The sequence below is a fragment of the Delphinus delphis genome, chromosome 8, assembly GCF_949987515.2.
Source record: "Delphinus delphis chromosome 8, mDelDel1.2, whole genome shotgun sequence".
In the NCBI taxonomy this organism is placed as follows: Eukaryota; Metazoa; Chordata; class Mammalia; order Artiodactyla; family Delphinidae; genus Delphinus; species Delphinus delphis.
This window is the reverse complement of record NC_082690.1, coordinates 52,387,524-52,675,881: the sequence shown is the minus strand read 5'-3', so window position 1 is coordinate 52,675,881 and position 288,358 is coordinate 52,387,524.

Genomic DNA, 288,358 nt, shown 5'->3' with positions numbered 1-288,358 from the left:
TATGCCAGCCTTTCCACACTGTTCCTTCTGCCTGAAACGCTCTTTGCAAGCCCCATTAACATTCACATTTCAACTTAAAGATTACTTTCTAAGGGACGTTTCCTCTGCTGTACCCTACCCTCAAATCCCATCTTGTGATTCTCCTTCTTGTGTTGTGTAGTTTCATAGAAACCATGTATTTCTCATAACATCAATTCATAACTTTTTAGTTTTAATTGTGTATCTCTACTAGAGTGCAAATTCTGTGAAGGCAAGGGAATGCATATTATGTTTCTTTCAGGGCCTAACACATTATCTGGAGTACAAAGTATGCTCACTGTGTTAACTGTACAAATGTGTATGCAGTCTGAAATCTAGTCTTCTACTTTGCTGAAAATATTGAAGTGCTCAGAAGAAAATTTCCACCTGCTCTAGCGCCGTCTCTAAAAGCTACATGAATCTCTGCTCTCACACTCAGCCTATCCTTAATTGAGCATGCGGCATTCACTTAAGAACTTGCCCGTGTTTTCTTCTCTCTTTCTCTTTTACTATTTATTTTACCTGTCTATTGGATCATTCCCAAGGCAAATAAATGTTATTTCTCTCACCTCCAAACAAGTAAACAAAAAACCTTCTTCCCGTGATTACACTTACTACTCTACTTATTGGAACATTACTCACCTTTTATTTAAACAAAATTCTTTGAAGGAGTTGCCTCTACTGGTTATCTCTAATAGCCATTTTTATTTCCTAAGTAATAGTCTCCAATCAGATTTTCATCCCTGTCAATTCACTGAATTTCAAGGTCATGGATGGCTTCCATGTTGCTAAAATCAATGGTTAATTCTGAGTCCTCTTAGTCTACCTAGCCCAGTATTTGGAACATTTGATCATTCCCTCCTCCTTGAGTGACTTTTATTTCTAGTTGTCTTACTACCCTTGTGACTACTCATTCTTAGTCCCTTTGTTGATTCTTCTGCATCTTCCTGAACTCTAAATAAAAGTTGGTATGCTTCACAGCTCACTCCTCAGACCTGTCCACAAAGTTTTAAAGTATTTTATGTCAATAATTTCCAAAGTGATATTTTCAATCTTAGCCTCTTTTCTGAAAAGTAGTGTAGCCACTACTGACTTAATATTTTCAATGCAATAGCTAAAAGTCAATCAGAACAAGTCCAAACCAGAACTTCCAGTCTCTACAAACATTCCACACATAATCTTCTCCATCTCAGGTAATGGAAAATCCATCCCTCCAGGTGATCAGTTCAAAAACTTTGGAGTCATCCTTAAGGTCTCTCCCTCCAGAGAGCAGAAATGCTTTTGACTCTACCCTCAGAAATATATCCAGAATCTTACCGCTTCTCTCTGCTTCCACTTCTAGCATCCTTGTTTGAACCATCAGCAGCTCTTACTTGGATTATTGCATTACATTCCTAACTGATCTCCCTGCTTCTGTCTTTGTCCTGATACAATGTATTCTTCACACAGCAACCAGAATAATTTAAAATGTTGAGTTAGGGCTCATCACTTTGACCAAAATAAAAGTCCAATGTCTTACCATAACCTTCAAGGTCATAGTATCTGGTCCTTGGTTACCTCTGACCTCATCACCTTTTACTTTCCCCCTCTCTCACTCTGCTTTAGGCACACTGGCCTCCTTGCTGCTTACACATGACACGCACACTCTTGCCTCAGAGTCCTTGCATAGGCTGTTCCCTCTGCTTGGAACACTTTTCCCCCAGATATCTACCTATCTTCTACTTTCACCTCCTTCAAGTTTTTGCTCAAACGCCCTCTCAGTAAGGTTAACACTGACTAGACATTTTGTAATTTCACTCCTTTCCTGACACTCTCAATTCCCCTTACCCAGCTCAATTTTTTGCAATCTCAATAGCACTTATTACCTTCTAACATAGAGTATAACTAAATATTCAAATTTCTCCTCCTCCCATGAGAACATAAGTCCCTTGAAGAAAGTTATTTTTGTCTGTTCGGTTCACTAATGGATTCATTCCTGTACCTAGAGTAATTTCTGACACGTAATGGGTTCTCAATAAACTTTTATGGAATAAATATCCATGTCTTTCACAATAAAAATCCTCTCTTTATTGAATTAAGACTAAGGTGTCTAAAAAATAGTGATCCTGGTCACTTTTTGAGAACCTGGGCCATACCAAGTACTTTTCACATAAATGAAATAAATAGACTGATGTCACTTCGAAGCTAAAACTGCACTTAGCTCTGGTTGAGCTAACTTCACTTAGATCTGCACTTAGCTCAAGGCCCATTCATTTGCCATATGGGGGAAATGAGCCTGCCTCTCAAACAAACTTACAGTCTTAACTGTAAAAGTGATCTTTCTCCATAGAGAATATTTTGGAAATTTGAAGTATAAAAAGAAAAAAATACTCATAATTCCATAACCCAGAAATTAGCACTGGTAAGATGGATGTATTTACCTCTAGAAATTTTTTCTTATACACACGCATATATGTGCAAATATCTAAATGTATAATCATATAGTATGTATAATCTTATTATTTAATTATTTAAAATTAATTCTAGGCACCTCCCTGATGGTCCAGTGGTTAAGAATCACCTTCCAATGCAGGGAACGAGGGCTCGATCCCTGGTTGGGGAACTAAGATCCCACATGCCGCAGGGCAAATAAGCCTGTGCACCACAGCTACTGAGCTCACGTGCCTCAACGAGAGAACCCACGTGCTTCAAACTACAGAGCCCACCTGCCCCGGAGCCTGTGTGCCACAACTAGAGAAGAGAAAACCAGCACAGCACAGCTAGAGAGAAGCCCGCACATCACAACGAAGAGCTGTGTGTCACAACCAAGACCCGATGTACCCAAAAAAATATAAAGAAAAAAACATTAATTCTAATCAATACAACTAACATATGCATTACATTTTCATACAAATTAGGAAAATACAATAAAAACAAAGTTTCTCTTGACCAGTGGCATGATCACTTTGCTATGTTCAAGTCTGTTTATTGCATGTTTCAGAATGCACCCTGTTAGTATACCTGTTTATACAGCATATGGAAAGAAATCTTCCCCGTTTTAATAATGCAGAATTATACTCAAATTCTGTCTCATTTGTAAATGTGGAACATTCAATCAACTAGACGAACACCATCCATTTTGGTAGAGTTATGGCTAGCGAGATGCCCCTGGCTATTTAGCTATTTGTCAGATTTGAAGTTTGTTATTATCTAGAAAGCAGGCAACTCTGGTCACTTGCCACTCTACTAGCCTTATTTAGAGCAACTCTACACACTGGAGGAAAGTAATTGCTTGGGACAATTATCTAGCCAGCCTTCACACCTGCTCCCTCATAACAACCAACCGACAAACCAAACTCAGCAACAAATAAATAGGAACAAACCCACTTTTCTCCTGAAAATATAAACCATTGTTTCTTAAGTATCTTGATAATGGTAACAAAACCAATTCTACCTAAATGGGATGGATAATTTCACCAAGAGGAAAGTATAAAGAATTGCTTTTGCCTCAAGTAGCCGGTCACTTAAAACACAATGTTTATTTTTGGTTTGATTATCTGTGGGTGCTTTTCTTTTCTCTGGCGTGAAGTAACGCAAAATTACCTTATTTTTCCACTTAATTTTCATTAGCCTTAGCGTCAAGAATACAATAACTCATTCTTTTTCTTGAGTAAATGTGAAGATGGTCCTCCCTTAACCCATAGCAGAAACTACACCAAGACCGGGGCCAATATACATGATGTTTCTGTTTGATCCATGAATTATTATATTTTTAATAGCACCTCCCCATGTTATGTTATTATTGAGGAATATGTGAGAAGAAAGTTTCAGAACTTTTTTCTCAGAATTATGCAGGCTTCTATGAGTTTTATTTCAGAGGTAGAAATACAACACTAATTTAAAATTGAACATTCAAATCACATTTGGAGGTATGCTTGTGCATTCAGTTTTACATGGCATCTCCCTGCATAACATACAATGGAACCTTTTTTTCATCAGGTTTCTATCTTAGATCAGTACACAGTTCCCGATACGCCATCCTCATGTGAGGCAGGCCCATTTCGGTGTTAACATCAATGAAGGATCATCAGAAAATCGGAAACTTGGGGAAACACAGAGTTAATATTTATTCATTTGCAGTTTGACTGAGTAGCAACTTGACAGTCCTGTGCTCCAGTGTCTGCTACATATATGAGGGAGAGACTGAAGAATGGTTTCAGGCACAGAACTGGAAATAATTCCATTCTTTACTTATCATGTGTTTTCTCTGTATCATTCATTTATTTAAATTTATTTAACACATACCATGCTTCAGACATTGTTCTAAACACTGGAAATAGGGAAGCAGACAGGGCAAAGTTTCCAAGTTCATGGAATTTGCATGTCCGAAGCTCAAAGAAAGAATCAAAGTGCTTATCATAGGGCTGGGATGTGATAAAGGGTACAAATGTTTTTACAAAATTACCAGTGGGAAAAAACCAAAAGATCAAGAGTAATGTCCAATGTCACCAGCTAACTAACCAAATAACTAATAAATAAATGGCATGTTTTTGGAGTTACACTACCTAGTTTCAAATCCTGGACACTCCCTGCTGCCATATACTGGTTTCATGTCTTCAGATGATTTATTACAACCTTTAGTGCCTTAGTTGCTTATTGGTACAATGACAAAAATGATGATACCTAAAATTGTAGTGAGGACTAAATCAGCTAATCTGTGTAAAACAGTATAGTACTTGGTTTGTAGTAAGAGCTCAATACATGTAAACTACTTTTTGTATCTGTATCTCATTTTACCTCATTCAATAATAATTTATAGAATTATTATTTCTATTTTTAACGGAGGGAAGCAAGGCTACAAACTAACATACTCTTCAAAAACAACTAATGATAATTTTAGGCCATTTTCAGGAAATTTATGAAATATTAATTTAGTGAGTTGCTTTGATGAGTTAATAATCTGTGCTATGTAGAATTAGGAAAGGGTGCTACACAGCCCAAACTGCTAAGTTTTTTTCTTGTGGCCAAATATACATAATATAAAACTTACCATTCAAACCATTTTTGGGTATACAGTTCAGTGGCACTAAGTGCATTCACACTGTTGTGCAACCATTAACACTATTCGTCTCCAGAAATTCTCATCTTTCCAAACTGCAACTCCCACATATTAAACACTAACTCCCCATTTCCCCTCCCTTCAGCCCCTGGCAACCACCATTCTATTTTCTGTCTCTGTGAATTTGATTACTCTAGGTAAGCGTATCATAAAATATTTGTTCTTTTGTAACTTGCTTACTTCACTTAATGACTTCTAGTTTTGTCCATTTTGCAGCATGTGTCGGAATTTCATTTCTTTTTAAAACTGAGTAATACTCCTCTGTATGGTGTGCACGTACACATTTTTTTTGTTTATCCATTCATCTGTTGATGGACATTTAATTTTTTTCCTATTTTTTTGGCTACTGTGAATAATTCCACTATCAACTTTGGTGTACAAATATGTGTTTGAATCACTGTTTCCAGTTCTTTTAGGTATATACTCAGTAGTTGAATTACTGGATCATATGTTAGTTCTATGTTTAATTTTGTAAGGAACTGTCATATTATTTTCCATAGCAGCTGCATCGTTTTTCATTCCCAGCAGCAGTGCACAAAGGTTCCGGTTTCTCCATATTCCCACCAACACTTGTTATTTTCTGGTTTTGTTTTCTTTTATTTTGTTTTTAACTATAGTCATCTTAATGGTGTAAAGTGGTATCTTGTGGTTTTGACTTGCATTTCTTTAATGATTAGTGAGGTAAGCATCTTCTCATGTGCTACTGACCATCTTCCTTCCAGAAATATCTCTTCAAGCCCTTTGCTACTTTTTAAATTAAGCTATTTGCCTTTTTATTGTTGAGTTATAAAAGTTCTGCATATTTAACAAAGACCAACCAACAGATAGCTCTTTCTTTGTAAAAGATGCGGTATATGTTTTCCTGAATGAATAAATGAATTTGTTTCCTTTACATCTTAGCTTGAATGGAAGAAAAGAAAATAAATAACTTGTTTCTTTTTAAGGCAGATAAAGTGCAGCAAATAAATTTGGTGAGAGCCCGCGTACAATCACACATGAAAAGCCTTCATTTCAGTCTCTACTGAAATAACCAACTTTGCTGGTTAGCTCCATCATATTTCAATCCCCCAATTTTGCCCATATAACCCATTGATCATGCCTATTACCTACAGTCCTGTGTACATATAATACTTGATTAAAGATAGTAAATATATGCTGGTGATATTTTCCACTTAAGAAATGAATAGTTTAGGACACTGTCAATTCCCCCTCCTGAGGTAATGTAGCTTGAATATTACTTCATTGGATCTTTATCTTACGGCTGCACAAAGACATTTAACAAATCTCATCTTTTCCTAAAACAATTTAAAAGTGTTTATTATTTTCCTTCATCAAAACAACCACATATATTACTCTGACATCACCATATCTCACTCATAATCAAATACACACAGGGGCCTCCGACAACCACAGATCTGATTACATTAACAGAGCACTCCCCATCCCCCTCCCCCCCATCAGTAAAGACCATCAGGAGGTGTTGCTACAAACAGCTTAAGCTGGAGAGCTACACAGTACCACGGAGTCAGGCCCATCTCAACTCCTGTCTCTTCCACTTACTACACATATCCCAGGAAAGTGATTTAGCCTCTCCAAGCCTCAATTTCCTTTTCTAAAAAACATAAATTTAGGTACCTACTTCCTAATATTGTTAGGAGGAGTAAATGATAGATTTGAACATGCCCAATAATAGGGTCTGGCACACAAAAGTATACCATAAAAGTGAGCTATCATCTCTGAAAACTTATTGTAAGAGTTAGCACGTGTCTCCTGGTACCAGAGGAAACAATGCAGACCCAGCTTGTGCATATTACAGTGACAAGACTACAGAACTAGACAGGAAAATATTTTGTGCTCTTGCAACTAGTGATGAGTAACCCAAAGCAAAAGGTGACAGTCCCAGTGCAACCCAGACATCATAGGACAGAATCTTTGTGATGCACATGAAGAGGTCATGGATGTAGTTCCTACAGCCTCACTGGTTAAGGGTTACCACTAGAAGGACACTTCCTAATTTGCCCAGGAAATCCTAGTTTACACCTGCTCTCAGAGTGAAATTATGACAGCAATACTTTCACTCTCAAAAATGTCCTGGCTAATTCAAGAACATAGAAAAGGAAGAGCAAAATAAACCCAAAGTGAAAAGAAGGAAGGAAATAGTAAAATTAAGAGCAGAATCAATGAAATTAAAGTAGGAAAACAATAGAGAAAAATCAACAAAACCAAAATATTTCTTTGGAAAACAAAATCAATGAAATGGACAAACATCTAGCAAGACTGAAAGAAGACAGAAAGCACAAACCACTAATACCAGGAATGAAACACAAGATACAGATCCTACAGCCACTATGAGTAAATGTGTGCTTGTAAATTCAACAATTTAGAAAAAATTGACCAATTTCCCAAAACACAAACTATCAAAATTCAAACAAACCAAAATAGATAAACTTCTCCTAATGGTGCTATGACAAATAAATCAAATACGTAATTAAAAAGCACCCACACACCCCAAATCTCCAGGCTAAAACAGCATCACTCTAAATTTTACCAAACGTTTAAAGAATTAATACCAATTTTCTCAATCTGTCCCAGAAAACTAAAGAGAAAGAACACTTTTCAACTCATTTTAAAAGGCCACTGTTACCTTGACCGAAACAAACAAACAAATAAATAAATAAAGACAACACAGAAAAGCAAAGCTGCAGAACAATATGTTTCATGAACTTAGATGCAAAATCCCTCAAAAAAATATTAGCGAGTCAAATCCAATAAAGTACACAAATTACACACCATGGGTAAGAGAGATTTATGGTAGGTATGCAAGGCTCATACGACATTCAAATATCAATCAACATAACCCACCATATCAAAATATTAAAGATGAAAAATTGTATGACTGTATCAATTGACATGGAAAACACAGCTGACAAAATCCAAACACCCATTTATTGTTAAAAATTATCAGAAAACTAGGAATAGAGACTTCCTAAAATTGATAAAGAACATCCACAAAACCCTACAGCTAATATCATACATAATGTGGAAAAACTGAATGCCTTTTCTCTAAGACTGGGAACAAGACAAGGATATTCACTCTCACCACTCCTACACAGTGCTGGAAATTATAGCAGTGCAATAAGGCAAAAGCAAATAAATAAATAAAAAGCACACAGATTGGAAAGGAAGAAATAAAATGTCCCCTGCTTACAGATGATATAACCATCTACAGAGAAAAACCCACGGGATCTACAAAAGTATTCCAATAATAATAAATAAGTTCAACAAAATTTCAGGATACAAGATCAACACACACATACAAAATAAGTTGCATTTCCATACACTAAGAATGAATGTGTGGAAAGTGAAATTAAAAGCGCAATCAGGGCTTCCCTGGTGGCACAGTGGTTGAGAGTCCGCCTGCCGATGGAGGGGACACGGGTTCGTGCCCCAGTCCGGGAAGATCCCACATGCCACGGAGCGGCTGGGCCTGTGAGCCATGGCCGCTGAGCCTGCGCGTCCGGAGCCTGTGCTCCGCAATGGGAGAGGCCACAACAGTGAGAGGCCCGCGTACAGAAAAAAAAAAAAAAAGAAAAAAAAGCGTAATCAATACCATTTACACTCCAAAGAAAATTAAAAACTTAGGTAGAATCTTAACATGGTAACTGTACACTGAAAATATGAAAATGCTAATGAAAGAAATCAGGGAAGAAACATACTGTATTCATGAACTGGAAGACTCAACATAGTAAATATGCTAATTCTCCCCCAAATAATCTATAGGTTTAATACAATTCCTACCAAGATGTAAGTATTTTTGTTTTGTTTTGTTTCTATAGACATAGGTAGCTTATTACAAAATTCATATGGAAAGACATGGGCCCTAAATTACCTAAAATAATCTTTAAAGAGAATATATAATGGGAAGAATCATTCTACCAGTTATTAAGGTCTACTATATTGCTACAGTTATTAAATAATGTGGTTATGGAGAAGGGATAGACATATGGATCAACAGAACAGAACAGAGAACACAAACAGACTCACAATAATATGCCCAACTATTTTTGACAGAGATGCAAAAGCAATTCGATAGAGGAAGGCCAACCTTTTTAACAAATGGTGGTGGGGAATTGAACATCCATTGGTAAAAATGTAAACCTTAACCTGTATCATACCTTACATAAAAATTAACTCAAAATGGATCATGGACATATATAAAACATAAACTGTAAAATTTTCAGAAATAAAATAGCAGAAAATTTATACTATCTAGGATTAAGCATAGAGTTCTTAGACGTGAGACTAGAGGAAAAAACTGACAAACTGGATCTCATCAAAAGAAAAAAAGCTTTTGCTTGAAGAAAACCCTGTTAAAAGGATGAAAAAAAAAAGCTACAGACTGCAAAAACAATGTTTGCAAACCACATATGCAACAAAGATTCATATGTAGAATATCAAAACTTATCAGTAAAAAAAACAATCTATCCAATTAGAAAACGTGCAAAAGACATGATCAGACATTTCACTGAAGAGGATATACAAATGACAAATAAGCACATGAAAAGATGCTCCACATCCTTAGCCATTAGGGAAATGACAATTAAAACCACAATGAGATACTACTAAATACATACCTACCAGAACAACCAAAATAAAAAAATAGTAATAGCAACAAATGCTGGCAAAGATGTGGGAATACTGGATCATTCATACATTACTGGGAAGAGTATGAAATGGTATGGCCACTTTGGAAAATAGTTGGAAAGTTTCTTATACAAGCAACTATCATAAGACCCTGTGAATGCACTTTTGGACACTCTCCCCCCAAAGTGAAAACTTTTGTTCACACACCCTTGTATACAGATATTCATAGAAGCTTTATTTTTTTATTTTTCATTTTTTACTCTTTAAAAAATCTTTATTGGAGTATAATTGCTTTACAATGGTGTGTTAGTTTCTGCTTTATAACAAAGTGAATCAGTTACACATATACATATGTCAGCACATCTCTTCCCTCTTGTGTCTCCCTCCCTCCCACCCCTCTAGGTGGTCACAAACAACCGAGCTGATCTCCCTGTGCTATGCGGCTGCTTCCCACTAACTATTTTACAATTGGTAGTGTATATATGTCCATGGTACTCTCTCACTTTGTCACAGCTCACCCTTCCCCCTCCCCATATCCTCAAGTCCATTCTCTAGTAGGTCTGTGTCTTTATTCCCATCTTGCCCCTAGGTTCTTCATGACCACTTTTTTTTTTTTTTTAAGATTCCATATATATGTGTTAGCATACATTATTTGTTTCTCTCTTTCTGACTTTCTTCACTCTTTATGACAGACTCTAGGTCCATCCACCTCACTACAAATAATTCAATTTTGTTTCTTTTTTATGGCTGAGTAATATTCCATTGTATATATGTGCCACATCTTCTTTATCCATTCATCTGTTGATGGACACTTAGGTTGCTTCCATGTCCTGGCTATTGTAAATAGTGCTGCAGTGCACATTGTGGTACATGACTCATTTTGAATTATGGTTTTCTCAGGGTATATGCCCAGTAGTGGGATTGCTGGGTCATATGGTAGTTCTATTTGTAGTTTTTTAAGGAACCTCCATACTGTTCTCCACAGTGGCTATATCAATTTACATTCCCACCAACAGTGCAAGTGGGTTCCCTTTTCTCCAAATCCTCTCCAGCATTTATTGTTTGTAGATTTTTTGACGATGGCTATTCTGAATGGTGTGAGATGATATCACACTGTAGTTTTGATTTGCATTTCTCTAATGATTAATGATGTTGAGCATTCTTTCATGTGTTTGTTTGCAATCTGTATATCTTCTTTGGAGAAATGTCTATTTAGGTATTCTGCCCATTTTTGGATTGGGTTGTTTGTCTTTTTGATACTGAGCTGCATGAGCTGCTTATAAATTTTGGAGATTAATCTTTTGTCAGTTGCTTCATTTGCAAATATTTTCTCCCATTCTGAGGGTTGTCTTTTCGTCTTGTTTATGGTCTCCTTTGCTATGCAAAAGCTTTTAAGTTTCATTAGGTCCCATTTGTTTATTTTTTTTATTTCCATTTCTCTAGGAGGTGGGTCAAAAAGGATCTTGCTGTGATTGATGTCATAGAGTGTTCTGCTTATGTTTTCCTCTAAGAATTTGATAGTTTCTGGCCTTACATTTAGGTCTTTAATCCATTTTGAGTTTATTTTTGCGTACGGTGTTAGGGAGTGCTCTAATTTCATTCTTTTACATGTAGCTTTCCAGTTTTCCCAGCACCACTTATTGAAGAGTCTGTCTTTTCTCCACTGTATACTCTTTCCTCCTTTATCAAAGATAAGATGACCATATGTGCGTGGGTTTATCTCTGGGGTTTCTATCCTGTTCTATTGATCTATATCTCTGTTTTTGTGCCAGTACCATACTGCCTTCATTACTATAGCTTTGTAGTATAGTCTGAAGCCAGGGAGCCTGATTCCTCCAGCTCTGTTTTTCTTTCTCAAGATTGCTTTGGCTATTCGGGGTCTTTTGTGTTTCCGTACAAATTGTGAATTTTTTTGTTCTAATTCTGTGAAAAATCACAGTGGTAGTTTGATAGGGATTGCATTCAATCTGTAGATTGCTTTGGGTAGTAGAGTCATTTTCACAATGTTGATTCTTCTAATCTAAGAAAATGGTGTATCTCTCCATCTATTTGTATCATCTTTAATTTCTTTCATCAGTGTCTTATAATTTTCTGCATACAGGTCTTTTGTTTCCCTAGGTAGGTTTATTCCTAGATATTTTATTCCTTTTGTTGCAATGGTAAATGGGAGTGTTTTCTTAATTTCACTTTCAGATTTCATCATTACTGTATAGAAGTGCAAGAGATTTCTGTGCATTAATTTTTTATACTGCTACTTTACCAAATTCACTGATTAGCTCTAGTAGTTTTCTGATAGCATCTTTAGGATTCTCTATGTATAGTATCATGTTATCTGCAAACAGTGACAGCTTTACTTCTTTTCTGATTTGGATTGCGGTACGCGGGCCTCTCACTGTTGTGGCCTCTCCCGTTGCGGAGCACAGGCCCTGGACGCGCAGGCTCAGCGGCCATGGCTCAGGGGCCCAGCTGCTCCGCGGCATGTGGGATCCTCCCGGACCGGGGCACGAACCCATGTCCCCTGCATCGGCAGGCGGACTCTCAACCACTGCACCACCAGTGAAGCCCTATAGAGGACTAACATTATCAAGGAGTACACAAACCCTGCAGGCAATCAGGACTACTGAAGAATTCTCACTGGTCTTCTATTTATATAGCTTGAAAGGACAATACCAAAAATCGGCATGTAAGCTTTTATTTGTTCTGCTTAGGGTTCATAGCTAAGCTTTGCATACAGGGCTTCATGGACAATTGTTTTCAACCAGAGTCTTGATTATACCGAAATCTGACCTATCATATTGACTTTAGCATCATACCACAATATAACAGCTAATTCCACTGTATTATATCTATTCATAAAAATCCTTTCATCTCCCCCTCAGAGACAGAGTATTCTTCTGACTTTGTTATCAGTCTGATTCACCATGGGATTTATTTTCTTGTCTGACACAATTATTAAAAAGTGTTACTTAAGGAAATGCTTTTTTAGGATTGTCAATTGGTTTAAAATTCACAGTTTGATGAAATAGTTTACAGGGTAGATTCAAGACTCCTCATTAAAGAAAACACCCCCAGCTGCCTTTTAGTGTCAATGCCTTTCAAAAGGACAACATGGGGTATAGATTCTCAGATTTAGGGCTGCCTTACAGCCTTGTGATGCAAGTGCCCTAAAGCCAGGGATCCAGCTGCATTTTTTCCCCTGACATTCCAAGAAATTCTGCAGGAAAAGAAAATTAACTTTTACAACAGAGAAAGATTGTAGGATGGGGCGGAGACTCTGGTATTTCATCCTTTTGTATCTTGCCAATTCACTCTCCCACTGCAAGCAGACATAGAAATTATTCAGTTCCTTCATTTCCCCTTCTAGTTCATAAGGAGGATGAATCGTCATTTGAAAAGCACTTTGCAGTTCTTAAAGGATAATTCTGCAAGCGCAGGATGATGTTTCATCCCCAGAACAACAACAACAACAACAACAACAACAACAAATTGGATTTTGGGTGCCCTTTAGCAAGGCACAAAGCAGCCTCTACGGACCCCTTGGAGTTATGTTATCTAAGTCTAAAGAGGAAACAGGAGAAATTCCAATTGCGATTCTAGATGTTAAAATGTCTGCTAGGCTTTTTCTCTCTGATTCCTAATGTTCTTTCCAAAAGGTTTAATATTTTGCCACCATGTGATATTCAGTCATTCTAAAAGCACTATACTAGGAGTCTGAGTGGGTACAAACAAGAATAATTCAAATATCTACACTCAAGAAGTCAACAGTCTGGGATACATGAAGGCAGGGGTCTGGTATCCTTTTTTAAGTACTTACTGTATACGTGGGGCTTTGGCATATATTTACATACATCTTATGCAATCTTCACAACAACCCATGACACAGTTATGTTACTTTATTTTTAGAAAATAGGTTTTCATCTAGTTGATCAGATTAGCTATGATAACAGATGCAAGACAACTTCATTACCACCGACCTGATGAAACTCATCATCATCTCTGGTCTTACCCACTTAGATAGCTTCCTAATGGGTCTCCATTTTTAAATTTTTGTCTCCTTCCAACCTATTCTGTACTTGAAAGCCAGGGTAACCTTTTAGAAATGTAAAAGGAGCCACACCACTCCCAAGCCTGACAGGCTTCAGTGATTACTCTTTTCACTTAGACTGGATTCCCAGCTCTCTTTCAGTGGCTTACAGTGTAGTACTGCATGACAGGGTCCTGGTCTACCTCTTCATACTCATCTCTTTCCCACCCACCTCTTCGTCCTGCATGCTGCATTCATGCTGGTCTTCTTTTAGTTCCTCATGCTAACCAAACGCGTCCTAGCCTCAGGACCTTGGTACGTATGTCTGTCTTTGCATTGAACTCTCTCCAGTCTTAGTGCTTCCCTATTCAACCCAACCTGTCAAATTTGCCATTCTGTGATGATTGGCTTAAATGGTCCCTCCACAGAGAAGTCTTTTGTGATCATCTGGTCTAAATTAGAGCTCTCTTGGTATGCTCCAGTATAACATGGTTCTTTCATAGTATGTTTCACAATTTGATTTATTTATGTGCTTAAGTCTAGTAAACTATAAACTTTTGATGGCAGAGTCCAGGTTGCCTCGTTTCACTGTTATATTCTAGGTATCCAGGAGCATCTTACCCACGATAGGCACTTGATACTTATTTAACAAATGAATACACTAGTTTAGAGGGCTCTTTAAATCAGATGCCAGCAATATAAAAGCCTCTAGAGCCTTAATAACAAATGCCATTATCATTACCAGTTTTTATCAAACCTCTTTATTTCTAATATTGTACTGAACTATTTATACATTTGTCTCTTCTCAGAAGAGCCCTGAGGATGTATAATTATCTCTTTTTAATGATGATGAAACAGACTTCAAATATTTAGGTAAATTATCTAACCTTTCCTAACTGGTAAGTAGTTGAGAGCGGATTCAATATAAGTTTTACTTTTAAATTAGTACTTGACTATCTCCAATCATTGGTGTTTTTCCTGATACTCGACTGTATCAGTTCTTCTCCTTTGGTCCCTCTGATCCTTCTCCACTATGACTGTATCCTGGGAGGCTGACCTCTATCAATGATGATTACACTCCCCAGGTTCCTTTGATCCTCTTCCTCCTGTTTTCCCATCGGGTTCAGCCAATGGGTGACACTTGCAAGAGATCAGTGGTTGGGAGGAGAAAAGATTGGAGCATTTATTCCCATCCCCACTGCTCTGGTCAGTTTTTATTGGGTGGTCTTCTTACAGGGTTACAGAGATCACTGGTTTCTGGGAATCCGCTTTCTTCCTCTGCCCCTTCAGGCCTATGGGTGGCAATGGCTTCCCACCTCCTGTCAGTCCTCTTAACCCTCCCTCAGCTGTCTGTAAATAGCCTCTTCATTGAAGTGTCTTCCACTGACCCTTCCACTAACAGGTCAACCATCTGTTTTTATCTAACACCTGAAGATTCCTAAAAAAATCACACAACTTTCATCTTTCATTTGAGGAATACTGGAAGAAAAATAGTGCTCTGGAATTTCTACTCAAAAATTTTCTCCCTGATAGTGACAATAAAGATAAAATCTTTAAAGCTTTCACACTTTTATTGTGTAGCAAGCCTTGTGGTGGCAAGCACTTTATAACTTTAATTAAATCTTCGTAACTTCTCTATGAGAATTGTTATTGTCCTGATTTTGCATTTGAGGCGATAGACACAGATTATATCATTTACTTGAAGTCAAAGGTAGTGAGTGGTGAAGCTAAGGCTTGAACCTGGCCAACCTTACCCCTAACCTGAATTTCTTTACCTACACCACGAATGCACTGTCTTCACAGGGATAGCTCTCAGGACAGAGGAGGAGGAATCAAGAACCTCAGGAGAACTTTAAGGGTAGCACAAAGTAGCTCACCACAATCCCATTCTTCTGCTGGTGTATGTTATCTGTCAAAAATTCCTACAAATATTGCTTCATACTTCATGACATATATTTGCTTGTTTTAACATGGAATTATTTATGCTTAAATATTTGAGTAAAATTGAAAATTCAGGAAAAGTTACCCCAAGTCTTTCCTTTGCCCCCCATAATGCCCCTCATATTCAAAAAGCTCAGATCAATGTGAAGCAATTTCTGATAAGATTATTTTGGGAGCTATCAGTACTAGAACCCCAGTAACTTATGTGTTTGTTTAAACTGTAACAAACATCACCTTTCATTTTATGAAAATGATGCCTCGAATATCCATCACATGGTTGAACTTTAAGGTACAGGCCTGAGCTATCTGGTATCTCATGTCTTGGCAAAAAGCAAGTTCCCAATTCTGTAGGAGAAATTATCACTCTCAAGCCTTGTTGATCAACTCGATTTAATAACACACCTATTACCTAATTTAATCTCCATAAAAACCTGTGAGAAATGACCTTCATTTTACTACTGAGGTCCTGAAGCACGGAAGTGATTTAGTGAAAGTCACATTGAGGGTTAGGGGAAAAACGAAATGGGAGCTCAGGCCCCTTCAGCACTAGCCTGGGTGCTTGTGTTGGGTCTTGCTGCTGGTTGCTGGCATGAAATAGGCACAGATCACTGCAGACAGTCTACTGTCTAAAAATTGCTTGCCAGAGGGAAATGCGGTCCTATTAGATGAATGTGGCCTTGGCTGAAGCCCAGGCATCTGGAAGCATGGGGCTGCTTTCGGGCTGAATCTTGGGCTGCCAGCACCACAAGACCTTTCTGGACAGATGACAGTAACGCTGAGGCAGCTCTGTTCAAGAATTTCGTCCATCTGCCCAGACGGCACATTTGGGAAAGGTTGCTTTCCTTTTCTTTTAAATATGCCATTTCAAGCAATTAATTGCCTATGGAGCCTTCTAGTTCCCAGGAGAGCCCCAAAGTGCTCCTGCTACCTTCCAAATCTACCCAATTTTCAGATTAAATGAGCTTATTTTATAATTATTTAATTTATGTATTTTAAACACGGTCTTCATTAATTCCAGATAAGATTTGACGTAGTTTATTGTAAAAGCACAAGGGAAAGAGGCCAAAGGCATCTGACATAATGAAATAACACTTTCTGGTATTTATTGAATGCTTATTATGTGCTGGCTGTCTGTGATAGATTATCACATTTGTCCTAATCTATGAAGCAAGTGATAGTTACATATGAAAAGTTGAGACTTAAAAAACTGAACTGCCTTGTCCACACAAATTAATATGGTGGAACCAGGATTTAAACTTACTTGCTACTCCTAACTCCTCTGAAAGCACTATGCTATTTTAAATTTTTTTTTTCCTCTAAAAGCCCTCTCCTGACCTACTCCTCTTCTCGTGGAGAGGAGGAGTGAGACTGTATACTACAAATCTGGCTAAGAAAAATTTCAGTTCCTAAATATATAACTCAACTGCAAATTTCATAGCTGATAGGATAAAGGGAAAAAATGTGAAAGGTCCAGGGAAATGGTGAGTGGCCCATGTAGGAATCAGTCCTCATTTTGAATTGCAGCTCAGCCACCAACCAGCTGTGTGACTTCAGACAGCTTACTTCTATTCTCTGAATCTCAGCTGAGTAATCTATGAAACAGAGGTAACGAAACTACTTTGTGATACTGAGAAGTTTAGAGATAACGTATGCAAGGGAAATGGCACAGTGCCCTACACAGCAGAAACTTCGTAAAGCTAACAGCTGTTGTAAAACTCTGTGGTTATCCCACGTGATATTTATTCCTCAGAATAATCCTGCAGTTTAGGACTCATAACCTGCATTTTACAGAAGAGGAGCCTGAGGCTCAGGAACTGTTAATAATTTTTGGTTAAGGTCATACAGACCCGGATGAAAACATACGCATCCCCTCCCAAGCCAATATGTATTTTTTCCTATCACACATTGCTTTAATTGTCTAATCAAGGGAGGGAGACCTGTGTGTCAAAAAAGACAAACCTCTTCCTGGCTTAGAGCCCTGAGAAGCATTGGCTGAGGGTTGTTGGATGAACAGCACTCAGCAAAGTTATTTAAGGCAATTTTGTGAGGATGGAGAGGATGATGTGACCCAGACATGTAGCCTTCTCATGGTCTGACTTTATATAAGATTAAAGCTGGAAGCCTCTTGAGGAATGAATTCTTATAAAATAACCATTTGCACTACAGTTTTAGAGTCAGGCTTTGGGCTGGAATATGATGAACAGTGGATAGTTCTGATGTACATTTATTTAAAATTCAAGACAATAAACAGTTTACAGAGACTTTATGATGGGAACTGGGGGCTGTCTATGTGGGATATGGAACATATTTTTTTCAGAAATTGGACAAGAATTTGGAGAAACCCAAAGAGAAACTTTATCAGACTTTGGGAGAAAGGAATGGCCCTGAAGCATGTCCTATCCACCATGACCTATGCATGACAGAGCCACTTCATGACTGTCAATTAATTTCACCCACATATTAAAAATGAAATTAATTCTTCCTTAATCATGGGGCTGTATATATAGTTTAGCTCTTGCTCACTTAGCTTGGGAGTGTGTTGTTTCCTTAACCTTTATTTTTCACTTCTACCTAGTGGAGAAAATACATGACCCCTTAGATAGTCATGGTGAAATCAAATGAGATAGCTACTATGCAGTTCTTCGAAATATTCAAAATGAGGTACAGAGGTGAGTTGTATTGATACACATTTTCTAAATACAATTCAATATCAAAATAGCAAACAACCCAATTAAAAAATTGGCAGAAGAACTGAATAGACATTTTCCACTGAGGAAATGCAAATGGCCAACAGGCACATGAATGGTGCTCAATATTGCGAATCACCAGGGAAACGCAAATCAAAACCACAGTGAGGGATCACCTCACACCTGTCAGAATGGCTATCAGCGAAAAGAACATAGGTAACAAATGTTGGTGAGGATGTGAAGAAAAGGGAACCTTCATACATTGTTGGTGGGAATCTAAATTGGTGCAGCCACTGTGGAGAAAAGTATGAAGGTTCCTCAAAAAACTAAAGCTAAAACTATCGTATGACCCAGCAACTCCACTCCTGGGTGTATATCTGAAAAAAACAAAAACACTAATTTGAAAAGACACATGCACCCCAATGTTCATAGCAACATTATTTGTAATCTCCAAGATATGAAAGCAACATAAGTGTCCATTAACAAATGAATGGACAAAGAAGATATGTGTGTATACACACACACACACACACACACACACACACACACACACACACACACAATGGAATACTACTCAGCCATAAACAGAAGGAACTTTTGCCATTTGCAGCAACATGGATGGATTTGGAGGGTATTATACTAAGTGAAAAGTCATACAGAGAAATAAAATACTGTATGATATCATTTATATGTGGAATCTGAACTGTACAACAAACTATAACAAAAAAGAAGCAGACCCACAGATATCGAGAAGAAACTAGTGGTTACCAATGAGGAGGGAAAGGGGGAGGGGTGGTGGGTTAAGAGGTACAAGCTATTAGGTATAAAATAAGCTACCAGTGTATATTGTACAACATGGGGAATATAGCAAACATTTTGCAATAACTATAAATGGAATATAACCTCAAAAAGTTGTCAATTGCTATTGTATACCTGTAACATAGAGTATTGTATATTAACTATACTTCATTTAAAAAGTTGTGTTAACAAATGTAAGTTCAAATTTCCCAACAAGTTTTATATTATATACTTAGGATATGATATTTCACTATTGTTCTTTTTAGTGATAAATAGGGAAATATAACATCCTAAGTATACAACATAAATCTATGAAAGATCGGTGACTTCCTTTCTCTGGTAGGAGGCTTTATAACATTTCCAGGACTGGGCAGCTGGTGCTCTCAGACAACTCTAAAGAGATGGTATATTAACTCAGACTGCTTGGCGCCCCGGTATTCTATTTATTTTACCCATTGATGAGGCTACTTTCTCATATTTGTAGTATAAAAAGTTATAGTTGGAGGGAATCTAGGTCCCTCTCCTGGGAGGTATACATATACCATGTCCAGGAGAAGCCTTTTATCCCAATGTATCTTTTCATGAGGATAAAGATGGATTTGGGACCCATGTCTTATCTTCTTGGTGAACCTTGCCTTTTAAGTGTTCTGAAAAAAGTCTGTTTCTCATCCCATGCTGTGATGTGTGATGGAGTTTTTCCTGACTGCCAGTGCAAATCAGGTGGTGGCTACAAAGGCACCCACCTAGCTCAACAAGGTCTTAGACAACTGGTAATTGCCCAGTGATGTTAGTAGGTGAATTAAACAGATTGAAATATGTAGAGAAGTATTAAGTAGATGACAATGAAATAAGCAGATTAAAGAATATGTAAGAGTTCCCCAACTGGCAAGGAAATGATAGGGTGAACGCTATATTTGATAAAACTGATTCCAAGAAGCAGTTCATAAAATAGCATTATAGAGCTATTAAATCAATGCTTCTTCATCCTCCCTCCCACCTGACTCATTAGTAAGTAAGGCCAAAGACCAGGAAACTATCCTTGATAGTTCAATGCTATGAACACAATGGAGAAATTTTAAAGGGGATCACTTTGGGATTAAAATATACACACTACTATATATAAAATAGATAATGAACAAGGACCTACTGTATAGCACAGGGAAATATATTCAGTATCTTGTAATAACCTATCATGGAAAAGAATCTGAAAAAGAATATATATATATATATATATATATATATACACATATATATATATATATATATGACTGAATCACTTTGCTGTACACCTGAAACTAACACAACATTGTAAATCAAATATGTTCTAATAAAAATTTTTTAAAATGTGGGTCACGATATTCTCAAAATTGACAGAAACTGGTATTTTTATACTGGGAAGCAAAAAAGGAGGATAAAATAGGATAACATAAGACAGACGAAATTATAAAATGTAAACTATGTCAGGAATAGCAATTCTACTACACACAATGTAGATATTAAATCTATTAATAGATATTTGAAAATAATTTGGTCAATTGAATATATATTTTAAGCTATTAAATATAGTAATTATAAAATATAATATACTAATGGTTTAATATTAATAATTTGAAACTATATATCTAGGCAGCATTGAAGAAAACATATTTTTGAAAAGTCCTTTGGCTTCAGAACATCTGGATGTTAGACATTTAAACAGACTTTTAACTGTATTGTTGAACTCACAGAAAAAAAGGTAAGAAAAGTCCCCAAGATCCAGAAAGAGAGAAAGAAGAAGGAAAAAAAGGAAAATGAGGATGAAGAGGAGCCGGGGCTGAAAGCAACCGAGTAAGCAAATTTAGCAGTGTAGGCGACCCTGAGACTTATGTCCATACCAGAACATCCAAGACTTTGTGAACAAATACTGCATTGGAAGTGAATGACTAGACCCCTGGGGTTTTAGGATGGCAGCAAGGAAAGGGGCATACGTCCACATCCTACCCCTACCCCCAACATAAACCAGACCATAAATGTCTTACCTTTAGCAAAACAATATGCTAGGAGGAAAAGATCTACTGTGGATACTACAGGGAGCCAAAGGGTGTCTGTAATTTCTTAGTGCTAAGTAGAAAATAACCACTAGAACACCCACACTACTGGTGTCCTCTGAGAGTTTATATCTATAGGCCTAACTGTGCATGGGGCTTGGGGTAGGATTTATAACGGCTTCATGGTCTGAGAAAGACCAAGTGAGAAAATTAAATGGCAGTGTTCCTGGAACTCATAATTTATGCATCATAGCAAAAACTAATGTAAATCCTCTTTGAAGGAAAGAAATCTCATGTGAGGACCCTCAGGATTTGTACATATTAGATCAGTCAAAGATGAGCTCAAAGTATTAAATCATCAAATATATGAGAAAATAAATAGCCTTTGTAAACAACTATGAGTGGAAACACTAAGCAATAGTGAGTGGATGCTAAGCATTTCAGATATTAGAAATATCAGATATGGAAAATAAAATAACTACTGATAAAATATTTAAACATATAAAATATGGTTTCAAAAGAGACAGCAGACTATTAAAATAGATAGGCTAATTTATTAAAGAAATAAATAGAGCTTAGATTTGATTATATACATTGAATTTTTAAATACTAAGGGGATTAAAAGGTGGATTAAACATAGTTGAAGAGAATGCTAACAAACTGAAAACTAAACTATAAAAAATAAAAAAGTTCAGTTCAATGAGTCTCAGAGATAAAAAATATTTTATGAAATTCATTATGGGGTATATAGCATAAAATTAAGAGGTACACATTATTTGGCACTCTAGAAGATGACAATAGAAAAAACATAGGAGATTTATAGAATCAAAATCTGAAAACACTCCAAAATTTATTAAAAGACACATTATTAGATTCAATAAAAACTATCTCGGGCTTCCCTGGTGGCTCAGTGATTAAGAATCCGCCTGCCTTGCAGGGGACACGGGTTCGAGCCCTGGTCAGGGAAGATTCCACATGCCACGGAGCAACGAAGCCCGTACGCCACAACTATTGAGCCTGTGCTCTAGAGCCAGCAAGCCACAACTACTGAGCCCACGTGCCACAACTACTGAAGCCTGCATGCCTAGAGCCCATGCTCCACAACAAGAGAAGCCACTGCAATGAGAAGCCCACACACCGCAACAAAAGAGTAACCCCTACTCACTGCAACTAGAGAAAGCCCGCGTGCAGCAATGAAGACCCAACACAGCCAAAAATTAATTAATAAATTAATTAAATAAAAATTTTTTAAAAACTATCTCAGAGTAAATAAAAAGAAATCCATGTCTATACACATAAAACTGTAAACCACTAATGACAAACAGACTAAAAGTGAAGAGAGAGACAGGTCATCAATGAAAAACAATTGTAGTAAGAGTAAACTTCTCCACAGCAATAATGTAAATCAGAGAAAGTGGAATAACATGTTGAACATGGTGAGAGGAATAGATATTAAATTTTTAAGAATTGAACACAGCAAAAACTATCATCAAGGACAAAATAAAAATATTTTCAGAGGAAACCCAACAGGATTTCACTGAAGAAATCTCTAAAATGAGGTAATGAGGAAAAAATTGAAGGAAGGGCTATGATAAAAAAGGATAAAGGAGCAAAAGAAAACTGAAACAAACATACATGGAAGTAAAATCTAAACATTATTATTAAACATTTTAATAATAATGGTGATAATAGGCACTAGCATGTCTAAATTATAGAGTTAATAAAAAGTAAACCAAGAAAATACTAAAACATTTTATAGTAACAGCATGGAACCTATATGGAGAAAGTTAAAAACTTATTAAAGATGGAAGGGAGGGATACAAAGTGGTATGATGAAACTTCTGAGGATGATGGATATGTTCATTATTTTGGTTGTGGTAGTGGTTTCATGATGTGTATGTCCAATTTTATCTAATTGCACACTTTAGATACATGGAATTTATTGTATATCAATTATACCCCAATATAAATAAAAGTAGACTACAAAATATCTAAGTAAATGGAAAGGCATGCCATATTCATAAAGAATCAGTAGTTCTCTACAAGTCCATCAATGGATATAATACAATCCCTATTAAAATCCATACAGATTTTATCAACAATGCCCAAAGTAATTATATAAAATAGCAAAGGCCTAGAATGACCTGCACACCTCTGAAGCAAAATAAGATAGATGGATATTCCCCATTCACGTATCAAGCCTTACTCTAAAACCTTAATAGATACACAGGCTGATTGTAAGAGGCATTGATGTAGAAATAGAGAAATAAGCATTTGAGGAAATAATATATTGTTTAGTAAATGCAGCAATGGTTCAAGTAAATTTGGTTACTATGAAAAAAATGTAATCCCTACCATATATCAAACAAGCAACTCCATATAGATCACAAAATTAAAATTTGAAAAGTAAAATTTTTCAATTTATAATAAAACATTTTTTCTGAATAATTAAAAAAAGTAAAATTTTAATATTATGAAAGAAAATATAGGCAAATATCTTTTGCTCCTTGGTGTAGAAAAGTACTTATTAAGATAAGACACACAAAACATGATTTATAAAAAATATGATAAATTCAACTATATTAAAATTAAAAATTTGTGTACTTCTAAAGTCATCATTATGAGAATGAAAATGCAAGCTCAAACTAGAAGAGGTTAAGAGATTAATACTCATAAAATATAAAGTACTACTAGCAATGTCAGAAAAAGATAACCAAACCATGGAAGAATGGGCAAAATACACGAACAGATATTTTACAGAATAAGAAACTAGAATAATCACTAAATATATAAGTATTCACCTTCATTAATAAAAAGGAATGTAAAAATCAAAAGCACAAGTAGATACCATTCATTTTCATATAGTACATCTGATAATACTCAGCATTAGCAAGATTACAGAGCCACAGTAAATTATGTTATGCTGGCAGAGGTGTATTTAGTATAACTATTTTAAAAACAATTTCCCATTTTCATGTAAATGTCAAGCTTCACATTTACTGTACAGAGTTGATAATGAATGAACATGTTTCAACATCTATGAATCTCATAAAGCTACTGCTGGATGAAAAAGCAAGTAGAGAAAAATATTGCCAGTATGGGACATTTATATAAATTTCCTAAAAATGCATACATATATAGTAAATCTAAATTAGCAGGTAAACAAAAGATAATTTAGAAATAAAGTTCAATAGTACTGTTAATGTTCTATTTATTAAGGTAGTGATAGAATGACAGAAAAATCCCTCTGTATCTATGAAATACCTTTAACATGAAAAGAATGTAAAACTCAGTTGCAAATTCTATAGGCAGTAAGAGTGTAAGTATGCATAAAACATGCTTATAGGCAAAAGTTGCAGGGAACAGTGCAAGACTATTAAATGAGTTGTAGCATGATGAGGAGTTTACTGTTGATACAACACACACACACACACAGAGTTATTGTGTGTATTATAAAGCTTCCCTGGTTGTCACTGATATCTTTTTAAATTTTTTTTAATTGAAATATAGTTGATTTTCAATGTTGTGTTAGTTTCAGGTGTACAGAAAAGTGATTCACTTATACATATACAATATATATCTATTGATTCATATATCTTTTAGATTAAAATGTCATTAGGGAAGTTAATGTTCAAAATGTTTTCTAATTATTTATTACTGAAGGCTAATTTATGGGAGTATTTTATATTAATCCATACCTTGTTTAAAATTTTTTAAATAATAATAGTCTACTGCAAGCCAAACTAAGAACTATAATAAAAAACTCTTACAAAGATTTTGAACCTATTAGTTTTCAATGGTATTTCTAGCAGTAATTATTCATTTAAACACTTTAGTATATGCTCACCTTCAATGCATGGATGACTGCCTGAAATTCTTAAGAATCTCAACAAAGGCATTTCATTAAATAGCCTTTCTTGAAATAAATCTCAAGATCATGCTATTTATTGAGATTGTATTCCTTAGTATGAATGAGAAATAATTTTACTGAACAATATTCACAAATTGGAAGGTCGGGCTCAATCACGTATGCGTAAAGTCATTTGTAAGATAGCACACGCAACAGATAAAGCTAACTCTCTTTCAGTAAGTGGTGTATTGATTTCTCAGCTGTGAATGCATATTGTACTATTTAGATAAAATGTCTGTTCCAGTATCTGTGTATTTCCTGGGAATATGTGTCCACAAACTAAATAGTAAGGTGAGAACTGCTCTAATTTGTTTACATTATGTGGTATTTACCCTGGAGTATGGTGACTGTTAGAGGGAAAAAAAGAAGTCAGCATGGCATTGAACAACTTCTTTATTCAAACTGTATGTGTGTGTGTGTATACACACACACATATGCATACACACACAGAAAGAAAAGGGAACAGAAAAAAAAAAAAAAAGACAGTGAGAGAGTCAGTATCTAGTATGGCCAAGCACTGTGCTAGTCACTGACAATATAAAATCTAATAAAGGATAGTCCCTGCATTGTAAGATGAGAGTGTAATGAAGTAGACTGTCAAGTTCAATGTCACTAGAAGAGTGTTGTAAAGTAGACAGAAAATGGTGCAGGAAGAGCTCCAGGAGGAAGACCAAGCTTTTTACAGTAAACAGGAGTCCACAAAAAAAATGAGATTGAAAGAAGGTTGCTGAGAGAATGAGAGGAGAAAATACATTCAGAGCAAACTATGCATAACACTGAAGTCTGAAAGAGGAAGACACATTTGGAGAAATATACACCATTCAATGAGGTTGGAGCAGGGGTACATAACGTGCAAGCAAGGAGGCTAGAGAGACAAGAAGGAACCGACCAAACATAGCCCCCAGATCAGAGGAAGGTTTGAACAGAGGAAAAGCATATTCATTTTCTACTTTAAGTATATTTCTAGGAGAAGATTAAACAGGTTTCTATTTCAAGAGGACCATAAGATGTATAAAAAACTATTCAAAAATCACTGCAGGAGGAGATCAAGATGGCAGAATAGGAGGACATGGAAATCACTTCCGCCTACGAACACATCAAAAATACATCCACACGGAACAAGTCTCACTGAAAACTAACTGGAAACTGGCAGAAAGAGTCCATGACAGCCCAGGCTGAAAGAAAGATCCACACCGACTCAGGTAAGAAGGGAAGAGAAACAATCAGGTTAGGACCTGTGCCCCGGGAGGAGACATGGAGCAAAAGGGAGATTACACATGCGGAGGTCTCCCCTGAGGAGTAAGCAGCTTAAGGCACATGTAGGGAGCCCCAGTCCTGGTGCTCCACACAGACAAGATGAGCCCCCTTGGCTGGTTGGTGGGCCAGTGGGACTAACAGGAGGACTGTGGGAAGCCTGGACTCTGCCCAGGAGGAGTGTGTGTTCGATTGCTCCCAAACCATGGCAGAGACAGCAGATGAAAACTGTGTAGGTGGCTGACTCGTTTCCCACGACTGCCCCAGCGTGCACCACAGCTTAAGTCCAACGAACACTCCAGCCCCGCTTCCTCCAGATTCCCCACAGCTCTATACTGGAGCAAGGACTACCATGACTGAGGAAAGAACTCAGCTGTGAGACACCTAGGTGGCTCCGACTTGAAATGGTGTGTGAACAGGGTGGGAGCAGCCATTACTGGTGCTTACACAGGCAGCACATGGGAAGCACCCCCAGCCTCTGTCTGCAGCTGGACCACCACAGCCCACACCCCAAAACACATGAGGAGCCCCTACAGGCGATGCCTGTACTGTGGCACAGCTCCAGCAGGGTTTGGGTGGCAGAGGCCAAGGGACCAGATTGGCCATGAAGGAAAAAGGAGACTCAGACCTAAAGCAGCATCTGAGTGAGGAAAGGGCAGACATTAATGGCACTTGTATACGCAGTGAATCAGAAGCATCCCTGAACTCTGTCTGTGGCTGGACTGCTGCAGCCCTTACCCTATCACATGCTGAGAACCCACATGGTGTATCTTCCTCCAGCACTGCTCCTCACTGGGGCAAATTTGCTGGTGGTGGGAGGAGGATTCACTCACACTTAAAGGGAACAGAGCCAGCTCAGATCTGAACTTCGGGGCTTCATCTCCAGCACTTGGGGCCTGATCCCACCCCTAATAGGTTGGTGATGACCACTTAGCAGAGGGGAAGCCCATGCTCACACTTGGCTCTGGCCCTAGCCCCTTCATCCCCAGTCCCACCTCCTACCAAGGTGATAGCTGCCAGCAGACCCTGAGGAAATGCATGACTTGTGTTCACATCAAATCCAGCTCACCCACAAAAACCACCAGGCACACTCAGATTATAGAGGGATGCTCCCACATAGGGACACCCCTTCAGAACTGCAAGAAGTAACTGCTTAACCTAATTTCATAGCAATAGAGAAAGTTAAGCAAAATGAGAAGCCAAAGCAATTGGTCTCAATTGAAAGAGCAAGAGAAAATCCCTGAAAAAAGCAAATAATGAAACAGAAATAAACATTTTACTAGACAAATCAAAGCAGTAGTAATAAAAACATGAACTGAATTAAGGAAAAGAATAGATGAACACAATGAGAATTTTGACAAGGATATAGAAAATATATACATATAAAAGTGAGAACAGAAGAATACAATAACTGAAATGAAAAACACTAGGATGAATTAATAGCAGACTAGGTGATACAGAAGAACACATAAGTGATCTGGAAGATAGAATAATGAAAAATCACCAAATCGGAACAGCAAAAAGCAAAACAAACTAAAAAAAAAAAAAAAAATGAGAACAGTGTAAGAGTTCTCTGGCATAACATGAAGTGTACCAACATTTGGACTTCAGGTGTCTCAGAAGGAGAAGAGGGAGAGAAGGGGGTAAAAAAAAAGGTATTTAATAAAATTATGACTGAAAACTCCCCTAACCTGAAGAAGGAAACAGATATCCAGGTAGAGGACGCATGGAGGGTCCCAAACAGGCTAAACCCAAACAGTTCCACACCAAGACTTATCATAATTAAAATGTTAAAACTTAAAGAGAGAATTCAAAAGACAGAAAGAGAAAAAACAAAGAGTCATATACAAGGGAACCCCCATAAGGCTATCAGCTGATTTTTCTGCAGAAACTTTGGAGGTCAGAAATGAGTGGTATGATATTGTCAAAGTTCTGAAAGGAAAAAAACCCTACATGTAGGATATTCTACCCAGCAAGATTATCATTTAGAATACAAGGAAAGAAAAAGAACTCAGACAAGCAAAAAATAAGGTTCGTCAATACTCAACCTATCGAAGAAGAAATGTTAAATTGTCTTCTCTATGTGGAAAAGAATAGAATATAACAAGAATAAAGCTCTATAGGAACAGAAAATCCCACTGGTAAAGGAAAATATATACTAAAGGATGAGGACCAACCACTTAAATAAGATAGTATGAAGATAAAAGACAAAAAAATTTAAAAGAAACTATAACTCAATAAATAGTGAAGTGATGAAGATGAAAATATGACATCAAAAACACAAAATGTGGAGGAGGGGAATAAAAAAAAAATGTAGGTCTTTAGAATGTGCTTGAACTTAAATGACTACCATTTTAAAATAAGTAGGTATAGTAATAGGTCAACATTCAAGAACCCCCATGGCAACCTCAAATCAAAAACCTACAATAGATACACAAATTAGAGAGAAAGGAAAAGCATACCACTAAAGAAAATCATCAAACCACAAGGGAATAAACAAATAGAAGAAATTAACAGAGAAAAAAAACAAGTAATAAATTATAAAAAAAGTAATAAAATGGCAATAAGTGCATACCTATCAATAATTATTTTAAATGTCAATGGCCTGAATGCTCTGATCAAAAGACATAGGGGAGCTGACTGGAAAGCAAAAACAAAACCAAGACACATCCATATGCTGCTTACAAGAGACTCACCTCAGACCTAAGACACTCACAGACTGAAAGTGAGGGGAAGGAAAAATATATTTTATATAAATGGAAATGACAAGAAAGTGGGGTTAGCAATAGTCATATCAAACAAAATAAACTTTAGAAAATAAAGTCTATAACAAAAGACAAGGAAGGGCATTATATAATAATAAAGGAATCCATAGAAGAAGAAGACATTACACTTGTTAACATATATGCACCCAAAACAGGAGCACCTAAATATATAAAGTATTAACAGACATAAAGGGAGAAACTGACAATAATACAATAATAGTAGGGGGCTTTAACACCCCACTCACATCAATGGACAAATCATTCAGACAGAAATTCAGTAAGGTAAAACTGGCTATAAATGATACAATAGACCAGTTGGACTTACAGATATCTATAGGACATTCCAGACAAAAACAACAGAATTCACATACTCTTCAAGTACACATGGAACAGTCTCCACGATATATCATGTTAGGCCACAAAACAAGTCTCAACAAATTTAAGAGGATAGAAATTGTATCAAGCACTACGTCTTGATAGCAACAGTGTGAAACTAGAAATCAATTACAGGAACAAAAACATGGGAGAAGAACCAACATGTGGTGACTAAAAAACATGCTACTAGAAAACCAATAGGTCAATGAAGAAATCAAATAGGAGATCAGAAAATACCTCAAGACAAATGAAAATGGAAACAGTGTTCCAAAATCTATGGTGTGCAGCAAAAGCAGTTCTAAGAGGCTAGTTTATAGTGGTATAGAACTTCCTCAAGAAATGAGAAAAATTTCAAATAAACCACCTAACCTACCATCAAAAGCAATTAGAAAAAGAACAAAGCCCAAAGTCACAAAAGTAAGGAAATAACAAAGATCAGAGAGAAAATAAATAAAATAGAGACCAAAAAAAAAAAAAGAAAATATCAGTGAAACTAAGAGCTGGTCTTTTTTTTTTTTTTTTTTGAGGTACGCGGGCCTCTCACTGTTGTGGCCTCTCCCATTGCGGAGCACAGGCTCCGGACGTACAGGCTCAGCGTCCATGGCTCACGGTCCCAGCCGCTCCGTGGCATGTGGGATCTTCCCGGACCAGGGCACGAACCCATGTTCCCTACATCAGCAGGCAGACTCTCAACCATTGTGCCACCAGGGAAGCCCAAGAGCTTGTCTTTGATAATATAAATTTGATAAATCTTTAGTCAGGTTCATCAAGTAAAAATGAGAAAAGACTCAAATAAATAAAATAAGAAATTAAAGAAGAGAAATAACTGATACCACAGAGGTATGAAAGATCATAAGAGAATACTACAGACAGTTATATGCAAATAAATTGGACAACCTAAAAGAAATGGACACATTTCTATAAACATGAAACCTTCCAAAACTGAATCCGGAAGAAACAGACAAACTGAACAGCCCAACATTAAAAGTGAAATTGAAGTTGTAATAATAAAAAAAAAAATTCCCAGCAAACAAAAGTCCAGGACTGGACAGCTACACAGGGTAATTCTACCAACCATATAAAGAACAACTCCCAAATTTATTCTATAAGGTCACAATTACCTTTATACCAAAATCAGAAAAAGACACTACAAAAACAGAAAATTAAAGGCCAACACCTCTGATGAGTATACATGCAAAAACTCCTCAACAAAATATCAACAAACCAAATCCAACAACATATAAAAAGGATCATACACCATGATCAAGTTGGATTTTTTCCAGGGATAAAAAGATGGTTCATTATTCCAAATCAATCAATGTGATACACCACATTAATAAAAGGAAGGATACAGAATCACATGATCATCTCAATAGAAGCAGAAAAACCATTTGACAAAATTCAACATCCACTCATGATAAAAACTCTCATCAAAGCTGGTAAAGAGGGAACATATTGCAACATATAAGGCTTCTTATGACAAACCCACAGCTAACGTCATACTCAATGGTGAAAAACTGAAATTATTTCCTCTAAAATCAGGAACAAGACAAGGATGTCCACTCTCACCACTTCTATTTACCATCGTATTGAAAGTTCTAGCAACAGCCATCAGACAAGAAAAATAAAAGGCATCCAAACTTGAAGGAAAAAGTAAAACTGTCATTATTTTAGATGACATGATACTATATATAGAAACCTCTAAAGATGTCACCAAAAGGCTATTTGAAGTAATAAATGAATTCACTAAAGTTTCAGGATTCAAGATTAATATACAGAAATCTGTTGCTTTTCTATACACCAATAATGAACTATCAGAAAGAGAAAGCATGAAAACAATTCCATTTAAAATCACATCAAAAAGGATAAAATATCTAGGAATAAAGACCTATATTCTAAAAACTATAAAACACTGATAAAGGAATTTGAAAATGATACAAAGAAATGGAAAGATATCTTCTGTTCTTGGACTGGAAGAGTTAATATTGTTTAAATGTCCATAGTACCCAAAACAATCTACAAAAGTAATGCAGTCAATAACAACTTAGCCATTACATTGTTCACAGAATTAGAACAAATAATCCTAAAATGTATATGGACCCACAAAAGACCATGAATTGCCAAAGCAATCTTGAGAAAAAAAACAAAGGTGAAGGTGTTATGTTCCCTGACTTCATACTATACTAAAAAGCTACAGTAATCAAGACAATATGGTACTGACATAAAAGCAGACACATAGATCAATGGAACAGAATAGAGAGCTCAGGAAAAAACCCATACACCTCTGGTCAATTAATCTGTGAGAAAGGAGATAAGAATATACAGTGAGGAAAAGAAAATAAGTGATGCTGGAAATACTGGAAATATACATGTAAAAGAATGAAGTTAGAACATTTCCTCACATCATATACAAAAATAAACTCAAAATGGATTAAAGGACCAAATTTAAGACCAGAAACCATAAAACTCCTACAAGAGAATACAGGTACAAAACTGTTTTTCATAAATCACAGCAATAATTTTTGGATCTGTTTCCTAAGGAAAAAGAAATGAAAGCAAAAATAAACAGGACCTAATTAAATGTAAAAGCTTTTGCACAGGGGCTTCCCTGGTGGCGCAGCGGTTGGGGGCCCGCCTGCCGATGCAGGGAACGTGGGTTCGTGCCCCGGTCCGCGAGCATCCTGCGTGCCGCGGAGCGGCTGGGCCCGTGAGCCATGGCCGCTGAGCCTGCGCAAAAAAAAAAAAAAAAAAAAAAAACCTTTGACAAAATGCAAAGACAACCTACTGAATGTGAGAAAATATTTGCAAATGATATGACTGATAAGGGGTTCCTATCCAAAATATATAAACAACACATAAAACTCAATATCAAAAAACAACCTGATTCAAAAATGCTCAGAATACCTGAATAGATATGTTTTACAAAGAAGACATACAAATGGCTAAAAGGCACATGAAAAGATGCTCAACATGGCTAATCATTAGAGAAATGCAAATCAAAGCCACAGTGAGATAAACTCAAATCAAAGCCTCAATGAGATCTCACCTCACCTGTCAGAACAGACATCATCAAAATGTCTATAAATAACAAATGTGGGTGAGCATGTGGAGACAGGGAACCCTCCTACACTGCTGGTGGGAATGTAAATTGGTGCAGTCACTATGGAAAACAGTATGGAGGTTTTTCAAAAAACTAAAAATAGAACTACTATATGATCCAGCAATTCCTGGGTATATATCCTAAGAAAACAAAAGCTTAATTCAAAAAGATACATTTATACCACTGTTCATAGCAGTATTATTTACAATAGCCAAGATACGGAACCAGTCTCAGTGTCCATCAACAGACAAATGGATAAAGAAGATATGGGGTGTGTGTGTATACATATACATACACACACACATATACATACATATACAATGGAATATTACTCAGCCATAAAAATAGTAAAATTCTGCCATTTGCAACAATGTGGATGGACCTAGGGAGCATTATGCTTAGTGAAATAAGTCAGACAGAGAACAGCAAATACTCTATGGTATAACTTATATGTGGAATCTAAAAAGTAAAACAAACACATGTATATAACAAAACAGAATCAGATTCACAGACACAGAGGACAAACAAGTGGTTACCAGTGGGGAGAGAGGAGTGGGGAGGGGCAACATAGGGGTATGGGATTAAGAGATATAATCCACTACGTATAAAATAGATAAGCAACATGGATATATTGTACAACGCAGGAAAATGTAGCCATTGTTTTGTAATAATATTAAATGGACTATAGTCTATAAAAATTTTGCATCACTATGTTGTACACCTAAAACTAATGTAATAGTGTAAATCATCTATACTTCAATTAAAAAATCACTGCAAATGTGAATGCTAATGTATGTAGGTCATTATAGATGCCTGAAGGTGAAAATGTGACATAAAAATAAAGGAATCTCAGGATCTCTTTAAGGAAATAGTCACCAGATAAATGAGAGACTAAAAATCTGGGTCTGGGGTATGATAAGCAGTCCCTCCTGAATATAGTAACCACCACCATAATCATTTATCATGTGCTGCCTATGTATTATGCACTCTGCTAAACATTTTATACTGACTGTTTTGTTTACTCTTTCCAAAAACTTTAAGAGTAGATTGTGTGAATTCCTTTTTTTTTTTTTTGTGGTATGCGGGCCTCTCACTGTTGTGGCCTCTCCCATTTTGAAGCACCGGCTCCGGACGCACAGGCTCAGCGGCCATGGCTCACGGGCCCAGCTGCTCTGCGGCATGTGGGATCTTCCCAGACCGGGGCATGAATCCGTGTCCCCTGCATCGGCAGGCGGACTCTCAATCACTGCGCCACCAGGGAAGCCCTGGATTCCCTTTTAGAGATGAGAAATCTGAGAATTAAAAGGTGATATATAACTCACCACAAATCATACAATTAGCAAATGAAACAGTGTATTACTTCAAAGTCTGAGCATGTAAATGCAAAAAGGAATGGAACCCATTTCACTGGCCTAATGAAGAGGAGGTCATCTGTCTGTTTTATGCTAAGTGACCTTATGCCCCAAGACAATAGGAAAACACTACTGCTATGATGAAATTAAGCCAGAGAATAAAATCAGACATCCTAAGGATCCAGAAGAAATGACTACTCCAGGGAGAGGAAGTTGTAAGGTGCTGTAGAGCCTGCCTTCATTACCACCTGCCTGGGGCTGGCCTCTGACTCATACAGGGAATGAATGTAGGGTTCTCTGAGAGTATGAGCACAAACAATGACACCAGACAAAGTGACAAGAACAGCCTGCCTATTGGATACATACTACGCCCCAGGGTCGGTGCAAAGCCACTTACACATGAGCTAACTTGTGCACAAAGAAGTGATGTGACTTGTCACTGGTTATACAACTTCAAAACTCATTTTCTTACGCTGAACTGCCTTCCACATCTGAGTATAGGAAATATCTGAATGACCATGTGGAGCTGGTTTTTAATATATCAATTTACTATACCATTTTTTTCGGCTTTGAACATGACTTCCCACCTTATACAGAAATACAGAGGATGGATTGGAGAGGGGGTTGACTCCCAATTAGCTATGCTTTAGGTGTACATTTAATCACTTAAATGATAAGTGTGATGTTTTCAAGTTGCAAAATGCTCACACGGTTTGGGGGTGTAGGAGGTATTCAGAAAAGGCTTATTACTAAATTGATGTTAATGTATTTTTTCCAGGTACCCTAAGATACAGGGATGAGCTCAACTATATGAAACTCATTGCTTAAAAATTTAAATTCACAAAATAGATATATTAAAGAGTACCTATTCTCAAGAGCAAAAGCAATTCTCCCACTACACAAGGATTTCTTTAACTAGAAAATTCCCCCCTAGTGTATTTCAATTAGGTTTCCATTTACAAAGAAAAGAATCAATTTGTGTGCAGGTTCGCAGCGACACAACTCTTGCATAAAGCAAAATACAGTAGTATCACTCTTTAGAGATTCAAACAAACTCCTGGGCAGAAAACACTTTGAAAACCACACACTGAAATAATGCATCCTTGTAGATGACACACACAAAGTAGACTTCAATTCTCCAGTTGGTTCAATGGTTGATGAACTCACCAGTACTGAGAGTTCAGTACATGCCAGCAAAACTCCCAAATTACTGATGACTCCTACTGATGACTCCTTTTCTAATATATTTTTCCCCACTGCTATTATCTGGAAACAAGTTGACACTGGCTTCTTACACATAGGACTTATCTAGACTTCCAGCTATTTGGCTGATAAGGAGATTACTAAATAAATTTCTAACTCAGCCAGATGGTAGGTGGCCATGTTTGACTTGAAATATTTTCAGTTCTTTGGATTAACAAAGAGCTGAATATTTTAAGAATAAGAAGAAATTTCCCCTCCCCACTTTTCAGATAGTGTTTATTCAGAGGAATAAACTTTCCAGACTTCTGATTAGCATTCCTGCCTAAAGCAGCATCTGATCAACTGCACGGAGAACATGAAATTTATTGAAAGTATAAACAGTAACTATGGCTGTGAAAGACACTGGGTTTTGTCCTTGCAAGGATGAATAAATTGGAAAAGGTTTTCACATAAACAGGATCTCTTACATAGACGCTCCTAACCCAAAAACCTTTAGCAATAAGATAATGGCCAACATGTTGGTGATGGTTAGATGTTGTCACTGTAAATAGCCTCTTAAATACCAAAGGGATACAGAGGAAAAGCTCAGCACTTCGAGTAAAATAAAAAGATCTGTTTTGAGTATCTTAGAGTAAAATAAAAAGAGTAAAATAAAAAGATCTGTTTTGAGTCCTGGGTTCTCCCAGAGACGACCTGCATGACCTTGTGCCTCTCTTTAAACTCTCAGAGCCTCCCTTTCCTCATAAGCAAAATAGGAACCAAGGTATCTACAATCCATGGTATATAATCCATGAAGTAGTAGCTATTAAATATTTTTTGGTCATTTAGGACATCTCTTCTCACTCAACTCTTCTATAGAACTGCTGACCAGCTGACTGTAAGCATCCTTGCAAATCTTTCATCTGTTTTTAGGGATGTTTTAGCAATTACCACTCAAATTCTAATAACTACTATAAATCATCCCAACTGAATATGTAGTTTACTGCTCTGAGCCAAGTACTGTCCTAAAAACCCAGGGGAGAAACATGACAATGTTTAAAAATGTTTTGGTTTACTTACAAGGTATATGAGACCAATTACAAAAGTAGTCCCAATTTTCCACTCCTCTCTGTAGCCATTCTCTTTGCTATATGACTCTGTAGCTCTTCCTATTAAGAGATATACTGGGAGCCTCCCTGGTGGTGCAGTGGTTAAGAATCCACCTGCAAATGCAGGGGACGTGGGTTTGAGCCCTGGTCCGGGAAGATCCCACATGCCGCGGAGCAACTAAGTCAATGTACCACAACTACTGAGCCTGCGCTCTAGAGCCCGCGAGCTACAACTACTGAGCCTGTGGGCCACGACTACTGAAGCCCGCGCACCTAGAGCCTGTGCTCTGCAGCAAGAAGCCACCGCAATGAGAAGCCCACGCACTGCAACAAAGAGTAGCCCCTGCTCACCACAACTAGAGAAAGCCCGCGTGCAGTAATGAAGACCCAACACAGCCAAAAATAAAAAATAAATAAATTTTAAAAACGACAAAAAAGAGACATATTTCCCCAACTCTTTTATCTGCGCTGACCTTAGTAAATTGTGATGGAAATGATGTGATGGTTGGCCAATGCTGAGCCTAGACCTCAAGAAACCTTGAATATATCTGTTCTTTTGGAACTCTGCCACTGCCATGAGAATAGGTTTGGACTGGCCTACTGGAGGATGGGAATCCAATTGGAAGGCAGCCCACTTGTACCAGCCAACTTCTCGACTAGCTAGAGCCAGCTAAACTCCAAACATCTGAGAGTCCAGGTTAGATCAGCATAGCCCCCTACTCAACTCACCTCTGACTGCAGGTGAGTGGGCAAGCTTAGCCGATTCCAGAAAAAAAATTGATCCATAGACTCATGAGCAAAATGTGTCACACATCTCAAGGGGATCACAGTTTGGAAACACAACCAGGCTAACAAATAAACTGATGAGGTCGCAGAAATGGCTTATGCAATGGCAGCAAAATATAACCTGTAACGGGACACAGAGGAGAGAGAAGTCATTGGCATCCCAGAGAATCACAGGAGATATATCAATGTGACCCTATTAGAACTGAGTCCAGAGGATGGAAAATGTTGGAAATGCGGCAGGTTTTTCAATTTAAGGACATTTTCTGACATGCTAAAACGTGTACTATTTGGAGGAGGGGTGGGTTTGACAAAATGTAAGCAGATTTGCACTTTACAAAGAATACTCTGGTGATGAGGTGGAGGCTATATTGTGAGAGACAAGAAGGAGGGAGGTTTACTGAAGCCTATTCTAGGAATCATTCATCTAATAGATAATGAGGATCTCACTAAGAGAAAAAGTCAATGGGGTTGAAGATTAAGAGATGGGTTTGAGAAATATCTGGAAGCGCAATCTATGGATGGAATTGTTGCTTTTGTTTGTAGTGCAGAAGTACCCAGCAGAAAGGCAGCATATTGCAGAACTGATAGTTCCCTTGCTACAACTGCTTCTTAGAAATCCACTGTGTCATTTTAATGAAAGGATTTAGCCCCTGAGCTTCTAAAGAAAGTCAGCTTTTAAAAAGTAAAGAACATGGGATCCCAGTGGACACTGGTGAATGGGTTTAGGTCTGTTGTGTAGCCCGCATTTAGACTTTGTAGATAAAATCAAGGCAGGTGCTAGAAGCTGCACAGACCCAAGGGTGTCTTCCTGGGACACTGCTTGACTGGGTCCAAAGTTACAGTATCTTCTGGGGACACAGATGACTTCCTGAAATCAGTGGAGGGAGTGACCGTTTACTTTCTCTTTTGTCATTTTACCTTCCTTTTTTACCCATTAAGCTTTAACTGAGACTTGTTTCAGAGTGGACTGTGAAACAGTGAAAGTGGGCTAAGAAGATGAAAGCTCTCCATGAAAAAGGTATGAAATACGACTCTGACAATTTGATGCTGATCGTTTGTGATGTGTGAAATTAAATCCTTAACTAATGTGCCTAGACAATGCAATTAGTCTTGAGTGTCTATATCAGGAAACATTTCTTACTAAGTCTATGCAGGAGCTCAGCTCAAAAGTAGACCACTATGTGTAGAACTGTTTTTTTTTTTTAATTTAAGTCATTTAGTGCCCCAGGTTTCCAAAACAAACAAACAAACAAAGAATAGGATGATGACAAAGAAGAAAAGTTAAGTGATTTGTTAGAGCCAAGGATATACAGTGATTAATTATCTGTTTGTTTATACCATTCATGCATTTCTGTATCCATCTTTCTGCGTATATTTGTTGAGACCTACAGTGTATGAGATACTCGTATTAGAGATAGTGATGAACAAAACAGGTCAAGTTGCTGCTTCACAGTGTTTACAATCCCCAGAGGAGAGAGGAGGCAGACATTAAACAAATACAAATAATTGAAAAATTAACATTATAGAAAATACTATTTAGAAGCAACACAAATAGCAACCATGAGAACAAGGCCTTTGTCTATCTTTGTCACAGTCATATGTGTCAGGCACTGCCCCGAGACCTTGACATACCTTGGCAATTGATTTTATCCTCACAGGGCGAGTACTAGTATTCCTCCCGTTTGGGGGATGAGAAAAATGAGACCAAGAGAGGGAAGTAGCATGCCCGAGATCATCCACTAATTAAGTGGCCAAATCAGGAGTAGAAACTAGGCTTGGGCTTTTGAAGGACATGCTCTCAGCCACTGTGCTGTCTACGCCCACCTAGAAGAGCTAATCTCAACCTAGTAACCTGATCCTCTTCCCTAATACAACACATTTCAATTATCTCTCATGATCCAATTTATGACAAGACTTTGGTAACACTATCAGCAAATTCCACAGAGAAAGTTGACTCTCCCGCATGTTTTTAATTAAATACAAGAGGAGCAGTGGAGTAGAGTTATGAGCATCAGTCCATTTCTTGACTATGACACTTAAACCAGGCGCAAAAGCTTGAGCAAGGTACTTCACCCCTCTGTGCCTCAGTTACAAATTGATCTTAGCACTACCAGTTAGACTGCTGATAGACTGCCATCATTCTGGAACAACTGAGGATTTAGAAAGCCACCCATACCTTATTGGTTTGGTATGCTCAGGGCTATAACCTCAAGACCTAGGATCATGCCCAAAATACAGTAGGTGCTCAATACATATCATTGACTGAATGAATGGAATCCTTTCATGATCTTTGCCAGCCTACCTGTCTACTCATTAAACTTTCCAGCAACACTGGATGACTTGATATTCTCTTCACTCAATCTACAGTTTCTTATATCAACACCACTGTATTTTTCTCTCTGCCTATAATAAAATACTATGATACAATCCCTTATCTAAAACCTATGCAGTCAAATGTATCGTAGAATTGGTGGGTGGGAGGGAGGGGCTGGGGAGGAGTATTTTATAAAGATAAACCAGTGCAACTGCATATTATATAACACTGTCAATGGGGCCTGGGACATACTGTAATCAAAATATATTAATATTTCTGGAGCACAACATAGAAATATTCACACTAAGAGATTCATGAAGGTTCTAGCATATCAGTTTATTTTAGGTTTTGCTACCATTTGAGCTACCAAAAACAAAAAACAAAAAAACTTTTCACTTTCAGAGAATGCTGGTCTTTGGAACTGCAGAAAAAGTATTGTGGGCCTGTAGTCTCCTTACCTCATGCTCTTTTTTGGTCTTAATATTACCCATATCTCAAGGTTAAGACCTCAGAGCATCTTCCCAGAAAGTTTACCCTGTTTCTTTTCTTTTTTTTTTCTAATTAATTTTTATTGGAGTATAGTTGCTTTACAATGTTGTGTTAGCATCTACTGCACAGCAAAATGAATCAGCCACACATATACATATATCCCCTCCGTTTTGGATTTCCCTCCCATTTAGGACACCACAGTGCATTAAGTAGAGTTCCCTGTGCTATACAGTATGTTCCCCTCAGTTGTCTATTTTATACATAGTATCAATAGTGTATATGTGTCAGTCCCAATCTCCCAATTCCTCCCATCCCACCCCTTTCCCCATTGGTATCCATACATTTGCTCTCTACGTCTGTGTCTCTATTTCTGCTTTGCAAATGAGGTCATCTATACCATTTTTCTAGATTCCACATATATGTGTTAATATACGATATTTGTTTTTCTCTGATTTACTGCACTCTGTTTGACACTCTCTAGATCCATCCATGTCTCTACAAATGACCCAATTTCATTACTTTTTATGCCCGAGTAATATTCCATTGTATATATGTACCACATCTTCTTTATCCATTCCTCTATTGAAAGGATTAATCTCCAAAATATATAAGCAGCTCATGCAGCTCAATATCAAAAAAACAAACAACCCAATCAAAAAATGGGCAGAAGACCTAAATAGACATTTCTCCAAAGAAGACATACAGATGGCCAACAAACACATGAAAAGATGCTCAACATCACTAATTATTAGAGAAATGCATATCAAAACTACAATGAGGTATCACCTCACACTGGTCAGAATGGCCATCCTCAAAACATCTACAAACAATAAATGCTGGAGAGGGCGTGGAGAAAAGGGAACCCTCTTACACTGTTGGTGGGAATGTAAATTAATACAGTCACTGTGGAGAACAGTATGCAGGTTCCTCAAAAAACTAAAAATTGAACTACAACATGACCCAGCAATCTCACTACTGAGCATATACCCAAAGAAATCCATAATGCAAAAAAACACATGCACCCCAGTGTTCATACCCTGTTTCTTGCAGCAGAAATTCATCTCCCAGTTCTCTACTCCCACCAGTCCCAGTTCCTCTAACAGCTCATGACATTTTCAGTACTGTGCTTGCTTTAGTTGTACGTATACTTATTCTTTTTCCAAAATGGAGAGATCTTTGAAGGTCAGAAAATGCCTTATTCATGTTTTATCCTTCACACTAACACAGAGATTCTCTGTATCATGTGTAGGGCTTAATTAAGCATAAAGGATGACTAGAATTTGGAGAAAAAAAGGAAGGTGTTCCCGAAAAAGGTGAGAACTAGAGGGGGGGAAGGCAATTCTATACACTGATTAAACCCTACATAGGGGTGCTTACCAGCAGGTTACATATGTTATCTAACATGAAACTAATAAGCTGACATGAGGAAATGGAGATTGAGGGGTTTATTGACTTACAGTTAAATAGTGGCAGCATTACAAATCAAATTTAAGACTGCCTGTCTAAAATCTGTGTTTTTCGCACTCTATTGTCCACACAGAAAAGGTAGTATGATCCAAGGGAATTTGAGGAATCTTAATGAATTTTGAAAGCAATTTGTAAATCTTGCACAATTAGAGACATGAATCTAAAAGAGAAGAGTCAAATACGGAAACTATTTCCTTTAGCGACAGTTGGGAACTTCAGGGCTAGATAAGCCTTCTTACAAGGTGAGGAGGAATTTATCACCCTTATTGTTACAAGGAAACTAAGGAGAATGGAGATAATATTTAGAAGGAGTCACTAGGTACAAGATTGCAAACTTAATTGTAATGCTGTTCCCCTCTGTGCCACCTTATTAAGCAGCTAGGAAAATCCTTTATCACAAAGGATTTCCAAGGATGTGACCTTTTCCTTCTCTCCATTTCTATTTCACTTAAATTATCACCCTGAACATTTCAAAGGGGCACACTCAGCAGGCTGATAGATTGGAGCCCCCTGTCTAACTAAAGGAAACACTGATTGCATAAAGAGAAAAAATATCAGACACCTACCCCTTTGGTCTCTGTGAAACCAACTTCAAGCTCACGTGAGCCCTTTTTGTTGTTGTTGGTTTTTTTTTTGTATTTGCTATCGCTTTGAAAATGACAAAGTAGCAATAAAATCATTAATTTCTGGAATGACATCTTGTGGTGTGATTATAATCAGAAAAACAACTGTGAAGACAGCACTGTAAGTCTCCATTCCCATTCTCTCACATAACTTGGCCAGGAAATGTACTCAGGGCACAAAGGAGGAGGTAATTTGTTCTTTGAATGAAGTGAAAATTAACCCTGGGCTGAAAAAAATGAAGGTTCTTGTTGCTCTCTCTTAAATCTGTACTAAAATCTTGCAAACCTGATCAGAGAGTCCTGAATCTTTTACATATTTCTACATACATAAATGTATAAATGTATGTATCTATATCTATATACACATACATATAGTTGGGTTTTTTTTCAATGGTTATGTGGGCTCTGAAAGGTTAGGGTGACTCAAGACACACGTATTTCCATCAGAGCTTCTCCACTGCCTCTCAGTCAAGTCCGAACTGCCTAACATGGCGGCTGCACCCTTGTGCTTTGCTATCTGCCCACCTCTCTAGCCCCATCTGCTCACACCGGATACTTTAAAATACTCTTCTTTCCTATAAGGCAGTGTGATATTCTCCCTCCTACCTCAGTGGCTTTGTACCTTCTTTCTCTTCTGTCTTCCACGCTCTTCTTGATACTCCCATATAGTCAGGGTCTCAGAGGCTTCCACAGTCCTTCTGCCTGGAGCCATCCAGGGCATATCTTTCCAGGCTGACGCCATCGCCATGCATCTCTGCCTTTCCCCTTTACTAGCCCGGCTCACACCTAGAATCACTTGGTTCTTGATTGTCTTTCCCACTGAACTGTGAGCTCTGGCTGGGTAGGGACAGGTTCAGCTTGTTAAACATATTTTTAGCCTTTAGCACAGTGTCTGAGGCATACTAGAATCTCAATAAATATTTGTTGAAAACATAAATAGATGAAAGAAATCAGTGTGTCCAGAGAAAGTCAGAGTGAAAAAATGGTTGGCTATTATAAACAAACAAATTTTCCATTGTGTATTTACAAAATTCCAAAGGCAAAGCAAATGGGCAATTTATTATCCCTTTGATCTTAACGCTGAGCACCTGTGGGGCATATAAGGCGGCACTCAGTCTGGGTTGCGTAAGTAAACAGGGCAGCAAAGCTGAGTAAAAAGTGCTGAGCTTTAGAGTAGGTTTATCTAAATTCCTGAGCGCCTCACTCTGTAGCTAAATGGCTTTCCCTCTCAGATTCCTCACGTATAAAACAGTTATCACTAGTTAACAATTATAAGTTAAATGATGATAGATCTGATTTCTGCTTGTTGTTTTGATTTATTTCATTTTAACGAATTAAGAAGATAAAAAATTGATGGAACGGTATTGATACTTTGTAGCCATTCAATAACTGCCATTTTTATTATTATTAAGCTGTGTGAAGCAAGGCATACAAGGACGAATGAAATCAGATGTAAATCTTAGCCTCAAGAAGCTCCTAATCTAATCCAGGAGATAAAACCAATAAATAAAGAACAGACTACAGAGCAATTAATAAAGCACATTTTGAGGTTCACACTGAATATGAAAATTATTTTGAGAGCATATTGCTTCTGTCACCATGGAAAGAGGTCACAACAGGGTTAGAATCTTAATTTTATCAGTAATGGTGAGTTCCTGGGAAAACAATATTTAGCTTTTATGAAGGTCAGTTTCCTCAGCTGAAAAGATGGGACATGGCATCAGTTACTGCATAGGAGTATATTACAGTATAGCTAAAATGCAACAATGCATGTGGAAGAATCTAGCAGAAATGCACTGATATTCCAGCACCTGCACTATATGCTACATGCCCTGAGCTTTATACCCATGTCTGGAATATGAGTGATGTTTAACAGAGTTTCACGTGAATTAAAAAAAAAAAAACAAAAAACTGAACGTGTGAAAGAGTCTTTAAGCTTGCGATTGAAGAATGAGGGGATTTTGATAGGTGAGTTATGGAGCAGAATGGGAGTGCTAACAGATTATTCCAGATGGGGACAGAGTGTGAGCAAAGAGGCAGAGACAGGGAACCACAAGGCATGGTAAGAGGGTAGTGAAGTGACTTATCCAAGGTCATGCAGCTAGTCGGTAGCAGATCAGGGTTGTTTCCATCTTACAACAGTCAGAAATAAGGCCATAGATGATGTTTGAGAGCCTGAGCTTTAGGAAGATTAATTTGGTGGTTATTTCCATACATTGCAAGGAAGCCTAAAAAGTGGAGTTGAGTCCCTGCCATATTCCAGGGGCTGAGCCAGGACACTGGACCCAGCCATATAAAGTCATTCATGCAGAAAGTTATGGTGCTGACACATGCGTGAGGCAATAAAATACTTTAGGTGCTGATGGAAGTAAGATAATAATACTGCTGATAATCATGGCAAACAGCCCTACAGTTCGTAGTGTTAGAACTCATCAGTATTTGACCTACAAATAATGGCAATTTCATCTAGTTGAAGACCATATATTCCAGGAATTATTCTTTGTGCTTTAAAACATAAGCATTCATTAAATCTTCACAGTAACCCCATGAGATTGGCGCAATTATTATTCTCAGTTAGTGTAAGAAAATCGAGGGACATTTCAAGAGAGTATGGGCTATTTAATCAGAGCTCGAGAGGTACATTCTAGAGATAAAATTGAGAAGTCATGAACGTCAACATAGGATTTGATACAGGAGAATAAATGGGATTTCAAAGGGTTTACAATAGAGCATGCAGAGGATGAATTTAGAAATGTGAGGCAAAGGTCACCAGTATCACATGAGACATACTAAAAATATTATCCGATGTTTATGTGAATTTTAAGTATGTTCTATATTTTACTTTGCTAAGTCCAGAAATCCTCCCTACATAAGCAAACAGCAAATGATCCCTTGACTAAAAATGTAGAGTCATCCATATGATGAGTCACTTGCCCAAGACTTACAGATACTCATTTGCTGTAAGAAGATCTGGACTGGACCTCTAGCTCTCCCCCTTTCTGTGCCACATTTTTAGTACTTTTCATCATGCATGTATTGAAAATGACTTTGAAAATATGTTTGTAAGAGAAAAGATACCGATCAGCTCATGTACATACATACAATATACTTTGTTCTTGAAGGAACAGCAAGGTGATAACAATTGCTTTGCTTGTAAGCCAACAATATTTGTTTGGTTTTTCACAATATTATAAGCATCAGACATGGCGATATCTAGATACTTCGGTAGTGGGAGATTTGTAATATAAACAGGCAGATGTGGCTGCTGACTGGCCTCAGTCCCCTGAATATCCATTTTCAGCTCTAAACTGGAAAAAAATCATTCTTTTATTTATCCTGCATTTAAACTTATATTTACTCGACATTTATTCTCTCCTGGCCCTCTAGAAAGGACTAGGGACTTAGAAACAGGGAAGCTCAATCCCACTGGAGGATACAGATAAGCCTTATAGAGTTGCATGAGAAGCAGTTACAAAAATGAGTATTTTTTTTTGTAAAACAGAGAGATTATACAAATTAAATTCTTTGATAACTTTGCAATAACCTCCTAAATAGTCTTCCTTTCCCCACTCTCCTTAACCAAACTTCGGTACCAAAAAACCTTTAATAGCATAGACACACCCAGGTTACCCTCTTAGTTAAAAATATTTGATGGCTTATGAGAACCATCACCTATGAAGTTCAAACTTTGTAATGAAACAGAAAAAGCCACTCACAAACTAAACTAATATTTTCTTTTCAGACTCATTCGCCACCACGCCTTGGCACTAGGTGCTGCCCCTCCCCGCTATTCCACCCCTAATGAGCTCCTTCTCATCCTCTAAGGCCCCTTTTAATTGTCTCCTCTTCTGTGAATCCCTTCCTCGGTCCTTCAAGGCAAAAGGAATTGATTCTTTCACACTCCTTCTACATACCGTGCTATTGTATTTTATATAGTTCTCTAATAATTTCTCTGTGTATCTTTCTTCCTGAATACCTCAAGAGTACTGTGTAAAAGGAGTGCATAGAGTTTATTTAAACACACCAGGGGCTAACATGGAGGCTAGTTCAAAAAAGTTCTCAATTAATGTATGTTGAATTAAATATATTTATATACATTTACTGCATAAAAGTCCAAATAAGTAGGCAAATTATACTTGATAGATGCTAAACATATATGTAAACAAACATACATCTTGTATGTATATATCTCATATATATATATACTAAGATAAAATAAGATACAAGCTTGGTAACTATATGCTGAATTGAGTCTATGAGTATATCTTAATTATCATCACCATCACAGGTAGCATTCATTGATCATTTACTAGGTGCCAAACTCTTTGTTTTGTGTTTCACATGAATTCTCATTTCATTATCACAATTGTGATTCTAAGGTGGATACTGTCATTATCCCATGTTTGCCAAGAAGGAAAGCTAGACTCAAAGTGGTGAAGTAAATCATCTGTAGTTTTATACTTACTGAACGTAAGAGTTGAATTTCACATCTAGACCTATCTGACTCTAAAGCCTGTGTTCCTTCTAGTAACAGTCCGTGGATAGATTCATACACACACAGTTGCAGCCAGATGGATATATAGAGCAAGCCAAAGAGAGACAAATGCACATATGTCATAAATAATATTTATAGGAATGAATATACATATACCATAAACACTTACCTATTGAATATGAATATATTGTGAGTATATATAATTGTATGAATGTATATCTATAAATGTATATAGAATAAATAAACATCTCTTTCTATTTTCAAAGTGCATCCTTTATTCACAAACCTAGCATTTTTTACCGAAAAACTTCCACTGAATCAATGAGCAAATGTGTAACTGCATTGTCTAATATAAGTATATTTTTATATACACATACATTTATTTGTCTTTTTAATGACTATACATAGAGGATATAAGAGAGAGTCTTCAGGTTAAGAAATCTACAGCAACTCTCTCTTAGTATGCTTGCTAGCAACAGCTGCCAATCCCCATGTGGGAGAGAGGTGTGGACCACCATCAGTAAGTGTTAATTTGTCAGTCTAGTTGGGACAAGGATACTATTATAAAGCTTTGTTCTCTGAAAAAATATACAATCACAGCTGGAATTCAGGCACTTGCTTTCATCACAAAAGCAAGGATTTGCGACAAAAATGTCTTTTTGGTTTTGGTTCTCTTTCGACTGCTCCTTCCTTTATTCCCCAGCCTGTGGGCAGTTGTATCTGCATCTATTGTTTCAAATATGCTTACCTAGCAAGGTACACACTTGAACCTGGCACTGTCACTTTGCAATCCCCCCTGCCCTCTTTGATCCTGAGTAAGGCTTTGAAAGTCCCCAGATCCCTCTGAAGTAAGCAAAAAGCACTGCTGTCCTTTCCAAGAAGGGTTTTGATGTCTGAAGAACATAAAACATAACCAGGATTCTGCTACTTGCTGTTGGGTGACCTGGGTAAGTTTCTTAGTCCCTATGTTCCTCAGTTTTTCCATCTCTAAGATGGAAATCATCACACTTGCATAATAGATTTTTTGTGAAGATTAAATGAAAGTGTCGATATGTGAATGATGCAATGAGTACAAGTGGTCCAGAGAACCCAGTCAAATGAAAGAAAATAAACCAGCAACAGTGATGATATTGGAAGAGATCATCAATAGTCAGGAGATGCTAACAAACTGCAGGATGATGGAGCACAGGTGAAAGTCTGTTGGTGAATGAAACAGACCAGGGAGGAGAACAACGTATAAGGACCAGGCATCTGTGGAGGAGAGACTAGTTTCCCTGGAAGAGCTCACAAAAACAGTTGTAAAACATGCCTAAACAGTAGTAGTCCATATCAGAGTTAGAAATCCAAAAAAGATGATTCAAGATGAAAGAAAGGAGTTCAAGCAACAGACAGAATTACTAAAGAGCTAGATAATATTAGTGAAGTGGTACATCTGGCCAATACTCCTTCTCTCACTAAAAATTAAGACAATTAGAAACTCCTATAAAATATTATAACAAAAAACCACACATTTATGCAATGTTTCCCATGCATCAGGCACTGTGCTAAGTCCTGTGCGTACATCTCACTGAATTCTCACAATACTACGTACTTGGTACCGCTTTCATGCACATTTACCAGATGAAGAGGGTGAAGCATAGACAGCCAAGCTGCCCAAGGACACAGAGCCGGCATCAGACTCAGGACAAGAACATGTGTAATCCACCCTGTAGCCCATGCTCTTCATTCCAGTATTGAATTCCTTCCACAGAGGACATGACTGGCTTCTACAGACAGAGCCCATGTGGCATGTCATGATTTTTAGCTGTTGGTGGAAGACAGTAAAAGATAGACCTTTCACCTGCATGGAAGGAACATTTTCAAGTGGCACAGGTGGAGTGATAGTTGACCCAAAAAGAAAATACGATCAAAACACCAACACTTGGCAGTGAGGGACATTTGGATTTTACTTTTCATGTCAGTCTAAAGACACAATATAGAAAGTGTGAATATGGTTACTAAAATACAAGTGTCATCAGCCTTGGTGGGGAAGAAAAGAAGTCATCCCAGAAGATGGGAACAAGAAGGTGAGAAGGAGACAGGAGGCACACAACATTGGGAGAGGTGCGGGGGTTCTTGAGAGACTATCTGAAGTAAATGAAAGAAGAAAGGTCAAACTATTTGACTTAAGTGAATACAACTGAGACGTTGAACAATCAGCTGTAAAAATTAGGCTGGGGTAATGGAGTTATGGAAATTTAGATAATCTTTCCACATAAGAAATCAATAGATGTATTGAATCAAGAAAAACTTGTCTAATTGTATTATTTGGACTCAGAATAGTAATTACCAGAAATATTGATTAAATGGTTAAAAATATGGGAAATAGAACAGAGTCATGGAGAGTACAGAGAGCAGTGGGACCAGAGAACTCGTACTTAATTGTCTAAGTCACACAATTTACATGTGTGCATGTGTTTATACATATATATGTGTATGTACATATATACACTTACATATGTATATACACACTCATACATATTTACACATATAATCCTAATGTATATATCATCCATTAATTATTCAATTAAAAATTAAGGGGGGAAATCATTAAAAGACATAACACATGAAAGTTCCTGCCCATATATTTCTTCATTCAAATATCCTGACGTCATGATGAAACCCTTAATTTTCTTCTCATGTTGGAAATAAGATAACACAGAGGTCAGTTTTGAACCCAAGTGCATTTGACTCTACACCCTGTGCTATTAACCATGACACTATATATTATAAACTCTTGATTTCCTCTGTTTTTGCCTCATTTATTTTCTACACCATTTTGCCATCCTGAAGCTAACTCCTTGTCTGGCTTCATATCTAAGTATTTATTAGTCCATCTTTCAATTTAGTTTTGTGAGTCTGCTTTCTGATAAGGGTTTTGGCAAGAGTCTAGTTCCAAGATACCCGTATAAACTCTTTTTTAAATTAATACTTCATTGAGGTAACATTGGTTTATGACAGTATATGTTTCACATAGAAACAAAATGTTTCCATTACACTTAAAAATAAATCAAATTTAAATAAAGTCCCTACATCAGCCTTTATGAAGGTCCCCCTATCTCTTTAAGTTAACTCCTCTCACACCACTCTTCACTCTATATTTCAGCAGCATCAGCTTCATACTGCCCAAATACTCCAATTTACTCTGATCTTGTTGACCTTACCTAGAATTCTCTTCCCACAGATCTTTATGTGGCTGGCTCTTTCTTTAGCTCAGGTCTTGTTTAAAATTAATCTTCTTCGAGAGGCTTCCCTTGACTACTCCATCTCAAGTAGCAATTCTCAAATATGAGCATCCTTTTCTTTATTCCATTATATTGTTTCTCTGTAAATGATACTTTTTTATCATTTATGTGCTGTTGTCCTCCTCTGCCTCGTAATATCCAAGAATGCGTGACCTTGTCTGCATTCTTGTTTAACAAGAATCTAGAACAATTCCTCTATAATCCCCAGAACTTAGAGCAGTGCCTCTATAAATATTTGCCATATGAAGACCTCTGAATATGTGTTGAACGAATTAATAAACAAAATACTCACATCCAGTGGAATGATGGATATGATTTTTTTAACAAACAAGCAGATCAACATCACCAAGAAAAATCAGAATCAACATCAACACCATCACCTTTCTTGCTTTCTTCTAAAGAGCTATCTCTGGCAACTGACCCACAAACTATCTGCCTCCCTGTAACAGCAGCCAGGGGTGATAGTCCCTCAAGGAACTGGACATTCCCTATAGGGTAATAAACATTTCTCAGTAAGAACCATCATCATCAAAGACTGCAAACCCTGCCTCCAGCAAATTCTGCAGCTGACATTGATCTATGAGTGAATTAAAGAAATTCATAAATGCAACAGCAACTCAACTGCCTCTTGTCTCTCTGCAAGGCTTTCTTTTCTTTATTCCTTCTTTTTTTCTCGTTTCTCTTCCTCTATCCCTCTCTATCCCCTTTCTCCTCATTCCTTCTTTCCTTCCTTCCTTCCTTCCTCCCTCCCTCCCTCCTTCTTTCTTTCCTTCCTTCTTTTCTTTCTTTCCTTTTCTTTCTTTTCTTTCTTTCCTTCTTTCTTTTTCTTTCTTTCTCTTTCTTTCTCTCTTTCTCTTCTTCCTTTCCTCCTTTCTTTTACCTCTTTCTTTTTTTGTAACTGCAATGTTACATTATATAAATCATGCCCGTGACTCCATTTAGCAATGTGCGTATTTATACTTCCCAAATGAGAACAGCATCACCATATTCACTTTGCCAAGAGCAACATTCAAGATCGAAGATGCTAGGAGCTACTACTCTTTTCAAGATGGGGATTGCCAGCCATATATTTTTTTAAATAGATCTTTATTGGAGTATAATTGCTTCACAATACTGTGTTAGTTTCTGTTGTACACAAAAGTGAATCGGCCATATGCATACATATGTCCCCATATCCCCTCCTTCTTAAGACTCCCTCCCATCCTCCCTATCCCACCCCTCTAGGTCATCACAAAGCACTGAGCAGATTTCCCTGTGCTATGCTGCTGCTTCCCACTAGCTAACTATTTTACATTGGGTAGTGTATATGTGTCAATGCTATTCTCATTATGCCCCAGCTTCCCCCTCCCACCCCAGGTCCTCAAGTCCATTCTCTATGTCTACATCTTTACTCCTGCCCTGCAACTAGGTTCATCAGTACCTTTTTTTTTTTTTAGATTCCATACATATGCGTTAGCATACGATATTTGTTTCTCTCTTTCTGACTTACTTCACTCTGTATGACAGACTCTAGGTCCACCACCTCACTACAAATAACTCAGTTTCATTTCTTTTTATGGCTGAGTAATATTCCATTGTACATATGTGCCACATCTTCTTTATCCATTCATCTGTCAATGGACATTTAGGATGGTTCCATGTCCTGCCTATTGTAAATAGTGCTGCAATGAAAATTGTGGTACATGTCTCTTTTTGAATTATGGTTTTCTCAGGGTATATGCCCAGTAATGGGATTGCTGGGGCACATGGTAGTTCTATTTTTAGTTCAAACCCTTGTTCCTCTGTTTCCTCCTGTGTGATCTTAAGTAAGCAAATATACTTTGGTTTATCAGTTTCCACATCTGTAAAATGGGAATATTAATACCTCAAACTATTCTTGAGAGAGTTAGATGTGAGAATATTATCCACCATAGTACTAGGCATGGCATCCTATATATATTTCATACAGCCCTCACAATACTGCCACAAACACTCTGGGTGATGGATTTTACCATCTGTTGTATTAATGGGGCAGTGGAGGTTCAGAGTAGTTAAGGGACAGTTCTAAGCAGTACAGTCAGAATTTGAACCCAAGCCTTTTTTAGTGATTCTGCAGTCCAGGTTCTGAATGCTACTTCCCTTTGCAGAGGGGGCCTCTGAGTGAAAGCAAAGGTGCTGCCTCCCCGCACGGGTCCCCACGCTGAGCACGGCCCCCTGGTAAGTGATGGAGTGACTACGTATTTATAATCCCATAGTTACGGTCTGTAGGTAGTGAAGTTAATTCAGAAAACATACAAACAAACAAACCAATCCACTGCTGATACTGCTTTCATAATTGAGGACAAGAAGTTAACTGGAAGGTAGAAGCTTTGACACAGATCATCCCAGTTATGGCAAAATAAGTACTTGAATATATTTTATTTACTTATTGTGAAATTCCCTTTTTCAATGAAAAGGATTTCCCTATGGTCATATTATTTTTTTATCTGTATTGAAACAACACAGAAGAAAGAAAAGATATGGTGGGAAGATCCAGGGGCTAAATTGTGTTAGATGACAGTGCCATCCAAAAAGCCTCCCTCTTTCTCTACTTACCCAATCCATCTCAAAAGCTGCTACTTCTCTGTTCTAAACCTCTCCAGAATCCAAGCCCTTCTTCTCACACCCACAGTAATTATTTAATCCTCCAAATACATTTTAACTACTACGTAACTCCTCTGCTTGCCTCTCACTGGAGCCTATTTAGTCCTTTTGCTACTGAAACACAAGTAATTTTTCTCAAAGACAAAACTGACCATGTTTCTGCTTTACTTGCAAGCCTTGAGGAGGTCCAGGTATGGAAATGATGTAAAGCAAATTCCTCGGGAAGACAAAAGAAGACCCTAGGTTTTGTCTCAACATACTTTTTCCTGCCTATCTCACACTTCTACCCTTAATATTCAACACTCCAGCAGCATCCAACTCTGTGTAGTTCCCAGGACATGTGAGGTAATTTCACATCTTCATGACTTGGCCATACTCCAATTTGCCTGGGATATATAGGTAATCTTGCTCAATTTTATAGGCTATTACCTATCTTCCAGGACATATCTTTTTTTAAATTTTTTTTATTATTTTTATTTTTTATTTCTTGCGGTACGCAGGCCTCTCACTGTTGTGTCCTCTCCCGTTGCGGAGCACAGGCTCCGGACGCGCAGGGTCAGCGGCCATGGCTCACGGGCCCAGCCGCTCCGCGGCATGTGGGATCTTCCCGGACCAGGGCACGAACCCGTGTCCCCTGCATCGGCAGGCGGATTCTCAACCACTGCGCCACCAGGGAAGCCCCAGGACATATCTTGAATGCCACTCATTTAACTTTCCCAGGAGAATCCATCAATACTTTCTTTATGTGACTATCTCACTTGTTATGTATCATAGATACAGTACTTAACAGTACTCCATTGTGATTGTTCGTTCACACATTTATTGCTCCAAGGAGAGTGGACTCCTTGGGGCAGAGGTAATGGCTTACGTATGTCTGTACCCCTGACAGATAGGACAGGGTCAGGCACAGAGTAGATCTCACCAGTAAATACCTTGGACATGAATAAATATTTAAGGGTAGAAGATTGTTTCCAGCATACAGCCAGACAATTTAATGATTGTGTATAATACACCAGAGCCTGTGCTAAACTTTGGGGATACAACTGGGAACCAGCCAGCCATAATCTCAAATTTCACTGAGCTTAAATACTAAAATTCTCACAAAAATGCACACTTCCAGAGTTACTCATTAGATGATACTTTTGGTGAATTTGCAGAAGCAACAGATCAGAAGCAGATGTGTAACAGAACAAATCTGATCCTGGGTTACAATGTTGTCTCCGCCCACAAAGTAGTAGCAGAACCATATTAACAATTTACCTATCTGCTACCCTTTGAGAGATCTGGGAGCGGCTAGAAAAGGTCTATTTCTTGACCAGAGTCATGGTTACAAGCATGCTCACCTTGTAATAGCTTATTAAGCTGTATATTGGGTTTATTGTTTTCTATATCTGTGATACACTTTACACTAAACGTGTTAAAAATGAAGAAAATCAAAAACAAAATGTTCCAGATAGTGAGTGGAGAATCACTTTAAAAATTTCAGAGAGGACAGAGAGTATGAGAAATAAAACAAAAACCAAAACATAAAAGCAAACAAACTTTGGAAGATGTTTCTAACCATGTTTACATCTTAGAGCACAGAATAACATTTATGAAATATGCCAGGGTAAATAGATAAAATTGTGGTCTGGAGTTCCACTTACTCCAGGTTTTCCAATTACTCAGAAGGCCAATGTCTTAGACCACCTGTGAGTTATTTGTAGCACAGCAGTTGAACACTGTTTTCTCACAGGACCTAGGGCCATGCAAGAAATGAAGCTCGAGATTACAGACTGGGGGTGAGTTTCACTACTAATTGAATGACTTTTCTAACATTGCTTTGTAGGGGCAAGGAAAGAAATATGTCTCTCATTCAGAAGTGCAGGACTCATCCTTCTACTGAGCACTCAAAACTCATGTTCATTTCCATTTCAAACTGCCTCTTTCTCCCTTGAATTTGCCCAGTCTGATCTTCCAACACCCTTGTATTTCTTATTGAAACCATCTGGAAGCAGAAACAGGTAGGATTCTGGGATGGTAGCTATTAAGGACTAGCATCAAAAAGAGAGCCTGTGGAGAGAAAGAGTTTAAAGAAACATCAATAGATGGGGTTCACAAGTGAAAGGTTTCAGAGTAAATAGGGCTTAGAGAATGGATGAAGGTTTTAGAGAATAAGAAATAGGGAGAGAGGGAGGAAGGGCACAAGGGAAGAAAAAAGGAAAGGATGGAGAGAAGGAAGAAAGGAAAAATGTATAAAGACTATTCCTCTGTGACTGTAGAGATGTTGTTATACCACCTCTAAAGAATAAGGTAGATTTCGGTTCCATCTCAGCTTTCCCCTTAGCCACTTCTGTTACTTTGGAAAATTTACGCAAGCTCTCTGATCTTTGGTTTTCATCTAAAGACTGGATATAGCTATAGTATTTTATTACATTTTTGTTGATGTTAAAAATCATGGTATATTTGTCATGCTTAATGCAGTGTACTTAAGACATATTAGTTTCTATCACTATTTTGTTCCTTCTACGCAAATTGACAAAACCCTAATTTATAGTAACTGCTCAAAGAAAGTTGTATAAATCATGAGATGAGTGAGTGAATGAAAAGATGCATTTACATATGTGGTAGTCCAAGAGTATCATCCTAGTAAGACTATGCAGGTCATTTCATGGAGTGAGAGGGGTGATGGAAAACCTAATGCCAAGATGTATTTCTTTTTCAACCCTGGGCAAAGGACAGAGAGAGCATGGACAGATACATCCCACCTATAATTGAGTGCAGCCTGATGTACCAGCTATCTTCTCTGATCTTCCCCTCAATAGGCTAAAGCTCTAGTGACTGTAGTTTGACTGAGTCTGTCTCTTCTATCTCGTGGGAAAGGAACTGGAGGTTAGGAAGGTGCTGTGCATCTTTTATGAAGAGTTTGTGGCAGAGACAATGCTGGATTCAAAGACCAACACCTTCAAGTGTGTAACATGTTTACGATGCCACAGAATAAAGCCAAACTAGGATAAAGTATCTCTTTTTGAAAGTGTTTGAATACATATAATTAGATGGTATTAGACCTAGAAGGAACTTTAGAAATTATCTAGAGTTCTAGGCAAATTTTCAAACTTGAATACCTGTTAGAATCACCTGGGTAACTTTTGAAAAGTCATAAACCCCACACACTACAAGAATTGAATTAGAATCTCTGAGGGTAAGGCTTAGGTGTAGATAAATTCAATACATGCCTAAGTATTTTTTTTAACTTTTTACATGAACTTTTCAGCCATATACAAAAGTTGAGATAATCGTATAATGTATCGCTTAATTTACCAGTTGTTGACATTTTACCGGTCTTGTTTAATCTATCGTTACTACTCAATTTTTTTTGCTAGATTATTTTAAAGAAAATCCAAGGGATAATATAGTTTTATCCATGAATATTTTAGTACAAATCTCTAACTGACAAGGAACTTTTAAGATATAATCATTAAAAAAAAAAAGATATAATCATTATGCTATGTACCATCTCACAAAACTAACAATAGTGACCAGGTGATTCTACGGTACAGCCAAGTTTCAGATATGCAGGTGGAGCCTAAACCTTCTTTTTTATAGATGAGGGGACTGAAACTCAGAGAAGCCATGTACTATAAAGTAGACGATATGTCTAAAACTAGTATTCAGGCCTCCTGACTCTTACTTAATTGCTGAAGAAATGATTGTAGCAAGGAAAAGAAAAGTCCCCAATCATTTAAAAAAATATTTTAAAATAAGATAATTTGCTCCTGAAAAATTAAATGCCACCAATGAAGAGAACAAAGGTACCAAGAATATCCCAATGGGATGGCAAAGAAAATGACAATGATGGGAATGTGACAAAGGGCATAATAGGACAGGGTAGTAAGGTGTAATGAGAAAACTTCTCTTTGAATCCTGCCTCTGCCTCATACCACGTCATTTTACAACATTCTCTTAGCTGCTCTGAGCCTCAGTTTCCTCTTCTGTGAAATAGAGATGATAATACTTGGCTTCATTTGATGTTCTGAAGACAACACGGATTCATGGATCGTGATATGCACTTAACAAGAGTTAAGTTGTGTGTTCTGGCTCCAAGAAAGGTAGGTTACATATTCGAGAATCTTGGTTTTGGTAGAATAACTCCAGTCTCCTTTTTTGCTACCACCTAATAAGTTGCCCATCTATTGCTCCCAGAATAAAACAGAAATCAGAAAATAGAATACTTGTCAGAAATATCATCCTATAATGAATCTTTGATCTCAAAGTCAGCTGTGAAAACCAGTGATGGTACATTGGAGAAGATGGAGTATTGAGGGTTTCTTTGTTATGGAGCCAGGAACTGAGGCAAAATACAGATTTCAAAAAAGGAAAAATATTATAGAACTGCCAAGTGAGATAGTCAAGTACAAATATTACTAATGACTATGTATTAGTACAAGCATCTAAATGCCGATTTGGATTTGGCCACTAAATACAACTGTTTGCTAACTGAATTCTTTAGAGTATGTCTTGACTTTGTTCCTTACCAGTCCTGTAAAGTAATGTTATTAGGAAAATTCTATAACCTCTCCAAATTTTAGTTTCCCTTTGTAAATCTTTATAAACATAGAGATTTCTAAAATTTTTAAAAGATCATGCATATTAAGTGCTTAACACTATACCTTCTCTTTTATAAGCATTAAGTAATTAGTAATCATCACTGTTATTTAGAAAGACTTAAGGACTTGGTGACTTTGAACTTGATTTCCTGGAAGGAGACAAAATCTAATTGAAAGATCTTAGAACTGAGATCTCAGAACCTTGGCTCTACCACTAGCTTGCCTATGTAGCAACAGCAGGACCATTTCTAACACAATTTCATCATCTCTCAAGAAGTAAAGTTTTTATTTTTTTTTGCCTTGCCTACCTGAACAAGAGAGAGAACAGGTGTGAAGCACAATTCAAATACAAGGTATGATCAACAACAGAACAAATAAATATTAGATAATTTAAAACTCTACAGTTAAAAGAAAATTTCAAAACATTTTTCACACCGTGGATACCTTGGCCTCGAGGGCTCATCCCTCTGATTTTTTCCCCTATTTTAAGGCCTTCTCTTAGAAGCCTTCCTTGGCCACTCCTCTCCCCTGTTCACCACACCAAACACCTGCCAGGTTCTGTTAGGAGTTTCTCCTTTACTGTTCCTTAATGCTCTGTCATAATAATTATTTTTTTGTAGATTTGTCTCTTTCGATAGTACATGAGCTCTTTGAGGGTAGAAACCATAATATGGAGACATGATAGAGTGTAGTGTTTAACAACCTGGGCTATGTGGTCAGATGCTCTAGGTTCAATTCCTAGCTCCACCCCCTTCAGCAAGATACTACTTAAATTCTCTATGCCTCAGTTTCCCCATTTGAAAAGGAGGGTAATTAGAGTAACTACTTCATAGGGTTATTGTGAGGATTTGATGGCTTAATAATGGATATAAAGCACTCAAAACAGTGGCTGACAGGTAGTAGATTGCTCAATGAATGTTAACTGTTAGTATAATTTACATACTAAATATCCAGGTGTCTCCAGAGCACATCAAAGGACCTGGTACATAGGAAAAAAAGCTTGGCAAATGTTGACTTCTTCTCCCCGCAAAAAATGAAGTTTCTTCAGGACAAGTGCAAAAAAAAAAAAAAAAAAAAAAAAGTATCTCTATCTCTATCTACCTACCTATCTACCAATCTATCTATCTCCAAGCTACACCTAAGTTTAAGATAAAATATCAAAAAAAAAAAAAAAAAGAAGAGAAATTCTACCTTCCCTGCAGAGTAGTTTGTAGGGCTTGAGAAAATATAAATACATTGCTTCCACTTTTACCAGAATACTAGAGACTCTTATCAATAATTATTATTGGTGGGCTTCCCTGGTGGCGCAGTGGTTGAGAGTCAGCCCGCCGATGCAGGGGACACGGGTTTGTGCCCCGGTCTGGGAAGATCCCACGTGCCGCGGAGCGGCTGGGCCCGTGAGCCATGGCCTTTGAGCCTGCATGTCTGGAGCCTGTGCTCCGCAACGGGAGAGGCCACAACAGTGAGAGGCCAACATACCACACAAAAATTAATAATTATTATTATTATTACTATTGGTAATATGATGATGATGACTGGATGCTCTGGATGGGATGCAGGAGACACAGTCTCTGTCCTTTAGGCCAGTTTTCTATGAAATAAGGGAGATTGGTCATGCTCTTTTGAAGGAGCTGGCAAACCCTAGCAAAACTTCAAACTGAGAACTGTGAAATAATGTATCAGCCCCATGAAAGCTGGGAGCACAGTACCAGCATGATTGGAGGGAAAATAAAAGAGAGAGACCCTGGACACACGCAGTTTAAATTGGCTTGATTTTCAGATACAACATCAAATTTTGTTTTCCCCACAGAACAAGGATGAAGCCTGTGGTATTAGATTTTGATTACTTCCCGAGGCTTTCACAGGACACAAACTCTTAAGAAAGTCCCGTTTTCTCTTTAAAAACATAAGCATTAAATACATTCCAAGAAACACAACTTTTTTTTTCAGTTAATACAAGCATATAAGGACACATAACTTTCCAAGAGCAAAAGAAAAAAGGTTAAACATACAGGCTCAAGAGAACTTTTCAGTGAATTAGTTCTAAATCAGCTAGGCATTATCTCAGAAAGCTGATGTAGTTATTACAGGCAATGTTTCAATAACACTGATGAACACGATGGACTGGATTTAACACAAAATACAGCCTAGTAGGAGAAGAGGCATTGGATTATAGGGCAGAGTCAATTATCAATTTCTGTCATATTCTTTGTGGATTTCAGACTCCTTATATTTGCCAGGCTCCTTAAATGAGCATTACTTTACAATGTCTTTGGAATGTCACACTTTTATTAAATCACTCAGGGAGCACCATGAAATAGAATACTTGAGTGTTCAAACCTATGTAAATAAGGTCGTTTCCACCAACTTTGAGCCCTCTTTCCTCTAATAAATCCCATACACCTTTAGTTGGATGTCCAGGACAAGATAGGCAAAATTATCAGAAATCCTTTATAAAATTCTTAGAAGATGAAGCAACCCTGAATTATTCAATAGGAGTCAATCATCATGTCCTCAAGGGTTTGCTAAGACATAAATGCAAATGAACAGGCTTTATTCAATTAATAAATTAATTAATTAAGAATATTACTAGAAAAAATAATTCATATAAAGGGAATCTGGCATTTGCTAAAAATGTACAGGTAAGGTCTAGACTTACCAAATTTGACCCAGAAGAACTGTACATGATAGAAATAATGTCCACAGAGAAAACTCACAATGATAGATGAAAACATCAATAAGATTGGATAGGGATGAGAAAGCAGAAAAAAAATTAATTGATCCCATTGGAAATAACATGAACAACATTGGGATATGTTATAAATTTCTGAGTTACACCAATTAGATTAATTTCATATAACAGACCATAGAAAAATCCCTCCCCACCAGATGAAAAAAATGATCCCATGCAAACCCTCCAAAAAATTAATAAAATAAAATATCTGGACATGAAGAGGACATTCTAAATTTTGTAATGCCTGTAGCAGAAGTCTTAAACTGGCAGATTTTGTGTCATATCTGGTCTTTAGATGTATCCTGTGGTCAGCACTATGTTTAAGAAAAATTAAAACCCCCAAACTAAGAGTAATTACTTACAAATCAGGAGTTTTCATGTAAAAGACTAGGTCTGAACCTAGTCCTCTCTTGAAACATCTCTTCTAGAGCTTCTGAACTTCTGTTATCACAGGTAACAACTGGCTGATGTAGAGCATCAACAGAGCTTTCTAGAGTTTTCCAGAATATGCACCTGGCAGGCATCACTCAATTATGCAACACACCTGGCCCCAGTAAGCATTTGGGTTTATGAACTCTAATCCAAGCCCTTGAGAGAACACAATACCAGGAGACATTCTGACCCAGCACCGAAAACCTCTTCCTTTCACAGGAGATTAGTTATGTGAACTTGGGGAAGACATGCACGTTTTCAGAAATCCAGTTTCCTGATCTGCAGCCTAATCCATGGCACTGTTAGAAGGGTCAAAAGACATATGTATAAAAATATCAGATATTTCCTAGCTCATAATAGATGCTTATGAAACAACAGCCATGATAATGACAGACTGAGAAACTGTGTTTACGAATAGTTCTGTTACGTTTAAGTGGAGAAAGAGAAACAAATATACCTTACTGTGCATAGTTTCACTTATAAGTTGAAACTTCATGACCTAATTTTATTTTGAGAAAGGACCGAAATTATAAAAGATAGAATTTCTAACTAGAGCTGTAAGTCAAATTGAAGGGTTGGGATTTGTAAACTTTATTATGATGGTGGGACATTAGACTTCTGATTTACAACAGAAATCATTTACATCTCAAGTGCAAAATGAGATTGGCAAAATCAAATCCCTTTATTTTGGATTTACTGCGTGATCTGTAAACTTGTTCCTCTGCTTATATACATATATTTTTTCCTATGCAATGCACATCAATTTTGGATGTTTCAGGATTTTCATGTATGTTTTATAATCAATCATGTACTTTCAAAAAGTGTGACTAGCTCTGATCCCTAAAGAATGCTTATAGATCCTAGTCTACTTCTTCCCTTTAACAGGAAAGATTTATATGTAATAAATATATTTCCTACTCGGGTTTGGTAGAAGTGTCACTTTATAAATACAAACAGTGAGAACATTTCTTTAAGCTCCTTCAGCTTATAGGTCTGAATCTTGCCTGGGAATGTGACACACCCATCCAGAAGGAGTTTCCTCTTTAGAAAACCCAAACCTCTTCCCTTCCTTAGCTAATAATACCTTGTTTCTTTAGGAAGCTGCAAGAGAAAAAACAATAATAATAATCATCCTACTGTTTGTAATTACTTTATAAGATAGTGCACTGACTTTATAAGAAAGTGCACTTGACCGACAGTTGTTATGAGAACTAGGTTTAAAGTATAGTTCTGTTACATATTAGCTGGGCAGTTCTCACCAAGGCACTGTCACTTTCTTATCTTCATCTCTAAGTCCAGAGGGCTGGACCACTGCATTTCTGAGGACCCTCCTAGGATTAACCATGCTGGAATCAATGATGCTACCATCTGTGCCCGATTCCTACAATGACTGGGTCTTTCTAGAGTCGTTCTAGTTGTCCAAGTCTTTTGCTATTCCTCAATAACAAGACCCATGAAATTTATTTCCTTTCAAATAGATTTTGTGCCTAACCACACATGTTACATGAAGTAATCAGCCATTTCTTGCCATATTCAGCCAGCCAGCTAACCAGCCAGCTGTTCACCCATCCTCCCATTCATCCAGGCCCTCGTTCATCCCCCAGCCAGTCAGTCATTCAACAAAGATTATTTGAACAACCACCATATATAAGGATGTCAGTAAAGCTTTCTTGGGAGGTATTGTGTAAGATCTAAATTTACATGAGATATATTTCTCATGTAATATATTCTCTTAGAGAACAGGGGAGAAGCTCTTGACATTTCCTGGTAGAAATTTTGGGGTCAGATATATCTGGGTTCAAACTACAGCTCAGCCCCTGTCCTGTCAAGGTAAAATGATGCTAATAATATCAGATATTACTTCCATCGAAATCCTTCTCATAAAAGACCTACCCTCTCCCTCCAGACAGCTACCTTTAGGGCACAAGTCACCAGCTGCCTCTTTTCCTTCTTAGGACCACAGTCTCCTGACTGCTATGTGTAACAACAATCTGTTTTTCTTTTCAGCACAAAGGATCCTTTATCTTGGCTCTCCTCATAAGACCTCATATTTTGAAATATTATATCAAACTTGCATTTATCAGTGGATGGGATAATATCTATTAGTGGAATGACATTTAGAGAGACTTTTTCATGTCAATAATTTTACTAGGGGCCTTCTCTCTATTATCTCACTATATCCTGACAATAATCTTTCACAGTAGATATTATCATCCCCATTTAATGGATGAGAAAAGTACGATTTGGAAAGGTTAGGTCACCTTCTCATGGATACAGACTCAGATACAGACCTACGCCCATCTTCTGGCTCCAAAGTTGAGGCTTGTTCTAAAATAATTCATTTTCTAGAATTATTACTAGAACAGTAGAATGAACCACTAACCTGTAATCCTGGTATAGATGTGACAACCAATATTTTCTAATATAAGAAAATTTCCCAGGTCACACTGCTAGTAAATTTTAGAGCTAGTATGGTAGAACAGTAGACATCCTTCTATACCAAGTTCTACCTCTGATTTTTTTTTTTTTTTTTTTTTTTTTTTTGCGGTACGTGGGCCTCTCACTGTTGTGGCCTCTCCTGCTGCGGAGCACAGGCTCCGGATGCGCAGGCTCAGCGGCCATGGCTCACGGGCCCAGCCACTTCGCGGCATGTGGGATCTTCCCAGACTGGGGCACCAACCCGTGTCCCCTGCATCAGCAGGCGCACTCTCAACCACTGTGCCACCAGGGAAGCCCCCCACCTCTGATTTTTAAGGCCCACTGTAAGCTGAGATTCCCTGACCTTTTTCCTTTCACTTCTCTCCAACATGAGTCGGCCTCCTCAGCTTAACGGGTCACTCCAAACTCATTCCCAAATCTCTCTGGGTTGTCATTCATTTATTTCTCCACTTAGAATGCTATCCTGATGACAAAAACAAACTGCTACAAGTTTTCTGCGAATTTACTACACGGGGCAATTTACATGCATTATCTAAAGCTCACAACAGTCCTTTCTGTCAGATATTATTATCTCCATGTGTCAAATGAGGAAACTGAAGAAACTGAGGGAGGTGGAATAATTTGCCCAAAGTAAAAAGAGTTCAGAATCAGGGCTTGATTTCAGGTCTCTCTGAATCTATATGCCATTACTGTAAATGGTACACACCATCCTATTGTCTCACCAGGGAAAGCCCAAATCTGAGTCAGAAATGGGGTGCAACAGGAATAGTGTGATTTGGTGTTGTTACCAAGGCTGTTGCCTCAGAACCATACCCCCGTCCCTCCCTGCAGGTGAACTTGAAGAAAACCTCAACTAACCATACCCTCTAGCTATGTTCACCTCACAAGAACAAGAGAGTCTAACCATAGGAAAACAGGTGCAAACTGGTTCAGCTCCAAGAGTGGGACAAAGTGCGCCCTGCAGCCCATAAGCCCCTCATTACAGTAGTAAGATCTCTGCTTGTTTGTCCCACGATGGCTCAATCCACTTCCGACTCAGATGCTAAAGGACCATAGGAGGGCAGAAGAGAGGTGGCACCCCGGTCTCAGGAAGAACACCACTTTTCTCAGAAAACCAATACTTATGCCTCCCCCTCATTAACTTTGCCTTTAAAATCTTGCCATGATCACCCACCCACCTGTGAGAAGTTGATTTGTGAACTAAGTTCCCGTTTCTCCATTCTCTGGCCATTGGATAAGGCTTTTGCTGTTTCAGTCTCAGCATGGGTTTCATTATTGGCTATGCAAGCCTGATTGGAAAAAGAACCTTCCAGCCAGATGGGTGGCTTTGACCTGGGCTAGGACCCCGGAGAAGGTCTCGGTGACTAATTCAGTAATGGTATAGTATTAGCATCCATTTCTGATGGGCGTGATATGTCTCCTAATGGCAAACAACCATTTTGAGAGGATCAAAAAAATTTTATATAACACAATGGTTTGTGGCACAGGCTTGAAATACATAAACAGATGTACAGTATATCTGTGGTATATAAATGTCATGGTAGGGGTAGGGGTTATTAGAAAAAATAGTGCCTAAAAAGGCTCCTGGGCGGGGGGGAAGTGACAGTGGAAATAAAAAAAATAAAAATAACACATCTGTTAAGCAAATGTGAGTTCATATTTGAGCTCCAAAATAATTTGTTCAAAGAATATTAAGCAGCAAAATGAGCCCTGTGGTCAGCAGTGGTTTTGTAAAGATGCTTACATTTTGTCATCAGGCTGATAATTATAATGATTTTTGACAAAAGCCAAAAGCATAACACTAAACAATTTCTCAGAGAGAGGTCCTTTTCTGGTAACTTAATTTAAGCACAGAACAACACGTAGAGGGAGGGGTGAATTGCATGCCCCTTGGCTACTTAATCACATATTTGTGGTTTCAATCAGGATTTTAGCAAAGAAGAATGGTCAATGTTGCTATCTGGTGAGATATCTGGATCCAGATACCCATCTTCCTAATTAGGTATTTGAAGACTGGGAGGGTTTTCTAGTGTATTTCTGAGATCACCGACACACTCAATACATAGTCATAAAACTTCTGCTTTGCTTTGTCAACTGTCCCCTTCCCCCCAGGCACATATTAGAAACACAAAGACAAAGAGGATACAGTCTCTGAGGTTGAGAAGCTCTCCGTCTAAAGGACTCCTTCTGGAAGACTAGTGATGAAGCTTCATAACAGGGCTCTCAAACGTACCATTCCTTCTGCCCCAAAGTGATGTTCACACATAACTTCTCCTCTGGTGAATTCCTTTTCATCTTTAAGGACTCAATTTAAAAATCATCTCCATAGGGGCTTCCCTGGTGGCGCAGTGGTTGAGAATCCGCCTGCCGATGCAGGGGACACGGGTTCATGCCCCAGTTTGGGAAGATCCCACATGCTGCAGAGCGGCTGGGCCCGTGAGCCATGGCTGCTGAGCCTGCACGTCCAGAGCCTGTGCTCCGCAACGGGAGAGGCCACAAAAGTGAGAGGCCCACATACCGCAAAAAAAAAAAAAAAATCATCTCCATAGGAAAGGAAAGCATTGTCTGACTCCCTCCAGCCAAGTCTAAAGTAAATGCTCCTGTAATGCTAAATGTAACACAATTTCATTTGTATTCACTTGTTAATTATAGATTTCATCAACGATCTATAGGCTGTGAGGACAGAACCTATTCTTACCTTGGAATCAGTACAATGACTAGTTTATTATGAGACTTTACCATTTGGTGATTGTGCCCTGTTGATTGGTTGACAGCAAAGTAGAGCCAATTTAATAAGCTTTTTTTAAAAAAAACTATCCATGCATCACACACTGTGTTAGGCACTCCAGAAACAAAGCAGTAGAAGATTGGTGTCTTTTTCCCCAAGTCTTCATGCGTTAGTTTAATAAGCACCAGACACAAAGAAGAGAAAGAATCTCTCAGAAGGTAGATTATTTGTGTAATAATTCACACTTTAAAAAGTGTTAATAATGGCCAGTATCACATCTGGGTTAAATAGTAAGCTGCTACATAATGTAATTAATGACTTATTCTCATCTCACAGTTAAACAATCTGAGGCCGAGAGAGAATACATGTCCTGCCCATGATCACATGAGACAAACAGCCTGCAAGATCGTGGTCCTTCTCAGGACTCAGATCTCGGAGATCTTCCAACTCCTTGATTCACTAAGAAAGCATTTTGATTCAAAGCCAGAGTGAAGGCTACTGTGAACCTAGAGAGAAAGTGTATCTATCACTGGATTTGCAGAGTTTTCCTGCATGAAAGACATTCATTTTAAATGTGTCCTAGGGTGTCAATAAGAACTATATAATTCATCAAGTATTTGGGAACTGAAGTGACTAAACATCATCCCAAAAGAAAGCTCAGCACCAGAGAATTATCGTGCTTTGGCTTCTCTTGACAAGGTGTATAAATCAGCACTGGATGTGCCCGTCTTGCTTGGGGAAATTTCAGCTTTATAAATAAAAACCCTAATCCAGGTGGCTGCTGACCAGCCTTTGCTGCCAGCTCACGATTTAAGTTCCTGGCCCATCAGCCTTAGGAAACTTTCCCGTTGCTGGGTGTTGAATAGCTTTTATTCTTTTAAAGAAAATGTTAATATGTATTATTAAACAACAACAACAAAAACAAAAACTTTCAATTGCACATTCATTTAGAACATCTGGAAAATGTAAAAAAATATAAAGAAAAAAATTTAAATCTTTCATAATTTTGCTTCTCAGAAATAAGATCCATTAATATTTGAGAATAATTATTTTTATAATTGAGATAATTGAATGCATGAGTTTGTATCTTGCTTTTCTTTTACTTAATAATAAATAATAACATTTTCATTTGCTATTGCAAACTTTTTTATATAAAATGCACTGGCTTTATATTCCATAATGTGAGAAATCACTGTTTAACTTATTTTCTATTTGGAAAATGTATTGGTATTTTCTTTTCATTTTTTACTTTTATTTCTTACAGTGATGAGTGTCTTAGTGTCCAGAGCTTTTTTCCCTTTGTTCTGGATTTATGCCCTGCATTCCTTCAACAAACAAATATGGAACATCTATCATAAACAGGGCTATGTTAGGCATGGGAAACACAATGAGAAGCAAAAAGCCATGTTATATGGAGCTTACACATTCTGCGGCAAATATCAACCAGTGAACAGACTCTAGCATAAAAGTGTCAGAACAGAAATGTAGAGGATTCTTCAGGAATGCAAAGACGGGAAACTAACTCAGAAGTGAAGCATTTAATGATAAGGCTTCCTGGAGTAAGTGGCATTGAAAGACATGAAGAACATACAGGATAGTGGGTGATGGGGGTAGGGGGAGGGGGGATAAATTGGGAGTTTGGGATTAACCTACACACTGCTATATGTAAAATAGATAACCAACAAGGACCTATACTCAATATCTACTAATAACCTATAATGGAAAAGAACCTGAAAAAGAATATCTGTGTGTGTGTGTGTGTATATATATATATATATATACACACACACACACACATGTGTTTGTATATATATATATATACACATATATGTATAACTGAATCATTTTGCTGTATACTTGAAACTAACACAGTATTATAAATCAACTATACTTCAATTTAAAAAAAAAAAGGAAGAACATAAGTAAACAGAGAAAGAAAAGCCTAGTTTAGAGATCGAGAATGGTGTGTGCATGGCTCCTTTGGGGATTTGAAGGACATTTATTAAGTCTGGAACCTAGAATTCAAGGTGAGAAATGAGACTATGAGGCTAAAGAATTAACAAGCACAGATGATAACAAGTTTAAGATTTTGTTTGAGATACTGACCTTTCACCCTGAGGGCAATGTGGAACTATTGAGGGATTTTCGACAAGAAGTGATATTGTGAGATTTCTGTAAGGTCTCCCAGAAGCCAAATTACCAGACAAAGATAATGCCTTTCAGGCTCTTGAAATAAATTGGTAAAACATTTTCCAAAATGAAATACTCTCCTTCCACTGGCATCGTATGAGAGAGCCCATTTGTTGTTGGCATAACACTCTTTCCCACTTGTTGGAAAATATTTATGTTCTAAGTACTGCACTAGGTGGTGTTTTACATGATTTTACTTTATGAAGCCTTACAACAATCCTTTAGGACTGAGTATATTACTCCCATTTAACAGAATTTCCTAAGATTACAAAGAAAGGATGATTTTCTCACAGTCATAGAAGAAATAAATGGTTGGACTGAGATTCAAACTTAAATAACACTGGATCTTAGGGGTCTGCCTTTTCTCTTAGTATGCTTCAATACCTCCCAGTGCATTTTAGATACACATAATCCCCATGGCATGTGATGCCAGCACCCATTATGTGGCCTAGGTTTTATTTATGTAAAGTAAGCACTTCATAGAACTTTCTGGAATTTGACTTACCTTAGGGAAGCCATTTATTAGGAAAGAAGAACAGCAAAGGTTAGATGATGGCGAAAGGCTTAGCTTCAAGTAGGTGGTTTATTTGCACAAGACTCCATATCTCGCTGTTATCACTACAGAACAATCTGTCTCCTCCAGATTAATGTTAGCAATGGATCAGATGCTATGATCTGGCAGAGCTCCTGACTTCAGGACACAATACAAGTAAACAACCTAAGCTTAGAAGGAGGCTTCCTCCTCAATGACATGAGGTTGGAATAGGAGAGATCCCTTTATCTCTGTAGGCCTTGCTCTGGATTTATATGTGTATACGTGTATAAACATATACGCACACAACTGTGTGAATTATTCCATGCTTGCAGGCTTCCTACAACACAATACAGTGCTTCCTACCACTGTTAATTTTCAGTCAAGAGAGAGAGGCTTGGGCACTCTTAGAGAGTGAAGGCTAGCCATGGCTTCAACATTTGCAAATAACTACTTTCTTCCCAGTTTTGTTGCACGTATGTGCATTAAACTCAGTCCACTGAGGATTCAGAAATAAATTTTATACAGAAGATAGAAAGGTTTTGCAAAGTGTATGGAATTATTTCCCAAGGCAGACACTGAAAGGGAGCAATGATATAGGTCCACTGAAAAAGGCAAGAATGCTTCCTCTCTTACCAGCTCTGTGACCTTTGGTAACTCAGGCTCTTGAAACGTCAGTTTCCTTTTTTGTCCAATGGTAACAATAATAATACCTAATGCAGTTGTGATGAGTGAATGATCTGATATGCAAAAAGGAAATCCCCTTTTATCAAAAATGAAGGGTTATCCAAAAAGATTTTAAATTATTGAAACATATTCAGTTATATCCCTTAGATATTTATCAATTTTTCAATTATTCAGTTACTCAAAATATAGCTTTAAATTTTATTTTATGGAATTCAGAAAACCATCCCAATGGAATAGTGTGAAAAAAAAAAACCAAGAACAAACAAACAAAAAACAGAAAAACACTATTTTGCTAGCATCAAAGGCCATGAATTTGGGTGCAGACTTTACCACTGTGGGACTTTTTAATTTACCTTCTCTTGAGCCTCAGCTTTCTCATCTTTAACTTGGGTATTTTAAAAGCTCCTCACAGGGCTTTTAGGATCATTAACTGGCACTTTCTAGGTAGACTGTTTTGTAATATTTTATCCCCTTTCAGGCACTTTTTTTTTTTTTTTTTTTTTTTTAATACATTGGGAGTTCAATGTGGGCAGAGGGAAGGGACATGGCTATATCTTTAGTTCTAAGGATTAGAGGAGGAAAGAGGTCAGGAAGCAGGATAACATTCCCAGCCCATAAGAAACAGGCAAGTCCTTCAGGCTGGCAATTCAGGGTCAGGCCCCAGGGTTGATTTGTACTCCCCTTGGAGCATAATGACTGTGGCCACAGATGGAGTTCATGGACCAAAAGGCAGCTCACGGAGGCACGGAGCTGACCATGTTTACTCAAGAGCACAGAGGCTGTGAAGCATCAGGCTTCCTCCTGAGGTGATGACCCAGGATAGCCACCACAGCTGCAGACTTTACAGAACGTTAGCTTTGAAAGACAATTTTGAGGTCACATAACCCATCTCTTCCATTGCCACACTTCAGAGGCTGGCTCCAGAGCTCCTTTCTTTAAGCTTAGAAGAACCTCTGCCACCATCCCTTCTTAGGTGGTAGCTCCTCAGCCCTTCAGGTGAGACCTGCCAGGACAGTTATATAACTTTGAATGTATGTCCTGAATAAATGTGCCTGTGCTGGACCTTGCTTCTACGTCAATTCCATCAACTCCTTTCCTCTCATTCTGATTTTCACACAAAGGCTTGAGGATTCCTACTGTTCAAGCTCCTGTCTATATTATCCTCTTGTCTTTGTATTATAGTGAGTTTCTATAATTTTCAAAGCTATTATTTCTATATCAGTGCTGAAAGCTAGAATATATCATCGCCTATGTGTCACATGAGATCAACACATACGAGACAGCTGAAGCCACCAGAACTAATGGAAACATCTTACTCTGAACATAAAACATATAAGCTATATACTTTCTATTAAAATAACTGAAGAGGACAGAGCTATGTATGTTTGAGCCCATTTATAGAGAAATCTCCTTTGCATATATGAATTATTATTGTTAATATCTCCTCCACTCTTCCGTAGAGAGGGAATGAAAAGATTTAACTTAAGCGATGGCAAAAGTTTTCAACTGGTTGAACCCCCTTTGAATATGTTGCTATAGTTGACAACTACATCTACTATTACACTATCAAAAGAAGGTCAAGAATTCTGGTACCATTATGGCAGAAATCAGCAAACTATGGTCCATGGGATAAATTTAGCTTGCCAGCTGTTCTTAGAAATAAAGTTTTGTTAGAACACAGTAATGTTTCTTTATTTACATATTGTCTATGACATATTTTGCACTACAGTGGCCTAGTTGAGTAACTGTCACGGAGTCCATGTGGCTTGGAAAGCCAAATTATCTGTCCTTTTACAGACAAAATTGGTGAAATCCTGCATTATGGTAAAGAGAACATATAGGATCCAAATTATCACAGTGCATCCAACTGTGACCTGCTAATACAACTATTTCTGTTAAGTTTCTGAGACATTAGGAACTCAATATATTTATTAAAACAATGTGAGCTCTTTTTATTTATTTTAATTTTTTTGCTCTAGGTAACTGACTTACTATAATCCTTAAACCTAATTTAAGAATCTTCAAAGACATGGAATATAATTAAACAGAACACCCAAAACACCTCAATTCTGAAACAGAACTGAATCCTTGATTCTTTAGAGAACATTTCAAGGTCAAAATGATAAATATAGATTTTTCATTGTCCTGCTCACACATGGAAAGGCCTAGCAATATGATAAAGATGGAGAGTGTTGGACACCCTTTTTTACACCAGAATGACATTTGAAAGTGGCTCATCTAGAAACTGGAATTGTGACCCTACAAATGTTTATTTAATGAGAGTTTAAATATTTGGTTATTTCTCTTTCTCTAGTGACTGAGTTCCTTAAGAAGAGGGACTATATTTTGTCTTGGTTCTATTTTCAGCTTCCTCAACATCTAGCACAGTGTCTGACACTGAGTAGATCCTCAGTTAATTTTGATTAAACTCAACTGAATAAGTAGTATTTACCAAATATAACTGACACTACTCATTGGCTAACCTCACTGTCCTAGAGGATGGTAAAAGATTCCCAACATCTCCTGTAGCGACGGTGGGCCATGTGACACAATTTGGTTAATGACACATAAGTAATGTTGGATTGGGGAGTTTCTGGGAATCTTCTGTTTATCTGTTAACAGGGACAGACTTAGCTGGAAGTGTCCCTTCTTGCCTTCTTGCCTTCAACACAGAAATGATATCTGTTGCTGGGGAAACTAGTTTGTGAATGTGAGACAATTAGCTAATATGTTATAAATAATGGAATAGAAAGAAAAAAGGAATGTGGGCATTTAATGGAACCCCTGTCCCAGCCCTAGACTCTCTATACCCAGATTACTTGTTATATTAAAAAAGAAAAATCCCTGCTTGTTTAAGCCTTTGTTACTTTGAATATCTATTACTTTCAGCCAAAAACATGCTTTATTGTTTCTACAATCTTAGTGGCAAGATCATCAGTCATGAAATTAGCTGGATTTACAACTGTCAAGAACAACTTCATTGAGAAACCTTGTGGTGGCCAGTGACAATGCTAGCTGTCATTAACAAGGAAATCTTATTCTAGCAGGCATTTTTTAAAAACCATATTTTATTTTTCCAGCTTTAATAATAATTGACAAATGTAATTGTGTATATTTAAAGTGTACAATGTCATGCTTTGATATATTTATATATTGTGAGATGACTGCCACAATCAAGTTAACACATCCATCACCTCACATAATTAATGTGTGTGTGTGTATGTGTGTGTGTGTGTGTGTGTGGTAAGAATGCTTAAGATCTACTCAGCAAATTTCAAGTATAAAATACAGTACTATTAATTGTAATTGCCATGCTGTACATTAGATCCTTACAACTTCTTCATCGTATAACTGAAAATTTGTACCCCTTGGCCAACATCTTGAAGGAAGATAATGAAGAAGAGAAATAAGATTTTTGATCATTTACTACTGCATTTAAAAGATTCCATTTGGTCCTCTGTATTTGTACACTTATTAAATCTACAAAATGATACTCTAAGATGGTATCATTAGCCCATATTATAGATGAGTACAGAGAGGTCAAGAAATGCGTTTAAAGCCATACACTTAGAAAGCAACAAAGGTACAATTCAAAACAAATTCTGTATGTCTCTAAAATCCATATTAGTTTTAAAATAGCATGCTCTTTTTCAAAGGTATTAGCTATTGTTTATTCCTAGATTATCCATAAACTATTGGAGAAACAAACCCAAATAAAATATCCTTTGGGGAGAAAAATCAGTCCCTTCTCCGGAAATCAGATATTGGCTCTGAATCCAGGACACTGGGACTTCAACCACTGAACCTCTCAGATTTGACTGATATCATTAGTTAAAAGCTTTTTGGTTTTGTTTTCTAACAGGAATCTTATAACCTAGTGAGTCATGAAGACAGATAAAACATCAGCCAAAATTTGATGTACAACATAAAATAAAATATATGGAAGATAGAAACGTTTGTGTATCTTATCTCCTTGTCATATATAAAGAGAATGAAACCATCAGTTGTACCAGCTTCAGATTCAGCGATGCTGCTGCTCTGGACTGAATTATGTCTCCTCCAAATTCATATGTTGAAGCTCCACTCTCTAAGGGGATGGTATTTAGAGATGGAGCCTTTGGGAAATAATTAGGTTTAGATGAAGTCATGAAGGTGATGTCCTTACAGTGAGATTAGTGCCCTTATAAAAGAGATACCAGAGACCTTTCCCTCTCTTGCTCTTTCCTCACCATGTGAGGAAACAGCAAAAAGGCAAGGCAGTAACCTGCAAGTCAGGAAGAGAGCTTTCACCAGAAAGCAACTGTGTTGGCACCTTGATATTCCTCCAGAATGTGAGAAAATAATTTTTTGTTGTTTAAGCCACCCAGTCTATGGTATTTTGTTATGGCAGCCAGAACTGACTAAGACAGATCTCCTTTTAGCAGACATATCTCTTCTACTTTATTTTTTTGTTTGTTTTCAGCAAACAGGAGAAGAGGAAACAGAATCACCACATGTGTTCTTAACGCTACTATACCCATTTTCGGAAGGCCAGTTTTGAATTCATGTTTCAAAAGTTGATTTAGGGGAAAACAAAACAAAACAAAACACACATCAAACAAAGCATTGTGGATATATGGACTAGTACAACCTTTCCCCAGAAGCAATATGTATTTCCTGGTGTCTGTTTACTGTCACCTTTACCTCCTCACTTCAGCTTGTTAGCAAGTGGTGCACCATGATTTATCTTATTGGGGCTCAAAGTTTTAGTTGTGTTGTCATTCACTTTCAGCTCTGGGTTCCCCTTGGCAGTGGAGGAGGAAATCTCTCTTAACTGCAAATATATCATGTTATACTTCCACCAAAAGAAAGATGGTGGAGGAAGAGAATAGAAAGTTCTTTTCATTTTATAAGTCAAAACCCAAAATTTATGTTGGAAGTTGAGTTTAGTTAGATTTTCCAATATCTGTTCTCTTCTGTTTCTAAAGAAGTAGACAAAAAGTGGTTGGACTGTGATTAACAAAGGGTGATGAAACAATCTTAAGGCTTCAAAAGGCTAATGTCAGGATACTTGTAGTTGCTAGTTATATTTGGTGTTAAGGGATAATCTTTAAAACTCAACTGAATTTTCTTTGTAGTGGGTAAGAATTTCAAAGAATGAGATTCTAGACCCTAAAATCCTATCTTCAGTATGTTCAGGCAGACATCATTGTTACCCCATTTACAAATAATTAAAATTAAGCTAAAGGACTTTGTATTACTTGACCACGGTCATATCCCTAGTACCTGATGTATTCAAACTACAAATAAGGACTTTGGACTCCAGTTCTATTGCTCTTTCCAATTTACTGTGTTGTCTGATAATGGTGGTTTTACTGGTGGTGGTAGTGGCAGGAAGATAATGATAAATAAACATGTTTTTAGCACCTATGCTATGTAGAGGTTCTTCATTAGACCCTATAGGTATGATGAAGACAGTTGTGTCTAAGAACATCCAAATACACATTTAATAAAAATGAAAGGGCTTGACTCTGACTCAGTTCAATATTATTTTTGAACATCTAATTTGGCAAACTTGGTTTGCTCTTAGAGCAACTCATATTGAATGGAAACATCTCAGGATCAGAAAGAGCCCTAGAAGTGATCTTTCTCAAATAGTCATCTAGTATCTGCATTCCCTGGCATGCAGCTAGAAGCATTCATTCTAGCTTCACCTGAAAATGTTTAGGGACAGAGAACTCCCTCTGCTTCTTCAATCTTTGCTTATATCTGACTGATATATGTATCTTTTTCCTTAGTGTGTATTCTGCTGTCAGACTGTCTGGAATTACATACTGGCCTCATCGATTACTAATTATTTTATTTCAGGCAAAATTGCTTGAACTTTTTATGTTTCAGTTTCCTCACCAGTGAAATGGAAATAATAATAGTATTTAACTTATAGTATTGTTTTGGGGCTAAATAATTAAATATATGAATAGCACTTAAAACACTGTATGCCATATAATAAGTGCTCAATAAAGGCTAATATATACGTATATATATATACACATATAAGTATAAATAATCTTTACCATAATAATAAAGTAATAAATTAATAAGGTTTGGCTATTAATAGTAGTGGTAGTAACAGTAGTAGCAGTAATAGCACTTGTAATAGTGATCATAGATTTCTCTCCCTATAGTGATAATCCTGGCTGTTGTCTGTTCTACTCTACAGGACCTGTACAGTTCACTTGCAAGTTTTTCTAATATACGATCCTAGAATATATGATTTCTTCTACTGGAGGCCATCGTTGCCTGTCTGAATCACTTTCTTAACATCACAGCTGAGTTAGTCTCAGTACTGGAATGAGAATCAAACCCTGGCTCTCAGCTCAGGATTCTTCCCTGCATATCTGGTCTCTTGAACTTTAAAATTGGACCTTGCTCAATTATTTTCAAAGAATTAAATCAAATTTCTTCCTGGGTGCTGTCTTTAATAATACTGGCTGAAATTGCAATTAAAATGAACATATATTATAGCACTACAACCCAAATTTGGTACTTTCCTCATATTTTTCTTTTTTTGTTAGAAAAATGCTTTACTCAGTTTCTTCCCAATGCCAATATCTTACAAAATCATAGGACAAAATCACAACCAGGATATTGACATTGATACAGTCAAGATACAAAGCATTTCCATCATTTCTGTGGGCACAAGGATCCCTCAAGTTTTCATTTATTTATTTATCTTTTTTTATACAGCAGGTTCAGATTAGTTATTTTATACATATTAGTGTATATATGTCAATCCCAATCTCCCAATTCATCCCACAACCACCCACCCCCCACTTTCCCCCCTTGGTGTCCATACACTTGTTCTCCACATCTGTGTCTCTATTTCTGCCTTGCAAAACAATTCATCTGTAGCATTTTTCTAGATTCCACATATATGCGTTAATATATGATATTTGCTTTTCTGTTTCTGACTCACTTCACCCTGTATGACAGTCTCTAGGCCCATCCGCATCTCTACAAATGACCCAATTTCATTCCTTTTTATGGCTGAGTAATATTCCATTGCATATATGTGCCACATCTTCTTTATCCATTCGTCTGTCGATGGGCATTTAGGTTGTTCCCATGACCTGGCTATTGTAAATAGTACTGCAATGAACACTGGGGTGCATGAGTCTTTTTGAATTATGGTTTCCTCTGGGTATATGCCCAGTAGTGGGATTGCTGAGTCATATGGTACTTCTATTTTTAGTTTTTTAAGGAACCTCCATACTGTTCTCCATAGTGGCTGTATCAATTTACATTCTCACCAACAGTGCAAGAGGGTTCCCTTTCCTCCACACCCTCTCCAGCATTTGCTGTTTGTAGATTTTCTGATGAAGCCCATTCTAACCAGTGTGAGGTGATATGTCATTGTAGTTTTGATTTGCATTTCTCTAATAATTAGTGATGTTGAGCAGATTTTCACGTGCATCTTGGCCATCTGTATGTCTTCTTTGGAGAAATGTCTATTTAGGTCTTCTGCCCATTTTTGGATTGGGTTGTTTGTTTTCTTTAATACTGAGCTGCATGAGCTGTTTAGGTATTTTGGAGAGTAATCCTTTGTTGATTCATTTGCAAATATTTTCTCTCATTCTGAGGGTTGTCTTTTCATCTTGTTTATAGTATCCTTTCCTGTGTAAAAGCTTTTAAGTTTCATTAGGTCCCATTTGTTTATTTTTGTTTTTATTTCCATTGCTCTAGGAAGTGGGTCAAAAAAGATCTTGCTGTGATTTATATCAGAGTGTCATTCCTATATTTTCCTCTGAGACTTTTATAGTGTCTGGCCTTACCTTTAGGTCTTTAATCCATTTTGAGTTTATTTTTAAGTATGGTGTTAGGGAGTGTTCAATTTCATTCTTTTACATGTAGCTGTCCAGTTTTCCCAGCACCACTTATCAAAGAGACTGTCTTTTCTCCATTGTATATCCTTGTCTCCTTTGTCATAGATTAGTTGACCATAGGTGTGTGGGTTTATCTCTGGGCTTGCTATACCGTTCCATTGATCTATATGTCTGTTTTGGTGCCAGTACCATATTGTCTTGATGGCTGTAGCTTCATAGTATAGTCTGAAGTCAGGGAGTCTGATTCCTCCAGCTCTGTTTTCTTCCCTCAAGATTGCTTTGGCTATTTGGGATCTTTTGTATTTCCATACAAATTTTAAGATTTTTTGTTCTGGTTCTGTAAAAAAATGTCATTGGTAATTTGATAGGGATTGCATTGAATCTGTAAATTGCTCTGGGTAGAATAGTCATTTTCACAATACTGATTCTTCCAATCCAAGAAAATAGTATATCTCTCCATATTTTGGTGTCATCTTTGATTTCTTTCATCAGTGTCTTATAGTTTTCTGAGTACAGGCCTTTTACCTCCTTAGGTAGGTTTATTTCTAGGTATTGTATTCTTTTTGTTGCAGTGGTGAATGTGATTGTTTCCTTAATTTCTCTTTCTGATCATTCATTGTTAGTGTATAGGGATGCAGGAGATTTCTGTGCATTAATTTTGTTTCCTGCAACTTTACCAAATTCATTGATTAGCTCTAGAAGTTTTCTGGTGGCATCTTTAGGATTCTCTACGTATAGTATCAAGTCATCTGCAAACAGTGACAGTTTTACTTCTTCTTTTCCAATTTGGATTCCTTTTCTTTCTTTTTCTTCTCTGATGGCTATGGCTAGGATTTACAAAACTATGTTGAATAATAGTGGTGAGAGTGGACATTCTTGTCTTGTTCCTGATCTTAGAGGAAATTCTTTCAGTTTTTCACCATTGAGAACGATGTTTGTTGTGGGTTTGTCATATATGGCCTTTATTATGTTGAGGTAGGTTCCCTCTATGCCCATTTTCTGGAGTATTTTTAACATAAATGGGTGTTGAATTTTGTCAAAAGCTTTTTCTGCATCTATTGAGATGATCATATGGTTTTTATTCTTCAGTTTGTTAATCTGGTGTATCACGTTGATTGACTTTTGTATATTAAAGAATCCTTGCATCCCTGGGATAAATCCCACTTGATCATGATGTATGATCCTTTTAATGTGCTGTTGGATTCTGTTTGCTAGTTTTTTGTTGAGGATTTTTGCATCTATATTCATCAGTGATATTGGTCTGTAATTTTCTTTTTTTGTAGTATCTTTGCCTGGTTTTGGTATCAGGGTAATGGTGGCATTGTAAAATGAGTTTGGGAGTGTTCCTTCCTCTAAAATTTTTTGGAAGAGTTTGAGAAGGATGGGTGTTAGCTCCTCTCTAAATGTTTGGTAGAGTTCACCTGTGAAGCCATCTGGTCCTGGACTTTTGTTTGTTGGAAGACTTTTAAGCACAGTTTCATTACTTGTGATTGGTCTGTTCATATTTTCTATTTCTTCCTGGTTCAGTCTTGGAAGGTTATGCCTTTCTAAGAATTTGTCCATTTCTTCCAGGTTGTCCATTTTATTGCTTTGTAGTAGTCTCTTATGATGTTTTGTATTTCTGCAGTGTCCGTTGTAACTTCTCCTTTTTCATTTCTAACTTGATTGATTTGAGTCCTCTCCCTCTTTTTCTTGAAGAGTCTGGCTAAAGGTTTACCAATTTTGTTTATCTTCTCAAAGAACCAGCTTTTAGTGTTATTGATCTTTGCTATTGTTTTCTTTGTTTCTATTTCATTTATTTCTGCTCCAATCTTTACGATTTCTTTCCTTCTGCTAACTATGGGTTTTGTTTATTATTCTTTCTCTAGTTCTTTTAGGTGTAAGGTTAGATAGTTTGAGATTTTTCTTGTTTCTTGAGGTAGGGTTGTATTGCTATAAACTTCCCTCTTAGAATTGCTTTTGCTGCATCCCATAAGTTTTGGATCATCGTGTTTTCATTGTCATTTGTCTCTAGGTATTTTTTGATTTCTTCAGTGATCTCTTGGCTGTTTAGTAATGTATAGTTTAGCCTCCATGTGTTTGTGCTTTTTATGTTTTTTTCCCGGTAATTGATTTCTAATCTCATAGCATTGTAGCCAGAAAAGATGCTCGATATGATTTCAATATTCTTAAATTTGCTGAGGCTTGATTTGTGACCCACGATGTGATCTATCCTGCAGAATGGTCCATGTGCACTTGAGAAGAAAATGTAATCTGTGGTTTTTGGATGGAATGTCCTATAAATATCAATGAAATCTGTCTGGTCTATTGTGTCATTTAAAGCTTGTGTTTCCTTATTCATTTTCTGTCTGGATGATCTGTCCATTGGTGTAAGTGAGGTGTTAAAGTCCCCCACTATTATTGTGTTACTGTCGATTTCCTCTTTCATAGCTGTTAGCATTTGCCTTATGTATTAAGGTGCTCCTATGTTGAGTGCATATATATATTTATAATTGTTATATCTTCTTCTTGGATTGATCCCTTGATCATTATGTAGTGTCCTTCCTTGTCTCCTGTAACATTCTTTATTTTAAAGTCTATTTTATCTGATATGAGTATTGCTACTCCAGCTTTCTTTTGATTTCCATTTGCATGGAATATCTTCTTCCATTCCCTCACCTTCAGTCTGTATGTGTCCCTAGGTCTGAAATGGGTCTCTTGTAGATAGCATATATACAGGTCTTGTTTGTGTATCCATTCAGCAAGACTGTGTCTTTTGGTTGGAGCATTTAATCCATTCACATTTAAGGTAATTATTGATATGTATGTTCTTATTACCATTTTCTTAATTGTTTTGTTTTTTTTAAAGAAATTTATTTATTTAATTTATTTATTTTTGGCTGTGTTGGGTCTTCATTGCTGTGCACGGGCTTTCTCTAGTTGCAGCGAGCAGAGGCTTCTCTTCATTGCGGAGCACAGGCTCTTGGCCTGTAGTTATGGCATGCAGGCTCAGTAGCTGTGGCTCGTGGGCTCTAGAGCATAGGCTCAGTAGTCGTAATGCACGGGCTTAGTTGCTCCACGGCATGTGGGATCTCCCTGAACCAGGGCACGAACCTGTGTCCCTTGCATTGGCAGGGAGATTCTTAGCCACTGCGCCTCCAGGGAATTCCCCTTGGGTTTGTTTTTGTGGGAACTTTCTTTTCTTGTGTTTCCCACATAGAGAAGTTCCTTTAGCATTTGTTGTAGAGCTGGTTTGGTTGTACTGAATTCTCTTTGCTTTTGCTTGTCTGTAAAGCTTTTGATTTCTCTGTCAAATCTGAATGAGATCCTTGCTGGGTAGAGTAATCTTGGTTGTAGGTTCTTACCTTTCATCACTTTAAATATATTGTGCCACTCCCTTCTGGCCTGTAGAGTTTCTCCTGAGAAATCAACTGTTAACCTTGCGGGAGTTCCCTTGTGTGTCATTTGTCAATTTTCCCTTGTTGCTTTTAATCATTTTTCTTTGTCTTCAATTTTTGTCAGCTTCATTACTATGTGTCTCGGCATGTTTCTCCTTGGGTTTCTCCTGCCTGGGACTCTCTGTGCTTCCTGGACTTGGGTGGCTATTTCCTTTCCCATGTTAGGGAAGTTTTCGACTATAATCTCTTCACATATTTTCTCTGGTCTTTCTCTCTCTCTTCTCCTTCTGGGACCCCTATAATGTGAATGTTAGTGTGTTTAATGTTGACCCCGAGATCTCTTAGGCTGTCTTCATTTCTTTTCATCCTTTTTTCATTATTCTGTTCCAGGGCAGTGATTTCCACCATTCTGTCTTCCAGGTCACTTATCTATTATTTTGCCTCACTTATTCTGCTATTGATTCCTTCTAGTGTATTTTTCATCTCAGTTATTACATTGTTCATCTTTGGTTTTTTGTTCTTTGCTTCTTCTAGGTCTTTTTTTAACAGTTCTTGCATCTTCTCAATCTTTGCCCCCATTCTTTTACTGAGGTCCTGGATCATCTTCACTATCACTATTCTGAATTCTTTTTCTGGAAGGTTGCCTATCTCCACTTCATTTAGTTGATTTTCTCGGGTTTTATCTTGTTCCTTCATCTGGTACATAGTCCTCTGCCTTTTCATTTTGTCTATCTTTCTGTGAATGGAGTTTTTGTTCCACAGGATGCAGGATTGTAGTTCTTCTTGCTTCTGCTGTCTGACTTCTCCTGAATTAGGCTATCTAAGAGGCTTGTGCAAGCTTCCTGATGGGAGGGACTGGTGATGGGTAGAGCTGGGTGTTGCTCTGGTGGGCAGAGCTCAGTAAAAGTTTAAACTGCTTGTCTGCTGATGGGTGGGGATGAGTTCCCTCCCTGTTGGTTGTTTGCCCTGAGGTGATCCAGCAATGGAGCCTTTTTGGTTGGGCTAATGGTGGACTCTGGGAGGGCTCACCCCAAGGAGTACTTCCCAGAACTTCTTTTGCCAGTGTGCTTGTCCCCACGGTTAGCCACAGCCGCCTCCTGCCTCTGCAGGAGACCCTTCAACACTAGCAGGTAAGTCTGGTTCAGTCTCCTGTGGGGTCATGGCTCTTTCCCCTTGGGTCCTGATGTGCACACTACTTTGTGTGTGCTCTCTAAGAGTGGAGTCTCTGTTTCCCCCCAGTCCTGTCAAAGTACTGCAATTAAATCCCGCTAGCCTTCAAAGTTTGATTCTCTGGGAATTCCTCCTCCTGTTGCTGGACTCTCAGGTTGAGAAGCCTGAGGTGGGGCTCAGAACCTTCCCTCCAGTGGGTGGACTTCTGTGGTATAACTGTTTTCCAGTTTGTAAGTCACCCACCCAGTGGTTATGGGATTTGATTTTATTGTGATTGCACCTCTCCTTCTGTCTCACTGCAGCTTCTCCTTTGTCTTTGGATGTGGGGTAACTTTTTTGTGAGTTCCAGTGTCTTCTTGTCCATGATTCTTCAGCAGTTAGTTGTGATTCCAGTGCTCTTGCAAGAGGGAGTGAGTGCACCAGTACTTTCTTCATATTATGAGATCTTTTCATTTTAACCTACAAATATCCATTTCATAGTGGCCCAAGGAATGAAAAATGACTTTACTATTAAAAATGATATGCCACACTTTTCTATAATTTGAATGATTAGGTAACGTTTCTAAAAATAATACTAATGCCATGTTAACATGAGCATATATTGAAGGGTTTTTATTTTCCCTGTTATTATGGCAAACTAATGACAATGCTGTCACACGATCTGAGTGCAACCAGGATATCTAATTGTCCTTCACATAGCCATAAATAAACAGAAGGCTTGGCACTGATTTTAAAACAGGTTGGATTTCCATTTTGCAGAGATGCATTCCACCTTGCAGAAATCAGCCCATCCTGAGATAACTCTTTGTACAGAATCGCTTTCCATGAGCGGCATGTGAGATGTTCCATATGCAAGACGTATAGTTCATGACAACTTCATACTCAAAGAGACTTGAATGTCTTGTTCACTACCATATTCCCAGGAGCTAGAGCAGTAGTTGGCATGTGATAAGTTGATCAATAAGCATATGTTCAGTGAATCAAGAAATAAGTACCACTTCACAGATTTCTCTACTAATAGATGTTTTTTTTCCCTACAGGTGTTGTACCTTCCAACCTCAACTTAATCTCTCAGGTGATTTCTAGTCTCCACAATAATCCTTTATAAAAACTTGCTCTCAGAGTTTTAATTCACAAAGAGAAAGAAAGGTGTAATAACACCTTTAATTTAGTTCATGTATTTGAAGATCTAATAATCATTTTTAAAAATGTTTTTACTTATTATTTTTTAAATTTTTTAATGAAGTATACTTGATTTACAATGTTTCAGGTGTACAGCAAAATGATTCAGTTGTATGTATATATCTATACCTATTCTTTTTCAGATTATTTTCCATTATAGGTTATTACAAGATACTGAATATAGTTCCCTGTCCTATCCAGTAGGACCTTTTTGTTATCTATTTTATGTATAGTAGTTTGTACCTGCTAATCCTAAACTCCCAATTTATCTCTACCCATTTTTCCTTTTTGGTAACCATAAGGTTGTTTTCTATGCCTGTGAGTCTATTTCTGTTTTATAAATAAGTTCATTTATATCATTTTTTCAGATTCCACATATAAGTGATATCATACGGTATTTGTCTTTGTCTGACTCACTTCACTTAGTATGATAATCTCTAGGTCTAATAATCATTTCTTGACTCTTCCCTGGGGCCCACAGAGCAGGCAGGCTAAGCCAAACAAGGCTCAACTTTGGGGTTCCCAGTGCCCAATGGCTGAGTATGAGATGAGGCAGCAGTGAGAGGCCTTCCTAGTTAAGGCAAACAGCTGATACCAAGCCTCTGAAATCCAGCAAGGAGCTCTGGCCCCCACCCAGACTTCCACAGACAGGACCAGAGGACTCCTAGTTCTAGTCTGTACTGGCAGGCAGCTATTAGCCCAGGTTCTTCTCCTATCTCAGGTCTGTCTCCTGTCCTTTCCTGGGGCATATAAGCTAAAATGGATGGAACCTGGAGCTGACCAGGAGACCATAAAGGGCATGGCTATTTCTCAGATGCGAAGACTAGGGTGCTTCTTGCCAGAATGTTTAAGACACTTGAATAATTGCTGTTTGCACTTACAGCATGGTCAGACGACGTCACTACATTTCTATGCAAGGGGAGGGCAGCGCAGAGTGGTGGTCATGGCTCTCAGCTAACCTGTTCAAAGATATTTTCCAGTTGATTAATCTATTTTCATATTTATGAAGGAGTCTTAATACCATGAGTACACAGATGAATGAGAACATGTATTATTTCATCAGTCCTTATTCTCTACATACAATTCCTATTTTCTTGTTTGTACAATCTGTTCTAGTAAAACTAAACTTGTTTCAGCTTCTAGCATATGTTATATTTGCTCTCATTTCTAGGTCTATGTGTACTCTTAGATATCTCTGCTTCTCTTCTTTCCTCTACCTTTAAAAGGAAGTCTTCCCTGATAGCCCTCAAATAGGTTAGGTGTTTCTCCCTGTACACTGAAGTACTTATTGCACTTTCCTTTAAGTGTTTGGAGCTTTCTTTCTATGTCTCTTCCTAGTATCCCTAGACTTTAAGTTCCATGAAGAAATTGACGATGTGTGTCTGTTTCCAAGTTCCCAGAATAAATCAATGAAAATATCCACTTAGAGGATCCACGTATGTTGAATTTAGAGTATTGAGAACAAAAATCAAATTAGTATTTCAGTTTTACAGATAAGGAAACCACAGCTTACAGAGATATAATAATATCCTCAAGATCTCAAAGCCAACTGATGGCAGAACTAGAATAACCACTCCGAGTTCATTACCGTCCACATAGTGCTCATCTTTCACACCACATTTCTCCTTTCCCAATACAGCTCTATGTTCATAAGGGCCAAGGAGTTAGATCAAATGTTACAGCTCTAATGGTGGCAAAAGTTTAAGCACCAGTTAAAAAGTAGAAGCCACAGATCTTTCCCTAGAGCTTACGATTTAAGAAATTTGCCAGAAATTCTTATGTGTATATCTGATCTTGAATTTATTCTATGCATAGACTTAAAAGTACCTTAAGAACCTACTTAAGATAATTACACTTGAGAACCTACTATGTGCCCTTCCCCTTCTACAAACTTCACGTACATTAACTTACATGATTATCACACAACCCAGTAGAAATATTTTACTATTCACATTTTACAGATGAGAAAACTGAGATTAAGTTGAGTAATTTAACCAAGTACATTCATCTAGTAAATGGAGGAGGGTAGTAGAAACCCAAGTCTGTATTTAATGAAGTACATGATTTCATATATTTTGTATTGTTTTTCTTTTTCATTTATTCCAAAAAAATAGCGTCCCTTGTTGTTCAACTACATAACGGTTCTCATTTTTAAGAGGTGAGCTTCGTTTACTCCTTTGACACTTTAAAATAATCATGAACAGAAGGGAAACTAGGAAAACTCTTCTTTTTTGTTATTTTCAAATATCAGTGGGTGTGCTTATGTTGCTGGGGCAGGGCAGTTGCAAATATGGCATTTATTTTAAAATTTTTAATCAGCAACTGATTTGTGTTGTCATTTAAGTTACAGTCCAGACTTCTCTGTGAAAGAGTGTTGTCCTCCTGATTTAGGCTGCCAAAGTCCATACAGTTTGGCCAACTAACAGGATTCTTTATTTCATTTTGTCTTGTGGCCTATTGTATGAAAACAAGTGACCTTTATACCTTGTAACCCTGAACTCGGGCATCCTTTAACGTATTCCCTTCACTGCCTTGTATACAGGCAGAAAAGGCAAAATGTCTTCATACAAAGTTAAACTCCCATCAGTCCGGATGTCAGCAGAAGCCCCTAAATTTTTTGAAGAGTAAATCAATGTTCTCTAAAGCTTTGAGGCACAGTAAATCCTCCATAGAGTCATAACTAAGTCTTCACCCATGTCTACGGACAGAAAATGTTGCCAATCCCCATAACATATCTCTGTTGTTCTTTAAGAGTTAACAGTGTCCTACATCAGTGGTTTCAAAATATTGTTACGCCTTCATGCAACTTCTTGGATGTTTGGTACCAAACTGCTTCTCAAGGATACCAATCTACCATTCAAGCAGTACACACAGCACGCACAGCATAGTCAACTACCCTCACACACCCCTAAATGTCACTCTTGCTTTAACTTTTATTTGTGTACCTATTCAGTGACTGCAAAATTATGATATCCCCTGTGCCAGGCACTTGACAGGAAACTTCATTTGAGCTCCATGAGAAACAGACTCTGAGATGAGAATTCATGTGCAGGAAACTTATAGGTGATCAGTACCTGTGGGCAAGCAAAGAAAGTAGGCTAGAGCTGAAAAAGGAGTTGAATTGTGATGCAGTTGTACTAAAGGCTCCCTTCCATTACATGGGGAATTCTGGAATCGGAACAGTCCTTCAGAGTTGTCCCACCTTGAGGCAAATGAATGGATTTTAACTGACTCATTGGCCAGTCAATAGGGTAAGCTCTTCCCTGGGAATGGACGTGAGCTGAGCAAAGCAACCTTCGTCAGCTGAAGGCAATTTCCAGAGAGGGAGTCAGTTGAGAGCCATCAGCTGCCACCATTTCCAGCACTTGGGGGGATGAGTGCCTTTATCAGGATGGGAGGAAATGGGCGGTCTGCCACCAGAACAAGTGCCAAATATTTATGGTACAAATGAATAACTGTAGATAAGTTCAATGCATGCCTTCAGAGTCATTCTTGGGGTCTGCTGCCTTATGCCAATGCAAAAAACAAACCAACCCCTGAATTTTAGCCCTAAAAAATCAAACACACTTTAAGTCATCACCAGAAAATGATTTATAATTTTACAAATCCTTCTAAAATATGTTGTCTAAACAACTATTGTACATCCACCTAAAGCTAAAATCAAAGAAGTTGAAAGAAAGGACAATAAAGTCTTTGTGAAAAATTGGGGCAAGATATACATCACTTTAAGACCAAAAGAAATATGCTACAGATACTGGCAATTTTTTTCTAGACTCATGGCAATGAAACTGCCTCCTTGCCTGGCACCTTATGAACCATCTGAAAATTCCCTCCCCGCCATTCCTGTGGTTGTTCTCCCAGCTCTACTCTGTCACTTCTAGATGGGACTAGATCGCCACCTCCTAACGGGCCTCCCTGTTTCTTTTTTTTTTTTTTTTTTTTTTTTTTGCGGTACGCGGGCCTCTCACTGTTGTGCCCTCCCCCATTGTGGAGCACAGGCTCCGGACGCGCAGGCTCAGCGGCCATGGCTCACGAGCCCAGCCGCTCCGCGGCATTCTTCCCGGAACGGGGCACGAACCCGTGTCCCCTGCATCGGCAGGTGGACTCTCAACCACTGCGCCACCAGGGAAGCCCCCCGTTTCTTATATAAGGGCTCACCCCCACCTTCAAGCAATTTTTCTCATTGTAGGCTCATTTGATCTACAATTCAAATCAAAATTTATTACTCCCCTACTTAAACACTGTATTACTTTCCTAAAATCCTTTGCATGGCAATCAAAACTTGAGCCAGTTCCTTTCTGCTTGTCTAACTTTTTCTTCCCTACATGTTCCATACATGCAACCACATTCATACACTACACTCTATCCTGAAAGTGTTCATTTATTTAACATTTATATATTGTTACATACATATATTGTGGGGTTAGGGACACAGGGAATAGTATAATAAATATGATACAGAAATGTACAAAGAGGTTTCCAGGGCAGGCAAACCTTTTCTTCTGCCTGGCATGCCCTTTCTCTCTGAATCAGGTAAACGTTTATACATTCCTCAGTAAACTACCTAAGATACAGTATACTCTATAAGTCTTCCTTTTTAAAAATCTCATCTGTCATCCGCCCAGCCAAGATAAGTGAGTTCTCTTTCTTTTCTTGGGTCATTGCATTCCATGTCTGTATGTCTCTATACTATACTACAGATTTTAATTTTTTTTTAATTTAAAATATATTTTATATATCACAAATATAAATAATGCATTGTATCTATGGATATATGTGTGTGTATACATACACTTATATGAATGTATATATATGTGGTGCGTGTATATACATATATATAAAGTATATATTCTGAAGCATTATGATAAATAGCTGTGAACCCACAACCATACTTAAGAACTACATCTACCTATGTGCTTCATTCCTGGACTATTTTTTCATTTTATCCCAGAGGTATCACTAGCCTGAAATTGTGTTTATAGTCATCTTCATTTTGTTACTGTAATAAGTATATGTGCTTTTATTCTTTAGCAATATACCACTTGTGTGCATGAATTTTTATATTTGAATGTGTAACATAATCATATGATATGTAAGTGTTTAGTAGTGAAAATGAGTAAACTCTACACGCAACACCATGGATGAATTTTAGCAACAAAATGTTGAATGAAAAAGCAAGCAGTAACAGACTACATATAGGATGGGGTTCATTGCAATCTATTTTAATTATTTTTACATGTGTATCTTCCTGCTGGACTACTAGTTCTTTGAGGATAAATCCATATGAAATTCATCTTTGTAATCTTCATCTTTCCGCAGCACCTAGCATGGTGCTCAACACATCAGATGCAATCAATACATATTTGTTAAATTGAGTTGGACACATCAATTCATGTCCATTCTGACTTCTGATCATCGCTTGGATTCTGGGCTATCTGACATCTCCTGTTTTTAATTGACTCCTGATTTCAGTCTCCTTCCAAACCTGATATTGCTCCACATAATACACTTTGACATACCATATATACATCTTTCTCTATGTGTGACTTTAGACCGGTCCTATTTATAGTTTTGCTACTCCAGTGACAGGACCAGCAGATAGAAGGAATCTCTGACCAATCTGTCCTTTGAAGTATAGTACCCTTATCTGTTTGTCCTGCTTAATAGTGCAGAATGTGCAAAACTAGTATCACAGATATAGTTCCGAAGAATCATAACAACTCAACATTAATGACCCTTCATTCCCAGTGTATCAATCCTCTTAACAACAGAAATGGCAATGCAATTTTCCTTGGAAACTCCTTGGTATTACCACCCATCCAGAGTTTTCATAGGTTCCTAGAATAGCCCTATGACATTGAAAGGGAATATGAAATTTCTTACCCCAACAGACCACCAAGGGTGAGAGTTGTTTCTATAGCACCACCATCATACATAATCTCTCAGTTTCAACTTGCATGTTTCCAAGGACACAGAGCTCATAGTGTCAAAGGTGATCCTTCCATTATTGAATGATTCCAACTGGCCAAAATTCTCCCTTCCATTCAGGCAAGATATAACTGTCCTGAATTTTCCATTGCTATGTTGATATATATATATTTTTATTCTCCAGAAGGTAATGCAGTATAAAGAAAACAGTGAAGACTCTGAAGCTAGACTTCTGTTTAAATCCCTGCTCCATGAGTGACCTTAGCCAACCCTCTTGGAATCCCACAGCCTCAGTTTTCTCATCTATAAATCAAGGTAAAACAGCCACCCAAGGGCTTCCCTCGTGGCTCAGTGGTTGAGAATCTGCCTGCCAATGCAGGGGACACAGGTTCGAGCCCTGGTCTGGGAGGATCCCACATGCCACGGAGCAACTAGGCCCGTGAGCCACAACTACTGAGCCTGCGCATCTGGAGCTTGTGCTCCGCAACAAGAGAGGCCGCGATAGTGAGAGGCCCGTGCACCGCGATGAAGAGTAGCCCCCGCTCGCTGCAACTGGAGAAAGCCCTCGCACAGAAATGAAGACCCAACACAGCCAAAAATAAATAAATAAATAAATAAGTTAATTAATTTAAAAAAAACAACAACAAAAAAAAACCAGCCACTCAAGAACATGCCTTAAAATATACTGGATCCTCAATGAACGTCAGTCTCCTTTAATACAAATCACACACTCTTTCAAAAATAATGTCAAACTATGGTCACATCTACGGTCACTTGTGCTATCACTTTTGTGTACTACCACTGTCTCCTTCTCACTCACTTTACCTAATGACTAATACTGTTAAATGAGGTCACTCCAGTCACAACATTTCTGTACCTCCACCATGGCCAGAAGCCTCCTCTATCAAGAAATCCAGGAAAGGAAAGTAGGAGGAAACTGTTCAATGATGCATGAAGGCACAGGACTGTGCAGTAGAAGACAGTATTAAAACACAGAATGTGCCACCTAATAGCTGTGTGTCCTAAGGCTAGTCATTTCACCCCCTCGATCTCTCTTTATCTGTATAATGAAGATAAAAATACCTGCATTTTGTGTCTATTCTGAGGGTTAAATGAGAAATCTATAAAACATTTCTTAGAAGTCTCCTAGCAACGTAGTAGAGGCTCAGGAAATTGTAGTTATTATTATGATTTAGTCCACTGACACTATATTCTCATCTGCTTAGAATATAAATAACTTAACATTTATTCTTATTATTCAAATTAATTATTCAAGCTCCCGTAGGCTTTGAGGACCACTCCCACCTTAAGTTATCTAAGAAAATAGGGGCTTTATAAATTCCAGTGGGGCCAGTCCTATTTCCAACACATTGCGGAAGGATATCTGAAGAACCAGAATCATTTGTTATTGGGCTGCCATTTTTTTGCCACGAGTGATATTGTTTCTGCCACCTCATGGTGTAAACCTCATGAAGTAAAATATGCCCTCACTGTTTGAGTAGGTCTCTTCCCAACACTGAGAAGATGTGGAAGTAACTGCTCAGGATGTTGTCAAAGAGAAAAGAATGCTACTCCCCTCAAGAATATGGTCAACTGGGGTTATCTTGTGTCACCACATGCCTGGTCACAAGATCAGCTCCCACATAAATCACGTGACCTCCCTCTGAGAGTCTCCACAAAATGGAGACTGTTGAATTATATGATCCCTGGGGTCTTTTTTCATATTTATCACTTGTTGATTTTGTATATAAAACACTACAGAATATTCAAGTTTATATGCAAAAAAAGCTATTAGGTCACACAGCTGACGTACCAGCAATTCCAGAATTCAGCTTCTCCACGGTCATGACTGCGCCAATCACAATTAACATTGATTGTTACAAACCTGATATTACTTCCATTGTAAAGTTGTTTATAACAGAATTTTTTTTCTGGCTTTTGGGCATTGTGCCTCCCTGATAGATTTAGAAACTGCTAAAAACAATGGTTTTGTCTTACTCAATTTTGTTTACTCAGAAACCAGGATAGTTTTTGATCCCCTGTTTCTTCAACCATAAAATGGGAATAGTAATAATAAAAATAATCGTAATAATACAAGGCCTTCCTCACAGGATGGTTGTAATTAGCAAATGAGATAAAATATTAAAAAGTATTAGATATATCACAGATAAGTTATTACTTACATCCTAGGTATGCTAAGTTATACATTTGTCGAAGGGATCTCCCTTTTAATATTTTAAACTATAATCTCCTGCAGGCCAAAGATTAGAGTTTTATCTCAGCCTCTGGTTTCTGAGGTACTACAAAGCTAATTGCTCCTTAGTAAACTATATGAATAGATAATGACTAAATATGGATATTAAAATCATATTAATCTAGTTTCAGTTTAACTTTTGATATCGGTAAAAGGTTGGAAAAAATCAATATTTTAGCTATGGATTCAAAACAACTAAGTAATTAAAAAATGTCATTGAAATAATGTATAAATGTGGCTATCAATTTAGAATATGAGCAAAAATAATGATTCACTTTATGTATATGTATGTATTTATACTTATTGAGTATAAAGTAATAGCATGGTTCTACTCATAGGAGGTATTGGTATCTACATTTCACAACCAACCAAGTGAGAATCTGAGAGGTTAAGGACATTGCCCAGGTTCACATAGCAAATTAGTGACCTAGTTTGGATGTAGCAATCCAGCATCTAAAATCCAGGTTTGAATGTAGCAATTACAGATTAATCAAAGCATAATTTTCTCTAATATCAAAGATGAATTCTTTTTCATCCTTAATCTCCAACTTGTTTTTTATTCAATCTATACATTTAATTGCCAAAATTTTCAGGTTTTCTTTTATGAATTTAGGAGCTGTGCTTTATTTCTGTTTTTATTTTCATTGTCCCTGGTATCCATGGGACATTTGATTATTTTTAAGCGTCTTTTTCTCTTTTTCAATAAATGAAGGAATACAGTGTGTGCTCTTTATGTACTCCTTGGCTATGATCCTTGTCCTTTTTCTCTACCATGGTCCTCATGCTGTATTACTCCACACATTTTGCCTCCTATGCCATCATTCCTATTATATAGTCCTGCTAAATCCTGCACTTATCCTTCCAGATTTCACTGGATGATTGGAAAATCCTTTTGTTGACTCTAATCCCCAAAAGACTCTTTTCACCATTAATCAAGCTCCTCCTAAAATCCCATGTGCGCTCTCTCTCTCTCTACCTGGCTACATCCCAAAGCCCAGATAAGTCCTGACTCTTCCATAAATTCTCCTCAGATTTGGAGCCAGTGGTCATCTCTCTTCCACATCTACACTCTCACAAATATAGACCTGACAACTTGTGACTCTTAGCACTTTTTATATCTGCATCTATATCTGTATCCACATTTATATCCCATGACATCTTGGGCCAGATAATTCTATAATTCTCCATTGGGGGACTGACTTCCCTGTGCATTAGTGGATGTTTAACAACATCCTTGGCTTTTATTCAGTAGATGCCAGTAGCATACTCCCAGTTGTGACAACCAAAAATAGCTCTAGAAATTGCCGGATGTTCCCTGGAGAAACAAATGTCCCTCTCTCCCCAACTGGGAACCTCTGATTTAAGTCTTTACCCATATCCACATTCATATCTACATTTAAGCTGAGGAGGAGCGTTGATAAATTTATCTTCATCTATGTTAGGCACTAGGCCAATAGCATACGCTATCTGTTTTAATTTTTATAATGATCCTGAGTGGTACATTGAGCATCAATTTAGACGATCAAAAAGTACAGCTCAGAGAGATAAATAACTCACCACAGAATACATTGCAGTATGTGAATTCTACCTGACAACGTAGGAAGGGCAGGATTCCTGCTCTTTTCATCTTACCTTTCTACCTCCTACAGGGCCTATTATGTTATAGTTGTATCATAAAAATAATTAATTGGTGAAGCAAAATGAAAATTCTTAGACTTATCATATGAGCTCTACATTCTCCCTGGGCTTCACATTTTCTGAATTTGCATTACCTATGAATCGTCTACCTATTCCTTAACCCTGCTATATTTATATTAAGTATGTAAATGGGATATAATAGTATTACTTAAGTGTGTGACTTAACACAATTGCATTAATCTTTCTGTCTGTCTTCAAGTTTTGACATCACAGTATAATGAAAAACGCATGAGCTTTCAGAATCAAAAAGATGTTAAATTTAAATTCTGACTCCATACCTAACTGGTTATGTGGCATTTACTTCAAAGATGAAACATTTCTGTGGTTGGTACAAAGAATATAGAGATGAAAACCCCAATCCTGACTATCTAGAGACTTATCCTCTAGTAAAGGGGAACAAAACTTGAAAAGAAATTCATTCAAATGCAGAGATATAACGTTAAAAGCATGTGCAAAGTACAGAAATGGTACAGAGGAGGGAAGGGTTAGCCCTCTCAGGTAAGGGCAGGGGAAACTTCCGGGAGAGTCAGTGCTCATAGTATGTGATAAGGGATTGACAGAGGCAAAGGACAAGCATCTTCAACCTTCTGAGTGTCAATTTCACGATTTGTACAATAAGGATAATTACATCTGCCTCATAAGGTTGTTATGAATACTAACTGAGGTAGGACTATGTTTATCATAGACTTGGACAGGTGGTAGACACATATTGCCTTTTTTTCCCATTTCCTTTAAAGGGCAAAGGCTGTGTCATTAATCATTTTTTATGGGTTACTTATTTTAAGGATATAGGGAATAAGAAGATGAAGAATTTTCATAGATTACAAAACTGGTTGACTTCCTTCCTTCCTGAGATACTCAAAGTCTTCAGGGGCTTCCCTGGTGGCTCAGTGGTTGAGAATCTGCCTGCTAATGCAGGGGTCACGGGTTCGAGCCCTGGTCTGGGAAGATCCCACATGCTGCGGAGCAACTAGGCCCATGAGCCACAACTGCTGAGCCTGCGCGTCTGGATCCTGTGCTCCACAATAAGAGAGGCCGCGACAGTGAGAGGCCCGCACACCATGATGAAGAGTGGCCCCCGCTTGCCACAACTACAGAAAGCCCTCGTGCAGAAACGAAGACCCAACACAGCAAAAATTAATTAATTAATTAAGAAACTCCTACCCCCAATGTCTTCTAAAAAAAAACAAGAAAAAAAAAAAAAGAAAGTCTTCAGATTCTTTGTACATTAAAAATTTCCCAAGGAAGATGAGAAGGTTCTACATTCCATTTCAAAATGTTGTACAGATAGTTGTATCAGAAAGAAAGGCATCTTCATCACAAGGCTTTCTAGGACCTTTTTCCTTTCCCCTTAAAAAAAAAAAAAGAAAAAAAAAAAAAGGCAAAACTATACAACCTGAACACTTTACTGCGTTTGCTTTCTGTTCCACTCAGTGACAGCAAATACAAGAACAAAATAGAAAATCCTGAAAAGTAAAATTAAATATCAAGTGCTTTACACATCTCTCTGCGCCTCTGTGGAGGATTCTAAGGATTGACTCTTCTGTTATTCAAACTGCTTCACCCACTGCCCTCTGAGAAGTCCAGACTCAGACCATATTCGATATCTTTATCCTAAATGTCCCTTGTCATCAAGATAAGTTTTTATTTCTCTTTGTAAAGTGACAGCAGAGATCCAGGAGGATGAAGAATCTTTCCCTACTGAGCTTCAAATAACTCACTTATAAAGCACTTCCATAATTCTCACTGTGGCCATGAGGTTGTGAAGTCTCATTATCTCTGACCTTGGTCTTTCTCAGCTCCCATGACCCATGAGGAAAAAGGTCAGTGACTGACATTCTTTCATTCAACCAACATTTACCGAGTACTGGCAGATGCCAGGTATGTTGCCGGGCTGTAGGGATTTATCAAGGATTTATTCATTCCATAAATAGCAAGCTGAATATAATCTATTCATTTTAATAGTCGTATTCTCTTCTTTTTGGGAAGTGGTCAATAAAATGAAAACAGATTTAGGAAACTATATTACACTGAGCATCTTTACCACCCCAAATCTTAAGGAGTCTCTGGACTTCAGAATATGGAATCGAGACCAAATTTCTAGTGTAGCTCCTGGATATGCAGAACTGGATATGCAGAACTATCTTGAGCTAAAGTTCAGTATCAGATAATTTCTATCATTAGTGAGGATCTCTCTACAGCTTATTTTATTTAGCTTAGGTTAAAAAAGCAGAAAATAGTCACTTGAGGTGTGAATGCGCCTTATATTTCATGATTTGTGGAGATTGTTTGCAATTGACCTTGAAAATTACACTCTTCGCATGTCAAGAGGAATTTATTTTTCAAGGGTGTTCAATGGCTCATGTTAGATTTGATCTGAATACACACAAGCACAAAGTTACACACTTTTACATCCACATTTTCTTCTTCTCATAGCACTGAATCAGTAGCAAGTACGGTATGGAAACTGAGGGAAGTTCACTGGATTAGTTGGCTACAGAGGGACCAGCTATTCAATTTGGTAGACTGAGAAGAGTCGAGGAATAAACTTTAGTTTCACTTGAGATATTGACATCTAAGGCATCAGATGTAAGGTGTCAGATGATGGCAGTTGGGGGCATCTGAGATTTGGCCAAGCCGTACGATCAGAAGATCCTGAGATTATACCTGGAAAGCGGCAAGTGGTACCCAGCCTCCAGGGAAGGGGTTGGCAGGACCAAGGTGAGGGTTCCAGGCCCATCGCAGGCCAGTGTCTTTAGTACCAGAGTCCTTTCCCAGTGGGGACTGGAGGCAGAACCTGAGACTCTTACAGCAGCCCATATGCTGTAAGAACTGTCACCTGGGTAGTGAACAGATAACTGCCATGTCCTAGGGCTCCAAAAATGCCGTTTTTCTCTTAACCATGAACATGAGCATGTGGTGTGCGATCCACACACTATGTCTAGATGCCTTGTTATAGGAAGAGAGAATCCTCTCTTCTTCTACCAGGTCAGATTCTCAGAAGCCCAAGGATGCGTCAGGGCAGACACAGTAGAATGCATGCCGCTGTTGGGGCAGGATGGAGCTGGCATATATAATCTGTGTTTTATAGATGAAATAAAGGAGGCTCAGAAAAGTCGTGGAACTTTCTGAGTTTATGTAACAAGTGGTCCAGACACTATTTTGAGTTTACAAATTTACCTGTTATGCAATTTTGCCTCTCATTTTTGCATACATATGTGCATGTATTATGTAGATATACCTACTCTGGCACACAGTATACACTCCTTAAATGATGGTATAGTGAATGAATATATAAGTTTGAAAGGTAGCCGTTCATTCATTCGGTAAATATTTGTTGAGTGCCAACTATATGCCTGCATTACTTTAGCCTTTGGGTCTGTAACAGAAAACAAAGCAGAAAAGGTGTCTACTCTCACGGAACTTACATTCTTATGAGGGGAGGAAGTCATAATCAAGATTCAAACAGTTAAACAGGAAAATTTCAAATAATATGCATGCCCTGGAGATAATAAAATTGGATACTGTGGTAAGAATTTTGCCTCTATATCAATACAAAGGCAATTATGAGTAAATCCAGATTAATAAAACATGAAGGGGGCTAGTTCTTCTTTCTAGCTATAATGATAGTTCTACCATTTATTCTCCTTTGCCTAATCACATTTTCTGATTTGGCTGCTATATCACATTCTCTTTCTGTTGTCCTTAAAATAAAAAATCCATATTATTTGTCTAAAACATGTTCATGATGTTTCCTTTTCATCAGCAATGTATCTGAAAATTATATAATAGCTGAAATGAACAAATGGGGAAAGAGCAGCAGAGTGATATTTGGGGTCCAGGAAGAATCTTCCACTTAGAGCATCAGGTTATCCAATGCCAAGATATAGCTTTTCATAACTTGTCCTCAATAAAAATTCCTTTTCCTGCACCAAGAGAACAAGGAACAATAGTATATTCTTCTAGATATAGCCATAGCTTTTGACCTTGCAGTACACACAGATGAGGTTCCAAAATATGTCAAAACATTAAATTCACAGATTTTTTTATCAATTCCTTATGCACATAGCTTAAGACCAATATGATCCAGGGATCACTAGAAGGTTACTGTATGTAAAGCTGAAGAGTCTCCTGCAAGCAGAAATTTGGTTGATAAAAAGGGAATCTTTTTGCAATAGTCTAATTTCTCTTCTACTGAATGAAAGACCAAACTCAACTTTTAATTCTAGCATGGACACTCACATTGATAAGTCATGAATCTCACCATGTCTCAGTTTCCTTGTTTGTACATAAAGGGATGTCTAATTGCTTTGTGGTTCAAACATACTTACATGTTCATATATACTCACATATGTAAAATATGTAACACTTAAGCCTGGCACATAGTACACATTCCATAAACAATTTCTTCCTCTGTAAGGAGATCTGGCATAAATTTCACACAAGTCACAAACTGAAACCATAAAGATGAAAATAAAGAATATAAAATTTGAAAGTGTGTAATTTACTGAAAGCACAAGAACCATTAATTGTCAGTGATTGTTCTCATTAAACTCAAGCATGTGTTGCTATCCTAAGGATGTTTGTCATGAGCTCCTGAGAGGTCTATTAACAATGAAGTCCTATTATTCCACATATTTCACATCCATGTAATACACCCACAATAATTAATTTGATATGAGCTAAATTCATAAATCTAGAAAACTAGAGAGACATGTACTCACCATAGAAGGCATCTTATGTTCTATTTATAATCAGACTGAAATGCTAAAAAATGCCATTAATTATAGGGAAACCCACTATCATTTTTCTTTATCACTAGAATGGACTCTGAATTTTAAAGTAATCCATTACCATTATAAAGGCAGCATCTGAACAAACAAAGAGAAGAAGAAAGTTGCTGCCACATCTGCTGCTGTAGCCAAGGCCATCCTCCCACTGGCATTATTGTTTTTGCTGGCTGCTGCCGTCCCAACCCCCCGCAGCCGGCGGTGGCTGAGCCCCACTTTGTGCCAGAAACTGTGCTTGGTGCTTTACTTGCTTCATGCCTTGTCTTCACAAAGTCTCTATCAGATAGTTTTCTCCTTCTATAAAGCCTCTCCCTTACAGAAAAGGCTCAAAGAAGTTAAGGAACTGATCCAAGGTCACAGCTCCTCAATAGCAGAGCTAAGATTTGAACTCGGGTCTCTAACAAAAAAACTTGATCTCTTCCCAACAGACCAAGCTGCCTCTCTGTGGCAATAATAAAAGCTTTCATTTTTTATGCCTGACCCAACCTGTCAGATAGTTTTGAGCTGGAGAAAGATAGAAAGGGGACTCTTTAACATAGAGTCTGTAGGTCAACTACTGCAAATGCCATTCAGTGTCACAATTCCCTTCACAGAAGGCTTGACAAACAGCTAAATGGTCACCCAGCATTCATTAAACCCTGTATCTCTTGAAAGCAGAGATCTACCTTCTCTTATATTCCTAGCACCTGTCATGCACTCTAGTCTATAGAGTCAGTGTTTATTGAATGACCATTTATCACACGGCTGGAGAGCGTGCAAGTTTGAGATACAGAAGGATAGTAATTCAACAGGTGAGAGTTCACATTTATGGTGTTGAAGATCAACCACGGGTAAAGGTAGCATCCAGAAGAAATCATGTACTGCTTTCCAACCTGAGACTGGAACTGCTAGAACAGCACTCGTAACACATAAATAAAAGCTATGTTGATAGTTAATATTTACTGAGAACTAGCTATGTGTCAATCACTATATGAAGAAATTGAATTCCCATAACAACTCTATGAGAGAGATACTCTTAGTAGTACACCTAGCATGGAGAATTTATTTATTTATTAAAGTATTTTTAAAATTTTATTTATTTTATTTTTGGCTGCGTTGGGTCTTTATTTCTGTGTGTGGGCTTTCTCTAGTTGCGGTGAGCAAGGGCTACTCTTGTTGCGGTGGGTGGGCTTCTCATTGCAGTGGCTTCTCTTATTGCGGAGCACGGGCTCTAGGTGCACGGGCTTCAGTAGTTGTGGCTTGCGGGCTCTAGAGCACAGGCTCAGTAGTTGTGGTGCACCGGATTAGTTTCTCTGCGGCATGTGGGATCTTCCCGGACCAGGGCTCGAACCCGTGTCCCCTGCAATGGCAGGTGGATTCTTAACCACTGTGGCACCAGGGAAGCCCCCCTAGCATGGAGAATTTAAATAAGAAACATCACACAGTTAGTAACACATGGAGCCAGGATTCAACAGTGGCAGTCTGGTTGCAGAGCCTCTCGCCATTGTTACACTACATGCCACTTGTGAATTCAAGCTAAAGTAATGGGATATCATGGAATTGGGAGTTGCCTTATGTACTTATAGTGTGCCTATTAAATGTTTCTTACTCCATGGAAAAATTACCTATCAAGCTAAGCTGCCTGTCCCTGACTGTAGGAATTAGGAAAAGCTGGAAGGAAAAGACATCATCCAAGAAGCTGGAGAGGCTGGATACCGCAGTACTGAAACATCTGACACATGCTCTCACCTTTCATCCTCACTTGAACTAAGGTTGGTGTCAGCATGTTGTTCAAAATTTGGCTTTCAAGTCAAAGAGAGCTGAGCTCAAGTCCAGTTCTGATGCCATTTATTTATTTATTTATTTATTTAGTGTGTGTGTGTGTGTCCATGAATGTTTTTAAAAATTTTCTTATTGAAGTACAGGTACAGTATTGAAGTATGATGTACAGTATTATATGTTACAGGTGTACAATATAGTGTTTCACAATTTTTAAAGGTTATACTCCATTTATAGTTATTATAAAATATTGGCTATATTCTCTGTGTTGTACAATATATCCTGGTAGCTATTGTTAAAATTTTTTTCTTGTAGTTTATTTTATACAGGATAGTTTGTGCCTATTAATCCCCTACCCTGATATTGCCCCCTCTGCCCTCTCCCCACTGATAACCACTGGTTTGTTCTCTATATCTGTGAGTCTGTTTCTTTTTTGTTATATTCACTAGTTTGTTGTATTTCTTTAGTTTCCACATATAAGTGATACCATATAGTATTTGTCCTTCTCTGTCTGACTTATTTTACTTAGCATAATACCCTCCAAGTCTATCCATTTTGCAGCAAATGGCAGAATTTTCCTTCTTTTTTATGGCCGAGTAATATTCCATCGTGTGTGTGTGTGTGTGTGTGTGTGTGTGTGTGTGTGTGTGTGTAATAGTGCTGCTATGAACATTGAGATGAATGTATCTTTTCGAATTAGTGTTTTTATTTCTTCTGGATATATACCCAGGAGTGGAATTGCTATGTGACCTGGGCTGGTCCATGACCTTCAAATCCCTCACGTGTATAAGGTATGTAATCATAATAACTATCTACATCAGAGGACATTGGAAAAATTAAACAAGATAATACATGTAAATTATTAGTATAATTCCCAGAATATGCTTAAACATATATATAAATATTACCTGTCATTACTAGTCTTCCTTTTACAGATGAGAAATGAGAGGGTTTGAAACATCAATCAGATGCTCAGTTAAGTGTGTGGAATGAAAGAACACGTGAATGAATGAATAAATGATTGAAGAGAAAGCCACAGGTGTTAATGAAGAACGCTTTCCTCTGTCTTATCTCCAAGTGGTGGCAGCAAAAAAAGGAACTCCTATCCTTTTAGTAGCTTCAGAGAAATGGTCATTTTACAAATGTTACAAAGTCCCCCAGGTCCTGTGTCCAGCGCCAGCCCTAATCATTTGTACGCTCTGGGCAGGTTTGCCCTCTGCCGGACCGCCAGCCATGGGTAAGGAGTGTTGAAGTGGCAGGAATCTATTCCTCCCAACATCATGTGATATAAAAGAAAGTGAAATGAAGACAAATAATTAATCAAGGAGTCCATTTTCCGTCTTTACTTTCAGGCTGATAACATTTTGCCAGGAGATAACCACGGCCATTATGACATTTTGCTCACATGACTACAAGTTGCCAAGGCTTTCCATGTATATTCTCTGATGTGATCCTTGCAATCACCCTGTGGGTTAAGTTGCTGAGGTGTCAGACTCTCTCTTTCTTGATGTGGAAACTGAGGCTTGAAGCTTTTACATGAACTGACTCAAATCACGTAACAACGGGCAGAGGAACAATTTCAACACATCTTGTCTCTCACTTAACAACTACCATGGCTTCCCAGGCTCTCCTGCATTCACAGTGAACTCTGAGCTCCTTTCCATGACCACCAGTATGAGCTTGCTCGTCATCTAACCTCACTTTAGGCCATTCTCTTCCTCGCTCATCATGCTCCCATGACATAAGCTTTACTTCAAAGGAAATTAGCTTCTCAGCCCTTTCCTGACTCAGGCCCCACCTATGGTGTGAGGACACAGAGGCAGCTGACCCACAGAATCCTGGGGGAAAACACACCTGGGGTATTCAGGAGACAGAGAGGCACAAACTCCATGCAGAAATTCTGGAGAGCTCTGCTCTGGAATTCTACTGAGGCTTCTTTAGATCCCAAATGTGGGGTCATCGAGGAATACAAAAGCAGACCATTTAGGAGTAACTATGGGACAATAACATTTCATCGCAATTTTGTTTGAAAATCATGGTGCAAGGACCTAGAGAAGAAAACTAACATTATTTAGTACTTGATGTGTGATGTCTTCTTAACTTACATATGAGTTACATTAGAAGAAAACAGATTGGATGAGATAAAAAATAACTTGTCCAAAGATGCAGTTTCTAACTGCTAAGTTGGTCTTTAAATACAAGTTTATTAGGTTCAACTACATATGATATTTCCGCTCTAAAAGAGTGACTTGTTGCTATATTACCAGGATTGCTCAGCTAGGGCTATTGTTATGTCCTTACTAAGGAAAAGATTGGTTCAAGACACAGGAAGGGTGTTAAACATGAAGGAAGAGCTAGCTGGCCCTGTGTCTGGGGAATACAACTATGATGGTAGGAGACAGAAGGGTCTTGAGGAAGTGGTTTTAGATAGAACATTATTTGTTAAATAAAATTATGGAAAAAACAGAGCTTGAATCAAATTGTGTATTTCTACTTGCTTTAACTTATTATACATTAACAAAAGACATTTAATAAAAGCTTTACCTATCTTCAACTCTACTATTTCAATCGTTGAAAACAAACAGTACAACTTAATTATATCTTAAATACTTGTCATCCAAAGGTGCTTTACAGTAGATTTTCTAGGGTATTATGCTAAGGAGATCTACTCCCTGAGATAAGTATGTGGATAAAACGTTCTGAAAACCAATGTGAAATAGACAATGCCTGGGCTTTGGAATCAAAGTTCTGGGTCAAGTCTTGTCTCATACATTTGCTGAGCAATCTTAGAACATTTAAGAATCTATTTCTTACTTTACTCATCTGCAAAATGGGTGAAATTCTAACATCTATTTTCAGGGCTACTAGTAAAATAAAAATAAATAATATATGCAAATATTTTCTATCAAATGTTGAAATCCAGCGTGTCTAAGCAAAGCATGCTTATTGCTGGTTTTTTATTGTGGAAGTAATTAATTCATTACCTACATTAATTCTACCTATGCTTCATATTGCTCTGCAAGAATAGGATCACTATTGTTTATGGATAATAGTCTTTAAAAATTATAGAAAACAACATAGTAATAATTAAAAACAAAACCATGCTCACAAAAACTGTCACCTGATCGCATCAATACTCTCTGATCATTCAATCCCTTTTAGTAGAAAATGATATGGTTCAAAATGCAAAAACCTTCCATTTTATACATTTATTATAAAAAAAATCTCTTTTGCTTCATTCTTTTCTTTTAGAACTACCTCAAATTCCCATTATCTTCATAATGCATTTGAAAATGTGAAACCTTTCTTCATATGCTACCTGATTTTTAAGATTTTATAAAATTGCATTTCTCACTTATGCCCACATCAACTGCTTGATTGAATGAATGATTTTTTTTTCCTTTTTGTTCTCTTTTTTTTAGAGGGGGTAAACTTTTGAGTCCAAGAACAACTAGTAAAAGGCAAACTGGGACTTTCCCAGTCTACCATTTTGTCTCCAAAACTGAATTTGGTGATGCCCGGTAACAACAAGGGCTTATGCTCTAGAGCAAATATATTATTTATAGTGTTATGGATTGGTCTGTGTCAGGGATAACAAGTATCTAGGACAGGAGCCGTCATTCCCCACCTCTTGCACACAGAAGAGGCATTGCTGATCGACTGTGAATCTCTCTCTGAGCCTACTTTTCAACCTTTCGATGCAGAGCTTGGATCATAAATTGGTCATAACTAGTTACGAAATGAAATGTATCTTCTCACATAGGCTTATGGATATAATAACTTATACTAGATGAAAAGAGAAAGAATTCTACATGTATGATGCATTTATTCTGAAGCAAATGGACCCTTAGACTGATGATAAGAGAGAGAAGAGCCAAAGTTATCAGTATAGAACACTGGCAGTATTTAATCATAGAGCTTAATTTTGTATAAGGCCCTGGTGGTGGCTTTAGAATGCATGCCTAGACTCCCTGCATCCCAGCCAGCCCTTCTCTCTTTGATATGTCTGTATGATTGTGTACACCTAGAGTGAATGTGCTACTTAAGTATATAACATAAGCAAAAAAAAAAAAAAAAAATGGTTTTATGATTCTGGAGATAGTTCCACCAAAGGAGTGACCTGTCACTAAAATCGTTATTGGCTCTAGCTATTAATTAATCCATTCCATACAATACCACATTTTCTCTTAACCTTGTAGTGTGAAACACTGAAGAAAAGAAAAAAAAAAGACAATAACTGTATAAAGCTAATGTTTGCTCTTTGCCGTGGTTTCCAGGGGCACCATAGAGTCCGCAATTACCTGGATATAAGATTCTCATAGCAAAGAGCTATGAGCAATTTTATATTCATCCCAGTGTTAGGAGATACTTTATGGAGAGGAAAGGGGCAACCCGAACCTGGTTGAGAAAGGAGGTGAGGAAAAATATTCAGTAAGAACTAGAAAACTTACAAGTGTAGATGACACATTTTCCATTTCATGACCTGGATATCTCCCTGTTCTCATTTTTTTTTTTTTTCTCACATTCTGGGGCCATCTTACTGCTACATTTGCACCTAGACTACCCCAGAATCTAGAACAATCCTACACAGAATAGGTTATATGTGCAAAGCATTAGTTGGGTTGGGATAGTTCAACATCAGATCTAACATTTTATTAAAGCTTTTTGACCCACATGTTAAGAGACTCAGTTTATAACTGGTTCTTTCTTCTCTTAATAAGCTATCCAACTCCCCAGTTTCTCCAACACTGGTACTAAATCAGTCTTGTGACCAAATTCCTACTGTGATATTATGCCCTGATTTTGGTAACAGCTCACCTGCTCCTAAGTCCTAATCATTCACCTAATAATCATTTATTAACTATCTACTATATTGCCAGAATAATTATTAGGCATCTTAATACAAGGGCATGGAAATACCCATGGTGGTTATGATCCAGTTGGGAGAAATATGTGTTTACAATCCAGGTTTAAATAGAGTGTGTTCTCTGGGAACATAGAGAAGGAAGCAGCTTAGGCTGGCCCGGAAAGTCAGGAATGACTTTTCAGGCTAGAGAAACTTGGGTTGTGCCTTTAAAGGAGGACATAGTTTGATGTGTCTTAAAGGGAAAATAGAGTAAACACAGCATGTACTAACGCAGTGGGAAACAAAGGTGAGCCTGGAGTACAGGCTGTTTCTGACACTGGGATGGGATGGTAGCATGGCCATAATAAGAGATCTCTCTAGGGAGATGGGCTGGGGCCAGATTGGGAAGGGTCTTTAATGCCATGCCCAAGTTTGGTGTTGAAACTGAGGTTGGTGACTCCAAACAAGCCGTACATCAGGATTACCTGGGAAATATATTCAATACAGATTCCCGGTCTCACCACAGGCACTGGGTCAGTATTCCTGAGGTGTACTCAGTAGCTCTCTAGGGATACTGATTAGCAGCTGGGTCTCAGACCCACTGGGGTAGGTAAAGTTGCATTCATAACATAGTTCTGACAAGGCAAAGAGTTTGGCTTATTCTTATCAGTTCCCTTCAGGGAATGACATTCTGACCCTGAATGTCAGCCCCAAAGACAATGACGTGCTCTCCATGATAGGTGCTTTTCAAAGCCACAGAGGTGTTCAGGAAACGAATGGAGGGCATCCAATACTCCTGAAATCCAGTCCGTATTTTTACCTTTTCTTTTTTCCCTTTGCCTTGAGTCACTGATATGAGCAAAACATGACCTGCCAACGAGGGATGTCATCAAATTATTTTAATGTGTATAGGGAAATGTTTATCCCAGAGATAAGAAGGATCAGAAATGGGTACCCTACAATCCCTCTCTTCATAATATCATTATGTTATTGCCTTTTTTTTTTTTTTTTGAGGGCACAAATGTTTTCTTTACAACTTCTATATACCACTATCCAGCGTGGAGCCCAACCCATTACTGATGCTGAGGAAACGCTTATTGATTAAATGAATAAATTAGGTCCAATAATTGCAGTCACTTATCATGCTGTTTAATATTTAGTTTTCCATGACTTCCTGTCTACCTCATCCCCACCCAGACTGTGAGATCCTCAAAGGATATGTGTCATACTTTTCTGTAATCCTAGTATGAAGCCCAGAATCTAGGATGGAGTAGGTGATTAGTACGTACATGTTGAATGAAGTAATGAAATAGTACAAAGAGCTTTTTCATTAATGTTTAAATTCAGTCATATCAAGTCATAGCTTCTTTTGTGCTCATTTCTTCCCTCCTCAGTTTAAAGAGAAGGTGTGTAGAAACAAGATTTTAAACACTGAAAGACTTCTTTTCTCATGACCTTTCCTTACACTGAGAAGTTGAGTTTCAAAGCTAGGCTTGTCCCATAAGATTCCTGAAAAGGTCTAGGTGGGGCCCCAAGTGACCGTGTGGATGTCTTCACAGAGAGATGTCTGGGGCAAGCAGAGGCAGGGAGTGACACACAAGTCATTAGAAATACAGAACTCCTCGGGGCTAACGCGGGCCACCTCATCTCCATCACCTTCAGGATAGATTATTTCAAGTAGAGTTGACAGCCTCAGCCATCTGTGAAGAAGTCGGTCATGCCTAACTTCTCTGACCTTTTAAAGTGCCAGGTAGTCCTTTGACCGCATCTGTCAAACTTTGGCAGCATCTTGATTCAGGATGAGCCAATGGCTCCTCTCAATGAATCTAACTGTGTCTATGTAATGACAGCCTCATCTATTCAAATACCATACCCCAGCTTCAGAGGACATTTTTCATAATTGTACAGAGACTGAAAAAGTGTTATTAGGGTGGCTGGGTGAAATTGTGAAGGAGGAATCAATGAAGAATAGTTAGGGAGACCTAGTTAAAAGAACATAGTGTAGGAGAACATTCTTCTGTCCAGAGTACAGAATTATATTCCTATTAAGGTGGATGTCTTATATCGTAAGTTTATATGTCTTATAAACATACATATATGTTTTATGTCTTATATTGTATGTCGAACAGTTTGTGCCTGAGATATGCTATATATCCTTTCATTCATTCATTCATACATATGTACATGAAATATTAATTGAGTATCTTGAAGGTACAATGAATGTGAGAGCAAGACACATCTCTAGAATTTAGATTATTATATTCCAATCCATAATTGAGAAAAGAACTGGTCACTGTTAGTAACTAAGGTAGTGTGGGATAGCAGAGGAGGACGGTCAACTAAACGCTTCATGATGTAGTCAGGGTTGAGTCAGGATTCAGAGAATGCTGCATAGAGGAAATGGTCTTTTTCCAAAACATGAATAAAGAGTAGAAATTTTATAGCTCAACAAATATTTCAGGCAAAGGAATCGTTATGCAGAAAAGTCTAGAGATGTGAGAGCCCAGAGTCTTCTTTAAGCTGAAAATAGTTCACCATTGCTAGAGCAACAGGTGGAAGGGGATATATGTGGGGGGAGAGGGAGAGGAAGGTAAGGGAGGATGGAAAGTAGGGAGGTAGGATGGGGCCAGATTGTGACAGGACCCACGCATCATGTTAGAGAGCATGGGCTTTATCCTGAGAGCACTTGGAAGCAATTGAAGGGCTTTAGCCACCTGAGTGATGTGATCATATTTGAGCTTTAGAGACTTTCCTGACCGTGGAGGACAGGTGACAAACAAGAGGGTTAGAGACAAGTTTCTGTGGTCCAAGTGAGAGATAGTGGCAGATGAGGGTGGGGACAGAGGAGATGGACAGAATTAGCATATTTGACTTATATCGATGCAGTAGAAAAGCTAGGACTGAATGATTTGGTGTTAGAGAGCAGATGAGAGAAAACAAGGATGGTTCCAGGGATATTGGCTTGATCTGCCCTTGTCTTAAGAAGATTGGTTGGGTCAGCACAGTACATGTCCCACTCACTCTTAGGTAAGGTCTCCATGTTCTAGTGGATAGGAATCAGAAGTTAGTGTTCAAAGCATACTCAAAGTATACCTACATATTAATTTAAAATTTTTTAACATGTCAAGATGAGAGGTGGGGAAGGATGTCAATTTCATAATTAATTATTTTATCAACTCTAAAAAGTCCCAAGAAGAAAATGTACTTTAGGTATTATTTAGGAATTAATTATATTGGTCAAGGAGACATTTAATCTAAGTGAACAAAACTTATTTTTGCAAAACATCATTATCCTGGATGAACAGGTGAGAGATATACCTCTCTTTTAGGGAGATAAGTCTTAAAAGAATCTATTCTTCTTGAGATGTGTTTTATTTTATAGGAGATCAGCATGCTTAGGATACCAAAGTGGGATAAGAAACACAAATGGTAGCCTTCACAATTTTACTAAGTTGTTTTATTTTATTTTTATTTTCTTTTTAGCATAGAAATGGCCAATGTAAACATCAAACTTATTCTGGTTAAAATTGAGGGATGATTTTTTAAAAGATTAAAGTAATATTACCAAGCTATGAGTTCAACACTGACACTCATCACCTGTGCTTTTATGCAACGTCACTTTCATTGTCAGATGTTCCTTCTTTTTTGAAACGTGAGTACTACATATTGTAGTGTGCATTGGATGAAACAAAATATATGAAGACACTTTTAAATATAATCACAATTTATAATATTCTTATTATCTGTTGTGAATAGAGGTCAGAATCAGTACATTTGAGAGGCAAAGAGAGTAAGCCAGAATTTGTGTGTGAACACAGAGGAATTTAGGTAAGAAGCACAGTATTTACTTTCTTTTCCAGCTGAGGAAGACTACATACTGCCTACAAGGTCCTGAGTACACCAAGGTCATCAGCTTGGGAAGAACAGCAGTAAGAAATTTTAGAAAGCATCTGTTTTTGTGCAGAGTGTTTCACTGTAAAAAACAAAACAAACAACAGTATGAGCTATCTTAAGAAAAGCTTTTTTGAATGTGTTTAAAGTCTCCTAAATTTCCTGCATATAAATGTTGAATATCTCCAAAATGTCAATCAATCTTGTTTTTCAGTTAACGTAGAAAAAATGATAATGAACTTGCTTTTAGTCAACGCCTTACACAGATTGAGAATAATTAGACTTAGAAAAGAACTATTAGGATATCCAATTTCATCTCTCTGCCCCAAGAGGACTATTTCTCCTGAGAGTCCCTTATTGCTGTGTCCTGACTAGTTTTAAAAGTCTCCAGGAAAGAAATATTTACTATATTCTTGGAGGGCTATTTAATTACAGCCTTAAGGAACACCTGTCTAGGAAACAGGAAGAATGGATTTGGTTCCTGATTTTGTCATTTATTATTTTGTGACTTTGAGCTAGGAACCTAGGCTATCTAAGCCTCACTTTAAAAAGGGATGTCAAACGTATGTCACAGGACTGTGGTGAGAAGGAAGAGCGCAAACACGTGTGAAATTACAGATACACAGCTAGAATATTACAGTCACCTGATAAGGACAATTTCTCTCCTTGACGACCCTCTCTACCAACAGCTTCCTCACGTGCTCCTCCCATACTCCCTCCTTCCACCAACACTTTCCCCAAGGCAAGTACACTTTCTGAATTTCTGGGAGAGGATGTTCCTGCTTTTCTTCCTTCTAGGGCTTCATGTGCATTAGCTCCCCAGGGCTACCACAAGATGCCACAAACTGGCTGGCTGAAAACAACAGATATGCACCTTCTCACTGTTCTAGAGGCTAGAAACCTGGAATGAAAATGTTCAGGGCCAGGTCCCCTCTGAAAATTCTAGGCAAGAATCCTTTTTTGCCTTTACCTAGTTTCTAGGGGCTCCTAGCAATTCTTAGCGTTCTTCATCTGGTAGCTGGTTGGCTCCTATCTCTCTCTCCATCTTCACATGGCCTTTATCCCCATGTATCTCTATATGTACTCCTTCCTTCTTATAAGGACAACAGACATTCGATTTGGGGATCATTAGAATCCAAAATGACTTAACTAATTACATCTGCAAAGATCCTATTTCTAAATAAGGCCCCATTAAGCATTTCCAGTTGGATATGCATTGTGGGGGGGATGCTATTCAACCCACTGTCCCACTTATCATGTGTATCCCCAGCCAACTTCCCAACAGAGCAGCTCCTTCTACTTAAGACACACTGCAGATTCCAATAAGTCATCCCCCTGATGGTGTTAACCTGGTCAATAATTAAATTTTCTCTTTTTACTCAGCTCTCAGGGTTTTCATTCTTTTCATCAAAGAAAATTATTTTCACTCTGACCCAGTTGTACTTATGTTTCTTGAAGGTCATGCATGCCAGGAGAGAGAATAAAGATGAGAGATTTTTATTATAAGATGGAAAGAAGGGTCTGAGGCTGTGAGCCATCCACATGTGCTGAGTTCCTCTGCACCATTCTATAACCTTTGCAGCGAGAACAATTAACGTCAGTCTTTGTTCTATAGTGTGGTTCTACTAAGTGACTTAAGCAAGTCATTTAATTTTTCCCACCTTTGCCCCTCCCTTTTTGTATGCAAACAGGGGAAATAGCAAGTTTCTGGCCTATTATTCGGGGTTGTTGAGAGGGCAGTATGACATGACATATGAGAAAGTAATTTTGAAAGGTTAAGTGATGTATGTATTTGAATTATTTTGAAGAGTATTATTGTTTCCTCCCTAGATTGTAAATGACTTGAGAATGACTACCATGTCTATCTCAGGCTTCTTCTTCCTTCTTTAACCCTTTCTGCAGAGCATTTTACTAATGCCTATAATAAAGCTTTACCTATTTTGGGAGCTCATTTTTTGTGAAATGGAATTGGATTACTACTTTCCTAATTCAGTGTTTTAAATAACTCTGTTAACACATATGGATAGGAATATTTTTTTCCACAAGCTTTAGAATTCTTTTCTAGTTGTTAACCCACTTTCTTATTTATTTTTTGAATTTCTTTTTATACATGCTAAATGTCCTTTTATCCTTTTCCAACATGAATAGTCAAAATCGTTATTTATTTGCAACGTTGAAAACTGCCCTAAATAAATTGCTTTCTGTTAAGTTTCTTATATTTCTTTGAGATAACTTTTGTGTATAAGAAAAATGTAAGAAATAACTACTGTGTATAAAGCTCTTGCTATGTAATGATGGACATAAAATACTCCACTGGTCTTGTTTCTGCCATCCTCCCAATCTTAAAGAAAAGTTACAATAGTATTTCAATCCATTCATTTGGTGGGGGTCACAAGGTCATAAGCCAATACAAATAAAAACACAGAAAGGTAATGAAAAAACCAGAAAAAAGAAAAAATGCTGATTTTCTCATTGTTTCTTAGCATGAAATATTGTGATAGCCTTCATACCTTTCAACACTTAATTCATTTGGATGAATATATTCATGAGCATGTGATTTCGTTATTCTCAAATGAGTCACTCAAGGTGACATGGTAATTTATTTTAGACAACACGACAAAACAACCTCACTTTGGCTGTTATTGTTTGATTTGACAACAGTGGGACCTAGCTGTGGACCTATCCGCTTGTTTGCTTGTTTGTCTGCATTTACTTTGAGCAAACTAAACAATTCATTTATTGGAGATAATTCATGCTGTCCTCTCCCTCCCCTCTTTTTTTTTTTTAACCATGCATTAAATTAGATACAATCCTGAGCCTCTGCATGGGATAGAGCTCTTTAAAACTTTTCACATGTGTTTATTACTAGTTTTTAAATTCAGAACACATATGAGCATTTTCTTTCAGGTATACGTTAATGATGGTTGCTATCATTTATTGGAAAAAGGAGATTGCATGTATTGGTTCTGTTGTTTACTTGCATTTAACTTAATCTCTCATACCTAGTTTTCTAATTTGTAAATGGGGAATAATACCAACTTCATATGGATCTTAGGAGGATTAAAGGGGAGAACTTGAGTATTACAGAGGCAAGAAGAAGTCAATTGAAATGCTTCTTCCATTTTATAGCCGTTTGGCTCCTGGGGAGACCACTGACTTCTCTCAGTCTCAGTTTCCTCATACTTAAAGTGAAAAATAACAGTACTCACTTCAGAGTTGGGACGATTGAGTAAGATGACAAAGAAGACACTTTAATGTTTTCCAAGAATATCAGATCATTTAAATACTAAGTAAATGGCAGCATTTAGAAAACATTAACGCAATTTCTTCAATAAGGGCTGCTTCTTATCTTTGGAGGTGTATGAGGTGTATTTCCTAACCCAATATTATCTACTACACTAAAAATCAAAAATTTTTAAATGCAACTTCTCTGATGCTACCTAAATAAAACTATCTTAGAAAAGTAGTACTTAAAAAAATATTCTGTAAACACACAGAAATTTCATTTCAAGGAAATGTTAATTCAAAACAATATTCTATTATCTCTATGGCCCAAAGCAGTTTTGCAGGAGAGGAGGCAACAGCAGAATGGAACCATTAAAAAAAAAAAAAAAAAAAAAAAGGATGAATCACAAACGACAATAGAGAAAACCAGAGTTATACATGTGATATAAAATGAAAGGGATAGGTAGCTGGTAATATTAGCTCAGATAACACATCTCAGGCTGACTCCTAAGGTTCATTGTCATTATGGTGAAACTACAGATTACAAAACATTTTTCCCAAAACTCATTTCCTGTAAACTCCTTCAAAACATCTATGAAGATACTATCTATTGAGGGAAAGTCTATATCACAGTTGTGAATATGTCAGCCCACAAGCACCATGAACACATTGAACAGACGATGCGTTAAGTGATCCTGGACCATTCAATTTGTGACCCACACAGAGGTTTGAAAAGTAATGAGGTACAAAATTGTTAATATACTTCTTAGGTTAACGAAGAGCTTGTAGAAAGAAAAATGGCTAAAAAAATTATGTAATTAGTACAGCTTTCCTAAAGAGAGATATAATTACAATAATCATAAATCATTTTTGCTCCTAACTGTAAATAGTGAACAAAGAGATAATGACAGGCCCTCCTTACCAGTTTTCTTTCCAGTAAGAAAATATTTTTTGACATGGGTAACTGTCACCTATGATTGTCAGTTGAGGGAGAAGAGGGGAAGAAAAACCATTTTGTTTTAATTTCTCAAAAAATCATTTTTCAGTAATTGTCATGAATGATCTTTGATAAGCATGAACTTTTCACACTTCTGATAGTTCCCAAGTTGGCTTTGAGGATAAGGGAATGAACAAGGAGAAACACCTTTGCACTTTTGTGTAACCTTCACTCTAAGCCTAAAAATGAGATGTTTTAGGGACAGGCTTTGACAAAGACAAGTTTTGTTGTCTTTTCTTCCCCTCTGAAGGAAAACAAACAAACAAAAAAAGCCCTGCCAAAATATATTATACAACTGGCTTTACTTCATGCTGACTCATTTTTCAATTCCACTGTAAATAAAGGGATCATTTAGTAACTTTACTTTGTCCATAAATATGCTTGTCTGTAGATACAGTTACTTGAACAAAGATGCTTCATATTTGGGAAAACCTGGGCTTTTAACATCTACAAAATTATATTTTTGACATTTTTCTAACAAATATTTTCAGATTGCTCACACTGATAATATAATTTGGGTAACTGCGTAGATATCCAGGGTTCTCTCTTTCACAGACTTGACAACATGACCAAAAGAGTGGTAAAGAGGAATGCAGGTCACCATGGCAGATCTTTCTACAACAGCAATATTTGAAATCATTGTGCTCCTAGTAGATTCAAACACATGGATTCTTGGGGAAATGATGTATTTAAGAAGCACTCCTAGGAGAAACCAGCAAGGGGGTAGGGAAGCACCAAAAGGGAGGAAAAGAAGTAGAGCAAAGGTGGGATTTCAGACAAAGTTCTACAGGGGGTGTAAATTGTAAGTTTTTAAAACTTCTTATTTTCTGATGCTTCAAGCTCCCCACAAACAGGCTGTGAGTACCCCTTCTTGCCCTCTCCTGAGTGTGACCTAACAACAAACACACCAATAAAATCCCTTCACACCTCTCGTTTGTGTTTATCACCCTGACCCTTAATAAAAGCACCTGCCCACTGGTCTTCATCCTCTCCCAGCTTCCCACCTGCTTGGTGAAGCCCACTTTCTTGGCTCTCCTCCCATGTGATCCCCAACTTGGCATGCCCTATCTCCCTCTTCCAGGACTTGTGAGTATAACAAATGTCTTTCAATTTCATACACCTCTCTGTGGTCCTATTCCATGTCCACACCTGACTGATCATCAAGGAAAAAAAAAAAATTAAGTAACATAATTATTCCTTACAACAGCTGGGTGCTTCAGCTGGAGCCCACAGAGAAATTCTAGAGTATAATTTATACTTTCACACAGTGCCAAGGTGAGTAATGGGTTTTCTTACTCCTGAAATTGTCAATCTTTAGCTGTGAGCCACCCAGGACACTCTCAGGGGTTTCCATTTCTGTGACTGGTGGCAAAGATACTCTAGTATTCCAAGGGTAGTTTTCAATTGAAGAGCTGCAGATGTGGGCCCTGGTATGGTCTGGCCAGAGAAGAGGCCAAACAGTGAGGTGCACCAGCCCAGGTTTCAATGTTAAAGGCCAGTCAGCAAGGCAAGCAACAAGGGGACTACATGTACCTTGCCAGAGGCCAGCAGGCTTTCGCCCGGGGAGCCTGAAGTTCCCCTCTGCCATTATTTCACATAAGCCTTGCGTCTCTTCCCTCCTGGGATTTACGCCCTCCCCCCATTTTCTTTTTTTCCTTTTTTCCAAATATAAATGGACACCACTCCAAGTAATGGCCCATGATGGTATTTTCTAGAAAAGCTTTTGCGTTTCTTGATACAAGAGACAGATGCTTAGGCCTCCAACTCACCCCCATCTTCATTCTTCCTATTTTGAAAATGTGCCCAGCCATCCTGTGACCATGAACTCAGGAGCAAAAGAAATTCAGAGATACTGACATTACTTAGAGACTTATCAAAAGACAAAAGGTGTCAATCTCCTAACTCCTTGCTTAATATTTAATTCTATGCTAATTGAACACTTGGAGCTGAAGACGTCCTAAGACAAACCTGTGGATGTTGTATTAAGCAGAAGAGCAGGTGAGAGGTGATCAATTTGAGAGACTCAGCATTTTTTTTTTCCTGGAGAGCATCTTTTAGCATGACCTGAAATCTCTTTTTAATTTATCACGTGAGATGAATTTTAATCTGAATTAGAATTTCTTAGTTTCTTTTTTGTTTTGTTTTATTTCATTTTTTCTCCTTACTAAATATTTGGTGGGGGTTTGTGAGGAAAACCAGATTAGGTGTTGTATTAGCTTCCTATTGTTGCTGTAACAAATTGCCACAAATTTAGTGGCTTAAAATAATGCAAATTTATTATTTCAGAGTTCTGGAGGCAAGTCTGAAATGGGCTAAAATCAAGAGCGCAGAAGAGTTGTGCTCCTTCTGGAGGCTCTAGGGAGAATCTTGCTTCCTTGCCTTTTCCAGCTTCTGGAGGACACCTGCATTCCTTGGCTCATGGCCACATCCTCCACCTCCAAGGCCAGCATTGAAGCGTCTTCAATTTCAAACCTCTCTCTCACTCTCTCTGACCTCTGCTTACATCATCACATCTCCCTTCCTGTCTCTGAATCTCCTGCCCCCCTCTTTCTTTTATAAAGACCCTTGTCCTTTTAATCTGCCCATTTCAAGACCCTTAGCATAGTCACATCTGAAAAGTTCTTTTTATAAGGTAATATGTAACAGGTTCTGAGGATTAGGGTGTGGACATCTTTGGGGGACCATTATTTCATCTACCACAGGTATAAACAACATTTAAAAGCACATTTCTTTTCTCTACAGTGGTAGAAATAGTTTTAGGTAACTATATTTAATATAACTCCACATATGTATTCTATCATTTGTTAGATAGAAAACTTTTGTTTTTATCTTAAAGGTGAATATTTATAGTTGTCACAAGCTTGTCCTAAGGTTTGAAGATTTTTTTTTTTTTTTTTTTTTTTTTTTTTGCGGTAGGTGGGCCTCTCACTGTTGTGGCCTCTCCCACTGTGGAGTACAGGCTCCGGACGCGCAGGCTCAGCAGCCATGGCTCACAGGCCCAGCCGCTCCGCGGCATGTGGGATCTTCCCAGACCGGGACGCGAACCCGTGTCCCCTGAATCGGCAGGCAGACTCTCAACCACTGCGCCACCAGGGAAGCCCTGAAGAATTTTTAGTACAACACAATCACATTTATATGGGGGTTAAGTTCTAAATTCATACAAAAAGTGAAAACACTGCATAATCAAAGTTATTCTTAAAAATAGTTTAATTTATTTTGCTTTTTCTTGCGTTCTGGCTGCAGTTCAAACCACCCCCCTGCCCCCGAACAGTACAGTGAGAGCCACGGTCTAGAAGAGTGATAAAGTAAGCCAAGAAATTTTATCACTCCCTCTGTTTTACTTGTATGTTTGTTGCTGTTTACTTTCTTACATTTGATATGATTTTGCATTAACAATGCATACACTAATGGGATTCCACTCCTATTTATAGAATCTGGAAGTTGCATCCAGCACACTGAGTGTGAGTCTTTATCCTGACACTGATTGTCTGTAAAATTTAGACTATTGAAAAATACATAAACATATACATTTATACACATATATAGTATATTGAGAAATAATTGCATAATTTGCATTCAATAAAATTTACCATTTTAACCATACAATTAAATGATTGTTCAGTAAATTCAATTTTGCAACCATCAGCATAATCTAATTTTAGAACATTTCAATTACTCCAAAAAAAATCTCTCTTGCACTTTGCAGCCACTGTTGTTCCCATCTCCAGCCTCAGGCAACCACTAATCTACTTTCAATCTTTATAAATTTGATGGCTTTGGATCTTCCATATAAATGGAATCATGCAGTTTGTGGTCTTGTGTGTCTAGCATCTTTTGAGGTTCACCCATGTTTTGGCATGTGCCACTATTTTCTTTTTTTGATGAATAATAGTCTATTGTATGATATAATACATTTTGTATATCTATTTACCAGCTGATGGGCATTTGGGATATTTTACATTTTTGATTATTATGAATGATACTTCTATGAACATTCATGTACAAGTGTTTGTGTGTACATGTTTTCATTCCTCTTGGGCAGGTTTCTAGGAGTGGAATTGCAGGATGATATGGTAAATTTATATTTAACATTTTAAAAACACTGCCAAAGATTCCAAAGCAGCCACAGCATTTACATTTCCACCAGCAATGTAGGAGGGTACCACTTTCTCCACATCCTTCCTAACACTTGTAATTATTTGACTTTTTGATTATAGCCGTCTTAGTGAGTATTAAGTGCTATATTATTGTGGTTTGATTTGAATTTCCCTGATTACTAATGATGTTGAGATTTATTCATATGCTTATGGGCCATTTATGTCTACTTTGGTGAAATGTCTAGTCAACATTTGTTCACTGTTTAATTAAACTTTTAATTAACACTTGAGGATTGCATGCTCATATCAGCAAAAGATAGGACCTAATATTAATCTTACCGCCAAAGATACAGTGCCTGGTTTTTAGCATGAGACTTGGGTACCTGAACCCCTATTAAATTAAAATCACCTCTTTGTATTCTAGTCTAGCTCTTGAAGTCACTAATTCCCTGGTTTCCTTATATTTTTGGAGCAATACTCAGACTTGTTTAACTGGGACCTTGAAAGTTTTTACAACATTTCAGTGACACATCTAATGATACTCTTAGTGACACATAGATGATCCAGAACCAGAACACCCCTGCCTAACAAACTTCAATCACCTCATGGTGGCAAGACCAAATCTTGTTTCCAATCACTAGGAAAGGGTTCTCCAGGTTTTAATACCTCCCTAAAGTGTGTCTGCATTATCCTCCCCTCTTTAGACACTGTGCTTTGGGCTACCATACTACTCTCAGTTTCTTTTTTCTCTCTCAGGAAGGAAGGTCATGTCTTGGCCATAAGAACTACAAGAAAGAAAGTACAGTGAGGGATTAAAGAAAAAAGAACTTATATTCTGTTTAGGGGATAACGCGTAGCTTTACAACTTTGAGTTTGAGGAGGGCCTGAAAACTACATATTTTGTGTTCCCATAGGGGTCGCTAAAGCTCTCAGACCCTCCTCTATACCTCATACAAGGCATAATAGGAAAGCCAAGCCTCCATTTGTTCACCTTTGTCACAAATGCAATTAATGAAAGAACCTAGGCTCACAGGATTATTGCACTAATTCAATGCAATTATATATGTGAAACATTTAGACCCTCATTAAGCACTCAGTAAGGGTTAGGTATTATTATCTTTACTTAATTATCAAGTATTTATTGGAATTTTCTTTATGTAAGCAATTGGTAGAGAAAATTTGATGAAGAGTGACGTTTACCATGCTAAAGGATGGACAGACACTTGCAAAGGAGTGGAAAGAAACAATCTATTAAGACTACCTGGGCTATGTCACAAAGGCCAGCAGGAGAGTGACTCTCACAAAGTAGGGAGTATTGCTTTCTGATTAAATATTTCAATGAGATCAAAGAGTGATGACACACCATGAGACACATGTGGTGGGCTAATTAATGACTCTTCAAAGATGTCTACATCCTAATCTCTGGAACCTGTAAATATGCTACCTTACATGGTAAACATGTCTTTGCAAATATGAATTAACTAAGAATCTTGAGATGGGGAGATTATTCTGATTATCTGTGTGAGTCCAATTTAATCACAGGGTGCTTATAAGAGACAGGCAAGAGCTTCAACATCAGAGAAGAAGTTAATGTGACAAGGGAAGCAAAAGAAGAGGTGATATAATATGGAGCCATGAATCAAGGAATATACGTAGCTTCTAGAAGCTGGACAAGGCAAGGAAACAGAATCTCCTGAGAGTCTCCAGAAGAAACCAATCCAGCTAACACCTTGACTTGAACTCAGTGAGACTAGTTTTGGATTTCTGAACTCCAAAAGGGTAAGATGATAATTTTTTTGTTTTCAAGCTACTAAATTTGTGACAATTTGTTACAGCTTCAATCCAAAATAATACAACATGCTTACTATGAGATCACAAGCAATTTTATAAAGAGTAGATTTAGAAGAGTTATGATTGCAAAAGCCAAGAGATAAAGGATTACGATAGAGTGGTATAAGGAATGGAGTGGAGGACTCAGTCCGAGATCATGAGTGATGCCATCCCTTCTTTTGAGTTCCTAGTTTAACAAAATGTATAATTCCTGTGTCTCACTGTAAGCAAACTGGTAGGTGGCAAAAATGTATGAGATCATTTTTTCCCTCAAGAAGTTGGGTCTAGCAGGGGAGAGATCAAAGTGTAAAACTTAAGCATGAAACCATCCAGATTGACTTAAAAACGTCAAAAGAGTAAAGAAACAGTTCATTCTGATTAGGGGGAATGGAGAGGCTTGGGAAATAAAAATGAATATAAAAATAACCTATAATTTGTGACTTAACTGAAAAGCAGAAGTATCCTAGAGAAGGATCTGAAAGCAGGGAATCAGACTTTAGGAAGAAATGAGTGTGAAAATCAGCACAAGGACATTGTGGGGATTGACAAGTTACTTGGCATAAGTGGAAATCAGAGTGCATGAAGGGTAAATGTTAAAATTAGGATAATAAACTTTGAGTTGAACTGAGAAGCTCCAACACTGATCCCTGATATATCTACTGCTCCCCATCTCTACAGTTCCCACCCTATTCCAAGCAATATTATCATGTATGACAACCCTTCAGTAGTCCCCATTCCTTGCTATGCTCCATCCGTATTGACCCTATTCTTCCTTTTTCTTTTTTTTAAACACTCCCAAATATTTCTTCTTTATGGCTTCTGCCCTTGCTTTTCCTTCTGCTTGTAGCACTTCAGTCCCTGATGTCCACATGGTTTACCCTATTTGTTGGTCAGGTCTCACTTTATTATGGTGGTCTTCCTTGACCATTTGGATATGATACTCACACACTCCATATCCTACCACCACGTTTTATGTTAATCCTGGTATCCATCACTACCTGAAATTATCTTGTCCATTTATCTACTTGATCGCCTGTATGATCTCACTTCTAACCCCCGCAAATGTCTTAGCTTCTTGAATGTGTATGCCATTAGTCTTGATCATCATTCTACTTCTAGTGCCTGGAACAGTACCTGAGACATACTGGATGCTCAGGGTGTATTTACTGAATGAACTATGAAGGCCCTTGAATGCCATGGAACATGGGGTACATGATGCAAATTCAAATTTATCTCAATCACTTACTTTATGGACTTCCCTGGGAAAGTTACTTAATATCTTTGAGTCTCACTTTCTTGATACGTATAATGGGGATTCTAATACCTACTTTGTAGAGCTGTTATGAGGCTCAGCAATTATGCAGAAAAAGTGTCTAACATAGTAACTTATTCATAGTAAGCTCTTGATGATATATGCCATTGTTATTATTATTTCCTTTAGGTATTAGAGGATATTCAAAAGAGAAATCCATGATACAACTAAAGTTTCAAAAATCAGAGAGTCAGTAGGTGGGAGGATGAATTAAGGAGGGAGAGTAATCATTCAGAAAGGAAATGATTCTGCAGGTACACTTTGACAAGGCAACAGTTATGATCCTGGAAATACTTTTGATCTATTAACTTCTCATGGAAATTTCAAGACTAAGAGAGGCATTCAGTTCAGGTGTCTTGACAATATTTGTAGATTGCCAATGGCCACTGTTATGAACAAGGAACCTTATTCATATCCCTCCAAATCTTAAAATGATGTTTGCCATATACAGGATTTGCTAATATGACACACAGTGAAATAGATTGGCAACTACAGAGAAGAAAATGAATATGGTATAATAAATGGTTACCTAAGTTGATGCTTTCTTAAAATTTTTAAGTATACTAAAGTATTTGAATGTCATTCCAAAGAAAATGATGGAGAAACAATGTTTCTATTCACTAAAGAAACTGCAATAATATTAATAATACATTACTTGTATTTACTGAACTAAAAAGCTTCTAGAACATTATAAAGGCTAACAGTATGAATATAGCATATCAACAAGTCTTATTTTCCATATTTCCTTTGATTCTCTGCCTTAATTGACTTGGAAGTACCTACCTTGCAGAAAAGAGTGGGTACACAAATGTCAATCTTCAAAATAAAAACAAGAAATTTTGCCTTAAATTAAGTAAAACCAATATGTAAAAAATATTAATTTATCAGTTTTGCATATTTGAGGGACTTGCAAAGAAACTTAGCTTTACAAGACGACTCACCATTTTTCTGTTTATTTAGAATCTGATTCTACAACACAGTGTTCAGATCAAGGTAGGTGTTGTAATTTACCAAATATTGGTTGTTGTATAAAATCCCTTGCAAATATTTCTCTTTTTTTGGTAAATTTGGTAAACTCATATAATTCATTTATACTGTTGCCATTACCAATAAATGGGTTAGATGGACATTGATTTTGGTTTCGTAGCACTTTGTGTTTACCTCTGCCGTATCTTATTTCATACTATAGAACAATTAACTGGTTTCTTATCTCTCTTATGGAAAATCTCTTTGGATTAAAAGTGTTTTCTTTGTCTCTGAATCTCTGATCCCAAGCACTGTTCCTGTAACATAGACAATACTTAATAGATACTTGTTGGTCTGAATCAAATCTCCAAATTCTCCCTATGCCACTATTCAGATGCCTGAAATTATACTCTGTAAATTTATACATTATATTTTACTTGCTATCACTTGATGTTGATATCTGAAATATATATAAATTCCTCTGGTTATTTGCACATATTATTTTCCATTATAATAATAGCCAGTGTTAGTTGATACTATGTGCCAGTTAATCTCTCTCTCTCTCTGTGTGTGTGTGTGTATATATATATATATATATATATAACATTGAATTCTCACAAAAAATCTAAGTACAGGGCTTCCCTGGTGGCGCAGTGGTTGAGAGTCCATCTGCCGATGCAGGGGACGCGGGTTCGTGTCCCGGTCCGGGAAGATCCCACATGCCGCGGGGCGGCTGGGCCCGTGAGCCATGGCCGCTGAGCCTGCGCGTCCGGAGCCTGTGCTCCGCAACGGGAGAGGCCGCAACAGTGAGAGGCCCACGTACCGCAAAAAAAAAAAAAAAAAAAAAAATCTAAGTATGTACTAATTGGCAGGTAAGAAAAATGAAGATGCTAAGAAATTGTGACTTGGTCAAGGTAAACATTTGTAAGTGACAACTGACTTCAGTTCTTATTCCAAAGATATGAGTGTTCAAATGAGCCACAATTTTCAAAAACGTGTCAATAGTTTATTTTGAAATAATTAAAATGTATAGAAAAGTTGTAAGTACAGTACATAGAACTCCCGTATCCTTGAAACCAGTTTCCCCAACTGTTAAGGTTCTGCTGCATTTGCTCTGTGGCATTTGTTCTCCTCTTCTCTCCTCTCCTCTCTCTCTCTCTCTGCATAGCCCCGTTACTATTAGTGTTTTTGTGAACCATCTGAGAGTGAGCTACCAAAAACCTTCTAATGGCTGGCTGACAATTCTACATAGAATAAAACCTAATATCTTTACTATGGCAATAAGGTTCTAAGGAACTGGCCACAGAATGTCCCTCTAATCACTCGTTATTTGCTAAATCTACTCCAGCCACACTGGCATCCCTGCTGCGTCTCCCACCTCAGAGCCATTGTACTGGCAGTTCTGCCTGCATGCGATATTCCTTCCCTAAATATCCATGGGGCTCATTCTCACTCCTGAACTTCATTTTGGTTTCTTTCCTGACTACTTTTACTAGTCAGGGTTCTCTGGGGGAAAAGAAACAATCTCTCTCCCTGCCTCTGTGTCTCTGTTTCTCAGAGAGACACAGAGAGAGAGAGAGCAGGGGGAGAAGAAGAAGAAGAAGAAGAAGAAGAAAAAGGAGGAAGAGGTGAAGAAGGAGGAGAAGAAGAAAAAGAAAAAGGAGGGGGGAGGGGGAGGGAGAGGTGGAGGGGTACTAATCTGAGGGCCTGAGAAGCAGCAGAGCTGAAAGATTTAAGCTTCATTCCAAGTCTGAGTCCAAAGGCAGAAGTCTAATATCTCATGTGGAAGACAGGCAGAGAGCCAATTCTCCTTTACTCTACCATTTTGTTCTCTCCAGGCAGCAGATGGATTGGATGAGGCCACCCATATGGGGAGGGCCATCTACTCTGTCTACCAATACAATTGTTAAACTCATCCAGAGACACTCTCACAGACACGTCCAGCATGACATTTAACTAAATATTTGGGTGCCCCATGACCAAGTCAAGTTGGCACATAGTATTACTTATCACACCACTTTACCTAAAACTAGAAGCTCACTATTTTTCTTCATATCATTTTGTCACTCTCTGACCTGAACTTATGTATCAATCAACAATTCATTGTCTGTTATTTCCATTGAAAATGTGTGCACAGTAAAGGCAAGTCAGTGTTTTTTCTTCTATAGCATTGTATTTCCAGTGCCCAGAACAGTGCTTGAAACATAGCTGGGGCTAATTAAATACGTGTTGAATTTTTTGTAAAAAATGAATGAATGTATTAATGATTTTAGTGTTTGATGGCATTATAGCCAATATTAAATTGTGAAAACTTGTAGGTTATCTATATCTCTCATCCTTTTGTTACTCCAGGGCCTTCTATAGTACCTAGTTAATGAATTTGTATTGAAGGATTGAGAAAATGAATAAGCAAATGAGTAAAAAAAATTAGCAAAGAGCCATTCATACAGTTCTAGATTACTGATTCTCATTCCAGTGCACTTTCTGGTAGCCCACACAACTATACATCTCACCTATTTAACTATGTACCATCTTTTTTTTTTTTTTTTTTTTTTCTGGTCCTACCGCATGTGGAATCTTAGTCCTTCCACCAGGGATAGAACCTGTGCCCCCTGCAGTGGAAGCGCAGAGTCTTAACCACTGGACTGCCAGGGAAGTCCCTGTACCTTCCTTATTTTTAAGTCTGGCAAAATTTGATTTGCAAAATCAATTTGCTACTAAGAGTAATTGCTGGTCAAACTTCTTTTTTCCCTGAAAGGTTATTAAATCTCTTTCTACATAGGTAAAATTTTCAGTCTGAGAACAGTTTGAAAAAGAGCAGTAGTAGCTTGAAAGACTTATAAATAGCTAAATAGCACTGTTATTTAAATAAAAGTACCTTTTAAATAAGCGATAAAAATGACCTTTGTGGCATTTGATTTTCAGTGATGACAATGAGGAATGAAAACCAAATACCTGTGAGTGCAGGTTTCATTCATGTTATTAGTTTGTTTCTGGTGAGTATTTGAAATATACAACAGAGAGAGAATAGACACTGAGGTTGGAAATCAGGGCTGGAGTCCTGATCTGATGCTTTCTTCACTTCTTCACTTCTGGGCAAATTACCTGATGGCGTTGTTTGTGGTGCTGCAAATGACAGTGCTCCTCTACTTTCACCTGACCTGTGTTCAGATCCCAATTCTGTTTCTAACTGTGGGATTAAGGGCAAGTTTTTCTCTGGGCCTCTGTTTCCCCATTTCTAAAGACAAGGACATACTGCCAACTTCAAATGTGTATAATGAGGACAAAATGAGAGGTTGTATGCAAAGTGTACAAAGCACATTAAATATTGTACTATTACTTCTGTCCTTTCTCTTTCTCCAGGACACAGTAGAATGAAAAGAGTATTAAAAGTTAGTACACACAATGCCTAAGTAAAAATGGGGCATGAATTTCTATCTCTAATGCTCTCAAGAAGTCTCCACTTCTATGTAAAATAGACAAATGATAAAAGTGAATAGTAAACTCAAGTTTTCTCTACTGCACTCCCAACCAGCTCCCTCTAACCCTGTGTATCATCTGCCTAGTGAATAAGAGCAGTAGATGCTCAAACTAGAAACCTAAGAGGTGTTTGATTTCTCTTCTTCATCACTCAGATTGTTAGTCAAAAAGCCCGCCCATTTTATCCCAGAAATGTCTCTGCACTCTACCCCACCTTGCTCCTAAACCTACACTACTTCCTCCTCAGTTCAGCGTTTCATGACTTCTTATTAACTAGCTTGCTTGGCCTTCCTCCTTCTAATCTTAGCTTCTTTCCAATCCAACTGCATTAAAATTGTCAGTGCTTTTCAAAATCTTATTGAGTTGCTCCCTACAGCAATGGATTCTTGTTGAATAAAGGATAAAGTAAAAAAGAAAAAAAAAAGTAAACCCAATGCAATAGAAATAGCAGCAAAAATAAACAAATGGGACCTAATCAAACTTATAAGCTTTTGCACAGCAGAGAGCATAAACAAAACGAAAAGACAACCTATGGACTGGGAGAAAATATTTGCAAATGATGAGACCAACAAGGGCTTAATTTCCAAAATATACAAAAAGCTCATACAACTCAATAACAAAAACCCAAACAACCCAGTTGAATAATGGGCAAAAGACCTAAATAGACATTTCTCCAAAGAAGACATACACATGGCCAACAGGCACATGGGAAGATGCTCATCATTGTTAATTATTAGATAAATGCAAATCAAAACTACAATGAGGTACCACCTCACACCAGTCAGAATGGCAATCATTAAAAAGTCTACAAACAACAACTGCTGGAGAGGGTGTGGAGAAAAGAGAACCCTCCTACCCTGTTGGTGGGAATGTAAATTGGTGCAGCCACTATGGAAAACAGTATGGAGGTTCCTCAAAAAACTAAAAATAGAGTTGCCATATGATCCAGCAATCCCACTCCTGAGCACATATCTGGACATAAGTGTAAATCAAAAGATGCATGCCCTGCTATGTTCATAGCCTCACTATTCATTATAGCCAAGGCATGAAAGCAACTTAAATGTCTGTTGACAGATGAATGGATAAAGAAGATGTGGTACATATATACAATGGAATATTACTCAACCATAAAAAAGAACGAAATAATGCCATTTGCAGCAACGTGGATGGACATAGAGATTATCATACTAAGTGAAGTAAGTCAGAAAAAGAAAGACAAATACCAAATGATATCACTCATTTGTGGAATCTAAAATATGACACAAACGAACCTATCTATGAAACAGAAACAGACTCAGAGACATGGAGAACAGACTTGTGGTTGCTCAGGGCAAGGGGGATAGAGGAGGGATGGACTGGGAGTTTGAGGTTGGCAGATGCAAACTATTATATACAGAATGCATAAACAATAAGGTCCTACTGTATAGCACAGGAAACTATATTCAATAGCCTGTGATAAACCATAATGGAAAAGAATATGAAAAAATATATATAACTGAATCACTTTGCTGTACAGCAGAAATTAACACATCATTATACATCAACTATACTTCAGTAAAATAAATTTTATAAAAGTAAATAAAAACCTTAACCTATCATTTAAGCTCCTTTAACATCTAGTCCTAACCTACCTATGCAGTCACATTTCCTATCACCCATCACTAAGTTCCAGATACTATACCCTAGTCACAACTCTTCTCTTTGAACCTGCTACACTTTCTGATGTATCCTTCACCTCCTCTTTGCATATGTAACTCCCTGACCAGCCAGCCCAAAGTAACTGTTCAGATGCTCTATCACATCACTACGTTTTATTTCCTTTATAACATGTATCTCCAACTGATATTTTCTCACTTATTTATTTATATATCATCCCCTCCTGCCATAATATAAATCATATAAGAACAGTGATCCTGTTTTGTTCAGTCATGCTATCCTGGAATCTACAAAATTACGTGGAAAATGTTAAGTGCTTCAAATTTTGTGTTAAATAAGTAAATGAATGATTTCCTCTCCAATTGCCTATACTCCTTCTAACTGGCCAACTGGTATTTGTCTTTCAATTCTCACTGTAATAGACTACAGAAGGATATGACAGAGATTACTCACCAATATTTATGTCCTTTTCTTCCTGACCACAGAGTTACACTATATTTTCCAGCTTCCCTTGCAGTTAGATACGGTCATATGACTATTTTCTGGCCAGTGTAATACGATGAACAGAAGTGATGTTGACTGCTTCTTGCCCTGTTCTAACCCATTTAAATTTCCCATACACAATCATTGCTCTTGTTCTTCAGTCAGGGGGTGAATGAGAATGTGTCTGGGGATCTGCATAAGAGGGAGGCACAAGATGAAAGAAGCCTGTGCCCCTGAAGTACTGATGAGAGTGGAGCCTCTGCCCTCCAACCAGCACCCACACTGAAGTGTGATTTGAGTGATAAACTTTTATTTCATTAAGTCATTGGGGTTTGAGGAGTAAGTGTGATAGCAATTTACCCTATCCTGACTCATACAAATCATTTAGTGAGAACATGTGACCCCTCGCCCCATGCTCAACTAAACTATGAGTTCCTTAAGAGCAAAGGTCATGTCTGATTCAATTTTATATCCTCATCCCCTAGTACAATTGCTGATATATAAGGTGTCATGAGAATGGATGGATAATTACGATGATATCCAAATTCTTTCTAAAATGAGACTTACTCCCAAACAACATCAAAGTCCCCCGTCTTGTACTGGTTTTTCCTTAACCAAATTAAAATCAATAGGAAAAACAGAAAAGGGACGGCAAGTGAGATCAGACTGACCCATTCTCAAAGACTGCTTCTGACTATGTGACCTTGGGAAAATTATTTTTCCTTTACAAGTTTCAATTTCTTCATCTGTAGATCAGGATAATAATTATTATAAGGGCTAGAGATAATGTATATAAATCATATAACCATGGCTGGCAAATATTCTAGGCATGAATATGGTGTAGATAAGGATTATTTTCATAAGTATAAGTCAAAAATCTATATTTCTCCATGGAAACTGCAGAAAAAAGCAGAGCAGTCTTACTTGGTAGAATACTAGAGAAGGTTGTTAGTACTGATAATATTTCTTACAAAGGAGGGAAGCTGTACCATTCCTCTGCAGTTTTGGTTATGGTCTAATGCTTGTGGGGACATAGGCAGCATATACCTTGGAAGGAGAAAGTTGATGGTAGCTCAAAAGCAGCGCAGGCACCCCAGGGCTTTGCTGAAAGCTTAGGTCATTTGTAGGAAGCAGTGACTGACCCAGCTACTGAGAATATGACAGACAGAAAACCAGAGATTTGAGGATTATAAGAACTGAGCAATAGCAACTGGAATTCCCTGGTTATTCTTCAAAATTCTGTAGCATTGCATTTATTATTTGTAAATGGATATTTTTTTCAGAAAAATCACAGCAAATCCAGCCATTGGTGGTAAGATTTTAAGCTAGAGTTTTCTCCAGAGAGATTTATTTAGAACAAGCCTTTGAACCATTTAAAAGCAAACCAAGCAAATCTTCATGAATTTTCCCCAAAGAAATCACCCCATTTCTAAGCAGAAGATCAGATGATATACAACAGCCAATACTGACTTATTGAAGATGTTATCCAATCCTCTGTTTTTCCTCATAATGTTTTAAGAAGATAGGGACACGTTATGCTACTGAGTCTTCAAAGGAAGCAGAAAAATCCAGTACATAATTTTAACCCGGGGTAGAAAATTTGAAGTTGACATGAACTTGGCTTCAATGTAGTATTACAATCCATGTCTTTGCCTTTGGGAAAGTATGAAGATTGGTTCTTATGCTGGAGTGTGAGCTTTTAATTTTAAGACAGACCCAAGAAGTCCTGGACCAAACTACGAAACTAACAATATTACTAGCTCCATCACTGCTGGCCTATCATGAATAACTTCTCAATTTAAAAGGCACTTTCACTGACATTACTTAGTTTAATCTCCCAAGGGGAACACTACTAGGCATCATGAGATTTCCACAGAATCAGTACCACATCCATCAAAGAACTGAAGTTGAGGAGTCTAAAGAAACAGGAGAAGGTAGTGAAAAGGGACAACTGAACAGGTTTGATTTCTACTTAGGAGGTACCACTACCATTGGAGAGCAGAGCACTGCAGTTGTGGAATCCAGAGTAAAGGGAGATAAAAGAAATTCTAAGTCCCAGCCAATGTTTAGTCTCTTGTGGATCACAATAAAAATGAGAGGACTTGAATTTGGGAAGATTATACATGATTTGGCACTACATCAAAAATCATAAGTTTAAGAGAACTGAAGTACTGAGAAATAGAGTTTAGTGTAGTGTTAGCCTCATTTTATTGATAAGAAAAGAGAGAATCAGGAAAATGAATAACTTGATTAAGAATTCAAAATGAGAAAGTAACCAAGTAGGGATAAGAGACCCAGGATGAGACCTGTACCACATTATTCCACATGGGAACCTCCTTAATCTTGAGATATGGTATAAGTGTGATAAGTCCTCATCTATCATAACACAAGTCAATAAATAATGTCAAAAACTTGTAACTCAAGAATTAGCAGTGTAATTATTTCATTTGGCAATATGAAATTAATGACCACAGTAAATAATAAGATAAATTAGTAGAGTTAAAGTGGTTCCTTCTAAGCAGCAATACTGAGTATGGGAAGACACATCTTTAAATATTTAAACTTTAAAAATTAAAAATAAATAAATAAAACTTAAATCACAATGCATTAGAATGAGCCCTAGACATGGTGTCTTTTACTAGCTTCAAGATGACTTTACCAAAACTCCCAATTAAAAAAATCTGTATAACAGGTTGACTATTATATTTATCTATATAATACATGTAATTTTCTACCCTCCCTATCAAATAGAGTAGAGCTCTATTGAAAGAATTTATACATGGGACATAACTTCTGTTGACATTAGAAGATTCTTGAGATATAATCATAGTTCTACTAATATACTTACTGTGATTGTTAGATCATGTGGTACAAAGCGGAAAGTACTTAATAGTTAAGATAAAGATACACATCTGAGAGAGTGGTTCAAGATAGCAGCATAAAAACAGCCTGAACTTGCCTCCTCCCACTGACACAACAAATATATAGCTGCCTATGGATCAATTCCCTCTGAAAAGAACCCGAGAACAAACTGAACACCTGCTTCATGACAAAGGACAAAAAGGACCACATGAAGATGAATAGGAGAGGCAGAGAAATGCTCTCACCCAGAATGCCAGCACATAATAGGGAGGGATCTCACCAGATGACATTTCTCCCAGGGGAGCAAGGGGTTGCCACCTCACATTAGGCACCCCAGCCCCTAGGATCTACTCCAGGAAGATGAGTCCCCAGAATGTCGGCTTAGAAAACCAACGAGGCTGACATCCAAGGATCCCACAGCGCTGTAGGAAACAGAGACTTCCCTCTTAAAGGGCTCATATGTGGTCTCACTCTCCTTGAGACCCAGTGAAATAACAGCAGTTAGAAATTTGCAAATTGAAGAGCATTGGCTAGAGGGGCAGGAGATGGTGGAAAGATTCCCCAGAGATGGAGACACTGGCAGATGCCAATGTTGCATTGCAAACCTTACCTGCCAGCACAGGCTGGTGAGCTTGAACGTGGGGCAAGTGATAGCGGCACCTCCTTCCACGTTGCTGAAGCCAAAGAGCTCCCGCGGTTACAGCACCTGACTCCTTGGCTGGGACTGGCAAGTTCAAGTGGTCCTGTACAGCACAGGGAATATAGTCAATAATATTGTAATCACTTTGTAGGGTAACAAGGTAACTAGACTTATTGTCCTTCAGAATATATTGAATCATATGATGTATACCTAAAACTGATATTGTATGTCAATTACACTTCAATTAAAAAAAAGCTACACGTGCATTGGAAAAGCCAGAATTAAATGGCCTTGTGTCCATTGACTTCAAAATGCACTAGAATGATGAATAATACATTTTTGTGTCTCAGCTATCCATGGCATTTGTGACCTACAATTCCTCTGCTCTGAAGAGCAAAAGGTACACACATTTCATTGAATTTTTACCATAAGGACTTGTGACGAAGGCTATGCCCCAAGCACGTTGGTTAATGTGGAGAAAATCACATCCATATACACCTCTTGAATTCATATCCCAAGATTAAAATACTGGTGGTGCCTCCCTGCACAGATGGCTTGGATGGGAAAAGGGTATCAATTCCTGGCAGAGTCTCTATGTGGCCTTAGAGAGTAATAGCTTGGCCTTCAGTGACATGCAAAATTTTATATTCACTTCAGTTAAAAACTACACCTTGTACATTTACAAGTAAAAGACTTCATCATACCTATGGTCCTAAGGGAAGCCATGGAATTACTAAAACCTGTCTTTCAGAGTAACTGCTAAAAGCAACACTTTATTAAGACGGGGCCCTGACATTTTAACATTTCCATCGTCTTTGCCATAAACTGGCATTCCTTAGGTGGTAAGCCAGAGAATATGCATTTGGAACAAATGCACTGTATGGCTGGATCCATGTTTTTCTCTCCATTTCTGCTTCTGGTTTGCACACTTCCAAACCATCTTCAGCTTAGTTGGCAGAGTCATCCATCTTAAATAAACACCTGACCCAGTCTTTCCACTGCTTCAGTCCCTTTAGATGGAGTCACGCAGCTCACAGAATGAACCACAAATTCTTAGCAAGCTATACAAGATCGGCTATGACCTGGCTTTTCTCCAACTGTCCAGACTAACATTTTGTAACCATTTTTAATGTGCCTGGCACTGCACTAAGTCTTTAATGTGAATTATACCTTTAAAACTCAGCACAATCTCCTGTGAGTACTACTATCATCCACATTTTATAGATGAGAAACTGAGGTTCAGAGAGGGTAGTTTTACCAAAGTTACAGTATTACTAAGTGGTGAAGCTAGGGGTTCAAGATCAATATCTTTCTCTCTGGAGCCACTCCTGCTTCACTTAGTATGGTTTTGTGATTCCAATCTCCATTTTCTCTCTATTTGTGAGCTTCCTCATTTATACTGGGAGCACAGTGCATTTTCTTCTAAAACACAGCTTTAGTAGCTGAGTATTTTTATTCCACAACAAAGAAACTAAGTCATTTCTATTTTTTGCAGGAAGTTTTTAAAAAGAGAGAAAACAAAATTTGAAATAGGAATATGAGACAAAATCATGACAGTGTAGGAGGAGGATTTAAATGAAGTCTAAAGAAAGATAAAGAAAGCGGTGGAAAATCTTTGAACACTCTCAAATTCTATAGGCTGGAGAGAATTGAAGTGGGGGGAGAGAGAGAGAGAATGAGATATCCTAATTTTTTTTTTATCAAGTTCCAAGAAGTAAGGGATGGTAAATAAGTATCAATTATTCACTTATTATTATTCTCAAAGACTTTAAATTTTTTTATCATAGTCTTTATTTGGTATGCTGTTATTATTCACTTACTTTAACAAACATAGAAAAAGTATTTATAAGGACCTTTATATATTTGCATATCACAGTGGTCTCCCTCCATTCTAGATTTTCCCAGATGCAAATCCTCCAACCTTGGAGGTTTTTCAGGATTGTAACTATGAAGTTTTGCAGAGTGGTGGGGATGGAGTCTGCTATATTTGTTGCTTCCTAAAGACACGAGTTTTTTGGGTTTTTATTTTGTAACTCTGGCTTTGTTTATGCTGCTGCCTCCCCTTGGGCATACAGTATATTTCTTTTTGTTCTTTTCTAACTCCTACTTGTCCTTGGAGGTTAACTTAGGTGAGATCATACCTTCTCTCCCATGACCACACACATTCTGGAACAGGTTTCCCTTCTCAGATCATCTATAGCACCTTGTACATGTGTCTGTGATGGCATTTCCACATTGTACATAAATTGTCTGTCTTCCAGTGGAAGAAACATGCCTTTTGTTGTTTGTTTGTTTTTAGTGATAGTGTTACATAATAAGTAAGAATGTTGATGCAGGAACCAGTCCTGGCTCTACCTTTTACTATCTGAGAGGACTCATGGAAATTAGTCCACTTCCCTGTGCCTCCGTGTCCTTATCTATAAATGGGAATCATCAAAATAACTACTTTATAGGTTAGTTGTGCCAATTCATGTGAAGTGATTAAAAAGATAGCTGGCACATAAAAGGATCTCAGTGTTAACTGAGCTGACCGATTTGTCTACCTATGTCAAGAGACCTTGATTAACCAACATGATTTCATTCCTTTAGATCTTATTTTCTCCCCTAATTAAAAAAAGAAAAGAAAATATTGAGGGTCCAGATTTCTGAAAGAGTGGAGAATACCTGTGTTCAAGAAATAAATGAACTTCCCCATATTTTATCTGGACCTACCATAGGACTTACCACTTTTCACCTTGTGATAGAGTTCTCTGGTATTCCTGTTTTATATCTTCCCTGAGCAAGTTGGGCCCATATCTTCATTTGTATCTTACCTTTTTAGTGCCTAGTTTGTTACCTTGATGCATAATAGAACCTCAAATGTTTGCTACATGAAAATCTATAAATATATCTACAAGGAATTGAAAGAACCAGTAAGCCTGATACTATAAAGGGTTAACTTGAATTGTTGTTCTTCAAATTGGACTCTGTGACCATGAATCACTGTTAATATCCTCAGAAGTAAGAAACCTTATAATTATAAAATATAACTTCATAAATTTCTATTACAATTCCAGACACTATAAAAATCAAAATATATTCCCACCCTCTAAAATCTTAATTCAACAGAACAGTTAAGCACTTGGTGAGTATTTATAGACTTCACTGCCTTATGGTAGATATTTGGTAGTAAATATTCAGGATTAGACATTTGCTCTCAAGGAACTTACAAGTGTTTGATGTCATCCTTCTCCTTTAACTACATTTTAAATATATTTTTATGATTCATCAAAATAACCTCACTTTAATAGCAAATGATATATTCTGCTTGTCTGTGTACAATATATTCTGTGCAATATATCCCACAGAGAAGAGCTAACATATTTTTTTTGCAGTTCACTAAATATCAGAAACCCTATATTTAATCAGATATTTGAAGAAAAGTACTGATGTACTTGGGCAAAAAATTAAAAGAAACTAAACCTACTAAAACTTTTAATTAGATCTAATGTTTTCTTACTCCATTTAGCAAATCAAATAATTCATTGATTGAAATAAAAGTTTATTCTCCTTTTATTAATAATTGCCATTAATCTTATGTGTTAGCTTTTAAACCTGTGAAGCTCCTAAACACTACACAGACTCAGCCTGAAGAACTCTGTTAAGTCCCTATTTCTAAGCTCTCTCTAGTGCACAGTATCATTCTCCTCTCTCTCTCTCTCTCTCTCTCTCTCTCTCTGGACTGTGCTTTCTTTATTTTAGATCCTTTCTTCCTTCACTTGCTTTCCCACAGATTGCTTTGAAAACTGAAGGGCTTAAGTGGCAACAGAATTTTACACCCAACACTTTAGTCTCAACAATGCTTTGCAAATGCCATTCTATCTGTCCACAACCATCTCTTCCTATACTGTGGCTGGCTACCTGGAAAAGTCTACTCCCTTCCAGGACACAGCTCTAAAGGGTCATTCTGGAGAATATCTCTGGCATCTCCACACCAAGATCAATTTAGTTTCTCTACATCATCTAACATCATGAGGACATTTCAAACATTGAATCAAACTTCTCACACATTATTTCATTTCACCTGCGCAATGGTCCTGCAAAATATACACTATTACAATCACAAGCTAATGGCTAAACAAATGGTGGCTAAGTAAGGTTAATTCATTTGCTGAAATTTACTATGTAGAGGAGCTGGGATTCAAATATAGGTCTTCATGACTCCAAATCCTGAGTTCATAGCCATGAATCTATATAAAATGCTATTAAAACTCAGTGCTCTATAATTACCTATTCTATGCTCATTCTGCAGCTACATACTTAGGTCTTTGAGGAAATGGACCTATCATTACATTTTTAATGTCCAGAACTAGGGGTTTAATAAGTATTTATGGGATGGATTGATGAGTTGGTGGATAGAGAGAGATGGAAGAAAGAAAGAATATGCAGACTGGAGGACAGACAAATGACTGAATGAATGGCTGAAAAACTGAAAAGATCGAATGCCTGTGGGTTGGCTTTTGGTCTGACATTGTGATAAGATTTACTTCTTGTGTCTGCTTCCCCATTCTCTGCCATGGCTTATCTGCCTATACAACCATTCATGAATGCTAATATATCCTGACTATTTTTCACCTATTGTTGTTAATATATACTAATTTTAATTTCTGGGAGTGCTTATAGAATATATTGCTGATATCTGAGTAGTGCTTTAATTTTGCATGCATTCTTCAAGATAATATATGTAATATTTTCTGAAGTAATATTTTGCAAAAAATAGGTTTAATTCACCATTGAGTATGTGACTAATAAATGCTTTTTATATGAATAAATTAATCAAAATGAATGCATTAAGGAATTAATCAATCAATCAAGCACCTCATCAATGCTTGAATATAGAAACTGGATTAAGCTACAAACTCATGTTAGTTTCACACTGTGGCCAAGAGACCTGACAGTTACTACCCAAATATGACTCTGTGACAGGTATTCTGTGACTCTGTGATGGTAAGCTCTAACGCATACTGAATCATATAATCCTCATAATAGCCGTGTAAATATGTTTTCATTCCCATCTCAGATATCTGTAAAGGCTCAGAGACCTTACATTTGATGCGTTAAGAAGCCAAGCACGTATGAAGCAGCAGAACTCAGATTCAAATCATATCATTCTGATTCTCTATCGCCTGCACTTTTCTTTGTACGTGGACTACAGAATGCCTTTGAAAGTTATATAAATTTGGTTCGCAGTGTTTAAAACAATTATACCCACTTTCCTAATGACACTGAGGTTTACTGGTCAGATATATTACTATAGTTACCAACCTTCATCCTGAAAAAGATAATTAAAACTATGAGAAAAGCTGAATACTCAATTACAGATAACATTCTTCATCACACTGGCCTCAGCTGCCTTCTGAGGAGCTGCGTAAAAGAGAGCCTAGTACTTCCCCTATATAACTCAGTACGATCTACCTTCTGATCCTTTCCTCCCCCTGCCTTCTCCATACATAGAAAGATAATCATGTATTTATGTAAGGCCTTGTATGGCTCAACGTATTTTTCAAAAGGTGATTCATTCTGGAGAAGCTTTCTTGTGATTACTGACTTGGCATATTCTCCAAAATAAAACTGCACCTGGAGTACATACATTTTCCCAGGACAATGCTATACACCTGTTTTATCCCAAACTGAGAACTCATTGATTTTATTTTTTCTTTTAATAGCTAATTTTTTCCCCAGCTTTACTGAATTATAATTCACACAAAAAAATAGTATATGGGGCTTCCCTGGTGGCGCAGTGGTTGAGAGTCCGCCTGCCGATGCAGGGGATATGGGTTCGTGCCCCGGTCCGGGAAGATCCCACGTGCCGCGGAGCAGCTGGGCCCGTGAGCCATGGCCGCTGAGCCTGAGCGTCAAAAAGAAAATGCACTAAAGGCAAATAGAAATGGCTTTTTTGATATACTTGGAAAAAATTATAAACTTAATAAACTTCTCCTGATTTCTTGTTGTATTCCCCCTTACCAGATAGTAGTTTGGGGATCTTTTTCTGATCTGTTTTTTTTTTTTCCTTTGTTTTTTTTAAACATCTTTATTGGAGTATAATTGCTTTACAATGGTGTGTTAGTTTCTGCTTTATAACAAAGTGAATCAGTTATACAGATATACTCTTTTAGCGAATTTACAATATACAGTATTATTAACTATAGTCACCATGCTGTAACTAGACCTCCAGAACTTTTCATCCTGAATAACTGAAATTTATACCTTTTGACCAACACCTCCCCACTTCTCCCAACCCCTGGGCTCTGGCAATCACTCTTCCAACTGCTTTTATGAGTTCAACTATTTTAGATTCCATATGTAAGTGAGATCACACAGTATGTGTCTTTCTGTGTTGGGTTTATTTCACTTAGCATAATGTCCTTCAGTTTTATCCATGTTGTCACGAATGATACGATTTTTTTTTTGACTCAAAAATATTCTATTGTATATGTTCTCATTGTATACGTATACCATATTTTCTTTATCCATTCATCCATCAACAGATATGTAGGTTGTTTCCATATCTTGGCTATTGTGAATAATGTTGCAGTGAACTTGGAGATGTAGATATCTCTTCAAGATACTGATTCTACTTCCTTTTGGATATATACCCAGAAGTGGGATTACTAGATCATATGGTAGTTCTATTTCAAACTTTTTGATGAACTGTTTTCTATAATGACTGTACCAATTTACATTTCCACCAAGAGTGTCCAAGGATTTCCTTTTCTCTATATCCTCATCAACACTTGTTATCTTTTGTCTTGTTGATAATAGCCATTTTAATAGATGTAAGATGCTATCTCATTGTAGTTTCAATTTTCATTTCTCTGATGATTAGTGATGTTGAATACCTTTCATATACCTTTCAACCATTTGTATGTCTTCTTTGGAGAAATGTCTATTCAAGTCCTTTGCCTATTTCTTAATTGGGTTATTTGGCTTTTTATGCTATTGAGTTTTTTGAGTTCCTTATATATTTTGAATATTAAGCCCTTAATAGATGTATCATTTGCAAATATTTTCTCCCATTTCATAGATTTTCTCTTCAATCTGTTGACTGTTTCCTTTACATGAAAACTCATCAGTTTTAGGACCATGATAACCTCAAAGGGTTAGGAAATGAGAAAAAAGAAGAAAAAAAAAAAAACAAAACTAACGGATTCTTCCTTAAAGGCAATAATTTAGATCTTTAAAGAAAATGTAATGGTTCTAAATTATATATTTTCTTATGAAAAGCTACTTATTCACTATTCATAAGAAAATCTTTTAGATTATTTATAATATGAGACTATATGAAATAGGATTGCTTCAATGAATTAATTTTAAAGGTTAGTGAGAAATCAGAAATCATTACAAGAAAGAAAATATATGGACTAAGTGTTTAAGATAAGTTAATTACTGTAGTTGAACATGTACATTAGAGTAAACTTTCTGGCAGCTAAGTTAATGAAGGAAGACACTTGGTGGTTCATAGCGTTCAAGGATACGAGAAAATAAGATGATTATCAGGAGAGGCAATTTCTTCCTGGGCACTTCACTAGGAGGATTTCACCTTGAGCAGAGCCAAAACTGAAACGGGTGAGCATGGACTCTGGATTACACAGTCCTGAATGGGGACTTCTCTGTGCATAAACTTGGATAGGTTAAATAACTCTTCTAAGATTTACCTCAGTAAACATAATTTATGTTTAACATTTAATTAATTCAAAAAATATATATATATATACTCATTTGAATTGAAAAAGAAAAATGACAAATTAAATCTATGTATACCCATGTTTAGGAACAAAGTATGACCAATACCTCTGGAGATCCCTGGATGGCCCTTCCGGGACCCATCCCTTTCTCTCCACCCACTCTCAGAAATAATCAAGCTCATGAATTTTTAGAGTAGCCAATCCCTTAGGGTACTTTAAAGTTCTTCCCTTATGTCTGTGTATCTCTAAACAAGATATTGTTTAATTGTTTGTGTTTTTGAAATTCATATACATGTAATGATAGTGAATAATTTTTTTCCGCAAATTGCTGTTTTCACCAAAATGTATGTTTGAGATTCATCTCTTTGGATACATTTAGCTGTAGCTCAGTGATTTTCATTACTGGTCAAAAGGATATAGAGCCTATCACCACCATTCTGGCCTAATGGGCATCAGGTGCTCATATGTGATTAATCACAATACTTGATTAATGAAACATTAAAAAAAGTTCCACGCAAGCATTCACATTTTTTACTTAGTTAATTTCAAATTGTTTTCCAGAGTGGTTACATTTTTACTAGCAGAACCTGTTGCTTCACATTACAGCCAATAGTTAGATGTTTTAATTTCTCCAAATCTGGTGGATGAGATATTATGTTATCTCATTGTCATGGTAATGTGACTTCATTTTATTTCTAGTGAAGTTGAGTATATTTTTATATGTTTATTGCCTAGTCATCTCTCTTAACTTTATCTTTAAAGCTCAGTGAAATATATTATACGTATTTATTAAAATGATGAAAAGAGATACATACCAAAATACCCAGCAAAAATCCTGGTACAGAGCTGGTATTTAACATTTATCAATAACCACCCTTAGCCTTCACCCTTTACACAACTAAGAGCTACTTGATAAAATGACAAGTAACAATTTCCTCCAAGGTTTTTAAAACATACCAAAATATTGTTCATATTGTTCAAATAAATGCTCCTTTAGCACACATGTATATACACTCTCACACACATGCGTACTCACCTAATTCACTGAAGGCATTTCTGTAAAAAGCTGAATTTAAATTGTCTTATTATATTCATGTTTGCATTCAAACTTAACAAAGAGAAAGAGCCTAGAATTAAATGACCTGGCTAATGAGGAATTTATTCCAAAGACAAACCACTATATATAAAATAGGTAACCAACAAGGACCTACTATATAGCACAGAGAACTATACTCAATATCTTGTGATAACCTAGAATGGAAGAGAATGTAAAAAAAGAATATATATATATATATATATATATATATATATATATATATCAAGCACTTTACACCTGAAACTAACACAGCATTGTTAATCAATATTTCAAGAAAAGTAAAAAAAATAATAATAATAATGTGTGTGGGAAATCAAGGAAGTTTTGTTTATTTGTCTGTTTGTGTTGTGTTTTTAGCCGCCTCGTTGGGGCAGCCCCTGAGCCCAAATCACAATGGGGATGTTCTCCAAACTATAGTAAGTGTGATAAAAGTCCAATTTTATGTAAATTTCAAAAGTTACAAATATTTATGCAGTAGCAAACTCATATATTTTAATAAAAGACAGCAATATTGTACAACTTTCTATATTTTGCGGGCACAAAAACTTTTATAATGACTAATATATACAAAATAAGCTTCCAGGAAAGCAGCAGGGACTCTTTTGTCAGCTCCTAAAGTTTTGGAGGGATTCCAAGTACATCTTAGTCATTTTTAGAGATTTGAAACTAAATTTAAATAGTGGAGATGATAACACCTTCTTTGAGGATTATTTTTAAAATGAGAGGGTATGTGTAGAAATCGACCAAAAGATAACACTCAGTAATAATTAGTAATAATTTAATAAATATTTTTTTTAAATTTAACAAATATTTATTGAGGGCCTTATATGTGTTGGGTGGGCACTATGCTAGGCACTTGGATATACATATTATAAGAGAAAAATAATCTAACAAATAAAACAAACTAAAACAGAAGTTATCTATTATATATATAATATATATATATTTTTTTCCTCCTAAATCTTCCAGCAGATGTGATTTGAATATTGGTATAATGTTCTAGTTATCATAAAGTATACATTAACAATATAGAACTTGCTTTTCACTAACCACATATTTTGGGCTGATAAATCTTTATTGTCAGGGTTGCCCTGTGCATTGCAGCATGTTTGCTGGCATCCCTAGCTTCTGTTCCCTACGTGCCAATGGCACCACCAGCCATGTCATGACAATCAAAAGATGTCACCAGATATTGCCAAATTTCCTTAAAGGGCAAAATTACCTACAGTTGAGGGTCACTGGGTTAGAAGAAATAGTAGAATTAAAAGAGCTGGGTCTTATGGTATTTCTATTTTTAGTTTTTTAAGGAAGTTCTATACTGTTCTCCATAGTGGCTGTATCCATGTACATTCCCACCAACAATTCAGGTGGGTTCCCTTTTCTCCACACCCTCTCCAGGATTTATTTGTAGATTTTTTGATGATGGCCATTCTGACCGGTGTGAGGTGAAACCAGTGGTTTTGATTTGCATTTCTCTAATGATTAGTGATGTTGAGCATCTTTTCAACATGTACCCCAAAGTTCATTGCAGCACTACTTACAATAGCCAGGACATGGAAGTAACCTAAATGTCCATCGACAGATGAATGGATAAAGAAGATGTGGTACATATACACAATGGAATATATCCTCAGCCATAAAAAGAAACTAAATTGAGTTATTTGTAGTGATGTGGATAGACCTAGAGTCTGTCATACAGAGTGAAGTAAGTCAGAAAGAAAAAAACAAATACCGTATATTAACGCATATATATGGAATCTAGAAAAATGTTACTGATGAACCTATTGTCAGGGCAGGAATAGAGACTCAGATGTAGAGAACGGACTTGTGGACATGGGAGGGAAGGGGAGGCTGGGACGAAATGAGAGAGTAGCATTGACATATATACACTACCATGTGTAAAATAGACAGCTAGTGGGAAGCTGCTGTATAGAACAGGAAGATCAGCTCAGTGTTTTGTAATGACCTAGATGGGTGGGATGGGGAGGATGGGAGGGAGGCTCAAGAGGGAGGGGTTATATGTATACGTACAGCTGATTCACTTTGTTGTACAGCAGAAACTAACACTACATTGTAAAGCAATTATACTCCAATAAAGATATTAAAAAATAATAATAAAGCAGTGGACTGGGAGAAAAAAGACCTAGGATTGAAATCTGGCTTTTTCCACTGACTGTTTTCTGCATTTATTTAACCAGGAACAGAATTTAGAGAATGATGCATATAGTTATAGAGCTCTTCTAATGGGATTTATAAGAAATTTTAGATAATTCCCTGTGTTTATAAAGCAAGACCTGATCTTTCAGGCACCAGAGAAAAAAGTGAAAATCCTAGTTCCCAGAATTAACATCTACATAGCTCACAGCTGAGTAAAATAAATACTAGACATCTTATGCTATTGGTAAGCTCATTAACTCTCTGTGTCCTTCTCTAAAGCCCAGTTTCCTTACCTGTAAAAGGAGGGGTGACTCCTTACTTCTCAAGTTTGTGTTGAATATCCAGTTAAGGATTTCCACTAGTCCATATATTGACTTTGTCATCCTTTAATATACAGTATTATAATGAGTTGTTTGTTCACAAGTTTCTAGCCCAGTATCTGATATATAGTAACAAGTGATAAACAATTGTCATGTGAACGACTTATTTGGTGAATCTATGTTGTCCAATGTATTGGTTAATTTTCCTTCCTTTCTTCCTCCCTTCCTTTTTTTTTGCAGTACGTGGGCCTCTCACTGTTACGGCCTCCCCCTTTGCAGAGCACAGGCTCCGGACGCGCAGGCTCAGCGGCCATGGCTCACGGGCCTAGCCACTCCGCAACACGTGGGATCTTCCCGGACCGGGACACGAACCCGTGTTCCCTGAATTGGCAGGCGGACTCTCAACCACTGCGCCACCAGGGAAGCCCCTCCCTTCCTTTTCATTGCTTTCCTTTTCTTTTCTCTCCTCTAAAAAAAATTTATACTACCAATATAACCAGAAGCCACAATTTTAGACAGGTTATGTAAGCAGCCATAATTTCTTATCTTTTTAGGGCCATCCACACTAAACAAAATTCTTCCTACAGGTGCTCACCAATTAATCGAATTCATATAACAGAACACAGAAACTTTTATCTGAACATTAGGAAGTTTATTTCAAGTGAAAATATCTTTATAAAGATTCAAGGGATGTATGCTGCTTAAATTTTTAATCAAGTGCAAGTGAGCGATATAAATTCTTTTGCAATGACCAATTTGGCCCAGGAAATCAAGGAATCTCCCTCTGGCCTCTCTCTGAGGAAAAAAAAATACCCCCTTTGAACATTCTTGGACAATGGTCATTTAATTTTCATTATTAACCATCCTTATGTCACGTTAAAGAAAAGTCTAAGGTCCATGAGTGGAGCAGCAGGGATATCCCAAGACCAAATCTGGCCTCCTCACTCTTGTCTCAGCTTGTAATAATATAAAAATTTAGAAAGATCAAGGCTTCTAAATAAGATGAGCTCAAGACAGACACAGGATCAGGGGAGAGCTTGAAACTGAGAATCAGAGGAACTTGTTGGAAACCCAACACTGCTACTTGCTAGCTATGGGATTCTGAACAGACAGAGCAGCTCTCTGAATCTCACTTTCCTCATCTGTAAAATAGGCATGATAATATATATGTTGCTTATGTGGGACAAAGCTAATGTAAATAAAAATCAAAGTGACCAGAAAATTGGGAGAAGAAATTCCATCACAGAAAACAAATGAATCAAGAGTTAACATTTGGAAGTATTTTGACTTGAGGTGGTTTATTTGGTCTGTTGGCTTGATTTTTTTGAGAATTTTTCCTTCAGGATAGAAAGAAAAACTTTAAGATTGACTCAATTCCTATACTTCTATTTAATGAGAGAAGGGGAGAAGAGAGAACAGGAGAGGAGAGATCCCAGGCTAATATCAAGTCTCGTGGCTTAGCAAACAGCCTAGGGAAGGAAGAGTTTCTCCCAGCAGAAAAGAAAAAAAAAGTTTCCTAAAAATAATTTTGCCTATCTTTAAATAATTACAACCCTAGAGAAATAAAAGCATTAAGATGTATATACATCCATACAGAAACCTACAGGGTATGAGTCTTCTCTAACTCCATCCATCTTGGTTGTGCCTGGTTAATTACAAACTTCTGGTTTGCATGCCTGGTTAATGACATGTCTGGTTAATTAGGAACTGGTTAATTAGCCTAGAAAAACCTGGTTAATTACAAACTTTCCTATCCTAGAAAAAACACTGTGAAGTGAACACAGGTAGAGGTATGGGAAATTAATTTTCATTATTTTCTTTTAGAGAATAGAATATTTGTTGAAGAGGGTCTCTGTCTTTCAAATACCTACAGCAAAGTGAAGAGGTTGGTGGTTTTCTGTTACAAAATCAAATAAATGAATCATTTACAAGATAGTGTGCTCTATGGAAATAGAAATATCTAGTCTCAGCTCTACCATCAAAAAACCAAGTGACTAGAGAAAATGTTTAGCCCTCTGTAATGGGTTTAATAGTGTCCCCCAAACTTCACATACACACAGAACCCCAGGATGTGATCTCATTTGGAAATAAGGTCTTTGCTGATGTACTTAGTTAAGGATCTTGAGATGAAGTCATCCTGAATTCAGGGTGGACCATACATCCAATTACTGGTATTCTTATAAGAAGAGGAGGGGACACAGAGAGACCCTGAGAGAAGAAGTCCATATAAACACAGAGGCAGAAATTGGAGTTTTGCACGTAGAAGTCAAGGAATACCAAAGATTGCTGGTAACCACCAGAAATTAAGAAAGAGGTATGGGACAGTTTCTCTTTTAGAGCCACCGGAAGAAAAGAACCTTGTTGACATCTTGATTTCAGGCTTCTGGTTTCCTGAACTGTGAGAAAATAAATATCTGTTGTTTTAAGCAATGGAATTTGTGTTATTTTGTTACAGAAGCCCTAGAGGAAACATACACCTTCCCTGTACTTTTATTATTTCATTTCTGTATGCTATGATAGAGCTAGACATGTATCTTAGATGCCCAACTACACTGTATTTGGGTTGGGATAACAATGGTTAAAAAGATAGACACATATGCATTAGGAATTGAGCCATGCAATTTTTAGAAACTAAAAACAGCCTGAAAATTGTTATGCCGGTGGCCAATACAAGGTGTTATGGGGAAATATGGCAACCTGGGAGGTGGATGGACGTGAGGTCCTGGGGCAGACAAGGAAAGCCTCCAAAGAGAGAAAACTAGACTGAGTTCTGGGAAAGTGGAGAAAGAATCAGCTTGGTGAAAAAGGCTATGTGAAAAGAGGACTTTATGCAGTTTAATATTTCAGAAGAGTTAAATGGTAGGAATGAGAACATGGGGAGATGACACTAGAACTGTAGGCAGAGTCAGGTCATGAGTGAAATACTGAAGTGTCTAAAGCTTTTCCTGAAAAGAGTGTGCTTCAGTTTCCTCATCTGTCAAATGTGCTGATTGGACAAAGTCATCATTTTGCTTTCAGCTCTGGGCTTCTGAGAATCTAGGAATGTTAAAGTCCTTGCAAGTTGCCTCTGACACCTGGGTAAGTAAGATCTGTTCTGTTGATCAGCAATAATCATCAAGTAAGTTAGTGATACTGAAAAGTATATATAGTTAAGTGGTTGCTTAACCAAATTTAAAATGCGTTGCTGGGAAGTTCTGTACCAAAAATATTAGTTTAAGAAAACCAAGATCTGCGTTCTATCCCTATACTTAAGTTTATCCTTACACTAAGTTTATGTCTTAGTGAAAGTTACTTGTGATAATGGATCATCCAACTAAGAAGCAGGTTTTCTTTCTGTTTATGGATGTATATCAGGCTTCAATCACTTTCTGACAGGATGGCATGAGAGTAGTGACCATATGATCAATTTGAAGTGAGAGATTTAAAAGATCATTAAGGAAACTGAAGTGACATCTAACCCTGCTCCCCCAGCTCCCAACACACACACACACACACACACACACACACACACACACACACACACACACACACACACACTATGTGAGAGAAATGCCTTCAATTGGTCATTTTGGACTGTGTTCATCAAGTTCAAATTCTGTTATTGTAAAGGAAGATATTACAAATCTTGTTGTGGTGAAGATGAGTCTTTGGAACTGAAAAACCTGAGTCTGATCCATGCTATGCCATTTAGGAGTATGTCTCCTTGGAAAAAGTACTTAATGTCTCTGAACATCAGTTTCTCAGCTACAAACTGGGAATAATACATACCACATTAAACAGTGAGAATGATTTATAAAATTACATATCTCATCCATCTACTATAGTATTATTTAATACATTTAAATGTTTAATGGTACCTTTTAATTACCCTCATCAGTTAGATTTTAATGGAAATTCTAATGGAATTTTTAAAAAAATTCCTGGATCTTGGGTAACTTTTAATAAAGTATATTAAAGAAAATGTTTTATGGTCCTGAGTACACTCTTAGACCACTTCACACACTGAAATGATTCAATTTATGCTAGATTCTATGGAAACTTGTACAAAATTATTTATAATTCATTTCTACACAGTAGTGTATGCGGGTCATGCTGATTTTTTTCCAGTAATTTGGAGCCATATAAAACATCAGACCTACTAATACTAATGTAACCAATTGCAACTAATAGTACATTTTAATCTGAAAAGGTCTAACCTTCCATGATTTAGAATAATTCATGCACATTTCACATCAGTATTCATTTATGTGGCAATGAGGACTGTTTTGAGTGGCATCTGAAAGTGTAGTGCAGAAGACTGGTCTTTGATAGAATTGGTTCCCATTCTAACTCTGCCACAATGCATTGGAAGAGTAAGTTAATCTCTGGTAATGTGAGGGTAACAAAGATCACTTCGTACAGTTAATATGAGCATCAAATGAGATAATACATGTGACAACACCAAGTTAAATGCCTTAGACAAAGGAAGTAACAGAGAGTGACCATTGTTTTAAATAGTACATGCACCATATACAAGCCACTTTCAATCTTTTTGTGGACATAGGCTGTGTAATATGTAGGTAAAGGAAATAATACATTTGGACACCACACCACTGACCTATTTACACAGTCAAAATGCCTTGAACAACTGCTTATTCTTGGCTTCCACATTTTTTTGTGTAAACCTGGACAGTTTGTTCCAATATTATGTTCTTTACAGAGTAGAGTACTCTGTTGATGGTAAACGCTAAACACAATAGAACACATCTTATGTTATTTCTAGGTCTAAAACTATCTTATGACTCCTCAAATCAACTAGTCAAACAGAATGTGCAATCTATAGCGACATATGTTATTATCTATATCCTGAGTTTCAGAACATTCTTTTTTTTTTTCTCTTGACGAAGTAGCACTTTATTTATTTTTGCCACCCATCCACTGTTTATCTGAGTTTTGTAAATTCCACAAAAAGCCAAATGCCGGGCATCTAACGCACAGCAAGAATGTCTATCAGTATTAAACACATACACACACAGATACATACATCTTACCATGTCCTTGAAAAATTGACATAGTAGCATTGCTTATCTGAGAAAAGAAAACCTATGGCGCTTCGTATAACTTATGTGTAATGGATAGGATTATATAAAACGCATGTGGCTTTTTTTCATTCCTCATACATTATAAAGAAATGGCATTATTACGGCTGCCCAAGGATTTTGCCTTAGTCCCACTCAGCCTCGTCCTTAAAAATTGAGAAGCCATAGATAAAATGTAATCTCTTCAGATACAGGAGTCCAAATTCTAGACCCCAAATATTCCCTTGTTAGTTCAGTACAGGTGCATTGTAACAATGAATGATACCCTCTCTCATCTCATTATTGCTTCTATGGCACTAAGTACCAATTAGTCAGAGAAAATCTCCTTCATCTCTGATGCACTTTGGGCATGTTCTATGAACTCTGATCTCAGATCCTTATTCTGGAAAATGAGTATCATAATACTTTGAATGTTATTATCACGACAGTGACATTGGATAAGTGAATTTTGAAGCTCCTAGTACAGAACCTTTCACTCTTTCCCTTGAGCTTTTCTGGAACAATCCTAAACTTAACTGTGCCAGTTACTAGCAGAGTGGAAGGTGCTGGGCCTAGGACCAGGGAGATCTAGGTAAACTTTTTTTTTCCTTATCACTTAATGCTTGTCAGACATGAACAAGTCACTTAATCTCTCTGAATTGTAGTTTACTCATTATAAGAATGAAAAAGAAACAATATCTGGTATAACTACTTCAGGGGCTTATTGAAGCTGAATTAGAAACTAGATATTGAAATGATTTGTTAACTATGGAAAAGTATTCAAAGAAAATAGCTGGGCAGTTTACTTGGAGGGATTTCCAGGCTGTTAAACGAGAAGAAGCAAGATGTGGGGAAGTATGTAAAAGATAATCACATTTTAAACAAATGATGACAAAATCATATGTGTGTAGATATGTTTTCTGTGTGTGGGTATGTCAGAGAGAGAGAGAGAGAGAGAGAGATTTGTGTGATTACATCAGCATGGATAAATATTATCACATTGCTTACATGGGCTACTTAGTGTTGGGGTGGTGAAGGAAGAAGAATGTTGGCAGTGGATCAGCAAACAAACCAATAAACTGACAAAAATATTTTAGAAAAATAAAGAAGTTTATATCCAAAATAAATATATGTGTATGATAGAGTCTGTGTAAATTTATAGTGTATAAATATTTGTGTGCATGTTGTAGACATACAGTGAACTACATAAGGATGATCACCAAAACATTAATGGTAAACATCTCAGAGTAAAGCACAGTGTTTCTACTTTTTTCCTAAACATTTTCTGTATTGTTTTATTTTTGCTAAATGAGCACATATTATTTATAAAATCTAAAATATACACATATTTTTATTGTAAAAAACAAAACAAAATCACTAACTAAATCCAGTGGAATGTTATCCATCACTCCAGGTATCTCTGACCTATGTGCAGTCATTTCCTATCCTCTTCTTATTGCAGACATTACTAGTTGATTGCAGCACTCTTATTTATCAAGGTTGGACACAGCCTCATGATCCTTCATACAGTGCAACAGAAGCCTTTTCTAAATGATGAAAGGTGATCACACTGGATGAAATCAATTTGCCATCATGGCTTAACTTCATTTCCTTGAAGGTATTGCCCTGGATTTTTATCTCTGCATCTGTATTGCATTAGCAAAATTTTACCCAAATGTTTACAAAATAAATGAATATTATATTAAGATTATAATGTGAACAATGTTTTCATAAGATTACAAAATAGTGTTATTAGGGAATAATTAAATAAAAATTTAATTGTTCACATATGCCAATGATTCTGTCAGGGAAATAAGACAGTGAAAGTATATTTTAAGCTTCTAAAGTAGAGAGAAAGATCGAACATGGACACATATCTGAAACTTGTGTGGCCATGATATCATTACCACAAAAGAAACAATGGGATATGTACTTATTGGCAAAAATAGATTATGACCTCAGCAAGACAATTTAAAAACAGATTTACAGCCTGCCTTTGCCCTTTAACTTTACGGTGGTTTTCTTGAAATAAATTGACCTCAGACTCATCTTCCTCATCTACGAAATGGAGCTAGAGAAATTGCTTACCTCCTTTCAAAGACTGAACACACATGGAAGTGCTCTGCTAACAACTAAGAAGGATACAAACATGAATAATTGTGACATTAGAGGAATATTACAGCATATTATTTATATGAGAAAATGATATGCTAGTCATAATAAAACTTAATAAAGCAGTAGGTTATGTTTTGGAGAAGAAAATAATTTCTGTATTGATAAACTGTTTACTTTTGTTATTTTAGGTTAAGCCTCCCCTAATTCTTTAAAATCATACTTCATTATGGACGATGGCAACTGCCTCCTGTCACTGCAATGAATGATTGTTGTATTGAATTGTGTGTTATGGGGGTGGGGGGAGAACTTGAAAGTTTTAAATTATTGTTTTATCACAATCCTTTTGAGGAAAAATTTCAACCTTTTGGAGTCTTCTATTACTATTTGTAAAACGGAAAAACATTCAGAGACATGGCATAAAATGATTAATAATGAAATCGGTTTAGGTAGTTTTATAAATAGACTAATTTCATGATAGCTCCTTAGATTCCTTTCCATCAGGAAACACTGTCTGGTAGCCACTGTCTACAAACCTTTGGTAAGTACTGCAGGGAATACTGTGGGAGGCACAAGATACTAAAAGAGGTTGAATCTGACGTAGTCTGTAAATGCCTCTCTAACGATAAAATCCACTGTGGGAGCTTAGATTTTAATTGTGTGGCATCTGTTCACTAAGAATTGTGCTACACATTTAAAACACATCCCCCAACCATAAGTAAGACAGAGAGAATTGGGAGAAAATAAATGATGCGCTATTAGGACTGCACAAAATGCTATTACAGAAGGAATCACAAGGTCTATGGGAGTACAGAGGAAACCCTTCTCCTCCCAACACACACACACACACACACACACACACACACACACACACACACCATCCCTATCTGTCCATATAGGAAAGGCTTTTTTGAAGAAGGTGATCCTTGAGCTGTGTCTCAAAGAAGGAGAAGGCAACTAAATCACAGGGACAAGGAAACAAAGAATGAAGAGGTGATTCAAGGGAAAGACAGACATTTATTAGGTCAAATTTTGACTGCTCACTGCTCTACTAACTCCTTTTGAATACAATAGCTTTTGTAAATGATGATCATTACAAATATAATATACATCTTTTATTATTTTGTCCCCCTATTCTTTTAGTTTTCTTTTCTTAATGAATGACTCCACAGAAACTCAAAAGCACTAAATGGTGCTGTCAGGATTGGAACTCTATTCCACTTTAATCTCTCTTTCTTCTATTTTTCTTAAAGTTAATGCTCCCTTTCCGTCTCTGCTACTTCCTTCTTCTCCCAGACATGTAATAAGAAACAAGTATAAAAATCTTAATTTTTTTTATAGCATTAAGAATGGAATTGTAATTTCCCATACTTATTTCCGTTTCTCTTTAAGAACCAAGGAAAACACTTATATAAGAATTAATCATGGGAGTTGAGGAAGATGGCAGAAGAGTAAAACGCGGAGATCACCTTCCTGCCCACAGATACACCAGAAATAAATCTACATGTGGAACAACTCCTACAGAACACCCACTGAACGCTGGCAGAAGACCTCAGACCTCCCAAAAGGCAAGAAAGCCCCCACGTACCTGGGTAGGGCAAAAGAAAAAACAGAGACAAAGAATAGGGACAAGACCCGCACCAGTGGGAGGGAGCTGTGAAGGAAGAAACGTTTCCACACAGTAGGAAGCCCCTTCGCGGGCGGAGACTGCGGGTGGCGGAGGGGGGAAGCTTCGAAGCCGCGGAGGAGAGCGCAGCAAGAGGGGTGCGGAGGGCAAAGTGGAGAGATTCCCGCACAGAGGACTGGCGCCGACCAGCACTCACCAGGCCGAGAGGCTTGTCTGCTCACCTGCCAGGGCGGGCGGGGCTGGGAGCTGAGGCTCGGGCTTCGGTCAGAGCGCAGGGAGAGGGCTGGCGGCGTGAACACAGCCTGAAGGGGCTAGTGCGCCACGGCTAGCCAGGAGGGAGTCCGGGAAAACTCTGGAGCTGCCGAAGAGGCAAGAGACTTTTTCTTCCCTCTTTGTTTCCTGGTGTGCGAGGAGAGGGGATTAACAGCGCTGCATAAAGGAGCTCCAGAGACGGGCACGAGCCGCGGCTATCAACGCGGACCCCAGAGACAGGCATGAGACGCTAAGGCTGCTGCTGCCGCCACCAAGAAGCCTGTGTGCGAGCACAGGTCACTCTCTACACCTCCCCTCCCGGGAGCCTGTGCAGCCCGCCACTGCCAGGGTCCCGGGATCCAGAAACAACTCCCCCTGGAGAACGCACGGCGCGCCTCAGGCTCGTGCAACGTCACGCTGGCGTCTGCCGCCGCAGGCACGCCCCGCACTCCATGACCCTCCCTCCCCCGGCCTGAGGGAGCCAGAGCCCTCGAATCAGCTGCTCCTTTAACCCTGTCCTGTCTGAGCGAAGCAGAGACGCCCTCAGGCGACCTACACGCAGAGGCGGGGCCAAATCCAAAGCTGAGCCCCGGGAGCTGTGCGAACAAAGAGGGAAATTTCTCCCAGCAGCCTCAAGAGCAGCAGATTAAATCTCCACATTCAACTTGATGCACCCTGCATCTGTGAAAAACCTGAATAGACAACGAATCATCCCAAATTGAGGAGGTGGACTTTGGGAGCAAAATATATTATTTTTTCCCCTTTTCCTCTTTTTGTGAGTGTGTATGCTTCTGTGTGAGATTTTGTCTGTATAGCTATGCTTTCACCATCTGTCCCACGGTTCTGTCCGTAAATTTTTTTTTTCTTAAAAAAAACTTTTTTCATAATAATTTTTTTATTTTTATTTTAATAACTTTATTTAGTTTAATTTTATTTTATCCTCTTTCTTCCTTCCTTCCTTCCTTCCTTCCTTCCTCCCTCCCTTCCTTCCTTTCTCTCTCTCTCTCTCTCTCTCTCCCTCCCTCCCTCCCCCACCCCTCTCTCTTTCCTTCTTTCTTTCTTTCTACTTTTTCTCCCTTTTATTCTGAGCCATGTGGATGACAGGCTCTTGGTGCTCCAGCCGGGAGTCACAGCTGTGCCTCTGAGGTGGGAGAGCCAACTTCAGGACACTGGTCCACAGGAGACCTCCCAGCTCCACGTAATATCAAACGGCAAAAGTCTCCCAGAGATCTACATCTCAACACCAAGACCCAGCTTCACTCAACGACCAGCAAGCTACAGTTCTGGACACCCTATGCCAAACGACTAGCAAGACAGGAACACAACACCACCCATTAGCAGAGAGGCTGCCTAAATCATAATAAGTCCACAGACACCCCAAAACACACCACCAGACGTGGACCTGGCAACTAGAAAGACAAGATCCAGCCTCATCCCCCAGAACACAGGCACTAGTCCCTTCCACCAGGAAGCCTACACAACCCACTGAACCAACCTGAGCCACTGGGGACAGACACTAAAAACAACGGAAACTACGACCCTGCAGGCTGCAAAAAGGAGACCCCAAACACAGATAAGCAAAATGAGAAGACAGAAAAACACACAGTAGATGAAAGAGTAAGGTAAAAACTCACCAGACCTAACAAATGAAGAGGAAATAGGCAGTCTACCTAAAAAAAGAATTCAGAATAATGATAGTAAAGATGATCCACAATCTTGGAAATAGAATAGAGAAAATGCAAGAAACATTTAACAAGGACCTAGAAAAACTAAAGGGGAAACAAGCAACAATCAACAACACAATAAATGAAATTAAAAATTCTCTAGAAGGGATCAATAGCAGAATAACTGAGGCAGAAGAACGGATAAGTGACCTGGAAGATAAAATAGTGGAAACAACTACTGCAGAGCAGAATAAAGAAAAAAGAATGAAAAGAACTGAGGACAGTCTCAGAGACCTCTGGGACAACACTAAATGCACCAACATTCCACTTATAGGGGTCCCAGAAGAAGAAGAGAAAAAGAAAGGGACTGAGAAAATATTTGAAGAGATTATAGTTGAAAACTTCCCTAATATGGGAAAGGAAATAGTTAATCAAGTCCAGAAAGCACAGAGAGTCCCATACAGGATAAATCCAAGAAGAAACACGGCAAGACACATATTAATCAACTTACAAAAATTAAATACAAAGAAAGCATACTAAAAGCAGCAAGGGAAAAACAACAAATAACACACAAGGGAATCCCCATAAGGTTAACAGCTGATCTTTCAGCAGAAACTCTGCAAGCCAGAAAGGAGTGGCAGGACATATTTAAACTGATGAAGGAGAAAAACCCACAACCAAGATTACCCAGCAATTATCTCATTCGGATTTGATGGAGAAATTAAAATCTTACAGACAAGCAAAACCTGAGAGAGTTCAGCACCACCAAACCAGCTTTACGACAAATGCTAAAGGAACTTCTCTAGGCAAGAAACACAGAGAAGGAAAAGACCTACAGCAACAAACCCAAAACAATTAAGAAAATGGGAATAGGAACATACATATCGATAATTACCTTAAATGTAAATAGATTAAATACTCCCACCAAAAGACACAGATTGGCTGAATGGATACAAAAACAAGACCCAGGGCTTCCCTGGTGGCGCAGTGGTTGAGAGTCTGCCTGCCGATGCAGGGGACATGGGTTCGTGCCCTGGTCCGGGAAGATCCCACATGCCGCGGAGCGGCTGGGCCCGTGGGCCATGGCCACTGAGCCTGTGTGTCCGGAACCTGTGCTCCGCAACGGGAGAGGACACAATAGTGAGAGGGCCACGTACCGCAAAAAAAAAAATAACAAAAACCTGACCCATATATATGCTGTCTACAGGAGACCCACATCAGACCTAGGGACACATACAGACAAAGTAAGGGGATGGATAAAGATATTCCATGCAAATGGAAATCAGAAGAAAGCTGGAGTAGCAATTCTCATATAAGACGAAATAGACTTTAAAATAAAGACTATTACAAGAGACAAAGAAGGACACTACATAATAATCAAGGGATCGATCCAAGAAGAAGATATAACAATTGTAAATATTTACGCACCCAACATAGCTGCACCTCAATACATAAGGCAAATACTAACAGCCATAAAAGGGGAAATCAACAGTAACACAATCATAGTAGGGGACTTTAACACCCCACTTTCACCAATGGACAGAGCATCCAAAATGAAAATAAATAAGGAAACACAAGCTTTAAATGATACATTAAACAAGATGGACTTAATTGATATTTATAGGACATTCCATCCAAAAACAAGAGAATATATATTTTTCTCAAGTGCTCAAGGAACATTCTGCAGGATAGATCATATCTTGGGTCACAAATCAAGCCTTGGTAAATTTAAGAAAATTGAAATCATATCAAGTACCTTTTCCAACCACAACACTATGAGACTAGATATCAATTACAGGAAAAGATCTGTAAAAATGCAAACATGGAGGCTAAACAATACACTACTTAATAACGAAGTGATCACTGAAGAAATCAAAGAGGAAATCAAAAAATACCTAGAAAAAAATGACAATGGAGACACGATGACCCAAAATCTATGGGATGCAGCAAAAGCAGTTCTAAGAGGGAAGTTTATATCAATGTAATCCTACCCTAAGAAACAGGAAACATCTCAAATAAACAACCTAACCTTGCACCTAAAGCAATTAGAGAAAGAAGAACAAAAAAACCCCAAAGTTAGCAGAAGGAAAGAAATCATAAAGATCAGATCAGAAATAAATGAAAAAAAAATGAAGGAAATGACAGCAAAGATCAATAAACTAAAATCTGGTTCTTTGAGAAGATAAACAAAATTGATAAACCATTAACCAGACTCATCAAGAAAAAAAGGGAGAAGACTCAAATCAATAGAATTAGAAATTAAAAAGGAGAAGTAACAACTGACACTGCAGAAATACAAAGGATCATGAGAGATTACTACAAGCAACTCTATGCCAATGAAATGGACAACCTGGAACGAATGGACAAATACTTAGAAATGCACAAGCTGCCACGACTGAAACAGGAAGAAAATAGAAAATGTGAACAGACCAATCACAAGCACTGAAATTGAAAGGGTGGTTAAAAATCTTCCAACAAGGGTTTCCTTGTTGGCGCAGTGGTTGAGAGTACGCCTGCAGATGCAAGGGACACGGGTTCGTGACCCAGTCTGGGAAGATCCCACATGCCGCAAAGCAGCTAGGCCCGTGAGCCATGGCTGCTGAGCCTGTGCGTCCAGAGCCTGTGCTCCACAATGCTAGATGCCACAACAGTGAGAGGCCCGTGTACCGTGTAAAAAAAAAAAAAAAAAAAAAAAATCTTCCAACTAACAAAAGCCTAGGACCAGATGGCTTCACAGGCGAATTCTATCAAACATTTAGAGAACAGATAACATCTATCCTCCTCAAACTCTTCCAAAATATAGCAGAGGGAGGAACACTCCCAAACTCATTCTACAAGGCCACCATCACCCTGATACCAAAAACAGACAAAGATGTCACAAAGAAAGAAAACTACAGGCCAATATCACTGATGAACGTAGATGCAAAAATCCTCAACAAAATACTAGCAAAAAGAATCCAACAGCACATTAGAAGGATCATACACCATGATCAAGTGGGGTTTATTCCAGGAATGCAAGGATTCTTCAATATATGCAAATCAATCAACGTGATACACCATATTAACAAATTGAAGAATAAAAACCATATGATCACCTCAATAGATGCAGAGAAAGCTTTCGACAAAATTCAACACCCATCTATGATAAAAACCCTGCAGAAAGTAGGCATAAAGGGAACTTTCCTCAACATAATAAAGGCCATATATGACAAACCCACAGCCAACATCATCCTCAATGGTGAAAAACTGAAACCATTTCCACTAAGATAAGGAACAAGACAAAGTTGCCCACTTTCACCACTATTATTCAACATAGTTTTGGAAGTTTTAGCCACAGCAATCAGAGAAGAAAAGAAATAAAAGGAATCCAAATTGGAAAAGAAGAAGTAAAGCTGTCACTGTTTGCAGATGACATGATAGTATACACAGAGAATCCTAAAGATGCTACCAGAAAACTACTAGAGCTAATCAATGAATTTGGTTAAGTAGCAGGATACAAAATTAATGCACAGAAACCTCTGGCATTCCTATACACTAGTGATGAAAAATCTGAAAGTGAAATCAAGAAAACACTCCCACTTACCATTGCAACAAAAAGAATAAAATATCTAGTAATAAACCTACCTAAGGAGACAAAAGACCTGTATGTAGAAAATTATAAGACACTGATGAAAGAAATTAAAGACGATACAAATAGATGGAGAGATATACCATGTTCTTAGATTGGAAGAATCAACATTGTGAAAATGACTCTACTACCCAAAGCAATCTACAGATTCAATGCAATCCCTATCAAACTACCACTGGCATTTTTCACAGAACTAGAACAAAAAAATTCACAATTTGTATGGAAACACAGAAGACCCCGAATAGCCAAAGCAATCTTGAGAACGAAAAATGGAGCTGGAGGAATCAGGCTCCCTGACTTCAGAGTATACTACAAAGCTACAGTATTCAAGACAGTATGATACTGGCACAAAAACAGAAATATAGATAAATGGAACAGGATAGAAACCCCAGAGATAAACCCACGCACATATGGTCACCTTATCTTTGATAAAGGAGGCAAGAGTATACAGTGGAGAAGAGACAGCCTCTTCAATAAGTGGTGCTGGGAAGACTGGACAGCTACATGTAAAAGTATGAGATTAGAACACTCCCTAACACCATACACAAAAATAAGCTCAAGGATTAAAGACATAAATGTAAAGCCAGAAACTATCAAACCCTTAGAGGAAAACATAGGCAGAACACTCTACGACATAAATCACAGCAAGATCCTTTTTGACCCACCTCCTAGAGAAATGGAAATACAAGCCAAAATAAACAAATGGGACCTAATGAAACTTAAAAGCTTTTGCACAGCAAAGGAAACCATAAACACAAGCAAAAGACCACCCTCAGAATGGGAGAAAATATTTGCAAATGAAGCAACTGACAAAGGATTAATCTCCAAAACATACAAGCAACTCATGCAGCTCAATAACAAAAAAACAAACAGCCCAATCCAAAAATGGGCAGAAGACCTAAATAGACATTTCTCCAAAGAAGATATACAGATTGCCAACAAACACATGAAAGAATGCTCAACATCATTAATTTTAGAGAAATGCAAATCCAAACTACAATGAGATATCATCTCACACCCGTCAGAATGGCCATCATCAAAAAATCTAGAAACAGTAAATGCTGGAGAAGGTGTGGAGAAAAGGGAACACTCCTCACTGTTGGTGGTAACGTAAATTGATACAGCCACTATGGAGAACAGTATGGAGGTTCCTTAAGATACCAAAAATAGAACTACCATATGACCCAGCAATCCCACTACTGGGCATATACCCTGAGAAAACCATAATTCAAAATGAGTCATGTACCAATATGTTCATTGCGCTCTATTTACAATAGCCAGGACATGGAAGCAACCTAAATGTCCATCAACAGATGAATGGATAAAGAACATGTGGCACATATATACAATGGAATATTACTCAGCCATAAAAAGAAACGAAATTGAGTTATTTGTAGTGAGGTGGATGGACCGAGAGTCTGTCATACAGAGTGAAGTCAGTCAGAAAGAGAAAAACAAATACCGTATGCTAATACATATATATGGAATCTAAGAAAAAAAAAAGTCATGAAGAACCTATGGGTAAGATGGGAATAAAGACATAGACTTACTAGAGAATGTACTTGAGGATATGGGGAGGGGGAAGGGTAAGCTGTGACAAAATGAGAGAGTGGCATGGACATATATACACTACCAAATGTGAAACAGATAGCTAGTGGGAAGCAGCTGCATAGCACAGGAAGATCAGCTCGGTGGTCTGTGACCACCTAGTAGGGTGGGATAGGGAGTGTGGGAGGGAGGGAGATGCAGGAGGGTGGAGATATGGGAACGTGTGTGTGTTTGTGTGTGTGTGTGTATGTGTGTGTGTGTGTTTGTGTATAGCTGATTCGCTTTGTTATAAAGCAGAAACTGACACACCATTGTAAAGCAATTATACTCCAATAAAGATGTTTTAAAAAAAAAAAGAATCATGCCTGAGGACAAAGGTAATGAAATGCTGACAACCGACCGTTCCTTATCTGGTCCAGAACCTAGCCAGTCCCTTCATTTTTGCAAAAATAAACATTACTAAGGAGAAAAAAAAATATTCTCAGACTTCATAGCAGGATATCATATAGTAAGAGGGATGAAGAAGGAAATATTCTCAGAGAATTTAAACAGTGATACAATGACGACTTGAAACAACACTTTGTATGAGTGTTAGAGACGGCATCATGGAGAAGGTTCTATTTAAGACGGGTTTCGAAGGATAAGTAGGCATTTTTCCAGTTGGAGGGGGAAAGAGACACATTCTAGGCTGAGTGAACCTCATAAATAAAGAGAGCTGGCTGTTTTGAGTAAGGGGCCCTCTATGTTTGGAATGTAGAGCATGCATGGTAGGAAGTAGCATATGTGACAGCAGAGGAAGACAGCAGGATTGAGAATGTCCTAAATGTTATGTTAGGTGGGTTTTAATCAAAATATTGCTATGATCAGACCTGTATTTGGGTGAATGGGTTGGAAGAGAGGTCAGAGGCCAGTTAGGAATCTAATTAAAAGGAACAATAACGAGCGCTATGAGTCCAAGAAAACGCAGAGGAAAAAAGAGAAAGACGATTATTTCATTCAGACAGGTCAGCCATGATCCTGTTGCTGCGCAGCTTACAGTCTAATTGGGAGGTAAGACATTATTATAGGAATGACTTCACTGTTATGTAGCATCTGATTCTTTCCTCCCTGGTATTACAGAAGTTGAGCAGAGGGAGATTACTTCAAAGAATATTCAGAAAGACAGACATGATGAAGGCTTCATTTCTCTTTTAGCCCAGTGGATCAGTATTAGTAATGGGATGTACTGGGTGACCGGCTCCCAGGGGAACAGAATCACGTGAAGGACCTTCACAAAGGATAGCTGTACCTCCTCTCTCTCTCTGCACATACACAGACACACACACACACACACACACACACACACATACAGACACACACATAGACATTCACTCTACGTTGCATCTGTAACTGTTTTAGCGAAGTCTGAAAAGAACTTGTGATCTGTATCTTGATTCTACATTTGCAAACTTTATAAACTTAAAATACCAACAGCAAGTTAACCCCATCTTTTGAGCCCTTATTTTTTTCTCACTTATAAAAGGGGGTGATAGTACCTTTCTATCAAGGTTGCTGTGAGGATTTTTAAAATCTATTTATTTGATAACCCCTGGTGCAATCTAACAGACAGTAGGTACTCAGTATGTTTCTGTTTCTGTTTTCTTTCACCTTCCTGGGGAAAATCTTACAGATTTTTGGTCACCAATTCCAAGAAAATATTTTTTTCCTACCTATGACAGGAAGGGGTAGAAATACAGCTGTTGGGTACAGTATTCTTGGATTTCATAGTTAGGGCTAATGCTTAGTGAGTCCCTCCTACGTGCCAGGCACTGTGGTTAACCTCAGAGACAAAGGAACAGCTGAAAAAAGGGCCCCATCCTCAGACAACGCACAACCAACTAAAAGGAAATAAATAATCACAGAGCATGAGGTACCAAAATATAATAAAAATTCAGAATAAGAGTTTCTTACAAAATCTCCACTGGGTGTACAACCTCCATTAATGCATCCAGGAAACGTGTTGCTAGAGGATACTTAATAGTGGATGAATTCAGACTAAATATTGGATGCAGTTCAGCACCACCGAGAAATTCAGCCTGTGTGGAAGAAGTATTTTCAGACCAGAGAGCATGAATAAATTCCATTAACACCAAGTAAAAGCTGCATTTGAAAAACATGAAAGTACTGTGATCTGAGAGACAGTTATTATTTTTTCAAACTTATTTTTTTCTTATTTTGTCTGTCTTTTCCCAGGATTAAGACTGACTTCTTTTTTTTATCCCCACTTAGCTTTGATGGGGGGAGCTGCAGATTTTATAAAAATATTATTTTCAATAATATATGCTCTCTCATATAGACAGAACTCTCAGTAAAATATATATGAGAACATTCCTTCCAGCCACTAGCTATGATCCATTTATTACCTAGTTGGTCAGGGTTCTTGGAAAAGAGAATGGTCATTTCTCTCAATACCCACTCCCACAATTCCTCAACTTTTACCTGTTCTGCTGGTTATAATGCCAATCAGAACTTATAAGACATTTCATCTTTCTACTCTCTCTCCTCCTACTCTCCAGTGATTTTATTCCTCCTCTGTCTACTATCCTGACTCAGTAGTTATGTTCTGGTATTAAAAGCAGAACAAATTTTGCTTGGAAATTTTGAAGTAAAATTCTTAGAAAGGAATTGAATGTTGGTGCTTATTTATAGCTACTATCAAGTCTTCTCAAGTAATTCTCTTTGATGTGACAGATATAATTCCAAAGGATTTTAAGAACATTCAAATTTTCAACTGCCCTTACATATTGATACAATACTATCAAGAATCTCACTGCGAACCTTCTATTCTGCCATAAATAATAAGCATGCACTCAAGAGAGGACAGAAAAGAAGGAAAGAAAATCTTGGAGGGGGTCTGTAGTACTTTCTAAGGTCACAGTGTGATTTCTGATGCTATCAAAAGCTAAACCAAGGCAATTTTAAGATAAGAATTAGGAATCTGACAGTAAGATTTAGGAATTGACAGTAAGTCAGTTTGTTTTAATTTAACTAGAATTAGAATTAATGACAGAGGAAGAAAAATAAGTAGGGGTTTGGGAATAAAGATCTCTATACTCTGGCTTTTGAAAGATACCATTCAATAATTATTATCAGAAATATGCTAATTGACATTTAAGGGTAAATACAAATGGGATGAATATTTTGAATGTCACTACCACTTTGGATTAATAGTATAACTATTATGAAAAAAATATGCAATCTATAGTTTCAAGTAGGGAAAAGCTCTGTGTTTTGATTGAAAAATGTTAGAAATTAGGATGGTGTTTTTTTTTTTTTTCTCCTTATTGTTAAGTGTGTTCTTTTTTATCAGATTCTTTTCTAAACCAACTTTCTGAGATATTTGTGTAAGCCTCAAGTAAAATATGATAAATTAAAGTTATATAGCATAAACCTGAAAGGGGAGTTTTTAATTTTACAGATAAGGGGAGTGAGATTTAGAGAAATGAGGTAACATTACTAAGGTCATGGAGACAGTTGGTGGCAAAACCAGAAGAGAAATGGACCTAATTTCATTACCGCAAAAAGACATTAAAGGCTTGGAATGCTCTTTTGTCTACTCATCCAGCCTGCTCCTGTGATATATACCCCATCCTCCTCCTTCCTCCATCACCACAGTAAATTGCAGTAGGATGTATTCACTGAGAAATAAGAGTAAGGAAGCTAAATTAAAAGTCAAATATTCCTGTTACTTTTTGATGCCCAGTTTTACTTAACTCATTCCTCAAGTGAAAGATTAAGGGAAAAAAAAAATCTTTATAGTTAACATAAAACAGTTGTTCGAAATCTGAATACACAGCAAAATATGACGTTTACAAAACAGGTTTTATGTGTCAATGAAAAAATAAGCCTCTAAGGAGCCTTGGCCAGTAGACATATTTTTCTTATTTTTGTTTCTTTCCTAAACTTTATAGATTGCATAAATTATTTCTAAGATGGTCTCATAAGAAACATTTTAGTTGAATCTGAACCCTTAGGCATGAAATGTTTTAAACCTCATAAAAGGATTTTTCCATTGAATTTTTTCTTTTTTCTTTTTTGAGTGAGGAGTTATGTGATGTAGTAACTCTTTTTCCTTTTGAGTCTTTGGAAGGAGAGGTAGGTGAGTTTGATAAAGTGCATGTACCAAGGACCAGCTGGAGACACTACGTATGTCCTGAATGCCCAACACGTAACAAGGCAGACCCTTAATCAGAACCCACTTTTTGCAAAATCATAAAGTAGCTTGGTTTCTTGCCTTTATAGCTCTGGAAAGTATCATCTATTGCCATATTTTTCACTTGGAAGAGTCCATATGCACAGTGACAGGATAACCTACTACACATTCATACCCAAGGTTCCTCAAATCCAATGTGTCCAAATGCACACATTCCCCCTACCCCCAATTTTCCATCTAGTCCTTCTATAGTTTCTAATATATAGTCTAACCCTACCAGACATTCTGGAAATCAACAGCCTCTTTAGGTATTATCCTTTCTTCCAACCACCACTACTTTAGTGCAGGACTTCCTTGAACTTTATCTGGACTAATATATAGATTCTTCTACTTCTCTCCAACCCACACATTTTTTTTCATACAATTATTCTGCTACTGATGTAAACTATTTTTAAGTTAAATCTGTTCACAAACTACCCCAGTTTATAATCATTAAACAACTTTCCATCAGCTGAAGTTAGTTTAATTTCCAAAGCATGTCCCATGAAATACCGGTCACTGCTCTACAACAAAAAAAGTAAACTCAAAACAAAGCAGGTTTCCATTGTCCAATAAATTTGGAAATGCTGTAGATTTATCTCTTTTAACAATTGGTATGTCAAAAGCACTGAAAAACTGAGCCATACAGAAACCTACTTAATTCTGTTTGGTATAAGTTTCTTATGACCAGGTCTACATACACATGTTTAGCTTATTTTTGTGTTGCCTCACCATTGTGTTTTTGACTATACTTTCTGTATCTCTTTATCCCCATAATCTATAATGCCTGGTATACACTATTCCCAATAAATGTGTGGTGACAGAATGGATGAATGGATTAATGAATGATACACTGCTTGACAGACTGTCATCTTGTTTTACTTTAGATAATGGGGCAGAAAAGCTCTACAGCCTAACTTTGCTTAAAAGAACAGTCCATGCAGAGATACAATAGCAAGTGTCCGTGGCTTTCTGTTCTGTTTTCATTATACCCAAGGGAATAGTGACTCTTCACATCTGAGGTTTCTAGTAGCGAAGGGATTCAGAAGCCATGAGGAAGCCATATTTGGAGCCTTTCCTTTGTAGAAAAAGAGGGAGATAGCAATTTAGCTTTGGTCTTAAAAATTTTACTCTCTGGAGAATTTGCCTCTGCTGACTCCTCCTCCTTTTTTTAATGCAAAGATGTGAATTCCTCATTTGAGAAGACTTCATATTTCACAGTATTCAGAATAATTCCTTAAGCTCAAGGGATTTTTTTTTCTTTTTTCATATAGCTGTTTGGCTTTTTTAAGATTACTTATCCCTTGTGGGATAAAAAATGGCAAAGATGACTATGGGTCAGTGAGAATCTGTAGAACAGACCTTCATGGAAAGAGGTCTCTGAAGTCTGGGCAAGGTTGTTCCAAATTTCTTTTCATAATACTCATTTGATAAGTTGGTTGCTTAACTAATATAATAGGGCCCAGGTATTGAGACTCTTAACACAAATAAGTTGTGGGTTTTTTTCCCATTATTCCCATTATTATAATATTCACTTTTTAAAGCTTTGGGGAATAGAACATACACTAGATGCCATAGGAAATAAAACTGACTGCTACTGAGGCTTCAAGGAGACCACATGGAGAATACTGTCTCCATATAAGGAAACAATGATTCTGATAAACAGGAGATAAGACATTAGACATAAGCTTCAAACACTGATGAAAAACTAACGCTAAAAAATAAATTAAGGACTTCCCTGGTGGTGCAGTGGTCGGGAGTCCGCCTGCCGATGCGGGGGGCATGGATTCGTGCCCCGGTCCGGGAGTATCCCGCGTGCCGTGGAGCGGCTGGGCCCGTGGGCCGTGGCCGCTGGGCCTAGCACGTCCGGAGCCTGTGCTCCATGGCAGGAGAAGCCGCAGCGTGAGAGGCCCGCGTACCGCAAAAAAAAAAATTAATTAATTAATTAATTAAAATTTATGAATAAACTGCTAAAGTCTAGAACAGCAGAATAGCTAAATTGGGTCAGGGAGGAGCCTGAGTTGGCTATTAAATATATTTACTAGGCATTGACAGTAACAGGAGGACTGATTACATGAGTTATAAGAGAACTATAATATGATTATTGAATGAAGACTTTTTCAATATATGATGAATACTCACCTAACATGACCATGATGATTAGAGCAGAAAATACTCCTTGAGAACTGGAGTGAGAGAAGCCTATAACGTTGTTGTCCTTGTTGTTGTTTTAAGTAAATTAATATTTAGTACAAATGATTTTTTATAAAAGAAGGTTATTCTTGGAGAAAAAAAATTACTTTTTCACCCTTGACTCAATGATTCTTTGTTTATTTGTCTGTTTCCCTCATATTCAGGGTTACAAATATAGATTTTAAAGGAATACTACTACTACTAATAGTAATAATATTTATATTACAAATATTATTTATATTTTGATTTCAGACAAGACGATCCCAGAGTTAGTGATTTTTCGAATGGCCCAACTCAGTGTAGAAATTTCTTTTTAAATAACAAATACCACCACTATATCTTACTCTCTCCACAACGTGTCACTCATTGCCTAAGTACCTCACAGGTGTTTCTATTCCTTATAATAATCCTCTATGGGAGGTATTATGAGTCAGCCTCGTTTATAACAAACCTAAAACTCAAAGTGATTAAGTGACTTTCACAATGTCATAGAACTAGTATGTTTCAGTCTTGCTAAAGGTCAACGTTCTGCTTTCTAACCAAGATGTCTACATTTTTACACTGAGAGATTATCATCCTACCTCTACCTATATATTTCCAGGATTAGAAAACTTTTTGTGTACTTAGTCTGATTAATTGTCAGATAATCTGATCAGCAGTTTCTTTATTGCTAATTAAAATTTCAGCCTCACGTTAGTTAGATTCAATGATTTTTTCCAAAGATTCCCCCTTCCATAGACAGTCTATCATTCTATGAGGAGAATTAAAGCACTACAGTATTAAATACACTAAGTAAGAAGGTAACTATTTTTGTTTGCATTGTGGACTTGAACCAGGCCATAATGTGTCATGGCCCTAACCCACTGGCTCTTCAGTCATAGGTATATGACAGTAGTGTTATTCACAATGTGAAAACTCTGGCAAGTTCAACCCCACATGTTGCTCTCATACTTAGCATATTTGTATGGGCTAATTAAGGGCCAATTAGGCCCTTGAGCTTGCAAGTGATTTTAATAGGTCATTTCATCAGACATCCCATCTGATTCTTGAGAAGTTTCTAGAAATGCCTTACAAGTGAATGTAAATATCTACACTACAGAATGTACCCACAGGGATGGAAACCCTGATTCTGACTACCCTCTGTTGGATTGGGAAGACAGGGAACTTAATACATATACCAAAACCATATGGTATTGATTTTCTAATTTGATACGTTAACAGAGTCAAAACAAATTGATGCAAGTTGCACATCTGGGTAGGTTTTGTGCAAGTGTTTGAACCTAGATCTAACTGGCTCTTTCTTGTACAACACATTATCTAACAAAACAAAACATAAGCAAATCATTTTGCTGATTACTTCTGTCACACAGACTCCAAATGAGGGAAGGCTTTTGTTTTTTAAGTTGTTGGTTTTGTTTTTTATCTCTATGTATTGGTAAGCTGGAATGAATCAGTGGCTGAGTAATGCCTGAGTGTCTCCAGAGAACTCTGAATGTTTGACTGATAAAGTCAACATATAATGGATGGGTTTAGAAATATAAATAGCCTTGTAAAGGAGAATGAATTGTTCCTAAGCTAGAACAAGACTTGACTCATTGGTATTAGCTAAGCTAAAGAAGAAGGAAAAAAAAATGTCAAGAGAAAATAAGTTGTCAGCAATGGCAGCTCAGAAAAATGCAGAGAGAGGAAAACCAATGTTAGTGGTGTGTATCTGGACAGTGTCCAAGGAAAGAAAAATTGAATCTGGATCATGTGAGTCTTGTCTTGGGGAAACTCAGTGCTCCTCTGCAGTCCAAGACCCTCTTGTTAGATATAGCCCTTCCTAGTAAGAGGATTATTACTAAGAGTGGTCAAGTTTGAAGACTGATTTGACCAGATTTTCTAGGAGATAGAGTTTGGTTTAAGAATAAGTCTTTATCAGGGTAAATGCCTCTTCTATACTTCTTTGAAATAGTTTTCTTTGTAAAAAGCTAGCAAGACAGTCCTGGGTCATGGGACTACTGATTTACCTCAATGGGCACCAAAGTCCAGCTATCTCTAGGCTTTAGGAAAAACTGTCTCCTTCACTATGGATAGTATATCCAAAATTATCTGTACTTTGAAATTGAAGTAATATGACCTGAGATTTGGTAGAGATTTAATTAAAAGGCCAGGATAGACCACTCTACCTACTTTGATGCTAGGCTCTACATTGCTGCTAGCCTATTACATTAACTAGGGCGACAAGATTATGGTGACAAATAAACCTATAGCTGTTGTTAGCGCAACAAAACAGACGTTTGTTGCTCATATTACAGTAAAGACTGTTTACAGTTTGGTAGAAGCAGGTGGTGGTAGTGTCTGTATATGATGGCAGTGTGTGGTCTCTTCCCTATATAGTCATTCATGAACCAAGACTATGGCAGCTCTGACATCTTTAATTCATAGCTCCCAGCATTGCCCTTGGAACCATCTTCTTCCCCAGGGTGAAAGGAAAAATAACTCATAAAGGAACATGTGGAAGGATTTTACAATTATGGTTATAATTGGTACATATTATTTTCATTCCTAGTCTAATTAGCTATAACTCAGTCACATGACCAATCTAACTGCAAAGGACAATGCGAAATGTAGTCTGGCTCTATGCCCAAGGAGGAGAAAAGATTTTGCCAACACCATTCACTGACAACTAGGCAAAAGGATTTCTACTCGTGGAACAGCTAAGATCACAGAAGGACTAAACTGGAGTTGAGTAAATAATTTTCTCAGTTAGTCCTAAATTGTTGCGTGTGCGTGCGTGCATGTGTGTGTGTGTGTGTGTGTGTGTGTGTGTGTGTGTGTGTGTGTGTGTGTGTGTGTGTGTGTGTGTGTGGTGTCTGTTGCTGTTCCAGCATTTTCCCCTTTATCACCCTGTTCTTTCCTCTCTGGTAAAACTTATCAGAAAAGACAAAAGTTTTAGAGTGAGATGATCTGAGATTGAAAGCCAGCTCTTTTGCTTTCCAGCTACATAACCTCATCAAGTTTTAGTTTCCTCATCAGCAAAATGAGGATAATGTCTAGGCTACTGGAAGACCAAACTGGGATGAGATCTGATGTTGGGTGCTTCTGTGTTTTGGACACATCAGCTCATGTTAGAACAATCTGGTCACTAGAAAAGTGGGGAATAATGTCTTTGGTTTTGATTGAAAAGAATCACTTGAAATTTCCAATCTTTTGTTTTTTCTTCTTGATTTTTTTTCCTTTCATCAACTATATTAAGATATACTTTATATAAAATAAAATTTACCAATTTTAAGCATGCAATTTGATACATTTTGACAAATACATACAGCAGTATAACAGCAGTCATAATAGAAAATATTTACAACTATTTCAATTAACCCAAATCTTCCCTCATGCTCTTTTGCCGTCAGTACCTACCCTTCCACCTCTGATCCCTGACAACTATTGATCTGATTCCTGTCACTTTTCCTTTCCTAGAATGTCATATTAATAAAATTGTAAAGTTTGTTTTTATGTCTGGCCTCTTTAACTTGACAAAATGCTTTTGAGATTTGTCTATGTTTTGTGCATATCAATAGTTCATCCTTTTGTTGCTTATTCTCTTGTAGAGATATACCAAATTTATTTATGAACACTATTCACAAGTTGATGAAAATGTGTGTTATTTTGGCTTTGGCTAATATGAATACATCTGCCCTGAACACTTGAGTGTAAGTCTTTGTGTGGACATATGTCTTAATTTCTCTTAGGTAAGTACCTAGGAATAGGACTGCAGTACCAGCCTTGCTTTGTATTGTTGCTGGCTAATTTATATGTGTCTGTTAATCTGACTTCCTTTATGATTCCACACTGGGGAGTAAAGTGCTTTGCACAAAAGGAAATAAATGTTGATTACTAAAATGGGATAAACCCCTCTTTAATATTTCAGTTGCTTTTATACATAAAGCAATCTCTCAAGTTTGGTCAATGTGGACTTGACAGAGAAATAGCAATATAAAAGCTATGCTCAGCTAAGTTTCTTCCATGTATTAAGCACTAAGCTACAGTTGTAACAACAGCAGTGACAAGTACTTAAGCCTCAGTAACCACAGAGATATTTTCATATCATTTTTTAACATGTGGCAACTAAGATATAGAAATGATTAGATTTGCCCAAGGTCAGCAGTTAAGAAGGAATGCAGACTGGCACTCAAACCCAAATCTACCTGATTTCCAATCCCATACATTTCCCATTTGTCTTAGTGGGCGGCTTTCACAGAATACCATGGACTAGGTGGCTGATCAAAACAGAAATTTATTTCTCATAGTTCTGGAAGCTGGGTAGTCCAAGATCAAAATCAACAGATTTGGTGAACGACTTCCTGGTTCATAGACAGTCTTCTTTTTACTGTGTCCTCACATGTAGGAAATGGGTAAAGGATCTCTCTGGAGTCTTTTTTATAGGGGCATTAATCCCTAATTATCTCCTAGAGGCCTTACTTCCAAATATCTTAACATTGGGGTTGAGTTTCAAATATGAATCTGTGGGAGACACAGACACAGACACATTCAGCCCATAGCATCACTGATCTATGTTTTTGAGTCTGTAAAACTAAGGACAATTTTCTAGCAATGGGCATCCATTTATAGTTCTGTCTATAAGAAGGACCATCTGGCTGCCTGGTGGCTCTTCTCTTCTTAACAGGCATCCTTCTACTTATGACAGATCACACAGGACAAGTATTGCCCAGAAATACTTTCTGTATTACATAAAGCCCATTTGGACCTTTGAGAGTTATTTTCATAAGACTCTTTTTCAATACAAGATAAAAAAAAACAGATATACTTGGTGTTTTAAATAAATATTATTATAATAGTCCTGACATTAGAGAAGTTTCCTAAAAGTTAATCACCACCCCACCAAGGCAAGAGAATCTCTTCCAGTGGACAAACCCCTTCACCAAAATCAAGCCCTAAAACTGCTCCTAACATGTTTTTCCCTTCTTTGTATGTGTACCAAGCTGACTCTAGAACATTGAGCCTCGACAGCATTTGGGGTCTAGGCAATGACAAAAAGACAATAATGGGAGTACTGTGTATATTTTAAAGTGCCTGATCTTTATAAACAACATTAAAATCTCTTAGCTATTTTATCTATGTCTTGAATACGAGCCAAGAATAGTGTTTTGCTCATAAAAAGTAATTTGAATGACACCATCTCAGACTTATTCAATTATTTTCTGTCAATAAGAACCTTTTGTTGCTGCAATGGCCAAGGGAGAGATTACACACATAGCATTATCGCGTTATTTCATAAAATAAATTCAACTTTTGAAAAAATTCCATTAAGTTATTCAATGTATGATTTTTTACTAAGCAGGGTGAGTGGTCTAAGGAAGCAAGATTAGGTTCATTTGACTAGTATTTGAGGCAATAGTTGGAGGATATTATAATTTCCTTATTAGTTAATAAGTCAATATTTTTTTGCTTCTTCCTCCCTATTCTTATAAAATATTCTTAAAAATTCTTGTAAAACTTATCAGAAGAGACACCGTCTTTGGAGTAGGATGATCTGGGATTGCAGGCCAGCTCTTTCACTTTCCATCTACATGAATTCTTCAAATTTAGTTTTCTCATCAGCCCAATAAGGGCAATAATATTTACTTACAAGGCAGTCATGAGAATTAACTTGCTGTTTATGCCATTGCTGTGGTTGTCAGTATAGAAGGAAAACAAGTTTAGGTGGGGAATAGAAACTCATCCTTGTGATAAGCTCTGGTGCCTGTGGGAGAGTCATGAAATACTTAAAGATAGTGGGTATGTGGGGCAGAGCTGAACAGCCAGATCAGAGGCATAGAGATTTGAGAGCCATCAGATATGGATGTCTTCTGAAGTGCAGAAAAGTGATAGATTTGCCCAAGAAGCAGATGTAGAGCCACAAGGCTCTGGGTGGATAGGGCAGGAACCTGGAGAACACCAGCATGTTCAGGAATGAGCAGTAGTGTCTCAAAGGCAAAATACAGAAGAAGATTTCAGAGAGAAAATACATACCATGGTCTCCTGCATTTTGGAGAGGTGGAGATGCTGTACTATGCTATTTTTATGAGGTTTTTGTTCAAATGATTAAAAAAAAAAAGAATACTTGAAAAGAGCATTGGAGAACACCATGGGAAACCTATAATTGCCCAAACATCCAAGTTTTTGAAGATATTGGTGGCAGCTGGTGGAGCAGCCTTTTCTTCTACTCTCCAGTTTAGGGGGAAATGCTGCCAACAATGTCTTGCTGGCAGAGGGACTGATCTGAATGTTCTCCTTTTAGGAGAGGCTGCTTTGGGAGCAAAGTGGGAAAGAGAACACCAGGACTGTCTGACAATAAAGGCTTCATCCCTGGATTGATCCAGCTTCTCTCCTGGCTCCATTCAACAAGGATCCTACTTACTGAGCACCTATCATATAATGCATGGGCTGGGCAATTAGGATAAAGATATAAGTGAGAAGCAATCTTTTCCAATGAAATTGTACAGTCTTGTGCAAGATAGAGCCATGCCAATTTATGAGGATAAATGCAAAAGCGAATGCCTAACTCCAGGCCTCATCCTAAATGTCTTTATATTTTCTTGCACTTTTCATTCTGTTTCAGGCAATATTTTGTTTGCATCTATATTGTGACAAAGGTATTATTATCTCCATTTAGAGATGAGCAAATTAAGCAAAGTTAGTTTAATTTTCCTGGGACCACAAAGTCAAAAACGCATAAAGGTGAAATATTAGCTGGCTCCTTTCCGTTGCAAAGTCCAGTTTTTCATATGACATCTCGTGTTCGCACTGGAATTATAAATGCAGAAAATTCATCACAAAGTGTTAAATGGGAATGCACTGTTCACCTTTGAAATTCAAGAGAGATAGAGAGAGGGTAGGGAGAGAAAAGGGAAGAAGTCAGGAGGGAAGGATAAAAGAGACACTGAGAGTAAAATGTAGAAGGAAAGAGAATGAGAACAAGCAGAAGGAGTGAGGGAAGGAAGAAAAAGGAACTAAGAGATACAGAAGATAATGCTTGCCTGAGCTAAACATCTCTTCCCAGACAATAATACTTTTAAGAATATTAAAAAATTCAGCCTCCAGAAGGTGAAAGAAGATTATTACACATTAGGGCTTCTTCAAAGGGTGACTAAAAGCTGCATAGTTAATAATCAAGGAAAGCAGGAGAAATAAAACTCAAATGGAAAATAGAACCAAAGATAAAAAGCAGATTATATTACTAACACAAGGACTTTGAAGCAAAAGCAGAATATATATAGACCTGCAGGCTGGGGAATGAAGAGAGTTTTTTCCATGGTGTGCAGATGTATAATATGAATGTAGATGCACATGGATTGAATACTTTGCCTACTCTACCTCTATCTCAGCACCTGCAAAATGGGGTCGAAAGATGTGGAACCTGGAAACTTCACTTGAGCCTTGTCCTCACCTCTTATCCTATTATTTGGGGAAAAAAAAAAATATATATATATATATATATTTTTTTTTTTTTTTTTTTTTTTTTTTTTTTGTGGTATGCGGGCCTCTCACTGTTGTGGCCTCTCCCATTGCGGAGCGCAGGCTCAGCGGCCATGGCTCACGGGCCCAGCCGCTCCGCGGCATGTGGGATCCTCCCAGACCGGGGCATGAACCCCTGTCCCCGGCATCGGCAGGTGGACTCTCAACCACTGCGCCACCAGGGAAGCCCTTGGGAAAATATTTTATATGAACCTCGGGGTCCTCAACCTTAAAACTGAAACAATTAACTTATCTTCCATATCTATAAAGATTGTTCTGATCCTTTATCTTAAAATGAATTGAGATAGTAGTGGCATAATGGTTAAGAACATGAGCTTTGGGATAAGTGCCCACGTTTGAATTCAGGCCCTGCTATTTAATACTAAGCAAGCTATTTCACTTCTTTAAGAATCATTCCCTTACCTGTAAAATGGGGTAATAATAGTACCCAACTTATGAGGAAGTTATGGGGATAGTCTGAGAGAATGCATATTATGTGCCTTGCATAGTACCTGGTAGGCAGCAAGTTTGCAATCAACGCTATTTGATGGTTGTAATGATGATGGCAACAGTGCTCTAGAGACAACGGCAGCGATAAGAATGATGCCTAAGGTGGTGAAGATGTAATACGCTTTGGGAAGCCTTTCCTTCCCCTTTCCTGATCCCTGAAGATAGGAATGCCCTCCTCGATGTCACTATACGACTTTGAACATGCTCCACTGTGGATCTTATTATTTACATGATCCTGTCGTCACCAAATTTTCTGCCTTTCTTTCCCGCTAATCTATGAGCACCATGAAGTTCTAAATTAGTCTTTCCTGTTCCCTCACTGCCTTGGACACAGTAGACTCTCAAAGGATACCTGTAGAACAGCTTAATCAACTGAGAAAAATCCAGATAGCACACTGTAAACTCTAAAGCAGTAGAAGAATGCTCGCAAGTATTAGTATAGGTGTTTATATAGATTTTTGCTCCTGTTCAACTATTCTTCCAAATAATAAGCACTCTGTGTGTTAGGAAGGTGTCCAATATCGCCATACCTGTGACTATGAAAACAGCTGCTCTTTGTTTGCTACAAAAGCAAAGTAGGAAGAAATCAACTTGAAGGCATTTAACACACCACAGAAGAATAAAAATTCAAGCAATATAAAACTTGCTGACAAAAGAGTGGTCATAGAAGAATGGCATTAGCAGCTCCTGGGATCTCATGAGACAGGCAAAACCTCAGGTCCCACCCCAGACCTACAGAATCAGACTCTGCATTTTAACCAAATCCTCAGGTGATTCCTACACATACTGCATTTGAGAAGACCTGCTCTACATCCTTGGGCACACTACATGGAGCAGGCAGCAAGCCCTTTTTTCTGGACCCTCTTTAGGAAAAGGCATGGGATGAAGAAGAAGGAAACAGATGTTTACAGATCACCTATTATGTACCCAGCTCAGAATCGGTGTTTTGATATGAAATTTACTTTAATCCCCCCAGAAGTTTCGTAAAGTTTGTGTTGTTATCATTCTTTTTGTTGCTGCTCAAAGATGACAAATACTGTAGCCAACACAATGAGCAAGTGGCAAAGTGTGAATTTGACTTGATGACTCTACTTCAAAGCCAATTTTTATAGAAAGCTGGTAGCCAGCTCATCAAGCCCTACTTTGGTAAACTTGCTCTCAAGTCTCCAAAACTCCTTTCTAGCACCATTATAGACACACTTTTACCTCTATCTGAAGTCCTGGAACACAACTTTCTTAATGTTCAGCCTTTGAATTTAGGCAGAAATGGGTTAAAATTCCTTCTTCCCTTCTTCATTTCTATGGAACACTGGGCATCACCTAGCATTCATTTACCTAAACAGAAATAACACTATCCAGGAGGAAAATTTTTTCCTCTACCTTTTAGGTTCTTCTAAGAATTAAATTAACATGAGACAGATTAAAAGGACAGAATCAAACAAAAGTCTAATAACGTGTATACTTGGGAGAGACCCAGGAGAACTGAGTAACTCACCAAAATGGCCCAAACTCTCACCTTCAATACCATCTTCAGCTAAAGAAAAAACAGGATGTTGGGGTCAGTGGTTTGGGACCTTAAAGGGGGAGAAGGCAATTCACATGAAGATCGAAAAGCAAATATGTAGTAAACAAATGTTTGTGGGGCCATGCAGAGACCATGCGACACAGACTGGACTCTGATCTCTAGGCCTTGCTGAGTTTGCCCACCACACCTGGCCATTATTCTTTGCAGAAGTCTCTAGTGATAGCTCTATTCCTGGAACAGGTCCTTTATCTAAAGGGAGGTGAAAAGAAAGACCTCCTGAGTCTCTTTGGCCTTGGTTGTTTTCAGCTCGAAATAATCCTCACACCAGAGCCTTTTTCTTTTTTTAAATATATTTATTTATTTATTTTTGGCTGCGTTGGGTCTTCGTTACTGCGTGCTGTCTTTCTCTAGTTGCGGTGAGCGGGGGCTACTCTTCGTTGCAGTGCGCGGGCTTCTCATTGCGGTGGCTTCTCTTGTGGAGCACGGGCTCTAGGCACACGGGCTTCAGTAGTTGCGGCACGAAGGCTCAGTAGTTGTGACTCACGGGCTCTAGAGCACAGGCTCAGTAGTTCTGGCACACGGGCTTAGTTGCTCCGCGGCATGTGTGATCTACCCGGACCAGGGCTCAAACCCGTGTCCCCTGCGTTGGCAGGTGGATTCTTAACCACTGCGCCACCAGGGAAGCCCTCTCAGAGACATTTTGAGGTGGAAAATTTTACTGCCCTACAACCCCTACACCAAAAGACTGCTACCAAGTCTTAATACTGTGTACATAAAGCACTTGACACAGTCCCTGTGAATTGCTCAACAAATGCTAGGTGCTACTCCAAATAAATAGTTTACTTCTCAACACACTAGTCAATATAAATAATACCCCAAAAAAGTCTTGAAGTATTGCTTATGCCTATGTTCTTTTGGTCAACAGTTAGCTGTTTCATGTACTTGTATATTTCAAAAGGGCCTCATGACAAAGACCGTATATCTAATTCCAAACTCATGATTTTCCCCTGCCTTCTCCCACTACAGCTTGAGACGTCTTCGTCAAATCAATTATTACACTTATTGTAGTTAATTTTTACTCTCATTGCACTCTGACTTCTTTAATATTAAGGGCTGTATTTTATTCATCTTTTGAATCTCCAGTCCCTAGCACAGTGCCTTGCAGGTTGAAAATATTACATGATTTTTATGATATTTGTCTAGACATGTTTTGTGGCTCAATTTTAGTGAGTTCAGAGAAACACCATTGTTCGTTGTCCCAGAGGGAACTGCCATATTTACTTTAAATCTTGCATTCGGTAACTTTACAAACTATTCTGTTTGAGAAACTAGACTGTCCACCTCAGAGTCTGGATTTATTATTAAAATGGTGCTATATTTATAAAATCCTTTTTTATTTTAAGACTGAAAAAGAAAAATCCCACTTGTGAAATAATACTGGTTTGCCAGGCCACAGGTAAATAAAAAGATCCTCTGTAAATCTTGCTCTTTGGTAGGAGAAGAGTAAGTATAAGGAATAGAAGGAGTTGCCATTATGCTAACTGAAACCTCAGCTCTTTTGCAAGAAAGTCATATCTAATGATTATTTGACAAGGATTATAGTTTCCCCTATCTGTTGCCATCAGTTGATTAATAATATAGTATGAAGCCTATTAGTTTGGTTAGTCTCCGAGTAGAACTTATGTTGTAAATCCTGTAGAGATGGATCTCCGCTCTGAGTCCATGATTTAACCCAGAGTCTTCTATTCCACAGGGAGGTTACATGCAAAATGTGTGAAGGTTCAGCATATCTTAATATCAAACAGAAATGAAGACTCTTTGGACTACAGTGTTCAAACTGAGGACCTCAACACTTAATGGTTTGTGTTTTCTAAGAGGTGGAGTATCGTAAATGTTCCCAGGCATTACAATTCAACTGTCCTAGGGTTTGAATCCCAGATCAAATACTCTCTGATTGTGTGAAGTTAAAAAATTCCGAAACTTCACTTAACTTCATTCTTTAATCTGTAAAATTGAAATAACAATCTAAGTTTCAGGGCTATTGAGAAGATTAAAATGAGGTGGCATGCTTAGTAGGCAGGAGGTGTTCATAAATGGTAACTATTCTACTTTTTTCCAAAGTGAATCTCTAGATTCTGGTCAAATTTGGTACACTATAAAAGAACATCAATATACAGCATAAGTTCACACTGGGGAGCTCTACTTTTCGATGCATTTCTCTCTGAGACTTAGGTCTGTAAAATCTATACATAATGTTTTAGATTAGCAGAAGTTGCTTAAGGCACAGAATTCCACCCAAATTAAATCAGAAAAGCAGAACTTGGAAATTTAATAAAGATCTGTCTAAAATTAGAGTAAAGCTTTTACATGATGATGATGATGACGACAATGGTGGTGACAGCCGTCCTTTATTGAATACCTATTATGTGCTAGGCTATGTAGTAAATATTTTATACACAGTATCTCTAAGTTTTGGCAATGCCTATATAGGAGATGCCCGTTCTATGGAAACTGAAGCTCAGGGGGCTTAAATGACTTGCTGGGAGTCAAACAACTAATAACTGTCAGAACACGGACTACAACTCAGATATTCTCTGACTCCACAGCCAGTAGATGGAATAGACTACAACTCTACTCGATTGGGAAAAAATGTAACAAAAGTATTCTACCAAGAAATTACTAAAAGGAAAGCCAAATACTAAAAAAAAAAAAAAAAAAAAAAAAAAATGCCAGCACATCTCCATCATTATTCAGAGGAAATTTCAGTGCCCTGAAAAACTAGCACAAGTATTCTGGTCACTTTGCAGGTGATCCCTATGTGGATCCAGGTACAGCTGGCAAACATGAATTTTTCATTATCAAAAATAAACTTGGTTACTGTGACTTAAATATTCATGAATTTAATCATCATTGGATATACTGGCCAAGTCTCTGATTCCACAAAGTTGACTCTTGCCTCAAAATCATGTTGCCTCCATCAGGCTTGTACTGTATTGAGCCCATCTATCATAAAATCCATGTTAGAACACTTAGCCAATCTTCTGCTGTGACATTACCATCTTTTTTTATGAAATATCGTCTTAAAACCAAATGACCAAAGGGGAAAGGTGGCAGAGGGAAGGATAGATTGGGAGTTTGGGATTGACATATACATACTACTATACTTAAAACAGATAACCAACAAAGACCCACTGTATAGCATAGGGAACTCTGCTGAATATTCTGTAATAACCTAAAAGGGAAAATAATTTGAAAAAGAATAAATATATGTATAACTGAATCACTTTGCTGTATACCTGAAACTAACACAACATTGTAAATCAACTATAGTCCAATATAAAATAAAATGTTTTAAAAAATGGCTTTTAAATGGGCATTTTAAAACAGATTTTATGACATTTGCTATGTGGGTAAAGTATCCAAAATAAATATCTAGCCACAGAGAGTATCCACATTCCCTTTTCATTTTCTTTTTCCTATTTCAGAAAAAAAAAAGTTTGCTAAATCATGAATATCATCTGCATAAAAATTAAGTAAGTGGAGTCTTTAAACCATTCCTGTATGCCAGTATTTTATGGACATATTTGGAGAAAATACAGTCACTTCTCCAGAAGTGACTCAACTTCCAAATGCCAAGGCCATCTACTTCCTGACAGGCGCTACCAAGCAGCTGCTAACAAAAAGAGATTGGCCCTTGGATATCTAAACTGGCTGCCAGTCTATTTGTTCATTGAAATTAAGGGTCACAGTGTTATGAGATGAATCTGTCAAGACCCATATGCAAACCCTCGCCCAATTACCAAGTGCAGGAGGCACCTGGAATGGCAACAGGGGTGGAATGACTCCACACATCACACAGCCCAACTTTATGATTGCTTTGAAGGAACTCAAAGGGAGTTTAAAAGCAACAGAATGAATTAGCCTGCTAGGGCTTTGGCCTGGTGATATACAATGCTCCCTATACTCTATTCCTGTCCATTAGTTTAATGAAAGCAAATTAAGTTAATTATTTAATAAAACATTCTCTTTTTAATGAAATCTGCTGCTGATCACATTAGATAAAAGACACAAAGACAGTCTGAAAAGAATAATGCACAGTGCACACTGTAATTTTGAAGCCTTGGATTAGGCCCTTCTCTGGGATTGTACAGGTGCCCTTGACAGTTTTCATCAAGATATAGGCTATTTTCTGCAGATGGTCGTGGAGTCTTGGCAAGAGTTCATGATAAGTTACCCTGGATTTATGCACCAGGCAGCAGACACCTCGGTAGTAAAAAGAGCCAGAGTTCTAGCAGGAGCTGAATCTGACCTCAGAAAAGTCAATTACCACTCTATAATCTTTGCCAAATCACTTCTTTCTCTGAACGTCAGATTCCTCATCTACATAATGGGTAAAAAGGTCTATCTCACACAGTTATAGAAGAAACCACATTTAAGTCTGGTGCTTAAAAACTGTTCAGTATATGCTCCTCAATTCCACAAATCCTACTCTATTCTGCCAGTGTTCTAAGCCCTTAGATGATTTCAGGCAAGTGGGATCAGAGCAGCAATAAAGGTCACAGCTGTAAAAGCTTAGAGACCTCCTACTACAACTTTTTAGAAAGAGTGTCCATAAAATGTATGTATCCTATTCTTTGCTCATTTACCCCTTTCATAAAAAGAATTCTTAACATGCAAAGTATCAAAATAAATGTGAGGTTTCTATTGATGTATCAGTATAAAGCCTACTAAAGCACACCTGTTTTACCATCCATGTATCTTTTTTTTTTATATATAAATTTATTTATTTATTCGTTTTTATTTTTGGCTGTGTTGGGTCTTTGTTCTGTGTGCCAGCTTTCTTTAGTTGCAGCGAGTGGTGCACGGGCTTCTCATTGTCGTGGCTTCTCTTGTTGCAGAGCACGGGCTCTAGAGCGTAGGCTCAGTAGTTGTGGCACATGGGCTTAGTTGCTCCGCGGCATGTGGCAATCTTCCCAGGCCAGGGATCAAACCCGTGCCCCCTGCATTGGCAGGCAGATTCCCACCCACTGCGCGACCAGGGAAGCCCCCATCCATGTATCTTATTCAGGACTTTTCTTCTTTCTGAATGCATTTCAAGAGAGAGACAGGAAGACATCCCTGAGCTTTGTCTCTTCCTTAGCACCTTGCTCATACTAGGCTTTTTTTTTGTGTGTGTGCAGTACGCGGGCCTCTCACCATTGTGGACTCTCCCTTTGCGGAGCACAGGCTCCGGACGCGCAGGCTCAGCGGCCATGGCTCATGGGCCCAGCCGCTCCGCCGCATGTGCCCCAGATCTTCCCGGACCGGGGCACGAACCCGTGTCCCCTGCATCGGCAGGCGGACTCTCAACCACTGCGCCACCAGGGAAGCCCCATATTAGGCTTTTGAAGGAAGGATTAAAATAGAAAAACTGCGCTTCCAAATGGGGAGGCTTGTGCTTTATATTTAAGCCACAGTTTTATTCTGAACTTTTTAGTCCCAAACATAACTCATCTTCTTGGAGAAATGAACTGAAAGACAGACGTGATTGTTATTTTGCTATTTATCTATTGAGATTATAGATGTGATCCTCAACCCATATTTAAATATCAATAGTATCATATTAAGTTAGCCATAACAGTCTAAAGGTCATATATTTTCATTGATCTTTAATAAAAATACAGTATAACAGTACATTATTTTCTAGAACTCTTATATGTGTATTTCCCTAGAATATGAACTCTTTGAAAGCACAATCTCCAGCACAAAGTCACTTCCTGACACATATTACACATGAATTAACATAATACTGAGCTAATTAACAGGTGAATGAAGAAATTAGCTTGTGAACTGATCAGGTTTGTTTTTTTTTTAAAGGTTGGAAGTTAGCTTTTGTTTTATTTATTTATTTATGGCCACAGCTGCACAGCCTATGGGATCCTAGCTCCCTGACCAGGGTTCAAACTTGGGCCCCCTGCAGTGGGAGCGTGGAGTCCTAACAACTGGACCACCAGGGAATTCCCTGATCAGGTCTTTCTTGTAAAGGGAAAAGTAAGCTCCGTCCTTTTTCAAAAATAAATCAGCAACTTGGTATAAATGAAAAATATAATATAGACTTTGGAAGGAGATAGCTCTTAATTTCATATCCATTTTAGATAGCTAGCTTGTAGATAGATCATAGATAGGTGAAGAGGTAGATAAAGGGCGAAGGGAAGACTTTTGCTCCCAGTGGAATGCAGAATGCCAACAGGTAAATGCAGGTGGAATGCTGGAGTTCAGCATTTTGTATCCATCATAGGAAAAAAGAAATCTATCTATCTGTCTATCTATCTATCTATCTCTCCATGATCTTGGGTGGCCTTGGCCTGCAGCCCCTTGAAGCAGAGTTTCTGTTCCCGGCCAGTGACTGAGGTCAGGTCGCAGTGGTAAGAGCACTGAATCCTAACCACTAGATCAGTGGTCAATGAAAAGGCCCTGGTCCTATGGCTTTGCAGAAAAAGAATTCCCACAAAGACAGAAAGTAGTGAAACAAAGTATTTATTAGGAGAAAAAAGAAGTAGAGTACGTGTGGATAGACACACAGGCGGGCTCAGAAAGAGAGTCACGCCCTTGTGGCAGTTTAAATCACTTACATGGGGCATTTCTTCCGGGTTTCCTTCGGCCAATCATTTTGATTTGCCTGGTTCAAAGTCCGTATTTGGTATATCTCAGGATTCTCCCATGTGTGCGCGCGCATCTCTTAGCCAAGATGGATTCTACCGAAGAGGCCTGTGCGTAGTGAGCATCAGCTGGCATCAGTTAGCATCACTCCCCTTTTGACCACCAAGGAGCCCTTCTGTGCATGTGTAGTTGGGGAGGTCTCCTGACTTTGAGAATGAGAAATATGTGGTCTTTTATCTTCTATCTGGGCAGGGCCCGGCCTACTCTCTCAATTGACCTGTTATTCTTGTCTGGGAGTATCAGTTCACAGGAACGAACTCAAATCGTTTGCTCCAGTGGCCCATCTGTTTCCTGCTTCATCCAGAAAGACTCATCAAAGGATGCTAAATCTAGAGGAAAATTCTGATGAGCAGCAGGGGATTTTCATGGTCTTAAGAAATCTCCCCCATAGACCATGTATTAGTTGCAAGAGAAAAAAATAGTAATCAACAATGGGGGAAATTCGACGACACCTGGACTAAGTGATCAAAATTAATATCACCAGTAAGAAGTAAGCCTCCAGATGTGATACTCTGAGAAGAACAAAACATCGAACAACCTGAATCTAATCATGAGGAAACATCAAATAAACCATAAATAGGGAACACTCTATTTTTCTTAAAAGGGGGGGGTGTATTTTTAAAAATGTAAATGTCAAAGAAAACAAAAGTATAGTGGAAATATTCTAGATTAAGGTAAGCTAAAGAGGCTTGATAATTAAATATAATACCAACTCAACTGACTATTGTATTGAGGGGGGAAAACACTATCAAGGACATATTTGAGTCAACTGACAAAGTCGGAGAACAGATAGTAGATTGAATAAAATATTGTACCATTATTAAATGTACTTCAGTTATCTCAGAGAATCTTCCTATTTTTAGGAAATATGATGTCATTACATTTAAATGTCCATAAATTATCTAATTTATCCTTAAATGACCCATAAAGGGTGCAGAAATTATAAATTAGAGTAAAATGTTAATAATAGGTAAACCTAGATTATTGAGTGTTGTACTATTTTTTTTGCAACATTTCTATAAGTTTAAAATTATTTCCAAATTAAAAGGTAAAGATTCTTTTTTAAAAAAAATGACTCTAGACCACAGACAAGTGATTTTTTTATATGGCCTTTTTGGGTCAACCTGCTATATGGAGGATAAGATGGGGGCAGGATGGAAATACCGGGTGTTGAATTCTTTGTAAAACTTTCTAAGTGGTAATATTCTTGTCTGCCTAAAATCTTGCTTCGTATTCTCAGAACTTAAGTATTTTTACTTCTCCTTCTTCTTTGAGAGTTGAAACCATAGCTCCCCAACCTCAGAACCCATGCTTTTTGCCTAACGCCATGCTGTTTCATACAGCATGTCTCCTGTCAGAACCTCTTTTGAGACCAGCCAGCAACACAGCAGGCGTTTTGCCAGTTCAGAACGGAGCCCCTCTAGGACTTCCAGAACACCTGGCCCTGGTGATGTGAAGGAGGGAACCCAGGCCAAATTTACAGGATCTGATGAAGAAAATTTTGGAGTCTGGGATACACGACTCCACCTTAAAGATTATAGGCATTTTATGCAAAACTGCATCACAAAATTTTTGGCTGCAACTTAAAAATAACAGACTTTGTTCCTTTCTGGTATATAATAGGAGCAGATTGTTCAATAGGATGAGCAGAGGAGGAAATTTTGTTTGTTTCTCTTTTTTTTTTTTGTTCCTATTTTGGGAATACCGAATAGAGTTATTATAAATCACTCAGGCATGAAACAAATGACTGCATTAAAATTGTGAAATGACTTCAATTAAATAAATAACAAAACCTGTGTACTACTGGGCACTAGTCTATTATAAGAATCACTCTGCAATTATGTGTTTAGCATTCAGACCCTCAGTCAGGTGACATGTGTAATTGCTCAAGAACTTGACCTCATAATAATGTCTGCCTTTACTGTATAATATAGAATGTCTACAAAGGAAGTCACCAAAAATATGGTCATTTCTTTAGTTGAATAGGAAGAGACTGGAATTGAGAAAAATTAGTAATCAAGCTAGAACAGGTAAACTACTCACCTGGTTCTAATTTCATAGCTCTGTCCTTTATGCCACATAGACTGGATTGTGATATCTACAACAATTCTAACTCTATGAGGAAACACAGCTACAAAAGAGGGAGGCAATACCTATCTGCTCATCTTCGGTTGATTTGACTGAAGAAGCACTGTGACTGTTAAGGACAGGTCATTGATGAGTTGCTTTTTCTCCTGTACTTATCATGCTGCCCAGCAATGAGTTGATGTTCATTACTTGTGTGTTGAATGAAGCATTAAGGGAATGCAATGTTATCACCCCACCACGGACCTACTATATACTTACTGTGTGTTAGGCACTGCCACAGGTGCTACATGATTTATAAAACACAGTGCCATTCAAGGAGTTCACAGTCTACCTGGGAAAATATGCAGACAGTTGCAACACTACATGATGAGTTCAACTGTGAAGAGGTTTTAAGTACATGTGAGACCCAAGGGGTGTCTTTCAGAAATAACTGGGAAATACCCTGGAGGGGAGAGGATCTAATTTCTAGTAGACTATAGGGTTTTCTTAAATTTGAATTAAATATGATATTTTCTATGACAATTTAATAAATTCTGATGTGTGCAACTGACATGAGGAAAATGAGAGACATAAGGTGGTTTGAGTCCAAAAAGAATGATATTTAGAAAGACAATTATGGGTTTGGTATTCAAAATGCTTCATTAAGTGTCTGTGAGACATAGAGATGGTGAAGTCTAGAAGCTCTCCTTTTAAATCTCTATGGGGTTGTACAGTCTGAAACTCCTTACATATGTTTTCAAATTATTTGCCTTAAATCCTCTTTCAAAATAGGCATGGTGCTTCTCACATGTACTTTTTGACATATCACTTTCAAATGGACAGAGATTTTATCATCTCTATTTTACAGATAAACTGTAAACTCAACGTTCTAAAAGTCACACAGCGGAAGAGAAGGGACTCCTGGCCTAGTGCTCTTTTCCCAAAGCCAAAGTGTTCTCCCTAAGAAAAGCCTCTAGCAACAAGAAAAGTTGAATTCATTTCAGGAAATAAATATTCCAATACCATATTCTGTAGCCCAACTTCAGAAAGCTAATTTTGTTTTGCCTAGTAGTAATTTTCCTTCTGTCAACCACTAATGAATTACTAAATAGTATTTACTGTTTGTTTCAATACAATTATTCCCACTGTAACTCTCTTTTAAAAATTAGATTTAGTTTTAAAATTGCTTTAGATTTAAAGAAAAGATGCAAAGACAGTACAGAATCTTCCTATATACCCCCCCCACAGTCTCCCTTATTACTAAAATTTTAGATCAGTACGGTACATTTCCTACAACTAATGGACCAACGTTTATACATTAATAATAGCTAAAAATCTATATTTTATTCAGAGTTCCTTAATTTTTATCCAATTTTTTTTTGCTTTGTTTGCTTGTTTTTTGGATGTTTTGTTTTTTGTTTTTTTCTGTTCCAGGATCTCATCCAGAACACCAAATTACATTTAATTGTCATGTCTCCTTAGGTTCCTCTTGGCCATGCCAATTTCTCAGTGTCTGCTAGTTTTTGATGACCTGGACATTTTTAAGGAGTACTGTCAGTTACTTTATAGAAGGTCCTTTGATTTGGATTTTTCTGCTGTTTTCACAGGTAGGCATGAATTATGCGTTTGGTGAAGGAAGACCACAGAGGTAAAGCGCCATGCTCACCACATCATATCAAAGGTACATGCTTATCAACACAGTTCATCACTGTTGATGTTAACCTTGATCACCCTGCTGAGGTAGTTTTGCCAGCTTTTTCCACTGTAAAATAACACTTCCCTTCATGCCATAATTCCCATACTATTGCAGAGGTACTGAACTAGACTCCCCAATACATGTCACCGTTGCATGAGGATTATTTTGAGCTAAAGGTAATCGAGACCCTGTGGGTTCAATAGAAACGACTACTCCTCCCTAACTACCTAGAATAATTTATATTGTGGATTTTTCCCAAAAAAGAGTTATTACTGGAGATAAATTTTATCTAAGTGGCCCCATCTATTTGGCAAGGCAAACATCTAATAATCAAATACCTATCGCTTATATGTGGAATCTAAAAAAAAAGGGATACAAATGCACTTGTTTACAAAACAGAAATAGACCCACAGACATAGAAACAAACTTATGGTTACCAAAGGGGAAAGCAGGGGAGGGATAAATTAGGAGTTTGGGATTAACATATACCCAGTACTCTGTATAAAACAGATAACCAACAAGGACCTACTGTATAACACAAAGAACTCTACTCAATATTTTGTAATAACCAATAAGGAAAAAGAATCTTAAAAAGTATGTATAGGGCTTCCCTGGTGGCGCAGTGGTTGGGAGTCCGCTTGCCGATGCAGGGGTTGCGGCTTCGTGTCCCGGTCCGGGAGGATCCCGTGTGCCGCGGAGCGGCTGGGCCCGTGGGCTATGGCCGCTAGGCCTGCGCGTCCGGAGCCTGTGCTCCGCGGCAGGAGAGGCCACGGCGGTGAGAGGACCGTGTACCGCAAAAAAAAAAAAAAAAAAAAAAAGTATATATATATATATATATATATATATATATATACACACACACACACACACACATAACTGAATCACTTTGCTGTACACCTGAAACTAACACATTATAAATCAACTATACTTTAATAAAAAATAAATACATAAACTACAAATTATCGTGCTCAAAAAATAATAATCAAACATCTGCTCTTCTTATTATCATCCTGTGAATGACCCTCCTGTCCTTGGAAGCCCCAGGCCCTTATCTCACTCCTTAGCTCAGGATGACATATATACCCTTTCTGTCTCTGAACCTCTCATGTATGTGGGGATCCAGTATACACAGAATTAACTTCGCTTTTCTCCTGTTAATCTGTGTCATGTCCATTTAATTCTTAGACCAGCCAGAACTTAGAAGGGCTGAGGAAAGTTTTCTTCCTCCCAACACTGTAATCATTAGAAAGACGTCACTATGTATAGGCTACACTTTAGGGTTGAGGAATGACGTACTGCTTCCTTGAGCACAGAGTATCTATATAAAATAATTGGAATTCTTCTGGATGGGATATTTGTGTAACTCTCTTTTGATTCCTAAATATTAATATAAATGAATTTTTAACACGAATGTTAAAAATACAAAAAAAATAATTATTTGTAGGACCACAAATATGCCTTTTTATCTATTAATGGAGAAAAATGACCTTTATGGAATAGATACACCAGTTTCTTCTTGTGTAGTTTTAGTTTTGAAAATCATATTTTGTTACTTTTCTACCTAAAATCCTTTACTATCTTTATCATCATCAAGATAGAGCCCAATATCTTTGGCCATGCAAAGGGCTTAAAAGTTCCTTTATAATCTAACTTCATCTTCTGTTTTACTCTCATGCTATTCCATAATTCCCATGCCTTGTAGTGTTTTGAAAAGTAAAAATAATTTATGCAAAATTTCCGGTGTATAGTAGGTATACACTGTAATATGTATACCTACTTAATCCTTATAACTTAATAAAAGACAATAATTCTTAACTGCTAAAAAGAAAAGAAGAAAAAAATCTATCTTTCCTGGCATATATTAGGTGAGAATAAAATCCACTTACCAAATAAATGCAGAAGCAGAAGGTTCAGAAAATGGGAGGAAACAAAGTTATTTTATAGTATAGACAGTATTTTATAGTTATTTTTAGTGGTATATAGCACTAGGAGCGCCATCTTTTCCTTACAAAAGTAATAATATCAGTATACTGCTGAATATAGTATGGTCCCTGTTCCCAAGGAATTTAAAATTTATTCTATCTTGTTTCCTTATAACTAACCAAATATATAATCTAGTATAAGATCAGAAACCTTATAACTGTTGAGTTACTTCCAATCATTAGAACCATGGTTGGGATATGTCACTTTAATATTTATTGAGTACTTTCTATGGAACAGGCAATGTACCAGGCACTGGGGGATACAAGAGAAGACAAGGTCGTTGATTTGGAAAGGTTCATCAATTAATAAAAATTATAGACCTGTAAGTAATTATAGTAAAATGAGATGGGTGCAAAAATAGCAGAAGTACTGTCTGAGAATAGAAGGGAAACTTCACAGAGAATGTGTGCCCTGAGGAATAAGTGAGATGGCAGTTAGCCAAGATGTTGGAGGCAAGGAGGGCATCTTTGACATGCTGAACTGCTTTTATGTGCAGATGTGTACAAAAGAGAACTCACAGCCATATTCAGCCCTTGTCCCCAATGCCATTCCTCTCTTCTTTGTGTAGTTTTAGCTCCAGAGCTGGAAGCATTTTTTGGCATTTGACTAGCTCTGCTACTTTTCAAGCCCAACTCAGGACACATTCATGTTCTTGTTAAATAAAATATAATTTAGTGGAATAGGGAAATATTTTCTGTAAAAATGTCATTCCACCAAGGAAGCCTACTCAATAAAGGACCAAGCATTTTGGCTCTTTTAGTTGAGTTTTTCTGTTCAGATTTTATAATATACAGGTGTTGATTAAAGTAATAACAATTATCGTCACTTAATAGCATTCCCTCCCCCTATTTCCTAGGTAAGGCAATTTATTTTCAAATGCATAATCTGCAAATGGAGAGATATTATTATGGTAATGGGCTAAAATGCAAAATAAATGTGGTCATGACACATGAAAAAACTTTCTCACAATGCCACCAAGGAAAGATTTGTACCTCTATGGATATTAAAAAGATAAGCTTCTTTATCAACATGGCTAGCCATTTATTCCACATATATTTCCCAGGGTTTCCAGTGTGCTAGGCATTGTGATACAAGGGTGGAGATGCATGGTTCCTGACCTCAAGACTCTGGTTAAGGGAAGAAAAGTAAACACTCTATCATGGGACTAATTTTTAATCGGGGTTCTGCACAGAGGGCAAGCTATGCTCACAGGACCCATCTACATTTGCCTGGTGATGTTAGGTAAGGTCTCAGGCGAGGCTGAAGGGATGAGTAGGAGTCTGCCAGATTTACAGCTGGGAAAAGGGCAGTAACAGTACCTACATGTTACTTCCATCCTTTTTTTTTTTCATTCTTTTACTCTCATGTATAAATCCCAAATATCCGATTAAACAATAGAACTGAGGAAGCAATAAAAACAGCAGTCAAGCCCACTTTGCTACCCTGCTTCTCCCCCAAGCTTCAGCCACCTTGGTTTATCACTCTTCAACATTTCACTGTTGAACATCTGGTAAAAATAAGTTAAGTTCATGATGAACTTCTTAAATGCCACACTTCAAATCTTATCCTTCAGGTCTTTATCTCCAAAATTCTACCTATAATTTTTTTTTTTAAATTATGACAGGTCTCCTAATGTCCTAATCCATTCACCTCTTATCAGAAGTCTCAGCAAGAACTTCTTTCTCTCTTTGTATTTACATTTTATTTTTTAAGGCACTTTATCCTCCTGGTCTCTTTCTAGTTCTTGAAAAACTGGAAGCTTAGTGTTCCCTCCTCTTCTGTCCGTCCCTTAAATATACACACTTCTTAAAGCAGCATCCTTTTCCCTCCCTTCTCTTCTCATGACTCTACATAGTCTTGGTTTCACAGCTTTGTTCTAATCCCCTAATAGTCACTGACAACTAGCCCTAGCACTACCTGCCCAGCTGCCAGTAGGACATCTGTATATTGGGGCTAGAACATTCTCCTGTATCACAGTGGCTAACATAGATCCTCTTTCTGTCCATCTTTTCCAATTTGGTCTTTCTCCTGTATGTATAAGAAATGCCATTACCTTCCTGTTTGAAATTTGAATCATTTTATTGTTCCAAATACTTTTTAACTCTACAATTCCTGGAATTTTAACTTTACACTACAGTAGAAACACTCTACCACATCCTTACTTGAAAGACCACTGCCTCACTCTAGCCTCATTTCCCCTCTCTTCGATAATTGCAAGTTTCCTCACTGCTTTCAATCTCTATCTTCGCCAGCTCATGTTACATTCTATAGCTACAGTGGCTCTGTATAAAGCACAGATCTATTCATGTCATTATTCACTTGCGCCACTTTTAATTATTCCTGTGAAAGAAAAAAGAAAGAAAGAAAGGAAGAAAGGAAGAAAGGAAGGAAGGAAGGAAAGAAGGAAGGAAGGAAGGAAGGAAGGGAAAGCAAGGGAAAGAAAGAAAGAAAGAAAGGAATACAACGCAAGGCATTTCAGCCCTGGAGCCAAATCTGTGACTTACCTCAGGCAACCTGTTAAAAGTAGAGAGTGAGAAGGCTTGCCTTCTCTTCCATCAATCTCCACTTCAAATATTTGAATCACACAGAACTCATTGCTATTCCCAGGTGGTTTCCTTGACTGACTTGGCTTCTGCTGTCTCTTCTACGTGGAATGCCATGAGTCTCAGCCTGCTAAAGTTCTATCATTTACTTCAGCTCAAATCCTAGCTCTTCCAGGTTGCTCTGGTGCCTTGAGTGATATTTCTAACATCCGAAACATAAAACAAATTCTCTTTCCCCAACCCTGAACAGAGAGTCTTCCTCATAAATGTGTGTTAGACTCATGCCCAGAAATAACTTAGAGTAACGGTTATCTTTCATTCAGTCTGTTATTTTAGGCTTCCACATTATCATCATCGTTAGAGGGGGCACTCATGGGTAGGTGGCATCCATCGTTACAGTTGACTTTAGGTGTAAGATTAGCTAGAAGGTTTATTACTCCAAATTAGACCTTCTGATGAGATCCTAAATTCTCCCATATAATTACTCCTGGCAAAAAATGATCCAGCACCATACATTTAATTGCAAGGTTTTTTTTTTTTTTTTTTTTTTTGAGGGGAGGGGGTAGTTAGATGGGGAGGTTGATTCACTGAAGTGAATCAGGTAAACAGCATTTAGTGCCAGGGCATTTAAAGGTTCATCCATTTCTATTTATTCCTGTAACTTAAAGGGCCCAATTAAATATAATGGGTTAAAGTATTAAAAATCTGTTTGATTATCACTACTTACTCAGTGAGACACTGATTACAGCCTAGGGAAAAGACAATTCTATTCACAGAGCTGAGATGGGGAGAAAGATCAGAAGTGGTTTATAGGCACTTTTCACCTTATACTCTTCAAGGCCTTTAATGTGGGGAAAATTGGAAATTTTGTTCTACAAAGGCTGACTTAAAAAGTGGAAGATGTGGCAAAGTATGCTGTGTTCCTTTTGAGATGTGACAGCATATATTTTCCACTTGCCATATATATGCCCCATTCCAGCTTGCCCGATCTAGGCTCCCTGAGAGATATTATCTCCTACAAAAATTTTTAAAAAGCACTATATTTTCTTTTCTTTGTTTCCTCCCCCCCTCCACTGAGTTGTACCACTTGAAATCATTTTAAACAATAACATCTTCTGTGGAATTAATTTAAGCAAGATGTCTGTGGAGTGACAGAACAGTATATTGAAAAGAGCACTGATTATGCAGTTATAGAGACCTGGTCTCACGTCTTAATTGTACCTCATTCTTTCCTTGCTTCTTTCATTCAAGAAACATTGCATAAGCTAGCTACGGGACCTTGGCCCCGTTAATCAACCACACTAAGATTCAGTTTCCTCTCTGTGTCATATAGATATAATCATTATGGCTTGCTTCACAGCGTTGTTGTGAAGATCGAAGAAAATTATTAAAGTGAAATCACTTGTAAACTTTAAAACATGATGTAAATCCACACATTTTGATCCTGACAGAATAGTGAGATGGGGAAGCCTCAAAGGTCTTAAAAAACTTCCTTGATCGCGCAGTGCTTCACACAGTCCCATCCAGGGAACATTTACTCTGTGGGATAGGTACACTGGGAGCCACAGGGGTGCACAGAAGGATTCTGTCATAATTGCTCTCCTAAGGGAAAGGAGAAGAGAGGGAGACTTGGGTACTGGGGGACAGCAATCTAAGGCAGCACAAGCCAAGAGTCAAATAATTGATGCAGGCAGTAACATATGAACTCAGAGGGAGGATAATGTGGGGAAGGCTGCGATACTGCTTTCCTGGCCTCTCATGTTACTGAAGGGGACATGGTCTCCGCAGGGCACTCATGGGTAGGTGGCACAGCCAGCCCTTGCCTTGGCCTGAGCTGCTCTCCCTGATAAGTACCCCCAAGGTAAGATACAGGAAATAACCATAGTTCAGAAGCCTCTGAACTAAAGGGGTGATGAAAACACAGTCCTCTAAGAGGTCAGGATCAGAAGAAGACTCTGTTTCCCCTGCATCTATAATACTCATTCCTCCTCTCTACCCTAAGTCACCCTCTGCCCGTGCCCCCCATCATTCTCCTTCTTTGCTCTCATGTATTCTCTGGCTTGTGATTAAAAAGCAGTGTTAGGTAGAGAAAAACGTACGTAGTTGTGGGTTCTACTGTTAGACTTAGCTTACTTTATAGCTTACCCTTCTATACTTACTACGACATACTGAGTAATCCTCTTAAACCACTTACACCTCTGTTTTTGCATAAGGGGGATAACATTTACCAGGCTGTAAAAGGCAGGGAATGCTTAACAAATTGACATACTCCTTCAGCTTATAATAGGTACTCAATAGATACCTCAATAAATATTACTAATTATTGGTAGCTCTACTACACAGACCCTGCTGGGTGCCAGGGAGACATTCCTCAAATGCTTTACAGTAACATTCTGTTTACATACAAAACTATAGTAAAACCTTCTTACTCACTTCAAATTTTATAGTTGGTATAGAAGATCTAAAGCTGACCAGAATATTTCACACTTTTTAAACAAAATCAATAGCAAGTCTATTTAATAACCTGCTTAATTGGATAATTTCTAGATTCCTAGAGTTTTCTTCTTATTATTTTAGAGGACGAGAAAAGGAAAAACAGTTTGATTAGAGCATACAGAATAGTGACCCAATTTTTTAAATATTTTTTTTTTCCTACCTTAACTTCTAGGAAACTCAGAAGCAAAGCCACCAACTTCATTAACTATTACCAAATTCACAGCTCCCTTTTCCTTGTACAATTTTACAGACATTACTGAAAATTATTCTTTGTATAAGTTGCCACACACACTAGCCTGATATCCTTAAAGGGATCTCGTATGGATCCTTGGTTATTACTCTCCATCGACACGTGACCTCTGAAACCCTGAAAAGTCCATTTTATGACTGAGAAGCAGTATGCTGCCACTGTAGAAATAGTCCAAGCAGATAACCAGTCTAAATCCAAATAACATGCATGTATGTAAAAGATGCATTGTTTGCAAAGAAAAAGTTGATTCTGAAATGATTTAACTTGAATACCATTTAGCCATGTAAACTGAGATTTTCTAACCCTTTGACTAACCTTACCAAGTGCCTCTTTAGCTCATAATAGTTCACAATGCTAAAACTATAGATCTATATCAGAATGTACTTATATTCTTATACATACCAGTTCACTGATAGAAAGCATCATAATTTACAAGTGCACTGCCACACACTGGTAAATTTCATCTTGTGAACCATACTGTGGCAGCTAATTTAAGAATTTTGGAGTGAACTTTCCCTTTCTCCCTGGGAAAATTGCTTAAACTTGCTGTATTTCTCCTTAATTCGGTCTTAGCATTTGTGAAATGGGCTTTGGCATAAGATTAACCTACAGTTACATCCTGCCTCCAGCAATGATTACTGAGAGGTTTAAAAGATGTAGCCTTTTTAAATCATGTCCCCCAAATTCATTGACACGGTTTCTATCAAACAGTCGGGATCTATGTCTCTCTCCTTGAGTCTGGGCTCCACAGCTACTTGACAAATAGAAGACGGTGGAAGTGGTGCTGTGCCAGTTTCTGGCTCAGGCTATAACTACTGATAGTCTCCATTTTTCTGTCTTTCGGGTTATTTACTAATGGAATCCAGCCACCATGCTCTGAAGAAGTCGAAGCAGCCCTTGGAGAGGCCCACATGGTGAGAAACATGGTGTACGTCCTTGGCCATGTGAGTGAACCATGTTCAAAGAAGACCCTCCAAGTTCCAGGTAAACCATCTCATCTGAGGTCTAGTGGATCAGAGACAAGTTGTCTCTACCCTATTTGTGAGCAAATAAATGACTGGTGTTGTCTTCAGCCGTTAGGATTTAAGGTGGTTTGCTACACAACAATAGGTGAATGGAACAGTAGAATAGACTCTTGTTTATTGAGCAGAAAGAGCTACCTTGAGGTTGTTGGGCAATATCAGAAGAAAATCTATGGAGAGACCTTCAAGATGGTGGAGGAGTAAGACGTGGAGATCACCTTCCTCCCCACAAATACATCAGAAATACATCTACATGTGGAACAACTCCTACAGAACACCTACTGAACGCTGACAGAAGACCTCAGACCTCCCAAAAGGGAAGAAACTCCCCACGTACCTGGGACAAAAGAAAAAACAGAGACAAAAGAATAGGGATGGGACCTGCACCAGTGGGAGGGAGCTGTGAAGGAGGAAAAGTTTCCACACACTAGGAAGCCCCTTCACTGGCAGAGACTAGAGGTGGCGGAGGGGGAGAAGCTCTGGAGCCATGGAGGAGAGTGCAGTAACAGAGGTGTGGAGGGCAAAGTGGAGAGATTCCCGCACAGAGGATCAGTGCCACCAGAACTCACCAGCCTGAGAGGCTTTTCTGCTCACCTGCTGGGACGGGTTGGGGCTGGGAGCTGAGGCTTGGGCTTCGGTCGGATCCCAGGGAGAGGACTGGAGTTGGCTGCGTGAACACAACCTGAAGGGGGCTAGTGCACCACAGCTAGCCGGGAGGGAGTCCTGGAAAAAGTCTGGAACTGCCTAAGAGGCAAGAGACCATTGTTTCAGAGTGCACGAGGAGAGGATATTCGGAGCACTGCCTAAAAGAGCTCCAGAGATGGGCGCGAGCAGTGGCTATCAGTGCAGACACCAGAAAAGGGCATGAGACACTAAGGCTGCTGCTGCAGCCACCAAGAAGCCTGTGTGCAAGCACAGGTCACTCTCCACACCTCCCCTCCCGGGGGCCTGTGCAGCCCGCCACTGCCAGGGTCCTGTGATCCAGGCACAACTTCCCCAGGAAAATGCACGGCGCTTCTCAGGTTGGTGCAACGTCACACCAGGCGCTCCCACCGCAGGCTCACCCCGCATTCCATACCCCTCCCTCCCCCCTGGCCTGAGCAAGCCAGAGCCACCTAATCAATTGCTCCTTTAACCCCATCCTGTCTGAGGGAAGAACAGAAGTCATTAGGTGACCTACACACAGAGGAGGGGCCAAATCCAAAGCTGAACTCTGGGAGTTGTGTGAACAAAGAAGAGAAAGGGAAATCTCTCCCAGCTGCCTCAGAAGCAGCAGATTAAAACTTCACAATCAATTTGATGTACCCTGCATCTCTGGAATACCTGAATAGACAACGAATCATCCCAAAATTCAGGCTGTGGACTTTGGGAGCAACTGTACACTTCAGGTTTGCTTTCTGCATCTAATTTGTTCCTGGTTTTATGTTTATCTGTTTAGCATTTAGAGTTTATTATCATTGGTAGCTTTGTTTATTGATTTGGTTTCTCTCCTTTTTTTTATATATAGATATATATATAGTATTTTCCTTTTTCTCTTTTTGTGAATGTGTATGTGTATGATTCTTTGTGTGATTTTGTCTGTATAGCTTTGCTTTTACCATTTGTCCTAGAATTCTGTCTGGCTTTTTTTTTTTTCTTTAGTATAGTTTTTAGTACTTGTTATCATTGGTGGATTTGTTTTCTGGTTTGGCTGATCTCTTCTTCCTTTTTTAAGACTTTAAATTTTTTTTTTTATTTTTAATTTTTTTTAATTTTTTTCTTTTAATAACTTTATTTTATTTTTTTCTTTCTTTCCATTTTTCTCTCTTCTGAGCCGTGTGGCTGACAGGTTCTTCGTGCTCCGGCCGTGTGTTAGGCATCTGCCTCTGAGGTGAGAGAGCCGAGTTCAGGACTTTGTCCCACCACAGACCAGCTGGCTCCATGTAAAATCAAAGGGCAAAAGCTCTCCCAGCAATCTCCATCTCAATGCTAAGACCCAGCTCCACCCAATGACAAGCAAGCTACAATGCTGGACACCCTATGCCAAACAACTAGCAAAACAGGAACACAACCCCACCCATTAGCAGATAGGCTGCCTAAAATCATAATAATGTCAAAGACATCCCAAAACACACCACCAGATGTGGTCCTGCCCACCGGAAAGACAAGATCCAGCCTCTTCCACCAGAACAAAGGCACCAGTCCCCTCCACCAGGAAGCCTACATAACCCACTGAATCAACTTTAGCCACTGGCAAACAGAAAAAAAACAATGGGAACTACGAACATGAAGCCTGGAAAAGGTAGACCAGTAAGTTAAGCAAACACAGTAAGTTAAGCAAAATGAGAAGACAAAGAAACATACAGCAGAAGAAGGAGCAAGGTAACACCCCACCAGACCAAACAAATGAAGAGGAAATAGGCAGTCTACCTGAAAAAGAATTCAGAGTAATGATAGTAAAGATGATCCAAGATCTTGGAAATAGAATGGAGAAAATACAAGAAACGTTTAACAAGGACCTAGAAGAAATAACAAACAATGATGAACTACACAATAAATGAAATTAAAAATTCTCTAGAAGGAATCAACAGCAGAATAACTGAGGCAGAAAGGATAAGTGACCTGGAAGATAAAATAAGGAAATAACTACTGCAGAGCAGAATAAAGAAAAAAGAATGAAAAGAATTGAGAACAGTCTCAGAGACCTCTGAGACAACATTAAAAACACCAACATTCAAATTATAGGGATCCCAGAAGAAGAAGAGAAAAAGAAAGGGACTGAGAAAATATTTGAAGAGATTATAGTTGAAAACTTCCCTAATATGGGAAAGGAAATAGTCAATCAAGTCCAGGAAGCACAGAGAATCCTATACAGGATAAATCCAAGGAGAAACATGCCAAGACACAGATCAATCAAACTATCAAAAATTAAATACAAAGAAAAAATATTAAAAGCAGCAAGGGAAAAGCAACAAATAACACACAAGGGAATCCCTATAAGGTTAACAGCTGATCATTCAGCAGAAACTCTGCAAGCCAGAGGGGAGTGGCAGGACATATTTAAAGTGATGAAAGAGAAAAACCTACAACCAAGATTACTCTACCAAGCAAGGATCTCATTCAGATTCAACGGAGAAATTAAAACCTTTATAGACAAGCAAAATCTAAGAGAAAGGAACTTCTCTAGGCAGGAAACACAAGAGGAGGAAAAGACCTACAATAACAAACCCCCCCAAATTAAGAAAATGGTAATAGGAACAAAGATATCAATAACTACCTTAAATGTAACTGGATTAAATGCTCCAAACAAAGGACATACTCTGGGTGAATGGATACATAAACAAGACCTGTATATTTGCTGTCTACAAGAGAGCCACTTCAGACCTAGGGCCACATACAGACTGAAAGTGAGGGGAGGGAAAAAGGTATTCCATGCAAATTGAAATCAAAAGAAAGCTGGAGTAGCAATTCTCATATCAGACAAAATAGACTTTAAAAAAAGACTATTACAAGAGACAAAGAAGGACACTACATAATGATCAAGGGGATCAATCCAAGAAAAAGATATAACAATTGTAAATATTTATGCACCCAACATAGGAGCACCTCAATACCTAAGGCAAATGCTAATGGCCATAAAAGGAGAAATCGACAGTAACACAAATATAGTAGGGGATTTTAACACCCCACTTTCACCAATGGACAGATCAACCAAAATGAAAATAAATAGGAAACACAAGCTTTAAATGATACTTTAAACAAGATGGACTTAACTGATATTTACAGGACATTCCATCCAAAAACAACAGAATAAACTTTCCTCTCAAGTGCTCATGGAACATTCTCTAGGATAGATCATATCTTGGGTCACAAATCAAGCCTTGGTAAATTTAAGAAAATTGAAAAAGTATCAATTATCTTTTCCGACCACAGTGATATGACACTAGATATCATTTACAGGAAAAAATCTGTAAAAAATACAAACACATGGAGGCTAAACAACACGTTACTAAATAACCAAGAGATCACTGAAGAAATCAAAGAGGAAATCAAAAAATACTTAGAAAAACATGACAATGAAAACATGACAACCCCAAACCTATGCGATACAGAAAAAGCAGTAATAAGAGGGGAGTTTATAGCAATACAACCCTACCTCAAGAAAAAAAGAAACATCTCAAATGAACAACCTAACATTACACCTAAAGCAATTAGAGAAAGAAGAATAAAAAAAGCCCCAAAGATAGCAGAAGGAAAGAAATCATAAAGGTCAGATCAGGGCTTCCCTGGCTGCACAGTGGTGGAGAGTCCGCCTGCCGATGCAGGGGACACGGGTTTGTGCCCCGGTCCGGGAAGATCCCACATGCCGCAGAGTGGCTGGGCCCGTGAGCCATGGCCGCTGAGCCTGCACGTCTGGAGCCTGTGCTCCGCAATCGGAGAGGCCACAACAGTGAGAGGCTCGTGTACCGCAAAAAAAAAAAAAAAAAAAAAAAAAGAGGTCAGATCAGAAATAAATGAAAAAGAAATGAAGGAAACGATAGCAAAGATCAATAAAACTAAAAGTTGTTTCTTTGAGAAGATAAACAAAATTGATAAAACATTAGCCAGACTCATCAGGAATAAAAGGGAGAAGACTCAAATCAACAGAATTAGAAATGAAAAGGAGAAGTAACAACTGACACTGCAGAAATAAATACAAAGGATCATGAGAGATTATTACAAGTAACTATATGCCAATAAAATGGACAACCTGGAAGAAACTGACAAATTCTTAGAAAAGCACAACCTTCCGGAACTGAATCAGGAAGAAATAGAAAATATAAACAGACCAATGACAAGCACTGATATTGAGACTGTGATTAAAGATTTTCCAACAAAAGTCCACCACCAGACGGCTTCACAGGCGAATTCTGTCAAACATTTAGAGAAGAGTAACACCTATCCTTCTCAAACTCTTCCAAAATATAGCAGAGGGAGGAAAACTCCTAAACTAATTCTACAAGGCCACCATCACCCTGATACCAAAACCAGACAAAGATGTCACAAAGAAAGAAAACTACAGGCCAATATCACTGATGAACATAGATGCAAAAATCCTCAACAAAATACTAGCAAACAGAATCCAACAGCACATTAAAAGGATCATACACCATGATCAAGTAGGGTTTACCCCAGGAAAGCAAGGATTCTTCAATATATGCAAACTAATCAATGTGATCCACCATATTAACAAATTGGAAGAGAAAACCCATATGATCATCTCAATAGACCCAGAAAAATATTTCAACAAAATTCAACACCATTTATGATAAAAACCCTCAAGAAAGTAGGCATAGAGAGAACCTACCTCAACATAATAAAGGCCATATATGACAAACCCACAGCCAACATTGTTCTCAATGGTGAAAAACTGAAATCATTTCCTCTAAGATCAGTAATGAGACAAGGTTATCCACTCTCACCACTATTATTCAACATACTTTTGGAAGTTTTAGCCACAGCAATCAGAAAAGAAAAAATAAATAAAAGGAATCCAAATTGGAAAAGAAGTAAAGCTGTCACTGTTTGCAGATGACATGATACTATATATACAGAATCCTAAAGATGCTACCAGAAAACTAGTAGAGCTAATCAATGAATTTGGTAAAGTAGCAGGATACAAAATTAATGCACAGAAATCTCTTGCATTCCTATGCACTAATGATGAAAAATCTGAAAGAGAAATTAAGGAAACACTCCCATTTACCATTATTACAAAAAGAATAAAATACCTAGGAATAAAACTACCTAGGGATATAAAAGACTTCTATGCAGAAAACTATAAGACACTGATGAAAGAAATTAAAGATGATACCAACAAATGGAGAGATATACCATGTTCTTGGATTGGAAGAATCAATATTGTGAAAATGACTATACTACTCAAAACAATCTACATATTCAATACAATCCCTATCAAACTACCACTGTCATTTTTCACAGAACTAGAACAAAAAAATTCACATTTGTATGGAAATACAAAAGACCCTGAATACTCTAAGCAATCTTGACAAACAAAAACGGCACTGGAGGAATCAGCCTCCCAGGCTTCAGGCTATACTACAAAGCTACAGTAATCGAGACAATATGGTACTGGCAAAAAAAAAAGAAATATAGATCAATGGAACAGGATAGAAAGTCCAGAGATAAACCCACGCACATATGGTTACCTTATTTTTGTTAAAGGAGGCAAGAATATACAATGGAGAAAAGACATCCTCTTCAAAAGTGATGCTGAGAAAACTGGACAGCTACATGTAAAAGTATGAAATTAGAAAACTCCCTAACACCATACCAAAAATAAACTCAAAATGGATTGGAGACCTAAATGTAAGGCCAACACTATAAAACTCTTAGAGGAAAATATAGGCAGAACACTCTATGACATAAATCACAACAAGGTCCTTTTTGACCCACCTCCTAGAGAAATGGAAATAAAAACAAAAATAAACAAATGGGACCTAATGAAACTTAATAGCTTTTGCACAGCAAAGGAAACCATAAACAAGACAAAAAGACAACCCTTAGAATGGGAGAAAATATTTGCAAATGAAGCAACTGACAAAGGATTAATCTCCAAAATTTACAAGCAGCTCATGCAGCTCAATAACAAAAAAACAAACAACCCAATCCAAAAATGGGCAGAAGGCCTAAATAGATATTTCTCCAAAGAAGATATACAGATTGCCAACACACACATGAAAGGATGCTCAACATCAGTAATCATTAGAGAAATTAAAATCAAAATTACAATGAGGTATCACCTCACACCAGTCAGAATGGCCATCATCAAAAAATGAACAAACAATAAACGCTGGGAATGTAAATTGATACAGCCATTATGGAGAACAGTATGGAGGTTCCTTAAAAACTAAAAATAGAATTACCTTACGACCCAACAATCCCACTACTGGGCATATACCCTAAGAAAACCATAATTCAAAAAGCGTCATGTACCACAATGTTCATTGCAGCTCTATTTACAATAGCCATGACATGGAAGTAACCTAAGTGTCCACCGACAGATGAATGGATAAAGAAGATGTGGCACATATATACAATGGAATATTACTCAGGCATAAAAAGAAATAAAACTGAGTTATTTGTAGTAAGGTGGATGGACCTAGTGTCTGTCATACAGAGTGAAGAAAGTCAGAGAGAAACAAATACTGTATGCTAACACATATATATGGAATCTAAAAGAAAAAAAGAAAGGTTCTGATGAACCTAGGGGCATAACAGGAATAAAGATGCAGACATACAGAATGTACTTGAGGACATGAGGAGAGGGAAGGGTAAGGTGGGACGAAGTGAGAGAGTGGCATGGACATATACACACTACCATATGTAAAACACATAGCTAGTAGGAAGCAGCCACATAGCACAGGGAGATCAGCTCGGTGCTTCGTGACCACCTAAAGGGGTGGGATAGGGAGGATGGGAGGGAGACACAAGAGAGAGGAGATATGGGGATATATGTTTATGTATAGCTGCTTCACTTTGTTATAAAGCAGAAACTAATACACCATTGTAAAGCAATTATACTCCAATAAAGATGTTTTAAAAAAAAAGAAAATCTGTGCCTTATACGAATGTTACCAAATTATTTTCTTTAAATTTAGCCAATTCAAATATTTGTGAATTCTAAACAGATTCCCCATCAGTCTCCATTAATAAGATAAATTATAATACTGCTGTTGTTTATTGAATAACTCTGTACTAGACATTGAATGGGCACATTTCAGGTTTTTTAATTTGATTTCATATTAATACTGTAATTGCATTATTATTATATGCATTTTACTGATGAGAAAATTTAGGTTTAGGGAACCTATATAATAATAAGTAGCATGATCTGGATATGAACACTGATGGATTAATGTCAAAGCCATGTTACCTTTTATGTGTATAATTCATTAAAGGGTGCATTTTCAAATCAATATGAGAGCAAATACTGAATGGGCTTAGGGAAAAAAGACTTTAATGAGACTTTATTTGATCAAGTTATTTAAGTAGTGGCGTAGACAGTGCCTTTTAGACAGAGGCAACAGCAGCAGCAAAGGCTCTGAAGCATGATGTACCTTTGCTAGGGAACTGCATATGTTTTGGTATTGCTGGGGTTTTGAGTTAGGGGCAGGGATTGGTTGAAAAAGAGATTGAAAAGGTAAGCTAAAGAGTGCTCAGTCAACCATGTGTGCCTTTTGGAGGAGACTGGCCTCATCTTGCTAGAGAACCACTGAGAGTTCTCAAGCGGAGACGTGGTATGGTAAAATTGTATAACCAACCTCTTAGGTATCTCCATCATATGTCTGACAACGTAATTCAAAGTCTGATATTAAATTGGATTCTCTGAATTCTGATTATTGGTACTTCTACTACTAAGGTTTTCACCTAAATGGTCTTGAGCCCCTTGGGGATCATGAAATTATTGCATGGGGTCTAAGAATTCTTGTGCCTGTATACTTCAATGTATGAGAGTTATACATCATATTCTCCATGTTGAAATTCCTTTATATTAGTGAAGCTGTTAAATAAAGTAGCTTTGTATAATCTGTGCTTTAGAGAATCAAGAGAAAGCCTAGATTCATGCCTTGGGGTTAGATGAACAGGAGGGAGAAATACAGTGACACAAAGGGACAGTTTCAATCAGCCAAAGGTAACTGAAGAAGAAGCAAGGGGCAGTGCTCTGAAGAAAAATGTAGTAAGGTGCAATGGATAGGAATTTGTGGGAAATGTGCATCTTTCTCAGGCTCCTCAGAAACTACATGAGGGGTTGAATGGACTTCGTAAGATGACTGGGAATACTTCGGGACAATTAAGGAAAGGGTATCTGAGAAGCTGGAGGGTTTGAAGCCTTTCAGGTGATCTGCATTTATTTTTTTATATGCTCTTCTTCTCTTCCAACTATGAACTCCTCACTCGTAACAAACCCAATTGATGTTTATCCGTACAGGTCCCATTTCTATTAATGTGTTACATATTCAAAGGTCTTCAAAAAGTGTTCTATAAATGAGTGAATTTTCATTTAAAGTCCTAATTTTAATAAAGGTTCTCCAAAAGACTACCTTAATATCTATCTCCCTATCCATCAAGTATTTGTGAGAAAATGGATTGTTTTAGAAACTGCCTAATTTAATAGTTTTATTGTACTTTGACCAGGTTTCCACTAGTAAATATTTTGTAATTATCTACGTAATTTATATTAAATGGGGGGTAATCCATGTATAGATGATTTGGTTTTTGTTCATTTGTTTGTATTTTTACTTGCTTCTTATCTTGAAACTACCTGTAGGCACTTTGCTTTTCACTTTTTGAGTTTTTTTAATTGAAGTATAGTTGATTTACCATATTGTGTCAGTTTCAGGTATACAGCAAAGTGATTCAGTTATATGTTTTTTCAGATTATCTTCCATTATAGGTTATTATAAGATATTGAATATAGTCCCCTGTACTATACAGTAAATCCTTGTTGCTTATCTATTTAATGTATAATAGTCTGTAACTGTTAATCCCATACTCCTAATTTATCCCTCCCCCACACTCCCCTTTGGTAACCATAAGTTTGTTTTCTATGTCCGTGAGTCTGTTTCTGTTTTGTATATAGATTCATTTGTATTATTTTTTAGATTCCACATATAAGTGATATCATAAAATATTTGTCTCCCTCTGACTTATTTCACTAAGCATAATATTCTCTAGGTCCATCCATGTTGCTGCCAATGGCAGTATTACATTCCTTTATATGGCTGAGTAATATTCAATTGTATAGATATATACCATGTCTTCTTAAACCAATTATCTGTTGATGGGCAACTGGGTGTTTCAGTGTCATAGAAATTATAAATACTGCTGCTATGAATATTGGGGTGCATGTATCTTTTCAAATTAGAGTCTTCATCTTCTCCAGGTATATGTCCAGGAGTGGGATTGCTAGATCATGCACTTTGGCATGAGGTTTGGTTTATGTCTGGATTCAAGTGTGACAGGGAAGCTATGCATATGCAGGCCAAGAAACCTCAACATGGAAGGGAGTTAGAAGTAATCTTCTAACAACTATTTATCCTTTGTAAACATAATTTTAAGCAATAGGAAATTAAAGCTCAGCTTTTAGCCTAGTGCCTAGAATTTGGCAGAAATCTCATAGAACTTCTTGGAATTAATGAAATAGCCTGATCTCTAATACTAAGTTTAGTAGACACTACATCATACTTTTGCACCACCAATTTAGATATGAATATGTCACTATTTCTGCTTTATTTATACCTTATGGTTTTCATAAAAAAGTAACAAAATCTTTCAAAAGTCATTTTCAATAAACCCAAGAACATGTTAAAAGGAAAAGAGAAACCATGAATGAGGAAAAGGGAGAACTCAAATATACTAATTCTAGGGGTTGACATCTTAATGAGTTTAAAAATCACATTTGATATCTTTCTATATTTCTGTCTATAATGAATATGTGTTATATCAACACTGTATATCTTCCTTCATATGTATATCACTGTATCACACACATTTAGTCATACTACTAAAACTGCTCAATAAAATGCCATTTTGATGGCTTTATAATAAGTGAAAATATTTTAGGACTAAGTCAAGCCATGTGACTTTCCCTAAGCCTTAGTTTCCTCAGATGGCCAGATGGCCAACAGGCAAATAAAAAGATGCTCAACATCACTAAATATCAGAAAAATGCAAATCAAAACCATATCGAGATATCACCTCACACCTGTCAGATGGGTATCATCAAAAAGTCTGCAAATAAATGTTGGCAAGGATTTGGAGAAAAGGGAACCTTAGTACACTGTTGGTGGAAATGTAAACTGGTGCAGCCACTATGGAAAAAAATTGTGGAGTTTCCTCAAAAAACTAGAAATAGATTTACCAAATGATCCAGAAATTCCACCCTGGGGAATATATATCTGAAGAATGAAAACACTAACTCAAAAAGACACATGCACCCAATGTTCATAGCAGCATTATTTACAATTGCTGAGATAAGGAAGCAACCTAAGTGTCCACCAACAGATTGATAGATAAAGAAGATGTGGTATATATATATATATATACACACACACACACACACACACACACACACACATATATATATATTCCATTAGGTATATATAATGGACTATTACTCAGCCATTAAAAAAATGAAATTTTGCCGTTTGCAACAATATGGATTGACCTGGAGTGTATTACAATTCATGAAATAAGTCAGACAGAGAAAGACAAATACTGTATGTTATCACTTATATATAGAATCTAAAAAATAAAACAAAGAAATACAACAAAATAGAAAAAGACTCACAGATATAGAGAATAAACGAGAGTTACAAATGGGGGGAGGAGGGGCATAACAGAGGTAGGGGATTAGGAGGTACAAACTACTCTGCATAAAATAAACTTCAGAGGTGTATTGTGCAACACAGGGATTATGCCCAATGGTTTATAATAACTTTGGAGTATAACCTATAAAAATATTGAATCACTATGCTGTGCACCTGAAGTTAATATAATATTGTAAATCAACTACAGTTCAATTAAAAAAAAAAATAGAAAAAGTACAACAGGAAAATGAGGCTAGGAGAAAATATAACTTTCAATTCAAATAAAGTGGTTTAAATAATTTATCATCTGTGTCTTTGACCTCTCTCATGCCAAAACAAGACTAGGTAACACTCTTTTGTACTCCAACTAGAGCTCCCAGATTTAGCAAATAAAAATGCAGGGTGTCCAGTTAAATTTAAATTTCTGATAAACAATGAATCTTTTTTAGTATATCTACCAAATATAGCATTGGACACCTTTATGCTAAAAATTATGTATGACTTATCTGAGGTCAAATTTAATTGGATAGCCTGTATTTTATATGGCAACCCTATTTCTAACAACATCTTAGGGTTGTGGCACATTTCAAATGTTAAAGTACCAACTTTGAAGCCAGGGTCAAATCCCAGCTCTGACAGGAGATTTTTTTTTTTTTTAACAAAATAAAAATTTATTTTTGTATTTAAGCTAAATTGCCTTTTAAATTCCTTCAAGCTTGGTTCATTGAAGTGGTTAAGTATAAATGCTATTGACTAGAAATTTAGCTATAGAGTTAAGTTACACCTGTGCGAAGAAGAGGCTCAAATACTGTCCCAGGCAGCTTTCCTGAGGGACTAGAGCTCCTTCTGGAAACATAAAATGTAATTCTTATTTTATAAATAATGTGATGTAGAGGTAACTAGTCCCCCTCCCCTTTGTGAATGAGGGTGAATGTTTTGTGGCAGGGGACTGCGCGTCCCCACCCACAAGGAGAGCTCTGTTAATACTTAACTGTTGTGTGTGGAGCTGAGGCAGGACCTGAGCCTCAAATACCTGCTAGGATTGGAGGAGGGGGCGGGGCATGGGGCTAGAAATCAAGCTTCTACCTATACCTTACGTAAGGTAGCCCCTCTCAGCTTAGTACTCGCAGCTAGTTTACCTCAGTTCCACAGGCAGGACAGTTGGTCCAGGAGCCCCCTGAAGTGGGCGTCCTGATGCAGCCTGAGTGTGAGCGCATGAGTGCGGGTGTGGACGTGGATGTGCACTGGATAGGGATGGGAGGCTGGGACTTTCCATTACAAATAAAGACTGGATTCCTGTGAGTCTATTTGGAATTTTTAGTACGAACGTGAGATTGTTCTCCTTGCTTATGTCATTATAAAAAAGCTGGCTCCCCTCTGTTTGAGATTCACATCTAATAAACTAGGGCTAACAATAATACCTATCTGATAAACTTTTGGAGAAAAGTAAATGAGTTAAAAAATATAACTCACTAGCACAGGACTTCTAGCATCAAATTTTAATTGTTTATTCATCTTTCCCACAGACTAAGAGATATTTGAGAAAAGGATAAGTCTTTTTTAAAGCTATATCTAAATTTATAGCATTATTCTTGACACACAGTATATATTCAGCAAATATATGTTGAATATATGAATCCTTAACAGATTTCTAAGTCACCTCTGAAATATGATTTATATTATTCTGTTCCACAGCATACCCTTCATTAAAAAAATAAAAGTAAACTTATTACTGCCCCTATCAGAAATCATCTAACAAATTTCCTATTAGCAGAGATTAGATAAATTTACCATTCTATTTTCTTCTTGGGCTCGGTTAACTTGCTTTTGAAATTTGGGAGGCAGAACACAGGAATACCTGCTTTCATAGACTATACCAAAATCAGTCAAGTGCCAAGATAAGACTCAGAGTGGATGGCTTCTCTGTGGTGGCCTATTCTGAATATTGTTTTCTGTTCTAGTTGCTGCATTGTTTTTGATGGTGACAGTCTCTGCAGCTTTTCCTTCGTAAGCTGGCCACTTAACAGGTAACGACATGCATCCAAAAAACAATTCACATGGGCTCCACTCTCACATTCTGTTCTAGGTGAAGCTTTTTTGACTTTATTTTCTCACCCATACTCTGTCTACCAAATAGCTAAAGTCTAATTGGAATGAAAATGAAGTAGGGATTTTTAGCCTTGGCTCTATCCTAGAACTGGCTCACTCTCCTTCCAACATGCCCAGAGTGCTTTCTAAGGTTGCTGAAGCCTCGCAGAAGACTTGACAGTTACTCTAGTTAGGAGCAATTCTGTTTATTCACTCGTAGTTTCTCACTCTCATTTCAATGCCTACTTGAAAAAAAAAAATCACTGGAAACAGCTTGTGGTTCCGATTTCTTATATTTTTGTATAATAGAAAGGGCCCTACTGAATAAAACTTTCATTTATTACGAGCATATAAGGGGCCAAACATGTGCTAAATGCTTTACAGATGGTCTCCATTTTAATTGTCATAACATATCTACTATATAGGTATTTTTCCTCATTTTATGTGTAAGGAGAGTCAGGTAGTTGAAGTAACTTACCACGAAGACACAGTCCTGCTAAGTAAGTGTCTAAAAGATACAATCAAAATCCACATCTGTTTTCTGAGAGTCTATTTTCTTTAACCCTATGAGGTTTTAAGGACAGTATGGTTTAATGAAAAACCTGAGTCCAACCCCAGGTGCTGCTGTTGGATCCCTGAGGGCAATGGGTCAATGCAATTGATTTAATTCATTTTAGTTCAGTTCTACATTTACTAAATACCTGCTTCGCATAAGACTCTGTGTAAGGCACCATTAAAAGGAAAAGTTGAAAAGGAAATGGTTTAAGTTCTTATTGAATTGAGAAGTTGGTAGAGGAGATTAGATATATACACAAAGACCTTCACTACACAATAAGATAGGACAGGTCCTGTAAAACAGGCATAGATAATTGGTGACATAAATAGAAGAGAGAGAAAAATTTTGACACGGAGGATGAGGAAGAAAGATAATTTGGGCAGGGCATTCAAAAACAGGCAGTTTACCTTAGAGTTTATGAGACAGAGCTCTTGAATTAGAAGCGTAGAACTTGAATTAGTTCTACCAACAAACACAATGATATGATGACCCTTGGCAAAGTGCTGGACCACTGGCAGCCTTGGTTTCCTCATCTTCAGGAGGGGATAATAACACTTCCACCTAATAGGAGGGTTCTGTCATTGCGAGAAGCAGATATTCTAGATAGTATATATCAGAGTACCTAGCACACCTCGTGTGTGCCCTCAATAGTATAAGCAATCAATAAAGACTAAAATTTAAAACAAAAGAATTAGTATTTTGGATAAACAGCATATAGGATGAGAAGACAGAACTTAAGTCTCCAGGGATAAGATGAGTAAATACACAGAGGGGGAGACAATATGGGAGGGATACATCTATAGAAAAGAATGTAACTGACAAGAGGATGCAAACTGATCAGAAAGGAAGGGGTTATGATTCTGAGTCTCAGCTTGGTGCTATGAGAAGAATCCAAGTGAGGAGTGACAAGGCAGACCTGATATGGGAATAGCACACCTAGGCTGGAGGTGAGCTGGCCCAAGGCAGGCAGCAGATCCTGGCAGACTACTAAGCTATGGTCTGGAAGGGATGAGTTTAAATACAGTCTCATCCATGCTTTCGCCACCTGTGTAACAGAGAGCTTGATAATGCCTTTCACGGAAAAAGAGAAAAATAAACCAAAAAAGAGGTGAAGGTTTTCAAAAAGAATATCTTCAGTTTGGGACAAAGGAAACCTTAGTTGATGAATGTGGAGTGAGGGAAGGAAGTAGACCACATCGATAATCACTACAGCAACTCTAACAGCGAAGTGAGTGTTCACACTGGTCTAAATTCTATACTTATGCTTTCTTAAACAATCCTCACCACATGCACTGACATGAAAATAATTATAATTTTCATCTTCCAAGTGAGAAAATCAAGGTTATGGAAGTTTAAGTAACCTCTCCTGAGTCATGAAGCTACTCTGTGAACAAGGAAGAATTCAAGCCTGGGCCTCATTTCAACACCCATGATTTTATCTGCTACACAATACTGTCTCCAAAACAGTCAATCTGAATAAATGGCATCTGCTGTAACCAGCTTAGTGTGTGATGGTTAAGTAACAAACTAGATAAGGATGCATAGTGATGCCCTCAGTAAACTGTAAATTGGTGTAAGAATGTTTAGTTACTGTTTTACTAGTGGGAGTTTTGCTGATAATAGAGATTAATCTCTACTGAACAGCCCACATTTCCGCATCCAATCCATGTGAGGATCAGTTCATCTTTTCAACAATTAAGTCCCCAAATAGTTATGACTTGGCTCTGCAAGGATCTGAACTAGGAGAGAAGCATCTGTAAAGCTGTGGATCATAAAACAAGAGAAGATTATAGAATAAAGAATGCTTGACGTCCCCACATAAGGATGGGAAGTATGGTATCAACCTGGTTAGGCCTGTCTTCTCATACACTGGGAAAGCCAGGTTTATACATCAGATGATACACTTATGAAGGCCATGGTCAGGCTCCCTTAATCTGAAAAAACTAGAAATTCCGCTTTTCTAAAGGGTATGTACTGTGACAACTCTTTTAGTTCTTTCAGAACTACTTCTCTCTAGACAGATGTGATATATATATATATATATATATATATATATATATATATATATATATATATATATATATATATATACATGGCATAGAGAGGAGTTCATACACAACTCCTTTCATACACAACTCCTTGATTCATACACAATGAATCAAACCAAATACAGATAATTATTCAGTGTAGACTTCAAACGGAAATGAAGCTTCTCTGGGGAAAATAATAAGCAAACAAAATATTGTCAGTGAGTTAAAATGAACATCTAATTCATTTACCCACAATTATTTACCAAGAGTTAATTGGATGTTTACTATGTTTCGGACATTGCACTAAGTTCTGTTACAAATATTATGATGAATTCTAACAAAACCTGGGCAAGTTGAATGTTATCTCAGTTTTACAGGTGAGGAGACAGGTTCTGTAGGCTTTTCCAAAATCACATAGAGTAAGTATTAGAATGGGATTTAAATCTGGGACTATTTGACTTCCACCCTAAAGCTAAGTACTGATAATGAAAAATGAACAAGACATGATCTTTATGTTTAAATAAAACACAGTCCTAGGTGAAGAATCCGATTCATAAAAAGATGTATTGCGATGAAATGAAAATGAAATAGAAGATGCAACAATTGAGTTCACTTGGACGTGACTTGAAGAAGACTTTACACAAAAGCTCAATTGTGACAGTTTAGTAGGATTTTGTCAGGCAGAAGGAAGGAGAATGTACATCAGACAAAAATATCCGAGATGCTAAGGCACGCTATCCCGAAGGGTGTGCATTGACAATATGGAGAATTCCATTTGTCTCTAGTATGGGATAGACAGAGAGATTGAGAGCGGGAGAGGGGCTACAAATAAGCTGGGATGCCAAACTAAAGGTTTTGGATGCTGTCTTGGTGATGAGTAGGGAAAATAAGGAGGTTGAAGCATATGAATTCTAAAATTCTTAAACTTTATGGGTATAAAAGGAGGCTTAAAAGTTGACAGACGTAGAGGAAATACAGAAATCTGCTGATTCTCCTTTTTAGTTTCCAAGATTGACACAAGTAAATGTAAAGCCATGACACAACGATGCATTAGTAAAAATGTCACTGCCTATCTGATCAATTAGGGCAAGGAAGGGAGAGATATTTTTAGTTTCTGACTGTACTAGAATAGTTATGAAATAATTTGGTTTTCTAGTCTCACAACTTCATGAAGCCACAGTAATTCCCATTTTTATCTATCCCATCAAATATGATGCACTTTCAATGCTCAAACTATGGCTAAGAACTTGGTCTCTCTCCAAGTCAACAAACAGAATGAATGGATTTCAATCTCTAGTGTCTTTGTCTCAGGAAAGCTTCCAAGGTGAAGTGATCTTCATTAAAAAGGAAACTATGGTAACTAAACACAGAAAAATGAAAATACGTAAGCAGGAATCTAAGAGGTACTTATCATTGATAATGGTTTGTATATAGATGCAGAATTCTTGTAGTAGCTCCTGGAACATATTCAAACACCAAAAAAAAAAAAAAAAAAAAAAAAAGAAGTGTGTCCTCTGGTTTGAAAGAACTTTTGTCCACATTGTAGTATCATCACATGAGATCTAACAGAATTGGAAATGTACTTAGTATGTCCTTGGAAGACTGTCTGCTAATTCAGTGACTTTTAGTTGAAAGCATGAAGGTGAACAAAAGAAAAAACAAATCAAAGACCAAATCTGAGAAATTAGAAGAAACTAGAGAACCAATAAATAGTAATTAAACAGACAATAGTTTTCTATGATCAAATACTGTATAGACTAGAACACCCTAATTCTCAAGCTAGTAACCAACACATAAGAAAGATAAAATATTGATTTTAGTGTGTAATACTGTAAAAATGTTTATTGTCTATATAAAGCCATCATTATTTCTCTTTGCTGTATCAAACTCCCTTCTTTTTTTTCAAAAACATAAAGCATAAATAATTAATAACATTCAAAGTCATCTCCCTGGCATAAAGTCTTATTTTCAATGCCATCCAATCTAAGTGAGCAAAAAAAAAAAAAAAAAAAAAAAAAAAAAATGTGGCTGGGTTAGAAGAAAGAGACTATTGGGGAGGAATGGACCAGAGATTCCTGCCACCCTTTATGTAAGCTGGTATTTCTTTGGCAATGACACCTTAGAGTCATGGAATCTGGTGTTCTCACTGTTCTTGATTAAAACACATTTTAATTATCTGAGTGTCTTTTCTACAACTACACTTTTCTACCAACCACACTGAGTTCGGCAATAATAGCAACACTGGCATATCCATCTCAGCACCTCGGGTGCTGAATAAGCCTGTCTCGTCCTGAAGCTGGAGGATACAGCCAAGGCATGGTCTGCACCAAGAAGCCCTCCAGAAACATACTACCTTTCAGACTGGATGAGATTTTCATCTCTACTCTCTATGGTACTATGGTATATAGCTCTGAATGTTACATATCTCTGGATGTGACATTCAGCTCTGGAGTATTCCAGTATCTGCTATTAAAAAAATCTATGCAAGATACAAGGAACATGACATCACAAAATTCATAGACTTTCTGGATGCAGTGAGTTCAACACAAGTTCACTCACAATCCACTACTCCAGCAAACAAAAACTCTCTATTTCTTGAAAAACATATTTACAAATTTATATTCAAGTTCGTAAAATTAGCCTTCAAGACCTTGGAAATATGGACTCTACCTATTGTCGTGACCTTACTTAGACCTGTTAATTCCTTCTTTTCCAGCTCAAGATTCTTTCTTTTCATTCTTTTTCTAAATATGTCACAAGAATATTAGAAAGAACATAGATTCTAGGGACAGACAAATTACCATTTAGCAGCAAAGTAAACACTATCAGTTAGCTTGATATCTTGTGCCTCATTTTCCCCATCTATAGCCTAAAGAAAGGAATAACGTCCACAGTTATTGTTATGTATGTGAAGTTTCCGGGCACCTAATCACTGCTTAATCAATGTCAGTTTTCCTTTCAGTGCTAAAATTTTCATTTATGCTTTTTCTACTGTCTGAACCTCAATTTGCTAAGGTCTCTTACAGAAATTAAGAATGTTAGGAGCTTGTCTATAGAGCTTGCCAGTAAAGCCAAATAATGTGAAATAGTAGGAAAAAACATAGGATTCACAATCAGACAAATATAGATTAGAACTCTGCCCCCTCTCCACTTCTTAACTATGTGACTATAAACAAGCTTTTTAACCTTTCAAAAGTTTAGCTTCCAGGGCTTCCCTGGTGGCACAGCGGTTAAGAATCCGCCTGCCAATGCAGGGGACACGGGTTCAAGCCCTGGTCCAGGAAGATCGCACATGCCGCGGTGCAACTAAGCCCATGCGCCACAACTACTGACTCTGTGCTTTAGAGCTCACGAGCTACAACTACTGAGCCCGTGTGCCACAACTACTGAGTCCACACACCCTAAAGCCCATGCTCCACAACAAGAGAAGCCACCACAATGAGAAGCCTGCGCACTGCAATGAAGAGTAGCCCCCCCTTTGCCGCAACCAGAGAAAGCCTGTGTGCAGCATCGAAGACCCAACACAGCCAAAAACAAAAAAAAAGTTTAGCTTCCTTATCTCGAAAATAGGTGGTATAACACCTACCATGTACTTATACTGAAGGCATTCAATGACATAGCAAAGAAATGTCTAGTATTGTGCTACCTTAATCTCTAACATTTCTTATAGCTTTCAACAAGAGCATCATTTTATAACAAGAGTAGAGGCTGGATAAAAAATATTTAAGTTTAATGCTAGAGATTAAATGTAAGGAAATTCGCAGGAGTGTCCCAGAAGTTGATGAGATTTACGAGAAATGATTTTAGTCCTGCCATGTGGATTTGGGCAGTGTCACAGAGTCAGAAGCCATTGAAGAGCTTGCAAACAGAAAAAGACAAAACATTCCAGGCTTGCAGGGTTCATGCAACCCAACCATCAAACTCATATTCCCAGAGTACAGCTGCTCATCCCTGTTGAGCTTGGCAGAGGAACAGAGAATTTGTGAGATATCGATGCCATAGAATTAGAGCCTAAAGCCTGGAATTAAATCAAAGATGGTATTTAGCCCTCTCCCTTTGTACTGAAACTCTGTACTTGCACTGAAGATGAGATTATTGTGATGTCTGGTTTGTTCCAAATCCCAGAATAGATTTTTGGGAGAAAATCCATTTCAGGGACATGGACAGAAACTTCTCATTCAATGACTGGGTCACTGCAACTGATGTGGAAGCTTTCTCCTTGATGCTAAGACCCTGCTTCTTCAATCCATCCAGTGTGTACCTTGCCAGATTTCCCTTCTTCATTTTCCTTTACTGTGACGTTCAAGAACTGATTTCCATTAGAATAGTACTGGTAGGTGGATCTAGATTCTAACACCCCATCTAATGGCTCTAATCTTTTTATTAGCACACATCTTAATCCCCAAACTTCTCAATTACCTCAGCATTCAGAAAGACTGAAAGTTGCTCCAGTACTAAAGAATTTCTATTCTAAAAATAATAAAAGAGCTTACTAATACTGCGAGAAACTGCTGTGAGTAAACACAACTTGGACACAGTCCTGTATAATTTATTACTTTCTAATACCTCATTTTTTGTAGTGGCTTCATTGGGGTACAGTTAACATATTAAACAATTCACTCCCTTAAAGAGTGCAATTAAATAGTGTTAGTATATTCAGAGTTGTTCAACCATCACCACCGTCAACTTTAGAACATTTACATCACCCTCCCCCGCAAAGGAAGAAAACACATGCCTATTAGCAGTTACTCTACCTTCCAACTACCCACTAGACAATGACTAATCTACTTTCTGTCTATGAACTGGACTTTTCATATAAATGAAATCATACAATATATGGTGTTTTTTAAGTGACTTATTTCACTTAGCATAATATTGTCAAGGTACATCCGTTTTGTATCATGTACCCACACTATATTATTTTTTGTTGCCAAGTATTCCCATTGTATGGATAGACCACATGTCATTTATCCCTTAATCAGTTGATGGACATTTGGGGTTGTTTCCATTTTTTTTGGGGGGGAGATATAATGAATAATGTGTCCAAGTTTTTGAGCGGACATATGTTTTTTTATTTCTCTTGGGTACATACCTTGGAGTTTAATTGCCTAGTAACTCTATGTTTAACATTTTGAGGAATAGCAAAACTATTTTTGAATTGGCTTTTGCAAGCCAATACCTTATTTTCGATAGGAAAAGAAGTTAGTTTTGTGATCTCAGTTAATTATATTTCCTATTATTATTAGGGAAAAAAATGATTCAAAGGGATAGAGTGACAGCAAAGTCTTAGAGTGAGTTAGTGAGAAAAAAATGTCCAAAGTTAGAATCCATTCTGTGACCTCTAGTCCTACATTCCTCCCCCATACCGTTCTGGACAAGGTACACTGCACTATATGACATTGTGGCTTATGTCATTTCATCTTCTCTTGTCCTGAGCCTCACCTAAACTATTTGAATAAAAGGAATCAGTCTGATATACAGAGCAATTATGCAGGAGAGAGGACAGGCTAGGGAAGTTCCAAGTTATGAATCAATAAACTGAAATGGTAGTTCTCTCATTTCTGAAGGAAAAGCAAAACAGAACTTCTGAGATACAGTGAATAAAAGCCAAATTAGTAACTCTTTGTGATGAATTTAAACACCTGCAGGGTGTCTTATAGAATTTCAAGAGAAAGAAGGAATAGTCAAGGCGAGGTGCAGTTGATATCAGACTTCTGTGTGCATGAATACAACCTGGAATTGACTGTTAAAACTGTACATCCTTGGGACCTATCTCACTCACCAGGGATTCTTACTGAGTATGTGTGGGGGTGAGGCCTGGGAAGCTGAGCCGTAAACAGGTAAACAAAGGAAGGCCTAAAGCAGGAGGTCTGTAGACAGTATTTTGGCAACACTGGGACAGACTAACCTTTAAGATTAATCAAACAAAATTAGAATCCTACCACTGCCTGTGTAATGCTGGGTAATTTCCTAGTGTCAGTGTGTTCATCTATTACATGGGGCTAACAACAGCCCCTTCACAGTGCTTCCATGAAAATGCAATAATAAAATGCTCTACACATATGAAAAAGATCCAGCTCTAGCTAATGTGGGCTTCCTCTTTGCTTCCCTCAATCAAGTCACAAGGGACTGTTAAACATAATGACCTATACAACTGATGTAAAATGAGGGTTGCTTTGTTTCACTGTCTCTCCTTGAGGCCAACCCTTCCCTCCTTCAATAATGTCTCCATTGTGAGCATCCTGCCTCAAAACATGAGAAATACGAAAACACTCTCATTTGAGTGAACTAGTTGCAGCTGCAAACATGAGGGCAGGAACAAGGTACTATATATGCTGAATGTTGATTAGTATCACCACAACTCATTATTCTGATCAGCCAGAAGCAATTTACAATCATCTTTAAGCAAGTGCACATCATTTTCATAATTGACTTGTGAGAACTTTAACACAACAATTTGTTGTAGCTGTCAATCACTGTCAAAGGGAGAGAAGGAGGAAGCCCTTCTGGAGAGAATAGGAAAAGTACAGTGCCTGTCCATAGTGGGCAGCGAAAAGAGTGGCTATGCATCCTTTTCCATGTTGCTGTTTTCGAGGCCTTAGGACAGAATCTCTTCCAGATGGAGAAAAGGACCTAAATGTCATTGTATGAAACACAATGATGTTATTGCCCTTTTAAAGATACCTGGAAGGAAACTAACAGTTTTGAGCCATGTTTAAGCCCTCTCAGAGGCCAGTCTTCTAATTTTTTTTGTAACTGCTTATATCATCGCTAGCTATAGTGAAAACAGTTGACTTGCAAACTCATTCTTTTTCTCAAAGAATGCAATTTTTGGGCGACCCCAGAGATACTGAACAGCATATATACAATAGATAGATCTGGATGGCTAGGTAGATAGATAGATAGGTAGATGTTTCCATCTTTTCTCAAACAAATAGGTATAAAATATTTATTTATAATTTGCATACTTAATATAATACTTATTTAAATAATTATGAATGGGAACATTATCTAATTTTTATCTCCATAATACCTAAGAAAGTGAAGAGTACAAGAACTAAAGTAAATGGCCTTGAAAAAAATCAAACAACAAAAACAAAAGAAAAAATCAAAATAGTAAACAACTGGTATTAAAGGCTAATTCTCAACTTTATTACTTTGGTAAAATGAAATTAGTAACATTTTCATGCATATTATTAGACATGGAGTGTAAAAGATCTTCAAAAAGTGCAAAGTTGGGAACACAGTAGAATGTATATAAAAACAGGAATCTTGATGACCAAGTTGGATCAGATTCTAGCTCTGCCAAAATTGAGTAGTGATGATTGAATCACATATTAATGTATATAATATGCAATATGACACATATGCATATGACTCAATACATATGATGTACAGATGGTGTTATTTGTATGCAACGGATGCTCAAAAATAGTATTTGTTATATTTATGAAAGATCAACACCAGTATAAACAGATGTATGCTTTTTGTTGTCTAGAAGGTAAACTTCTGTAATGTCAAAGTTCTTTGAAAGAAACAACATAAATGAACCACTCAATGCATCTGTGTTTTCAGTTATGTAATTTGAGCTGAAAACTACTTACTGAATAATTTTGGGGTAACGTATTGTGGTAGGCTCATGTAAATATTGCACACAACTGGCACAACCACTGAGATGGCCACACCACATCTGGGAGGGTGACTTTCACATAAGTTTTCAGGAAAGTGAATCAAGGATGCTTAGAACGCGGTCGACCAATCTCCAAGTCTAAGTGTTCAGAGATGGCAGTGATCCAAGCTGAGTCATTTTCCCATTTTCTCCTTTACCTGGCTTATAAACATTGAATGGTGGCTTAATTTTCTACACATCAAAGTCATTAACTATGTTTTTACAGACATCCTATAGCTTGCCGGGTACTGTACAATAAAAACATGCTAGGCTATATTTTCGTGAGGGCAGAAAGCATCATTCTTCATTCTTGTCATTTACCCTGGAGGGTCACACGCAATATTTGGAACATGAGAAGCCCTCAGTAACCATTTATGAATGTGTGAAAACAACTTTCTACAATTTAGAGCACTGTGTAAATTATACTTCCACATCCTTGGCTTGTATCTTTTGGCCATCACTTATCACAGTTTAATGCATTGTTCTTTTTTATGAATTTGTCAGTATCTCCTATATCTGGTAAAGGCTAAGAGGACAGGAGATTCATTTGCTTCCTTCTTTTTCTCAGAATCAAGCTTAGGGATAGATGATTATAATTTGTATTCTTTTGTTGATAATCTCTCTGGTAGTTTTTTACAATTTACTAAGTGCCCTTAATATTTCAAAATTTCATTGTGAAGTGTGTGTGTACTTGTTCAGCACTATTTGAAATACTGGGATCTTTCAGTCCATAGACTCATGTCTTTCATAAGTTCTTGAAAATTCCCAGCCATTGTTTCTTCAAATATTGATTCTCCTCTATTTTTTCTATCCTCTATATTTGGAATTCCAAATAGATGTGAAGAAATTCTGGATCTAGCCTCCATAGCTCCTAACTTTTCTTCCATACTTTCCACTTTTTTCCTTTGTACTGCTTTCTGGGAGAATCCTTAACTCCATCTTTCAGACCATTAATTCACTACTTAGCTGAATCAAGTCCACTTTTCAGACATTTATTATTTTATAGCTGCGATGTTTTTCATTTCCAAGATCTCCATTTGTTTTTGTTCCATCACTACCTATTTTTAGGTCTAAAACTTATTCTGACATAGAGTTTACTTCTTCATTATATTATATATCTGATGATACTTCTATTTCAGATATTGTCACATTTGCCTTCTATGAATTTTATGTTACCAATTTTTCTGTATATTCAACCCTTTTCTCTTTCCCTATGTTCTTCTCATTCACATTTAAAGATGCTAAAGTTTTTTTCATCTTCAAAAATAATTCTCCCTCAACCACACTCTTCATCCAATCCTGATTTCTTCCTTTTATAGCCAAAGCCATTAAACACATTTCCTGTATTTATAGTCTACATATTCTCACCCTTCATTCATTTCAATCTGATTTCTGTCCCATTATCAATTACATAATATTGTTAAATAGAATTTATTTATTTGTTTATTTATTCATCTTTTTGCTTGGCTCTGGTGCACACTAATCACTGTTGACAATTCTCTTTTCTTTGCCTCGATGATGCTACTGCCGGTTTTTCTGCTACACCTCCGAATTCCCCTTTTTAGTCTTATTTGCATGCTTTATTTATTTACTCAGCCACCTTATGTTGGAACTCCTCAGGGTTTTGTCCTTGTCTCACTCTCTAATTTTGTCCTAGGGTATCTAAGTTATGCACCTGGATTTGATGACTTCCCTCATACAGATGGATTCTGAGCTTTTATATCCAACCCAGAGCTCTCATCTGAGCTTCAGGTCTCTATCCAGAACTAACTTCCTATCATCTCACTTGGATATTTCAAAAGCACTTCAAATTCAACAATATCTAAAAGTCAACATCTGACCTCCTCTGAACCCAGGCTGGTCCTTCTTGACACAACCATACTTTTGGATCAGCCAACCAGGCACTTAAGGACATTTCTGGGCACCTACCTTTTTCTTACTGTTCCAGATCCAATCCTTCATTACTACTTACCAGCTTTACTTCTAAATACCTCTCAAATCTATCATTTTCACTTTGCTCTTTATCTTTTTCATCTTTTTTTTTTCTTGTTTAAGCTGTCATCATTTCTCACCTGGACTATTGCATTAGGTTCCTAATTCCAGTTGCTCTCCACATTTTATCCAGAGATCTTTTCAAGACATATTTAAACATGGCTTTCCATTGTTCTCTGGATATAAACCAAAATCCTCAATATGATTCCCGAGGTCCTCTATGGTTTGTCCCTAACTACCCTATTAGTCTCGTTCAACACAAGGGATGATCTCACTTGCCTTCATAACTGGCTTCACTAGCCTTAGTCCTTAGGCTGTGTCCTATTACCCTCTGTTATAAGATCTTTGCACATCTTTTCCCTGCCAGATATTTTCTTCCCAGACCTCCACACCTAGTTAATATCTACAGTCCCATTGTATCTCCATAAAAATAAGTTATGTGCAGGCTAAACTTCCGTCACTCAGAGAGTGCCAAGAACCTCTCTTACACATTTTCATACTACAGCATGCCTTTTCCACATGGCATTTACCACAGTTTAAATCATATATTTTTGTATGGTTAATTGATTGATGACTACCTACACATCTAGACGGTGAAATGCTTGCACAGACTCTAGTTTGCCTCAGTCTTTTGAGCAGTGAGGAGGCACTCAATTTTTTTTTAAGAAATAAGAGAAAATATTTCAATGGGATGTTTGTAGGGTTCAATATTAGCTATAGCAGGTGATTCCCTTATTTCTGTCTGTTGCCACAAATTATTTTTAGTTTTGGATAGACCATAAGATATTTTAGGATCTCTATGCATATCAGCAGAAAAGAGATGGCATGTTAAAATTAAGTAATTTGAAGAATGTTTAGTAAGAAATGATTTGCCAAGGTGTGAGATGGGTATTGGGAAATCACAAGAGATACTGAAGGGCCTCCAGGTTAGTATTAGCAGGGGGAGTGGAAGCAGGGACAGTCACTCTCCTCCCTCCCTTCAGTTTCCTGCTTGTCTTTCTCTGGCTAAACCTACCTGGAAGCCAGAGGAAAAGGGAATCTATTGTTATAGTTTGTACGGACTACCTTCCTTCTGCAAAAAAAGGGTAGAGAACGGACCTAAAGGAACAAACGAAAATATCCAGTACATTATGCAAAGTGTTTTACACCAAAAAGAACACAATTTTATTTATTTTACTTATTTCTGTAGTAAGAGGCTGAAGTTGACATCTGCCTGTTATTTAATAATGTTTTCCTGTGTGAACTCAGGCTTTCAAAAGCAAATGTAAGAAACAGTAAAAAATGCTAAGGAATCTATTCACCCAAATGCCTTAAAGTAGGCATGGCCATGCTAATAAGACATCCATCTGGCCCTGTTTTCTGCATTCTTCCATATTCATTATGGGGTTGAATGATTCAGATGTTTCTTCATAATTGCCTTGTTTGTCAGGGAAATCTCCCTCTTCTCATCTCAGCAGTGGGGAGCTGTCTCTAAAGAGGATGAAGAGGGGGACTTGTTTTTCTGCTCTATTTCTCTTTCTCACATTTTAGGTAAAGTTGTTCTCTCAAGTACCAGATATTTTCCAAAACGTTTCTCTGCTTTATCTTTTAATCCAAATGATGGTGGAACAAACTGTATAGAGAGTATCCTCTCTTATTCTCTCTGGAAATTTATAATGGAAAATAGGTAATACAAACCAAAGGAGCTCAGCACAACACTTTATTATTTTTAAAGGCCGAATGTCTCACAATTAGCTTCAGATTAAGTTCATAATTGTTCCCCATTATCATATTATAAACTTAATTTAAAAACCAGCAACACAACTGATATGTATTTCTTCATACATATCATGAAGTTCGCCTTAAACTGTACCCCACTGATAATGATCATACAGTGAACGGAAGAGAAATTCAATTAAGAATTTCAAAGATTGAATGAATCTTGGATGCCCCCTTATCTAGCTACACATCCAGTATTGTTCTGTCTTCTTTAATCCATCCAGTTTCATACTTGCCATGATGACAAAGGCACTCCACCCTGAGGTAGCTCATTCTGACCTGAGACAACTCTGACTCTGTGTTCTTCCTTCCCCTCTTCATCTAAAAATCTATCTGATCCAGAATGATAAAGCTACCATTTATTAAGCAACTACTATGGGTTGGGGGCTATCCTTAGTGCTTTACGAATGTTACCTTGTTTACCCCTCACAATACCCCCTTAAGCAGGCATGGTAGATTGTTCAATGGCCACATTTAATAACCAATCCCTATGACCACACCCCTTGCAATTTGACTTTTCTGCCCTTTCCATGCAGAGGTGGAGACTTTTTCCTCACCATCTTAAATCTGGAATAGTCTCATATCTCACACTGAAACATACAACGCAGTGGGAGTGACACTGTGGATGTTTCGTATTCTAGGTCTCAAAAATCCCTGAAGGATCTTCCTTTGTTCTCTTGGAATGCTGCCCTGAGGCTATCAAACAAGGAAGCCAATCGAGATTTCCTGGAGGACCAGAGGCCATATGAAGATCCCAGGCACCTCAGCTGATCATCAACACCAATTATCAGACGTGTCAGTAAGTCCATTTGAGACCTTCCAGCCCAGCTGATGCTTTGGCTAAACGCAGCCATGTGAATGAGCCCAGGAGAAAACAGCAGAGGAATTGCCAGGTTCACCCACAGACTTGAAGGAATAATAAAATGTTGCAGTTTGAAGCCACCAAGTTTTGGAGTAGTTTTAACATAACAAGTTCTAATTCAGTCAGTAGGTATTATAAATTATTTTATAAGTAGGCAAATGAGACAGGGCATTATTTATGATATTGTTCAAAAATAGCATACATGTAATATGGCCCAGCTAGAACTTGAATCTAAGCCTTTATGAATCTCAAATCCATACCTGAAGATGCAATGATACACTACCTCTCCAAATCCATTTCATATCTTTCTATAATTTACTTCCAAATATTGGAAGGTAGCAACCATGCTGTCCAATGCCCTTTTCCAGACTAAGCATCCCATTTTCATTTTGCTTTTCTTCATGCAACAATGCTTTTCAGTCTTATCTGCATGGTATTCATTCCCGTTAGAAGGCCTAACAATGTATCCACCTCTGTCTAAAAGGGAGGTACCAGAACTAACCTCTTAGTGGGGTGGGACAACAACAGAATAGAGCAGAGTTTGCCAAACTTTGGCCTGTGGACCAGCTTTGGCAAACCACCTCTTTACGTATGGCTCATGATCAAGAATGGTTTTTACATTCTCAGTGGTTGAAAAAAAATCAAGAAAATAATATTTTATGAAAATTATATAAAATTAAAATTTCAGTGTCCATAAAAATGTTTATTAGAACACAGTAACTCATTTTTAAAAATATTCCTTATGACAACTATCTTGCTACAATAGCAGAATTAAGTAGTTGTAACGAGTTTATGGCCCACAAAGTTGAGAATATTTACTATCTGGCTCTTCTCAGAAAAGTTTACTGAGCCTTGAAATAAGGCAACTACAACCTTCTTCATCTTGGATGTTCCTCTTCTCTATTTCATCCTTAACTTCTATAATTTTATGGGTAGTAATGTCACTCTTTTGAATGATATTGAACCAAGTATAACTGTCTTTTCGTTTATTTTCCTTAAGCCACAACTCCATTTCTTTCACTGACCTTTTGAACCCAAAGACATGTTATTATATTTAGTTTCATTAAATTTCATTTTATGATATTCAAAGCACATTCTGGGCTTTTTTAAATTTAATTTTATATAGTTGATTTACAATGTTGTATTAATTTCGGGTATACAGCAAATTGATTCAGTTATACATATATATTTATCCATTCTTTTTCAGATTATTTTCCCATACAGGTTATTACACAATATTGTCTAGAGTTCCCCGTGCTATTCAGTTGGTCTTTGTTGATTATCTGTTTTATATGTAGTAGTGTGTATATGTTAATCTCAAACTCCTAATTTATTTCTCCCCTGCACCTTTCCCCTTTGGTAACCAAAAATTTGTTTTCAAAGTCTGTAGTGTGCTTCTGTTTTGTAAATACGTTCATTTGTATCATTTTTTAGATTTTCACATATAAGTGATACCATATGATATTTGTCTTCTTCTGTCTAACTTACTTCACTTAGAATGATAATCTCTAGGTCCATCCAGGTTGCTGCAAAAGACATTATTTTATTCTTTTTTATGGCTGAGTAATATTCCATTGTATATATACCCCATCTCCTTTTTAATCCATTCCTCTGTCAATGGACATTTAGGCTGCTTCCATGTCTTGGCCATTGTAAATAGTGTTACAATGAACATCGGGGTGCATGTATCTTTTTGAAGTATGGTTTTCTGTGGATATATGCCCAGGATTGGGATTGCTAGATCATATGGTAGTTTTACTTATATTTTTTTAAGAAACCTCCATAATGTTCTCCATAGTGGTTATACCAATTTACATTCCCAACAACAGTGTAGGAGGGTTTGCTTTTCTCCACACCCTCTCCAACATTTATTGTTTGAAGACTTTTGATGATGGCCATTCTGACTGGTGTGAGGTGATACCTCATTGTAATTCTGATTTGCATTTATCTAATAATTAGTGATGTTGAGCATCTTTTCATGTACCTATTGGCCATCTGTATGTCTTCTTTGGAAAAATGTCTATTTAGATCTTCTGCCCATTTTTTTTTTTGATTGGATTGGGTTGTTTGTTTTTTAGATATTGAGCTGCAAGACCTGTTTGTATATTTTGGAGTTTAATCCCTTGTCAGTTGCTTCATTTGCAAATATTTTCTCCCATTCTGCATGTTGTCTTTTTGTTTTGTTTATAGTTTCCTTGCTGTGCAAAAACTTTTAAGTTTCATTAGGTCCCATTTGTTTATTTTTGTTTTTATTTTCATTACTCTAGGAGGTTGATCCAAAAAGATATTGCTGTAATTTATGTCAAAGAGTGTTCTGCCTATGTTTTCCTCTATGAGTTTTATAGTATCTGGTGCTACATTTAGGTCTTTAATCCATTTTTGGGTTTATTTTTGGGTATGGTGTTAGAGAATATTCTAGTTTTCATTCTTTTACATGTAGTTGTCCAGTTTTTCCAGCACCACATATTGAAGAGACTGCATTTTCTCCATTGTATATTCTTGCCTCCTTGGTCATAGATTAATTAACCATAGGTGTGTGGGTTTATTTCCAGGCTTTCTAACCTGTTTCATTGATCTGTATTTCTGTTTTTGTGCCAGTACCATACTGTTTTGATTACTGCAACTTTGTAGTATAGTCTGAAGTCAGGGAGCATGTTTCCTCCAGCTCTGTTTTTCTTTCTCAGGATTGCTTTGGCTAGTCAGGGTCTTTTTTGTTTCCATAAAAATTTTAAAACTTTTTGTTCTAGTTCTGTTAAAAATGGCACTGGTAATTTGATAGGGATTGGACTGAATCTGTAGATTGCCTTGGGTACTACAGCCATTTCGACAATATTGATTCTCCCAATCAAAGAACATGGTGTATCTTCCCATCTGTTTGTGTCATCTTCAATTTCTTTCATCAGCATCTTACAGTTTTCAGAGTACAAGTCTTTTGCCTCCTTAGGTAGGTTTGTTCCCAGGTATTTTATCCTTTTTGATTCCAGTATTTAAATATCTTATTGGGTATTTATTCTGTCATCCAACATGTTCAACCTTTCCCCAGGTTAGACTTATCCACAAACTTAAAAAAAACATGACTGCAATGTCTTCAATGAAGTGATCACATAAATGTAGACAGAGGCCTATAACACAGCACTAGAATCCCTGTTTTGAATTCTCATCCCTTAATTAAAATATTCTTATCAGTAACCCCCACATTTTGACCAACTTTTGTTCTCAGGGTCATTAGTCAATAATGCATTCATTTATTTAGCATATGTATATTGAATCTCTATTACATCCTGGGCTTGGTGCTGGGGAGACAATGGTGAAGAGGGCACACAGGGATCCTGCCTGTTAGAACATTTAGCCTAGTTCAGCCACCTAGTAGTAAACAAGTAACCATTCTCAAAACACGTGATTACAAGCTGTGATGATTGTTTTGAATAAAAATGCCTTGAATTATTAGAGTATGTCGTGACATATGTATACAATTCAACACTAGAATCTCCTCTGCCTCCTTAAACAATCTCTTTGATAATCCCATAAAAGAAGGAGCTGAGGGTAGAGTAATGTGACTTGTTCTTCTTGGTAAATCAATGCTGGTGCATAGTGATCAGTGTTTCTCTGATGTATGAGTCTGAACCTTCAATGTGTTTACAAAGCACTTGAGGGATCTTGTTAAAATGTAGATTCTGATTCAGTAGGTTTCAGTTGGAGCCTGGGATTCAGCATAGCTAACAAGCTCTAAGGAATGGTATGTTGTTGCTCTACCCACTTCACTCCTAATAATAAGACCTCACCAGACGCTCACAGCCTAGACAGTTAATGATTAGTTCCTGTCCTAGAAGGGCATGTAGTTTTAAAGAAGCATTACAGAAATTTTTGAGCAGAGAATGGCAAGTAGCCTAGTGGAAACCACAGCCTCAGAATCAGACAGATGTGAATTTATACACAGACCTGCACCTTGACAGCTATGTGAGCTCAGCCCATGTCCTCTCCTCACTGCACTTCAATTTCCTCATCAATGAAAATGGAAATACTATTTTGCGGGGCATAATGTTTTCCATTTTGCTGTGGGGTTATTGGGAAAAATAACCATGAAACATAGTAGACATTAAACAAAGCACAGCTTTTACTGTGTTTATCAAAACAATAACATGGAGAGACCTTCAAGATGGCAGAGGAGTAAGACGTGGAGATCACCTTCCTCCCCACAAATACATCAGAAGTACATCTACATGTGGAACAACTCCTACAGAACACCTAGTGAACGCTGGAAGAAGACCTCAGACTTCCCAAAAGGCAAGAAACTCCCTGCATACCTGGGTAGGGCAAAAGCAAAAAGGAAAAACAGAGACAAAAGAATAAGGATGGATGTGCACCTCTGGGAGGGAGCTGTGAAGGAGGGAAAGTTTCCACACACTAGGAAGCCCCTTCACTGGCGGAGACTGGGGGTGGCAAGGGGGAAGCTTTGGAGCCACAGAGGAGAGCACAGCAACAGGGGTGCTGAGGGCAAACCAGAGAGATTCCCGCACAGAGGATCGGTGCTGACCAGCATTCACCAGCCTGAGAGGCTTGTCTACTCGCCTGCCTGGGGGGATGGGGGCTGGGAGCTGAGGCTCGGGCTTCGGGAGGTCAGATCCCAGGGAGAGGACTGGGGTGGGTTGCGTAAACACAGCCTGAAGGGGCTAGTGCATCACAGCTAGCTGGGAGAGAGTCCAGGAAAAAGTCTCGATCTGTCTAAGAGGCAAGAGACCATTGTTTCAGGGTGTGAGAGGAGAGGGGATTCCGAGCACCACCTAAACGAGCTCCCGAGACAGGTGTGAGCCACGGTTATCAGCGCAGACACCAGTGATGGGCATGAGATGCTAAGGCTGCTGCTGCAGCCACCAAGAATCCTGTGTGCAAGTATGGGTCACTCTCCACACCTCCCCTCCCAGGAGCCTGTGCAGCCCACCAGTGCCAGGGTCCTGTGATCCAGGGACAACTTCACCAGGAGAACACACGATGCATTTCAGGCTGTTGCAATGTCACGCCAGCCTCTCCCACCACAGGCTCGCCCCGCATTACGTACCACCCCCTCTCCTCAGCCTGAGTGAGCCAGAGCCCCCTAATCAGCTGTTACTTTAACCCCATCCTGTCTGAGCAAAGAAGAGATGCCCTCAGGCGACCTACACGCAGAGGCAGAGCCAAATCCAAAGCTGAATGCCAGGAACTGTGTGAATAAAGAGAAAGGGAAATTTCTCCCAGCAGTCTCAGGAGCAGCGGATTAAATCTCCACAATCAACTTGATGTGCAACTCTGGAATACCTGAATAGACAATGAATCATCCCAAAATTCAGGTGGTAGACTTTGGGAGCAACTGTAGACTTGGGGTTTGCTTTCTGCATCAAATTTGTTTCTGGTCTTATGTTTATCTTAGTTTAGTATTTAGAGTTTATTATCATTGGTAGCTTTGTTTATTGATTTGGTTGCTCTCTTCCATATATATATATATATATATATATATATATATATATATATATATACACTTTTTTTCTTTTTCTCTTTTTGTGAGTGTGTATGTGTACATTTCTTTGTGTGATTTTGTCTGTATAGCTTTGCTTTTACCATTTGTCCTAGGGTTCTGTCTGTTATTTTTTCCTTTTTTTTTTAGTATAGTTTTTAGTGCTTCTTATCATTGGCGGACTTGTTTTTTGGTTTGGTTTCCCTTGTCTTTCTTTCATTCTTCTTTTTATTTTCTTTTTTTAATTACTTTTAATTTTTTTCATTTTTAATATTTTTTTTATTTTTTTATCATAATAACTTTTCATTCCTTTCTTTTCTTCCTTCTTTTCTTCCTTCCTTCCTTCCTTCCTTCCTTCTCCCTTTTCTTATGAGCCGTGTGGCTGACAGGGTATTTGTGATCCGGCTGGGTGTCAGGCCTCTGCCTCTGAGGTGTGTGAGCCGAGTTCAGGATACTGGTCCACCAGAGATCTCATGGCTCCACGTAAATTCAAATGGTGAAAGCTCTCCCAGAGATCTCCATCTCAACGCTAAGACCCAGCTCCACCCAACGACTAGCAAGCTACAGTGCTGGATACCCTATGCCAAACAACTAGCAAGACAGGAACACAACACTACCCATTAGCAGAGAGGCTGCCTAAAATCATCATAAGGTCACAGACACCCTAAAACACACCAATGGATGTGGTCCTGCCAACCAGAAAGACAAGATCCAGCCTCTTCCACCAGAACAAAGGCACCAGTCGTCTCCACCAAGAAGCCTACACAACCCACTGAACCAACCTTATCCACTGGGGCTGACACCACAAACAACAGGAACTATGAACCTGCAGTCTGCAAACAGGAGATCCCCAAAACAGTAAGTTAAGCAAAAGGAGAAAACAGAGAAAGACACAGCAGATGAACGAGCAAGGTAAAAAGCCACCAGACCAAACAAATGAGGAGGAAATTGTCTACGTAAAAAATAATTCAGAGTAATGATAGTAAAGATGATCCAAAATCTTGGAAATAGAAAGGAGAAAATATAAGAAATGCTTAACAAGGGCCTAGAACTACTAAAGAGCAAACAAACAATGATGAACAACACAATAAATGAAATTAAAAATTCTCTAGAAGTAATCAACAGCAGAATACCTGAGGCAGAAGAACGGATAAGTGGCCTGGAGGATAAAATAGTAGAAATAAATATTGCAGATCAGAATAAAGGGAAAAGAATGAAAACAATTGAGGACAGTCTCAGAGACCTCTGGGACAACGTTAAACACACCAACATTTGAATTATAGAGGTCTCAGAAGAAGGGAAAAAGAAAGGAACTGAGAAAATATTTGAAGAGATTATAGTTGAAAATTTCCCTAATATAGGAAAGGAAATAGTCAATCCAGTCCAGGAAGCGCAGAGAGTCCCATACAAGATAAATCCAAAGAGAAACAAGCCAAGACACATATTAATCAAACTATCAAAAATTAAATACAAAGAAAACATATTAAAAGCAGCAAGGGAAAAACAACAAAAAAACATACAAGGGAATCCCCATAAGGATAACAGCTGATCTTTCAGCAGAAATTCTGCAAGCCAGAAGGGAGTGGCAGGACATATTTAAAATGATGAAAGGGAAAACCCTACAACCACGATTACTCTACCCAACAAGGATCTTATTCAGATTTGATGGAGAAATTAAAACCTTTACAGACAAGCAAAAGCTAAGAGAATTCAGCACTACCAGGCCAGCTTTACAAAAAATGCTAAAAGAATTTCTCTAGACAGGAGACACAATAGAATGAAAAGACCTACAATAACAAACCCAAAACAATTAAGAAAATGGTAATAGGAACACACATATCAATAACTACCTTAAATGTAAATGGATTAAATGCTTCAACCAAAAGACATAGACTGGCTGAATGGATACAGAACAAGACCCATATACTGTCTACAGAAGACCCACTTCAGATCTAGGGACACATACAGACTGAAAGTGAGGAGAGGGAAAAAGATATTCCATGCAAATGGAAATCAAAAGAAAGCTGGAGTAGCAATTCTCAAATCAGACAAAATCGACTTTAAAATAAAGACTATTACAAGAGACAAAGAGGGACACTACATAATGATCAAGGGATCAATCCAAGAAGAAGATAAAACAATTGTAAATATTTATACGCTGAACATAGCAGCACCTCAATACATAAGGCAAATGCTAACAGCCATAAAAGGGAAATTCTACAGTTGACACAGTAATAGTAGGGGACTTTAACACCCCACTTTCATCAATGGACAGATCATCCAAAATGAAAATAAATAAGGAAACACAAGCTTTAAATGATAAATTAAACAAGATGGACTTAATTGATATGTATAGGACATTCCATCTAAAAACAACAGAATACACTTTCTTCTCAAGTTCTCAAGGAACATTCTCCAGGATAGATCGTATCTTGGGTCACAAGGCAACCCTTGGTAGATTTAAGAAAATTGAAATTGTATCAAGTATCTTTTCCAACCACAATGCTATGAGACTATATATCAATCACAGGGAAAAACTGTGAAAAAAAGAGATACATGGAGGCTAAAAAACAGACTATTAAATAACCAGGAGACCACTGAAGAAATCAAAGAGGAAATCAAAAAATACTTAGAAACAAATGACAATGAAAACACAATGACCCCAAACATATGGGATGTAGCAAAAGCAGTTCTAAGAGGGAATTTTATAGCAATACAATCTTACCTCAATAAAAAAGAAACACCTCAAAGAAACAACTTAACCTTACACCTAAAGCAATTAGAGAAAGAAGAATTTAAAAAACCTCAAAGTTAGCAGAAGGAAAGAAATCATAAAAATTAGATCAGAAATAAATGAAAAAGAAATGAAGGAAACAATAGCAAAGATCCATAAAACTAAAAGTTGGTCCTTTGAGAAGATAAATGAAATTGATAAACAATTAGCCAGACTCATCAAGAAAAAAAGGGAAAAGACTCAAATCAACAGAATTAGAAATGAAAAAGGAGAAGTAACAACTTACACTGCAGAAATACAAAGGATCATGAGAGTTTACTACAAGCAACTATATGTCAATAAAATGGACAACCTGGAAGAAACAGACACATTCTTAGAAAAGCAAAACCTTCCGAGACTGAACCAGGAAGAAAGAGAAAACATAAACAGACCAATCACAAGCACTGAAATTGAGACTGTGATTAAAAATCATCCAACAAATAAAAGCCCAGGACTGGATGGCTTCAGAAGCAAATTCTATCAAACGTTTAGAGAACAGCTAACACCTATCCTTCTCAAACTCTTCCAAAATATAGCAGAGGGAGAAACACTCCAAAACTCATTCTACGAGGCCACCATCACCCTGATACCAAAACCAGACAAAGATGTTGCAAAGAAAGAAAACTACACGCTAATATCACTGATGAACATAGATGAAAAAATCCTCAACAAAATACTAGCGAAAAGAATCCAACAGCACATTAAAGGGTCATACACCATGATAAAGTTAAGGTTTATTCCAGGAATGCAAGGATTCTTCAACATATACAAATCAATCAATGTGATAAAACATATTAACAAACTGAAGGAGAAAAATCATATGATCATCTCAATAGATCCAGAAAAAGCTTTCAAAAAATTCAACATCCATTTATGATAAAAACCCTCCAGAGGGTTTTAGGGAGAACTTACCTCAACATAATAAAAGCCATATATGACAAACCCACAGCCAACATTCTTCTCAATGGTGAAAAACTGAAACCATTTCCACTAAGATCAGGAACAAGACTAGGTTCCCCACTCTCACCACTATTAATCAACATAGTTTTGGAAGTTTTAGCCACAGTAATCAGAGAAGAAAAAGAAATAAAAGGAATATAAATTGGAAAAGAAGAAATAAAGCTGTCACTGTTTGCAGATGACGTGATACTATAGAGAATCCTAAAGATGCTACCAGAAAACTACTAGAGCTAATCAATGAATCTGGCAAAGTAGCAGGATACAAAATTAATGTACAGAAATCTCCTGCATTCCTATACACTAATGATGAAAATTCTGAAAGAGAAATTAAGAAAACACTTCCATTTACCACTGCAACAAAAAGAATAAACTACCCAGGAATAAACCTGCCTAAGGAGACTAAATACCTTTTTGCAGAAACCTATAAGACACTGATGAAAAAATTAAAGATGATACAAACAGATGGAGACATATACCATGTTTCTGGATTGGAAGAATCAACATTGTGAAAATGAGTATATGACCCAAAGCAATCTACAGATTCAATGCAATCCGTATCTAACTACCAATGGCATTTTGCACAGAACTAGAACAAAAAAATTCACAATTTGTATGGAATCACAAAAGACCCTGAATAACCAAAGCAATATTGAGAAAGAAAAATGGAGCTGGAGCAGTCAGGCTCCCGGACTTCAGAATACACTACAACGCTACAGTAATCAAGACAGCATGCTACTGGCACAAAATTAGAAATATAGATTAATGGAACAGGATAAAAAGCCCAGAGATAAGCCCATGCACATATGGTCACCTTATTTTTGATAAAGGAGGCAAGAATATACAATGGAGAAAAGACAGCCTCTTCAATAAGTGGTGCTGGGAAAACTGGACAGGTACATGTAAAAGAATGAAGTTAGAACACTCCCTAACAGCATACCAAAAATAAACTCAAAATGGATTAGAGACCTAAATTAAGGCCAGACACTAAAAAACTCTTAGAGGAAAACATAGGCAGAACACTCTATGACATAAATCACAGCAAGATCTTTTTTGACCCACCTCCTAGAGAAATGGAAATAAAAACAGAAATAAACAAATGGGATCTAATGAAAATTAAATGCTTTTGCAGGGCAAGGGAAATATAAACAAGATGAAAAGACAACCCTCAGAATGGGAGAAAATATTTGCAAATGAAGCAACTGACAAAGGATCAATCTCCAAAATTTACAAGCAGCTCAATATCAAAAAACAAACAACCCAATCCAAAAATGGGCAGAAGACCTAAACATACATTTCTCCAAAGAAGATATACAGATTGCCAACAAACACATGAAAGGAGGCTCAACATCACTCATCATTAGAGAAATGCAAATCAAAACTACAATGAGGTATCACCTCACACCAGTCAGAATAGCCACCATCAAAAAATCCACAAAGAATAAATGCTGGAGAGGGTGTGGAGAAAAGGGAACCCTCTTGCACTGTTGGAGGGAATGTAAATTGATACAGCCATTATGGAGAACAGTATGGAGGTTCCTTAAAAAACTCAAAATAGAACTACCATATGACATAGCAATCCCACTACTGGGCATATACCCTGAGAAAACCATAAGTCAAAAGGGTCATGTACCACAATGTTCATTGCAGGTCTACTTACAATAGCCCAGACATGGAAGCAACCTAAGTGTCCATCAACAGATGAATGGATAAGGAAGATGTGGCACATATATACAATGGAATATTACTCAGCCATAAAAAGAAAAAAATTGAGTTATTTGGAATGAGGTGGGTGGACCTAGAGTCTGTCATACAGAGTGAAGTAAGTCAGAAAGAGAAAAACAAATACCGTATGCAAATACATATATATGGAATCTAAAAAAGGAAAAAAAAATTGTTCTGAAGAACCTAGGGGCAGGACAGGAATAAAGATACAGATATAGAGAATGGACCTGAGGACATGGGGAGGGGGAAGGGTAAGCTGGGACGAAATGAGCGAATGGCTTGGACATATATACACTATCAAATGTAAAATTGATAGCTAGTGAGAAGCAGCTGCATAGCACAGGGAGATCAGCTCGGTGCTTTGTGACCACCTAGAGGGGTGGGATAGGGAGGTTGGGAGAGAGATGCAACAGGGAGAAGATATGGGGATATATCTATATGTATAGCTGCTTCACTCTGTTATAAAACAGAGACTAACACACTATTGTAAAGCAATTATACTACAATAAAGATGTTTAAAAAAAAGAATAACATGAATGAGATGTTCTTTGATGGAATTAATTACACAACAAGATCTAGTTTGATTTTTTAATGGGGAGAGACTGAGGTACTTGGATAAAGCAGATGTTGTTTCAGTTTAACAAATATTTAATGAGCATATACTCTGTGTTTGAAACTCTGCTAAAAGCTGGGGACATAAAGCTTAGTCAGGCACAGTTTTCAAAGAGGTCAGTCAGGGAGAGAGATGAGCAAAGAGACATCAGACTCAGAGGCATTTGATATAAACCTGCATCCATGGACAATATACATGCCAGGAAAGTAGCACTCATGATGAGGAAATGGAAATAGCTTTTTTATATATAGTATAGTGGTTAAGGTGATAAGATATTATTATAAGAAAAAGAAAAGTGTTAATGATAATTCTGTGACCTCAAAACCTAGAATAGAGGTTTCTTTAACAGAAATAAGCAATGTGAAAGAAAAATCAGGTAACAGAGGCACAAACTTGGTTTTTCTTTTGCACATATTGAGTTGAAGAGTTCTTGGGTCATCTCAGTGTAGATGAATTCAAAGACATTTTGAAATAGACTCACCATGGGTAGTAATACATGTAATTGAAGCTCATTTACAGAATTCAGAGAAAACTAACCTGCATTTTCTGGGTATTTTTGTAACAATGTAATTTGGATCACATGTTTGTGTATCAGCTGTGTGTTTGCAGATACAGAGAAAGGCGTGCATGTTTATGCTCAATGTTTACCCTCCGTCAGCAGTTTTAAAAATTACTATGCTGTTTGTATTCTATTAATGACAGTCTGAATTTGGAAGGCTTGATAAGTTGTTTACAAGGAAGTTCAGAAGGATAAATCAGTGCATGTTTGCAGAATAGTGTGAAAACATTTTTCTCAGGATGTGTCCCCTGGAAATGGTAATTAGTCAATGTAGAGAAACTGATACATGTTTAGACATTAAGTTACACTGAAACAAACATCCAGGCCAATGCAGTTAAGCTTCTGAGAGAAAAAAAATGAAATTATGTTGATGTATAAAGAGTTTCACACAATTCATATTTGTTACCTGTGAATTCTCATAAGGGTTCTCAGAATAAGATAAGATTTCATACTTACATTTTATAAATAGACATAGTAAGGAATGGGGAAATGTGGGACTTTGACACTCATCGACTAGAAGAATGAAAGTGTGCCTGAAAAGTTTTATAGAGACGCCTGTGGTAACTGTGCTAGGAACTTTTGCTCTTGCTTTTTTTGTTTCTGCTTCACGATAAGCCTGTACGTTGATTACAATGTTATTCTTATCATCTCGCAGATGAGATATTGCAATAACAGAGTTAAAACAATTTGATCAAGATTATGCAGGTGCCAGGTGGAGCATTTATGAATTGTCTTCACATCAAACACTTCTCCCCTTCCCTCTCATAATAGTTACAATTTCTATTTAGTGATTGACGTGGTTTCAGAAAAAAACAAAACTGAATTCATTCCTGCCTTCATAGGTGAAACATAAACGAAACTAAGCCCATTAGGGTGTTATGTTACCCACAGAGTTTGGTTTAGGGACGGGCATGCCATCTAAGCTCCTCCAACCAGAGAGTTGTTATCTACTATAAGAACTTGTGCTGAGAATGCTGAGGCAAACATCACTCTCTCATGTTGGTTGTAGGAATGGAATGATGCTGGAAGCCATTTTAGGATCAATTAGCTTCAAAATGAAGTGAGCAGGTAGAAAGATGGAGGCAAGTGGGGTCCTTGGTTAAGCTGCTGGACCAATCCTTGTAGATTTTGGGAGGTTGGAGGGATTCTGAACTTTTCAAGTCCTTGTGTCCATAATTAATCCCCAGTATCTAACCAAGTTGAGGATTCCACTTGTAACAACAAACATTCTAAAAGCTACAGACATCACCTAGACCAACTCCCTTTTGCTAGAGATAGATGATTAAGCTGAAAGAAAGAATGCAGTTGTCCAAAGTGGCACAGCTGACTCACGATAAAGTTAAGCCTAGAGTTCAGGATTCTGCATGTCCAATCTAGTGATCTTTCCAATGCAACAAGCTGACATACCAAGGTCACACAGAGATTAAGTAAAGGCTAAGATTTCTAGAATACTTAGAATGTATCATTTCTCAAAGAGCTGTGGTTAAATACAAATCACTTTAAATATTCAAGGAGAAAAATTGCAAACGAGAAAAAATACACTGTGTAACAAATGTTTTCACTTTTTGTTAGGAAATGGATTTGACTACTTTGAAAATTCTTTGAAGCTGGATGCTTTGACTTATATACTTCTTCATACCCCTCACTGTAACAAGTGCCACACTGGTATATTAGGTATTCAAATAATTCTTTCTTTGATATGTGTCTTCTTCACCAAGTTATATATTATGACAGCAGGGACCATGACTGCCTACTTCAAACCTACTTCCAATGCTTTTCACAGTGTTTGGTGTATGGAGAATTCTAAATAAACGTGTGTTAGTGATGTTAAATGCTGTCACCCTCTGTGCTTGCACTCAAGTTTCAATTCAACATGGAGTCGTAACTTGGCTCATATACATAGTCTATCTAGAACAACCCTGTCCAAGAGAAATATAAGTCACACCTGTGAGGCATGCATGTAATTTTAAATATTCTAGTAGTCAAGTTAAAAAAACAGTGAATTTAATTTTAATTTAACCCAATATGCCCTAAATATTATCATTTAACATATAATCAATAAAAAAAATGATAATATGTATTTTACATTTTTTGTACCAAGTCTTCAAAATCTTGTATATAGCTCATCCTTACAACACTTCTTAGTTCAGACTACATTTCAAGTCATTAGTAACCACGTATTGATATATATGGACCTATACTGGACAGCTCAGATTTACACATTATCTATGTCTAATGACATTATATAAAAATAAGGTTCCAAGAGATAAATTGTGATAGAATTTCATATGAAAAACAGTCAGAAATTTATATTAAAAATCCACATTACCATTTCTATATATATAAAAGTGCTAGCGTTACTTTAGAGTCTCCAAAAGTAGTTCTTGACACCACAAGCTGTGCCTTCACAATGCCGAAACATTAAGATGTTAGTACCATTATGGAACAAGCATCTAGTTAGTACTCAATATTATTGTTTTTCCTGTTTTGTGGGATTTTGTCGTTTGTTTTAATCATGTAATCTTAACTCAAGAAGACAATTTTGTGGCATATATGACTCTAGTTAGGAACAGTCCCAATTAATTATCTTACATAAATTTGAATGGCCCGTAAGAAAGCTCCTACACATGATTTCTAATAGTGGGATTGAGGACTCCTAATAAACCCTTTTTAATCCATGTTAGAGAGCCAGTTAATTATTGCATAACTTAACACTATAGCTTAACTCAAGTTTCTGTTAGTGTCTGGTCATTCAATAGCCATGTTCTGAATATGTCAGGCAGAGATGAGTCATTATTCCTTGCCTTCAAGTAGGTCATAATCTAGTAGAGCAAATAACTAAATGGATTTGTGATGTGAGAGAGCTTTCTTTGACTGAAGTTAGCACAGGACACATTGGGGACACACAGGAGTCAGTGGTAATTTTACCTGGTGGTGGGGAAAGAAACTAGAAAAGACTTCTCATTAAGGAGAAGAGCTTAAAATGATTCTAAGGCATGCCTGGAGAGCCACTAGGACCTAGAGAGCTAAGTTCACTCTATTCTACTGCTCGGAGCTGGAGTGCAGGATTGCAGGGAGGGATGGGGCTGGCCTATGTCCTGGTGGGGGCAGCAGCATGGGAAAGCACACTGTAAAAGGCACAGAGGGAAGCTTGGGGGAGACTCAGACAAATGCAAAAGGCCAAAGTTGCTGCAATTTACATATTTCCATTTTGAGACTCCCTTCAACCCTTTAACCCATATGTGTTTTTTTTTTTTGTTTGTTTTTTTCGGTACGTGGGCCCCTCACTGTTGTGGCCTCTCCCGTTGCAGAGCACAGGGTCCGGACGTGCAGGCTCAGCGGCCATGGCTCACGGGCCCAGCCGCTCCGTGGCATGTGGGATCTTCCCGGACCGGGGCATGAACCCGTGTCCCCTGCATCGGCAGGTGGACTCTCAACCACTGCACCACCAGGGAAGCCCAAACCCATATGGTTTTGATAATTATATTTAAATGGAAATTCAGACCACAGCAGGCAATAAGTATTTGAAATAGGACTTTATATTCGGAGGCTTGGTGGGGCACTTGGCAAGTTTTATTTCCTCCTCCCAATAAACCAGAGGGGAAAGCTGGTATTTCTAATTCTAATTGTAGGAGCTCCACTCTCTCACCCGGACCATCCATTCTTAAAGAAAAGAAGTCTGGCTCCACACTCCCACCTCCATGACTCCTCCCACCCCCACAAGAAATAAACACTAGTTAGAAATAGAGTTGGCCTATATGTAAACAAGCACAGAGCATCACAACACAGCCCCCAACCCCAGGAGTCAGCCATTTGTGCTAGCACATGAGCACCCTCTGAGTGGTGGCTCTCCCCAAAAGAAAGGATGTATATTAAATAGCATAGTACCTGGCTAATTGTCCCAAGTCAATTATTAGTCTACTGTAGTGGTTTCCAAATGCTGATCCACAAATAAGTTTTCACAAATCTGAAGAAAATAAATTTTACAATAATATAATGTGTCTGTGTATGTATGTATATATATATGTGAGACAGAGATTTCCAACTCTTTCTTGGAAAGGACTATATTTTTGTTCTCTATGAATGTTTGTGCTATTTTTTTTCTTCAAAGTCCTTTTTATTAAATGGGTTTTTAATAGATAATAGATATTTTAGAAACATCATTACTTTTTAAAATAAAATGTTGGAAGTCCGATGATAAATGTCCATTAAAAAAAAGTGGGTTTGAGAATCAAACCTGTTAAAAAACCAAATTCAGCTGAGTAAACTTTAGAGTGCTTATTGGCTTTTTCAATAAGCCATAAATTGGACAGCATCCAATCTATTGGACAGAAAGGAACCTCAAGGAGCTGTACAAAATGAAAGACGTTTATAGGGCAGATGGGAGCAGGAACAAGGAAGCTACATGGGGCAAAAAGACGGTTGATTACTGCAAGTTTACTTTCCTTTAGGGGATGCCAGAGGTCTACCAGGCAGATTACCTAACTAATGCTGATCAGATGATTCTTGATTGACTGGTTAAAGGTTGCATTTCTGGGGGAGACAAAACTGTAATTAAGTCAAGTCTCAGGTTGGTGACATGAAGCTTAGCATAGGCAACTCCATTTTGGGCCTATTGTCTTGTTTTAATTTTTTTTTTTTTGCGGTACGCGGGCCTCTCACTATTGTGGCCTCTCCCATTGCAGAGCACAGGCTCCGGACACGCAGGCTCAGCGGCCATGGCTCATGGGCCCAGCCGCTCTGCGGCATGTGGGATCTTCCCGGACCGGGACACGAACCCGTGTCCCCTGCATCGGCAGGCGGACTCTCAACCACTGTGCCACCAGGGATGCCCTTGTTTTAAAATTTTCATTTCATATTGGAGTATAGTTGATTAACAATGTTGTGTTAGTGATTCAGTTATACCTATACATGTATCTATTCTTTTTCAAATTCTTGTCTTGTTTAGGTTGTTACATAATATTGAGCAGAGTTCCCTGTGCTATACAGTAGGTCCTTGTTGGTTATCTATTTTAAATATAGCAGTGTGTACATGTCAGTCCCAATCTTTCCCTGCCCCCCACCCTTCCCTGCTGGTAATCATAAATTCGTTCTCTCAGTCTGTGAGTCTGTTTCTGTTCTGTAAATAAGTTCATTTGTATCATTTTTTTAGATTCTGCACATAAGCAATATTGTATGATATTTGTCTTTCTCTGACTTACTTCACTTAGTATGGTAATCTCCAGGTCCCTCCATGTTGCTGCAAATTGGGCCTCTTATCTTGTTTTTAACAAACCAATACAGCATTAAATTATTGCTTGACCATTTACTAACTGACAACTGTGGGCAAATTACTTAGCTTCTTTGACCCTTGGTTTTTGGTTTCAAGTTGTAATAACTGATGTCTATTTAATAGGGTCAGTGTGAAAATTAAATAATATCACATATATAAAATGCTCTAGAATTAATTTTCCTTCCTCTCTTTCCCTTTTCTACCTGGTTAATGACTGTATCCTTTAAGAATCAGAAAGGATCTAAAAATTTGGCTTATTAGCCTCCTAAACCCTCCCATATGCATCACACTCCGTAAACTGACCAAGTAAATTAGCCCTCACTTGACATCTGTCTTTATAAAACAACTCATTTGAATGGTTTCAGTGCTGGTTACACTATAATGAAGTACTGTTTATGTATCTGTCATACTCTCTGTGATAGCATTCTCTGTTTCTTCTGCACAGAGGACAGTGCCTAAGTCAGAACCGTTGGCATCTAAGTAACTGTAAACGGTACAGGAAGAAGTAACGCAAGCATTCATTCCAGTTACATCACCCTTTCCTTCTCTTTCACAGAGAAGGCTCAAGACTGAACATACAGCTTGGTCATGCTGTAAATCTGACCGAATACAAATGCATATGAAGACCCTATTAAGTAATAATGTGGACTCCATGTGAAGGAAAGTAAGAGTCTCTCAATGTCAGGTGCAGTAAAAGTAGAGGAAAAGGAATAAACTGAAGAAATATGGAGGGTATAGGAAAAAGAGAGTTCTTGTTAAACCTCATCTTGCATGCACGTTAGAAGCAGCTGGGAATTCCTTAGTCTAGGATTAAATTGTTTCTAGTGCCTCTCACCATGAGATTACTGTCAGTTTATTTCTCCTACTGGCATTATACAAAAGGTGACAGCTGATTAAAGGGAAGATGAGTCACTTAAAAAATCTTGCTTTAGGTAAACAGAGAAAATTCAAGATAAATGGTCATGAGATTGCATTTATCAAGACATTAGACAATAGTCACACAAGGAACAGTAATTAGAATCAATACGTGGCTTTAAAAGAGGGTTAGGAAGACCTAAATAATTAGGACAATAAATGACATTGTCTAAAAAGAACCCCAAAAGGTCAACTAATTAATTTATCTTAATGTGCACAATAATGAATAAAGCTCCAGATTTCAAATAGATTGGATTAAGTGCAGGCAATCTGCAAGGAGGGTGTTATTCAATAAGCAACCTGAAAGGCACTCTCACAACAGAAATTGATATTAGCTCAAGCAATTAATGAAAGAAGGAAACAAACAAAACAGACCTAAACAAAGAAAATTGTCAATAACATGAAAATAGAAGCATTAGGTGGCCGCTGAGCAAAGGACATTTTACATCATCTCATAAAAGAGTATGACTAAATTCTTCCTAAAGGTACATGTATTATTGTCCCCAAAGTCCGGGGTAAGAAGAAGAGGTTTAGAATACTGCACTATGAATTTGAATCCTGATTCTGGCTCTTATCAGCTGATTTTCTTTGGACAAGTAACTTAATTTCTTTAAATCTCCTTTTTCTGAACTGTAAAATAAAGATAATGCATAATTTACAAGTTTGCTTTGATAATATAAAGAGATACAAATGAAAAGATCACACTGTTTTTTGTTCCTGTTAAGTCTTACTGGATATCCTATTCCTCTTGTCTATGAGGTAGTAAGATGCAGTAGGAAAGCAGGGTTTCAACCAGAAAACAGCACCACACCATGTATAGTAACTTTACTTCTCTTAGCTTCAGTTCATTTATTAGTAAGATGTAAATAATACCATTCATACAGTGTTGTTATAAAGACAGAGTTCATAAGTGTTTAGCAAATATTATGTATCCTCTTGTTTGCTTTCTATTCCCTTTTCTCTCTAAGGAAAGACTGAAGAGTTTTCATTTGCAGCATCCTAAAGCCACAGTCAACTCACTTCTTAGCCCAGTCCAATATTGTAAGAAAAGAGGAGTTTCCTTACTCACGCCTCCACCCTCCCCTGGCCTGTAGACTCGTCAGCTTTATTCATCGTTCTCTCCTATTCCCAGAGATGAATGTATTTCAAGCAATCTGCAACTTAACTCATGTGAAAATAATAGAGTGCCAGCAGGATTGTTTTAACGGATTTGGTGTGGATAGACTTTGCCTGTTTTATAAATCCAGCAAACCTCACAGCATGTTTTACAGCCAAGAAGGATGCTAAGCTTGAACCTTGCCCCGTCGGCCCCTCCCCCCATCCCATGTTCCATAATGCTCTCGCACAGGGCTTATGAATCAAGGCCAACATTTACATTATTTCCTTATGCATAAGCACCTAAATGATTACCACAATCACATGCTGATTCATTTGCAAAACATATGTTTTAAAAATTTAATCTTTTAGATGGTGATATTAACAATGCAGAGATGGCACTGAGAATGAGATGATGGTGGTAGTTAGGGTGGGGGGGTGATGATGGTGGCAGTAATGACGGTGGTATTGGTGATAGTAGTAGTGGTGGTTGTGGGGATTCTTGGTGTGCTAGAAGACACACATCACTGGTTTGCAGTATTCACTAAATTTCACGCGATAAATACCCCTACCATGGTCTATTTTGAGCTACCACTGTGATATCAGTGAATGCAGAGTTAAGAAGAGAGGATAACAGTCATATTTCAAGTCATACTTCATGAGCCAGTTCCAACATACCACTAGAGATAATGGTAGTAGTAACATTAGTGGTACTAGGACTCATGGTACCAGCAGTGTTACTAGCAGTGGTCACGATAATGATAGCAGTGGTGAGAGTGATGATGGAGCTGGTGGTAATGGTGGTAATAGTCATTGTGGAGACAATGGTGATGATAGCAATGATGGTGATGATAGTGACGATGGTGATGATAGTGATGATGATAAGGAAGTGTTATTAATGATAGTGGTGGTGGTAGCAGTGATGGTGGCATTGGTGGTGATCATGAAGGTAATCATGGTCACTTTAGCATAAAGTTTTATAATTTATGCTAAAGAGTCCTTTTATCTGACTTACTTCATTTAACATTTCAAGTAATATATGGTTAACGATACGTTTATCTCTTGTAACAAAGTAGCAAACTAAATCACAAGGGATAGTAAAGCTTAGTTATAAAACAAGGCCTTGGAGTCAGGTAGCAATGCTTTAGAAGTCTAGGTCTGACCCTTCCTAGCTGTACCACCTTGCACAGTTGCCTGATCTTTCTGAGGCCAGTACCTCATCTTTAAAATAGTGAAACTAATACTTCATTCAGAATTGTCATGAGAATATTAAGATACTGCAATTATTTTTAAATTGTCATGAGTTTCTAAGAGATAATGTAAGTAAAATAATACAATTCTTTTGTCATAATAGAAAAATAACTTGGTGGAGATCATGGTTTCTGTTAAATAGGTTTTTGTTTATTATTCTTGTTTGGTTTTGTTTTCATATGAACTTTTTGATAAGTATTCAACAGATGGGTTTTTGACACTAAGGATAGAGGAGAGTTCACTTGTTTTGTATAAGAGAAGGAGAAGAATTCAGCTTTCCTCAGACAGTCCTTGGAAGAGGTTGCTAAGAAGAGAGAAGTGGAGGGAAAAGAGACAAGGGCAGCCAACAAAATAGAGATAGGCTGGAATTAAGTGAGAACAGTACAATAGCCTGAATGATGGCCACTCGAAGATATCTGGTCCAAATCCCTGGAAGCTACAAATTACCTTATAAGAAAAAAGGTCTTTCCACACATTATGACTAAGGATCTTGGCATGGAGTGACTATCCTGGATTATATGAATGGGTCCTAATATTATCACTAGTGTCCTTATTACAGAGAGAGATTAAACTCACACAGATGGGAAGGTGATGCAAAGATGGGAGCAGGGACTGGGATGGGATGGGAGCAGATTTGGTTCTGGGTTACGGCTCTCTTCTTGACTTTCACATGTCTGCCTTCCTGCCATGTCCACATATGACAGAGAGAAAGCTCTGGTGTCTCTTCCTTTTTTCAGAAGGGAGCTAATCTCATCATGGGGACTCTAACTTCATGACCTCATCTAAACCTAATTGCCTCCCAAAGGTCCCACCTCCTCATATCATCACATTGGGATGGTTCCAGTCCTCTTACATGCTCAGAATACTCTAGGAACAAGCATAAAGAACCTGGGCAGTTCACTAGCTCCCTCTATTGGGAATGTTTAGAGATAGAAGAAAAGAAGCACGGACTCCCTCTGACTAAGTGAAAGGCAAGGAGCACGCACGGGTCCTCAGAAGAGCATGGGCCTTGGACATGAATAATTACGGATTCTAGTCAGTTTTCAAAATTTGAGTGACATGACTTCCTGATGACTCTCACAGAAGGCAGCCATCACATTCAGAGGAAACTTGAACTGCAATCCCTCGTTTTCTTTTCATTTCCATGAACAAAGTCAGCATAACGGGAACTGATAAGAGAGCCAAATCACTGAAATATGAAAATCACAGAATTAGCATTTACCCAAATTCCTCAGCTGAGTCTATCATGGAAAGACCTTGTCTTAATCGCATCAAGTTGTTGCTTCATGATTGTGGAGTTAATTAAGAGATAAAATACCCCTTATTCTTATCGGCAAAATTAATGGCTCGACCAAAGAATTAGATTAATGAAGGAAAGAGCCTTTGAAGATCTCCAGGAAAGACATCCTCAACATTTTCCAGTCGTCACCCCATGGAACAGAAGCTTCAGGGCTAGATCGTTTGGAATTCATCAGTCTAATGATCACCTCCTCCATGTTTCCTGTCCTCAGCCTCAAAATCTTGCTCTGTTCAAAAGTTAGTTTTAAGGGCTGGGGCAGTTTGTATGGCCACTGCTTTCTCTCCCAATAACATTAAAGATAAAATGAGGCCCAATGGCTTTGTAAGATCATTATAAGTCAAGTGGATTATATCCGTGGTCCTTATCTTCAAAGGCTACAGTTACTGTGGGTTTGGCTTTTCCACAGTGAAGTCCAGGCATTATCTCTCAGAAGTTAGTCTGTCCTATTTAAGGGTTGTTTCATTTTAATCCTTAATTACATACCTAAAGATATAATGTCTTCATGAAAAAAAAAATCCTTACTGCAGTGACCAGCTGTTTTATTCTCTACTGTTTATTGACTGCTAAGCAATTTCTGAATTATCACGTAAATTCTCTTGGTCTCATTGAAAATTACTTGTTCACTCTGATCCGCGAAATAAAAGCTTAGACAGTCAAGTTGGTGAAAGCTTTGAACAGTCTTTAGGAAATACTAGTTTGGCAGAACTGAAGGAGCAATTTCAGTGTGCAAGCCACAGGCATACACAGTAATAACTCTGCTGTGATGAATACATGCGAGGGCAGGTCAGGACATAGCCACATAGCAGAGTTCTGTGCTTTCCTCCACCACATCACGCTCCAGACATCCCAGCTCCCTCCTCATCAACAGACTCAGGGATGCCACTTAAAAATTCCAGATGTGTTTATCTCAACCTACTTTATTTCCCTCAGTGCTCAGTTTTGAAAGATTATCTATTGTCATTCTGCCATGTACTTTTCCCCTACTTTGCCCCCTAAATTCCTTAATCTATTATTTATTATTATTCTCTAAGGTTATTTTTTAAGTTCTAAATGGATATCTATATATAAATGTATGTAAAATCAATCTTCATTATTCAAGGATTCCATTTTTGCAAATTTGCCTGCTTACTAAAGTGTATTTGCAACCCCAAAATCAATAATTTGGGGTTTTCACGTACATGTGCGGAACAGTGAAACATTTGAGTTGTATGACACGTGAGTTCCCAGCTAAGGTCAAACAAGGTGGTGCTCTTCCTTCTTGTTTCAGCTCTCACACTGTACACAAGTGTCCTTTGCCTGGCACATTTAGTGCTACATTTTTGACCTTTATGTGGTTTTCTGTAGGTGATTTCACGGTCTAAAAAGGGTCCCAAGGGCAGTGCTGAAGTGCTAGCTAGTGTCCCTAAGGGCAAGAAAGCTGAGATGTGCCTTCTGGAGAAAATACATGTAGCAGAGAAGCTTTATTCAGGCATGAATTATAGTGCTCCTGGCCATGAGGTAAATGTTAGTTAATCAACAAATCTGTAAATTAGATAAGATGTCTTTAAACAGAAACACACATAAAACAAGGTTAGGTATTAATCACTTAGCAAAAAATGCTGTGACCAGAGGTTTGCAGGAACCTAATCCTGTATTTCCTTTAGGAACAATGGTTCAGTGCTCACTAATTCAGTGTTCATGGCTACTTTACAAAATGTAACTATTACAAATAGTGTGTTTTCCACTGTACAGTGGGAAATTGATCAGTTCCTAAAATGTAAGTGTTAGAGTGAAATAGGGAAGAGACTGACCTGAGTGTCACAAAGTAAGTACTTTTGCTCTAGGCTCATAACTGACCTAACCATTTGACTGCTCTGGGATTCATGTACCATGCCCCATTTTTAAAAATTATAAAACAGAAAGAAAAAAAAAAACATATATATACACATTATAAGAAAATAGATATTTAAGCAATTATACTCCAATAAAGATGTTAAAAAAAAGAAAATAGAGATTTATTACTTATGATCATCTTCTGCTCTTACTTTCTCCTCTAGTGGGCAGAACTGGGTTTGCATCTGATTGGCTCAACTGCCAATAAATCGTTACTAATTGGATGTGATAATATTATTTGAGTTGTTTTTATATAAAGAAGACATTGTTCAGAGACATACTTAAAGATTTACAGATAAATTGTTATGACGTTTGGGATTTGCTTCAAAATAATGCTAAATGAGTAGGGGACAAAATGACTTGACTCTTGTTGAAGCTGGATGATGGACACATGGGGGTCGTTATTCTCTTAGGTCTCTTTTGTATACTTTTGAAATGTTCCTTAATAAAAAGTTGCAGAGATAAAGAATAAAGTAAGAAGTACCATTCTTCTGTGCCAAAACCCATGCTTGGAGCTTTATATGTGCTGTTTCATTCAACCCCTACAATCATTTCATGTAGAAGAGATTTTCTTTCTTAATTTAAAGCAGAACAAACTAAACAAAAATAATTTCCCCAATTAATTGGTGATAGTAACTATATTTTAAAACTTTAGCTTTCATTTATTTTTTTTTGTAATTTATTATGTATGTAGCTTGTAACAATAATAAATGTATCTTCTTTTTCCAATTTTGAAAATGTTCCTTTTAGTTATATAAGGTGTTGCACATACATTTTGGAGAGAGATATATATATATTTTCAGGGTTCCCTAACATTTTGTACCTACTCATCATCAAAAGTCCCAACTCACACTTCTAGAGTTCGTAGTGCCTGGAAAGGCAAATGACCAAGATAAAGTTTGTTCAAGAGTTCTAGAACTCAGATCTAGATATGGAAGACATAAATAGTCAAGACTGTAACAATAATTTTCCTTCTGAAATAAATTTCATGATTATTAAATTTAGAATTATAGTATATTGGAATTTGAAGCGGTCCCAGGTATCTAATATCTCTACATTTCAAGAAAATGAATCCCAGAAAGAGAGAGTAGATAAAGTGGAGAACAGGTCTCAATTTCCAGACCCAATCTCTTTCTATTACCTCACATAGATTTATTTACTCCATATCAAAAAATATTTCATCCCAAAAAATATTTCAGGTGTTCTAGGTAACTTGAAAGAATAAGTAAGTGTGCAAAAACACATACATGAACACAGACACACTACACAAACAAATGCAGATCAATATAAGACATTTAAATTAACTAAAATGTCACTTAAACCTAAAATAGGGATAGGTAAGCTGGAGATGATGTATCTAAATCTGTTTGCAAATCCATAATTAAATCCATGCACACTGGCAGATACACAAAATATCACGGTGTGGTATTATACTTGGTTAAGGATTAATTAAATTAGAAGCTTCTAAGACCAATTCACAGAGGCAAGAAATGATGATTTGTGAGTCTATAAAATAGAATTCTTTTTAACATATTGCTTTTTTAAAGAAAGTTTTAATTATCTCTCTTTAGCCAAATATAAAAGTATATTTTTAGCTTAAAATATCTACTGAGGGAAGAAAAGAAATAAAACTCTATTGAGATGAAATATCTACTTTACACAGAAAATATTCTACCATGCAATTAAAACATTAAATATATGAATAACATAAGTTAGAAGCATATCATCACAGATGTTGTGAGTCAATGCCCCTATTTTCCAAAACTCAATCGTAATTTGCGAACTTAGATGGATATTTATTTTCAGGGGGAAAAAATAAGACCAAAATCAAAGCAATGGCAAAAATAAAACCAAAAACGCCTCAAAAACCATATGCCGGGCTTCCCTGGTGGCGCAGTGGTTGAGAATCTGCCTGTCAATGCAGGGGACACAGATTCGAGCCCTGGTCTGGGAGGATCCCACATGCCGCGGAGCAACTAGGCCCGTGAGCCACAGCTACTGAGCCTGCACATCTGGAGCCTGTGCTCCGCAACAAGAGAGGCCGCGACACTGAGAGGCCCGCACACCGCGATGAAGAGTGGCCCCCGCTCGCCGCAACTAGAGAATGCCCACGTACAGAAGCGAAGACCCAACACAGCCAAAAATAAATAAATAAATAAAATTAAAAAAACAAAACAAAACAAAAAAACATGCCACCTCACAATTAAGTGAAGAGCTTTTAAAAGTTATAGTGAGACCATGTTAGCCAGTCATTGCACTTCAGCCTTTAGAGTTAGCACGTACCGCTCTGTACGTAAGTTACAAGAGCTTTGAAAACAGAACAAAGGTAAGGAGAACAAGGATTGCACTGGCATAGTAATAAAACTCAACAGAGAGTTAAGAAAATTATATTTAGAGGTCTAATATGTGATAAAGGTAACATTTTAAATCAAGCAGGAAAGAATAGAATTGTCAATGTATGGATTTATAAAAATTTGAAAGAAAATCGAAAGTTGAATTTCATACATCATAAAAATTTTTGGATAAAAATATGTGAAAAATAAAGCCCTCAAATATTTTAGAATATAAAGAAGTTATAGTTCTATAATATCAAGAGTGATAAGGTCAGTTATAAAGATAATACCAAAGGAAGAAACAAATAAAGGAAATACTGGTTGATCTGACTGTTTAATATGTATACTTCTTTTCACATTCAAAATTTCTATAAATAAAACTGAAACTCAAAAATCGAAACACCTCATCATACATAATAATTAAACTTTTGATGTGAATAACACAGGAAAATCTTTGGAAAATCTTTATACTCCCATAGGAAAATGGGCAGACATGGAACAGCAATTTATAAATGAAAAATCATTTTATCAGTGGTCAATACATTAAATATATCAACTTGATAAAAAATAAAAAAACTGTAGTTTACAATAATTAATTGATTTTCATTTATAAAGTTGAGATAAAAAGACAATATAGGATATTAAAGAGACTGTCACTTATTAAACATTCTCAATTGCACCTAATGGAATTAATACAACCTTTCTGGAAAGAATGTTGTTAAAATATATGGAAAATACAACATACAGCAATTTCATTCTGGGATTTTTTTCTAAGAAAATAATCAAAATTATAGTAATCACCACAAACACTAATTTCCTTCTAACATTCTTTGTGTCATACACCATCCTTAGAACTTTACCTATACAGACCCATTCATTCATTTCCGCCTGCCTGTGAAGTAAGTACTATTATTATCAGCCCATTTTACAGATAAGGAAATGGAAACACTGAGAAAGTATAAGAAACCATATCCTGGTCTGCTCTTCATTTTACCTTTACTTTCTATTTCTAGCCTCAATCTCCATATTGTTCTAACTATCCACAATGGAGGATATTTAACTATATTCATAAATAACTGTAAAATTTTAGAAAAATACATACTTACCTGTATATGTATAAAGGTCTGTGTGTATACGTATATACACACAAACATACATTATATTTATGTATGTATATGTGTGTGTGTTTGAATTTTATATGAGCAGAGTTCAGAGTTGGTGACAGATTAATGTACTTAGGTTATCTTCTACCATATGTATATACACTAATTTTTTGAATATCTCTGGTTTTCACAACATTCATATAACCAAGGAAACTAAAATGCAGACTAGTTGCAAAATTTGCCTAATTTCTGTCTCCTATGCTTATATGTTTTTTTTTCTCCTGGATAATAGTGTGCTGGAGCTAGCTAGTACCAAGTTGTGAGAGTCAGTTTTTTTTTTAATTGTTAGCTATTATTCAACATTGAGTATATGCACTTCAAATTAAATATGATGGTAAGTACTCAAAACTCATCATTTTATAAGAATTTGACTGCAATTCACTATTATCTATAGCCTGGAGGTTATTTACATCTATCATATCTATACATGCACACCTTTTCCTAATTACAAGTTTGGTATTATTGCGGTAGTAGCTTGAAAACCAATGGGAATATTTTCACCAAGGACATCAGCAAACTCTACAAATCAGGGTGTGGTTTATTATTTTGATAATTGTACAGACTTAAGAAAGTGCTGAAGAAAATGTTAATAAAGCAGAATAAATTTAAAACTGTATCATGTCTGTAGCCCTTACGTCATGAAGAGCACAAATAAATGGAGGAAATATTCTTCCAATACTTGAAATTTATTATTAAATTAGCAAAGAAGTTCCTCACTGTTACCAATAAATGAAGTTCTCACATAGGTCTTCATTGTTTCACTTTTTCATTACTCATTCTTGCAGTGAATTTGAAAAATATGGAACAGTGCAAGCACAATAAAAATTATTTGTAATAGTTCAGTATTTGGGGTGTTTCCTTTTACACACAAATTACTTCAAAATTAAGATGAACTGTGAATAGAGTTTTGAATTTCAACAATGTATCATGGAAGGTTTCCTATGTTACTAAATATGCCTTTAAAACATGCCTTAATGGAGGACCATAATATAGATTTATTCTTATTTGACCTTCCATAATATAGCTTTATTCATAATATATTTGACCAACTCCAAATCCATGTTGTTGGACAGATAACAGATATATTTTAAGTGTATATTTTACGGCAACATTTATAATCTCTTTTATTAACCAAGGACATGATATTCACATCAAAGATGTTTGAAGTCCATATATAAAGGCTCAATAGTTGCTCAAAATCACAAAAATTATGAGCTATTTTAAGAGCTTAACTGCTTTGGTGATATTGCAGTATTTTGCACTTTATACTGTAATTTTTGTACTTATGATTCATTTTAGTGTTTTCTCACTTAAAACTACAAAAAGACAACACATTTTAGCTTGGCACAGTTATCAATAACAGTGAAAGTGCAAATGATGTCGATACTTTCAACATAGAAAGCTTCTTCATTATTAGTGTGGTGCAAACATCACCATTTCTGATTCTCAGAACTTGAGACAGTACCAAGGGCTTCTCACTGGGACAGGAGGTTTTTGAAAGTTGATGCCCAAGCATTACCATAAATCTTACATACAGATTGCTAGATATGAAAAAATATACATATATATGTGAAAAATATACATATATATATATAATTATGGATAAGAAGATCAGCTGAAAGAATAAAAGCAAAATATAGCTTACACATTTTCACACAGTGGTGACTTCTTGGGCTGAGGCTCAGGAGCCACAATTATGTTTTTAGATACTTACAGCTTCTTAGGTGCTTTTCTCTACCAGCAATGCCTGCCTCATCTCCCACCATTTCCTGGGAAAACCTTATTTTTTCAAATGTCACCTAAGCTTCATCTTTTCTAGGAAGTCATCCCTCGCCCTCCCCTACACACACACACACACACACACACACACACACACACACACACACACACACACACACACACACACACACATACTGTGAGCTCTTGTCCTCTATGCCACTTTGTCAAAACCTCCTGTTATGGATTGAATCATCTGCCCCCCGCCCCAAGATATGTTCAAGTCCTAAAGCCTGATATCTGTGAATGTGACCTCATTTGGAAATAGAGTCTTTGCAGATATAATGAAGTTAAGAGGAAGCCATACTGATTAGAATGTGCCCTAATTCGATGACTAGTGTCCACTTAGACACACAGGGGGCTTACTACATGATAACAGAGGAAGAGGCAGAAGTGCTGCATCTGCATTCCAGCGAACACCAAGGACTACTGGCAACTACCAGAAGCTAGAATGAGGCAAGGAACGATACTCAAATAGAGCCTTCAGATGGAGCACAGCCTTGCCTGCACCTTGATTTCAAGATTCTAGCCTCCAGAACTGGAGAAAATAAATGTCTATTGTTTTAAGTTAACCAGTTTGTGGTACTTTGATAAGACAGCCCTAAGAAACCCATATACCCCCTAACACTTTCTTCCTCATTCATTCAGCCAGCAAATTTTAGTAAATGCTGACTATATGCCAGACAGTAAACTTGCTTGCTTTCTTCTTCCCCCTCTACTAATCAATACAGCCCTTCAGGAGAGAAACTTTATCATTCCTTTTTCCAGAGCCTATACAATTATATACACAGAAGAGGTTGCTAATAAATAATTGCTGATTAAATGATTAAATGCCAGTCTTGATCTTTCATAGTGAGCTTTTTTTAAGGTTGCTTTTATCTCCTAGCAAAGAGTCAGATTCAAAGAGAATAGAAGCCTGAAAAGAAAAAAAGGGAGCAGTCTTTTAATGACAATCAAGAATCTATCTAAAGTAAACAACAGAATATGTGCATTTTAAACAAACAGATCTTAGGTTTTTGTTGCTGCTGTTCTCATCGACTATGCAAATAAAATGTCATTTCTCTTTGATTGTCTGAATGTTCTTTTATTCATCAACATAAAAACAAGCCAAATGGACTTTCACTGAACTTGAAGGATATGCTTGGGAAGGCCTGAGAAACAGTATAGCATAATGGATAAACTCTGAAGGCAAAATGATTGAGTTTGAATTTCTACTTAGCCACTGCTTAGGTGTAATCTTAAGGAGGCATTAAATCTCTCAAGGTCTGTAGTCCCTCATCTACAAAATGCAATTAATAAATATATATTACATATGAAGCAGGTGTGAGGATTCAGAAAGATACTGTATGTCTAATACAGGGTCTTAGATATAGTAAACACTCAATAAAGGTTAATTTTATTTACACTGTATTACTCTCATTTTTAGTATGACATCTATAACAGATATGGTCATGAAATCTTGGTACAAGTTCATTAGAAATTCTTATTAACTCAGTAGGATAAAATATACACAATTTTAGAAAAGAGATGAGATCACCCTTTTACAAATATCTACTAGTTACATGGCAGTTTCAAAACTAAGGACCAAAAGAAAGATTGCATTTGCTGTCAAGAGCTGCCAATCTGATTAATCATCTTGATCATTCAAAGACCCATTTGATTTTAAGTCTATAGGAGCACTGAAGCACATCACCACAGGATGCCCGTGTTGACACATAGATGCATCAGAAAGAATTGTCTATAAAATAACTTACAGTCATACAGGGAGATCGAGATAAAATTGCAGGTTTCACTAACTCCCTACTTTCCATGGAAAACTCAGCTAAGGACACAAGACCTTTTATGTTCTCACTTCTGTTTATTTGTGTATATGGCATTATACTTCCCATGTTATATTTTTTTTAATTAATTCTGCTTTCTTTATGTTTCCTTTTTCTCTTTTGCTGCTTTCTTTGAACCTATTCTGTTTATAAAACACCATTTCTCCCTTTTAGTTGGGAAACTATAAATTTTATTTCTATTCTCTTTGAGATCAACTTATATATGTTTTAATATGCATTTCTGAACTTTAAAATCGGTAGCTGCAATCCCCTGGAAACATTGAAGGATGTTATAATACTTTAATCTAATTATTACTACATCCCCCATTTCAGATATTCTTCACTTCCTGTATGTTTGTTCTAACTTTTTGTTACCATCCAATGAAATATTTTTTAATAATTTTATATAATCAGTTAATTTCAATTAACTCACTTATCTACTTTTTTTTTTTTTTTTGGCGGTACACGGGCCTCTCACTGTTGTGGCCTCTCCCGTTGCGGAGCACAGGCTCCGGACGCGCAGGCTCAGCGGCCATGGCTCATGGGCCCAGCCGCTCCCCGGCATGTGGGATCTTCCCGGACCGGGGCACGAACCCGTGTCCCCTGCATCGGCAGGCGGACTCTCAACCACTGCACCACCAGGGAAGCCCTTACTTATCTACTTTCTTTGATCACTATTTCTACCTGCACCTCATATCTTTTCCTGGGATTATTCACCTAGAATTCTTTCATTAAATCACGTTTAAAAATACATCCTTTAGAAATGCATTTATTGAAGTGCTGTAGGTGGGACATATTCTGTTTGTCAAAAATTATTTTGATTTTACTCTTATTCTTGAATAATAGTTTAGCTCGAGAACATATTTTCTTGGAGCACTTTAGAGATCCCACTTTCTTGTTTTAGCTTCCTTGGTTGTTAATGAGAAGTCAAATTTAAGACTATCATTTTATCCTAAGTTATTTGACTTTTCTCTTGAGTACTTTTCAGGTATTCTATTTATGTTTGGTATACTGCAGTTTTCTTATGATCTGCCTATTGTGCATTTCTTTTGGTTCTGCTTGTGACTTACTGGGTTTCCTGGAAGTCTGAATTCATGTCTTTAATCTATAGAAAAAATGATCCACCATTATCATTTTAGTTATTGCCTTTCCCCTATTCTCTCTATCCTTGACTTCTAGAACTACAACAAAATATATTAGACCTTTGCTTGTCCTCCACATCTGTTAATCATTCTTTCTTAGTTTCTATACATTCGCTCATTGTGTTGCATTCTGTGTAGTTCTTTTCAATCTATCTTCTATATTTCATTTTTTTAAGTTTTTTTTTTTTTTTTTTTGATGTGGACCATTTTTAAAGTCTTTATTAGTTACAATAGTGCTTCTGTTTTATGTTTTGGATTTTTGGCCGTGAGGCATGTGGGATCTTAGCTCCCCAACCAGGGTTTGAACCTGCACCCTCTGCATTGGAAGGTGAAGTCTTAACCACTGGACTGCCAGGGAAGTCCCAATCTTCTATATTTCTTAATTCTCAGGTTAGCCTTTTCTATTCTGTTATTTTACCCATCCATTCAACTGGGTGATCTCTTCTTCTGTTTATTATTTATGCTGACTTTTGTTCACAGTTTTTTTTTTTTTTAATTTCCAGTGTGTTCTGTAATTTGTATTGTGAGTTTATATTGACATCTGTGTTTCATTTGTAAAAAAAAATCTGTAGAAATAATAAGAAAATTATTTCCCTCTGGGTAAATTTTACTTTTGATTCATCAATTGCCCTCATATGCTTCCAGTATGGACAACTCTTATTTGATTAGCCAGCTTATAATCTGGGGGCTTCAGAAGGAGTGTAAATTTGAACCTAAATCTGAATCAGATCACAGTTTCTCATGGGAATTAATTTTTTTTTTAATCTACAGCCCATGCTAAGACATACACAAAATATTTCTTTCATTTTCCCTTTGCTGATTTAACATATATTTATCTGCTTCACCAATATATGGGACCGTTGGGAAGATTAAATAATATAATGATAAAAAATCTTGGTAATACAAATAGTAGTTGTAGTAACAGCAGCAATAATAGTTATGGACTTTGTTGTTTACAATTAAATCAGAAGAGTGTGTAATTTTTATTATTTGTATAGTTAAATACAAGGTCTGACATATTTGACATTCAGCAAATTTTTATTGAAATAATTAGAAAATAGATGTATAAATTTAAAATATTTTAAAGCCTTAATGTAGTGGTTTTAAAAAATATATTTTTAGCTGCATAAGTGGTGTATGTGTGTGTGTTTAAAAACTGCTCATTGGTACAACTGTGTAACTGACAGGGAATACATAATCTTAGACTAGATGTCGATGTTTTACAGAAAGAATTAGCAATCAGTCCCAAAGTTTTCCTTAACTTTTCTGAAAGATTTTAAACTTTACTACTTTCCTAGTGCAATACTTTTTATAACTTAGATAATTATCTTTTAACTCCTCTATGTTTAAATACATATAAATGAGCTGAATGAATATAGTAGTAATTGGCATGATGTTTTCCTCTTTTGCTTTTTTCTTGTTTATCACACCAGAGAAGAAAATATCATTAACCCCAACTACATTTAGCAGACAGGTTCAAATCTGTTTCTGCCTCTCTTTGTTCCTGTTCTTTCCTTATGTACGCAGTAACATATCCTTTGCCATGAGTTTAAAATTAACTTCCTCTCTTCTTGCATCAACCCTGTATGAATCTGCAGAAAGCAGTCCTTTCCACACTAGCAGTCCTGCACTTTTAGTGTATTGCCACTAGGTATCTGTAAAAGAGAAAGCAATTCCCCTGCAGAGTGAGCCCTGGGGCTTCCTATTTTTAGGCTAGAGATTCTCTAAATATGTCATGACTGAATAAGTGATTAGTTAGATAGCATATACTTGAATTTTACCTTGCATTAAATATTTATGGGTTTCCATTAACCTGGTCTAACTTGATGGAGACAGACTTGAGGAGGCTAACTCCAATACCATTCCCCCATCTGATTTTAATGCTGTTATTAATTTCTCTTTTGAAAATACAGTTCTGATCCCAATACTTACATGCTCCCAAACCTCTCATGGTTCCCCGTTACTGAGAGAACCAGATGCTTACAGCACACTCCATGATCCCCAAACCTCCCAGCAAATGGTCAACAAAATTCCACACAGGAAATCTGAGGGTGAAACTTTTTTAACAATTCATCAAGATATGAATCTATATTTTCCCTCACATCTGTATATAATCTATCAAATAATTCTAGAAACACAGAAATTGTGTTGATTCTAAATATCTCACTTTTCTCTCCTGTCTCTATTACCACTTCCATTGTCTTCATCTGGGACCTTATCATACCTCATTTGGGCCCTTTCAGGACCATCCTAACTCACTTACCTGGATCTTACTGTTCTAGCTCCAGTCCACCTCTCACTCTATAGCCAGCAGGATCTTTTTAGCAGAAAAATTGATCATGCCCTTCCTCTCCTGGCTATTAGCCTAAGGCCTGGCGCTTACCCTTCTGTGTGTCTTGCCTCTTACACTGCTTTTCCTCCACTCCTCATGCTCACGGTCTGCCAAATCCCATCAGATAACCTGTTAACCGACCTCACTGCTCCTTCATGTGGGTAGAATAATCTCCTCTGCTTGTTCATCAAAAAAATATCTACTGAGTGTTCAAAGTCCTCTGATCATTACATCATCTTTGAAGTTTTCACTATTGCCTTTTGTCCAGCCTGACTTAGCCATCTCTTCCTCTGAACTATTTCTATATCCTGAATGTAATTTTCTCTTTGCCCATATCTCACAGTAACTCATGGCATTCAAATTATTTGTAATTATTTGTCTAATTTTTCCATCTTATAACTCTTCAAGGCAAGCAAAATCAAAAGAGTGTTCTGAGTACAATATACCAGTTACTGTAATGGGGAGATAGAGTAACTAGACCGTTAAAAGTCCCACCTTTCTTGGCATGATAGGCTAGTGATGGTTTCATTCATCTTTGTTATTGTGAGACAGATAAAGTACCAAGATATATTTGTTAAATGAATAAACAGGTAAATCATCGTATTAAATAAATGGATATGGTATCAACCATCAAGAGAATTTACTCTCATTTTTTAAAAACCAATTTAATTAGTTTTTATTTGATTTGGCCAGTATTTTCAGAAGCCAAATAGCAAAGGAAGTCAATGCCATCTCCAGGCCAAACTACTTGAAGGAGAGATAATCACCCATCTGAAGACTGTAATGTGCACTTAGATATGAAAGGCAGACGGGCAGACACGCCTCAGAGTATGTTACCCATCCCACATGGAGCTCTCAGAGGTGAGTTCACATAATTCTACTGTCTATATTATAGCCATGTCTAGACTTGCCTTGAATAACTCCAATAATATCGAATCCCTCACCTCCCATCACAAGTTGTTCCATTAACAATTGTAATTTTTTTAGCAACTGAAACAAAACATTGTGTGTATATGGAAGCTCAGCAACAACTTGCTGTTGCACTTTTATTGACAAAATTAAGACTATTTTTTGAAGTGGATCTCCAATATTCTAGATGGCAAGGAAAAAAGGCATTTCTTTTGATCTGACAGAATAACAAGACTGTGGAGGAATTAAAAGTTCATTTAGTCCAACATCATTGTTTTACAGATGGGGTATGTGAAGTCCAGGGAAGAAAACAACCTATCCAAGCTGAGCTGGCTGTTCAGGGGATAAGCCAGAACTCGAATCTAGATCTCCTCGGTCTCTCAGACCCCCTGTCCACTGTATCAGCCCTCTAAGAGCTTTATCTGGACAAGATTTCATCTAGTTTTTTGTCTCTTCTATGTTGTATGGCCTTCATATTTTAAAAGTAGATAGAGAGATAGATAGATAGATATAGGTATATAGATATATATAGATAGGTACAGATAAAATACTTTATAATTTCTTTTGTGGCAAAATAAAATTCAACAGTGTTATGTATTCACCACATTTCCCATGTCTCCTGCCCCATTCCCTCTCTTGCCTTACCAGGCATGCTGCGATCCCCAATTTAGCCTTTCCCACTACCCTGAGAAGAGCTTTTCTCTTTCTGCCAGGTTCTTGGGGAACTCCATGGTGTGCATTTACACAATGGATTTGGAAGGACAGACTCTGAGAAACAGAGGTGAAAAGAAATATGAAGGGGACATAATTACCCAATCTATAAGAATCTGGAGAGAGGGGAAGAGAAGAGGCTATGAGATGCTTTTTGACAGATAGAAGAGAGACTTTTGGTGGTGGAGGGCGGGGATGGAGAGATGTCAAGTGAGGCTCCAAATGGTGCTTGCTGAATACAAGATGTTTAAAAAGGCAGAGACATCTGGGGTTATGGCTTAAACCTCCTTTAGTAAAAAGAGGTGATAATCACAAGTGAAATTTTGTTATTGTCATCATTGTTGTTAGACCTGTTTGAACCGTTTCAATAAATGTGGCCTTGAGATAAAACTTGTGACTTTATTTGGGCTAAGGTAGATAAACAATTTAAAATTCTTGCACAAGTAGGCTTAAATGCATTTAAGAATATTAAGTTCTAGACCAGCATTTGCCAAACTATGACTCAGTTTTATATGACCCATGATCTTAGAATAGATTTGTACATTTTTATAAGGATTGTAAAAACAACAACAACAAAAGAATAGCTGGCAGGCAAATCTTAAAGTATTTATTATCTGGCTCTTTAAAGAAAATGTTTCCTGACTCCTGTTCTAAACAAAGGGCAAAGAAGGCTCTTTTAAATTCTTCTAAGTATTTGAATTTCAAGCTATCCCTTGAAAATGAGACAGAACATTTGCCAGATGTAGGAGCTGGGATTGAGTAGTCAACCTGTGACTATATCTGAAGTGAGACAATCAAATTGGTTAGAACTGCTAGGAGACTGGGATGCACAGATTACAGGGACCCTGTGACAATCACAAGAGGCTTACAGGCTAAGGAGAGAAGATCCAACATGAAATATTTCCTTAATTTAGGAGACATTTCTACAATAAGGGTTGTATTACGATTCTGTTAATATTAGTATAAGGACTACCAAAACTTTGGAGTTAATATCTTTGAACAAGTCACATGACTTCAATAAACATTACCTTCTTCATTCATAAGATCGAAATCAAATTGATAGCTCTTTGCTGGTATTAGGAGAATTAAATTAGGTAATTTATACTAAGTACCAATATTTCATATTACCTGGCACAGATAAAGTGATAAGTAGAAAGGATTCAATTATAGAAATTTAATTTTTTGTGTGAATTTTTAAAAAGTGGTCATTTCTGACATCTTTCAGAGAGCTCAGTAAGATAGTTGTGAAACAAATGCAGAGCTATTACAATGTACTGGATACACGGGACACTTAGTTTCCTCCCAAGGAAACTAAGGTTCAGATGCCCAGATGGAATAGAAGGGCAATCTCTGTCCACTTATTTATTTTCTACTGAAAAAAAAAAAAAAAAGAGTTCTTCAATCCTTGCCTGACAGCCTGGCTTCTTCCCAAGGTCACTTCTAAATAATTACACAATTTCACACTTGGTTCTGTCACTGAGTCATAGAATTATCTGTCTACAGGTAAATCCAAATGGCATTTCCTTACACTCCTCTGGGACCAATTACTGTGCCACTCATGGATAGTTTATCGCTCCTGGAGAATAGATGCTATGGTTATTCTGGCATTTGGCTGGGGAAGGAGAGTACACTTCCTAACAGGAACCAGGGACAATATTAATTATAAAAAATAATTATTACTTCCATTATCATCAGTGTAAGTAGTGAAAGGATATTTATATAATCCTTTATATAAAACAAATATACATAATTGTTTTAAACACCCTGCTCTTCATTTCTGACCCACAGCTGCATCTCAATGTTAATTAGTATCTCAACTGCAGGGAGTCCCCCAAAGGACAAGGCGTCAGTATGGGGTCAGTATGTCTGGTATTTACTATTTGGTTAAAGCAAGCAAATACAACACACATAGCACAACAAACACAAAGCTAAAAGAGTAATAGTTTACATTAAAAGCTTTATCAAAACCTCCCTCTGCCCTTCAAAATGTCTAGGTACCATATTCAGGGATGACTTAATATACAGTAATATTCTTTTTAATCAGTGACTAAATTAATCTTATACTAGGCCTGTGGGAGAGACCATCTGGATATCTTAGTGTCTTTTTATTTTATTAATACCTATATCTGAGGAAAAGCTGAAATAGGATTTGTTACGCCAAACTCTCTGACAGCATAACATTATTTATACTGGTAGGTATGGGTAAGCAAGTGAGTTAATATTGCAGTATTTTGAAAATCCAGCTGTTCCCCAAGCAGGAAAATCCAGCTGTTCCCCAAACAGGTTGTCATAAATGATCAGTTGTAGAAAACGGTCCAAGCTTTGCAAATTTCTACACAAGAAATTCACTGAAGTTCTCCACCTACCTAAGTAAGCTCACTCCAGCAACCAAATTGTGGGACTGAGAGCTTCAGTTTCATGCTAAGAGATATGTTTTCCTTACCCTTGAGTGTCACAAAATTGGAAATGTCACAACACTTGGGGGCACATGAAAAATTCATATTATATCACATCTGTTTTTAACTTGATCCCAATGGACCTGATATTTCTCCAAATTGCTATGTGGAAAAACCAATTTAATTTGACTGAGGTATGAACAGAAACTTACAAGCAAAGTAGAATACTTGCTTTAAGGTTAAAATGGGAAACTTTTCTTTGTATCGTGATTGCTAAGAAATGCTTCTAGGAGTATTGTTCTCTTTTTAAAAACCTATCTTCTTTACTTGTACTGATGCAACTCTGACTCCTTTAAGATATAGTTCAAGGAACATCTCAAGATTGCATCTCAAATATATGTGTTTCCCCTTTCTCAAAACCTAGTGTAGGTATAATCTGTAAAAGTAAATAATGGAAAGATGAAAATTAGGTGAATAACTGAGTTGAAGGTACAACTCTATTTCTTAATAGCTGTGTGGCCTTGATTAAGTGATTTAACCATTCTGGGACTCAATTTCTTCACAGGCAAAATGGAAATAATGAGTGGTCAAGAAGATAAAATTAAGCCTTGGATGATGACTGCTTTTGGTCCCTGTTTGATAACGATGTGATTCAACATTTGTAAACATTTTCTATGTATCATTTCTCTTCGCGTATCCTAAAGTTTAAAGAATCTGAAAAGCAAGGCTTTCATTATCAGGACATCAAAATTCATTCCAAGTGCAAGGAACGTAAAGCATACCAGGGCTATGTTGAAGGGAAATGTTGTCATTCTGAAGGAAGATGGAATATATCCCAATCCATTAACCCTCTGATCATCTCCACATTCTCCCCATCTCCCCAGGGGGAGGCATCAGATTAGATGTAACGCAGTCCATTCTGCAGAAGGGCTGTGTGTGCACTGATATGCACACTGAGCAGCGGAAGAGCATTGTCTGTGGCCTTTCTCTAGAGCGCTGGTTATTTATTTCACTTTTACCCCAATCAAGCAAAGACATTTACTAAATTTCTCTTGATGCTGTCACAGGATCTCTTTCAAAAGCACCGTTTGCAGCAGGCTGAAAAGGTTGGCAAAGGAGGAGGCCTTGTGACTAGCTCATACGACTGCACTGGCATGTGTGGGATTTCTTGGGAAAAATTATGCCTTCACTGGGCAATTAAGATACATCTGGTTATTCTGTCAGCTGAAGAATTCACTGAATTCAGTGCCAGCTACTATCAGGTATGGATGTCTCAAATTTCCTTTGAATGAGATGTTGGGAACATTCATCCCCCAATGATATGTCCCTTGGAAATGTAGTTGAAAATACAGAATAGGGTAAGAGTGTCATACAATCACAGATTAATTTATCAGGGGTTCTTTACTGTTTGTACCATTAGCCTCTTTGACTGTCTGGTAAAGTCCATGGACTCCTTGCTCAAAATAATACTTTAAGTGCATAAGATAAATACATATGGTTGCAAAACACCAATTATACTGAAACAAAATTATAAATATTTATTAATGTTTTAATAATAAGTCCAAGCAGCAGGTCTGTTAACTAGTGCAATTTGAAAGTGGTAGTAAGCATAAATGACATCTCAAGGTATATGTTAAAACTTTAATAGGATATAAAATTATTTTTATTTATATTGGTGATAAATTCAGAGTAATAGCTAACACTAGTGATTTGTTGCCCATATTCATAAATCAAGGAAATGCTTAAATTCAATTAGAGATGAATGAATTTCTCCTTTCAAATATATAGCCCTCAACTTATAAACATCTAGTAGTGGGAAAAACTTTGATATCAGAGGGAAAAAAACCTGAGTTGGCAATCTAGTGTTGCCACATTCTAAATGTGTGATCCAGGTAAGTCCTTCTAATAACTGCGAGTCATCATTTCCTCAATTTTATTTACGGGGAGTTCAGTGAAAATAAAATGACCTAATACTAATGGTCAACATTTATTGAGCACTTACCAGTGTCAGGTACTGTGCCAGTTGCTTTATAGACATTAACTCACATCATGTAGAAGAGAGTTGGTATAATTCAAAACTGTATCCAAATATATATGTAAGGTTCCCAGATAAGACTGGAAACTTTAGAAAATTCATTTTAGCTCAGATTTTGCATGGGGAAAACTTTAGAACCTACAGAAATTCCTTCCAGTCACCAGTAGACATTATACTGACCATTATATTAGTATTATTTTAGCAGGGGAAACGAACTTTAAGAGGCCTATACCAAGCTCCTCATTTTTTGGGTGCCACTCTGAGGAGTGAAGCGATTCTCCTCCAAAAATGCCCCCCTGACACTCTCAGATTCTGGCCTATACTCCTGGCTGCTTCCCAAAATTCTTCTTAGTACAGCTTTATGGAGATGGTGGATGGGATAATCATTAAAATATATAACCACAGAAGATGGTGGTGTAGAAAGATCCTGAACTCATCTCTTCCCAAAGACACAAAAAATATACAATTAAATATGGAACAGTTTCCTCTGAAACAAACCTGAGAAACTAGATGAAGACTTGCTCCATAACAAAAGTTAAAAGGGCTGCATTGAGATGGGTAGGAAAGGCAGAAACATGCTTTTGCCAAAAAACCCACATGCAGCATAGTGACCCACAAAGAAGAGGGATTTAAAATACATATATATACATTACCAATCTCATACATAAATGGAGCTTCTCCCTGAGAAGCAAGATGTTTATACCCCACACTAGGTACACCAAATTTGGGGGCCTGAACCAGAGAAAAGAGCACCCAAAATGCTTGGCTTTGAATATTAACAGGGTTTATGTTTAGGAGAAACACAGGGTTATAGGGAACAAATATTCCACTCTTAAAGGCTCACACACAGACACACTTGTTCCAGGACCTAGTAAAAAAGCAGCAGTTTGAAAAAAAGCCTGGACCGTATGTGAAGGAGAATCACTGCTAATCTTAAAGCATCTGCCAGAGGGGCAGAAGTCTTTTGGGTCTCTCTCTGGGGGTGGAACACTTGTGGATGCCATTTTCACAGGGTCCCTCTACATTGCTGGTGGCAGTGCTGGAAAGTACCATTTTTGCAGCCTCAATATAACCTGCTAACAGCAGCAAGCAAGCAGCCCCATCCCTCCATGCCACTCAGTCAGCCCCACAAGCCCCAAGCCACTGTCTCAATCCCCTTCGTCCAAGGCCAATAGGCATGTGCAGCCTACACAGGGGATGCCCATACAGCACTAGGCTCAAGTCACTAGGGAGGGTTGCATTTCAGGATCCCATCCATCTTAAACAATCAGAGATGAACAAGAAGAACTAGGGCAAGATTAAATGATAAGGTTCAATTCCTACACAGACCCACTCATTCAAGAAAGGGAGAGATAGCTGTTTCACATAAAATACACACTGAGCACCAACTAAAATGATGAAACAGAGACCAATTTTCCAAATAAAGAAATAGAAAAAAAATCTTAAAGAAATGGAGATAGTATCTTACCTGATAAACAGTTCAAAGAAATGGTCCTAAAGATGCTCACTGAACTCAAAAGAAGAATCAATGAACACAGTAAGAACTTCAAAAAAGAGACTGAAAATATGAAAAGTACTAAACACAGCTCATTCCTCTGAAAATACAATAACTTAACCGAAAAATATACTAGCAGGAAGAAACAGCAAATTAGATGACACGGAAGAATGAGTCGGTGACCTGAAAGACAGGGTAGCAGAAATCACACAATAGAACAGCAAAAATAAAAAGAAATTTAAAAAATGAGGATAGCTTAAGGGACCTGTGAGACAACATCAAGTGTACTTCTCTCTATATTATAGGGGTACCAGAAGGAGAGAAAAGCAAAAAAAGAGGTATAAAACTTATTTGAAGAATTGATAGATAAAAATCTTCCCTAACCTATTGGAGAAAAGTGACATCCAGGTCCAGGCAGTGAAGAGAGTCTCGATCAAGATGAACCCAAAGAGATCTACTGCAAGACACATTGTAATTAAAATATCATAAGGAAAAATAAGGAAACTTAAAGCAGCAAACATACAAGGGAACCCTGATAAGAATATCAGCTGATTTTTCGGCAGGAACTTTGCAGGCAAGAAGGGACTGGCATGATATATTCAAAGTGCTAAAAGAAAAACAAACAAACAAACAAAAATTCCCAATCAAGAATAATCTACCCAGCAAGGTTATTCAGATTGAAGCAAAGAGTGTTTATCAGACAAGAAAAAGTTAAGTAGTTCATCACCACTAAACTGGCCTTATACAAGAAATGTTAAAGGAACTTCTTTAATCTGAAAAAAAAAAGGCCATAATTAGAAAAAAGAAAAGGAAAATTGTAAAAGAAAAAAAATAAATACAATTTCACTGGTAAGGGAAAATATGTAGTAAAGGTAATGAATCAACTACTTATAAAGTTGGTCAAAAGGTTAAAAGACAAAAGTAGTAAAATCAACTATAACTACAGTAATTATTTCAACAATACGTAAAATAAAAAGATGCAAAATGTGAAGTAAAAAAGACATAAAATATGGGGGAAGGAAGTGAATGTTATTGAAATTAAGTTACTTTTAACTTAAAATAGACTGCTACTATATAGGTTGTTATTATGAACCTCATGGTAACCACACACCAAAAATCTGTAATAGATATACAAAAAATAATGAGAAAGGAATCTAAACAACATTAAAGAGAGTAATAAAACCACTAGGGAGGAGACCAGAAAAGAAGAAAGGAATGAAATGAACTGCAAAATACCCCCAGAGAACACAATTAATAAAGTGGCAAAAAACACATACCTATCAGTAATTATTTTAAATGTAAATAGACTAAATTCTCTAATCAAAAGACACAGGGTGGTTAATTGAATAAAAATACAGGACTCATCTATATGCTGTCTACGAGACTCACTTCAGATCTAAAGACACACACAGACTCAAAGTGAAAGTTTGAAAAAGATATTCCATGCTAATGGAAATGAAAAGAAAGCTGGAAATGAAAAGAAAGAATAATAAGACAGCAACACTTATATTAGACAAAACAGACTTTAAAACAAAGACTATAACAAAAGACAAAGAAGGACATTACAAAAGAAAGAGGTCATGTCAACAAGAGGATGTAACATTTGTAAATATTTATGCACCTAACATAGGGGCACTCAAATACATAAAACAAATATTAACAGACAGAAAGGGAGAAATTGACAGCAACACAATAATAGTAAGGGACTTTAATACCTCACTTACATTAATGGATAGATTATCCAGACAGAATATCAATAAGGAAGTATTGGCCTTAAATTATACATACTTTGTACCTCAACATAATAAAGACCATATATGACAAACCCACAACTAATATCATACTCAATGGTGAAAAGCTTAAAGCTTTTCCTCTAAGATCAGGAAGAGGACAAGGATGTCCACTCTTGCTACTCTTATTCAACATAGTATTGGAAGTGTTAGCTAGAGTAATCAGGCAAGAAAAAGAAATAAAAAGCATCCAAATTGGAAATGAAGAAATAAAACTATCACTATTTGCAGATGACAGTATGTATACAAAACCTTTATGATTCCATCCAAAAACTGTTAGAGTAAATGAATACTGTAAGATGCAGGATAGAAAATTAATGTACTGAAATCTGTTGTACTTCTATAAACTAATTTAGAAATAACTATCAGAAAGAGAAATTTTTTTTAAAGTCCTATTTATGATTGCATCAAAAAGAATAAATTTCTAGAATAAACTTAGCTAAGAAAGTGAAAGTTCTGTACTCTGAAAACTATAAGAAATAAGACATTGGTGAGAGAAATTGAAGACAACAGAAATAAATAGGAAGATACACTGTGTTCATAGATTGGGAAAATTATATTGTTAAAGTGTCCATACTACCCAAAGCAATCTACAGAGTCAACACAATCCGTATGAAAATACCAAGATATTTTTAACAGAAATAGAAAAAAACAATACTAAAAGAACCCCAACACCAACAATATGGAAACACAAATGACCCCAAACAGTCAAAAAATCTTAAGAAAGAATAATGAAGCTGGAGGTATCATGTGCCCTGATTTCACACTAGACTATGAAGTTATAATAATCAAAACAGTATGGTACTGGCACAAAAACAGACACATAGATCAACGGAACAGAAATAGAGAGTCCAGAAATAAACACACATATATATGGTCAATAATCTTTGACAAAGGAGACAAGAATATACAATGGGGGAAAGACAGTATCTTTAATAAATGGTGTTGGAAAAACTGGACAGCTACATGCAAAAGAATGAAATGGAACCACTTTCTTACACCACATACAAAACTGAAGTCAAAATGGATTAAAGACTTAAATATAAGTTCTGAAACCACAAAACTCCTAGAAGAACACATAGGCAGTAAGCTCTGAAATTGGTCTTAGCAATGTTTCTCGGACATGTCTTCTTAGTCAATGGTGACAAAAGCAAAAATAAACAAATAGGACTATATCAAACCAGGAAGCTTTGCACAGTGAATACAGTAATCAACAAAATGAAAAAGTAAACTACTGATTATAAGAAGGTATTTGCAAATCATATATCTGATATCAGATTAATATTAAAAATATACAAAGAACACATACAACTCAATATCAAAAAAAACAATATGATTAAAAAATGGTCAGAGGACCTGAATACACATTTTTCCAAAGAAGACATACAGATAGCCAACAGATACATGAAAAGATTCTCAACATCACTAATTATCATGGAAATTCTACTCAAAATCACAATGAGATATCACCATACATCTGTCAGAACGGCTATTATAAAAAAGACAAGAAATAAGAAGCGGTGGTGTGGATTTGGATAAAAGAGAACCTTTGTGAACTGTTGGTAGAAATGTAAACTGGTGCAGCAACTATGGAAAATGATATGGGGGGGGCTCCTCAAAAAATTAAAAATAGAACTACCATTATAATCCAGCAATTCCACTTCTAGGTATTTATCTGAAGAAAACAAAAATACTACGAAAATTATATATGCACTTCTGTGTTTCTTGCAACATTATTTACATTAACAAAGATAATGGAAGCAAACTAAGTGTTTATGATAAATGAATGGACAAGGAATTAGTGGTATATATACACAATGGAATATTACTCAGCCATAGAAAGAATGAAATCTTGCCTTTTGTGACAACATGGGTGGACCTTGCAGGAGTTATGCTAAGTGAAGTAAATCAGACAAAGACAAATACCATACAATTTCACTTACATGTGAAATAAGAAAAACAAAACAAATGTACAAACAAACAAAACAAATCCAGATTCATAGTTACAGGGTATTAAACTGGTAGTTGCAAAAAGAGAGGGGTTGGGGGGGAGGGGAGAAACAGGTGAAGGGGATCAAAAGTACAAACTTTTAGTTAAAAAATAAGTCAATGGGATGTAATGTACAGCATGTAGAATATAGCCAATGATATTTATTTATTAATTTTGTATGGTGACAGATGATAACTTGATTTATTGCAGTGATCATGTCATAACATACATAAACATCAAGTCACTGTGTTGTGCACTTGAAACTAATGCAGTTTTGTAGTTCAACTGTACGTCAATTAAAAAAAAAATCTAACCACATAGGCAGAAATTAGTTAGGAAGGACTCCTGACCATTCTAAAGGATGCTCATAGTAAGCAAAGGGTTCACTATGTTTACACAATCATTCCAATGACATTTACAAAGTTTTAAAAAATGGAAAAAGAAGGAAATGCCCCACACCAAACCCAACAATGACTGGCTTAAAAGATTTTATTCCAGAAATATAGGTATGTGTCAATACTAAGAAATATGTGATTTACCATATTAATCAAATAAAGAGAAAAACAATATGTGGACATTTCACTCAATTCTAAAAAAGGACTTGAAGTTTTAAAATTAAAAATAGTACGAAATACAAAAATTTTACTGACTTTATAAAGCGTACCTATATTCAAAGAATATTATACATAAAAGAAAAAAATTAGACAAATAATACTAAGAGTCAAACAATGATATATATAATCAAAATTACTATTTAGTATTTTTGGATATATCAGCCAACAAATTAGAGAACTAAAAAAAATGATCTATAATGGAAAATTTGGAAGGAGCTAATAATAAATATGATTGTAAACTTGGAAATTTAGAAAATAATCTTGAAAGACTATTACCAATAATAAAAGAACTTTTGTAAGGGTCTAAGCACAAAAATTTTATGCATAAAATAACAGTTTGCATACATGCAAACAGCATTCAGTTAAAGGACATTAAAAAAAGGGGAAAAAACTCAATTTACAACAGCAAAAAATAGATAAAATACTTAGGAATAAATCTAACAAGTAGTGTCAAGATCCATACAAATAAAAATTTTAAATGCTCCTGAGGTACCCAAAGATGATCCGAACAGATAAAAAGGCACACAGAGAGATTGGATGGGAATATTCTATATCATAATGATGCCTGCTCTCCCTAAATTACTCCATCAAATTCATCATGAGACAAATACCATACAAACCCAAGTTTTTCTCGAGTGGGAAGTAAACAATCTGATTACACATTTATATGAAAAAAGAAGTAAGCAAGAATCACTTGGAAAATTGAAAAAAATAGATTGACATTTAGGTGTTTAATAATGCTACCAAATATTAAAACATATTCCATAGCTTCAAAAAACGAAGCAGTGGGGCGGGGCTGCGAGCTGAGGCCGGAGCGCAGGGAGAGGACTGGGGTTGGCGGCTTGAACATAGCCTGAAGGGGTTAGGGCACCACAGCTAGCTGGGAGGGAGTCCGGGGAAAAGCCTGCACCTGCAGAAGAGGCAGGAGACTTTTCCTTCCCTCTTTGTTTTCTGGGGCGTGAGGAGAGGGGTTTAAGAACGCTGCTTAAAGGAACTCCAGAGACGGGCGCGAGCCGCGGCTAAAAGCGCGAACCCCAGAGACGGGCGCGAGCCGCGGCTGAAAGCGCGGACCCCAGAGACGGGCGCGAGCCGCGGCTGAAAGCGCGGAATCCAGAGACGGGCGCGAGCCGCGGCTGAAAGCGCGGAATCTAGAGACGGGCGCGAGCCGCGGCTGAAAGCGCGGAATCCAGAGGCAGGCGCGAGCCGCGGCTGAAAGCGCGGAATCCAGAGACGGGCGCGAGCCACGGCTGAAAGCGCGGAATCCAGAGACGGGCGCGAGCCGCGGCTGAAAGCGCGGAATCCAGAGACGGGCGCGAGCCGCGGCTGAAAGCGCGGAATCCAGAGACGGGCGCGAGCCGCGGCTGAAAGCGCGGAATCCAGAGGCGGGCGCGAGCCGCGGCTGAAAGCGCGGAATCCAGAGACGGGCGCGAGCCGCGGCTAAAAGCGCGGACCCCAGAGGCGGGCGGGAGACGTTAAGGCTGCTGCTGCCGCAACCGAGGGGCCTGTGTGCGAGCACAGGTCACTCTCCACACCCCTCCTCCGCGGAGCCTGTGCAGCCCGCCACTGCCGGGTTCCCGGGATCCAGGGACAACATCCCCGGGAGAGCGCACAGCGCGCCTCAGGCTGGTGCAAAGTCACGCCGGCCTTAGCCACCGCAGGCCCGCCCCGCACTCTGTGCCCCTTCGTCCCCGCCGGCCTCAGTGCGCCAGAGCCCCCAATCAGCGGCTCTTTTAACCCCATCCTGTCTGAGCAAAAAACAGACGCCCTCCAGAGATCTACACGCAGTGGCAGGGCCAAATCCAAAGCTTAGCCCTGAGAGCTGTGAGAACAAAGAAGAGAAAGGGAAATCTCTCCCAGCAGCCTCAGAAGCAGCGGATTAAAGCTCCACAATCAACTTGATGTACCCTGCATCTGTGGAATACCTGAATAGACAACCAATCATCCCAAATTAAGGAAGTGGACTTTAGGAGCAAGATCTATGATTTTTCCCCCTTTCCTCTTTTTGTGAATGTGTATGTGTATGCTTCTGTGTGAGATCTTGTCTGTATAGTCTTGCTTCCACCATTTGTCCTAGGGTTCTATCCGTCCATGTTTTTTTTTAATTTTTTTCTTAATAATTAATTTTAATAACCTTATTACACTTTACCTTCGTTCTTTCTTTCTTTCTTTCCGTCCTTCCTTCCCTCCTTTAGACAACGAATCATCCCAAATTGAGGAGGTGGTCTCTGACAGCAAGATTTAGGATTTTTCCCCATTTACCTCTTTTAGTGAGGGTGTATGTGTATGCTTCTGTGTAAGATTTTGTCTGTATAGCTTTGCTTCCAACATTTGTCCTAAGGTTCTTTCCGTCCCTTTTTTTTTTTTTTCTAAATAAGAAGTTTTTAATTCAATAACTTTATTATACTTTATTTTATTTTTACTGTATCTTCTTTCTTTCTGTCTTTTTTCCTTCTTTCCCTCCTTCCTTCCTTCCTCCCTCCCTCCCTCCCTCCTTTCTTTCCTTCTTGCCTTCTTTCCTTCTTTGCTTCTTTCTTTCTTTCTTCCTTCCTTCCTACCCTCCTTTCCTTCTTTCTTTCCTCATACTTTTACTAATTCCCTCTACTTTTTCTCCCTTTTATCCTGAGCCTGTGGATGAAAAGCTTTTGGTGCTCCAGCCAGGAGGCAGGGCTCTGCCTCTGAGGTAGGACAGCCAACTTCAGGACACTGATCAACAAGAGACCTCCCAGCTCCACATAATATCAAACGGCGAAAATCTCCCAGAGACCTCCATCTTAACACCAGCACCCAGCTTCAATCAACGACCAGCAAGCCACAGTGCTGGAAAACCTATGCCAAACAACTAGCAAAACAGGAACACAACCCCACCCATTAGCAGAGAGGCTGCCTAAAATCACAATAAGGCCACAGACACCCCCAAACACACCACCAGACGTGAACCTGCCTACTAGAGAGACAAGATCCAGCCTCATCCACCACAACACAGGCACTAGCCCCCTCCACCAGGAAGCCTACACAACCCACTGAACCAACCTTAGCCACTGGAGACAGACATCAAAAACAGGAGGAACTACAAACCTGCAGCCTGCAAAAACGAGACCCCAAACACAGTAAGATAAGCAAAATGAGAAGACAGAAAAACACACAGCAGATGAAGGAGCAAGATAAAAACCCACCAGACCTAACAAATGAAGAGGAAATAGGCAGTCTACCTGAAAGAGAATTCAGAATAATGATAGTAAGGTTGATCCGAAATCTTGGAGATAGAATGGACAATAGATTGGACAAAATGCAAGAATCAGTTAACAAGGACCTAGAAGAACTAAAGATGAAACAAGCAATGATGAACAACACAATAAATGAAATTAAAAGTACTCTAGATGGGATCAATAGCAGAATAACTGAGGCAGAAGAACGGATAAGTGACCTGGAAGATAAAATAGTGGAAATAACTACTGCAGAGCAGAATAAAGAAAAAAGAATGAAAAGAACTGAGGACAATCTCAGAGACCTCTGGGACAACATTAAACGCACCAACATTCGAATTATAGGGGTTCCAGAAGAAGAAGAGAAAAAGAAAGGGACTGAGAAAATATTTGAAGAGATTATAGTTGAAAACTTCCCTAATATGGGAAAGGAAATAGTTAATCAAGTCCAGGAAGCACAGAGAGTCCCATACAAGATAAATACAAGGAGAAATACGCCAAGACACATATTAATCAAACTGTCAAAAATTAAATACAAAGAAAGCATATTAAAAGCAGCAAGGGAAAAACAACAAATAACACATAAGGGAATCCCCATAAGGTTAACAGCTGATCTCTCAGCAGAAACCCTACAAGCCAGAAGGGAGTGGCAGGACATACTGAAAGTGATGAAGGAGAAAAACATGCAGCCAAGACTACTCTACCCAGCAAGGATCTCATTCAGATTTGATGGAGAAATTAAAACCTTTACAGACAAGCAAAAGCTGAGAGAGTTCAGCACCACCAAACCAGCTTTACAACAAATGCTAAAGGATCTTCTCTAGGCAAGAAACACAAGAGAAGGAAAAGACCTATAATAACGAACCCAAAACAATTTAGAAAATGGGAATAGGAACATACATATCGATAATTACCTTAAATGTAAATGGACTAAATGCTCCCACCAAAAGACACAGATTAGCTGAATGGATACAAAAACAAGACCCTTATATATGCTGTCTACAAGAGACCCACTTCAGACCTAGAGACACATACAGACTGAAAGTAAGGGGATGGAAAAAGATATTCCATGCAAATGGAAACCAAAAGAAAGCTGGAGTAGCAATTCTCATATCAGACAAAATAGACTTTAAAATAAGGACTATTAAAAGAGACAAAGAAGGACACTACATAATGATCAAGGGATCGATCCAAGAAGAAGATATAACAATTGTAAATATTTATGCACCCAACATAGGAGCACCTCAATACATAAGGCAAATACTAACAGCCATAAAAGGGGAAATCGACAGTAACACATTCATAGTAGGGGACTTAAACACCCCACTTTCACCCATGGACAGATCATCCAAAATGAAAATAAATAAGGAAACACAAGCTTTAAATGATACATTAAACAAGATGGACTTAATTGATATTTATAGGACACTCCATCCAAAAACAACAGAATACACATTTTTCTCAAGTGCTCATGGAACATTCTCCAGGATAGATCATATCTTAGGTCACAAATCAAGCCTTGGTAAATTTAAGAAAATTGAAATTGTATCAAGTATCTTTTCTGACCACAACGCCATGAGACTAGATATCAATTACAGGAAAAGATCTGTAAAAAATACAAACACATGGAGGCTAAACAATACACTACTTAATAATGAAGAGATCACTGAAGAAATCAAAGAGGAAATCAAAAAATACCTAGAAACAAATGACAATGGAGACACAACGACCCAAAACCTGTGGGATGCAGCAAAAGCAGTTCTAAGGGGGAAGTTTATAGCAATACAAGCCCACCTTAAGAAGCAGGAAACATCTCGAATAAACAACCTAACCTTGCACCTCAAGCAATTAGAGAAAGAAGAACAAAAAAACCCCAAAGCTAGCAGAAGGAAAGAAATCATAAAAATCAGATCAGAAATAAATGAAAAAGAAATGAAGGAAACAATAGCAAAGATCAATAAAACTAAAAGCTGGTTCTTTGAGAAGATAAACAAAATAGATAAACCACTAGCCAGACTCATCAAGAAAAAAAGGGAGAAGACTCAAATCAATAGAATTAGAAATGAAAAAGGAGAGGTAACAACTGACACTGCAGAGATAAAAGAGATCATGAGAGATTACTACAAACAACTCTATGCCAATAAAATGGACAATCTGGAAGAAATGGACAAATTCTTAGAAATGCACAACCTGCCAAGACTGAATCAGGAAGAAATAGAAAATATGAACAGACCAATCACAAGCACTGAAATTGAAACTGTGATTAAAAATCTTCCAACAAAGAAAAGCCCAGGACCAGATGGCTTCACAGGCGAATTCTATCAAACATTTAGAGAAGAGCTAACACCTATCCTTCTCAAACTCTTCCAAAATATAGCAGAGGGAGGACCACTCCCTAACTCCTTCTACGAGGCCACCATCACCTTGATACCAAAACCAGACAAGGATGTCACAAAGAAAGAAAACTACAGGCCAATATCACTGATGAACATAGATGCAAAAATCCTCAACGAAAGACTAGCAAACAGAATCCAACAGCACATTAAAAGGACCATACACCATGATCAAGTGAGGTTTATTCCAGGAATGCAAGGATTCTTCAATATACGCAAATCTATCAATGTGATAAACCATATTAACAAATTGAAGGAGAAAAACCATATGATCATCTCAATAGATGCAGAGAAAGCTTTTGACAAAATTCAACACCCATTTATGATAAAAACCCTGCAGAAAGTAGGCATAGAGGGAACTTTCCTCAACATAATAAAGGCCATATATGACAAGCCCACAGCAAACATCATCCTCAATGGTGAAAAACTGAAAGCATTTCCACTAAGATCAGGAACAAGACAAGGTTGCCCACTCTCACCACTATTATTCAACATTGTTTTGGAAGTTTTAGCCACAGCAATCAGAGAAGAAAAGGAAATAAAAGGAATCCAAATTGGAAAAGAAGAAGTAAAGCTGTCACTGTTTGCAGATGACATGATCCTATACATAGAGAACTCTAAAGATGCTACCAGAAAACTACTAGAGCTAATCAATGAATTTGGTAAAGTGGCAGGATACAAAATTAATGCACAGAAATCTCTGGCATTCCTATATACTAATGATGAAAAATCTGAAAGTGAAATCAAGAAAACACTCCCATTTACCACTGCAACAAAAAGAATAAAATATCTAGGAATAAACCTACCTAAGGAGACAAAAGACCTGTATGCAGAAAATTATAAGACACTGATGAAAGAAATTAAAGATGATATAAATCGATGGAGAGATATACCATGTTCTTGGATTGGAAGAATCAACATTGTGAAAATGACTCTACTACCCAAAGCAATCTATAGATTCAATGCAATCCCTATCAAACTACCACTGGCATTTTTCACAGAACTAGAACAAAAAATTTCACAATTTGTATGGAAACACAAAAGACCCCGAATAGCCAAAGCAATCTTGAGAACGAAAGAAGGAACTGGAGGAATCAGGCTCCCTGACTTCAGACTATACTACAAAGCTACAGTCATCAAGACGGTATGGTACTGGCACAAAAACAGAAAGATAGATCAATGGAACAGGATAGAAAGCCCAGAGATAAACCCATGCACATATGGACACCTTATCTTTGATAAAGGTGGCAGTAATGTACAATGGAGAAAGGACAGCCTCTTCAATAAGTGGTGCTGGGAAAACTGGACAGGTACATGTAAAAGTATGAGATTAGATCACTCCCTAACACCATACACAAAAATAAGCTCAAAATGGATTAAAGACCTAAATGTAAGGCCAGAAACTATCAAACTCTTAGAGGAAAACATAGGCAGAACACTCTATGACATAAATCAAAGCAAGATCCTTTCTGACCCACCTCCTAGAGTAATGGAAATAAAAACAAAAATAAACAAATGGGACCTAATGAAACTTCAAAGCTTTTGCACAGCAAAGGAAACCATAAACAAGACCAAAAGACAACCCTCAGAATGGGAGAAAATATTTGCAAATGAAGCAACCGACAAAGGATTAATCTCCAAAATTTACAAGCAGCTCATGCAGCTCAATAACAAGAAAACAAACAACCCAATCCAAAAATGGGCAGAAGACCTAAATAGACATTTCTCCAAAGAAGATATACAGACTGCCAACAAACACATGAAAGAATGCTCAACATCATTAATCATTAGAGAAATGCAAATCAAAACTACAATGAGATATCATCTCACACCAGTCAGAATGGCCATCATCAAAAAATCTAGAAACAATAAATGCTGGAGAGGGTGTGGAGAAAAGGGAACACTCTTGCACTGCTGGTGGGAATGTGAATTGGTTCAGCCACTATGGAGAACAGTATGGAGGTTCCTTAAAAAACTACAAATAGAACTACCATATGACCCAGCAATCCCACTACTGGGCATATACCCTGAGAAAACCAAAAGTCAAAAAGAGTCATGTACCAAAATGTTCATTGCAGCTCTATTTACAATAGCCCGGAGATGGAAACAACCTAAGTGCCTGTCATCGGATGAATGGATAAAGAGGATGTGGCACATATATACAATGGAATATTACTCAGCCATAAAAAGAAACGAAATTGAGCTATTTGTAATGAGGTGGATAGACCTAGAGTCTGTCATACAGAGTGAAGTAAGTCAGAAAGAAAAAGACAAATACCGTATGCTAACACATATATATGGAATTTAAGAAAAAAATGTCATGAAGAACCTAGGGGTAAAGCAGGAATAAAGACGCAGACCTCTTAGAGAACGGACTTGAGGTTATGGGGAGGGGGAAGGGTGAGCTGTGACAGGGCGAGAGAGAGTCATGGGCATATACATAGTAACAAACGCAGTAAGGTAGATAGCTAGTGGGAAGCAGCCGCATGGCACAGGGATATTGGCTCGGTGCTTTGTGACAGCCTGGAGGGGTGGGATGGGGAGGGTGGGAGGGAGGGAGACGCAACAGGGAAGACATATGGGAACATATGTTTATGTATGACTGATTCAATTTGTTATAAAGCAGAAACTAACACACCATTGTAAAGCAATTATACCCCAATAAAGATGTTAAAAAAAAAAATAAAATAAATATTCAGATTTCAAAAAAAAAAAAAAAAAAAAAACGAAGCAGTGTGATACTTGCAAATAAACAGAAGTCAATGACCCAGACTAGAAAATCTAGAAATAGACTCAAATGTGTGTTGGAGTCTAGGGTATGAAAAAGATAGCATTTCGAATAAGTAAAGGAAAGATGAATTTTAGAGCAAAAAATGCTGTAATATTGTGATAATCCATTGAAGGATATTGTTATATCTATGCCTCACTCATAATACCAGAACAAATTCCAAAAGCATCACATGTTTAAAAACATTTTTTCAAGAATGAAACCACAAACGTGTTGATAGAAAATCTGGATGTTTAAATATATCAGGTTGGAGCCTCATCCACCAGGTGGCAGACAGCAGAAACAAGAAGAACTACAATCCTGCAGCCTGTGGCATGAAAACCGCATTCACAGAAAGACAGACAAAATGAAAAGGCAGAGGACTATGTACCAGATGAAGGAACAAGATAAAACTCTAGAAAAACAACTAAATGAAGTGGATATAGGAAACCTTCCAGAAAAAGAATTCAGAATAATGATAGTAAAGATGATCTAGGACCTCGGAAAAAGAATGCAGGCAAAGATCGAGAAAATGCAAGAAATGTTTAATAAAGACCGAGAAGAATTAAAGAACAAACAAACAGATTTGAAAAATACAATAACTGAAATGAAAAATACACTAGAAGGAATCAATAGCAGAATAACTGAGGCAAAATAACGGATAAGTGACTTGGAAGACAGAATGGTGTAATTCACTGCCATGGAACAAAATAAAGAAAAAAGAATGAAAAGAAATAAAGACAGCCTAAGAGACCTCTGGGACAATATTAAACACAACAACATTTGCATTATAGGCATCCCAGAAGGAAAAGAGAGAAAGAAAGGACCCAAGAAAATATTTGAAGAGATTATAGTTGAAAACTTCCCTAACATGGGAAAGGAAATAGCCACCCAAGTGCAGGAAGCACAGAGAGTCTCAGGCAGGAAAAACCCAAGGAGAAACACACCAAGACACATAGTAATCAAACCGACAAAAATTAAAGACAAAGGAAAATCATTAAAAGCAACAAGGGAAAAATGACAAATAACATACAAGGGAACTCCCATAAGGCTAACAGCTGATTTCTCAGCAGAAACTCTACAAGCCAGAAGGAAGTGACATGATATACTTAAAGTGATGAAAGGGAAGAAACTACAACCAAGATTACTCTATCTGGCAAGGATCTGCTTCAAGTCCAGTGGAGAAATCAAAAGCTTTACAGACAAGCAAAAGCTAAGAGAATTCAGCACTACCAAACCAGCTCTACAACAAGTGTTAAAGGAACTTCTCTAAGTGGGAAACACAAGAGAAAAAAAAGGACCTACAGAAACAAACGCAAAACAATTAAGAAAATGGGAATAGGAACATACATATCAATAATTATGTTAAATGTGATCAGATTAAATACTCCAACCAAATGACACAGGCTTGCTGAATGGATACAAAAACAAGACCCATATATATGCTGTCTACAAGAGACCCACTTTAGACCTAGGGACACATACAGACTGAAAGTGAGGGGATGGAAAAAGATATTCCATGCAAATGGAAATCAAAAGAAAGCTAGAGTAGCAATTCTAACATCAGATAAAATATACTTTAAAATAAAGTTACAAGAGACAAGGAAGGACACTACATAATGATCAAGGGATCAGTCCAAGAAGAAGATATAACAATTATAAATATATATGCATCCAAGATAGGGGAACCTCAATACATAAGGCAAATGCTAACAGCTATAAAAGAGGAAATTGACAGTAACACAATAATGCTGGGGGACTTTAACACCTCACCCACACCAGTGGACAGATCATCCAGACAGAAACTTAATAAGGAAACACAAGCTTTAAATGACACAACAGACCAGATAGATTTAATTGGTATTTATAGGACATTCCATCTGAAAATAGTGGATTACACATTCTTCTCAAGTGCACATGGAACATTCTCCAGGATAGATCACATTTTGGGTCACAAATCAAGCCTCAGTAAATTTAAGAAAATTGAAATCGTATCAAGCTTCTTTTCTGACCACAACACTATGAGATTAGAAATCAATTACAGGGAAAAAACCGTAAAAAAACAGAAAACACATGGAGGTTAAACAATACATTACTAAATAACCAAGAGATCATTGAAGAGATCAAAGAGGAAATCAAAAATACCTAGAGACAAATAATGATGAAAACACAATGATCCAAAACCTATGGGATGCAGCAAAAGCAGTTCTAAGAGGGAAGTTTATAGCTATACAAGCCTACCTCAAGAAACAAGAAAAATGTCAAATAAACAATCTAACCTTACACCTAAAGGAATTAGAGAAGGAAAAACAAACAAAACCCAAAGTGAGCAGAAGGAAGAAATCATAAAGATCCGAGCAGAAATAAATGAAATAGAAACAAAGAAAACAATAGCAAAGATCAATAAAACTAAAAGTTGGTTCTTTGAGAAGATAAACAAAACTGATAAACCTTTAGCCATACTCATCAAGAAAAAGAGGGAGAGGATTCAAAAATCAATAAAATTATAAATGAAAAGGAGAAGTTACAACAAACAGAGCAGAAATACAAAGCATCATAAGAGACTACTACAAGCAACTCTATGCCAATAAAATGGACATCCTGGAGGAAAGGACCAATTCTTAGAAAGTTATAAGCTTCCAAGACTAACCAGGAAGAAATAGAAAACATGAACAGACCAATCACAAGTAATCAAATTGAAACTGTGGTTAAAAATCTTCCAACAAACGAAAGTCCAGGATAAGATGGCTTCACAGGTGAATTCTATCAAACATTTAGAGAAGAGCTAACACCATCTTTCTCAAACTCTTCCAAAAATTTGCAGAGCAAGGAACACTCCTAAGCTCATTCTATGAGGCCACCTTCACCCTGATAACAAAAGCAGACAAAGATACTACAAAAAAAACATTACAGAACAATATCACTGACAAATATAGATGCAAAAATCCTCAAGAAAATACTAGCAAACAGAATCCAACAACACACTAAAAGGATCATATGCCATTATCAAGTGGGATTTATCTCAGGCATGAAAGGATTCTTTAATATATGCAAATCAATCAATGTGATACACCATATTAACAAATTGAAGCATAAAAAACATATGATCATCTCAATAGATTCAGAAAAAGCTTTTGACAAAATTCAACGCCCATTTATGATAAAAATTCTCCAGCAAGTGGGCATAGAGGAAACCTACCTCAACATCATAAGGACCATATGTGACAAACCCACAGAAAACATCATTCTCAATGTTGAAAAACTGAAACCATTTCCTCTAAGATCAGGAATAAGACAAGGATGTCCACTCTCACCACTATTATTCAACATAGGTTTGGAAGTCCTAGCCACAGCCATCAGAGAAAAAGAAATAAAAGGAATCCAAATCGTAAAAGAAGAAGTAAAGCTGTCACTGTTTGCAGATAACAAAATACTATACATAGATAATACTAAAGATGCCACCAGAAAACTTCTAGAGCTAATCAATGAATTTGGTAAAGTTGCAGGATACAAAATTAATGCATAGAAATTTCTTGCATTCCTATACACTAACAACGAAAGATCAGAAAGAAAAACTAAGGAAACAATTCCATTCACCATTGCAACAAAAAGAATAAAATACCTAGGAATAAACCTACCTAAGGAGACAAAAGACCTGTATGCAGCAAACTATAAGACACTGCTGAAAGAAATTAAAGATTATACAAACAGATGGAGAGATATACCATGTTCTTAGATTGGAAGAATCAACATTGTGAAAATGACTATACTACCTAAAGCAATCTACAGATTCAATGCAATCCCTATCAAACTACTAATGGCATATTTTACAGAACTAGAACAAAAAAATCTTAAAGTTTGTATGGAGACACAACAGACCCCAAATAGCCAAAGCAATCTTGAGGGAAAGAAACAGAGCTGGAGGAAACAGACTCCCTGACTTCAGACTATACTACAAAGCTACAGTAATCAAGACAATATGGTACTGACACAAAAACAGTAATACAGATCAATGGAACAGGATAGAAAGCCCAGAGACAAACCCATGAACATATGGTCAACTAATCTATGACGAAGGAGGCAAGGATATACAATGGAGAAAAGACAGTCTCTTCAGTAAGCGGTGCTGGGAAAACTGGACAGCTACATATAAAAGAATGAAATTAGAACACTCCCTAACACCATACTTAAAAATAAACTCAAAATGGATTAAAGACCTAAATGTAAGACTGGATACTCTAAAACTCTTAGAGGAAAACACAGGAAGAACATTCTTTGACATAAATCACAGCAAGATCTTTTTTGACCCACCTCTTAGAGTAACAGAAATAAAAACAAAAATAAACAAATGGGACCTAATGAAACGTAAAAGCTTTTACACAGCAAAAGAAAGTATAAACAACATGAAAAGACAACCCTCAGAATGGGAGAAAATATTTGCAAACGAATCAATGGACAAAAGATTAATCTCCAAAATATATAAACAGCACATGCAGCTCAACATTAAAAAAACAAACAACCCAATCCAAAAGTGGGCAGAAGACCTAATAGACATCTCTCCAAAGAAGACATACAGATGGCTAAGAGGCACAAGAAAAGTTGCTCTACATCACTAATTATTAGAGAAATACAAATCAAAACCACAATGAGGTATCACCTTTGGCATCATCAGAAAATCTACAAACAACAAATGCTGGAGAGGGTGTGGAAAGAAGGGAACCCTCTTGCACTGTTGGTGGGAATGTAAATTGATACAGCCGCTATGGAGAACAGTATGGAGGGTCCTTAGACAACTAAAAATGGAATTGCCATATGTCCCAGCAACCCTGCTACTGGGCATATACCCAGAGAAATAATTCAAAAAGACATATGTACCCCAATGTTCACTGCAGCACTATTTCTAATAGCCAGGTCATGGAAGCAACCTAAATGCCCATCGACAGAAGAATGGATAAAGATGTGGTACCTATATACAGTCGAATATTAGCCATAAAAAGGAATGAAACTGGGTCACTTGTAGAGATATGGATGGACCTAGAGACTGTCATACAGAGTGAATGAAGTAAGTCAGAAAGAGTAAAACAAATATCTTATATTAACGCATATATGTGGAATCTAGAAAAATGGTACAGATGAACTGGTTTGCAAGGCAGAAATAGAGACACAGTGTAGAGAACAAATGTATGGACACCAAGGGGGGAAAGCGGGGTGGGGGGTGGTGGGACGAGTGGGAGATTGGGGTTGACATATGTATACTAATATGTATAAAATAGATAAGTAAGAAGAACCTGCTGTGTAAAAAAACAAAAAGATTGGAAGACAAGTTAACTACTTAATAAGTAACTTCGTAGGTTCACTTTGTGCTCACTTTGCTCACAGAGGTAAACAAGCTACTGTGAAAACACATCAATCTCAATTGTTATTTGGGTAGAAAAATAAGTTATTCTTTACACAGACTGTATTGATTTTCTGAAATAATATATGAGGCATATGTTTTTCAAACTAAAAAAAAAAAAAAAAAAAAAAAAAAAAGATTCTCTATATTTCCCCCCTTCATGTTATCATCACTGTTCTTCTGTGTATCAGCCCCTACCCCTCTCAGTTATTTTTATTTTCAGCACAAGTCAGCAAACAGTGCATGAGACAAGAACTGATAAGGAAAATGTCTGATGTATCATAATAAATTTAAAAGTTCAGGAAAAAATAAATAAATAAATATATCAATTTGGAAAAGGTATTTTTAAGAATAAGTCAGACACAGAAGTCATTAAAACAATGTTCAATTCAAACATAGCTGTATGGTAAAAATAATGAGAAGCAAAATAAATAAATGAATAGAAAAATATTTTCAACTCATCACAGAAAAAAAATAGAAAAATTGGCTTCTGTAAGGTTTTAATTTATTTTCAATAAAAAATAAGTAAAAAATACCAAAAGCCAATAGCTTAGTGGGAAAGCATAGTAAGAGAGTTCACACAGACAAAAAAATGCCAATGATTCTTAAGGATATGGAAAGATGTTCAGTCTCACTCAAAAACAGAAAAATATCAAATTTAATTATATCGATATGCCATTTTTTGAACTATTCAATTGCCCAAAATAGAAAATTTTGATAATTCACAGTGCTGAGCAGCAAATAGGGAAGCAGGCATTCTTACTGAGAATAAAATTCACACAATCTCTATAGAGAACAATTTGTCAACATTTAGCAAAAACAATACACATTACTTATATGAAATATTTAACAAAAGAATACACATTACTTACATGAAATTGAAATAACTGATATATAAAGTTATTCATTGCAGTATGATTTATAACATAAAAAAGATTGGAAAAACCTAAATGTCCATCAACAGAAGTCTCTTTATATAAATTACGGTACTTTCATAAAATGTTTCTCTTCTATGATTTAGAGCTTTATACATATTTTAGCTCTTTTTACATATTTTCACATTTTTGTATGTTTGATTAAGAAATAAATCCCAATATTTATGAAGTTATTTAAGTTAAATGATCAGTAACATATAAAACTCATAAACATTTTACTCTGTTTTATTCAATTTAAAATAGGTGACACATTTAATCTAACAGATTGTAGAAGATTACAAACTCAAATTTTTTTAATAGTGACCTATAGATTGTCACTATTCACTTACTGTCACTGTCAGCATTTATATGTTAACAGATGAGCTTTTCTTCTCATTAGAACTCTGTATGGCCAGTGACTGCAGGGAACTCATTCTAAGATGAATCTTAAAGAAACATACATGAGCATTATACTCATTTATTTATAGAGTTATTTGTAGATAAGTAGTAGGTAGGTAGGTGCATTTAGTTAAATGGAAGTGGATGGACAGATTGAAGGGTAGGTGGATATACAGACAGGCAGACATACAGAGTTATAAACTAAATGTCTGCATCCCCCCTAAAATTCTTATGTTGAGATTCTAAGCCACAATACAATGGTATTGGGAAGTGGGGTCTTTCAGAGGTGATAAGGTCATAAAGGTAGCACTCTCATGAATGGAATTAATTAGTATCCTTATAAAGGAGACCCTAGAGAGCTTTCTCAACCCTTTTGCCATGTGGAGACTTTGACAGGATGGCAGCCTATCAACCAGGAAGTGAACCCTCACCAGACACTAAATCTTCTGGTGCCTTCATCTTGACCTTCCCAGCCTACAGAACTGTAAGAAATAAATGTTTGTTATTTAAGCCCCTCATTCTATGGTTTTCTGTTATAGCAGCCTGGACAAACTAAGATACATACATAGATGATAGACAGAGTATCCAATTAGTTCTGCTTCTACATCGTTGTCACCCGCAACCGCAAGCACACGTAGAGACATGTGCTTCGGCCCCACCTTCAGACCCTGACACCATCCTTTTAGTCAAAGAGTCTTACAGCATAAACGAGTTCAAGTCAGAGTGATACTTTCCCCCAACACAGTATGTTTCAAAAAGTGGCTTTCAAATATAAAGTGGATCCCAAAATCAATTTAGTGAATTGTAGAGACTATTTTATTTGAATAGGATAAAACAGAAGAGCACAGAGAACACAGACATGCCTAATATAATTTAAATATTGTTTCATAGCAATTTTGCTTCCATTTTAATTATAATTTCATATATGTATGGACTGAAATTTGACATAAAATATATTTCTTAAAGTGCGGCAAGATAAAAAGTCACGTGAAAATTATTGCCAGATTTTAGGCACCGAGGAGCAGATGGAAGGATTTAATCTCAGATTTAGATAAGAAATCATTTTTTTCCAGGGCTTTGCAAATTACAACCCTAGCAATTAATATTTATACTGAGTTTACTGTTTTTACATTCATCTTTCAATTGATCATCTAAACCATTCCCTTTATGCTGATGAGACAACTGGGATTTAGTAGAGTTGAGTGTCTTTTCCAAGTTCATTCACTTAAGAAGCTATGGAGCAGAATTGGGAATCTGGCCCAGGTTCAATCCTACACCTTCTCAATCAACAGATATGGCAAGCTAATTTATTCCTTTATTTATTCATTCATTCAAAAAATAAATGTGCACTGTATAGTCACTGGGCTCCAGGCATGGTGCTGAATAAAAGAAATATATTGAAGGGCAATATAGTCATATCCCTGCTTTAATGGAGCTCACGCTCTAACCTCCATAGGCTTAGCAAGTGGCAAAATGAAACTGGACCTCAATGAAGTTTAACTTCTTTCACTGATGTTTAAGAAGAATTATGATGCAGATATAAAAGCAGAGATTTGTCATTACATAGACCCAAACCTGTATCCACACTTCTTTTCTCACCTGGCATGTCTTTGATATTGGTCAAGGTACTTCTCATATTCAGCTTCCTCATCCTAAAATGGAAATCATAACACCTAGCTTTCAGGATCGCTGTAAGGATTAGAAATAACACAGCAAAAATGCAGGGTCCTATGTCTGGCACTTCACTGCCATTATTATGAGCTATTACTGTTAATGAATCCAAACAAATTTTGGATAATACTTGCTTAAAGCACAAGGACTCAGAGAACCTTACGGAAATGATACAGTAATAGATATGAAGACTCCCTACCAAAGGCCTATCAAGTGTCTTACATGTATAAATGCCAATTTGTAGTCCTTGGCAAATATAAATATAAAAGCCGACTACTAATAACGTTGTTTAATGAGGACAATAACAACACAATACAGAGAAATGAGAGCTCAACATTCCCATCAGTGCCAAAGCATTTCATTTGTTTCACCTACGGAAGGATGTAAAGCCAAGCTTGCCTACTATCGAGAATTCTCTTGACTCAGTAGGAACTGCTTCTATTTAAGGCATCAGTGCTTAAAACAATCCCTCAAGGGAGTTGATAAATCACAGTTTCCAAGACTAGCTATTTGGCAACAGTCTTTCTGAAATTTCCTATAAACATTTACCCTGACTCTTGATACCTTTCCATTCTTCACAGTTTGGTATCCCCAGGGTAAAGACGGAAAATTATGCAGAATTAGGTGGTAGTTGGAGGATGTAGCTTCACTGAAAAGAGAGAGTTTTCACTTTGGGAAAGGTTTATGTAAGGTCTGACATTTCAAAATGAGGCATCAAATATTCTTGGCTGCTTAATTTTTTTTTTTTTTTTTTTTTTTTTTTTTTTTTTTTTTTTTTTTGCGGTACGCAGGCCTCTCACTGTTGTGGCCTCTCCCGTTGCGGAGCACAGGCTCCCGACGCACAGGCTCAGTGGCCATGGCTCACAGGCCTAGCCGCTCCGCGGCATGTGGGATCTTCCCGGACCGGGGCACGAACCCGTGTCCCCGGCATCGGCAGGCGGACTCTCAACCACTGTGCCACCAGGGAAGCACTGGCCGCTTAATTTTTATAGGCTGGGACACTTGTGCTTTTGAAAGGGTAAAGAAAAAAGGAAGAACATTTAGAGTCTCTTCTCCCCCATCTATTCTGTCTATGAAATTCAGGCTGAAAAGTGTTCCCTGAGAAAAGGCTTTTCATGAGGTTAAAGTAAAGGACCTAAGAAAGCAAAGAGAAAAGGTTATTTTATCCATGTTAAACGTACCAGCCTTGAGAGAAACTTACACATTTCATATTGGGAAAAGACATGTATATTTCCAATCTACTTCGATGGAAGTGTTAATTTATTAGATGCTACACAAATGGCCTCAAAATTGCATTTCATATATATTCATGTGTTCTCACCTGCTCTCCCCACTCTGCTCCCTGTTCCCATCCCAACCCAAACCATGCAAAAAGACTGAACTAAGGGGCTTCCCTGGTGGCGCAGTGGTTGAGAGTCCGCCTGCCGATGCAGGGGGAGTGGGCTCGTGTCCCGGTCCGGGAAGATCCCACATGCCGCCGAGGGGCTGGGCCCGTAAGCCATGGCCGCTGACCCTGCGCGTCCGGAGCCTGTGCTCCGCAACGGGAGAGGCCACAACAGTGAGAGGCCCGCGTACTGCAAAAAAAAAAAAAAAAAAAAACACTGAACTAAGAAATGTTCAGGAATCCAGGCTCTGACTCATCGATAGTTCAATAACCCTAACGTTAACTCTAAGCTAGAGCCTTCCTTCTCTTCTCCCCTACAGAATCTGACTTCTCTTCATACAGAAGGCTTCCTCCAGACTCTAACCCTTTGTGATCCAAAGACACCCCCCCCCCTTATCCAATGCATTACAAGGAAAAAGATAATTTAAACATTGGAAAAGGGAAAACGGTCCCATAATACATCATAAATATGGTAGTAGAATAGATTTAAGGAGAGAGACATTCTTTGGTAAAATAATATCTAAAAGTTTTGTCTGCAGAGGGAATATAAAGTACTATGCACAGATAGGCCTGCTTATTTGTAGTTGGTTGATCTTTGCACAATTAATTATCTATCGTCTCTGAGAAAGAACACAAAATTCAGAAAGAAGAACACTAAGTGACTTCCCACCAAGGCCTCCCTGACCTAATGATGCCCTGTTTTAAGAAAAAATCCTCCTTTCCCCTGCCAACCCCAATATTTCCTGATTAAACAGGGAAAGGAATTCCTCACATGCACCCCTCACCTCACCACTCCACGATGCACCTCTACTACCTTGGCGTATCATCTGCTTCTCAGAGCTCGGTTGGATTTCAGCTCCCACCTGACCCAGATCTATTGGAAGTGCTCAACTATTCAAGGCTACCTTACTTCCATCCAGAGCCAAGACCACTATTAGGTCCTTGTTACATTTTCCAACCTTAAAATCAAAGTTTCTCCCTTTGTTTTCCAAGCAACTTAAGCAGTTAAAGGAGAATATAGTTGTGACCCATAGCAATGGTCTATTCTAGAGACCTGAGGAGTTCCAAGATGCAAAAGGAAGGGGAGGTCAAAGGGAAATCAAAAACTTGGGAGTTGACCAGAGAGTGGAGGAAAGAGAGCAGTTAAAATGATCCAGGTCTTCATGAGGGAAGGGAGTGGTGTGGGGTCACATGGAAAGTCTCTGGAAAGCTGAGAAATTAAGCCCCACTTTGGCAGCTGCTTTAAAGACCTGAGTTAGCTGGACAAGTGCTCTTTGCGTGACATTTTTCATATCCCCTTCCCTCTGCCCGTATCTCCTCTGCATAGCTAAATAGATGATAGCTAGCTACCTAATTAGCTAGTTTACCTTATTTGGGAGTTTCCAGGGTTGTATTTGCTGGTGATGACTATAGTGTATTTCATAGTCACCAGCAGGCATCCAACATCCATTCAACATCAGTGACTATGAAGATAAACTGATCAGTTAATCATTTTATCTAAAATCCCTGACCCATTTCTATACCTCCTAACCCCACCTCCCAAGATAAGAAGCCTAGTGCCTGGCTTCATAGGTAGCAATCATAGAAACTATGGGAAAAACTATTAACTTTGGTAGAGCAGTGCTTTTCAACCTTAGCTGTTCACACCAAGTGATCTTGTTTAAAACAAAACAAAAAGAAATCCTATACCCCACCAATAAGATCAGGAACTCTAGGGCCAGAATCCAGGCATCAATACTTATTTACATTTTCCAGCTGATTCCAGTATGTAGTCAAGAATGAGAACTACTGCTGTAGATCATTGGTTCCAAAACAAATGCTACATGAGAATTACCTGGAGGATGTACTAAACAGTATGATGGGGCCCTACCATCAGAATTTCTCATTTGGTAGGTTTGGGGGTGAGACTTACTGTTTGCATTTCTTAAGAATACACCAGTGGTGCTAATGCTACTGGTCTGGGACATACCATGGTATTAGAGAAATAGCTCAGTGATTAGCGGCAACCCAATCACAGGCTGTGGAACAGATAAGAGATATACCCCGAGGGTTGGAGACTGAAGGTCTTAGTCTCAGACAAAGGAAGGTAGAATGACTTCAGAATATAATTTACAGAATTGCAGTGAAAGGTTTCCCTCAGAGTAAAGCCGTGTAAGAATGATGGTGCTACTCTGAATTTAAGGTATACCCCAGACTCTATAAAATGTGCCTAACGAGGAATATTGATAGAGTTATTAATTGGAAGTCTGTGCTGTACCATATTGATCCTTTAGTATATAGTTGCATCCTATATAACACAAAACTATTTAATTTGGAGATTTTAAGTGAGCTTTGGGGGAATTGCAAAGGGGAAGATTTTACTTTTAAATCAAAGGAGAAGTAAATGCTGGTTATGGGAAATAAAAAAAATATATATTATTAGGGCAAAAACCATTTACTTAAAAGTCTTCCACCATTCAAACAAAGGTTATATGATAATAATGGGCTGAGACTTTTAAAATTGCCAATACTTAAATGTTTTTGACCTACAAAAATGACAGTTATTATAGGTCAACCTACTGGTAATTTCAGTAACAATGTATGGTATATTTCATTGCAATCAGGTGAATCATTAATTTGAAACTCCATGAGCAAAGGAGAGATACCTCATTCATTTTCCTTCCTGTTGTCCCTAAAGAGTTCCTATGCCTGGTGCATGGTAAGTATTTAATAAATGTTGGTTATGTGAATAAATGATCTGAAAATAAAGTGTTTTCAGAGCATTGGAACGCCATGGATATGTACACCTGGAAGCTGCATTTGTTTGATCTTTACTTTTATGTTCTGTGTTGTTAATTTTAAAACTCTTTTGTCTATTTTCATCAATTCTTTTTTTTTTTAACTCCTCTGAGGTCACCCATCGGACCATGGACTATACATAACTGTTGTCTAGACACGAACCAGGATGCACTTTGCCCTTTCAACCCCTTCCATCCTGCAGAACCGAATCATTATTTTGCTGTTACACTTGCAATCACTGTTCAATAAAGCTTCCAGTGGACCCCCATTCACCTTTGGCAGATTTCTAGTTTCTTGTTTGAATGTCCTTCATCTTTTCATATTGTCCTTTGGCTGTATTCAATACTTAAGTGACTATTACTTTGCAATACACACACTGTAACCCCAGTTTTCCATTTGTTGGAGTTTACTTTCTGAGCAAAATTGTACTTCATTATCTATTCATCTGTGAGTTGGGGTGAATATAGTATTATATCCCAATCTTAAATGGGTCACTTTTTTTTTCCCTTATGCTTGAGTAGGGAATGGGAAAATAAATTTGGGGGCTCTTTTGTAGAGATTTGGAAAGGATACTTAATCAGAACTATTAGGGTCATGGCAATTCCTCAGTGACAAGACAGGATATATACTACTTATGAAATGTAAACAAAAGGGTTATAGTCGAAAATGCCAGTGCACTATAAACTCATAGCAGGTAAAAATCATATGTGATTCAAAGAACTCATTGCTATGCATAACAATGCTGTCTAGCTCGGTATTCTAGTCCCTTATTTACCACAACACATGTGCTCAGAAGAAATAGTTTGTATAATAAATAAATTTATATGAACTGAATCATATTTTAGTGTTACAGAAAAGCATAGCTAAAAATTAAAGAATGCATTTAAATAGCATTTTAGCGTTTATGAGGGGCTTTACTATATATGCCATTGGATTCTCACTTTAAAAAAAAAAAAAAACTGTGAGGGAGATAAACCAAATGGCAGTAAGTCCACATATTACGGCCAGGTTAAACTATATGACTTGCCTAAGTTCACACAATAAGTTGCAGAGGTCAGTTATTAACACAAGGTTTGAAACTAAAATTAAATGTTTTATATTTCTCTGTTTCAGGTTGCAAGCATCCACAGTTTAACTTTTTACTTTACATAATCATGCCGGTTTTGACCCAGTATCCTTTTATTTAAGTATCTCTCCTACAGATTTGGTTATATTTCCTAGAAATTATGCCTGAATGATCTACATCAAGACTGAATTAGCGACTGGCATAATTCTGCCTCAGAGATTTTAGATTTACAGAATGGATTCACATGGCATTTTACTCAATTGTAAAAAAGCTGCCTATATATTTTTGGTATGTAACTCTCAGGGAGCAACATGGAGACAGGGCCTTCTAGGGCCCTGTGATGTGACCCTGGCCTTATAACTCTGAAATTCTAATGAAAATTGTCTACTCTAGAGACCATATGTTTATAATGGGGAATCTTCTACTCCATTATTTGTTCTTTAATGTGAACATCTTTAGCTGGAGCTGAGCATAGCATGAATGCCTCATAACAAATTCAAGTAGAATGGAGAATTAACAGCAAAAGCAACTGATCACTTCTCAGTGTTTACCATGGCACACAACTTTCTCTGTGATCGGGCCCTTGCCTACATTTCCAACTTGGTTATAGACACAAAGACAGCGCAAATGATAGGTAAGGAAACTTAGGTAATCTTAAAAGCTGCTTGTCAATGTCCTAATGGACTTCAGATCTCTTGCCATTCACCGGTAGGGAATCAGAAATTTTCACAATTCCACATTTCTTAAAAAATAAGAACAGCGGTAGTCCCTCTTAGTCTGCAAATATTCAAGGAAATAGTATCATAGAAAGACATAAAAAAGTAGAATACAAGAACTGTAATAAATTTTAAAAATAATCTCAC